Below are 288,358 nucleotides of genomic sequence, written 5' to 3'. Positions count from 1 at the left end.
CGCACTGTCCACTTTGGTTCTCCATCACGCATCCAGCCCCCTTGGGGTTGGACTCTATGGTACAGAAATGGCCGAGGCTACGTCTGTACGCATTTCCCCCTGTTGCTCTGCTCCCAGGAGTTCTGGAGAGAGTCCGCCAATACGGAGTAAGTCTATTATTAGTAGCTCCACGCTGGCCGAGTCGAATTTGGTTTGCGGACCTAGTTCATCTCCTCGACAGCCCTCCTTTCGAGATACCTGTCAGGAGAGACCTTCTGTCTCAAGCAGGGGGCACAATATTTAACCCCCGACCAGAGATTTGGAACCTATGGGTTTGGCCTCTGAGGGGGCCCAACTTTTAGAGAGTGGTCTCTCGACTGAGGTCGTTGAGACCATTCTTAGCTCCAGAGCTCCAGCCACGAGAAAATTATATATACTTAAGTGGAAAGTTTTCAAATCTTGGTGTCACCAACAGCAGCGAGATCCAGTTAACTGTTCAGTCAACACAGTACTTGAGTTTCTCCAGTCTCGTTTCACGTCAGGTTTATGTCCTTCTACCTTAAAGGTTTATGTGGCGGCCATTGCGGCTTTCCACGCCCCTGTGGGTTTTACATCTTTGGGTCGAGACCCCCTGATTATTCGTTTCCTTCGTGGCACCTTGAGGCTGAGTCCTGCAGTTCGAACTAGGGTGCCGGCATGGTATCTGGAGATAATTTTGGAAGGCTTGTCTGGGGCTCCCCTCGAGCCCCTAGAGTTAGTTTCAGAAAAATTTCTGACGTTCAAGACTATCTTTCTGTTAGCCATTTCGTCCCTAAAAAGAGTCAGAGACCTTCAGGCTCTTTCTGTTTCTCCCACCTGTTTGGAATTTGCACCGGGTATGGTTAAGGCGTCCTTATACCCTAAGCAGGGTTACGTCCCTAAGGTCCCAACCAATATTCCAAGGCCTATTGTACTGCAGGCATTCTGTCCTCCTCCGTTTACATCTTCGGACCAGGAAAAACTGAATCTCTTGTCCAGTGCGAGCATTGGACACTTATGTCCACAGGGGTGCCCCGTGAAGGAGATCTGATCAGTTGTTTGTCTGTTTTGGTTCACCTAAGAAAGGTCTTCCTGCTTCTAAACAGACAATCAGTGAGTGGATAGTCGAGGCTATTTCTCTTGCATATGAGTCCTCTGGTCAGCCATGCCCTTTGGTGGTCAGAGCTCACTCTACCCGAAGTATGGCGGCCTCTAAAGCCCTCTTATCAGGAGTTTCCCTTCAGGAGGTTTGTGATGCGGCGGGTTGTTCCTCGCCGCTAACATTTGTGAGGTTTTATAGCCTGGACCTGGAAGCTGCCCCAGGATCCCAGTTGCTTTTTACTTAATTTGCCGACAGTTTTATCATCTGGCATTTTGTAAATATGGCGTTTTGGGTATTATCGTTCTCAAAGCGTCATCGACGCATCGCGAGTTCCCTCGAAAGGGAACGTCTCAGGTTACGACTGTAACCCTAGAGAAGGGAACGAGACGATGCGTCTCCCTGCCATACTTTCTGCATCCCTGCGATCGACTTTGCTTCGGCTCTATAAGCTAACGCGAGCATTGCACCGGATGTGCTTTTATATCTTCCAGGTCATGACGTCACCCGCCCTTGACGCTTCATTCATTCCATTGGACTAGTTGACAGTAGTGCTTCAGACTCAGTCACGCAAAGGCGTTCCCAAAGCATCATCGACGCATCGTCTCGTTCCCTTCTCAGGGAACTAGGGTTACAGTCGTAACCTGAGACGTTTTGTCATTGTCATGTTTCTGTGTCTTGTCATGTGATTCCCTGTTTGTCGTGTGATCCTGCCATGTGTCTTGTCATTGGTTAATTGTCTGATCATTGTTCACAGTTGTCCCTTGTCTTATTAGTCAGTGTATTTAAGCCCGCATGTTGCCCTGTGTCTTTGTCTTTGTCTTTGTCCTGTCTATGTTCTTGTTCTTGTTTTGGGTTTCCAGTTTCATGCCTTTGTTTAATGTTTGATCACGCTTTGTTAATAAATTGCATTTGGGTTCTCACTTCAACTTGCCTCCAGTGGATATAATCGTTACAGGTTAACTGTTGAAAAACAATATCTGGGCTGGATTTCCTTTGTCTCTCATTGTCTGCAATGAAGACTCTAAAGGTATAACTTAACTAAAGGTATACCATTTCTAGGCGTGTTCCCCGAACTATACCTTAAGAGGTTTCCTAAGATATACCTTCTTAAGTATGACGTTACCAGCTGCTGTCCGTGGCGGTGGTGCTGAATTGGTTGATATCGATGGCTTGAGAATAAATTATTCTTGCTCACTCATGCAGGGGCTGCTTCATTGCGGTATGTGAGAAAGCTGTGTTCTTTATAAAAGAATCACTTCAGAAATAGTTGAAATTGCATTTATTAGGATTCATGGGATATTATTAAAAAAAGAATCCACACTAAAATAGCCTAGCCTACATATTTCAAATGTTTACGTGCTTTCTTCACTTTCACCTTTTTGTTCGCTGAGGCGAAGCTGTGATAAAATATTGTTCTTGTAAATACTTTCCCGCATTTCAGTAATAAAGGTGTACATTGTACATACGGTGCTCTGCAGTGATCAAAAAGGATTTAAACAGTGAATTTTAAAGTGATCTCTTCTTGTAAACTTGGATTCGTACAGCAATTAAATTACCACACAACCTTGGTGTTTGTCAAAAAATGTGGGTGGTGGGAGAAAAACACTGACATTCTGGATTAACTAACTGACTAACCCTTGTAAAATACAATACGACCCCATGAGAAACAATTACCGTCCGAATAGTGCTTAACTGGCAGTATGCTTTCACTGGCATTTGAAAGGACTCCGCGGACAGCGCCGTCTTTGATTTAGCACAACTATTCGCTCTATTGCTGCCATAAAGTTTGAGCAAACTCCCCACCTCAACCATTCCCTTTAAATAAACTCCTAAGCCTTTACTTCCTAATGGTTTGCGAGCTGATGTACCTTTGGATAATATAATTAAAAAGCTAACAACAATCAGTGTAATGACAATTTTATTCTTTGCATGAAAACATTTGAATTAGCCTAATTGAACACTGGGTGTATTACAACTTTAGAATTATTTGCGTACAGACTAAGATGTAAAGAAGCTTTTTGCAGTGGTGGCCACTATAGCGGAGTGAACTGTCAACCGTGATAAGGTATAGCTAAGAGTGGCTCAAACCAACTTTCCAAATGTAAGACTTACAGAAGGTATACTTAACTAAGAATGTTTCAGGAAACACGTATTTACGATAAGGTACAGCTTAAATTATGACTTGAAATACTATGAAAACAACAACAACAACAAAAAATAATAATAATAACATTTATATATATATATATATATATATATATATATATATATATATATATATATATACTGGTGTATATATATATATATATATATATATATATATATATATATATATATATATATACTGTATATATATATATACTGTATATATATATATATATATATACTGTATATATATATACATAAAAGATGTAATATATATTTTTCCTATTGAAATTTGGCTTTGACTTGGCCAAATTTGGTGTTGTTACCATAAGGTATGGTTGCTAGATGATTTTGTTTTGGAACCTTCAGAAAACTTTAACTCGATTGTTCTCAATATTGACTTTGTTTACTCTATCGACTTCAAACAATTGTAGCTCAGTAATTTTTGGTCAGATTCCAACAAATCATTTTTTAAGTTTTTCAATAGAGAATGAAATGAAAATAACAATAACTCTTTTATTTATTCACACTTATTTATTGCACCATTTATTTTAAATTTAACAAATTTAAAATTAAACAAATTTAAATTTAACATAATATAACAAATTTTACATTTTGTATTAAACAAATGTAATTAATTAGTTGAAATAAACTATAATGTTTATCATGGTTACAAAGAATAACAAAATAATTGAAAGATTTAAATTTCATTATTTATCATCCCAAATGCAGCAGTTAACAGTTCAGACAAGCTTGATGTGATGGTATGGCCCATGTTGAGGAGCAGGGAAGAAAAAAAAACTCCCATTACTGCACATGTCAGCGTCATAAACAACAGATCGGGCCATGTGGACGCAGGCACAGCAGTAATGGAGGCTGTGCATCACTGTTCAGCACAAGGTCTGCAACCTCTACACTCACCTGAACCACACAGAGAAAGAGAGAGAGAGAGAATGGATGTGCTGGTGAGGAGATGTTGATAACTAACTGTGTAGTGTAGATGACTATTTATAGCAAGAATGAAGATGATGGTTATCACAATTTTGAAAACAGATTGTGCACCACTCAGACATATTTGCCTTCTCTTGTACATTATTTAATATTTAAGTTGCTGGTGTTTCAAGAACAGGTAAATGACTGAAGATCAGCAAACTAAAGTGGGGTCCAAGAGTCAGTAACACTTTATTTTACAGTGTCCCTGTTTCACACTTTACATGCAGTTGTTATAGTAATCAGTCAATTATGCATAGTTACATGCAACTAACCCTAAACCAAACCTTAACCCTTACCCTAATTGTATAGTAAGTAAATGTAGTTAATTATATTACTTAGTTGAAAGACACCTTAAAATAAAGTGCAACGGCCTGAGAACACTTAAAATTTGGGATTCAAAAACTGGAAATATTAGAAAGTTTAATAATTTTGAAAAATAAAATAAAAACGCAATGAGGTAAAATTAAGAATTATTTAAGATGCTGCACTACTGATCATGAAGAAAACATCAATGATTAGATGAAATATTTACAAAATAATTATAATTTTGTAAATGTAATATAATTCATATTAAAACATTTTTATGAATTAGAATCCTGATCACATTTTTTAATTATTCAAATTGTCAATGATTATTTAACTAGTGGTCTTTGTATTTTGCTAGTACACTTGCCCTTTACTGAAATATTTCTACAAAAGAACTAATTGAACCAGATCTATTGCTAAAACATATGGTTGTGGAGGGTATGTTTCAGAAATAATGACACTATCATGGTAAGCATCACTGCGATCATCACCCATCAGCAGTCTTATTCGGGAATGGAGCACCTAAAGTCAGGTTGGCTACGTGCCCATCCAGCGTTAGAGAATATGAGGAGACAGCCGGCCTATTTTTGGGGCTTATTCCATAAAGTGATCTTACCATGGCTCCCTCATGGCCAGTAATGTGATAGTGCCCCAGGCAGTGTTTTCAATTTCTTCAAAACACAAGCAGCACTCTGCCACTGACTTTGTGGTGAGGACAACTTAGTGGGGGATGAGTGCAGTTTTTTTGCCCTCTTATTTGAGATAGTTGCTCAGTTTATGTCTATGATTTATTTTTTTTATTTACAAAAATATCTGTTATAATAGCTGTTAGGAGGATAATCTTAATTTTGATGAATTGTTCAGACAAAATCCAGCAGCATAATTCAAATGAAATTAAAAGTATGGATTCCATTCTTCCAGGATTTTTAAGCCCTAAGATGAATGAAAATAAGTAATATAAGAAAACATGGGTGGGTAATCTGTATTTACATGCACAGTGATGTTATTGTTAAATAAAACTAAAAATCGTTTTTGTTAACTGAAATAGTGCTAAAATAAAATATAAATATTAAATGGGAAAGCTAAACCGAAAAATAAAAATATTTTTACCCAAACACCCTTTTGTCTGAAGGTGGAGTGAAATAAAGCTTTTCTGGAATACAACAATTTGAAACAAAGCATGGAATAAAAAACATTAAAAGATAGTTGGAATCTCGCAATTGTGACTTTTTTTCTCGCAATCGCGAGTTTGTATCTTGCAAATCTGACTTTTTTTCTCACAATTACTAGTTTATATCTCGCAAATCTGGCTTTAAAACTCGCAATTACAATTTTACATCATGCAATTCTGAGTTTATAACTCGTAATTGCGACATTGTAACATGCAGTTCTGAGAAAAAAAGTCAGAATTGTGAGATTAATTACCATTTTTATTTTTTATTACATGGCGGAAACAAGCTTCCATAGACACATGCCTCTTTTCCGCAAACCCCTTAATTTAAAGTGCGGGATCTCTAGAAGTTTTAGGAGTTGCCCTTTTCACTCAACTTAATTCAACTGAGAAGGTGAGTTTGCCACAAACAATCTGAGGAGCATTTTTAACAGCAAGCGAATGCTAAGGGTTCCAATGGCTGTAAAGTTTATTTACTGCTCTCTAATCTCAATAAAAGCTGTCATTGCTGCAATGGATGACCTTCTCTTTACAGTCTCTCGCAGTCTGTAGTGACCAAGTGTCTGACCAAGTCACCACAGACAGACAACTGAAAAGACGTGAGATCATTTTTACTAGAACAAGCAAGAAGGTCTGTCTTCCAATATAAACATCCAGCACTACCTCATTCGGCGTGCCACAGCAAACCACGTTATCTCGTATTCTGACGTAAGATAGGCATGGAAGGTTGTTACCGGAGAAGGAAAAGTGGGAGAGCAGCGTAGAGATTACGGTGATGACTGGAGCCTTGTCAGAATCACAGCAAATCAGATGACACTTCAATAGGGGAGCCAGGGTGTATGGCAAAATTCGAAAATTGAGTTGACAACACCAGCGATAAAGGCGTTATGGTCGGTGGAAATTGGTCTTTAAATGGTTTGCGGCCCAGTTGTTGAGCAATGCAATTCAGAAGTGCCCGATCTGAGCAGCAGAATCATGACCAAGTGGGAATAGGGGTGAATATACATGTTGAGAGATATAGGAGCTATGAGCTGTCCTTCATCTCTTTTCAGAGGTGGGGAGAGTAAGGTCGGAAAGCCAAAGCCCAATTTTGCCCACTGCAACACACAGACAAAAAGAAAAAGAATGAAAACAACGGGGACTCTGGGGATTGGTGGTGGCTGAGAGAAAAATGTTAAAGGGATAGTTCACAGAAAAATAAAAAATTGTGTCATCATTTTCCCACCGGCATATTGTTCAAAAACCTTCTTTTGTGGAACATGTTATATTTTTATGTAGGTTTGTAACAGGAAGTAAGATTGGAATCACTGAGTAATCTTTTCTTTTAGGAGACAGTAACTATTTTCGTTGTGCGCTTTGACCTTTTTGAGCTTTTACATTCACAAACAGCTATATTACACACTGCATGAAAGAAAATATTTGAAAAACTATAATAAGGTCATCCATTGATAGAGAGAAGCTCACATACTAAGTCAAAAGGGGAAAGTGCTCATAGGCAAAGTATGAGCTTTCAGTAATTTTACTCTCCTTCACTGTATTTTGTTATGAGAAACAATATGAATTTATCAAAGTAAAATGCCAGCGCTATTGCCTGCACATTCTGATACAGTGTTTTCTCTAAATGTTTTGAGCGGGAGAGATTATGGAGGGAAGCAGGGATGATGCTAGGCTTTTAAGAAGGCCAAAAACCTTGTATTTAAATGAAAACAGCTGTGCTCGGGATAGCATTAAGGCCGGCTTCGTCCTGTCAAGATTTCACATTTCTCTGCTATTTTTTTTTCCAGCTTTTTTTCTGTCTCTCCAGGTTGAGAGAAGTTTAAGTTGAAAATGGTTTTGGGAATCGTCTGCAAATCTCCCTTGAGCGGATTAAACTGTGGGACTGGAAGAACTTAGCCAGATAATTTCCAACCACGGCTAAATTGCTTAGATATGAGAGCGTCAGAGGAATAAATATTATTTTAAACCCTTAAAACACACTGCTTTTTTCATCTCTCCGATTCCTTTCTTCTCCTGTCTTCTTTATGTGCCAGCTCCACGTGTTTGAAATTACTCAATTTAGCATAATGTTCATAATTGATCATTTAGTGGAAAATGCAAACATGTCGGTTGCTGACGGGTTCCATATTTTGTGTGAGAATTGTTGTTTCTCGTGGAGTCGGGGGACAGCTGGTTGACGTTTCACACTCATCAGTAGTTGTGATCATGAAATGGGATGTTGGCCTTTTCTCACCAGTGATTTGCCTTAGTGTTTTCAAACCTGTCTAGCAGCCCAGCGTTTCACAGCCGGACCGTCTGGTTCAGTGCTGAGCTGGATGAGAGGGATTCCCCTGGGACGAAAGGGTCATTTCGGAGGGCACACATGAAGTTAATGGAAGGTATGGTACACATGAAATCCTTTGCAATGTCATTCTCAGGAACAGCACAAAGACTGCAGATGTTTTGGTGCTTTTGTTGAATATTTGTCTTAAAGGGGTCCTATTATGATTTTTCACTTTTTCTATCAAGCATCTTCCACAGTTTGTTGGATTTACGTTGTAATTTGGGTATTTACAGTTAAGAATCTTTTAATAATGGTTCAATTTCAAATTGTGTAAACATGTGTATATTAAGAGGAATGTAATCTGTTGTGGTAACATGTGTAATGTAATGCTGTCTATGCTATTGTTATGTATTCTATTCTATGTATATTTGAAAATGGATTTATCAGAAGATGTTTACGCTCATTTAAGTGTCTTGTAAGTTAATGTATATTATCTATTATTGCTTTTCGCAGTTTTACACCGCTTCCATTAAATACACTTGAAGTTAGCTCTGTCTTGGGTACTTTTTGGAGGAGTGTTAAGCTTGCTGCATAGTTATGTACCTGTACACAGTGAGGGCAGTAAATCTATAGTATCTAGATTATGGATGTGCCTAAAGCCGAATTCTTGAAAAAGGCAAGGAAAATGAAAACGCATTTCTATGGAGCCCCTAAATTGACATGCTTAGACTTGCTCCCGCTGTCAGTTACATTACAGTACATCAGACTTCACTTTTTACGTGTTGAGAGTAAGGAGAGATGACTGACTGGACGATGTCAGAGGATTTTGTTCAAAACAGATCCTGAGCATCACTGACAAATACCTTATCTTGTAAAATGTGTGCGGTCACGGTCGCTCCCTATACACGCAGTACACTTGATTGCAATGTAAATAGCGAGCTCGATTCAAAATCGATTTCATAACGCCATATATTGATAGTTCCCTGATGCCGGCAAATTTTATACAAAATAATTACCCAACAAGAGACTGCATAAGCATTGAAATATAATTTTTCCTTCTATCACATTTTTTTTTTCTCTGTCGTTATGTCTCTTTAGGGGCTCCGTAGATTTGGTCATTTCTTTTAATGTGTATTTACCCAATTGTTTTGGATTGATGTTGAATATCTGATATTTAAATTCACGAAATTAAAGATTCGTCTATCTGGTAAAATATTTTTTCGTTATACAAAAATAAGAGTTTGGAGCAAAATTTGTAATAATTATGTATGGAAAATAGCATATTCACAAACAGAAATGGACAAATAATAAACCTAACATTATATTATTAAAAATTGAGCTTACATTATATTGAAGCCCTAAAAGATGCAAGAAATAAAAAAGCGAAACGGATGTATAGAGTTTTTGAATCCCTTTCTTTTGGGAATTTTCTGTAATGTTTCCCCTGTATAGTTTTTTAATTTTTTATTTTTTATTTATTCTTTCTATTGTTTCTTTGATGCTTATATGAATGTAATAGATAATAATACACTGTGATCTTATTTATGTGTATGTTGTATATTGTTCTTGTTCTTATGCAATAAAAAGAAAAGAAAAATAAAGAAAAAGATTGGGTCATTTCCTTTTCGAACGTAGTATTCGGTTTGTTTCATGACTGTCGTATTCATTCTAACTGCAATAATCGCCTTGCTGTACTACAATTCCTCTAATCGCCTCAGCCAAGCATCCTAGCATATTGTGTTCTGCAGATCTCACACAAAGCCTGACTCCTTTTCAACACTTTTTCAGGCTTTTGACAGCTTTGTCTGCAATAACAGGTGTCTCCTTATTCTACCACATGCATCCGTGATTCCTCACTACCAAAGGCACAAAAAAGCTAAAAAAAAATATTCCACAGCTCAAATCAGGCAGATGTTGGCTGATTTTTGGTTTTCAGGGCCTCCCTTTTCTATTCCAGCCCTCTCCCGCCTGCTTTCCACCCTCCCACCCCCCTCCGGAGCGCAGTATCGACGAGGAGCTGCGACAGGAGAATCAGAGAGGGCCATCTGATCTAACTGACAGGTCCCTGGCAGATGTTTGCAGCTTTGTTGACATTTTCCATTTAGCCCACTGAGCATCTACACCGAATCCTCATCTTACAAACCTAAAGCGTAGTAACTCAGAGGAATACGCGGACCTCGCTTTCATTCATTTAGACGGGTTATTTATTTACAGATCTTTGTAACAGCCATTTAAACTCTTTTTGTTCTAAAAATCACATTTCCACTTACATCATTTAATTTCTGACATGACTTACCTTGCATTTGTGTTGAAAAATCATGGCGGTGAATGCCAAGTCAGTACTTAATTAAATCAGACAGATGATTTCATGCATCAAGATTAAACTTAGGCTGGGAATTGCTCCAAGCTCTTTTAATACAGAATTTCCTTTCTTTCCCTTCCACAGAGATTGCAAATTGCAAGTGGACAGGTATCTCTGACCACCTTAATCCCGCCGAGCCGTCCCCCCGTGTCACCTGGGCTCCATCGCCAAATTGGTTTGAACTCCTCCGATTTTACAGCACACGTCCAGATGTCAGTAAGGCTGTGAGATCTGTCGAGGAGCTGTCAGGGTGAGTTTAGGCCCCTGCCCTCGCTCTGGACATGGCCCTTACAGGTCTCGGATCAGGGCGGAGTAAGAGGGGACTTGTGCTCCCCGCTTTCCTCGGCCTGTCAGCCATGTTTAGCACCTCTGCGTGTGACAGAGGTAAGATGGAGAGAACCACTTTCAACTCTTCCCACTAGATCAGTCAGGGAATGGGCGAGGGTCAAATGAAAGCATTTAGAATTGCATGAATGTCCATTCATTTGTTTCTTTTTTTGGAAGGCCCAAATACACTACCATTCAAAAGATTGGGGACGGTAAGATTTTTTAAAGGTTTTTGAAAGAAATCTCTTGTTCTCACAAAGTCTGCATTTATTTTATCAAATATACAGTAAAAATCGTAACATTGTGGAATATTACTATTTAAAGGACCTGTTTTTATTTATTACATTTTAAAATGTACTTTATTCTTGTGACTGCAAAAAGCTGAATTTGCAGTATCATTACTCCAGTCTTCAGTGTCACGTGATCCTTCAGAAATCATTCTAATATGCTGATGTGCTGCTCAGGAAACATTTCTTATTATTATCCATCTTGAAAACAGTTGTGCTGCTTAATATTTGTGTGGAAAATGTGATCCATTTTTTTCAGGATTCTTTGTAACATTGTTTGTACTCTCATGTTTGGTCAATATAATGCGTCTTTGCGCCCCTAAAAGTTTAAATTATTTTTTTTTTTTAAAGAAAAGAAATGACTGATCCCAAACTTCTAAAAGGTAGTGTGGGAAAAAAAAAGATTTTCTGCAACAATAATTAATACAACCTAAAATGGCCTCAAAAAAGGACTATTACATGCTAAAAACAAACATTTTATCATTTATACTGATTTATAATAAAATAGTTCTTTTATAGTATGATTTAGCTCCAAAAAGGACAAAAAGCACTATAGAAGCAGGACAATCTTTTACTTCGGAAGCTGTGTGATAGTGATCCAGTATATGAAGAAAACAATAAATTTTAGGCATTTATTCACTAATAATAGCCCTGTCTCCTAGAGCTCTGACATGCCATTCACACGTGTTTAAATAAAATAAATAATATTGTTTAAAATTGTAAATAAAAATAACACACTGTGCACATCAATCCAGGTTTAACATTACTGACACCAAAACATCTGTTTTCACTTGTCATGTGACCTATCATGCACCACAGAATCTTGGACAACTCCTTTTGTACATATAATACAGGGTTGAATTGGCTCTATGGTGTGGTAAATTATGACAAAAGTTCCATTTTGTGGAATACAATCCCTTTTCTAGGCTTCAGCTGCTATCACTATTTTTGACATATCTTTTTTTTTTTTTTAGTTTATTTTCCACAAAATCGTCAAGTGTTCGGCCAGGTCAAGGAGCTCCTGTTAACACTTTTCAAACAGCATGTCCCAAGCCCTAATCTATTCTCCTGATGTAATTTATATTTTAAAACCTGCCCTTACTTTTTATTTCACTAAGCCAACACATTTTTTATCTTTCGCACTGCAGTTTGACAGCCACTGACAAGTGAAGTGAAAACCCTCTCATGCAACCTACCCTCATGAAGCCTGGGAAGGTGAAAATAATACGGTTTGTATTTTAAAAAGGCACTGATACGTGAGCACGACTCAAAATTACTACCTTAGACTGACATGCAGAAGTTATGATGATAAAAAAGTGACTCAAAAAAAGGACAAAAGACGATTTGGCAGCGGCAATTGATATAGACACTGATATTCTGAAAGCTTGGTGCGAACAGTAATTGACAAGATTATCAGAAATTCAATGGACAAAAATAAGAGTGCAACAAAACAAAATGGCATTTCATGTGAAATGGTGTTGGTGAAGGTTGACTGAACTTTTGGTTTCAGGTGACCCATTCACATAGCTTTCCTTTTCCCCCCTCTCTCTTTCTCACAGTTCTTTTTTCTTCTCCATTACTCGGACGCTGAATGATGGTGATTTGGTTGAGGCCCAGTGAGTGTCTGAGGAAAATTGGTTGGTTGATAAAAACGATGCTATCAAAGAGGGCTACTTTCTCATTTACATTTAGATGAGTATTGATTATTTATTTACTCAGTGGAGTGGGATTCTTTTCCAATCTTATCTCTCTCTCGTCTTGTGCTTGTCACCTGGTTGGTTGGGTGGGGGTGGGGGGGGGGGGGGGAGCATGCGAGAGATAGAGTTCTTGACACCACTCGAGGATAACAGCATTTTACTTCACAGATAAAAGTTAGAAGGGTGCTCTCCCTTTGTCTCCCTTTTCTCTCCTCTTGTTTCTCTTTCTCCACACCAATTTTGACAGAAGAAGAAAGTTTGCTGAATTAAAACTGATAGCCCTGGTTGAAAGGGTACAGGTGACAAGCTCTCAATTTTCTGTGGTAAAGAGTGGAATTCGACATGCAGTAATGGTTGGAGGATTTCAGAAAGCAGTGCAGTATATTGATGTAACAAATTTTTTTGTTTGTTTGTTTGGTTAGTATCATTTTATGTATCTGACATTGTCAAACAATTGAGTGTGAATTTTTTTTTATCGAGTCTCATTTCTTCCTTCAGGCAGATGCTTAAAAGTGACAATGGATAATTCATGGCATGACTGAATAAACAATCATGCCTAAAATTCTAATACTGTAATACCAGGGCAAGAAGTCACAGTAATTTTTGCCCAAGCAAATATTTCTTGGGGTTAGTTTATTTTTTAAAGTAACATACGGCTACAAAAAAGCTAGTGGACATTCAGACGTTGTTGCCCAGAAAATAAAAATGCAGTTCAACAGCACATGCTGATGTAACAAAATGCCTTGATAATGGAAACAACACAGAGAAAAAAGGTGTAAAAATTGTACCTTTATGGGCACAACAGCACAACAGTCACTGGGGCAGTACCCTTAAAGGGGACCTATTATGCGAAATTCACTTTTGCATGGTGTTTGGACATAAATGTGTGATGGCAGTGTGTGTACACAACCACCCTGCAGTGATAAATATCCACCCACTCTTTTTTTTTAAATCCCCATTAATCATAAGCAGTGTCTCCCAACGACCTGTTTTCAGAATGCGGCTTTAGTGACGTCACTAAAGCCACAGGCCCCTCCCATGAGTGTTGACAGACACTGCCGTTTTAACTGCCGCCCTGATCGAGTTCACAGCGAGTTGAGAGTTGTACACATCCGCCATTGCAGCACTGACGAGAATGTCTCCCAAGCGTTGTAGGTGTTGTGTAGCTGGATGTATTAATCCACAAAGCTCTATTTATTTACTGGAGTGATAGGCCTAATGTTACTGATCATGGCAGTAATGAAAGTGAGAGCGCACACTTTATTACAGTTCATAGGAGTTGTACAGATATACAGTTTACCAGTTTATTAAGCACCCCCTGAAAAGGTGTGTATAATATTTGTTTAGCTACTGTTAGTTGTAACGAGTGTTTTTTGTAATCCGCTGTGTATGTTGATAATAATGAAAGGGAGAGGGAGAGAGTTTATGGATAATACTTTAATGCGGACTTCTTATACAGTGTTTATTCAGCTCTTACAGTGATTTTCTAGAGTGAAATTGACGCTTCATCTTTTGTGTGATGTACAATAAACTTCATTGAACTCATCAGTATATTTTTACAACATTCGGACGCGGTCCGCTACAACAGGCTTGTACTAATAGTGGATAAAAGAAAGATGGAAAAGCAAGTTATAACCGTAATTAAACTAGACTATACCTGTTCAATCTCCATAAAGCATATATTATCTGGCTCTGTTGGCATTATTGTCCGACTCCGGGTCGAACTGAACACGGCTACTGAGAGTTTATGTTTTGATATTATCATTCCGTGAGATGAGATTGTCCTGACCCACATCCTGCGAGCTCGTGAGGCTCCGCCCTCTGGGCCGGCAGCAGCTGCTCATTTACATTGGGATACACACTAAAACGGTGCGTTTTTCTGAGCCTCAAAAAGTGACAATTTAAACATGCAGTAAAAAATTATCTGTTGGGTATTTTGAGCTAAAACTTCACATACACACTCTGGGGACATCAGAGACTTATTTTACATCTTGTGAAAAGGGCCATAATAGGTCCCCTTTAAAAGGACATTCCTTACTTCTAAAAGGTGCATATTAGTGCCTTTGAGTACAAATACATACCTTAAGGTACTACTATGAACCTTTTTGTGGTAAAAAAAAAAAGGTACAAATATGTCCCAGTGACAAGCTGTTGTCTCTATTTTTACACCTTTTTTAATCTGTGTGAATGTAACATGCCATTAAACAGCCCATTAAAGTCTTGATGGCCAAATTTAAACAGCAAAAAAACTCTTAGAAAATTATAAAATGTAAAATAAAAAGTGAATATATAAGATGTAGGTTATAAAAAAAACATAAATAAATTACATACATAAACTACAATATTTATTTCTCCAATATTTTTGTTTTTATATGTGTGTGAATACACACGTATGAATGTTGTTCATGATGTTTCTATTTTTTTTTTATCACTGTTTTCACAAAATTATTGAGCAACACAACTGTTTTCAAAATGTATTATAAGAAATGTTTCATGAGCACCAAATCAGCATATTAGAATGATTTCTGAAGGGTCATGTGACACCGAAGACCTGAGTAATGGCTGTTAAAAAAAAAAAAGCTTTGCCATCAAAGGAATAAATAATATTTGAAAATATATTACAATGGAAAACAGTTATTTTAAATTGCAATATTATTTCACAATATTCCTGTTTTTACTGTTTTATATATATATATATATATATATATATATATATATATATATATATGTGTGTGTGTGTGTGTGTGTGTGTGTGTGTATATATATGTATATATGTGTGTGTATATATATATATATATATATATATATATATATATATATATATATATATATATATATATATATATATATACATAGCCTTGGTGAGCATAAGAGACTTCTTTCAAAAGCAATACAAAAATCTAATCAACTCCAAAGTCTTCTGAAAGGTAGTTTATATATAAATGTTAGTATTTTAGTGTGGCACACAATTTGCCTAAAAACCTCATAGTCCCTGTGATCTTGACCACTCGCCCCTGTCTCTCTTATACTCGTAAGACACATGGGCTATTGCTGCCTGTACTGTATACCTGTATCCCTCCTCAATGTATGGATGGTACATCTGTGCAGTGGAGACAGCAGCAGGATGGGGGTCCGTAGCTCTCTGCGGTGGTAAGGGACCCCTGACAGACCCTGCCTCTTCCTCTCAGCGCTGTGATGGAGAGTGAGCCGTCTCCTGAGGTGGCCTCTGTCAGCTCCGCTTTGTTTCAAGAGGAAGATAGGTAGCACAACCACTGCAGTCTGCATCAGCCACCCAAATCTCTGCCCTCACCCTGTGGGCGACGCTAGGCCTAGGACATCCCAGCTAACACATGGAGGGCAGACCTAGAATGAGTCACAGGAAAGATGCTCATTAACATACTGGTCTTACAGTAAATGTTAAGTGTTCGTATTATCTAAAACACATTAATTCATCTAACACAGAGATGAATTTCCTCTAAATAAAGTTAATCTTCCATCTGAATCAACATCTGTTAGTTTATAAGGATGAAGTGGCCCAAAAATAAGTGAGTTTGGTTTCAGGTGATTGATTGGCTGGCCGTGACCTCACAAAATGGTGACGGCTAATCTCATGGATATTAATTGTGTTATGCACAGATAATTTAGCATCATCTTTTAGAGTTTGAAAGTGAGCAGATAACATGGCGACACTTTTAGTTAGATACTTTAATAACAAATGCAATTTGATAACAACCACAACAAACATAGCATTAAAAATAAACTCCTTCATTCCTCATTACTGCAACAAGTTATTTTATAAAGCTACTTCAAAAATGACACCTAAAATGTTTCTTGAGCAGCAAATCAGCATATTAGAATGATTTCTGAAGGATTATCTGACACTCAGGACTGGAGTAATGATGCTAAAAAATTCTGCTTTGTCATTACAGGAATAAATTACATTTTAATACACATTTAAATAGAAAACAGTTCTTTTTGAGTGTAATAATACGTCACAATATTACTGTTTGTGACTGAATTTTTGATCAAATAAATGGAACCTTGGTGAGCATAAGAGCCTTATTTCAAAAACATTTATTCTTACTGAACCCAAAAATATTGCATATTTAAAATCATTTTGAATCAATGGAATAATAAAATTTTTGCCACTCCAAAACAGTTGGAACTTCACAATAAGAAGGACCAAATCTAATAGAGTAAAATCTTAAAATTGGCCATTGATGGCAACAAGTGAGGTGTGCATAATGTTGTTTGACTTCTTAAACTAGCAAATTGGAATTCTCTTTCTTTCTTTCTTTCTTTCTTTCTTTCTTTCTTAACTCAGTTACAAATGACCCCTTTAAACAGATTACAATAATTCAAACTCAGAGCTAGACAAAGTGTTGTCCAATACTTACCACATCACCACTAAAACAAACATCTGTCTGACTTACCAGACCTAAATGTCACTAAATGGATGTAAAGATGCATTTGGCAAAGCGCTCAGGGTGATTAACTCTGTGGGCCTAAAATGGGCACTGACTACCAGAGACTTCCATCGCTGCTCAAGAATTGGGCATCCATTTTTCTTTGTTAGTCAGTCAGTCATTAGCCTAGTTACACATCTGGATCCCAACAGCACTTTAAGAATATGGACTGCTCTGACGATGAGAAAAAAAAAGAAAGAAGCTAATTAGCCAAACTGGAGAGGAACATCTTGTTTTCCTAGCCCCCCTAATGGATTAGACCAAGGTCTTTTGAAATGCAAACTTATCAAGGAGACACAGTTAGAGGAGCTGTCCCCTTTGGAGTTTCAAGTCCCTGTCTACCGTCTGTCCTCTGAGTTAATGAGTAAACATTAGGATTGGCTTTACTCTATCACTTGCTACGCAGCTAAACCCGAGGAAAGGGTAACTGCGATAAGATTCTGTGTTCGATTTAACTCACTCAGTCTAAAAGCCTAAATGAATTTTGTTTCACCTTATAACTGTCCGTCTTTTCCGCTATATTTGAAAAGAGGTGCTTTCAACACGCTTTGTTGAAAATGCCCTCGAGGACCAAGGCCCTTTCTCTGTTAGTGCCAAAGATGGCAGAGGCTTTCCTGACATTTCAGGAACCATTTCTAAAAGGGTAAACATTGCCCTGAGTTTTTTCCCTTTCGTTGGATGACAACTTTATTATATATTTCAAACATCTCTCCATCAATGTTATCAAAATGAAATTCTAATTAATACCTGAAGCATGATATCACTTGGTATTTTTATTCCTCCCTTTCAGGTCTCAACTTCGAAATGAGAAGCTTTCAGAACTGGTTGGGATTGAAAAATATATTAAATTCATTTCCAAATGCACTTGCAATCCTTTCTGTCCTAGTCTGAAGCAAAAACAAAAACGGCATGAAAGGGAAACTAATCTGATCTTCTTCCCTGTTATTGTATAAGTTTCATTTCATTTTAATGCATCGCTTCCCTACTATATATATATATATATATATATATATATATATATATATATATATATATATATATATATACAGTATGGCATCTCTTAAATAGAGGTCACCTGTCTAACAGGAGAAAAAAAGAGTTATCTGCTAGTGTTGGGCTGTGTGGAAAGGACCGTGAATCTAATTGGACTTCAGTTAGGGCTTTCTAAATCCAGCTCTTTGGCATGACCTTGGAATAATGGCAGCACTAGATGAATAGAGAGGCAGAGGGGTTCATAAACAGCTGAATCTGGTCTTTTGTTTGGGCTGATCTGTAGAGGAAAGACAGACAGGATTGGGATTGTTCACCAGACGGGAGAGCTGGGTTCACTATGCCCTTTGTCATGAAAAGTGTGGCATGACCTCAGGAGTTGTGTGCACACAAACACACATACACACGTTGGTGCACCTATCATTATGAGGACATTCAATAGGCGTAATGATTTTTATACTGTACATACTGTATATTCTATCCCCTAACCCTAGCCCTAAACCTACTCATCACAGAGGACTTTCTGCATTTTTTACATTTTAATAAAACATTGTTTAGTATGTTTTAAGCCAATTTTAATTACGAGGACTCAGGAATAGTCCTCATAAACCATGTTTACATTGTAATACCAGTGTAGCCTAATACCCATGTCATTATACACATTTGTGTCCTCATACATTATATAAATAAACACACTCACACAATGTAGTATTTTTCTAAACTCACAATGTATTTTTAACTTCAGATTTGTTGTTGTCCTACACTGCTGTAGAATAGATAAGATATTATTAGTACAATCAATATTTTAAATATCCTTCATAAGGTTTTTGGTATAAATAAAAGGTATTGTGTACATATAAATGAATGTAAGTATAAATAAATAAGTGTTATTTGTTTCCTGTTCTGCTGTAACAAATAAAAAAATATTTTAAAACATTGAATATGCAATATTATTTTTTTAAACGTTTATAGTTGTTTATCCTCAGAAAATAAACTAAAATTTAACTAAATAAATACATTTAATTAAAAAAGAAGAAGAATTTAAAAATTCCAAGTAAATAAATCAAAAACAAATGGTGTCTTTTTTTTCAAAGTACATTTGCGAGAACATTTAGCCTATGTGGGCCCTTCCCTGTGCCATCCCCTGGTGCAGTTGTTTTGTGGAACGGTGAGCCTAGCGGGGTGTAAACAAACACAGACTCCCTCAATGTCCTGACAAGGTAGGACCCCGGCCTGCTCTTGACCCCACATTAAATCCTCATTATGCCTAATGCAATCTGAGCCCAGCTCCTGTGCCACAAAAGAAAGATCAATTAACGTGATTAGTGGCACAAACACAGAGACTTATTGGCTCATCAAATCTACATTTGCTTTGTGGCATTGTATTGTTTTATTTTTGCATTAACTTAATTTTTAACTGGGATAAAAGAGTTGTCTTTATGTTGTCAGTCAGGTGTGTTCATTGTTTTATACTTCCAGCTCCATTTTTTTTTTGTGTGTGTTTATGTGTGTGTTTTTGTTTGTGTGTTTGTGTGCGTGTGTGTGCGTGTGTGAATGTTATCAATACATTAAAAGCACACCACATTTGTACATGACACGCAGGGCTAATACATCACTGCACATCTAAAAGTGTGTCCGTGGAAATATAAAGCTCCTGTTGCGGTGGCTGGCTGATTCATGGTGTTGAGTCCTCATTAAGTGTTGGTTGTGTTTTCTACCAGGTTTGATTCGGTTTTTAATTAATTTTCCGAGATGGCTCTCGGAGCTTCGTTGTCATATTAAAGTCCTGTGAGCTCTAGACCTGTCAGAGGGGAAGAAACGGTTATGGCTCATCCAGAGATTAATATCTCATCACTGGTGATGTATTACCCTGATAAACTGCGGCACAAGGTTCACTAATCAACATTTTAAAAATATTATGCATTTCTGCAGTTTGCTCCTGTATGATAGATGAACATTTGAGTGGACAGTGAACAGTCAACAAGCTGCAGTACCTGCACTACATCTCCAGGATTCAATTAATGCCAGTTGTTGTTTTTTTCTTCTAAAAAATACATAAATAAAAATCCAGCAAATATGGGGTAATATCTCATTTATCATTCTGAGGGATCAAAATATTTTGTCATCTGTGTAAAAAAAAAAAAGTCTGCAAATGTTGGTCTTACATTTTAACAGCGTGAGGTATTGGTTGTTCCCTTTCGAGAGGTCTCTCCTATTGCGTAAGTAGCTTACGCTATGGGAAAACTCCTTTTCTCGAGAATATTGAAGTCTTTATGTAAAACGCATTGCAGCTGCACAGCAGACAGCAATGAGCGAAGGAGCTCGGTCATTGGCTGTGCTGCGGCAACTTGCTCGAACCAATGACGGGGCGACTCTGAATGCGCGACCAATGAGCGCGCCTCGTGCCCGCGCGCGTCAGAGCCCGCCAAGATGGGCATGGCCAAAAGCTATTTATTAGGCGCCCCGTCATGAGAGTTCTTTATTGATTTAATCTCCTTCAGCGAACACCTTCTTCGCTGAATCCTCCGGATTATTGAAAGCCTTCGCCGCCGTGGAAAAGCATACCAGCGGGATTGCTACGAGGACGTCGGCATCTTCAGCCGCCTTCAAACGCTATCCTACTGAGCCATCCGGCGCGCTACACGCTACACGCAAGTATTTACATCTGTTCGCCCCGCGACATTTGTAAATGAGCAAATTTCTGAGGCGTTGTTTCAAATGCCTTCCTGCGCGTCGTGCAGAGACCTTCTTCCGGACGGGGATCAAATGCCTTCCTGCACGTCGTGCAGAGACCTTCTTCCGGACGGGGATCGTCACATCATCTGCGCTCGCTGCCTGGGCCGGGACCACGCAGAAGCTGCTTTGACCAAGGGCGGATGCCGGGAATGTGACGACCTGGGTCTCTCCGCACTGCGGGCTCGCTTCGCCGCTTTCGCCGCGAGCGAGCCCATCGCCGACACCCCTCTGTTTGAGCCGCGTGTTAAGAAAAAGCGCCGCTCACAGAGGCTTCCTGAACCTGAGCTCAGTGACGTCACGCCGAGCCAGTCTCCGCGTGCTTCACCGCCGCTCTTGTCTTCCCCACCGCCGGTTCAGTTCACTCAGCCGGACCCACACCCCTCTAGCAGAGCGGTGGGCCTTGTGACTTTCGGCGCGTCCGAGGACGACGGGGGAGTAGATGACTCTTTGTCCATCGACGCTGCATCTGACGACTGGCCGGGCTCCACTTTCGACCCCGCCCCGTCGACGCTAACTAACACGAGTGGGGGCTCCTCTATGGATACAGAGATTGTCCGCATCCTCTCGAAGGCCTTGGAGGACCTCGGGCTCGATTGGTCTTCTCCCGAAGAACCAACACGAAGCCGACTGGACGAGTGGTTTCTGCAGGGGCGCCAGCAGGCCCCTCGACAAAGGCCTTCTCCTTTCTTCCCGGAAGTTCACGACGAACTCACCAAGTCATGGAAAGCCCCCCACTCTGCGCGTCTGAAGCCTTCTTTTTCTTCGTCGCTCTCCTCTGTGGACGGCGCGAAGGAAAGAGGCTACGAGGGAACGCCGCCCCTCGAGGAGGCCGTGGCCAATCATCTCTGCACGCCCTCCACCACCGGATGGAAAGCCAAGGCTTCCCACCCCTCGAAGCCCTGCCGCACTACTTCGGCTCTCGCTGGTCGCGCCTACGCCGCCGCCGGCCAAGCTGCGTCAGCGCTTCACTCAATGGCGGTACTTCAAGTGTTCCAAGCCAAGCTTCTCCGCTCCCTGGACGAGTCTGGCCCCGAACCCGGAGCCTTCAAGGACCTACGCAGCGTGACTGACATAGCCCTGCGAGCCACGAAGGCCACCGCCCAGTCTATTGGCCGCGCCATGGCTAATTTGACTGTTCTCAAGCGCCATTTGTGGCTGACTCTGACGGAGATGAAAGACGCGGATAAGGCCCCGTTTCTCGACGCGCCTATCTCCACCACCGGGCTGTTTGGACCGGCAGTTAAAGGTTTCACCGAACGCTTCACTGAGGCCCAGAACGCTTCACAAGCTATGCGCCATTTCCTGCCTAAACGCTCCAGCTCATCGCAGAGCAGACAGAGGCCGCCACAGCCGCAGCGGGCTAGAGCAGCCCCCACCGCCTCTCAGCCCGCGCCTCAGACTGACGCTCGACGCCGCTCACGCTCCCACAACCGCAAGCCGCCTCCTGAGCGACGGGGTCCTCGGGCCAAGATTGTGCTAAGCCCTGAGCCTCGAAAGCCTTCCTAGCCATAGGAATGAGAAGAGAGAGTGCGTGTCTCGCAAAAGCCGGACCACTCTCTCTGCAAAATCTCAAACATTACCCAGTCCCCGTACAGACGGCTGGAAATGTCTATACAGCAGTCAATGGACCAGTCACAGAGCTCGCTCACCTGCAAACAAACGCCGTTTTTACAGCGACACACAGAAAACACAAAAAGAGTCTTTTTCTGCCTGTGTCACTAAGGGTCCACATGTCCACAAAGTGTGCATTCCCAGATGCTGTCAAAACAGTGCCAAATTCATTCCCAGCTCAGGCTGCACGACCCATGAATGTAGATCACGTGCCTACGGTCATGTACGCACCACTACACACAAGCACTGTTCACACAGTTATGAATTCATCCCCAGTAAAAGCGGGAAACATTATAAAAGTGACGCGTGTGCCTACCACTGTCTATGCACCCCCACTTATAAACACTGTCCCTACAGTGTCAAACACAACCCCAGCTCAGGCTGCGAGTCTTACAGACATAGCGCGCTGTTGTAATCACACACGCGCCCATTCACTCAGCTGCTCAGCGCGCGCCCGCGCCTCTGAGAGCTACGAGCTCAGGCGATTCGCTGGCCGGGTCCCTACGTCACAGCGGCCCGCCCCTAGCCTGTATTCAGCCCATATCTGTACACGCAGCGGCATGGGAAAACATTCCAGAAATGCCGAAATGGGTGTTGAATATAATAAAGCACGGATACTCGCTCCAGTTCGCTCGCAGACCACCACGTTTCACGACTGTGGTCGAAACGAAAGTGAGAAAGGAGTTTTTGCATGTTCTACGCACCGAGGTGCGCAAATTAATAGAAAAGGGCGCTGTGGAAACTGTTTCCCCCTCTATGAGCGGGGCAGGTTTTTACAGCCGCTATTTTCTCGTCCCGAAAAAGGATGGCGGTCTCCGCCCCACCCTAGATCTCAGACACCTGAACAAAGCACTAATGATTCGCTCGTTCAGAATGTTAACAACCAAACATATCCTCGCGCAAGTAGGCCCAGGAGATTGGTTTCTCTCAGTGGATCTGAAAGATGCTTACTTTCACATTCCAATAGCGCCTCATCACAGGCCTTTTCTGAGATTCGCTTTCGAGGGACAGTCTTACCAGTACACAGTACTTCCGTTCGGCCTGTCCCTGGCGACCCGTACATTCACGAAATGTATGGATGCAGCACTTTCCCCCTTGAGACGAAGGGGAGTGCGAATACTGAATTATCTCGACGATTGGCTGGTCCTAGCACAATCAGAGAGTCAGTTAATAACACACAGATCTTGGATTATCTCCCAGCCAGAAGATTTCTTTCCTGGGAATAGTTCTAGACGCGATGCAAATGACAGCTCGTCTCTCATCAGAGCGCGCGCTCACCATCCGGCGCCTTGCAACATCATTCAGGGCGGGCGCATCATTCAGAGCGGTTTCAGAGGATACTGGGTCTCATGGCCTCAGCATCGGCCGTACTCCAGCTAGGATTGTTGCATATGCTTCCTCTCCAACGCTGGCTCAAGAGCCGCGTGCCTGCTCACGCGTGGCGTTCGGGCCACCTTTTAATCAGAGCGAACCACGGCTGTATAAAAGCCCTGACGCACTGGAAAGCCGCCGACTGGTACCAGTCAGGCGTGAGTCTGGGTGTGAACACAAGGAGAAAGATGATCACAACAGATGCCTCCAAAATAGGTTGGGGGCCCTTTACGAGGGCAGGCCTGTCTCCGGCTTTTGGTCAAACCCGGAGAAGCGCCTACACATAAACTGTCTGGAGATGAAAGCGGTCGCTTTGGCTCTCAGAGCCCTGCTTCCACATCTAAAAAACGAACACGTCCTGGTCCGAACGGACAACATGACGGTAGTGTCGTACATAAATCGCCAGGGTGGACTCAGGTCGAGCTCCATGCATTCAATGGCCAGGAGACTCATCTTATGGTCCCAGGACAACTTGCGGTCGCTGAGAGCAGCGCATGTGCCAGGCGCGCTGAACCAAGGGTCAGACATGCTATCCAGAGACAAGATTCTCCCATGCGAATGGGCTCTCAACCCGCTGACGATTCAGTGGTTATGGAAAATCTTTGGCGAGGCGGAGGTCGACCTCTTCGCCTCCAAGGAGAATGCACACTGCTCTCTTTTCTTCACGAAAAGCACGGACGCGCTCGCCCAGAGCTGGCCGAGCCGCCCCTTATATGCTTTTCCCCCGATCGCGATGCTGCCACAGGTCATCAGTCGGGTCAGAGAGGAGAAAAACGCAGTGCTCCTGATAGCCCCACTCTGGAAGAACCAAACATGGTTTCCAGAATTGATGCAAATGCAATCTGCACCACGGCCGATTCCACTGAGGCCAGACCTTCTCAGTCAGGCCAGCGGGATGATATTTCATCCCCGCCCCGATCTGTGGGCCCTTCATGCATGGCCCCTCAACGGGTTCCCAGGAACCTCACGAGTGGAGCGCTAAAAACCATCGCTGAGGCGCGGGCGCCCTCCACGAGACGCTTATATGCCCAGAAATGGAAAGTGTTCAGTGACTGGTGTAACGCCGAGGGCCTGAACCCTGAAACATGCGGGATTACGAACGTACTCGCTTTTCTACAAGGGCTTCTGGAGGCGGGCTGCTCCCCCTCCACGCTCAAAGTATATGTGGCGGCCATCACAGCATCACACGACCCTGTGATGGAACGTCCATTGGGAAGAAACAACCTAATTATTCGTTTCCTAAGGGGCGCTAGGAGGATGAACCCTTCACGCCCCCCCTCAGTGCCGATCTGGGACCTAACTACTGTCCTTGACGCCCTTAAAGGGCCCCCGTTCGAACCACTCCGAACCGTGCACCTTAAGCAGCTCTCGCTCAAAACTGCGCTCTTGCTGGCACTCGCCTCGCTCAAGAGAGTGGGCGATCTGCACGCGCTTTCGGCAAGTGCTGCCTGCTTGGAATTCGGACCTAACGACTGCAGGGTCGTCCTTAGGCCAAAACATGGGTATATTCCTAAAGTGCTCACCACTCCCTTCAGAGCACAGGTTATCTCCCTAACTGCGCTATCGTCTCTAGCAGACGAACACGACGCTAACCTACTCTGCCCTGTTAGGGCTCTCAGAGTGTATTTGGAGCGTTCTGCCCTATTCAGACAGACAGAACAACTGTTTGTATGCTTTGGCGGCCGTACGAAGGGTTCCGCCATTTCAAAGCAGAGAATCTCTCACTGGATAGTTGAGGCTATAGCTCTGGCTTATGGAGCCAAGGGACTTCAATGCCCCTGGGGAGTCAAAGCACACTCCACCAGGAGTGTGGCTTCTTCCTGGGCGTGGTCGAGCGGGATACCGATCGAGGATATTTGTGCGGCGGCAGGCTGGGCCTCACCGTCCACATTTATCAGGTTTTACAACCTACAGGTCCCGACATTGCATTCCAATGTACTATCAGCATGATGCTAGTAGAACTATGAGTTCGTATCTAGATTATGTATGTGCTTGTGTCACACTGAGCGCCTTCTAGCCGCTCTTTACTTTTTTCCCACATATAAAGCTCGCCTCTGCCGGCTAGTTGGATGATAACTTTGCTTTTTAGCTCAGGCACCTGCCTCTGGCTATCATAAGGCGAAGTTCAGCACGCACTGCGTTTTGCATGGTGTTCCCATTGCGTAAGCTACTTACGCAATAGGAGAGACCTCTCAAAAGGGAACGACTCGGTTACTAACGTTACCTCGGTTCCCTGAGAGGAGGGAATGAGTATTGCGTAAGCTGCCGTGCTTGTGCTTGGTTAGTTCGCTTCAGTCGTTTTAACCTAAAGAACTCTCATGACGGGGCGCCCAATATATAGCTCTTGGCCACGCCCATCTTGGCGGGCTCTGACGCGCGCGGGCGCGAGGCGCGCTCATTGGTCGCGCATTCAGAGTCGCCCCGTCATTGGTTCGAGCTAGTTGCCGCAGCACAGCCAATGACCGAGCTCCTTCGCTCATTGCTGTCTGCTGTGCAGCTGCAATGCGTTTTACATAAAGACTTCAATATTCTCGAGAAAAGGAGTTTTCCCATAGCGTAAGCTACTTACGCAATACTCGTTCCCTCCTCTCAGGGAACCGAGGTTACGTTAGTAACCGAGTCGTTTTTCCCTGATGGGCAAGTAGTTAAGTATAAAAGATATATTAACATTCAGGTTAACATTCATTCTTCAAGCATAAAACCTCACTAAAAGGTACAAAAAAGGGATCAAAAAATATTAAATGTTCCCCTAAAATTGCTTCTCAAGTATCTAATTTTAGATATATTTAGATTTACTAGTAAACAAGACAAAAATTGTGATTTTTAAGTCTCATTTGTTCTCTTGGGGCTGTATCACAACAACCGTCCTGTCGCAAAGAATATGGCCAAGCTCTCGACAGGATCCCGTGGCACTGGCGGTCTGGCCAGCAGGATAAGTGTTAGCATGTATATGCATGCGATATTAGCTCCCAGTGAAGTTTAACTTGGTGTATCTGGAAGCTGTCAGATGAGAAAGCTCTAAAAGGTTGGGGCAGATCAGAGAAGATAAATGCTGAGTGGGGATGACAGCTGTTTTCGAGAAGGGGGAACACCAGTGTCTCTCAAAACTGTGGCCAAGGATCATCCTTAACAGCACAGAAGATGCCGGGCCCAGCATGTGTCCTCCAGAAGGACTTGTCCTCCTCTTTGAAGACAGATTAAGAGCGGTAAACTCTCTTGATGGATACCCGCGTTCAAGTCTAGCATATAACTATATTTAACTATATGTTGCAGTTAAACCAAATATTCAATGTTTTGAGACACTTTCAAATTACGGTGGTGCAAGATAACAGTAGCAGCAATGTTTCCACAATGAGACAGTTCTGGCATGAAAAATAAACCTTTCTGATGCTTAACATACAGCTGCAAACTTCTGTAGATCTGTACATCTCACTTTCTCAAGCAACAGCTATAGTTCTAAAATGTCAGAAATATTACAGCCTTATTTGTTTAATGAAACTTGTTAACCGCAGAGCAGAAAACAAATAGAAGGGATTATCGGTTCACTCATTGGAAACATGTCATTTTGTGTTAGCACGTGAAGAACTCAAGGACTAGAGCGTGTGCCTTTCTCCTCTCAAAAGGGAAGATTGCTAATGGCCTTTGAAGGCAGAGATCGAAAGCAGACAGAAAGAATAGGCCATTGATGACTGACGGAATATAGTACAGCAATACAGGATGATATGCCATGCATTCTCCTTATACTGGATGCCACATGAAGGCAGCAATATGCAAATGTGTTTGTCTTTTGTTTCTGCAGCCCCTTGCAAAAACAAGAATCTGGTCATTGTCTTCTGTTAATCACAATAACACAAAGGAAAATACACAAATCTTTGTCTGAGCAAATATCATTAGTAAGTCACCTTGGATAAAAGTATTTGCTAAATTAATAAACATACATATTCCCTGTCTATGAAATAATAATAAAAGTGCTTTGGATGATTTTGACAGGATTATGACAGATTAGGCTCGTGTTTGAATATTGACCCGGTTTACTTTCTAAATGCATGTTTCTGTGGCCTGTTGCACAAACTGTTTAGACTTTTTAAACTTTTTAAAGTCAGTTACATAAGGTAGATTGGATTCATTTAAATTGGAGAGTAAGACATTACCTGTCACTGCTATTTGGTCAAACTAGCTCTAGTCTTAACATAAAGGCTAAGTTCATGCAACTGGCCCATGGTCTTACTGTGAACAATTCATCTGTGCACATTTTCTTTCAATATCCTGTTTCAATCAGAAATACATTATAGAAGTAAAATAGGTTGACTTTGGGTTAACTTTGGAGCCCTAACTATATGACTTTTGGATCCAAACATCTATTTCTTAACATGTGCACTTATTTTTGGATCCAAAACACTGGATCCCTAACTAACCGAATTGGGCTACAAAACATTTTTTTTTTTTTTAAATAATCAATTAATACATCATCAATCCTTCTTCCAAAAAAGTGTTTGTCTAATCCTGATTCACTATGGTATGTCTATATTAAGTGTTTTTATTTTAGACCTGACAGGATGGGTTTCACAGGAAATTTAATACGTCACTCGTCCATGCGTTTTGTCATATCCACAAATAAAGGAAAGTTGCTCCGGCTACTTTAAGGCATGTGTGAGTGGTATAGTTTTGTTGTCACAATGAGTAAGAAAGTGGAGCACGACAAATCTCGAACCTCCAGGGAATTGCCTGGTGAGCTTCTGCATGCAAAAAATAGAACGAGACAGAGCTCGTAATAAAACGGGAATCAAGATTGGCTTGGCTTTTCAGAGATGGCAAGAACTGAGGAATTTGAGATGTAAAAGTAACACGAAGATGGCGTTTTTTTATTACTGAACAGGGGCTGTATTCACAAAGAATTTTATTTTACCACTAGGAGTACTCCTAAATCACACTAAAATATTTTAGCTAGGAGTTTTCTCTTAAAAGTTATTCACAACGCCTTTCAGACCTACTCTTAGTAAGGAAAAATGACAACTCCTAAACTTAGAGTGATTCTTCGTTGCTATGGATGACGTCAATTCTCATGCACGAGTTTCCTCGCAATGATCACGGTGATTGGTTGTTAGATGACAGGGCCATCATGCGGAACATAACACAGACGCAACAAATCATGGAATTACGACATCTAAATATGTCTGTGTCCTACTCAAAATAATAATAGTAATGTCATCGAAATGCATAGGGCCTATATAATGACATGTTTGTGCAGGCCCCAGTGAAGTGTAATTCTAAAAAGGCAGAGAGAGAGAGAGAGAAAAGTGGTGAATTAAATTAAATTAAATCAAGGTAGCCTAATACCCTAATGAAACCGGCACTTGCCTAATAATGAAAAACGACACTTGCATTAACACTTGCTTGGTTAATTGACATCCTATTAGTTTGGAAGCTTGTTTCCGCCACTGAATAAAAAAATAAAAATCAATTGCGACTTTTTATCTCACAATTGCGAGATATGAAGTCAGCAATTGCAAGATATAGGAAGTCGCAATTGTGAGATATAAAAAGTCACAATTACCTTTTTTATTTTTCATCCTGTGGCGGAAACAAGCAAGGAAATGTTGCTCCTATTGAAGTAATGCAAAAGTTGAATGACGGTGGATTATGAACTCGCCAAAACGGAAAAGAAAGCCCAACTGGACGCAGGATCAACTGCTGCTGGCCCAGTTGGTGCTGAAGAAAAAAAAAACATAATAAAAGGGAAATTCGACACTGGGATATCAAGCAAAACTAAGCGTGAGACATGGGAGAGGATTTGTTTGCAGATCAATGCAGCATTCCCGCTTGTGTCGCGGACCCCGGACTACTGCGAGAGGCGGTGGTATGCGCTACAATCCTTTGTGAATAGGTCTTAGTGAGTTAGGAGTCCTCTCGACTTCTTTTAAGCTGTCACAGACTTAGGTGCTACTTTTAGGGCTAAAATGCTTTGTGAATTACTCTTAGTGAAAAAAATGAGGAGTCCTAAAGTTAGGAGTGACACGCCCATTATTTTTAGGGGTTGCTCTTAAATTCGCCAGTTAGGAGCTACTTTTAGCCTTAAAATTCTTTGTGAATACGGCCCCAGTTGAGTAAGGAATTTTAAGTGAAAGTGAAAGTGAAAGTCAAGTCAAGTCAAGTCAAATATATTTATATAGCGCTTTTCACAAAACAGATTGTATCAAAGCTGCTTCACAGTATCAATCAAAACAACTTAACAATGTTTGTTTATTACTGGAAAAAAAAGACATCCAAGTTTGGTAGAGCTAATCAATGGTATGATTGGTTAATTAATTTGAAAGTGACACGTGATGGCCAAGTATGGTAACCCATACTTGGAATTTGACCTCTGCATTTAACCCATCCAAGTAAGTGCACACACATTAGGAGCAGAGTAGTGAGCAGTGAACACACACACACTGCAAACGTGGATACACACACCCGGAGCAGCGGGCAGCCTTGAGTGGCGCCCGGGGAGCGATTGGGGGTTAGGTGCCTTGCTCAAGGACACCTCAGTCATATTCCTGCTGGTACTGGAATCGAATCAGCAACCTTTGGGTCACCAGTCCAACTCTGTTACCATTAGGCCATGACTGCCCCCAGAACAGATTTATTTATTTATTGAACAGATAAATTCCCATATGTAGCTCTCTAACAGAGTTCATTGTAAAGCATTATCTATTGTTAAGGGTCATTTCATTATGTTTGTTGTGGCTGTGCTGGAATTTATTTTCAAGGAAGTACTGTCTATTAATGGGTAAAGCCGCAGTAACATTTTCAGCTAGTCAGCTTGAGATCCTTTCCATCTAAACTGGTTACATCTCTTGAGCCTAGTAGTGAATGTTTTATGAGCATTTGCAGTAGGATAAGCATATTCATCCGTACAGTCACGCAGAGCCAAAGCACAACCAAAACAATGTTCTTCTGCAAAATGCATGGTTTTATTTTTTAACCGCTAGTTGCATAGTGTACTTTTACGTTAACAAAAATATTTATTTTACTTTAACTGACCCTGCCATGTCTGTGCAAACTAAGTTTGCCGATGCCATACACTCAGTCCCTGCCTAAACCGAACCTCGTGGCCAACAAAATATTCTACCTCCCAGTGCCTAGGCCTTGACTGACAGCTGTCATGTCTTCGCCACACTCGAAATATTTGTCAGAAGCCATCTCCATGATGGACTTTTTCTGAGGGACTTTCCCTGTGATGAGGCACACACACACACTCACACACACACACACACACTGAAGGGAAGATCAATGCAGCCATGCGAAACCCCTGAGGAACAACTATGAATGTGAATGTGATATGATTTATTAATTACTGCAGAGGAAATGAGATGCTTAGTTTTTAATTTATTTAATGTGTCTATGCTATGAATTTTAGGATAAAACTTTGGCTGATTTTTTTTTGGGGGGGGGCGGGAGGTTGTCACATCTGTTGACCTATTAAACTGTTTATTGGGGCAAAATGGGACCCAATTTAATATTATTTTTCATATTTTATATTATAAATGTTATATTTTTAATTCTATTACTTTTTCCAATCAACAATTATTATTGTTTTATTTATTTGTTTGTTTAAGAGCTCTGGATCTCCTAGAATTACATCCTCAACACAACTCATTCTTCATGCACAGGTTTTGATGCCAAGATTAGCCACTAGTGTCCTCTGTTGCATGCTGGGAGTGGGGTAAGAGTGTCAGTGTTTCCCGCCTCTACTCCCTTTACAGCCCAATCTGCTGTCTGCGGCCTCTCCACCTCATCAATGCACCTGGTGTTATATTTGACGTAGCACTGATTCATGGCGCTCTGCCCACAATCAACCAGCATAAATTATTCTTATTTACTCTCACAGTGATTAAGATGCTGTCACATAATGTCACTCAAGCATATTTTTATAGATCAAATGAAAATTGGCATCAAGGAAAAGCAGGTCAAGTTCATCAATTAAATGAGGTTCTGTTTTTTTATTTATACATTTACTCACTTCTCTTCTCTCCCTCCTGCTCTCTTTTTTCTCTCCCCCTCCCCCCTCCTTCCCTAAATGGACTTGTACACATAAAGTGCTCTGTGGGTGATTGATTTTAGTATTAATCTTACATAAAGCATAACACACTTTTGCAGGAGTAATCACAATAGCTAATATTGACTCAGCACAATTGCTCAAACCAAATTTATCTTCAGATATTCAGACTCTGGAATAGACAGTAGCAAAGATGCTGTAGAAAAAATATAATGTTCATGCTGTTCATATTTTACGCTTAAAGGGTTGGTTCACCCCAAAAAATGAAATTCTGTCATCATTTACTCACCCTCTTGCTGATCTGAACTCGTATCACTTTTTTTTGTGATAAATTTTTCTCTTTGAATAAGAACTGGGCCTGACAAGCTGTAAAATAACACAAAATATATTTTTTTAAATGTATCTAAGGAATATATATAGCCTAACGATAAAATAAGCAGTCATAATGAGCCGTGTGTTATGTTTGGTAATGGGTCGTGACTCGTGGGGGTCGGTAAGATTTTATAATGATTTTTATAACAAATGCTGCATTAAATGCCGCAATGACAGTAAAATTGTGAAATATTATTTCAATTTAAAAGAACTGTTTTGTATTTTAATATATTTTAAAATGTAATTTATTCCTGTGATGCATAAACACAGTTACACACTGGAGGGATACATTCAAAACACTGCTACCAAACGCTTTACAATAGGTTTTTCAGATCAATAATTTGGAACTTTTGTCAAATCACAGCAGTGACTGATAACTATTTCAGGGACGACCCTGTCAAAAGAAATACAAAACAGTACTGTAATAAATACCTCTTACGTAAGTGGATAAAGCAATAATACTTTACATGCTGTTTTGGACAAAAACCTGACCTTTGAAATGTCACACTGACAAAACATGTAAGTCCATGCACAGTAAAATATACTTACATTTTCAAAAGCTTTCCAAACTGAGCAATTGTACAGGTTACTCAGAAACAGCATCAGCATCAATGTTTTCATCATCTCGTTTCAGGTCTGGGTCAGGCCATACGGTAATGTCTAATACAGTATACAGCATAAATAGAGGGGTGCAGATACAGTGAAATTCAACAATAAGCTTTAAGAAAAGTTTATTTTCATTACACTTCTGTGAAGAGATATTGCAGTAGATGAAAAGCATTAGTGAACTAGCACAATATGAACTTGGTATGCAATACAATACAATATACTGTCAATTACAGTACAGTAAAAAATTCAGCATCCTCTGCCAAATTGCATTACGGTATACTAATGACCAATTTGCCGTACTAGAGCAGTTTTTTTGTCTTGTTGTTTCTTGTGTTTCTCTCCCTCCACTAGGCCGTTTTCTCTTAGTTTTTCAAAAATACGAAATGTAAGAAGTACTTGGCTACAAATCAGTTAGACAATTATGAGTTTGAGTGTGTACAACATGTGCCAAAGTATTTACTGTACATAGAATAGTGAAAGTTCTCTCATCGAATGTTCTGCTACTGTGTACTGTAATTATAATGTATGTGTGAGTATAGAAACATTGTAGATGGGCCTGTAGACCAACTTCCCTCATGGTCCTTCCTGCACAAGAACATGGTCAACTAGTGCTTTGTATTTCATCAGGAACAAATGTCCTTTGACCCCGTCCCCTTCATATTTCTTTTCTTTTCCTCTCTTCTTCCTCTTTGTGTCCCACCACTAGGACTCATTCTCCAAAGCACACAATCACCTGTGGGCCTATATTAACCTGAGATTCTGATTGGTGTGTCATCAGTTTTGATACTTAATGTTTACACATGGATGAATGTGTGTTATTAGAGTTTACAGTGTGACACTTGAGGTAATTATATTGTCTACTTGCATCTTCTCGGTTAAACCTGTGCAAAATGAGGTCATTTTTGAGTTTTGCAGAAAATATTGAGAAAATTGGAACGTGTGTGAAAACAGCTAAAATGTGTTAAATGTTTTGAGAAACGTGTCTTTGTTTCTAAAAATGAACGAATGGTTTGGGAAATTAGGCCAACTGAACCAGTTATAGTGTGTTAGCAATCGAGAAAAACTGTAATGCATCCTTGCAAAATAAAAAAATGTATTATGCATACACGTACATAGAAACTCAGTATAAAATAATAATAGTATAATAGAATAATAGTACATACACGTTATATAAAAATATAAACACATTTCAATTTTTTAAAGGAAACCCCTATCAAAGATATTTCAGGAGGTCAAGGCTGTTTGTAGAAGGATTGTTATTTGTTATAAAGCCCCCCTGACAGGGCCAGAAATGAAAGCGTTAAAAATCTATGATCCTCAGAGCATGCGTCTGCAAGAAAAAGAATGAGGTTCACCTATGTTTTAAAGATAAAAAAATGCAATGGAAGAGAATGAGGGAAAGAGGAGAAGTTGAATATATATTTCACATGATAAGAGAAAAGATGAAGCAGAAGGAAAAAAAGATTCTATTACCGTGGCGACAGTTACAAACCTGCCCTTGTGTGGAGTAGCCTCTGCTGAAAAGATTGATGCAATGAGTTCTGACCTTGGCTTGGAGCTGAAACTGGTGATGTATGTATGAGCATCTCCTTGCTAAATGGACCCAGATTTGTTGCGCTAATATACATGGAAGCCCAGTACCAAACTCACTACAGCGATAAATCAGCAGCCATTTTAGGTGTCATCTCTGGTTTATATTCCTCTTCTGTTTCTATTGCTCGTCTAATCCATGTCACTAGCGTCTTTTGAAATGAAACGCCATTGTATTATTCTGTTGTCGCTGAATTAATCCCAAGCAAACTTGACAAAATCTTGACTGTCTTGTATTTATCTTTTAGTCAAATTATCATGATTTTTTGTACAAAAATGTAGTTTCAAACATTTTATTTTTAAATAATTTGGTCATAATAATTTGGTCACAATATTGACAAAGTAAATACACCCATTCAGAGTAATCCACCTTTTCTATCATTGAATTTATTTTATGGCATAATGCCATACCTAAAATACTGGCAAGTAAAAAAGCAAGCACACCATGCACTGTAAAAATAGTCAAATAGCTGGAATATTAAGCATCTATATTATAAATAATTAACCGTAAATAAATATGTTAAAATGCCATAGTACTATTATTGTTATTATTATTACCACCAGTAATTTATTTCATTATTTTATTTTCATCTACAAGTAAAAATTTGCAATTCCAGCCTTATTAAACAATGTTGCAAACTGTTCCTTTTCACCACCTGGTGACCCAAGCGTCACATGTGTGACTGGGTTGTATTTAATGTTGTGGATTTGCGGCAGCAGTACACATGGTACCGTATGTTAACTTCACCGACGGTAGGCAAAATATAGTGTAATATTTCAGTATTTCATGAACCCTTATTTACCCTGACCAAAATTGAGGGCAAAAGTTTTAAACCTTTTGAATGTTGTTACACCACAATGAAACAGTGGCATAGACGTGAGAGCCAGAGGTAAACAAGGTTAGTCCTACACATTGATATATATGCTTGCTATTCTAATTCACCCAATTGAGTTGCAGGAGACTTATGGTGGTGGATATGGAAGAAAGCGTGTGCTCTCTGCTTCTCTTTCTTCTACTCCCCCTTCTAGTCCTGTTCTGTGCTTTTGAAAGGGCCAGCCACTTTTCCTCACAACCTTTCTTTTTTAAATTCCTCCTCCGCTAGAGATGGGCGCAGCGGCACGGGGCTCTGTTTGATGACCTTTCAGTCTGTTTACATGTTTCTGTAGAGAAGGTAACCTTTTGCTCCCGGTGTTTTTCTGTAATGGAATGGTAGACTGGTGAAAAGATGAAAATGGAAAATGTATTGCCATGCTTGAATTAGAATTTCAAAACATGTGGAAAGCAGTATGAAATATATATATTCCTCGCTATAATAAAGTGTCTTGAAATGAGCTAGAGCGAAATATTGATTGGTTGCTGTTACAAATCAAAAAGTGTGTCAAGTAAAAAGGCTGACTTTAACTTTAAATAAGGTATAGATGGTTAAAAATGTTAATATTTCACTGAATGTCAAATTACCCTTGCTACATTTCTAAACGATGTTCATACCATAGTCATGACACTTGAATCTGTGTTATAAGTTAATTTACTAAAACTCCAAGATTGTATTAAATATATCCATAAAATATTTTCTAATTATTCCGATTGTCCTGTCCATAATGATAGCTGAGTTCAGAGTGCGTCATTACACTCATTCAGAACAGAGCTCTTGATATTTGCAGTGATCCCGACCTGCTCTGGCATTTGTAATTGAATGACACTTCACAGCCATTTTAAACTGTAGCTAATCATGAGTGATCCTAATAAAGGCCATAACTGGCCCATAGATGTGCTCTTTCTTTCTCTTTCTCGCTCTTATTTTTTCACATTTTTTTCTCATAAAAAAGAATCATTAGTATTATGTCTTTTAAAGTCAATCTGTATTTAAGCCATTACTAATTTAAGATCAGCGGTACTTTAATACTGTACACTCACAGTACAGCTGGATGCATTGTAGCTAATATCTGCCAGTCATTTAACTTTAGAAGGACTTTCAGCTATAGTTTATGTTTAAAAATAGTAATTTTTACACTTTTTCATACATTTTTTTATAAATGTATAGCTTTTGTAATGGCAAATTTGTCTTTAATTCAAATACATTTTAAAAAGCATAGTCTGTCCATCTGATAATACGCAAAAAACAAGACAGACACACACACACACACACACGCACACACACACAAACACACAGACACAGCGCGTGTCCGTGTTTTCATATTTTTTGGAGACATTCCATAGACATAATGATTTTTTTATACTGTACAAACTGTATATTCTATCCCCTTACACTGAGCCCATAATGTAAGGTTTACCAGGCCACAAACACACACACAATTTTTAGATTTTTTTTCAACTTTTCGAAATAAAAGTTATATTTCCCACTTATAGTCGTTGGCTGTGCGGTAAGATTTTAAAATGTTTTATGCTCAACAAGACCGCATTTATTCGTAAAAAAAAAAAAAACCTGTAATGACACCATTCTTATATGTGGATTGAAACATTCCTTATCATTAGCAATGTTGAAAAAATTTAATATTTTTTGTGGAAAGAGTCATAAATAAGTCATACTGTATGTACAAGAAGCAACTGAAGACATAGTGCCCTTCAAGGCGGCAAAGACAGCATTTGGAATTCATCCTATATTAAGAAAACATAATGATGATTCTTATCACTGTAATACTCATTCAATTCAGCTAGTTTTAATCAAATGTTTGCTTCACATATATCTTCTCTGACATGCGTGGCCCAAAATGTAACCGTCAAACCCGTCACCTGAAAAAGATCAATCATTATGCTATTCAAGTCCGTAATGATGCATTTGGCTATTGTGAGTGTCCCTGTTATCTATGACATAGAGGTCAGGGAGGGGCGTCCCGTCTCTAACAGCTCTCTACTGCAGCTGCCACATGTCGTATGAAATTGTGCATATCACCAAAATCATCCTCTCTCTCTCTCTCTCTCTCTCTCTCTCAGCCACTACTTGTATCCAGGCAGAGAGTCAGATTCATTTAATCGGCTCAAACAGTGTCCCATTCACTCTGTATTACCAATTCTGTCGCCAGATCTCTTATCAGTGCGATGTATGTATGGATGGAAGCGGCATCCTCACAGGCTACAAATGAATGAATTATTGGACGTGGGGTTTTGGGAAGCAATAGATACAGAAATTCGAGCCCTGTAATATGTCTGCTTTCTTAGCCTTATCATTTCAGACAAAAAACGTTGCTTATCTGCCAACCCCGCTCACAACCGATTGTATGTAAAGCTGTTTCCTCACAGTGTCAAGAGCTTATTATTGCCTGATCTTTGTCTGGAGAGAGTAAATAAAATGTGTATATATTTTAAAGAATGTTAAAATGTATACACACACACACTACCGTTCAAAAGTTTGGGGTCAGATTTAACTATTATTTTTTCAGAGAAAAGGGGTGTAAAAATGTTACCTTCAGGGGTACAACAGGTTGTCACTGGGGCAGTACCCTTAAAATGACATCTTTGTACCTTTTTTTTTTTACCACAAAAAGGTTCATAGTAGTACCTTGAGCTTAAGGCATGTATTTGTACTCTAAGGTACTAATATGCACCTTTCACGAGTAAAAAATGTACAAAGATGTCCTGTGAGGTAAACATTTTTACACGAAAACACTGTTATTCATCAAGGATGCATACATTTATCAAAAGTGACAGTAAAGACTTATTATGTTACAAAAGATTTATATTTCAAATAAATGCTGTTATTTTAAATTTTATTCTCATCAAAGAATTCTGAAAAAGGGTAGCACGGTTTCCAAAAAAATATTACACAGCCCAACCGGTTTCAATTGTAATAATAAGAAATGTTTCTTGAGCATCAAATCAGCATATTAGAATGATTTCTAAAGGATCGTGTGACACTGAAGACTGGAGTAATGGTGCTGAAAATTCAGCTTTCTATTATAGTGAATAAGTGAAATTTGTTTGCATATGTAGCACAAGAGCAGCACCTACTGAGCCGCTGAAGCCAGCATTGGAGAACAGGGGGATTTTGACGTGACGTCAGCAGGTAGAGATGTCCTGCTGGCCATTGTCATGCTCCTCAACATAGAGAGAGAGAGAGAGAGAGAGAGAGAGAGAGAGGGAGAGAGGGAGAGAGAGAGAGAGAGAGAGAGAGAGAGAGAGAGAGAGAGAGAGAGAGAGAGAGAGAGAGAGAGAGAGAGAGAGAGAGAGAGGTAACACAGGTGCATTACACATGCTACCTTGAACTGGAGACAATAAGGACTGAATCAACACTTTGTTATTTCACGTTGTCTCTCTCCCAAAGCATCTGCGATGGTGTGACATTTCTGTTATAGGACGTTTAATATAGAGCTTGTCCCTAAACAAAACCCCCAGGCCCTCGGGTCTGGCCAGTCTGAGCCAGGCCTATTTTAATCACCTGGAATTAAAGAACTGCACTTTACAACAGCTTTCTGACAGCACTCATTACAAGAGGATCACTCTGCAAAATCCCTCAAGTGAAATGATGAGAAGAGAGGCGATAAAAAATTAATTTGTCTAACTGTAGGACCATTTAAAGTTGCAGGACCCAAAAGATGTATTTTTATCTTACACATTTATTAGCCTGAAATCTCGATGGTGTCAAATTTTTTGTATTATGTGTCATTTGCTAATGGATTCTTTGAATGATAGAAAATCAAGGGATACATATTCACGTTTACACTACTGTTCAAAAGTTTGGGGTCATTGAGATTTTATTTAAATAAATTAACACTTTTAATCAGCAAGGACACATTAAAATGAATCAAAAGTGACATTTAAATTATAAAAAAAAAATATATTTCAAATAAATACTATTCTTTTGAACTTTCTATTTATCAAAAATTCCTGAAAAAAATGGTTACCACAAAAACTATTCAATGTTGATTTTTTTGAGTGCCAAATCAGCATATAAGAATGATTTCTGAAAGATCATGTGACACAAAATTTTTGCTTTGGCATCAACAATTTCACAATATTACTATTGTACTATATGTTTGATCAAATAAATGTAGACTTGCTGAGCATAAGAGACTTAAGGAAAAATCTTACTGATCCAAAATTTTGAACAATAGTGTGCATTAAAAATGCAACGCTTACGAAAGAAGTAAAAGACAATTTTGTGTTGGTCTGCCATTGTTTGAATTTACAGTAAGTATTGCCCCAAATTCACACCATTGGTTCAGCATGTGTTGGGATGCTCAAATAAACAAAGCAATATTTTATGTTATATATACATACAGTATATATATATATATATATATATATATATATATATATATATATATATATATATATATATAGTTTATTAAGTTTGCATAAAAGTATTTTAACACTGGAACACCAAAAGGAAGAATGACTACATTGCATTACTCTGAAATCCTGAGTTTCAGAATGTTTAGTTCTCACAAAAAAAAAAAAACAGGTAACGTCCTATTTTCTGTCAACCTCTCCCTCTTCTTTTTTTGTCTTTCATAATGCTATGCATTGCTCCCCTGCACCCCAGATATCCTCCAAGATCTCATTCCTTTGTTGCAGTGGGGCTGAACACTATGTTAACCTAGTAATTGGCATCGGGCCTTCCCCATTATACGGCCCTCTATCGAGCCGTTCTACATGACTAGGTAAAGAAGATGGCATGAAGATTAATGAGGGCAGGCGAATACAGGAGGGGCTACTTCCCTCTCTCTCTCTCTCTCTCTCTCTCTCTCTCTCTCTCTCTCTCTCTCTCTCTCTTTCTCTCTTCAGCACTTTTTACAACGTGGAGATATCGGAAGTCAGGCACAAGCTGCCCGATTTCCCTCCGTCCACCCCCTCCCCTCTTTTCTTCCCTCCTCCCTCCATCGCCTGCTTTAACCTGTGAACTCTGGACCCCGTCCTCTTCTGTTCCTGGCTGCCAGCGCGTCCCCAGCTTTGATTGATGTCAGTCCAGCAGTCACTCTTTTCTTCCTTTTGATTTGAAGGGAAGGAGAAGGGGACCAGGCTGGAAAGGGAGTGGAGGGGGGGTTCGGGGGTCGCTCACTACAAAATAGATTTTCCACCGCAATTGGTGGCGGCTGCCAGCGCAGCGGAGTGGCAGGGGAGCCCTTTATGCCGTTTCATTTAAAAAAGCCAAAAGGTAGCTGACGTGTTCATTCAGTGTGTGTGCCACTCTTGCTTTTGATGGGGTCTGCCCCGCTGCTAGCAGCGGCGTATCGTTCGCCTGCCTTTTATTTCATGTCTGGAGTCCGTGCAAAGAAACCATCAAGTGATCTGGGGGGGGGGGGGGGGGGGGGAACTGATTAGACATCTACCATTGTTTTTTTCTGTGTTCCCAATGGACGCGTTATTATTCTGAAATGTAAAGATGGCTTCCATATTCACAACAGGCTATGATGAGCACCGGTGTTATTGACAGACTGCGTAAATCACTTTAAGCGCTTCTTGCTCCAGTTTAGTAGACTTTCGCATCACAGGCGTGAGAGGTGGAAAGTGCGAGGTGTTCTGGCAATCAGATAAATTAGCTGCAGCTATCATAAGATTGCAATAACACTGAGCACTGCCATAAAACTGAGTGCTGTCTGTGTGTATGTGTATGTGTGTATGTGTGTGTGTGTGTGGATGCAGGTGTTTGACAGACAGCAGTTGAACATCATGATTTATTTCGGCACCCCTGTCCTATTGATCCATGCGAGGGGTCCCAGAGTTCATATCTCTAGAGGGTCGCCCCGCATCTCTTAGTGGCTTATGCTACCCCAACATAGACGCATCAGAAAGGGTGATGGAGTTTATGGATTAATATAGCTGAACCTTGATGATAACCATGGAGGGTGATGCACCCTGAAACATTGGCTCAGTCACGAGTGATGTTTAATGAAATGAAATAGAAAACATAACAAAACTGACCTGTTTTCTTCTTCTAATGATCTGTATAGTACATCATCTCAGCGTATGTTCCAACCGCCTTCACAGGGTTTTCAGTCATCTTAAGTGAAATTTCAAATCGCTGGGAACCAAAATGTACAGTCCGAAGGGCACTGCAAATGGCAGAGGGAGCAAATGTACATTAATATATCACTTCACAGAATGAGGAATTTAGGGGTTTCAAGTATACAATCTTTATTAATTTAATTATGTTTTAATACTTACCAAGGCTGCATCTTTTTGTTAAAATTATTACAATTTATAAAAAAAAAATTTTTTTATATATATTATGAAATGTAATGTATTCATGGGATGCAAAGCTGAATTTTCAGCATCATTACTCCAGTCTTCAGTGTCACACGATCCTTCAGAAATCATTCTAATATGATGATTTGCAAGAGACATTTCTTATTATTAATGTTGAAAACAGTTGTGCTTCTTTATATTTTTGTGGAAACTATGAAAGATTGTTTTCAGGATCCTTTGATTAATAGAAAGTTCAAAAGAACAGCATTTATTTGTAACAAAGTTTTTACTATCACTTCAATCAATTTAATACATCCTTGCTGGATAAAATAATTTATTTATTTGAAAAAGAAAAGCAAATCAGTAACAGTTTACTTAAAGCTTTTATGTATAATGCATTATAAAGGTATTGTTAATTATGTACGTTATAATGCATTATATCTTTTCAGAAATAATTCTAACCAAAGTTAAAATGCATTATAATATTTGCAGATTCCTCGTTACATCTGAAATTGTCTGTTAAAAAAGGTGTGTTCAATGAATAGATGAGCATTATAATGTATTACAACTGTGGTTACAATTATTCATGACACCATAAAGGCATAATTAATGACTTTATAATGCATTCTATATAAAGGCATTACCTAAAGTGTTAGTAAAAAATCTTACTGATCCTAAGCTTTTAAGCGCTATTTTACATACAAAAACATCAATGTATGATATGCAATTACATATATGGAATTATTATAATTAATATTATTTTTATTTACATGGCTATATTATGTCACATACTTGAAACTCCTAATCAACTGAAGTGCTGTCAGGTCTTGTCAAATTTTGTCAAGTGAAGTGAACATCTTTCCTGCACAGTAGGGTGCAGTGAACACTGCATAGGCTCCCTGTGAATCAGAACACAGCTTTAGTTTTCTTACTTTAATCAACAATACAAATGACATCTCTTAATTGTCTTGCCACATAAAAAAAATAAAAATACACAAATGTAGCTAAACTGACGTGCGTGTAGATAATCAATGAGAACAAGCAGCAATCTACAACACAACATCTTTTTGATTACCATCATGGAATAAAAACAATTATGCTTCATTCTTCCACTGGCATCTCATTCAAGTTTTTTTGTGTGTGTGTGTGTGTAATTGAATACAAGGACCCAATTTCACTGGGTTTTAATCATAAATGAAAAACTCTGACACATAAGGGCAACCTATCATATGCCCACATATTGCCTCATCCCTTTTAACAAATATGTTTCATAGCCCTATTAAAAGGGGTCTTCATCCGTCCTGTCAAAAGGCAGTCCAGCCGGGTTTTTTAGTTTAATTACACTACTCAATTAAAAAAAAAAAAAAGCAAAGAGAGAGAGAGAGAGAGAGACCCTCTTCGGTGGGTGCATTCTGATTCGCCTCTCCTTGGGTTTGAGTAGAGATGACATTTACAAGGCTCGCCTTTCAGGCAGACAATGGCGTGATTGATGAGGTGCAGACGCTATGAAGGAGGCCGATTGCCATGTGGAAGCAGTGCTTAGTGCACTTTGATTTATTTATCATCTGTTTCTAAAACAAGGCTGCCTGCCTCTGCCTGCCCCCTAAAACGCTAGGTGGGCACTAGAGAGGTGTAAGGCAGCCTTGATGCTGGAATGTGTGTGTGTGTGTGTGTGTGTGTGTGTGTGTGTGTGTGTGTGTGTGTGTGTGTGTGTGTGTGTGTGTGTGTGTGTGTGTGTGTGTGTGTGTGTGTGTGTGTGTGAGAGAGAGAGAGAGAGAGAGAGAGAGAGAGAGAGAGAGAGAGAGAGAGAGAGAGAGAGAGAGAGAGAGAGAGAGAGAGAGAGAGAGAGAGAGAGAGAGAAATGTGGTGATTCACAGTATGAGGTGGGCAGAGTTTGGTTTAGGTATACTTATGGGGGGTTTTTTCCACTGTGTCATTCAGTGATGGATTAACATCAACCAAGGTGTCCGGCTCAATGGAACGATAACTTAATGAACAGAGTACACTTTTATTTACTGCTGTAGACATAAAACACATTTTGGGAAGTTTGCATGCACCATCTAATATATTTTAAACTGCATTTTTCTACATGCTCTTTTTCTTCTTATTATTGTTGTTGTTATATTTAATATCATGATTATTTTTAATGCAGCTTTTATGACATAATATTAATTGAGGGACTATATGGATTTTTTTATACTTTTAAAAATTCAATTTTCAAACATGTTTAAAATGAAATGGCAAAATGAGCAAACAGCGATCAGAACCTAAAATATACAGATTCCTTTACACAATCATTCACAATTTAAACCAAAATTCTGGAAATTGATTTTTTTAAAAATCATGTCAAAAAGTCCATGACCATTATGCATCAACTAACATTATTAACACTTTCTTATTTTTAATATAAAAGCATAGAGCATGTTAAAGCAGAATAAGGGAAATAGTACAGAAAAATTCAATTTTAATGAAGGCCTATTATTGCTGAGACTTCCATCCCTCCTTTAAACTGCTCTCGAGATAAAATGCTTTCTAATGTCTGAAGATGAATAATGGTAATCCAGTCAAAACCACAGGTCTTTGTCAGGACAATCATTGTGCTTTCTCAGGGCAGACAGAGACTCGTAAAAACAGGGTATTTTGAAAATGAATGGAAGCGTGTTAGCAGGAGTGCATCGTAGGAAAATAATGCGCAGTTTCCTTGATGGACAGCGCGTTTCAACCAGGGTTTATGTACACACTACAGCCAATGAGGCTGAAAAAAGCAGCAGGAGGATGTGATGGATCTGTTATTGTCTTTCAGACCCCCCATCTATCTGTAGTGGTCAGGGATGTGCTCTTAAACCACTGCAATGTTTTAACTTATTACCTAGTGTGCACTGTGGATAGAAGTCAGAAAACGCCCATTGTCTTGATTACATATAGATAGTCACTTTAAACCATGACCGAAGAATCTATCTATCTATCTATCTATCTATCTATCTATCTATCTATCTATCTATCTATCTATCTATCTATCTATCTATCTATCTATCTATCTGGCTGTCTGGCTGTCTGTCTATCTGTCTGTCTGCCCGTCCGTCTGTCCATCCATGTCTATTTAATCCACCACAAAAAATATATATACTGTGTTAAATTATATGTGATAATTTCATGCGTTTTCACATGATTTTGCAACATTTTAAGCACAATTGAATGCTCAATTCATGATCAATTTACCCCAAAATGGTTGATCAGAACACTTTTGCAATGCACAGCCCTGCTAAATAATACCATTTTAAGAGTGTCATTTCTCTCTCATAATTTTGAGCGTGTGTACTAGTTACTTATTCTGTAACTAAACATTTAAATGGTATTTTAAACATTTTAGCTGGGAAAGAGTGTTTGCTCCATCCCAAGTAGCATTTCCACAACAATGCTGTGTTTTTCTTTGAGCGTTGTAAACGCTCATAACAATTTTCATTATATCCTGCAATACTCCAGCTCTTTCATGTCACACTATTTTCAATTAAACTGTACTTGTAGCAATCTACCCAGCATCTTTTTTAGGACAGTGACCACATTTTTTTGTGTGTGTGAAGGTGTTCAGAGGCAACGAGGAGATTTAAATAATTCATAATCTGTCTCGAGAAATTAGCTTGCCTTTTCAAATTTCCAAGGATGACATGCTACAGTTCATTACTTGTTTACAGCGACTACAGTATTTGCCTCATCTCAATTAAAAATGACTTACTGATGTTCCTTATAAACCACACAGCCATGAAGTCCTGATCATTAAATAGAAACTAATTCTCACTGTACAGTGAACAACCTGAGAGACTAGCATGACAGCTAATTAAAATGTGTAAGACTTTAATAAACAGCAAAACAAATAATGCATTGTCTGCATTAGAAAGAAAAAAAAACTTTTAATTGCACAGAGGAATATCAGTCGACAGAATCAAACCATACGTCAACTGTCAAGTCTCAACAATGGCAAATCTGCAGGAATAATTCGATCTTGATGGGTAAAGTGTGCATACAGTGCTTTACAAACACCATCTACACAAAGCAGTGGACCAGGATTCGGACTAATTTAAACCTGAAAAGCACCAGGAAAATAAAATGATCAGAGTTACATCTTTTAATGAAACGGGGGGGGGATAAATTTTTTCATTCACTTGCAACAAGACACTGGAGCCACGTCTCCGTAGCTTAGACGTTAAGAACAATGGGTGGTCGACTTTCATCAAAAAGACAAGCCTGGTAATGAATCCATACTCCCTTTAATGAGGATACACATAAAAAGGCTTGTCAGAGTTAATGAAAAACTACTCTCTACACGCTCCTGTATGACAGCAATGGAAGATAGCGGCCTTTGAATGGTCATCATCATCCATTTCAACAAGCCTATTTTTACCACTGCTCAGGACACTTGATCTTTTGTTGCTCATCATTGCATTAGTTAAATGGAATCGTTCACGCGGGGAACACACACGGGTTTCGGTCTTATCTGTCCGCTTTTCAGAAAGGCAGAATAGAAAAGCGACTTGATTGGAACATATTGAGAAGGGAAGGTGCATTGAGACCCAGTGGAGCATGAGTGCCCCTTGCAGATACCTGCAAATGTCTAATCACAGCGCTCTGATGAACCTTGCCTCTGACAGGCCTCTTGCCTGCCCTCCGACGTGTAACACGCCGCACTTCATGGGGGAATTATGCTGTGGAGGTCTAACTCCATGAGCAATGGAGCTTGTCTGAGACAGTGTGACTGTAATGGAGTAGGACAATTGATGCGGATTTTCCCGGCTAAAAGTGTCCGTCAGTCCGAAATTCTGATGGTGGGATAGAGTGGCAACCCATGCATGCTCGCTTCCTGGTCAGTGAGCTGCAAGGGAGCTGGAGAACGAATGTTTGATTAACCCAGTAGGAAGGTGATGGCCACGGTAGAGAGGGAGACACGCTGCGATTTGTTGGCTAAGCGTTGTCTGCGTGGTTGCTCCTCCCCAGGTGATGTCTGAAGGGAGAGGGGATGAAGAAGGGGTGAGGTGCGAGACAAATGCCTAACGACTCCCATGGGGGCCCCCGTTTCTGGCCCCTTATCTCATCGGCGGTTTGTGCGGGTTGCCATTGAAATGGACATCTGAAAATAAAACCATGAGCCTCTTTGTATTAGATCAACAGATATTAGTTGGATTTACTGGACTTGACGAATGCGTTTTCAATCTTCAAAAGGATGTTTTACAGAAATCTGTACCTGAGAGTAGTCATCATACTTCGCTTTATACAGCAAGTAGCTAGTTACTATATATAGTGTATGTTTACACGTCAATGATGTACTAAAAACGGAAAAGTTTTTCCTTTTTCATGAACAGACGACAACTTTGTCAAAACAATCCCCATTCACACTGATCTGTGAAAATGACTAAAATCGCTGTATTATGCATGCCAAGCCAGTAGTTGGCAATGTAACTTTGTAAATAAACACTACACACCTATAGACTGAACGCGTAATACACATGTGCATGACGTCAACGTTTTCACAATTTTTGTAGTTTACACCAGTGTTAATTTCGTTAACGAAAACTACTCGTTGACGACCTTTTTTCCCTGACTAAGACAAGACGATGAGAGACGACACCCATGTCATTAAACGATAACTGTGACTATATCAACAATGCAATATCGTTGACGAAAAAAGACAAAACTGATGGGTTAAAAAAACTTGACCAAAACCAGTTGTTTTTGTCGAATAAAGGAGATGACAACACATTACAATCGGACTGTGTTTGCGAGCGTTCATGCTTACGGTTGCCAGATTTCAATTATTTAAACCCCCAGTCAGAGCTTTTCTGGTAAAGTAACACGTTTTCTATCCGTTCTTTTCTATCTGGAAACCATGTGGATGATCTGAAAAAAGAGAGTTCAGCGATCTTCATTTGAGATTTTCTACTTAAATTAAAGTGTCATTCAGTCGGTCTTTTTTCTGTCACGAGCCACTTGATAAAGACAGTGACTTACCGCCACCTACTAGTGATTTTAATTTAAAATTTAATTTAAAAGTATCACTTCGTTTTTACCATCATTGCATATGTATTGAACATTGTTTTATTTAAAGCATTATTTATTTTATAAAGGTATTTTTAAAGGTAAGAAATGAACTGGGAAAATCGATTAAAGGGGGCAAATATTGTAGCCTGGTTCTACCAGACTCTCGTACATTTCATTTGTACAGAGAGTCTGGCACCGCTCCATTGACAAGCGTTAACTTCCTTGTAGGCGGGTATTCTATTGAAGTCTAAAACTATTGGATCTGCCCAGAGTCACTCTATCTGCCATAACCAATCGCTGACGTTTGGTCATGACATATGTCTTTTCCCGAACCCCGTGGGAGGATGGCCATAAACACAAAACTAAGCAAAGATTGTTCTTGCTCCGGCTTTAACTTCTTGATATTCGGCAGCGTTGCCACAACGGACCGAATGGCTTCGCTCGCATCTTTCTTATTTTGAACTACAACTCAAAATAACGCACGAGTCGACATCAACGTCATCGTTCTCAGCCACTCCCTCTGTTCGCTGATTGGCCCTGTAAAAAATTGATCGGAGAAAACCAAAGTCTACAGCGCAATCCCAGACGTAGTACTGAAGGAAAATGAAATTGAGCGGAAGTGCGTAGGAGGGCGGAGCCAGGCTACAAATATTGTCCCTTAATGGAAAAGTTGTGACTGCAGTCTAAGTGGAAGAGTACCAGGGGGTACTCTAAAAAACTGGAACTAAGGAAAAGGGATATGTAGAATTGCACTAGTGCTACTGCTAAAGAGTGCAATGTCAATACAGCCTGTTACCTTGATTCAAATTTCTCATAAGCTTAATTGAACTGTCCTAGAGAGAAAAATTGTAATGAAATTTTTTGTCTACAGACAACAGTACATATAAAATAGCTACCAAAATGAATGTCGGGATTTGCAGTTTGACTAAAAGTAATGACAAAGTTGATAAAAAATGCAATGACTTTTCGTCAACTAAAACTAGACTAAAACTATGAAAGACAAAATGACTAAAATGTGACTAAGACCAATAAGCATTTTCGTCTGAAGATGAAGACTAAGACTAAATCAAAAATGGCTGCCAAAATTAACACTGGTTTACACAGAGACTATAATGATATAATTTTCAAAACCTTGCACTTTGAAACCCAATTTCAAAAGCTTGCATTTTCAGGCCACCAAAATGCATACAATTTTTCCGTTTTTAGTTGAAAACGGTGTCGTGTAAGTCCAAAAGCACTGAAAAAACAAATCAGTTAGTTGAAACCAATAGGTGGCGGCAAATTACTTTGAGTTACAAAAACACTGATTCTTTCAGGAATGAACCACCTGACTATTTTTGAGTGAGTCATTGAATCATTCATTCAACTGATTTATTTAGGAATGAAATAAGTGATTGGCTGCATCAAAAAATTCATGCTCTCTGAGTAGGTACTCCTTTAGTTAATTATGTTCTATGTAATATGAATGTAATTCGAACGTACTACATTCAAGTTTTTCATTGTCATGTAACCTACCAACATCAGTTGCACAGTTGTACTGCTATTTTCAAATGAAAGACCTGTCAAACTATCGTTGCGGCAAAACAGAGTAGGCACCATTCACGCAGATTGTGTTTGTATAGTAATGAATAAAAAATAAAAAATAAAAAAAGGTGAACAAAAACCAATAATACTGGAGTTTGTGAACAGCATATGAAAAGAGTTCAGAAAGGCAAAAAGAAATAACAGATGGTGCCACGTATCATTTAGTCTATGAAAAGATATGGTGCCCGCAAATATCGTTAATAAAGCCAGCTAGGAAAATCTAAGAGGAACCAATGGCGAATTAGTTTTCCGGGTTCTGATGCCATACCTGGACCAAGCTACTAGATCCGTGCATTCGGTCTTAAAGTGAACGCAGCCTAATAAGCCTTCTGCCGCGTGTGTCATTAATGTTTTCATTAATCAAACAACAAAAGACAAAAGACAAAAGACAAAATCACTTCCTGCTCTTGACTGAATAACTTATACGAAATAACTGTAAATACATATTTAATTCATTAAGTGAAGTGTGTAGTGTTTTATTTTTACATTTGTTTATTAAAATTCTTGAATGCTACTTACATGCTACTGTATTTGTCCTATTATTTGTAATCTGCGTATTTTATTTTATTTTTAATAACAAAGATAAAATAATAAAATAAAATAAAGTGAAATAAGATTTTGCCCCACCTCTACTTTGGCCTAAATGGTCTGTCATTCTTTTTTATATGTCTATTTGTGATATTTGTACCATATTGCCCACCCCTACTAAAAAAGATTCAAAGATCCAAGTCAGAAATAATCAGATCTTCCCATTACTAGTAACTGACAATATTGTGTCTAAAATGTAAGTAATTCAATACTAACAACTTGTTTATTGATCTTGTTTACACAAAATCAATAGCACAACACTGAATTGTAAAATATCGATGATATACAAAACTGTTGTCAGTTGCAAGGCGTCGTAACGATCTCAAACTTATCAGCTTTGCTCATGAATATGAACTGCCGAACATGACCTTCACTCCAAATGGATTTCCTAAAAGGCCACTAGCCATAGCTGAATTACTGCTTACTGTTTTATTCAGTCCAATATAATGATAATGATGTTGTAATGGTTATTACTCCACTGGTCTGCTATATAATGTGCATATAATCAAACAACATGCAATCCAACAGGTTGTGTTAACATAGCAGTGATCTATATAATGTTTGATTTTCTGCAGGATGAGGTACGCTTTGCATCGGAGAAATTATAGAATGTAAAAGCACAGGTTTTCTTGTCTTTTTCCCCCCTTTTCTGTACAGACAGCTGTTTCTTCATCCTCCCTTCTCATCAAAACAGGAACATCTGGCAAAGCCACCTCCGCACAACAGTTAAACGTAAGGTTACCTTGGAGGCTGACAGCAGCTGAGCACAGACAAAAAAAAAGAGAGAGAGAGAGAGAGAGAACAAAACAAAACAGATTTTTCTTTGTGTTAGAAAGTAATTTTTGTGTTTACTTAACATACAGCATAGCTTCATTTAAATTCTCTTGCATTTCAGCAAACGATATCTGATATATAATACAAGTCTGTTAATTGCAGACACCTGAAAATACATCGGCCAGGAACCTTAATACTCATTACAGAGCGAGTTCACTAACAAGCCACCAAGGTTACTCATGCTAACAAGGGATATCAGTATATTTAGGGCATGATACAGTTCGCTGTTTATGTCTTAAGTAGGTATCTGTAATGTTAATAGCCTGTAAACAAACTAATAAGGTGACTGTGGCATGCATCCGATTGAACAGAACGTTTATGAGATTATTCTGCAGCCCCACAATAACTGTTACTTGTTTTTCTTATTTCACATAGACACTTTAAAATTCTTACACAGAGTTGATGATGTGTTATAAAGCGAGAGGATTATATTAAAACAAGCCGAATGATTTATTCTGTAGCAGGCAGAGAGAGGCCCGACCACTAAAGAGTTAATGAGAGTCCTCTCACAGCCCTTATGACAGAAAAAGATGTTTACTTGAAATGACGTCAAATGGGCAAATTCATGTAGCATTTGCAATGAACAATTACTTAAATAATTGGTCCCCGCACCAAAAGATTGATTGCATAAAAGCTGTTTTCGTTTGAAAATCCATTAGCGGGCACCATTTTTCCAGCACACTGTGACATCCTATGATTTTATTAATTTTTATCCCTAAAGATGCATGATTCTCTCGCTCTGGTCCTTTGCCCTTTGCAAAGAGCACAGTAAGAGAGGGAAAGAAAGGGAGGGAGAGATGAAGAAAGAAAAAAGAGTACCACTTAGATGCCGTCATTGATTACGCCAACTATCAGGACCCTTGAATATATAAAGGTCTCCATTTGGGGGTTGAGAAATCTCCATATGCTAGATTCCACTTGCTTACAGGCCCTGCTGCTTGATTTACATTCGTATTTATTAATCTATTAACTGTTGAAGAAGCCGAGATTGTGATTGGATCTGAAAGCAAAGGTGTTTCAAGTGGCCCTTGTGGTTGAGGAAGAAAACCACAGACTGACAGAGACAGAGAGAAAGAGAGATGGAGGGAAAGCATGTTGCGATGCCACCTCGTACCTCTCCTCCTCATCATTCTTCGCTCTCTTCTCGTTCTTACTCATTGCAGACGCCGTGCATACATTAACATACTAATTAAACTTCAATTAGTAGTTGCGCTGACTGTTCTTTTTTTATCAGTGAGATGTAAAATATGGATTGGACATTAGCGACACCAGAGGCTAATTTATCAAATGCTTTTCAAAGGGATTTTTTTAATTATTCAACAATTTCTGTACAGGGAATTTATGTTAACGATTGGTGTATCATAATGATGTTTAATTAACATGATGATGAAATGCCAAGGTTTTGGAACTTTGACCAGTCATTCTTCAAAGTGCGTGAGTTTAAAGACAGTTTGAAGCTGAACCTGATCACGTGCACGCATATAAATGCATAAAGGCACTTAATGTGATTTAGCAAAGTAGGACATACCTGAATTAGTATCCTTGTTGGTCTTTGAACAGTATTCTTACTAACCACTAGGCTAATGGTCTGTTTACATATGAGATATCCCTGTTTGTCATATTTGACCTCTGACCATAAAGGTTTTCCTATGTCTGAAGCTCTAAAGATGGCAATATGTAATATATGTTATGCCATCTTTAGAGCTCCTATATATATAGCAAGGCTAAAGTTGGTTTTACAGTTGACAGTTGTCAATAAAATGTTCTCTGCACCCTTGCAAAAAAATATAGTGTTCTGGCAAACCCCTGTGTCAAACTGTCACCAATTACCTGAAAGTTAGCAACAGATAAATCATTTTTGCAAAGGAACCAGGAAGATAAAGTGGAAGATAAACGATTCTTTGCAATGATAGCATTTGTTTTGCAGGATCATTTAGCATGTTTTACACACCTGTCTCTGCAAGCATTTGCTAAAAAAAAAAAGTTGTATCATGTAAACTTTGCTTCATCAATGCCTTTTATTTGCTTAATTTGCAAAGTTCATGGGGCATGTGGGTTTCGAATTACAATATAAGCATTATCAATAAGTGAATTTCATGGGGCATTTGTAGTGGCATCTGTTCAACATCTAATTTTAGTTTTTATAATAAATAAAGCTCCAGGATTGTTGAAAATTTTGTGATTACATGACTATAATAATAATAATGAGTATTATTATTACTATTAAAGTCAAATTATTAAGCAAAATAAGAAATTTGTAATATTGTAATATTTCACTGATAAATAAAAATTGAGTATTTCATAAAAAAAATATTATTTTATTTTACAGTGCAACTATAATATTACAATACTAATATTTATGGCAGTCTTAATAATTTATTCATTTTCAAACGTCAAACAATCAAGCTTTTATTTTAGCCATGAAAACTGCCCTTGAATCTTCTCTTTTGTTACCAGCTGCAGGTTTACACGTGTTCCTTATTACAAGATTGGGAAGATGGTTGATGCAGTCATGGTTTACACGTGTTCCTTATTACAAGATTGGGAAGATGGGGGCAGTCATGGCCTAATGGTAACAGAGTTGGACTGGTGACCCAAAGGTTGCTGGTTCGATTCCAGTACCGGCAGGAATATGACTGAGGTGTCCTTGAGCAAGGCACCTAACCCCCAATCGCTCCCCGGGCGCCACTCAAGGCTGCCCGCTGCTCCGGGTGTGTGTATCCACGTTTGCAGTGTGTGTGTGTGTTCACTACTCACTACTCTGCTCCTAATGTGTGTGCACTTACTTGGATGGGTTAAATGCAGAGGTCAAATTCCAAGTATGGGTTACCATACTTGGCCATCACGTGTCACTTTCACTTTCACTTTCACTTTCATGTTGCATTCCTAAATGCACGTCATTTAAGCGACCCAAACTCACGGCACTTGCACAGATGAGTTTGTGTGGAGAGACATTAATACTGGATCATGCCCTGCTTGTCAAGTCAAGTCGAGTCAAGTTACCTTTATTTATATAGCGCTTTTTACAATACAGATTGTTTCAAAGCAGCTTTATAGAGATAACAGGAAAATAATGTTATAATAATATTGTTAAATATAAAATGAAATTTCCCCAACTAAGCAAGCCAAAAGCCAATGACGACAAAGGCGGAGAAAGGCGAAAAGGCGACAGTGGCAAGGAACCAAAACTCCATCAGGTGACAGAATGGAGAAAAAAACCTTGGGAGAACCCAGGCTCAGTCAGGGGGCCAGTTCTCCTCTGGCCAACGAACGAACAGTGTATGATTATGATTCAGGCAGCATTACAGGTCAGATTGGATCGGAACATTATATTATGCAGTTCATCTGTTTGAAGACCGGAGTCCTCACGCGCGCATGGAGACGAGTTTGTTGAGGATCAGTGCTGATGGCTGTCGTGTCGATGAGGCCTTCACAGGGGAGAGTCTACTTGACACAATCTCTGCTGACACTTCAGGAATGCGTTGTGGTCGTGTCCAGGCACAAGTCCACCATCTGATCTGGATACGGCCCGGGTCCGGCTGATTACAGTTCGATTACCTCGAAATAAACAGAAAGACTAAAATTAGCGTAGATGCCATTCTTTTTATGATGTAGCCTAGCGAGTACATCAGGTGTTATAGGAAGTGTTCCCGGTTCCGACTGACCTAATTTATGCAGCCTAATAATCATTTAACTGATTTGAATAATAGGAATGTATAGTGTTCTATGTGTATGTCAGGTTGAAGAGATGTGTTTTTAATCTAGATTGTGTATAAAAGAACATAGTTCACTCTGAAACACACAACGCATATTTACTTAATTAAATCAGACATTGCGATTTGATAAACGCACTAAGCCGTATTGCGATTTCGGTTTCATTTTGATTAATCGTGCAAACACCTCAAATTTCTGACCCTGATTTGGCCTTTGATTATGTAGCAAGTCACTACATAATCTTAAGTATTTTTTTTTTTTATTAGAACATTGTCCCAAGACCAACATATGCCATTTGGGTATATTATACTGTATTAACAATTAGCATTAGTATTAGCATTAACAAGATAAACTGCTTACCATTAGAACAGAAAATCATCAACAAACATAGCAAACACCCATAGATTCTTATGCCAAGTGAGATATCTGCACAACTGAATTGAAACAACTTGGTGTTAACTGAAGCCAGGTGCACTGCACATAAATTCATTTTGTTATTCTTAAAGGGATAGTTCACCCAAAACATTACAATTCTGCCATCATTTACTTACCCTCAAGTTGTTCCAAACGTGTATACATTTCTTTCTTTTGCTGGACACAAAAGAAGATATTTTGAAGAATGTCGGTAACCAAACAGTTGACAACTAAGTAAATTAATTATTCTTACCCATATTCTTCAAATATCTTTTTTGTGTTCAGCAGAAGAAATAAATTCATACTTGTTTGAAACAACTTGAGGGTGAGTAAATGATGACATCATTTTCATTTTTGGGTGAACTATCCCTTTAAGGGACAGATTTACTAATGGCTAGCACCACTGCAAACCCTCTTTTACCGTTAAAAAAACTGATTTTCTAACGGCTGACTTTATTGCTTGTGCATTTGTTGGAGTTTCCCTTTCAGACGCAAAATGTATGGGAGGGGAGTATTTAAATGAATCACGCAAGGTGATTTACTATGGTTTGCTCTAGTCAATTTACTGGTGTTTGCTTCATTATTTAACACCCCCCAAAAAAACATGTCTTAAACCAGATGCTAATTTGCACTGCTTTTGGTAGATTGCGATGGTCATTATGGAAATGATTCGGCTGCGTCTGTGTTCTTTAATTTTAGTGTTGTCAGTAGATCACGTGCAGAAATTTCCACTCCCATCTGCGCTTTTTTGGAATTGCACTCTCTCGCGCTAATTTCCCCTTTTCAGTAAATCTGGCCATAAGAGTTTGACTGTAAGACTCACATCAGTTAGTAAGCGGTGTCTCACAGTGAAGAGCTTCTACGGTTTGACTTTCACAGGAAACTTTTGAGTTTCTCAGTGCCACATTATCATTTGTCTTCACCTCGTGAAGATGTCACTTCAGCAGCATGAGTGAGAACATGTGTACTCGTACGCACTCATTCATAAACTATCCTGAGGATTGCGATTGCATGTCCCTCACTCCGATTAACTCAACCCTTTTTTTAGACAGTTATTAAAACCAAAGCTGCCTGCTAGACGTCGCCTATTCCCTCAGAACGCAGCTGACTCTTGCGAGTGCTCTCGCCATCTTGCGGCCCCCTTCTGTTGTGCTGAAGAGACGGGGGCCACAGCCATCTGTTCCCTATCCTCCTCCTTGTTTTCCTTCTCTTCAGCCCCCACACCAAAGCTCCTCTCACTCTCACTCTCCTCCATCCATCCAACCCTCCTTCCCTTTCTAGCTCAAATTGTCTTTGCCTTCTCCTTCTAGGTCATGCAATATTCAAGCTCTCATATCTCAACCATCATGACTAAATGCCTCTTCTCTTTCGGTCCAGTGTCTGAATGTCTGCTTCCGCCGACCAGAACAAATTGTAACATTGGTAATTGTAGAAGGGCTTTTATTTTGTTCTGTGTTAAATTGTCCATTTAATCTATATTCTGCACAACTATCATCCGGTACCCAGCACTAAAACTCATATGGGCACTGAGGTATGTCAGATGCACTGTTAATTATGTATTTAAACAAGTACTGCTTCAGTTCAGTACACACTATGCAGATTCGATGTAGCCTACTGTTTAAAAGTTGATGTTTTTAAGAAATTAATACTTTTATTCAGCAAGGACGCATTAACTAGATTAACAGTTAATACATTGTGTATATAATGTTACAACAGATTTTTATTTTAAATAAATGATGTTCTTTGAAAACTTTACATTCTTCAAAAAATCCTGTATCATGGTAAAAGCCAAAAGGATCATGTGACATTGAAGACTGGAGTAATTGCGGCTGTTCAATTATAAAATATATTCAAATAGAAAACAGTTATTTTAAATTGTAATAATATTTCACAATTTTATTTAATTTTTCTGTATTTTTGATCAAATAAATGTACCCTTGGTAAGCATAAGAGACTTTTATGCTTAAAATACTTAAAAATCTTACCGACCCCAAACTTTTGAATCAATAATTTGATGTTTAACATCACTCCTGAATTTTTCAAATGTGAATTCAATTCTAAATAACCAAAGTCAGTGTGAACAGTTTGGGATTTAGCACTCTGAAAAGAAGAGACAATCATATTCACTGTATAGCTGCAGTGTGCCACACTGATACACTCATACTCTCTCTTTTTGTGAAAAGCAGAGAGCAGCGGTGCAGCGTGAGCGCTGGTCTAGACTAGACATGTGAGTGAGCCCCTGTGCCTGTAGCCCCCCACAGCCGGGCTCCTCTCTCTGCCCGGGGGTCTGGGGAAGAATGACTGTGAAAGTAGGCCAGAGAACATAGTATCACTACCACTGTCTGTGAATGAGGTGAAATCTGTGCTTTGTCTTACTACAGATCCTGACACTCACTGGCTGCATCAATGGGTTCTTTTTATTTAAATGCGGGTGGATTTCAGCAGTGGTGTGTAACACAGTCACTCATATATATATATATATATATATTTTTTTTTTTTTTTTTTTTTATTGTAGTCTTTTAAATAAGGCATCTGAAATAATTAATAATAAACTAAGTGCAATGTAGTGTTGTCAAAAATGTAAATTTTTCCAATACATATTGACACTGAAATATCTGAAACGCTTCCAATACTCATTTTCTGCAGAATAGATGCATGATACTGTACCAGCTGCGTTTTCTCGCTCTCTGAACTCTTTCGACAGCGAGTTGACACACAAACCCGCCTCCCCTCACTCGTTTAATTTGCTTCGGATGAATATCGTTGGTGTTACGGCGCTTGAATTTCGGCGTGGGATTGCGCATATTGCACATAATTTTACCCATTCCCCAGATTTTGTGCTCACACCTTTCAGTACTAAATTGAGTTTTTACCCCATGCTTCTTAAGCTTAAACAGTCAAATACACACAACATAATCTCAAAATGCTGGTCTCAGCGAGTGTGAAGTTTGAAGTGTTTTAAGTGAACCTAAATAGTTGGGAAAGAAAGCGCATGTGTAACAGTATAATAGGTACGTGCGTCAGGTCTTAAAGTGACAGCAGCATAATATACCAGCTCCCACATTATTAAATAATGTAAAAATATCTATATGGCAGTTTTTTCCCCATGGTATCAATGTTAAAATTGTGGCCAGTGAAAATGTAGATTGGCTAGTGAGCAAAAAATATAATGTCAAGGCCTATTGCATAGTTTTTTTAATGCTTTGGCCATGTAAAGATTTATTTCACCATGCCGATAAAGCTATTTTAATCTTGAAATCTGAAGAGAGAGAGAGAGAGAGAGAGAGAGAGAGAGAGAGAGAGAGAGAGAGAGAGAGAGAGAGAGAGAGAGAGAGAGAGAGAGAGAGAGAGAGAGAGAGAGAGAGAGAGGAGGGGGGGTGGGTAATAATTCCCAGGCAATATTAAAAAAATGTATATATATGTTTTGGCTTTAATACAATTACGAATACAAGCTATTTAATCTTACAAAGAACATGTTCTTTATAATATCAAGCTTCTTACAAAATATGATATTATAGTTTAATAAAAATGATACAGCTTGCTTTATATCTTAACAGGGTCCCTTTCAAGGGAAACATCTTTATTCATAGTTTATTTTGCCATTATATGTTTAAAACCCCCCTAAGCTTTACAATCATTAATTTTTAGTCAGAGTACATATTTATTTCTCAATGCAAATTGCTATTCAAACAACATGCGTATTGTGTTTGAATTGGATAGGTCACTGAACACTGATTAATTGCACCTCTGTGCTGGGTTGATTTTACGAATAACCAGGTGGATTAGGGAGGTCAGAAATGCCCTGGTAAACATTAAAATTTTATCTTGCTACACATATCTGACATTAGAAAAGACAGTGAGAATGCATACACTGGAGGCCAAAGTCTCGCACGTGCACGTGAATATAAATTACTCATGTAGCTTTGCACAAACCAAATCCGAAAAGTACGCTGGGACGCTATTAATAATGAAGACGACAGGGCTCCATTTATTAAAATAGTGAAAAGTCATGTTTTCTCTGATGTGGCCTATTTAGGAAGGAGCAGCACTGGGAATAACGTAGCCCGCCAAACGCCAACTGTTCAGTCCCGGGCCCTGAGAGAGAACCGGTGAGGACAAGACGCTAAAAAAAGCCTCAGCACAATCCAGCACTCCAGAGGGATCTTAAATATTGGGTGATGGGGAACAGTTTGAGCACAAGTTCCTTGTACAGTATGTATCAGTTTATCTGGAATACTCGCTGAGCTTCTCTCTTTCTCTTTTAGTCTCTCTCTGTCATGCTTGGATCTTACATTTTATTATCCATGAAAATATTCAGTATATTTTTATGCCTTAAGCTATAAAGCGTAATGAAAGGGGAACACCCCACGGTGCATAAAATACGTGTACGTTTTTCTTTTTTCTTTTTTGCAGCCATACAGTAGACAGCTCTCTCACAAAAGGCCAAAGGCTTTGGATTTTATCTTTTGATTCCCACATTAACCTTCCATTAAAAATTATCTATGTTATCGTCACCTCAAATTTGAGCTCGTAAATTGCCGTTTTATGAGCCATCTTAAAAGGGAGAATTATCCTGATGTTATAGTTTAAGCAACATATGTTCCAATTTACTGACATCTACCAGATTTGACGCGACACCAGCCATCCATACACATCAGTGTCATTTGGTGGCACTAAATTGCCCCGCAATAAGTCGCCCCGTGGAATTTTTTGGTGATCAGGCAGCACATGGAGCTAGAAATTAATAGCCCGCAGCCTTTACAGGGGAGACAGGGCCAAATCAACTCCTCTCCAAAAAACTGCTCTCATTCTCACAGACTGGCCCGTATGGTGCACAGTTTCCTCGTGGCACTCTTTCTACAACAGTTAAGCGATTAAATGCTGAGATATTTTTATCTGTTTTGGATAGCCACATTGAACATTTTATTATTTGGGCTATCAAGCGTTTAATCAAATTAATTATATCATATGCAGGTTAATATAGAATTAATTGCAATTAATTGCATTGAGTCTGTAAAATATAACATTGAGGCAAATGGAAGCATTACAAAAAGTGGCTTTATAAGGCAATATACAATTTGTTTTATTTCTGCGTCATTAAAAATAAGACCTACAGCCCACAGGACTCCACAGGATTTTTGTCATTGAGTTTGTCAATTTGTCTGAGACTCACTTAGGGAACGTTCACACAGGAAGCATTTTTGCATTTCGTCTGTGGTATTTGTTAATTGTTGGGGAATTGTACCAGTGCACTAGACAATTATTATTAGTTGTCGAATTGTGTCTCACTGGTTTTTTTTTTTTTAGTTTCTCACCACATTTTTAAGATGCAGAGATTTAGCAAAATTTTAAAAACTGTTCTGTTTTGTTCTCTTGTTAAGTGTGATCTGGTTTAAATAGAGTTCATTTTTATTGTATTGTGTTTTTGTATATATTTAAAAATAATAATAATAATAATTACACTAAATGAGGAAATTAAATTAACAGTAATTGTCTTCTTTTGGTACATTTCTTAATATTTTTTCCATTCTAAAAACCAAGCACGCTACATTTTTATTTGCTGATTCATTGGTAAAACTTAAAATAGCAAAGTGTTTTAATAGACTTCAGGGGCTCATTGTTTTGGATGAGACAAGACCCATAAAGCAGCCATTTTGTACCCTTTCTTTAATGCGCATAAAATCAGTCTACTATAGTGATATTATAATGCATTGAATTAAAAATCTATTCCGGTTGGGTGACCTCACACTAAAAAGGTGACCGGGTCAAAGGTTAGGGTCATTCTTATCCATTTCTCTGCTCTTATGCACAGCCCGGGATGGGTTCATGAGTATAGGAAAGAAATAGGCGCCAAGCGGAAATGAACCCTCACTGGACAGCTGAGGCAATAACCTGAATAGATGTCGTCTCCCAGTGCAATTAAACCCTCCCTGATTACACCTCTCTGGCTATCGATTGGAAACTTTCACTTAATAACCACTAGCATGGTCTCTTATAGTAACCCAAGGTCCAGCCTTCAAGAGCGGGACTGCTCGAGATTTATGTCCAATGGCTTTAGTGACTCCTAAGGGAGTCTGTGTCATTTCTTTATTCCAATGTGTAGAGTGGGACTAACTCAGCTTTTTACACCATGTTATTAAGAGTCAGAGATCTGTAGACAACAGGATATTGTTTTGAGTACAAAGATATATTGTATTGGAGTTTATGGTGTGGTGTTAATATTAATAAGGATGGTACATTACTGTGTATCCCTTTTAATAATGCAACTCCACACCCCAAACAGCAATATTGTTGACATGCATAACTGATAATGACATATAAATGGCCAATAAAAACATTATTTATAAAGAATTTAAAAAAAAAGTATTAAATATCTTAAATTATCACTGTATACTTTTACTTATTCAGTAATGCAGTAAATGAAACTTAAAATGTGAGCATACACAATGTCTCTAGTGGCCACAGACCACAAGGGTTAAGAAAAGAGAAAAATGCATCGCATAATCAAAAATTCATGCCATTCATACCCGTGAGGCAATTTTATTCAAAACAGTCACTTTTCAATGTGTGTAAAAGCTTCTTGAGTCAGGTCCAAACAGCAAGACTGGCTTCAAAAGCAACATTACCTCCACGTAAGAAAATTCACCCTTCACAGCCCGCATCTTCCCATCATACACCTGTTTGGCTGAGTGTGCCAGCTCGGATCCCTGGACCGCTCGCCGCTCACTCATGTGAGGAGAGCACAGGTTGTCCACGCTACTGCCCTCGGGCACTGCAATGTGTTCACAGCCCCGGCTGGGGAAAAGCAGCGAGGGATGAGAGGGCTAGGAAGAAAGGATTAGAGAAACAATGCTATATGGCCTTCATGTCTTTCTGGATGAGGACATTAAAGAGGTGAATCTAACATTGAGTCTTTCACAATATTCCCTGCATGTATGGGTCAAGGTCTTTTAAAATGGCATCTGTAAAGCACTATCCAGGTGCAATTAGATTTCTAAATGATGTCTGAATTACAATTGACGGAGGATGTGATTTCATGTACTGATTTGGTCATGTGCTCTGGATGCGTATATTTGCAATTAAACGGAAGTGTGGCAACAAACATGTCTCCTGCACTGTACTGTGCAGCCAAGTGTTACTGATTATCGAAAAAATAACTTAGATATGAATCAGTTGTTGACTGGATTTTGAGATATGGGTGTTGCACTCATATGTGGAAGCAGTTGAACACATGGTTTAAGTCGACTAAAGGCTGGAATACACAACACAAATTTTGCTCATATTGTTGCCCCAATTTTCTAGTTCGAAAGTCCGAGCCAGTCTAGAGATTTGAGTTAACAGATTTCACAGATAATCAAACCCAATCTCACGACAATTCGTACGAATTTTACGAAGAGGCTAATTCGTACAAATTCATACGACCTCACTCGATTTTTGCTATATTGCACAATTACACAATTCGTATGAATGACCTACCCCTGAACCCGTCCCTAAACCTACCCATCACGTGGGTTTAGACAAATTGAACGAATTCGTACGAGTGAGGTCGTACAAATGCATACGAATTAGCCACTTTTTAATCACTTGTACGAATTCGTACGAATTGGTTGTGAGATAGCGTCGGAAAATCAGTGTATGACGCGCACTGACACACTGACTCATTTTTTTAGTTTCAGAATATGATTCCATTCAGTTGAAAGATATCAAATGTTTGATCTCTCAGCAACAATTTACAAAGTTGTTAAGCGTATGTATGATGCCTAGTGTTTTAAAAGCTATAAAAAATTTGAAGGGATTGTTAACCCAGAAATTAAGATCCTGTCATCATTTACTCACACTGAAGTTGTTCCAAACCTGTATAGTTTCTTTCTTATGTTGAACACAAAAGACGATATTTTGAAGAATGCTAGTAACCAGACAGTTGACGGCTGCCATTGAATTGCATAGTAGGAAAAAAAAATACTATGGAAGTAAATAGCCACCGTCAGCTGTCTGATTTTCGTGACTAATTTTTTTGCTTTGCTTCAGCTATGATAAAGAGACACATCCGCTGTTGCATTGTGTATTTTGGGGGCAGTGAAATTAAGGGTGGGGTGTGTTTGTTTGGGTTGATTTCAAATATCAACAGCGATTCAACAGAAATTGCTTACTGCACCTTTAAGAGCGTAGGGAGACTGACACTATTACATCAATTGCAGTATTTCATGGGAGTGGGTGGGGATAAAGGTTTGTTTTGTCACAATTTGCTTGTTTCGCTTCACTGATTGGTGGAGACTCCTTTGCAGAATCATGATTTTTCACCAGGATTTCCACTGTTAAACATGATTATTTAATAAGCTGAAATAATGCAGGCAGATGGTTTCAACAAACTCTTTAATGGTTTATTGCTCAAAGTTATCGCTCAAAATCAATTCCCTGAACAGGATTTTTACTTCTTGAACCTGACTGTTGCACTTTGGGCTGAATTCAGGTTTAGGGCCTGGAGAATCATGAGATTCTTTCTCTTCATGGTGGAGTACATTACATATTGTGTAAACTGCTCTGGCGTGGTCCTACCTGATACCACGCTCTGTGCTTTATATAATAGTTAATCTTCATAAAACATCAATGACTTCCTGTATTCCACACACCCCAATGATTTCACCATTAAGATCTGCTTTTATGACAAATACAGTGAGGCTGATAATAGCTCGTATATATGGCACTGACAGACAGGAGTGAGTTTGAATGTTTTACATTTACATTTACATTTATTCATTTAGCTGACGCTTTTATCCAAAGCGACTTACAATTGCTATATTTCAGAGGTCGCACGCCTCTGGAGCAACTAGGGGTTAAGTGTCTTGCTCAGGGACACATAGGTGTCTCACAGTGGATTCGAACCTCTCACACCAAAGGCATGTGTCTTATCCACTGCGCCATCACCACCCCGAGTTTTAAACTTCTAAACCATAGACTCAATTAACATAATAAAATATGTAGACTCATAGAGAAAATGTATATGTTGAATTAAACCAGACTTGTTGAAGATGCTCATCCTTTTCTTTTTTTTAACCATCCGAGGTGCTTTTTTTTAGGGGGGGGGGGGGGGGGGGGCATGCCGGTCTAGCAGTGACTGCTGCATTTATCACAAGGATCTACAGTGAGTGGAAGACAATAGCTAATGAGAGCTTGCTCCCTGTTGGGCTGGAGCTCCAGACAATGCAACAACATCTGTGCTGGCGTGCTGAAGTGCCTCTTCCCCAGAGTCGCAGGACGAGTGGAGGGGAGGCAGCAGCTTCACCTGTCCTGTGCTTCCAGACTACCCCAACCCCCACCATTATCCATCCTTTTCCTTCTTACCTTCATTCCTTCCCTCCGTCATCCTACAGATCCAGGAGCCAAGCTTCTTAAGGGGACTCCCAGGTCAAATCCATAAAGCATCTCCCACCAAGGTCACTGCTCAAGCTCGAAACCCGAATCCCAGAAAAGAAACATTTAAAACGTCAAGAGTTTTGAGTTAGCACTGCAAGGAGAGAAGGATGGCCTACCCCAAGAGAGAGAAGGAGAAAGAGGGGGAGACAATGTGCGAAAAAATAAGAGAAGAAAACCAGGTGTGGACTTCAGTTTTAAGTGATGTTTAATGAATGGGCCCCCAGGGTGGTTTAACACATGAGTGAGGCTCTACATTTCCCCTTTTCCCCTATGGAAATGCACTGGCCATATATGATTCAGGGACTGAAGAGTGCTGGCTGTAAATATGTCAAGTTCTTTCGCGGTTTGAGGATAACTCAGGAATCGCACTCAGACTGCAGCCTTGGTATGTGGATTCGAAAGAATCCAAAACACAAACTGTTTCAAAGCCCAAACTTTTACCTCAGTGGAAAAATGAACATGAGAGGTTTATTTAGGATGCCTCAAGTTTTCTCTCTTCCCCCCCCCCCCCCCCCCAAAAAAGAAGAAATATAAACCCTGACATGGGGATCAGGACTCTTGAATCATTTTATATCATGACTACTGTTAGAAAATTTAGGGTCGCTAAATTTTGTAAAAATGTTTTTGAAAGTTTCGAAATATATACGATTTATCAAAAATCGAGCGAGGTCGTATGAATTTGTACGAATTAGCCAGCCTGTAAAATTCGTACGAATTGACGTGAGATCAGGTTGCATTTTCTGTGAAATCTGTTAACTCAAATCTCCGGACTGGCTCGGACTTTCGAACTTGTAAATTGGGGCAACAATATGAACAAAATTTGTTAAATTTGACTTAAACCATGTGTTCATCTGCTTCCACATTTGAGTGCAACACCCACATCAAAAAATCCAACCAACAATTTTTTTGATAAAAAATACAGCAAAAAAAGTAATTTTATTGTGAAATGTTGTTACTATTTAAAATAACTTTGTTTTAACATATTATATTATGTAATTTATTCCTGTGATGCAAAGCTACATTTTCATCAGCCATTACTTGAGTCACATGATCCTTCAGAAATCATTCTAATGCTAATTTAGTGCTCAAGAAACATTTATTTTTGATCAGTTTTGATAACATTTGTGCTGCTTTATATTTTTGTGAAAATGTGATTTTTTTCAGAATACTTTGATGAACAGAAAAAATACGATAATCTCCAAATATTATTGTCTATACATTCATACTCAAAGAAAACTCTGAAAACCCAATTACTGTTAATATGAAGTCATTTTCTGTATTGATTTTTTCACAAATGTTTTACCTGTATTTTTAATTTTGCATTGCATTGTGCTGTAGGGTTAAAGGAAATGCCCTGAAACTTAACAGAAATTGTAAGCTTACATGTCATTTTCTCCCAATTTTTTGACAGATTTGTTTTCTTCTAACGTACATTAATGCCTATAAACATTCACAAACTTTACCTGCGCCACATCTCCCACCTTCAACTCCAAGAGGCGCAGGCAGGCTGTGACCCCTGTAAAGGACGGAGAGGAAGTGGTTGGTAATTAAAATGCAATCTCCACCACTTCAACCCCCCAGAGCGGGGCACGCAGCAACAGCGGTGTCGCCCAGGAGCCCGAGGGCGTGAGGTGCCACCTGCCCAGCCGTGCCACCTGCGTCCATGTCCTCCCTTCATTAAAGTGTGTATTTATACCACTTCTCCTGGCCCTCTCTCTCTCTCTCTTCTTCGCAATCCCACCCCCCACGCGGGACTCTCGTCCGCTAAAGTGAGGCTTTATTAGAATTAATGTGCTGCCGCAGAGACGCATGGGCAGGCCTGGAGCCGGGGTGCCAGAGGAGAGGGTCCCCAGCCCTTGTACTGTCACTTTGAATAAAGGCGGTTGGGCAAGCTGAGCGTGGATGGGCACATGACAGCCATGTTTTCCACTGGGCAGAGGGGAAAGCAAAGTATTTTTTCTGTACAATCTGCTCGCATGCACATGACAAGCTGTCGCGTGCATGGAATAGATGAGCGGATCGAGGACAGAATCAAGCAATTTTTCCAATTTTATTGGTCAGTAACAAGACGATAAGTTGATATCTGGCTTCCAGAGTATCTCTATAAGCACTAATATTAGCTTGACATGCTCATTATGACTGTTGCTCGGTCTGCTTTCTATATGTGGCGAAGTGTTGCAACTAGTTGCATTAAGTCCAACTCCAAAATTCAGCATTCGTCAGTACTGTACAGTATGTACTTGGGACTAATTGGAGATAGATGTGATACATAATGCAATAACTGAAAAAGTTTTCACATTGTAGTCCTGAAATGTATCCGTGGGGAAGTCGAGTGCGCCAGAGCAATGGAGAAGCTACGTATGAGCTTGTTGTGTACACAAAACTGATGTATGGATCGAGGACAGGATTGCGCAAGTTTTAAATTTGATTGGTCAGTGACAAGCCAATATTGATGATATCTGGCTTCCTGGGAATCTCTTTAAGCACATTATTAACTTGACATGCTCATTATGACTGTTACTTGGTCTGCTTTCTATGCACTCAAGTGTTGCAACTAGATGCATTAAAGGGATAGTTCACCCCAAAATGAAAATTATGTCATCGATTTCTCACTCCTGTTCCAAACCCATTAGACTTAAAGGAATAGTTTACCCAAAAATGAAAATTCTGTCAGTAATTACTCACCCTCATGTTGTTCCAACCTCGTAAGACTTCCGTTCATCTTTGGAATACAAATTAATATATTTTTGATTAAATCTGAGAGCTGGATTAGTCCTCCATAGGCTTCTAAGGGATTGAAACTTGCCGGCCCCGAAAAGTTATTAAAGACATCGTTAAAATAGTCCAAGTTGCTACAGTGGCTCAATCTTAGGTTTATTAGGCGACGAGAATACTTTTTGTGCGCAAAAAAAAAGACTTTATTTCAACTATTGATTTCCTTCTCTGTGGTCCTCAAGTGAGTTCACGTAGTGTAATAGAGTAGCGCTTCTGTGTTGTACGTCACACGCATCACACACATGTCCAGCGTCGGCCAATAGTGAGCCTACGTGTTACGTACAACACAGAAGCACAAGGCTGTTACATTACGTGAACTCACTCGAGGCCCACAGAGAAGGAAATGATCCAGCTCTCAGATTTAATAAAACATATTTTAATTTGTGTTCCGAAGATGAATTAAAGTTTGTAATTACTGACAGAATTTTAATTTTGGGGGGAACTATCCCTTTAATTAAGGCTTTTATTCACATATAAACATTGATCAGCGAATGTACATACTTGCTTAACATGCGACTTGCTTGGAAACCTTATTGGTTCTCACGCGTCAAGCAAGTGTGCTTGAGCTTCTATTTACCAAATTTGAGTGCTCTATATGTGTTTGCGGATAAAAGTTTATAGGTGAATATAAGCCTAAATTAAATATTTTCATCATAAAGTGATTTTCTCTCTTCAGAAGACATTCATATGGATTTATTTTACAATGTCTGGGTTTGAAATGACATGAAGTTAGTAGTTGATGACAGAATAAAAAAAATGTGCCCTTTCAGTGCGACTCAAATTCAGTATTCAGTATGTACAGTATGTACTTGGGCCTAATTGGAGATGGCTGTGATACATAATGTAATTATTGAAGAAGTTTCCACATTATAGTCCTGAAACGCATCCGTGTGGTCAATAAGTTGAGCGCCGGGGCAATGGAGAAGCTGTGAGCTTGTGATGCTTAAAAGGGCATTTCAGTCAAGTCATTATCATTCCACCAAACCAATTAGACACAAATAACCTCCATACAACTCTATTCTGAGAAAGGGCAATCTGCGGCATGCCGTATTCCTGCACCGTAGCCTAATCCACATTTCATGTGCACACTCACTACTTCACAACCGAGAAACTATTGACTTCATTAGTGTTAAAAATGGCTAGTGTTTTATAGGCAGATGTAGATTTTAGCATTATTAGCCCTCTGTAATATTCTCCTAAAGGGCACGTGAAGCAACCAATTAAACCAGAAACTATGAGAGAGCACAGACAGCGGAACTCTGAAAGATAATATTTACCCCTCACACCCTCTGCAACCAGAAAGCAACTGTATTTTATTTTCTGAGGAATGAATAGCTCGTGTTGGGCTTATCAAATTGAAAAATCAAAGAGGGTATATGGATTGCACACTCACAAATAACACAATGCCCACTTCGCTGGGATTGCCTCAGATTGAATTGTGAGATTACGCAGTAAGTACCTGAGCGAGGACGCACATAATCTTTCCATTACCACACAGATGTCTCGCTAACATAGTCATTGCGTTTGATATATCTTTATTTCTTCACACATTGGGTACGTACGTAACTGTACGTACACATGTATTTGTGCACAAACCCTGTGTGGGAGCATTTTAACAAAGTAATCATGTTTCGTCAATACATTTAAACTTGAGTATTTATTCAACAGGCACTTTTATGCCCCAGAGATTGATTCTTATTATAATCATGGGCCAGTTGCATAAATACAGCCATCATGCTAATATTGAAGTACTAATTTGTGTTTTTAAAACAAGTCAGATGAACTAGCAGTAAGCAAAGGGATAATCAGTCTTAATTTTCATTCTCAAACCGTTCTTCATTATCAAATTATCAAAAGTTTTTATGCAACTAACTTAAATTTATGACCAGTCCTAGAGGGGGGGGGAAATCTAAATGAATAACTTGTAATACTTCTTAAAAAGTTGGAAAAGAGCGTTGGAAAGGCACTATAAAAATTAAACATATTACTATTATTTTATTGTATTATTATGTCGTCAACTTTTATGTTATATATAAAGATCACTTAATTATTTTTACCAGGCCTTACTCTTTTTTTTCCCACTTTTAAACTCTTTTATGTATCTTAAACTATTAAAATCCATCATAAAAATATGAAATATTTTTATATTAAACAATATATTAAAAATTAACCATTTCAATATTTATTGTGTGAAAATGAATCTAGTATTTTTTTAAACTATGGCTGTCCCACAATCCTTTGGAAAAACACTTGACTTGATGTGTGTTTAGACCTGTTTGTTAGAGCACATTTTATGCACACATCATTAGTAAAGTACACTTCTTATTAGTAAACTAGTAAAAAATTGCAAAATAGTAATAGTAATTGTTTAAAAATCAAAAAAAAATAATCGAAATCATCTTATTAAGCATTATGGTATATATATATATATATATATATATATATATATATATATATACACACACACACACACACGCATTGTAATATGCATTGTAAAGAGGAAATGTTTAATAAACACGGGCCGCCATGTCAGTGGTTGGTGTGAGCTAAATGAAAAACGCAGCACCAGCATGATGTATAGAGGGATCCAGACGCCCACTTTCCTCCCCTGCTCTGCGGTCTCAGTGCTGTTACAGTGCTGTCACTTCTCATTGGCTGTGCCGGCTTCCATTGGGTGCCACCACCTCAACAGGGGCATCACTGCTGATAGAAAACACAGCGTGTGATTTGTGAACTCTCACCGTCTTTGTAATTTCATCAGGGTAATGGGATTATATTTCAAATCACCGCTCCTTTCTTCATTACACCTCTAAGCTCCTCTGACAGACCAAAAAACTTAAATAAAATGTGCGCGTCAGCCCCGCTTGACTTCGCCCGCCGCTCGCACTTGATTAGACAAACAGCGCGGAACACGAAGGGGGGAATAATGTGCTCATTTATTCATTTTCCCGACGAGTCACAATAGATTTTTAACGACCGATGTCTGACCTCCCTTAGGTCCCCCGTGCTTAGGAGGGTTAATAAAGCCCAACAGTCTGGAGCTGAGAGGAATAGAGCGAGAGAGCGCAGAAGAACAGGAAAAGACCAAGCTCCCGCAACAATATAAAGACAGCCACGTCGCAGGGCCCAAAACAAACTGCCACTCCTTCCTCCATCTTGAGCACCACCCACCCTAGAGAGATGGAGTGAAGAAAGAGAGACAGAGGGATGGAGAGTTAGGCTGCTTTTCCACTTAGATTCCAATTCTACTGGTCTCTGAGGGACAATTAAAGGCAGTGTGGTAGAAGTGGATTATTTTCTGTGAGCTCTCTGGCGTGCATGTTAAAAGTTTTTCCCCTGGTATCACTGACACGGAGACTCTGTAGCGACAGGGTGGACGGGAGAGATAGAGCACGAAGGGGGTGGAGAAGGACAAACTTACATCTTAAAAACTAACAACTTCAGACGGTTACCAGCGAATGGTAATGAATGTTTCGTAATACAAAAACTTGTTTGGCTTTTAGAGTTCTGGAGGGAGAAGGAACTGGTGTGATGAGGATGGCATTGTGACAGAGGATAAATAAGTGTAGTGCGTATTTGAGAGCAATTTTGCTTTTAAACAACACACTAAAAAAATGCTTTTTCAAAGCTTTAAAAAAAGATTACTGGATCATATTATACAAGAAAATACAATTTAAGTTTTTCTGAATTCGGATGATGAAAATATACTTCTCGAACTAATTTTACCACATCTTTCTATGGCACAAGTAGTCGTTGTATGCTATGTTGTTCCGAATTCAGCAAGAGATTTGTTTAGGATTAACCAATTAACTAAAATGAATCAGATTTGCCATTTCAACATATGAGAAAGAGATTTGTTTACGATGAATCGATTCACTGGTATGAATCAGACTTTCCAACACTACATATGGTAGAGAGATTTGGTTAGGATGAACTGACTCACTATAATAAATCAAACTTTGCAAGATGACTGTGACTGTGAGAAAGAAAGATAGAATCATTTAAGTGAGTATGTTTAATTACTCCCTCAGTTAACCTGGAGATGTCTGTCCCTCCGTTGAAAATCAACGCAACTAAACCTTTGACACTTCATAAACTTCATAAAGACATTTTAAACAAAATCCACAGAAATTGGTTTAAAACAAGTCTTCTGAAGAGACACTATCAATTTATTTGATGAACTGATTTAATTTAGCTTTTATTCACATATAAACATTGATCAATGCTTATATACGTAGTGCACAGCACATATGGTGAATGGCAGCTCAACCGTACTTGCTTGATGTATGAGAACAAACCTCACGTGTCGAGCAAGCATGTTTGAACCAATAAGGTTTGATCTTACATGTCAAGTATGTATATTTTTATTTTTCATTAAAAATATCTTAATTTGTATTCCAAAAATGAACGAAAATCTTGTGGGTATGAAACGGTGACTAAATGATGACAGAAATGTTCATTTTTTGGTGAACTATCCCTTTAAGTTAGTAGAGTCACTACTTTTAGTTTATTACTCGGACAGTACAATGTCAGACACAACTGGAAATTCTCCAACCAAAACGAATATCAAAAAACTTGCTTCAGATAAAATTCTACAATTTGGTTTCCACTTGGCACTGCTCACATACTTTATTGAATGGCACAAACACAGACCATCAGAATGATACAAACAGGGAAAAGTCCAGTGTGGTTGGACTGTATAAGCTGTTGGAACAACAATCGGCCAATCAGGTTTGAAAGCCAGAAGTAACTGATGTATAATTATAATTATATTATTGTTTGAGTTTCACTTACTGTAGGTCTACTTTCACTCTCACGCATACTTCCTTCATCTGATAGGGTGCCCTGCGATTATCAGGATCCCCTTGGGTGTTTAACAATCACATAATTTTTCCATGATAATGTTAAAGACTTTAAAAATGGCTTGTGATGTTGACACACTGAACTTTAAAGGCCACTCAAGAAGCAAAGACCATTACTAAACTGGCATGAAGTGACACCGGGTGTCTATATAAAAGACAGAACAGAAATTCTATCCTGGCACTCTTGGCATTTGAATATATTAATGGGTTAATGCAGATGGCAATGTCCTCATAAATGTCCTGGCAAATGCCTGAATCCTGATCTTATCATGTCACAGCCCTTCCATAATAGATCATAAAAATGAACATGCACAAAACGATTCACACCCATTTGCTAGTGCACACTCTACAGCTTTTACATTTCTCAGACACTTTTCCTTCTAAAGTGACTAGTAAAGTTACATTGCTAGCACCATGCACTACCAGATGACCTAATGTTGCTGCTATAACATGATAACCTTGAAGTGACCTTTAATTACACTGTAATAGTGTAAAAGTACAAAAGAAACTGTCCTTGCCGAAAATATATTATTATTGATATAAAATAACTTAAATGTACTTGCTCTGTAGTAACAGTAGACTTTCATGTTAACTAACACACTTAAGCATACTTTTACAAAAGTATGTTTTGTTTTAATAGTCTTTTGTAATGCTTTAAAGTAGTACACTTATTTTTATGGTGTTTTTGTCTGTGTCTGTGTCTATGTGTGTCTATGTGTGTGTGTGTGTGTGTGTGTGTGTGTGTGTGTGTGTGTGTGTGTGTGTGTGTGTGTGTGTGTGTGTGTGTGTGTGTGTGTGTGTGTGTGTGTGTGTGTGTGTGTGTGTGTGTGTGTGTGTGTGTGTGTGTGTGTGTGTGTGTGTGTGTGTGTGTGTGTGATAACTTCATCATTACGTGTTTAATTACCAGGATCCACATAATAGCCTCCAAATACTATGCGATTTTTATACATAAATATAGTGTAAATATAGTTTTAATATAGTATAACATAAAAAACATATATGGTTTAAAAATAAAATAAAAATATGTCCCCAACTAGGTTCCCTCCAGTGAATCTTGGCCATTTTAGCCATTGGTAATTGCAAATATAGTTAAATACAGGCTTACAGTTTCAATAGAAATGGCATTAAAGTATATTTTAGTTTACCATAAATGTTTGTCAGTACACACTTTAACCATATTTCAAAGACAATATAACTAATTATGAAATTACATATAAAGATGTACTTAAGCCCTACTTAAGTCAAAACTCACACACATGAAAAAAACTAACTGCATTTTATATAAATTTAAACTATATTAAATTATAAATGTACAGTAATTGCAAATAGCATGAAAATAAGTGTCCGAAAACATTACATGCAATTCGCACTTTAGAATATTCTTTGAACTATTTCCATATTCAGTTTTTTTTTTAAGTATGCTAAAGTCTTCTTTTTCACAAGGGTATGCAATCTTACTTTGCAATGTCAGTGGCTTATTTAACGGGCATCTGAGTGAAAAAAAAAATAGAATGATACCATAATCAAATCATCTTCTATGGAATAATCTCTAAATATACAGCATGATAAATGCTAAAATCATCGCCATTCAGCCATGTACATTTGAGTTGAAAATTCACTGTATTACAATGTCTTCTTTCAGATATAATTCATGACTTTAAAACAATGAGCGCTCGCCGGGCAGTCGAGCACGTTCAGAGTGGAAAATGAAAAATGTCCATTTGCTTTTCACCCCCCTCTCAACATCTATGCATCATTTTCATCTAATTGTTCCCTCTATTCTTGCAGCTCTTTGTCAGGGGCCACATGGGAGAGGGGAAAATTACAGACTACCTGATAATTAGCAAAGTTCACAGTAGAACTTGGATCTGTACAAAACTAGCGGCTCCACGCTAGAGCCGGCTTTCTCTTAGCAACTAATTAAGTCCGCCTCTGAGGGCTCCTACTGTGGTGGAGGTAGATGCTGCAACAGCAGAATCCAAAAAAAGAGGAGAGAGAGAGAGGGGAAGCAAGAGAAAGAGAGAAATAGTTCGACTTGCTTTCGTCTTTCTTTAAACAGTGGAATAAAACTGACTCTAATGCTCCTGGTGTTTTATTATTTGTTTCAGACGTAAATGGATTTCTTTCCCAAATGGAAGTATCAGTGGTGGTCACCATTACACACCACTCCAAACAGCGAGGCTTGTTCAGCTCATGACACACTTTAATTATTATAATGGCATTATCCATATCCGTCGATGTAACACGGAGAGAAGGAACAGCTGAGCGCAGTGGGCGTTAAGCGCAGGTTTTTAATCTCCTGCAGTTGAATTAAGCTTCTATCTAAAGAAGACTTTATTGGTGATGCTATCATCATCACTGCAACAGATTATTAAGCAGGATGCATCATCAAATGTCATCGCTCGTACACGTCGGGTGGCGAGATTATCTCCTCAGGGGCCTTATTGGATATAATTATGATTTTTGTGTTTGTTTGTTTTCATTTAGTTTGAAATTTTCTTGCCCTGCTGGGCAGAGCGATGTTTGTGCTTAAGTGTCGCATGCAACATGTCACTTTCCTCAGAGCATGCTTATACATACTTTGATGGCTAAGAAACTTCACACAAATTGAATCTAAAATGGTGTGAAAGTTTTACAGATTAAACACAATTATACATTGTATAACTGTATATTAATACTCTGTAATTTTATATATGTTTTTACTTGGACAGAGAGACAGATAGACAGATAGATTATGCAATATCCCAAAATGCGCATAAAAATATGTGGATGGAAACATAGCTACAGACTGACAGACAGACATATAGGGGCTGTTTACACTACACCGCTTTCGACCAAAAAACGTAAAACTTATTATGCGTTTTGGCCTATCATCAACACGACAACGGTGTTTTGGGTGCCTGAAAACGCAAACTTTTGAAAATGTGTTTCAAAGTGCACGTAAACAACAAAAACGTGAATCTCTGAAAAACGATGACATCATACACATGCGTATACTTGTTCAACCTATAGTGCTTCTTCACCATCTAATTGCCTTACAGCAGAATACAGCGTTTTTTGTCGTTTTCGCTGATCCGTGTGAATGGGGATCATTTCGCCAATGGTGTCGTCTGTATCCGGAAAACTCAAAGGAAAACTCTTTTTAACCATATCGTTTTCGTGTAAACGTACCCACAGATAGATAGATAGCCTAGATAGCCCAGACAGACAGAGACAGACAGATAGAAGAGATAAGATCTGTTGGCTTGATGGAATGTGCCCATGTCCCAATTTCACCTTTTACATGTTATGAGAAGATTTACAAACAATAAATCCCTTTGGTAAAATCCCCAAAAATCTTTCTTGAAAGTCGCTGCCATGAACCCAAGGGCCAAAGAGGACAGCTGAAGCCAACCAGGAGTGATGTTTGGGCATTTGTGGCCATCCTGACAAGACTCTAGCGACATGGAGAGACTGTTTGTGATGCAATCCAAGAGAGACACGTCTAGCGAGCAGCAGACGAGGCTAAGGCAGAGGCAGTCATTATTTCTGTGCAATTAGAGGAAACCTGAAGTCCTTGATAACGAGCGCAAAAAAATGCCACATAATTAGAAATACACCACAAACACCATTATTGTCAGGAGAACACGGCCGTATAATGAAGCAATTATAAATGAGCGGCTGAGCTCCTGTCATTAATTTCAGCTTTTAAGGATGCGAGAAGATGAGCAGAGGCTAAATGTTTCAGAGAGAGTTAGCGCTGAGAGGGTGCTTAAGGTAGTCAATGCCGTCAAAACCACTTGAGGTTCCCCTCAACGGCCAGATAAAGCCTTAAGTGCCCTGTGGAAAGACTCCTCTGAGCCGGAGTGTGAGGCGAAGAGCTTTGAGTGTTAACTCCTGAGCCATTATGGCCGTCACAAGCAGAATGTTTATACATGCTTGCGCACATGTTCAAAAGCACAAAACGAGGAACTGATTTTGATGTAGAATTTCAGTCTTCAGCTAATCAACAATCACCCAAACCAACATCATTAAAGAGCCTTCGAGAGAGCCAGGAAGAGATTTTAATGCTCTAATGTGATGGTCAAAGGTATGTTTGTTTGGTATGTGGACTGTACATTGCTAATCACATTAGCTTGTAAGCTAAAAGGCTAAGAGAAAGCTTCATTACAGCCACACTTGGAGGAAAGAGAAAAACTGCTCATCCACGAAAATAACTCAAACGTATTGATCTCGCTTTGAAATGCACACGCCGCTCTCCTTAAACCCCACCAATTAAAAAAGTGGGGGGGAATTTCATTAAAATGCCACACGCTTAGTCTTGATCCACCACCGCAAGCCAACCCGCGCAAACAAGTGAACATAGCACTTTATTAGTGAGAATTTTTCTTCTTTGATTGCCCTCCTGCATCAAGCCGATCGGCGATGAAATCCTAGACCGTTATATATATACACACGGTAAAGAATGCCATGCAGAATATGTGCTAAAGCATTGTGCAGTAAACATGAAAACGGCAGTCACTTCTTGTTCGCACACATGCACACACATACACTGCGCATTGAACTCCAAAGACGTTGGCGTCATCCAGCACACTTAGAAATACAATCTTATTAATAGAAAGGCTGGTGCTACAGGCACACTACATCATTATTGTCTTGAGAATGCAGTGCTAGAGAAGGAGGCAATTAGGCTGAGGAAGCTGCGAGGTTGCCATTATTTTAGCATTTAATGACCAGGCGCTACGGCAGGGGCTTGATGCAGAAATGAGGGTCTCAGCTCTGAAATTATGCATTATCTGGCAGATCTTAGTGCACCCCCCTAAGACTCCCTCTCCTTCACCATGAATAAATTTACATGGGAATGCTTATTTCTCTAATTTAGGCAGTAAAATTAGAATATACAATACAAATCTACCCGTGGAAGACAAGCATCTACTCACTGTTTTGGTTTTTAATGACCCTGTTTCATGTCTTCCTGCGCTTTTTTCTAGTTATTGGGCGGGGGCTGGAACAGACTTGTGGAAATGAGAATTGTGTCTTTCTTCCATCAGTTAAGCTACGATTTTTGCAAAATGGAGGAATATTTTGAGTCTATGTGGGAGTTCACACATAGGCCTATTTGGGTATACCTTTGACTAGAACAGCAAATGCTGAAGGAACGGTAGCATTGATAACGTTATGAACTCGTCTCTCCAAAAAGCCATAGCCTAAAATAAAGTGTCATGCTATTTAAGCATGGAATAAACACCCAATAAACACACAACTAGCATGAAAACGTATGTTTTCAAATTGTTTTCCTGAACAATTACCCCATTTGTCATTGGTCAGTCAAACAGATAGCCCCGCCCCAAACAAACATCATTGGTTGAGCCACTGTTGTCCTGCTGGGCTGGAAAGCTGAAACAATCAGACCAATGTTTTAAGAACACCACAGAGACACAATGATCAAATAACTACAAATAACTTATTTGGCTTTCTATGACTCTGCATATAATGCTGGGGAAGGAGCAAGTGTTTTAACATTCAAAAATTACACACTTCACCTTTGAAAAACAAACATTCTAAATGATAAATGGCGCAAATTATTTTGCTGAAATTCATTCTAACTCCCAACAGTGAACATTTCTGTGATTTATTGTTGATGAGCAATTGTAAAAATGACATCTTCCAGATGAAAATGCACACAGCAAATAGATGCCCTGGTTTGTTTTTATCATTTCGAACTGGGGTCCATGAGAGTTATAGGGGGTTCATAATGTGAAAAGACGAATATAATATAACAATATATAAATTATATATAATTTATAAGTGTGCAGTGTTATTGTTGTTAACAAAAACACAACTATCACAAATCATTAATTGAAATAAAGCTGAAATAAATTAAAATCAAAATGTTAGATGGAAAACTTAAACTTATTTTATTTGCCAAGGCAACAATTCTAAGTTTAAGCTGAAGAACTAAAATTGAGCCTAAAACTAAAAATGAAATAAAAATGAATTAAAATTAAACATAATAAAAAAAAACATAAAAATGACCAAAGCACATATCAAAATGAATAATACAAAAATATAAAACTAAAAGCTAACTAAACACATTAGTATATATATATATATATATATATATATATATATATATATATATATATATATATATATAAATATAGTTTTGGCCCTTGGTATTAAAAAGTTTGTAAACCCTTTTCCTAAATAATGCCTTCTGCTACATAAAACACAATTTTATGATGATACATTATTTGCCACCACCATATCACAAAAAACAATTTGTCGGACGTTCTTTACTATTATTTGTAACCCAGAGGCTTCGACATGGCCATAGAGCTCTTCTCCGGGACGAACACGGCAGAATCCTGCATAAGAAGTTTCAGCCATCCGGTGAAGTCAGGACTGAGGAGATGCGTCTCTCACTGCTAAGAGATGTTCATCATTCTTGATCTGAGTCTGTCAGGCCCCGGTGTTTTAGTGCCTCTTGCTATTAGGCAGAATTGACAGGCCAAGAAGGTAGCGAATAGCAGAAACGTGTGAAATTAGGAGGGCATCGTGTGTGTGTACGTGTGATGGGAGAGAGCAAGTGAAGTGTGGCCGTCATTTAATCTGTAATTTATCAGTTTAGGCTGCAGCTTGTTACAATGGAGCGAAATTGTTGCTGCTTTCAGGAGAGATGAGATGGCGTCTCGTCTCTTCTATTGCCCCCCCCCCCCCCTCTCCCCCTCCCCCTCCCCCCTCTCATTCGCTCTTTCTCTGCATGCACCTCTTAATGTAGTCTGACAGCGGGGGGCCGAATGGAGTGGGAGAGATATAGTGGAGAGGTATTTTTTATTGTTATTATTATTATTTCTGAAAACCCTCAATTAATATATAGTGTTGTCATCCCCTCCATGGGCGAACGGCCATAGCTGTTTGAAAGAGAGAGAGAGAGAGACGCCTGTGGAGGCTTCTGTGTCATATAGGGCTGAGGTCACACACTGAGGTCGGTTGCTTTGGGAACATACACGCACAAACATCTCTTCTATAACACTGAGCACATTCATTTCAGGGCAATCAATGCTTAATTGGCATTTTTCCCATTAGGCCTCTCTATTAATGTCTTTTTAAATCAGATTTGTATGAGTTGTGAGCTAGTTCATGTTAGATTTCCCATTTTAGAAGCCTAATCAAATTACCTCATTGGGCTTCTGTGGAATGGTATTTTTCTATATCCATGACAATATTCGATTTAAATGGCCTCCCTGCTAAACAGGTTGACAAGCATAGTGTATTAATCTTAGTGCAGTGTCTCCTGAAATGACATGTAATCTGCAATGCGCTTAGCCACGTTTACGCACATGGACGTTTGCGAATGAAGTGTCCATCATGACATGGAAAAGAATCCTCTGTGTGATCCCACCCAGGATTTTGGGTATAAAACGCTACAAATGAGTGGTAATATTGAAGAACCATTTTTGGGTCACCAACGAATCTTTCAGTGAAGAGTTTTCTTAAGGTGTGTTCACATTAGCAAATAAATAAATAAAAAATCAGTAGCGTAGAGTATGGGGTTGGGGGAGTATGGGGTATGGGGGACTATGGTGTATTAAAGGGTTTATTAAAGGGTTAGTTCAATAAATAAAAATGTAAAAAAAAAAATGGAAACAAACTTTTTTTGTGTGAGTAATTTTTATCAATTACTCACCCTCATGTCTTCCAAACCCTTAAGACTGTCATTAATCTTCGAAAATAATTTAAATATTTTTTATGAAATCTTACAGATTTCTGTCCCTCCATTAACAGTCCACGCAACTAACCATCTCTTTATGAACTTTTTGAAGTGTCACAGTGCTAAAGGAATCCATATGAATTGAGAGGTTTAGTAAAAATTCTCCAATGAGACTGAATTGCTTTATATGAACCGATTTAATTTAGGGTTTGTACAGTAAGTGACATGTGAAGGCCAAGTATGGTAACCCATACTCTGAATTTGTCCTCTCCATTTAACCCATCCAAGTAAGTGCACTCACATTAGGAGTAGTTAGTAGTGAACACACACACACCCGGAGCAGTGGGCAGCCATTTTTGCTGTGGCAGCCAGAGAGTAATTGGGGGCTAGGTGCAAATTGAAATTACGAATTGAAAATACGCCCAATGGAAACACGTCAATTTCTCGCATTTATCGCAAAAAAATTTTACGCTCGCATGAGGTAGTTTTTCTACGTCACCTGACGTAGATGACGCAGTATATTTGGACAGAATACGAGACAGAGTTCTTTATTAAATTTATAAAAGACAAAAGAATTACAGTAATACTGGATTCTTAACCTCAAAGAAATGCCACAATCAAGACCTCGAAGCAGATATGAGGGAGAAACACCCCAAAACACCAGCCGCTCCAAGTATAAGGGTCTTTCCTTACCATTAATGCTTGGATAACACACAGATAGACCAGGTTGAAATCAGAAAAATGTGCCTAAATAAATATCCTCAGGCGTTTTTGAGTTAAAGTTGGCAAATAGACTATTCTAAGGGTATTTTTTATCCTGAATCCATTTTTGCTGTTTGCCAAGCTATATCTTTTACGTGAAACTCAGTAGAGTGTAAAATCCAAGCTGACCGCCAAATTTTTCAGCACTGGCTCAAAGATAAACTTTTTATTGTGATATAGGATTTATTGATTAAATGAAACTAACTGAATAATCAGAACAAGTTAGTCATTCTGTCTTACAATATTTCTGGTAAACACTGACTTGTTATTTTGTGTATTTGAGTATGTCCATGTAAGAACATCAACATCATGCTGGTGGCAGCAAAAGGCATGGTTGTAAATATTAAGAATTGAGACAAATTAACAAATTACCAACACATATTACGGTAATGTGTCACACCAATAACATTAGCTTTGAACAGATAAAGGAAATAAACACAGAAAACTTGGCCTAAAATTACCTTATGAAGTTGGACATAACATTAGCTGAATAATAACTAAAACATGAACTGCATGGCATATAAAAGTGAATGTTATTTAAAGAACGGTACGACAAGATTCTACAATATGATCACAACAACACGAAGCAGTGCTCTTATTCAGTTCATTAATTGCTACATTCTGCATCAGTTGTCTTGGACTTGCATGCAGCAGAGCAATGCAGATGCGACTTTTTACATTTACACGGTGCACTCATACATCTTGAGGCGCAGCTGCAGCTGATCAATTCCAAACAGTAGTCTGGGACTGGAGGAAGTGACATCAATATAGGCAGCAGCGTAGAATCTTCCAGTCTCCACCCCATTGTCTCTGGCAGAGGAAGGACAGAATACCGCTTGTTTGTGTGGCGCCACAAAGCAGTTTGGTAATGTGCTCGACGGATGTGAAACGACAGTGCATCACTGGTTGGCGGTAGACTTTCTGGAGCTCGGGACTGTACAAACAGGAGCTCCCTTGTACGAAGTGTGCTCTCTGCCAAAGCTGTATCAACCTGTTTTAAGTTGTTGTAGCTTATGACGTGACCAGCCTTGTGAAACAGCTCAACCAGTTCTTTTGATCTGGTAGCTTGGTGCTTGCTAGAACAAGATGTTTGGGAGTCCAGTGTTTACCATAACTGACGTTGTACACTAGGTCTTGAGCAACACTAAGAACCCTACTTGAAGCTGCTCAAAATAAAAAAGACGACACTCAATCATCATGTTCCTCTTCTAAGAGACCCTGTCCACTAACATTAAGCGAAGGAACAAGAAGAGGTACTCTGGAATGCATGATATAATTTCCTCTTCGATTACTACAAAACCTTTGCATGCTGGTTGTGCATGTATGTCACTTCTCAGTTACTGCAACGTGGATCAATTCCATGAACCATTTAGGGACCGTGTATTTTGGTATCAGGGAAGGTTCTTTAGGTTCTGATAGCAGGGTTGTCAAAGGGACATGTCCAAATTCAACTGGAACAAGCTGTATTTCCCGCTCTAGGTTGATGAATTCATATGTATATTCCTTAGCTGTTGTTCAAGTTTCTCTCTGAAGGATGACCTTCTGCTTAGTTAAGATGGGTGGATGGTTACCTTGCCAATTTCTGCCAAAGCACAGCATCTGTTCCAAACCTCAGAAAGCTCATAGACGTTTGCGTCTTTTGCTGCACACATCAATTCATCCAAAAGTCATTCCATGGCTAAATCTGATGATAAGGAATTTTCTTTAATCTTTGTGGTTTTCCGGAGGAATTTCGTATAGCACGGAATGTGACACCTTCCTTCTGCTGCAATGAAGTCACTAACACTAGCAAGATGGACTGAAATGACCTGGTCATATTTTGAGGCTCCCAATATTCGATCATATATATGTTCATTGTTGAGACCATGGAAAGTCTAACCTTTGAGTTCACTTCTTGGCAGAACATGCAGGCATTCCAGTTCATGGTTGCAACAGAACTCCTTCTCAATGTTGGTGGATTGCTTGGACCAGCACCTTTATCCACATCTGCAGATTTTTCACTGGACTTTGGTTGCAGCATGGAAATGTGGCTTTTACTTGTAAAAGACACATAGCACAAGCGGTGCCAGGCCACGTGCAGTTCTGTGTTCTGGACAAGAAGCAGTCTGTCAATTGCTTCTCTGTGTTGAGGATCATGAAGCTTTCCTCTACTTTGTTCAGCTGTTTTTAGTGTCAAAGGGCCCTGTTCTGTCGCATTGTATAGCTTATCTTTCTTGGATTCTTGGCATATAATGCAAGTATCCAATGACATTGACCGGTCAGGCTTCAAACTACACACAGCTTCCAAAATGGTGATCTTATAGTCTGACCAACTTCATGGGTACAATTCAACTGGAAATATTTTGTGTCAGTTCATGTCGCTCTTTGGATAAAGCAATTCATTCTGATTAAATATTCGAAATGTGGAAATAACTGCAGAGAGTAATAGGAATAGAATAAAATAAAAAACCTTTTGGATTACTCCGAACTCAATTCACACACTTTGATCCAAAGACAATAGTATACATGTGACTCCAAACAAATGACTCTCACATTTTAGATATTCTGTTTGTCCATTTGAAATATAAGGAAAAAAAAACAGATATTTTCATGACTACAATGAGAAATCATGCTATTATCAGTCACATACAAGTATTTTAATTCCCACCTAAATAAAAGTTCTATACTCGTTAATTGATGCCGCGCATGATGTAAAGTTTTAAAATATGAAATTTACTGACATTTTAGAGGTCATCTTGGAGTTTGCGCTCTACTGAGTTTCACATAAGAGATACAGCCCGGCAAACAGCAAAAATGGATTAAGCAAAAAAAAAATACCCCTAGAAAAGTCTGCCAACTTTTACTCAAAAATGCCCGAGGCTGTCACATTATCTGAAAATCGACGTAGTCTAATACGTCTCCTTCGATTAATAATAATGGCCAGTGCAGTGGCTGGGATACACGTAAGCCTACCAACATCCGTCGCCTTGATTTTTGGAATGACTTATCGCGAGAGAAAAAAATTTAAGTTTTAGTCGCATAACATCGTTTAATGGAAACGGCGTCATTTCACAATCGTTTTTTGTTGACATTTACAAAAAAAACGCACGTTTTGCGCAAATCTGTAATGGAAACACGCCTAGTGGCTCTTTCAGAAGCTCAAACATGCTGTGTAAAACACAAGAATGAACCTCACTGGGTCCTGGGAAGCTGAAAAGTGCAGCATAACACACGAGAATGAACCTCATTGGTTCTTGCTGAAGCTCAAACATGCTGCGTAACACACAAGAATAAACTTCATTAGCTATTGCACGTCAAGCAAACATGATTGAGCTTCCGTTTACCACAACTGATGTTTGTGGTGATGAATGTTTATTTGTGAATGAAAGCCTTAATTCAATCTGGTCATCATATAAAGCGATCGTGTCTCTTCAGAAAATTTTAACTAAACCGTTCAATTCATATGGATTAGTTTTTCCTTCTCTTTATATACTTTTTGAAGTGTCAAAGTGGTAGTTGCGTGAGCTGTCAATAGAGGGACAGATATCTCTCAGACTTCATTAAAATATCTTCATTTGTGATTCGAAGATGAACAAAAGTCTAAAGGGTTTGGAACAGCATGAGGGTGGATACATGATGACAGAATTTTCAATTTTGGGTGAACTAACCTTTAAGCACAGCTCATGCAGTTGTCATTTTCAAACCAAGCTGCTTTCTGTTGTTAAAAGCGGCAAATTCACGTGACCAACTGCGTGGCGATTGACTTTTTCTCTCTCACGAGAAACTCCAAATCACAATCCTATTAGAATGAGTGGATTATACTCGCAAAATTTCGTTGAAAGGTAAATGTGACCGCACCTTTAGTGTGAAGAACATTATAAATCTAAAGAACCCTTTTCCACTATAAAGAACCTTTTGTAGAATGCTAAGGTTCCATGATTGTTAAAGGTTCTTCATGGAACCATAAATGCCAAATGAAGAGACATTTTTAAAAGTGTATATGTGTTGCCTGGTTTAGTAGCAGCTATAAGACGAAGTGTCAGAGTATTAATGGTCAGCGGGAAACTGGACAAAGTGTTGCGGTGCCGCTATCACACAGCACTTTTTCTACAAGAGCCTCTTTAATACAGAGCAAGTTCACCTTTGTTAGCCTGCTGGGCTGACAAGCAGGGCAGGGAAGCCAGGATCAGCCCTGTTTAATGCCTGTGCCCTGTAAAACAGCATTGCGCAGCAGAAAAGTCAGGGCTGTGTTAAATACCTGCAGGGCATACTCCAAGCAACCAGGGGAGAAGAAGAGAGAAATGGATGGAGGAAAAAAAACTAGGCCATCTAAAAAAAGGAGAGATGGGGAACAGGAACTCTCACCTGGCAGGATTTGATGACACACATTTGTTGCAGGACGTAATTCAAACTAAGTTTCAGAATAGCAGCTGTCTGAAACACATCAATAAACCATTACATTGCTCAAAGGTTTGTTACATAAATATAAATGTTAGGAATAAGGCCATGTTATTTTGTGATGTTAGCATAGCTTTAATAACACCCACAGAGATAAATAAATGGTAACTTTATCATCCTTAGTTTAAATGTATGTTATGTTGCAGTTATTTATAATCTCTTTTTGTGCTGCTCATAACAGATATGCTGGTAAAACAACTGAAAAGTCCCATTATCTTAAGAACAATATAAACGTACTCGGTTACTAACGTAACCTCGGTTCCCTGAGAGTAGGGAACGAGTATTGCGTAGCAAATACGCACTGGGGACGCAATGTAAAACGCCGCACATTAGCATCTGGCTGAATAACTGGAGCCTAGGGACCCCGAGGCTCAACAGAACAAGCCAATAAGCTTTCTCCCAGCATAGTACACTAACCAGACAGAGTCGGGCGTATAAATGAACTGGGCTCATAACAGTCCTAGAACTACTTGTGCTTATGGACAGTAACATACTAGACAGACAAAAACCAGACACCGTCGGGTCAATATCACAGAGAGGACCCTGGCCTGCAGGCACGGTACCTCTAGATTATAAAATCTGACAAACGTGGACAGCGAAGACCAGCCGGTCGCCGTACAAATGTCTTGAATTGGAAGACCATTGGACCAAGCCAAAGAAGAGGCCATACCTCTCGTGGAATGGGCTTTGGCGCCTATGGGACAATCCTGGCCAACAGAGGCATATGCCAGTGAGATGGCGTCCACTATCCATCTGAATAACCTCTGCTTCGTGACCGGAACCCCTTTGGTGCGGCCACCGAAGCAAACAATTTTTTTTTCTGACTGCCTAAACGGCGCAGAACGCTCTAAGTATATTTTTAAAGCCCTAAGCGGGGCGCTAATAAGGTAATAATCTGAGCTCTGAATGGAGTTGAGAGCACCTTAGGTACGTAACCATGACTTGGCTTGAGAATGACTCTAGAGTCATTTATCCCAAACTCCAGGCAGGAGGGGCTCACAGAGAGCGCCTGCAAATCCCCCACTCACTTGACTGATGCCAGAGCCAGCAGCGGAGCAGTCTTCAGCAAAAGAGGCTTGAGATCAACCGACTGTAGTGGTTCAAACGGGGGCCCTTCAGGGTGCCAAGAACCGTGGAAAGATCCCACGCCGGTACAGTAGGAGGCCTAGGAGGGTTTAACCTCCTGGCACCTTTTAGAAAACAAACGATAAGGTCGTTTCTCCCCAATGACTGGCCAGCCACAGGAGCACGGTGAGCTGTTATGGCTGCCACGTATACTTTGAGCGTGGATGGAGAACGACCCGCATCCAAAAGCTCCTGTAAGAAGGAGAGCACCACCACAACTACACACGAGTGAGGTTAAAAACCTCTGGTTGAACACCAGCCAGTGAATACTGACCACTTTAGAGCATAAAGGCATCTCGTAGACGGCGCTCTAGTCTCAGTGATGGTGTTCACGACCCTTTCCGTGCCAGCTCCGGATACCACGCTCGGGTTTTCCAGAGGGGGGCCACTAGGAGGACTGAGCATCCGCTTTCTCTGATCCGTCTGATGACCTGAGGGATCATAGAGACGGGGGAAATGAATACAGGGGGCGTTTGGGCCATGGGTGGGAGCGTCCCTGTCCTTCGAAAAGAACGTTGCGCAGTGAGCATTGTTCTCGGAGGTGAAGAGGTCGACCTCTGCCATGCCGAACACACTCCATATCCATATCGCCTGGGGGAGTGTTGTCTCGAGACACGAGTCCGCGCCCACATTTAGGACTCCTGGAACATGCGCAGCTCTCAGGGAGCGCAGGTTTGCATGCGCCCAAAGGAGGAGCTTTCTGACCATGGCATACAGGGCGCCCGATCTGAGGCCGCCCTGGCGATTTATGTAGGACACCACCGAAATGTTGTCCTTGCGGACCAAAACGTGGTGTCCCTTGAGGTGTGGCAGAAAAAGATTCAGGGCTAACCAAACTGCTCTCATCTCCAGGCAGTTGATATGTAAGCTCTTCATAGGCAGGCCTGCCCTTGTACAGCGCTCCACAACATTGGTTGGAAGCGTCTGTGAAAATCACTTTCCTCCTGGGGGCCACACCCATAATCACACCCGACTGGTACCAGTTCTGGGCTTTCCATGGGACCAGGGCTTACACACAGCGCTGGTTCAGCATTATGTGCATGCGGCCTGACCGCCATGCATGGGCTGGCAGGCGGCGCTTTAGCCAGTGCTTAAGGGGGTGCATATACAGTAACCCCAGCTGGAGTACTGACGATGCGACGGCCATGAGACCAAGAAGACTCTGAAACATCCTGAGGGGCACGCGCACCTACCCTGAAGGAGGCTACCAGCTGTCGTATAGAGAGAGCGCGCACCCTGGTGTGAGCTGTGCTCTCATTGTTACAGAGTCGATAACTGTTCCCATAAAGATTACATTCTGGTGGGGTGACAGTTGACAGTGCTCTTGGAATAATTGATCCTGAAAGCCAGACCTTCCAATTGGCTGAGTATCATGGATCTGTGCGCCAGTAATTCGGTCCTCGACTGAGACATAACGAGCCAGTCGTCGAGATAATTCAGCACGCACACTCCCCGTTGTCTCAGGGGAGAAGCGCTGCGTTCATGCACTTTGTGAATGTACGGGGTGCTAGGGACAGACCGAACGGCAGGACCGTGTATTGATAAGCCCACCCCTCGAAGGCAAATCTCAAGAATGGCCTGGGGCTGGGCATTATCTGGATTTGAAAGTAAGCATCTTTCAGGTCTACCGTAAAAAAACAATCCCCTGCGCGAACCTGCGCAAGGATTTGTTTGGTAGTTATCATTCTGAATGGCTGTCTCAAGAGGGCTTTGTTCAGATGCCTCAGATCAAATATGGGGCGGGTGCCGCCGTCTTTCTTTGGTACAAGAAAATGACGACTGTAAAAGCCTGACTGACTCAGCGCAGGGGAAACCGACTAAATCGCCCCTTTTGCTAGCAGATTTGCACTTCGGTGAGAAGCACGTGAGCCACGCTGCTTCTCACCGAGGTCTCGACGACCGCCTGAAAACGCGGGGGTCTGCGAGCGAATTGGAGTGAGTAGCTTCACTTTATGATGTTCATAACCCAGTGTGACACATCAGGGATTGCTTGCCAGGCCAGGGCCCTTGTGGCTAGAATGGAACATTTATTTGGGCTGGGTCACCTAGCATAGGGGGGACCTAACACCCTTGTGCTGTGATTTGTGCACATATTCTCTCTCAGAGGAGCGTGTCTTATGAAAAGCTTGGGCTGGTTTGTGAGCAATCATGTCCCACTCTATCAGAGCTGCTGTTAAAGCAGTGACTATCTGTCATGGTGCATGCTTTGGAGCGGGTGCGCTGACTGCAGTGATAGTGTGTGGTATCAGTGGCGCGTGCTTTATAACGGGCTTGGTAACTGATTTGAGAACATTCCCAGCCAGGGGGCTGTAGGGGAAACATTTATTTCTCACTCTGTTTGAGCTGCTGTAAGAACAGTGTTTGTCTGTAGCGGTGCACGCTTTACACCGGGCCCATAGACTGCAGCAGTAGTTCGCTCTGTTTGAGCTGCTTTGAGAGCAGCGTTTGTCTGCAATTGTGCGCACTTTACAACGGACCCATTGATTGCAGCTATAACATTAGTTTGCTCCGTTTGTTTGTGTTTATCGGTTCTCTGATAAAGGAGTGTTATTCTCTAGGGGGTGCATGCTTATAACGGGCCCTTGCTGCAGTCAAGCATCACAAACACCCGAGCTAAGAGGGTACTGTGAAGGATGAGCAAGCTCTCTTTGAAGGTGTTGAATGACACCGGAGAAAAATAATTTCTTTGGAGAGAGTGAGTCATGCGGGAGGTGAGGCCGGCGTGGGCTCACCCGTTCTGACGCTCATTGTTCGTCCGAATCATGCTGAGGATGCACAAGACGAAAGGCGTGTGCAAAGAGGGGCACGGGCAACCGGGCGCAGTAGCTCACTGACGTACAGGAAGCTAGCCGCGAGCGCTGAGAGAATGATGGCTTGTTCATGCATTGAACAGCCGTGGTGAGAGAGAGCAGTTTCAACGTGGTTTGATTCCGCATGAAAACGCACGTGTTGTCTCTGAGTCACGGGGAGGGCTCTGCGTGACGTGCAGAACAGAAGGGCGCGATAGCTCACTTGTGACGTAAAGAGAGATAGCCGCGTGCACATCAACCGCGTGCTTCTTCCGTCACGGCTCAATGAGGGAAGGAAGCGGGGGAACGTGCGAGAGAGAGCAATTTCAACACGCGCTTTACAGCGGGCCCTGGTACAAAAGGTCTCTTTATATAGAATGTGAGTCATGCGGGGCAGGGCCAGCGTAGGCTCACTTGCTTTGGACGCTCATTGACACTCTAACCCCGCTGTTGTGAAACGGGAGGGCGCGAGGGGCGGGATCGCTTTCTGTAAGGAAGCTGGCCGCGAGCACAGTGTGTAAAATTGTCATGCAATAAACTTCACCTGCTGTCAAAGCCAGGATCCGAACCCGGGTCTCTGGCGTGCACCCAAGCATGATGTGTCTGAGTCACGGAGAGTGCTCTGCGTGACTTACAGAACGGGATACCGCGGTAGCTCTCTTGTATGTAAAGAGAGCTAGCAGCGTGCACATCTAGCCGCGCACACATCTAGCCGCACGCTTCTTCCGTCGAGGCTCGAGGGAGTGCGCGGGGGGGAGTGCAAGAAGCGGTTTGCCGTCCGAAAGTAGAGCTAGCCGCGAGCGCGGGAAGTAATAAGCAGGCTGTACCTTTCTGGAACAACTGCCCTTGTGAAGTGCGGTCTGTGCGTGGTGAAAACCGAGTGTCCATCCGCCTCGTGCAGACAGCTACTCGTCTCCGCAGCATCGCGATGGGAAGGACCTCGCAGTGAGGACAGCCCGAGGCGGAGAGTGCAGCTTCCGTGTGGATAGGCCCCAGGTATCTAGCGCACTCCGCGTGTCGGTCGTCCTCGTGCAGATCAATACCACACGAGGTGCACGAAGATTTGAAACAACACCTTGATAGAAAATTGCTCTTTTAACAAATGCTGAGTGCGAGCACAAAGGATATAGTCGATGTCTTGCCGGATGCCTGACAGGAGAGCAGCGACAGGAGAGGAGCGCTTCCGGATGAGTTGAAGCGCTGTGTGATGTATAATGGCGTACTCCAGCTGTACTTTTTTGGCCATTTCGACGGCGATTGCTTCGAGGAATCAGGGACGTGTGCTGCTGAAGTTGAGTAATTCTGATATTTTGGCCGAAATGAGCGACATTTATAGGCTTCGGCCACGCCCATTTAGGCGCGCTCTGACATACTCGGCCATTGGATGTGCAGTTGCCGCAGCACAGCCAATGAGCGAGCTAGACGCTCTGCTGTGTTTGCTGTGCAAAGCTGCACTGGGTTTTAAATTATTGCTTCAATATTCGAGGAAAAGGAGTTTCCCCACTGCATATTTGCTACGCAATACAAAGTGAACGTTCTCGAAAGGGAACTATACTGTTCAAAAGTTTGGCGTCAGTAAGATTTTTTTTTATAGAAATTATTATTTATATTCAGCAAGAATGTATTAAATTGATAAAAAGTTGGAGGATTTTAACTTGAAAAACGAAGTGCACTGACGTCTTTCCACGGTTAATATTAATAAAAATGGATAATATTACTTCTTGTTCATTCATGTTTATTTTATGCTATAAATTAACTAGAAGGAAGAGATGATCAGTTCACGAGCTTTAACTGAGGCTCTACAGCGATCTGTCAGAAACATTAAAGAGCCACAAAATGATATTTATTGTTTAAATTTCTTTAAAAAATTACCAAATTTGAAAGTTGAGACTTTTTTTCATATTAAAAGTAACCTGGTCTGTCCTGTCTGTCAGCGCGTTGTCTGTCCTCTGCTCCGCGTTGTATTTTTCACTGTGTGAGAACATGGTGTGTGGCGTAAGAGCGGCATGGCTTGTCGGACATAGCAAAGGGGGCGGGTCTTTGCGAACGGTCAATTAATAATAATAATAAGTTTAATTTATATAGCGCCTTTTCCAAGCTCAAGGACGCTTCACAGTAACCGTACAAAAAAAAATTGACAGCAGACATTTATAAAATTGCAAAAGATGTAAATTTAAAATAAATGCTAATCAAAGAATCCTGAAAAAATGTATCACAGTTTTCCTAAAAAAATAAAGGAGCACGTTTTCAACATTTAGCATATTAAAATAATTTTTGAAGGTTCATGTGTCACTGAAGACTGAATTGATGATGCTGTAAATACAGCTTTGCATCATAGGAAAAAATTACATTTTACGATATACAGGTCCTTCTCAAAAAATTAGCATATTGTGATAAAGTTCATTATTTTCCATAATGTAATGATAAAAATTAAACTTTCATATATTTTAGATTCATTGCACACCAACTGAAATATTTCAAGTCTTTTATTGTTTTAATACTGATGATTTTGGCATACAGCTCATGAAAACCCAAAATTCCTATCTCAAAAAAAATTAGCATATCATGAAAAGGGTCTCTAAACAAGCTATTAACCTAATCATCTGAATCAACTAATTAACTCTAAACACCTGCAAAAGATTCCTGAGGCTTTTAAAAACTCCCAGCCTATTTCATTACTCAAAACCGCATATATGGGTAAGACTGCCGACCTGACTGCTGTCCAGAAGGCCATCATTGACACCCTCAAGCAAGAGGGTAAGACACAGAAAGAAATTTCTGAACAAATAGGCTGTTCCCAGAGTGCTGTATCAAGGCACCTCAGTGGGAAGTCTGTGGGAAGGAAAAAGTGTGGCAAAAAAACGCTGCACAACGAGAAGAGGTGACCGAACCCTGAGGAAGATTGTGGAGAAGGACCGATTCCAGACCTTGGGGGACCTGCGGAAGCAGTGGACTGAGTCTGGAGTAGAAACATCCAGAGCCACCGTGCACAGGCGTGTGCAGGAAATGGGCTACAGGTGCCGCATTCCCCAGGTCAAGCCACTTTTGAACCAGAAACAGCGGCAGAAGCGCCTGACCTGGGCTACAGAGAAGCAGCACTGGACTGTTGCTCAGTGGTCCAAAGTACTTTTTTCGGATAAAAGCAAATTTTGCATGTCATTCGGAAATCAAGGTGCCAGAGTCTGGAGGAAGACTGGGGAGAAGGAAATGCCAAAATGCCTGAAGTCCAGTGCTGCTTCTCTCTACTTGTAAAAAGTGATTAAAAAAACAGTTTCATGTTCAATAAGAAATATTTATGTCCAAATGGTCATCAGTGGCAACTCTGTCACTGATTTTACCATTAAAAGATTTTGTTGCTTTATTATATTCCATTAAAACCACCATGTTATCTTGTGTGCTGTAGCCGCCCTAAAACATACCTTTCATTTGTTCCGCTCCTTAACTAAAACAGATCACACCACGCACAGAGAATTAAACTAAAGCAATCATGGGATAAACAACAATAATAACAATTATTTGATAAGATAAATTTTTTTCATTATATTTTAGTACTTAAATGTTAAACAATGCTTTCACCATTAAACAATACACGTGCTTTGAGAATATGACTCAGCCGTGAAGGTCTGTTCTGAGATCAGTTCGCTTCAACCATGACAACAGCAGTTTTATTTCCTTAATCGTGGATTAAACTCTTCTTTGATGGAGACTTGACTTGACAATCTCTGCTCACTGCATGTCGGGAGCCGAGACAGCTCACTTTTCCATCGGGCATGTCGCCAGACAGCCTGCCCTGGGTCAGGTCCTCAAAGGAGGGCCGCTGTGGCCAGAGACACATTTGCTTGTAACTTCTGTCACCTGTTGCTTGAGGGACGAGGCAGCATGACTGAGACCAGTCACATCAGTGCAGAAGAAGACTCAGATACCGGTGTAGTGACAAAAACTGCACACCCGTCGATTTAGTTTCCTCAGGCACATCAGTGGCACAGCTCAGAGCTCATTTCTCATATTAACGCTGACAGAAATCAGCAAAGCAGGCGTCAAGCATACATACTTAGGCCAGATCGCTATCACTCCGAGGGAGCCATTGGCTACAGATGATGCATGTCTGATTGATCGTTCTGGTGGACTTTACAGACGTCTGAGATAAAATATATCAACATCTAGGCTATAGGCTAAGGTGAACACTCACATAAAGTGATCCTAAAGGGAAAGTTCACCAACCAAAAAAAGACAATTATGTTATCATTTACTCACCCTCATGTCGTTCCAAAATTGTATGACTACATCCTTCCGTGAAGAACAAAATTAGATATTGCAAAGAAGTTGTTTCCCATACTGAAAGTCAACAGGGTCCAAAACAACTCTTTGACTTTCCATTTACAGACAAAAAACACTGATATATTTCTCAAAATATGTTTTTTTGTTTTTTTTGTATTCCAAAGAAGAAAGTCCTACATGTTTGGAATGACATTCATAAATATTAGGCTACATAAATATTTATTGGCACCAAAACTGACCCAATTAACTTTCAAAATGCACAGTCCCGGTGTCGTAGTGAAATATTTATGAGTATGTTTATAAAGTAAATAGTTTACCTTTATATAAAATTTACACAGCAAAAAAAAAAAGTTCTTCCTATGTATATCTTGTTTTCTAACAAAAACATCTAAACATTCGTAAATCAAGATACATCTAAGCAAAATTACTTGAGATATTAAGTCTTGTTTTCTGAAACAATGATCAAAATTAAGCGAATTTATGCCTAAAACAACAACAAAATCTGCCAGTTATTTTTCTTGTTTTAAGTGTAAAGTTAGTTAATTTTGATGCATTTTATATTTAAGAATGTTTAGATATTTGTGCTGGAAAACTAGAGACAAAAATACAGGAAGAAAGCAGTGTAATAACTTGTTCTTATACTCTGAAACGACTTTCCTTTCCCACTGACATCACTTAAGCCATGCAGGCTATTGGATAATAGTAAAAAACGCTATTTAGGCCTTATTTCAACAAATTTGTATTCAGGTCTGGATTATTAACGATGGATAAAACTCTGGTTCTCAACCTTAGCAAACTTCCAGAGATGCACCAATAAATATTCAAATGCGTCACATTTAGTTATATTAAAAAAAAAATCGTAGCACTTTATTTTACAGTCCTGTTCCACATGTACATACTATGTCCTTCTCATAGCAATTGCAATAACTGATTGTACTAACCCTGAACCTACCCCTAAACCTATGTTACCTTATATTACCAGTACTTTTACGTGTACTGTAAAATAAACTTGCTAAAAAAAACAAGACTAAAAATAAATATGTACAACATTAAACTTAGATTGTATATTTTAGTTTATTTATTTTCATTACAACAGAGGTTCATATCACCTTATGCGGTCCTTAAAATATTATCTTGAGAACCACTGGGATAAAATCATGTCTGAGCCTAAATTTTTTTCCTGAGATCCTATTTCACTCTTAAATAGCTTACATCACATTATGTACAAATAAATTGTGAACAGTAAGTTAACTTTAAATAGAATACTCTCTGCTACAACAACAAAAAAACAGGACATAAACACAATTCATACTGTAGGCTACTAGCTTACAAGTCAGTCCTTATGAGCTGAAACACCTAATATTCTTACAATATCTTTAAAATGCCACATATTTTATGTTGATGTTATTAATCTTCCATAAGCCATATCGTATAATAAGCTTATCTACTGCAGAAAGAGCTGCATAAAGGACTCACATTCTCAGGTTTTTTTAATGCACAGTACAGTCCTGGTGTGCCGGTCATGCTTTTCACTAACTCAATTTAGGCAGCCAGCTTAACTCATTTCCAGTTGAACAACATGTTTGGAACTGAAGACCCTGTTTTGGTTTTTTTTAGGTTTGGATGCAGAACGTCTCCCGTGTCCATGCTGCAATCCCAGTGTGTGCAGGTGAAGCTAGGTTTCATTATTTACATCTCTGCGGATCCTCCTGAGCTCTAATCTTCACGTCTCGCAGGCTCCTCGGGGCTATTTCATTTAGATTTAATATGTGCGTTTGACGTTTTGTTCATTTAGCTTCCCCCTTTAATTTAATTGACATGCTGCTGCCTTGTTTTGTTTGTTCTCGCCTGTGTAGGGATTTTTCCCCCTCATCTTCTAATGCCTCTATGCTGCGGTTGTGTGAGAACTTTTATTGTGTGTGGACAGACAGTGAAAATGAATTTATGCATGCATGCTTATGGGGAGGTAAAAGTCAGTGACTTTTTCATTACACTACAATTGCTTGTTGCACCTGTGGGAACGCCTTACTTGTGCAATACATGTACAAACAGCGGTAGCCTATCAGCAGAAATGGATTGTGTAATCTGATTGACTGAATCATAACAGGATGAGATTATGAGAATGCCATGCTGGCATTTATCGATGTGCATTGGTTAATGTTGGTTAGTTAATAGGCTGATGATGGTAAACTCATTTCCAAAAAGCACTAAGACGAAACAAGAGCAAAGAAAGAGTTTTGAATTTCAGTTTAACATTTAAGGAGAATACTTAACGTTAGTGTTAATTGTTATACTTACCTATTTGAGCAACAGGATTTTTGTATATCTTCATTTAGCTCTTGTGAAGCGATTCAGGGGCCTAGAGCATATAACGTTATTTCCCAAAAGTACAATTCACCTACACAGTTCCTTCCTTAGGTGTTTATATCTGAACATGTACAATCTTGCTGACGTTCTATGTGTAAATATTTTTAACATTACTTTGTCTAAATTAAAGGTTTCACAAAATGGTGCGTGTTTTAGCTACAGTATCTGAATGTGTTCTTTGTTTCGGCCAGAGCCGGCGATATCCGAAGCGCTGGTCTCAAATGGCGCGGCTGCCATCTGGCGGTCACTGCGAGAATAACACCCAGTCAAACCCATTAATGCCTGCATATTTACTGACAAATTCTTTCAATCGCAATTCACTTTTATAATTTAGAGCAACCCAGCGCAGCTTCATATTGGTGTGCTACACTGGTTAATTAAACTTTCATATTATGAGGTAGAAATATAATAAATCTAAAACAAAAGTTAAAATGTATGATAATTCTCCATTTCTATTCGCATTAAAGCTGTTAATCAAGTATAAAAAAAAGTACACATAATATAATATATTTTTTTCCCGGATCTATTAAATGATTAAAAAACAAAGGCATAAACGTCTTGAATACATTTCTTAAGCAGGCTAGGCAAAAATGTAGACCTTCATGAATGTCTACAAAGGAAATTACATAATAGCCTACTTCACAATACGATCTCATTTGTTAACAATAGTTAATTCATTAACTAAACTAAAAACGAGCAATATATTTTACAGCGTTTATTAATCTTTGTTAATGTTAGTTAATAAATATGTTCATGTTTGTCAGTTCATACAGCATTAATGTTAACAGATAGCTACAACGTTTGAATGAACAACTTTTCAACTTTTGAATCTTAAAAATTTAGTAAATGTAGAGATTAACATTTAGATTAATAAGTGCTGTAGAACATTCTTAGGTCATGTTATATGAACTAAGTGTGTTTTATATATATATATATATATATATATATATATATATATATATATATACACACACACACCAAGGTTTCATTTGTTATTTGTATAACGTTAGTTATGAACTAAGAATAATAGTTCTTATAGTACATAGACATATGTATGTATATATACATGTATGTATGCATGCATGTATATCACATCATATATCAGACATACTTATTTATCATTTGCACCATATATAATTATGTGATATAACGGGTATAATATATACATAAGGTAGCCTATATTAACATCGGCTGCATGAGCCACAATCCATTTCTGCTGTTCTGCATGTGAATCACAACCCATGTGAATAAACCAAGACTAACATTTAAAAAAGAAAAAAAAACTGAACAGTGTGTGTGTGTGTGTGTGTGTGTGTGTGTGTGTGTGTGTGTGTGTGTGTGTGTGTGTGTGTGTGTGTGTGTGTGTGTGTGTGTGTGTGTGTGTGTGTGTGTGTGTGTGTGTGTGTGTGTGTGTGTGTGTGTGTGTGTGTGTGTGTAGTCATGTGAGAGCCTCACTGGACTGATGATCTGTGATTTCAGTGCCATCTGGGCTTGGCCCTCAGGCTGTTTAGATCTTCATGCAACAATCTGACATCAATATGTAACACAGTTGCATCAGACAAAACCCATTCCCAAATCCAGCATGCACAATCAAATCAGCAAACCCCCAAGAACCTTTGTTTACAAACGGATAAATGACAATAACACGGCCACAGGATTGCCAAATGTGTTTAGATTGGGGGGGGGGGGGGGGATGACCTCGTGTTGTTTAATCAAAGTTTATTCATATCACTAGCCTGTTTCACCAATAAGGCCTCCATCTCACACAGCGGGCTGCCGATATCCACCCGATCTCACCTAAACAAAAGCCATCTCTTCTCCCGACCAAGCGAGTCATTACGGGTTATTAATACAACTAATTACCCTTTTTCTGGCCAAATTTGAATTTAAATGAACAATCGGAGATATCATCAAGAGAAGCAAAGGCACCCCGCTGCGTTCTTTTCCTCTGATGGAAAGATTACAATTAGAGCACTGGAGTGGTAAGGGCAGGAGAGAGAGAGCAATTGCGAAAGCCTATTACGCTGAAAAAAATCTCCAATTACAAATCCGCTATACAGTTGTCAGTGGTAATTAAATGTGTGGCGAGTGCGGGGGCTTTGGTATTCGTGGCGGCCTTTGTTTCGTCACACTCTATCCCGGTGACGTGCTCGATGTGAAGGTGACGGACATCAGTGTGTAGGGATCTGTCAAGGAGAGAATGACACTTTAAAAGCAGAAAAGCAGTCCTTGATGGTTGAACTTTTCATAGACAAAGTTTTATTTGTGATTATCGATTGTGAAGAAAGTCTTTCTGCCGCCGGACCTTGCTGCTGCTTCAGGAGGCTTAGGTCAGCACAATTAAAGTCACCATTGAAATTGACAAATCCTTTTTTTTTGTGGAAAATTGCAGTATTTATTATTAATGATTTGTCCTGTGTACGTCATTTAAAAAAAATAAAGTGCCCTCGTGATCTTTAATCAAAATAAAAGTGCATTCACGCCATGTCGTAATAAGCGTAATTACGAGATTCCGACCTATAAAAAGCGTTCACGTCTTTATAAAACAATTACAACTTGTAATAGCAGTCCGACTTGTACTGAGCGCTGTAGATTCATTTTGGAGTTGTTAATGTTGCTATAGAAAAGCATTATTTCAAGTAGGTCACGCGTTATCTTTTAATTGCGCTAATTATGATACCATACCTTCTTGCAATGACATGTTTTTTTATTCTCTGATGGTGTTTAATGGCACAACCGGTCACTCGCATGAGATCACAGCAATAGCAAACCACTTCCAATGGACAAAATCAAATCCCACCCTACATATTTAATATTTCGAGAGGCTGTTTCACTCGGATATACGTCACAACAGGGAAGTAAATAATATTGCAATTTTAGTTTCATGCTGACTTTAAAATTAAAAAAGCCAGAAGATACAGTAGTCATGCATCTCTATCAAGACATTTTGATGCAAAAACAGGCGTTGCATTTTCACGGAAAAAGTCTTTAATCGTATTTTTTTTTTTTTTTTTAAGTATTATGTACAGGTTCATATTAAATCACATAACACACAGAATGCCTTCCCAACAGGAGCCCAAGTGAGTAAGCTCACAAATGCAAGCCATTACCCCAAATTCTCTTAGCATGCTCTTCAAAATAGTGAACCAACATGATACGGTAGGGATTATAAAGCTCTTAAATACAGATCGAGTACAAAGCCTTGCTCTCAGTCAACATACTGTGCAGATATTAAGCCAGTTCAGTTAAGTACAGTACACCAAAACCCTGTTTAAGTCGCTTCTGCTAAAAAGTGTGTTCAAAGGAACAGTAGTGCATTTCAACTGTTCAATTAAAAACTGCCCTATTGGAAACCTCAAAGACTATTAGTCCTGTGGGTTAGAATATTTGCACAATGAGGCCGTCGCTTTTTAGTTCTTCCGATTAAATGTAGAACACCAAAAACACCAACCTTTTAATCTCAAGAAAAAGAAACAAATAAATCAAGATTAAGTTCTCTTCAAATGTTTGCCACAGGTTACACAAACCCCAAGGTGCATATTGTTGTTAGGGCAGACTTAATACACAAAAAGGTCTTGGTAAAAGTACATGCCATGAAAATATAAAGTCTTTGATTCCTTTGGCAACTAATTTCACCAAGATCCATCAAATGCAACATTGCTGCTGTGGTTAAAAAATAAAAAATCCAAACACTGCAAACAAAAAGAGCACCAAATAGTGTGCTAGCCTGAACCATTTAAGATATTGAGATCAATAAATGCCGATTCCACATTACAGAAAATATTGAAAAGGCAAAAATGTATATCACATTATAATTTAAAAAGGAACAAGTAAAAACAAAGATAGTCTGCTATAGCATTTATATAGAATTTAAATGATCTATTATATAGAATACAAATGTTAAACAGAATATCAGTGTTGTTCCAAAGTGCACTGCAAATTAAGTCTTGTAGCTGATGCTCTTCGTATTACAGTTTGTGCAAGAGAGATACACGACGATATCGCGTTCATGCGCCATTCAAATCAGAAGGAAAACAAGTATATACAGGGCTCTAAAGGCAACAAAAGCTAGAGGAAAAGAATGCATTACAACAATTTTATTTATCCCTTTATGTACACAGTTGGAGGTAGAACTAATTGTTCTAAGTGCATCTACTATATTTAGGACCAAAATCAACACCCAGAGTATGTTTTCAGATATTCACACATCTTTAGGAGCAACAATAACAGACAGATTTGAAAGGGGGGAACTCAAGACAACCACACAAAATGTTAGGGGTACAGTTATTTTGCCCTAGTTCTACGCAAGTGCAAATGTTATTGGGAAGTTCTGATGTAATAAAGATAAATTTAGCAATAACATGAGTATGATATTCTACATTCCTGTTAAAATAATATATTGTGCCGATATCAACAGCAAAAACTGTTATGAAGAACGTGTGCTTGCTGTTTATGGGATTATGACACGAGGTAGCCTGAATCGCAAAGATATATTCTACTCAGCAACATCAATATACTAGTCCTCAAGCTTTGATGATGCCACAGTGTTAAAATGTTCTTTGTTCCATCTAAACTCAATACACTGGCAGAAAAAAAAGTGTAAAAATGTTACATTTAGGTGTAAAACAGCTTGTCACTGGGGCAGTTCCCATAAGAGGGCCAGTTTGTACCTTATATACCCCTAGAAGGTGCATATTAGTAACTTAGAGTAGTCATATGTACCCTTAACCTTTTAGGGGTAAATAAGGTACACAGGTGTCCCTTTGAGGATACTGCCCCAATAGCAAGCTCTTTTTACCCTAAAGGTACATTTTCTGCTATTTTCTTTTCTAAAAGTGTACCTCAAAGTATAGAAAAATAGTCCTCCTAACTCAAAGTTTTACTTGGGAACTGCATTATAAAAATAACAATGATTTTAACCCTAGAAAAGTAAGAACTTTGAAAGCAATACATGGACTTTAAACACAAGTAAAGGTCAATATCAAACTGAATAAAAATATTTTCTGGGGACAACAGCAGTAACTATTGTCTAAGTCCATTTGGTAAGACCTAACAGTCAGTTTTCCAACTATTCAACACAAATAACAATCCACATACTGAACGTCCAATTGTGGGGTGTTTCTATATGGCATGTTGTACTTTTTACTCTAGGTTGGTTATTAATAGCATACTGACGTTTAGCCAGGCTTGACTTTGACAGATCAGACTTCCTCACAGGAAGATGCAAGAAACGAAAAGAAAGAAGTGTTAATGCAAATATCTGCAAGGCACTAATTTACAACTCTATCCGCTAATGTGAAGACACCCTATTTTAGCTGCTCTCAGTGAGTCTTAATTTGTCTTAAACTTGTTTCCTCAACCGAACCGTGTGCATCTGTCCAACAGCTAATTCATGGAACAAGTCAGTAAATATAATAAAACATTAAATACAGGTGTGAAGTAATAAATACATTTTATTTTATATAAATATGTGGGCCCTTTTGTCCAAATTGTCTGGGAAACGTAGTCAAGAATGAATGTACAATAATGACAACACCTGCTTACATTCATAGAACAAGCTGCCCTAGTAAAATAATGGCATGATTAATTTGATAAACTGTAACATTGATACACTGGCAGCATCTATAGTGATGCGTTATGATATGACTCGGCGTGTGACTGTTAGCTATGAATGGGGTGAGATTGCACGGTTTATACGAGAAGGACAGAATCATGGATTCCCCTCTGAAGCGTCCCGATACATAATCGCTGCAGGTAGTTCCTGGTCCCTTTTTCATTTGATAGGTATGTTTTAACAGCTAATTACTTACTAAATCTGTTTAATATAAAATTTGATTCTAAGCCCCAACACCTCCCCAATACTACAGAAAAAAGACGTGGGTTATAAGTGAGATCAGTAGAGCGCGGCAACGTCGCCACCGGCCGCATTATTTGTTTTCATTCGTTTAATTCCCCACCGTAGTAAAACCTGTCATGATCATGTCTAATTTATGATCGCTTTTAAACTTGTTTTTGTCTCTATGTACAGCTATACAGACTGAGGCGATGCCTCGCTGTGATGAAGGGGAGAGTAGTCGTCCGCGCTGTCCTCTGTCTCGCTCTCTCTCTCTCTCTTTCTCCTTCCTACAGTCTGCCCATACAGGTGGCTGTTCTGCTTCACTTGCGATCGTCGATGGTTTTAATGAATTCCACGGCGGCAGTGAACTGCATCCACCAATAGCACTCCTCCCCGCTCAGCCTGCTGGCGTAGAAATTATTGATGTACTGAATGGTGGACAGAAGGCAGGGTGGGTTTGCCTGGAGGGAGGGAGAGAACGAGCGAGAGGGGGGAATTAACGTACGAGATAACATCTGACCACCCACATTGTGCATCCTTACACATTCAAGCACACTTACAAGTTTAGAAAATCTGGTGTGGGCGTGTGCATTGCAAACACAAACAGGTATGGGGTGGGGAGAAGAAGAAAAAACACGCAATAAGCAAACTTAAGACACCAGCAAGCAAACAAAATAACTCTAGCATAAGGATCAGTACATTAAGTTTGCTTCTGAGGACTTGAGACTTTTTAACCTTGAAGCTGACTAGTGTTCAAAAATTTAGGGGCAGAGTTTTCATTTTTTTTTATTAACGTTTACTCAGCAAGGGTGCATTCAATTGATAAAAAATGGCAGCAAAGACATTTACAGCGTTACAAAAAGATATTTTAATAATAAATGCTGTTCTTTTGAACTTACTATTCACCAAAAAAAATTGAGAAATGCAAGCACACTTAAAGCACAACTGTTTTCAACATTGATAATGATAAGGAATGTTTCTTGAGCAGAAAATATTAACAATGATTTCTGAAGGATCATGTGACACCAAAGACTGGAGAAATGATGCTGAAAATACAGCTTTGCCTTCACAGAAATAAAATGGAATTTTAAAATGTATTTAAATAGAAAACAGTTATTTGAAACTGTAATACTTCATGATATTACTGTTTTTAAAGGGATTTTTGATCAAATAAATGCATCTTTATTGAGCGTAAAAGACTTTAAAAAAACAAAACAAAAACTAACCAACTTTTGAATGGTCTATCTAAAATGAACCTCAAAATGAACCTCAAAGAATAAAAAAATGTAATGTAAAATGTTATTTGTAGCAGGGATGCAATATATATCAATACCATATCGATTAATGGTTAATATTGAGATTATTTTTATTATATAATGTTTCGGTATCATTCGATAATGGATATTTATTTGTGCATGCTCATTTCCCTGATTTTTACTTTTGCTATAATTTAATGCTCTTAAAATTGTCATTTTTAAAACCATAAATAATAATAATAATAGTGTACATTAAAATCTTTTGATGCTTAATTCACTTGAAGCATTTGAAACGACTGATTTATTTAAAATGTATATAGAATCAAAATAATAATTATATAATTTGCACAATCAGCTAATTTTATACAACATATATAACTAAAGGGAATTTCAGTATTTTATAACAGTCAGAGACTATGTGAGTCTGGTCTCTAGGAGGCAAAAACAAGGGAATATTGGCTATCTTTTTAAAGGACGAAGGAATGAACCCTGCTGTTATGAATTTAAAACTGAATTGCTTGTATTTGAAAGGATGTGCCATTTTCCATTACATCTAGAAAAAGGTGTTTAATGAAATCATATGTTCTGGATGTACTGTAATTGGGAGTACAGAACAGGCTAAAATTATTTAATGAACTTCTGAATAGATACTTTTATAAAGCAAAGGATATTTTATTACTTGGAAGACAACAAAGCTTTTGGGACTTAGTGCCAACTATCAGAAATGTTACAAAATACACAGCACACATTGCAATTAGCAGCATTATATAACTCTATGGTTTTGTCTCTTAACTCACCTTAATCAGGACAAAGACGAGCACGGGGACAAAGTCGTCCGCCCCGGGTACAGCGTCCTCATTGGCCAGGCTGAGCAGGTTCATAATGGTGGAGCACATGCGCAGGATACACTGCACCTTATCTCGTGGGGTCTTATAGGCATTGATGGTCCTGATCTCAGCCTGTGCTGAGGGCCACGGTGCCTCCTTCAGATACACCTGCACAGATTCACACACATCAGATTGCAGTCTTCTGTCTTCATTTCTAACTATATTCTGAGACACAGAGCAAACGGTTACCTCTGGGATCTGCAGGGCTTTGTGATTGGCCGTCACCACTTTTGACAGACGCTGAATGTGCTCGTGGAAAAGCCTTGAATAAAGGAGACATCCCATTAAAAGACATTTAAAATGCTAAAATGGTGTCCTAAACTGAGCATACGTTTTCTTGTGCAAAGTAAATATGTTTCAACTGACAGTGATTTTGTTAGTGATAGTTTAATATGCAGGCATGAATATGATTTTGGACCAATGATATTTCATTGTGCAAGGCTATCCAGAGAAAATTTCAACTATGTGATTGACAAAATGTCAAACATGAGGATTAGTATAGAGGAGATTGTTGGATGTGTCACATTTAATTCAGACACAATGTATGAATCAACATGGAAAGGAATAAGGAAAATTTTGATCGCATAGTAAATATTTGAGTTTCCTCACTCGTCTCTGTGGATGTCCCCATCTTGATTGGGGTAGAATGCCAGTTTGAAGATGCGGTTCATGACGCTGCGTTCGATGGCCATCTGGGCGTCCTGGAGCTGCTCCTCACTGGCATACTGCCAGATGGCATCATGGGCCATGGCTCCATACAGGTAACGCAGGAAATCCTCCACGGCTGCTGTCTTATCGTCAGATGCTGTGCAGCCCTGAAATGCTGTGGAACAACAGAGAGAGTCAGACTCAAACACAGAGGTCTCATCTATCATTTCATACAACCACTCAAATTTATAATGTTAGGTTTTTTTTTTATAATGTTAGTTTTTTTTTATTATTTTATTAAAAATAAAATTATATTTCTCAAAGAATCCTGAAAAAAAAAATGTAGTATGGTTTACCCAAAAATATTGAGCAGCACAACTGTTTTCAACATTGATAATAATAATAATAAATATATCTTGAGCAGCAAATCGGCATATTAGAATTATTTCTGAAGGATCATGTGACATTGAAGACTAGAGTAATGATGCTGAGAATTCAGCTTTCCCATCACAAGAATAAATTACATTTTAAAATAGATTTAAATAGATTTCACAATGTTACAATTTAAAAATCTCAGACATCATTAATCCGCTAAACAGCAGAGTAGTACTCTAGATAGTAGTGTAATATGAGTCACTATACTCTGAAAAGGCCAAACCATGTGTTTTTTAGAGCTACTAATTTTATAAATTAATATATACATGTATTTTTGTAAACACAGAAAATGGCTCCAAAGGAGAGGTAATTAAAGTTAGAGACCTCAGCTCTAATGAGTCAAACATCCACCTTTGCTCTGAGAATGACTTAAAATAAAGCACTAGATTTTTCAGCATTTGGCAATCAACACAAAAAGTGAGTTTTCATATAGACCTTTGATGAAGTCAAGCATCTTAGACTCCATGTGTTCTAGAAGCAGTCGGACGCAGACAGTGGTAAAGTAGCGGTTGGCCACTTCTTTATCTCTCAACACTCTCTGCAGGAGTCGCTCCAGATGAGCCTGAGACGTCTGCAGGCCCTGCCGGCACCGCGTCAGATAGGCGATGTACGGAGCACGCTTCCTACAGCACAAAACCATCACAGCGCTCATTATGGAGTCATGCCCAAAAATATGTCAGCACAATCTTTTATTAAATTGTGATTCATAGCTGTGTTTGAGGGAAGTCAGTAAAAGAAAGAAACAATGAGACAGAAAGTTAGGGAGACATTAAGAGATAGAGAGAGAGAATAATGTGTGTACCTGTAGTCCTCTGCCATGGCAGTGAGCAGTTTTCTGCAGGTGCGAGGGTCGAGGTGGCTGACGCAGCGCGTAGTCTCCTGGATCTGAGCCATCTGGTTCTTATCCTGCAGGTTAATGGCCTCCGCCAGCTGCACCTTCAGAAAGCACACAATCTCGTTGTCTGAGGAGAGAGAGGAGACAGGGGCCAGACATAAATGCACAGCGTTTTGAACCTCAGAAGCTGCGGAACAGCTACTTTCACCCCATGAGCAAAGAGCTAAAAAAAAAACTTAATTTCAAAAGGTTTGTTTTAAATAGGACTGAATACTACCATAATGATGATAATAATAATAATTAGTAGTAGTAGTACATAATAATAATAATATTTTTTATAGCAATTATATTGAATTATTATGTATAAATAATAGAAGATAATATGGGTTATAGGTACCTTCGGGATCTGCATGGTCCGGGAGGCCGTTACGTGTTGTTGCAGGTGGAATGATGGGAAATACAACCGAATCTGCAGAGCACAACGCCATGCGAAGCTTTTTCTTAATATCACTGCAGAGATGAAACAGACATGGCAGGTTATCAGTCTGATTGTGTAATATGTTCATTGCCATTTTGGTTTACAACTGAGATTTAGACTTTCAGAATGTACTGATTTTACTGAGAGTTTGTCTGAGTGACCTAAAGGAGAACGTCTTGTCCTGAGGTGGTGCTGTCTGACTGGCAGAGTCTGGAAGGTCATCTGCAGAGATGTTCTGCAGTACTTCATCTTTAGGAGAGTCATGCTCACTGTCTCCTTCTCTACAAGACTCTGTAACACACGGAGCAAAACAGTGAGAAAACAGCAGACAACTAATTGTATCAGTGATACATTTTGTCCAACAGATGCGAGTAGAAAGCATAATAAATAGTGCTATGTCTTTAACTACTTTAATTTGAGGATAATATAAATAGTTTCCCCAGTGGTAACACTTAATTTACAGTTTCATTGTTACATATGTAACATGTGCTTACTCCGGTAATAACAGTAAAGTATGCTTAATTACATGCAATTAACCCTAAACCTAACCCTATAGTAAGTACATGTTGTCAAATAATATTACTCAGTAATTACATGTAGGACACCTTAAAATAAAGTAACCGAAATAGTTTCAGGAGGAAAAAAGCTGCAATTATTTCCTTTCAAACACTACAATAAAAGTTAGTAACAAAAGGTAGCTAAATACATGAAGCTATTAGGGACAGCAGGGTGACAGCAATAAACTAAAATATAACTAAAAAAAAACAAGATCTCATTTTCCCATTTCATATAAAATAATTTGCTACAAAAACATGACAGATTTACTACTCAGTGATGCATTCTTGTTGTAGTTGTATTTAAGTTTATTGACATGTCAGCTTTATGGGCAATTTTGTGGCAGGTTTAAATTACTTGGACAATGCTACAAATGAGAGGACAACATATGAGTGTGTTTGCTGGAAAATGTAGTTTGATATTGGACAGGATACGGTCTCTTTAAAACAACTGAACTGCAATCACACGGCTAAAAATTTTAAGTTAGAAGCTTCACTAGTTTTACTCCTCAAGTTATTTACTCAACAAGAGAGTGTATACCCTTGTGTGTGTTGGTGTATAAAGCATGAATTTTGTTATTTGGCAAACCTTGTCCAATATAGTTTCCAGAACCTGCTCCATCACTGTGGGTGGGTCGTTTCTCCATGTACCTGATGTACTTGTCCATTATTGCCTCTGCTGACTGGGTCTTAGAGTTCTGTCTGAGCATTGAATGCTCATCTGAGATGCACAAAAAGGTATACACGTGATCAATGTGGACAATGGTTGCAGAGAGTGTATGATGAAGTTAAATGTGTGCAGACCTTGTGGGACCCTCTCTGCTCCTTGCTCGTCTTTTTCTGGCTTGTCCCGCTTTCGGAGCCCCGCGATCGGCACTGCAGAGATGAGCAGAAGCCGTTAATCTCACAAAATGCCAGAACACTGAAGTTGTGTTCCTATGAGAAAGCTAACCTCAAGACACGGACTCTCTCCAGTCCATTGTGGCAAATAGATAAACATGCTTAGAATGCTTTTGCTCCATACATAAGCCACAACCAAAATTTTAGTAATGGGGAACTAAAACAGGAAGCATGTCACTACTAAAGTGCAAACACACAGATGTGGAGCTCTGTGCTGCAGAATGTCATCTGTATGCTCATGTGAATTTAGGCTGTGTGCAAAATAGAGAAAAAAAAGAGAGGTTGCAATAGCAAAAATTCAGTAGTTACCAATATTGGTAAAATCATGAATCTATATACCAAGAGCAAAAAACAATATGCTATTAAACAATCTTTTTCGGTTAAAAAGTTTAGTCAAAACTAAAATAAAAAAAATAGTATTAAAGTATTCCAAAGTTCTGGTAGTTTTGGTGCCTACAGTAAATTACGCATATTTTTCAAGTGCATGTTTCAGCAAATGTCCTTATATAGAGGTCAACCACTGCAAAATAAACCATGTTAAACCAAAATGGCTGCATGAATGAAAAGATGAAGCTCGATTGTGTTATGTCACAAAGTTGCAAGGAGGAGTCTACGGGATCTAGTACAAGTTTGGGCCGCTGGTGTACAGCACTAGATTGAGTGGGAGAGAGCTTGAAGAGTGGGTTACCTGGGAGTTCACCCTCTGCAGTCCAATAGAGCACTGTGTGAGGAACACAGACAGCAACAGACAGGGTTGGGGGTCACAAACACAAACTCTTCACCCAAGCCATGCTAAATGTTAACTGCTAACGAGCGTCAGAAAGTTAGATCGATTCGAGCTGCATTTGGGAGATTGACTGTTCAAAATTTTGGGTCAGTATTTTGTTTTAGTAAACATGCAGTAAATTGATCAAAAGTGAGAGTAAAGAAATTCATAAAGTTTTGTTTTATTTTTGATTTATTTGCAATTAATCAAATAATTGTTATATATATATATATATATATATATATATATATATATATATATATATAATCCATTAAGCAAAATTTTAAGCAGCACAACCATTTTCAGCATTGATAATAAAACTATGTGACACTTAAGACGGGAGTAATAAATGCTAAAAAAAAATTACCATCACAAGAATAAATTACATTTTAAAATATATGAACACAGAAAACAGATTTTTTAAATTGTAATGATATTTCACAATATTACTGTTTTCACTGTACTTTTGATCAAATAAATGCAGCCTTAAAAAAAAAAAAGAAAAAAAAAAACGTTTGAATGCTAGTGTATAGGCAATTCAACAAAAAAAAAACAATTAGGTGTTTAACTATCAAATATATGTAAGAAAGGAACAGCCAATAATCACAAAGAGAAATGATTATCCAATTATAAATACTGATCACATACTGAACTGCAATAACTTGGATAAAGTGTTTTCCATGTTTAAAGAAGTCTTGTAGTTGTAGGGATGCACATTACAGAGGTGACAATGTCAGTATCAGCAACTACTTGCGTTTTCAAAATTATTGCCATAAATCCAATTAGGGCAATAATAAAAGTAGATATTATCATCACTTTTTCCCCACTCAAACAGAATCCTTTTTTTCTATGCCAGCAATTTCTATATCAATTACATTTTCTAGCCATTGATCCACAGGATAAAAGCAGACATGTACTTGTATAAAAAAAAAACCCGAAGGGAATGAGAGTTGGGCTCCTCACCTTTAGGAATGGCTGGAACAAAGCGCTTCTTCCACCAGGGTCTGTTCCTATCAGACTTCTCATCATCACTGTCCTTTCTGTCCTCAGACTGTATGCATTCAAAAACAGTTATTTAAAGTAGTTGTTCACTCAAACATTTCTTGATCTCAGGTAACTTAAAGTTAAAACTTAAACTCTGAAGAAAAACTTAAACTCTGAAGAAAAATAAAATCGACTGACAAAGTAAAGATTATTTTGAGTAGATTATGGTATATTTTTTGTCCAGAAATTAAAATTGTTACATAGAGGAAGATGGTGGAAGAAAATATTTATCCTAAATCCTCGAGGCCCACAGAGAAGGAAACGAATAGTTGAAATAAAGTCGTTATTTATTTATTTTTTGCGAACAAAAAGTATTCTCGTCGTTTGATAAACTTAAGATTGAGTCACTGTAGTCACTTGGACTATTTTAACGATGTCTTTAATAAATTTTAGGGGCCGGCAAGCTTCAATCCCTGAAGAAGCCTATGGAGGAGTGATCCAGCTCTCAGATTTAATCAAAAATATCATAATTCGTGTTCCGAAGATGAACGAAGGTCTTACGGGGCTGGAACAACATGAGGGTGAGTAATAACTGACAGAATTTTCATTTTTGGGTGAACTATCCCTTTAAGTTTGACTAAGTTTGGGGTCAGATTTATTAAAAAGATATTAATACTAAGAAATGATTCAGCAAGGATGCATTAATTCATAAATTGCATAAATTAATTTTGTTCACCTCTCCTTTGAGGGAATCCTTGCTGGGAGAAGAGGTGGGGCCTGTGGAGTAAGCCCCAGCCGCGTCTCTCTCCTCCATCATGGTCCTGCGGTTCAGTCCGGGATCGCTGTTGGGTCTGCGGCCAGCAGACACCACATCTGTGCTACGGCTTCTCACCAGCCTTTCAGGGTAAGAGTGCCTCTGCTTGGGATGCTCCAGGTCACCCTGTGCCAGGTGGGGGGCAAAGAGCGGTGGGCGAGGCTCCTGGTGGCTCATTATGCTGGCCTCTGGAATGGGCGGGTCAGGGGGAGGATGAGGGGGCCGGGGATAGTGCACCTTGGGCCGCACGATGGTGCCGGTGGTCGAACCTGCAAAGACATTTGATCCAAAATCAGAGGGTTCTTGCTTTTGGATTTAAATAATGTCAATGGCTAAGTTCGATACCAGTGAGAAAAACTTTTTGCGCTGTGGTATTTGTGACTTAACTGCCAGTTCTTGACAAACAAAACTAGATGCCAGGGTTGTGACATGACTTCTGTTCAACTGGCAATCATAAAAAAGGTTAAATGCATACCATCAGCATGAGTGTGTGTGTCTGTGTGTGTGTGTGTGTGTGTGTGTGTGTGTGTGTGTGTGTGTTAGAAAGCTTGAAAAAGCTGTCAGAGTCAGACAGACCTCAGGTGAAAGTAGGCCACCTGTTCCAAGGGTACAGCATCTCTGCTGTGTGCCTTCCAATGCCAGCCCTGTGCCACTAGCTCAGTGGGGACGGGCTGCTGAGCCAAAACGCCTGCAGTGAGGTCTAGCAACCTGTCATCCCCTCACCTTGCCCCACACATACAGATTCTCACAATGTCTCTTCAACACATTTATGCAACTTTCCATTGTGGATATGTGGGCTTGGTAGAATCAAATCAAATTTTGCCCTTAAACACCAATATAATATAACCCCTTATTCTACCAGAAAGGGCCGTAATAGGATAGAAATCTGGCAAGCGCTTCCTCTATTTCACAGTACACATGCTGTTTAGTGGGCTCTTGTCATTAGGCACATTAATGGCACTCCTTTCTAGATCTTACATGTGTAAGTACTGCATTCAACAGCAGTGCATGCTGGGAAGTGACATTACCTTCTCCAGAGGAGAGGGGATCGAACATGGCCAGCAGTGAATCTGCATGAGAGGGTGCACAGGATAGACTGTGAGCTCCTAGAGAGGTGGAAGAATGGAGGAGTGGATAGAGGAAGAAGTAAATGAGTGACAAAGGATAGTCCCACACCAGACATCCCAAGAAACAAATTCAACAGCTGTGCAGGATGAGATTTAATAGTGAAGAAAAACATATTTTATGTCTGAAGATAAAAAAGTTTGATATACTTGATATCTCGCAAAACATACAAATATGAATTCAAACTTAAAGATGCACCAAGTTATTATGTATATATGTTTCTCTGGCTCTTATTTTCTTTAAACATCTGATATGTCTGTATTATGCTCTTTGCTATCTTTTTTCCAGGGCATTTATGTACCTTTACCACAGATAAACTGTTGTGCAACATAAGTTGACATTCACTTCGAAAATACGGATGCACTGATCATAAAATTCTGTACAAAGCACAGTGTGTATGTGCCCAATCAGTAACTTGAGTGTGTGTTTGTACCATGAGCAGAGTCTTCTCCATCTGGACTGGTCACGGAGTCTTTGCCTCCAAAATCTGAGCTGCACTCTGAGCGTAGGTCTTCAATCTTATTGGGGATGTCCTCTGATGTGGCACTGATGCCTGCACAAACAATATGTAACAAATCAGCAAAACCTCAAACTATAAATCACAGAGACAAACATATTACCTTCAGAGCTGTGAAGTAGTTTGATCTGTCAAAGAGGAAACTTTGGTATGACATTCCTCTTATACAAAGAACAAAATAATGATGAAAAAAATATACATTTTCTGCTGCCTTAGCAAAACAAGCCTAGAGTTTGACTGTATATACATCTCTCAGATATACAAAATAGTTCAGATAGTAAGCAAAAGTCTAGCGTATAGGTGATGGAGTGGTGGCCAAGTTGAACAGCCAATATCATTTCAAGCTCCTCATGGAAGCAGGGAAACCACGCCAATGCTCCCTTGAGCACACAAAGAGGGCAGGAGAATCCCCAGGGAGGTCAGAGTAGGTGAACGAGAGATGGAAACGGCAAGAATGAACGAAAGAGGAAAGGAAAGGCAATCCATCTGCAAAGGTCCTCAGGGAAAACTCCCCACAAGGAGTCGGTCGGGAGTTTGCCGTTGTGTTACCTGGCTCTTCGTCTTCATCACAATGTCACGGCAGAAGAGCCACTGTATAAAGAACTCTGCGAGCCAGAGAATACAATTTAAATGTGACATGTAAGCGGGATGTTCAAACCTTTGGATTGTTGAATGCTGCAAGCTCATGATTACTCAAATCTGTGATTCCAGACTGAATGTGAACGTTCATTTGAACAAATTTAGACAATTGAGGCTCTGATATGACCTCATTTTGAACAAAATCAGGCTAAAACAAAGTTTGTTTTGGTTGTTCGAAACAGCTTGCCAAAGAGAAATTTCCAGAAAAAGTTTGCTACAGCTTGTAAACACCTTCAAAGTACCATTTGTCTGTGGCATTTATGTAATATGTACCGGTAGGTGCGGCACTGAAGCTTCACCTTCTTTGACCTTGAAAATATTCTCTGATTAAGTTCTTCTGTTCAGACCGTCAAAGTGAGACACAAGTAAAAACAAACACACTGAAAAGTTGCTTTATAGTAGAAATTTAAGTAGTAATTCTAAGTGCATTTTCATGCTTAATATTGTTAAGCTGCTTGCTTTAAAGCAATCTTTTGTAAAAAGTGCTAAATAAATAAATAAATAAATAAACACAATGTGACTACTGGAGAGCCGAATTAAAGATCCGCATGCAAACAGATTCACGTCGCTATGATCAGATGCTTTCTTAACTGCTGTTTATTTTGTTATTGAGAGGAAAGCATGCAGCACATATTAACATATCCATCTAAACGTAACTCTCAGCAGCTTGGACAGCTTCGGGATGTTCGCTAAAAGTATGACGCTGCAAAGGTATTTCAAACTTCTTTTCACCCCTAAGTGAAGAACGAATAAGAACTTCACCGTAGGGCTGGGGTAAACGATTATTAATTAAACGATTAGTCGACTAATCTAATGACTAATTGAACGATTATTTTTTGAAACATGGAAATTGAAGAAGTGCACATTCAATGCACAACAATTTTGATCTGTTTCTTACAGAGTATCTAAATTTTAAAATGTTTGGTACTCAAATGAGCCCTATCACACTTGGATGTGGTGCTCATTTTAATGTTTTCAGTGCTCATGAAAAACAACCGGACTGATTAGGGGTTTGGGGGTTTACATGTGCTTCATAAGGCACACGCGCACATTTGCACACACACACGCAAGGTCTCTCGCTCTCTCCCTCTCTGCCGCGCACTACAAGGTTTGGAGCTCGCGAGCTCTAGATTCCAAGATATTTTAACTAATTTGCGGCCATCAGGCAGCCGCTATCAATATGCGGGAGACTCCTGGAACTTCCGGGAGACAGGATGTCAACTCCATTTGGCACAGAATGCAAATATCGACACCTTTACGTTTGGGACTAAATTTGAAGTAGGGCTGGGCGATATAGCCAAAAAAAAAAATCACAATAATTTTTTTTATATCAGTCGATATCGATAATTATCGCGATAAATGTCAAATCTTTATTTCTTTCAAGTTTAAAGGGAGATTTTTGCTCCTAAGTGAAAGTTGTTGAAACCAGAGTGTTGTGTTTTTAAACTACTCTTTATTGTCAGAACATATCATGACAAACACTTGCCAAACAGGTGAACATTTCACAAATCTCAGGTAGAACATTCAAACATTTGTCATTTTTCCTTAACAAAATAAATATCTGAATAGAAAAATATATTTCTTAGTTTCTGCATGTGCTAATGGAGGATATTGTTTCAAGTCTTGAAACAGGTTTGTGTTGCCTGACTTTGATGGCACGTATCTTCAGCACAGTTTGCAGTGCAGGCTGCAATATTAACATTACATGTTTTGTCTCGAAACGCATATTTGACAGTGAATTGCCAGTAAATCTGCACCCCAACTCAAGCTGATACTACTATATTAAATTTATGTTCATTAACAAAAACAGTAACATCTGTTAAAAAAAGTAATGACCGCATTTTTATTTGGCAAAATGTAATATTCTGACTATTTGAGTTTTATTAAAATGAACCACTGGTCATCCAGTATCATGCATTTATATCATGATAACCACAGATAAAACCAGGCATAGCCTAAAGCACAACTATCATGGCAAAATGTTGGTTTCTATGGCATTTGTATGAAAAACTGTAGCCTAAATACATTATTAAATACTGTAATTATATTCCATTAGTCATTTAATACATTGTCTACATTGATAATATAATACAATTCAATATGTATATCCCACATTTCATGGTGCAGTTAGTAAATCCGTGGTAAATGGATTCAGTATCAATTCAGATTCTGACTGTATCGTTGCGCACAGTGTTTCTCCTGTTTGTCTTAGTCAGCGCTGTTTCATCTGCCTTTAAACTGGTTTAAACTGGACATTTGTGTTCTTCGCTGAATTGAAGCGCTTCACTATGACCGATCAGAGTAAACGCGTCTGCTCTAGTGAGCTCGCGCGGCGCTGCGGTTTGGACTTTGAACCGAGCGGATAAATGGTCCGTGTGGCGCGCGGTTCAAACGAGTTTCGTTCCCCTTTTCGCGCATAAACATTATCGAACATTTATCGACCTCTTGATATCGTTTTATCGAGAAAAAATATTTTGCGATAATTATCGTTATCGTTTTATCGCCCGGCCCTAATTTGAAGTATTCCCATACTTCTTTTTCTTTTGTTAGGGCTTTTTGCATGGCTTTGTTGGGAATTCTGTGAAGAGGTTGCCGTTTCGTCCTCCATTCTGCAATGTTTCCGTCTCCCACGTGTGTGTGGCGAGCTGTACCGCTGGGAACGGTGCAATAAATAACTGAATAAATAAATAAAAGAAACGTCGACAAAAAAATATGACGCCGACGTAATTTTGACGTCGAAGCGTCGACGTCATCGACGCGCCGCTACAGGCCTACTTCACCGTGAGTATATCGGGGCCTTTAAGCTTCTGTGTATGTGTACCTGAAACGACGCTGAGTCCCGGGGTGCTGGGTCGGGAGCTGACCTCCCTGACCTCGGTGTCATCTGAAGTACTTCCCACACCGGAGCAGCTCTCCAGCTCCTGCAAGCGTTCCTCCTGCTTCAGGTCTGCAGCTTCTGCAACAAAGATTCATTAACTGTAGAAAACGGTGTATCCACACACACAAAGACACTCAGGGCATCCCCGTGGAGGGCTCTCATTTACGTGCTCATTTGTAATAATGCAGGTCTCAATTGGTCTTCGGAGTCTACTTTTCCACTGCCTCGAACTGAAACAAACCCCAGAAAAGCAAAAAAACAATCACTCATTCTCTCTTTCCTATGTTTGTGATGCAAAACGGGCAGGGAGACAAGACCACACGCAGACTGCCGCATGCCTGATACTGGCACAGTGTTGTTTTACTTTCCTATTCACAACAGTTGCATGATTTATTTCTTAGTCACAACTGTATGATTCATAGCATAATTAGACTTGTTTATAGGATCATTATTAGTGATGTCACAACAACCAAATTTCAGTAGTGGATACTAATACCATTAAAATGTAAAAATGATCAATACCACAACAAAAACTAATATGCTACTGAACAAATTTGTTCAGTTAAAAAGCTAAATATTAATTCAAATATAAAAAAAAAAAAATTAACATAGCCTGTAGAATGCATTTAAAGTTTTAAACTAGTGATTTTTAACATAATGGGAGATCAGCAAGTCTATCAGGCTGCACTGACACTAAAATGCCCAATGCACAGTTGCAATGCTTTGACACAAAACATCACCTTTAAGTATTTAGCATTAAGGTATTCAAATTTTAGATGTTTGAATCCCACAATAATATTTAAAATATCAGTAAGCTTAATTAATATATATATATATATATATATATAAAAAATTATAATTTATTGGGTACTTTCAATTGGGAGGTGGCTGTCCCGAACGCTAACGCCTAAATTTCAATTTGAACTTCCAATTTTTTCACATTTTTCCCATTGTTTTTAAAATATATATATATATATTTTTTTTTTTTAAGAAAAGTGAAATAAAAAAATATATATTTTCTTTGTAAATAATGAAACTGTGTCACACATGTTCATGTCACTACCGAAAAAAATTATGTTTTAGTCCATTGGCTGAGAATGATTTTGACCACACCCCTACATTTTTGATTAGTAAATATTCATGTGTCCCTCTCGCTCATATATTCTCTCTTTCATAGTAGATAGGTACCATCGTTTTGAGGTAAATGTGTCCAGAAGTCTGAAAATCTGTGTTTAAGTAACGTCACTACCAAACACCTTTTTTCTGCAATTAAGCAAACTTTTTTGGATGTTAATCCATAAAACTTAGTTTTTATGTGTGTACAACGGTTCAGAACTGTGCTAGGTAACAATGTACTGAGAGAGATCACCAGTACATGGGCAGCCTTATTCACTAAACTATTCTTTTATGCATTCAGCTCTCACCTGAGTCACTTGGCAGAACCTCCACACTCCACGCCTCACTCGTTGTCTCAGAGATGGTAGAACCGTATGGGTCCAGAAGCACCGGCAAACACAGCAAGCTGCCCAGAGCATTCTCCGCCGCCGCCCCTGAGAGGAGAAAACATCCACAGGGGCTAGGTTGAAAATACAGATTTTTTTATTTTAATCGATTCGCATTTTGATAAACCGATATTGATTCTTAAAATCACAATATTTTCGTCTATGCTGTTTCCAGTTGATGCATGAACAAACCTTCACAAAAAAAAATATTTGAAGCGTGCCTAACATCCAATAAATCACAATAAGCTTTGTGCTTTGTTACTTTTGATATGAAAAAAGCCTCCACTTTCAAATTCTGTCCATTTTATTATGAAATTCAAACAATAAATACTGTTTTGCCACTCTTTATTGTTGCGTGACAGATTGCTATAGCACCTCAGTTCAAGCGAAGCGTCAGTACGGAGCACATGTACCCTCATCATCTCTTCTGCTTTACTACAACCCCAAATCAGAAAAAGTTGGGACATTTTGTAAAATACATTAAAATCAAGAATCTGTGATTTATTAATTCTATTTAAACTTTTTTTAACTGAAAAAAGTACAAAGAAAAGTTTTCCAATGTTTTCACTGACCAACATAATTGTATTTTGTAAATATGAACAACAATTTGATTTTAATGGATGCAACACACCCCCAAAAAAGTTGGGACAGAGACACGTTTACCACTGTCTCACATCACCTTTCCTTTTAATTACACTTTTTAATCATTTGGGAGTTGAGGATACTAATTGTTGGAGTTTTGCTAGTGGAATATTTGCCCAATCTTGTCTGATACAAGACAGCCGCTCAACAGTCTGTGGTCATCACTGTCTGATTCTCCTTTTCATGATGGGTCATACATTTTCCATAAGAGACATATCTGGACTGCAGTAAACAGGTTCATACCTTCACAATAATGCAAGTTACCCATACCGTTTGCAATGATGCACCTCAATACCAGCACAGATGTTTGCTTTTGCACCTGTCACTGGTGAAAGTCGGGTTGGTGCCTTTCATCTTTAGGACTGGGAACTCTGTGTCCATTTTCTCCCAAAAACAAGCTGAAACATGGACTCACCTGACCACAGCACACATTCCCACTGTCTTCTAGACCATCTGAGATGAGCTCAGGCCCAGAGAACTCTCCGGCATCTCCACATAGAACTGATGTAAAGCTTTCTCCTTGCGTAACAGAGATTCAAGTGGCATTTCTTGATGCAGAGTCAGACTGTGTTCAGTGAAAACGGTTTTCCAAATTACTCCTGAGCACATGTGTCTGTATTTAACGGATTAGCATGATGGTATTTTGTGCAATGCATCATGCATTTGTGCAAGGGCTCAAAGCTCATGCACATTCAACAGAGGTCTACTGCCTTACCCAACACAGACTGAGATTTCTCTTTGCAATCTTGCATTGAGAAATGTGATTTTTTTAATTTTTTGACAATTCTCTCATGAAATTTGGCACAAAGTGATGAGCGATGACCCATCTTTGCTTAAAAAGACTGAGAAGCACTTTTACACCCAAACACGATAACCTCAACTATTACCAATTCACCTGCTCATTGTGGACTTTCAAAAGAGTTGGATAATCTAATTTTGATAATCTTTTCACTTTTATTTTGTCTCTGTCCCAACTTTTTTGGGGTGTGTTACAGCCATCAAAATCAAAATGTTGTTCATATTTGCAAAATACAATTATGTTGGTCAGTGAAAACATTGGAAAACTTTTCTTTGTACTTTTGACAGTTAAAAAAAGTTTAAATAGAATTAACAAAATCACAGATTCTTGATTTTAATGTATTTTACAAAATGTCCCAACTTTTTCTGATTCGGGGTTGTACTAGTTATAGCACAAAATAAACGTATGAACATCAGAAGGTATTCTGAATGATACAATACAACTTGCAGAAAAGAAATATGTTGTATTATCACTTAACCAGTTTCTCAAGACTTCAATAAAACAGCTTTTAAACAATATTAACATTAGAGAGGAGCATTTTGCTAAACATGCACTAAATGACATATTCATTATATTTTTCTCTTAAACTGTTCTTCAATATTTAATGCATGTCTGAATAAATCTGTCATGAAAACAAGTTATGACAGCCAACGTTTTATGTTTAGGCTAGATTTCAAAAAACTAATTTGAGTAGAAACATTATAGTTATTATAGTACTAACTGACAGTGTTCCCTGCATAGTTTACAACATTAGTAAAAATTGACATGTACTGTACCTGACTTATATCCAAATGAATCGTTATCAAACCGAAACTAAATTGAATTACACACATGTGAACTGGAATTGAATCGAATTGTGACAGCCCTACACACACGCATTAGAAACACATGGGTATGAGGCATCTCTGATCTAAAGCAGCAAGTAGGCAGACTACGACAGGGATGGCAAAAGGTTAATTGCAGCCTCCCTCGCACACAGACGCAGACACACACATGCGGCATCATCAGGGTTGTGACTTTGAGGTGTGGATCGAGCAGAGCATCACTCATAACCTCATTATTCTCTCAACCAGCATCCCACACAGCGCCTCCTCTCTCCGAAACAATCCCAACAGGAGCTAACGCCTAACAAGGCAGAAGAATGGAGATGGAGAGCAGGGGGGGGGGTAGGGGGTTAGGGGTTTGGGGGTAACAGCTAGCATGGCGGGGGGGTGTTTGCACTCGTGCAGGGGCGTTTGATGGTCGGGCGGAAGCAGAGATCATGAGCGCTCCATATGAAGCTCTCTGCAGGTCACGTCTCCCCACATACGCACACATACATGCGCACACAAGGGCAGGTTTGGTGGGCCTGCAGGAGAGCTTTCCCCCGCTGGCCCTGTTTACAGTGAGTGAGGCAGGGGCTCTGGGCTGCCCGTCTTTCAGGTGCATGATTAAATGAGTGGCACCCGCAGTAGTGAAACAATTAGAATTTCTGCCTCATTATCATGGTAATCTTATCAGTGGGATAATGAGGTATTAATGGATATTTAATGTGTATCTCATAACCCAATCCCTCGGAGAAAACACATAAGGAAATCGCTGTAAATTCACTTAATGATGGAAAAGTCCCCCAACGCCATATTCCGAGGAATGAAAAATGGAGGATGCAAATGAGAAGGAACCAAGGTCAATAAGACTGCAGGGACTGTGTGAATGTCAGAGAGAGGGAGGCGAGAAAGAGAGAGAACATGGAAGACAAGGGAACAGAGTGAAAAGAAGGGGTGGAGGGAGTGAGTTGACTGAAAGACAGAAGGAGAAAGAGATGAAGAGAGAGATGGAATGTGATCTAATTAAATGAGAAGCAGTTTGCGGTTGTTCTGTACATCACTCTGTACATAAAATTTTTGAGTCAAAACCCTTAACCCTAACCCTATAGTTGTATCCCAATCCAGGAAAGCATGAACTAAATAAGACTAAATTAATTTAGTCAACACTGAGAGGTGGACAAATACATTACCCTCATTTTGAATGTTGGATTTAAATGTTGTAGAATTGTGCATTTATACATTTATATTTTATATTTATATATGCATATACATATATATATATATAAACGCAGTGTATATTAATAGCTAAATGGGACATGCACATGATCCGTTACAAGGACTACAATAGTAAAACCTCAAATATTACAAATATTTAAAACCTCAAATAATTACAGTAATGGCACTACTAAAGGGGACTAACAGACACTTTAAAGTTCACTCTATAGCTCCTTAATTGAGAAGTGCAAATATACAGCTAACCACAAGGTGGCAGTAATGGTTTTGCTGGCTAATATGCTAAAAATAACCTTATCTCACTGTTAAATGTGTAATTTTCACTTGAATCCTAAACAAAATGTATTATTTATGGTTATATGAACTTAATATGATCTATATGAACCAGTGCACTATAAAGTGCATAGCCTTATGATTGTAGCCATGACTGTGAGATCTCCTGAAATAAACTCATACCTGCTATCTCCTGCAGTCGGTCCTCATCCATGTTGGGATCGAAGTCACTGCCCAGGACGTCAGTACTCCAAGTCTCACTGACCGTCTCAGAAATGTCTCGATCATCTGTCAGGCCCATCATGTCCCGAATCTCAAACTTGCGCAGTTTATCGTCCAAATTATCCTGTGTAGTGGCTACATAACGGACAACCCAGAGTAATAATCAAGCTTTGCGACTTTATCCAAAAACCTCTTGTGAATGCTATTTAGTTTGTTGCTGGAGATTTTCTTGGGTGAAATACTTTAAAACACAAATTCACCTTGTTCATGTTCCAGTAGTTGTAAGGCCTCTGCACCATTACTACCAGATGGCCCGGGTCCTCCTTCTGACACAGACTCCACCTCCAAGTCCAAAGAAGAAACTGAATTGGATCGGTTAGACGGGCCTACAGACAGACCACAATTATTCATAGTCACTTACATACTACTAGTAATTCAGATACTTAGAACTTTTGTTGCAATAAGTGGATACAACTAACCAACAAAAAAAAACTGTAGTAAATTAACAGAGGGTCTATAAACTATAAACTAATGTTTATAAAATGCATATAAAATAAAATAAGACTGCTATATTTCTTTTTCACAAATATCTCTTACAAAGACCAAAGGAAAGAAAAGAAAATGCCAGGTTGATATGGAACAGTTTATGTACAAGAGAACCATCTGCTGGTGGTCTGGTGAAAACACACCCTCAGAAATGCCCTCCAGGTTGTCACTGCAAAGCGAGAAGCGCAGCGTTTTGTCAGGCTTGCCGTGCAGTTTGTTGTCGTCGACAGGGGCATCTCCTTGTCCACCATCTCCAAGATTCAGAGTCAGAACCTGCAGACATAGACACAGCAGTCACATACCAATCTCACCATATATATAATCACCCGTGCTTGTTTACTACTATACCATTTGACCATCACAGCATATGGCATAATGACTATAGCTTCAGACCTCGTTTTCTGACATCATCCCAGGTACAGTCTGTTGTGATGATCCGAATGAGATGACCAGCACTTCCTCAGGCGTGACCTCCTGCAGAGACTCCTGGGAGCTAGCTTCAATCTCACCCTCCTGGGCCATGTTGGATCGGCTTCGGCTGCGAGAGCCTGTTGGGTGAGGAAGAAGGGGAATGGTGACAAACTGTTAGGGTTAGAGGAATGCAAGGCGGCTAAAACTGTTAGCAGAAGCCTAGAAAAACACGATGAAAGCCTGCATGAGCATTAGCACTCACAAATGCTCAAAAACATCTTTAAATGCAACAAGAGCACATGCGAGTGAACAAACTGTTCTGATAACTGAGCCAATATAGTGATGTTCCATACTGCTTAGACAACTTTTTATGGATTATGAAACCTTTTTTGAGAGACTTTTTGCACAGAATCGGTCATAAAATTTGAATTGAAACTGGATAAAGCAAAGCAAACAAATCAAATGAAGAAAACAGCTGGAATACAATGGAAAAAGTTGCAGGTAGGCTACATCTTGCAAAATTTATGACACTCGTAAACAGTTTTGCTTGTCTGAGCAACTACAACTACATTTATATTGCTAGGGGCAAGTATTGCAGTCTAGATGTGTTACAGCGGAAATGAATTGTATAGCAGGGACAAACGCGGCAGACACAGGCTCTGTTTACACCTGGTTTAAAACATAAAAAACATACGGAAGTATGATCAACCAAAACACATCTTAATACCAGGTGTAAACAGGGCCATAGTGAGCACTGTCAAAGCATGGGTGAAGCGGTAAGAAGCTATGAGTGGACGGAGGTAATTGTACATGTCGTTCACGGCAGAGCGACAGTGTTACCCACCAAACGGGGTTACTAAGGGTATATGAGCGGACAGGGCAGTGGCAGAGGGCTCCCAACACGTTATGGCTGCCAACTGTTGTCCTGATAATCATTGGCAGCAAGACAAGAAAAAAAGGTGGAAGAGACAGAAGGGGGAAATCAGAGAGTTGGTCGATAAGATAAACTGTGTAAAAGATCAGTAAATGAGTGTAAGAACAAACACCAGTAAATTAACATAAGACCATCAACTAATGTCCATGTCTTGTGGGTTGTACAGAAGAGATATTAGCTCTGTTCCAGCATGCTTATGACTCTTAAGCCTCCCATGCTCGTGACTGATTTGAATACATTTCGATCAGGTTAAAATTAGGGCTGCAACAACTAATCGATAAAATCGATTATAATCGATTATGAAAATCGTTGTCAACGAATGTCATTATCGATTAGTTGGTCTGCTTACGTCACGGGGAGCGCTTACTGGTACGCACACACACGCAAGGTCTCTCTCCCTCAGGCGCTCTGCCGAGCGCGCGCGCTACACGGTTTGGAGCAGTCTCTTCTGTCTCGCATGCGCGCTCTTGCTTGCGCGCTCTAGATTTCGGGAGTTTGAACTAATTCGCGGGCATCAGGGAGCCGCAATCAATATGCGGGAGACTCCCGGGACTTCCGGGATGTCTGTATTTTGTCTCGAGCATCAGGTTGTGCAATCAGTTCGCTCCCAACGTAAGTGATGGATTAAAATAGCACTACCGCAGAAATAGGTTAAATTAAAACGGTGTTTACAAAGTGAAGCATTAAATACAAAGGCAGTTAATAACAGCAGCAGTAAAATATTGTTTTTTAGTCACTGTACTCAGTGGTTTTCAGCGAATGCTTGTGCACTAATGCATAATTTCTCCTGTCCTTTACTCAAGCCTGTTAGCTTGCTGGGTAACGTTACCTCCATTCCGTTCTCTTTTTATAGCATTTGTCTACTAAGTTTTGATTGTTTTTCAAACGCGATCTACTGCGGCTCTACATTCACACAATTGTTTTCAGTCTTTCTATATTTATTTAATCAATTTATCCTTATATTATATTATTTTCTATATTATATATATAATATATATTATATTATTTATCCTTATATTCCTTATATATAATTAATTTTAAATAAAAATTAAATGAATTATATATTTTAGATGTTTTTAGTTTGTTTTTAGTTCAGATATTCACATCTGAACAACATGTCTGTGTAAATTTGTTTTAACAAAAATTTTGTTAAAACATAATATGTTGGATATCATTTTTTTAACAATAATCATGTTTGTCAACTTGCCATCAGCAATTATCATTAAAAACAATGCAAATATTGATATTAGTAAAACTCAATGTGTGGCTTTTGCACTTTTTAAAGTACACTTTTACACATAAATACCCTGATTTACGGTTTTATTTAGTTATAATAAAAAAAAAAATCTAATTTAATTTCTATCCGATTAATCGATTAATCGAAAAAATAATCGTCCGATTAATCGATTATCAAAATAATCGTCAGTTGCAGCCCTAGTTAAAATACTGCTAAGGTAAGAGTGCTATGCTCCATGCAGAAACAATTTTTGTTTTCATATTGAATGAAATACATTTAAATTATTTTAAATCCAACTTTTCTCAGACCTCAAGAGTTTATTTTGAGATTGCTTTCTCTGTGAAGAATGCATGGGATTATGAAAAAAATATGATTATTATAAAATAACAACAAATAAATATTAATATTATTATTTGTTACAGAACCCGAAGTGTGTATCATTATACAAACTGTATTAATAATAATACTTTTATTATACGATTTAATTTATTAACAAAACAAAAAAACAAGCCTGTATCTTCCTATAAATTGTCATATGAACAAGCAGTTTAAGTTTCACATCTTTAAATACACAAAACTAGCTTTCAATATGAACATCACTGAAAGTAATCATATTTACAGTATGGTTCAATTACCGAGTCAAATGTTGATTCAGTAAGCTTTCTGACTGATTCAGTAGGTTCATTAAGTGAAATAAGTCAATTCTTTCTAAACAAATCATTAAAAGAACTATAATTCAGATTATAGTGGACTGCATTTTCTGTAATCAGAGGGTTAGTCTCCAAAACATTAGCAGAAACCAACATGCAGTAAAGTTAACGTAGAAGGAATACCAATGGGGAGTCTGTTCTTCTTGTTGGCGGGTGTGGTAGCTGGAGAGAGCTGGGGCGTGTTAGAGGGCGTGAGCTCCAGGCTGTTGCTCTTTGTCGTGCGAGACTGAGGTACATTGGCTAATAGGGTTTCCAAAGCCAGGTGGTCTTCTTCTCTGAGCTGATCGCCTGCAGTGACACTACGCACAAAGTCCACCTGAACACAGAAATGAGGTTTAAGACACTTTTTTGCTTTGGTACAAAAATACTAGCAAACAATCACTCTAAATTGGTATCTGATCCTTTCTTTATGTCAATATCCTGTGAAATAAGGCTCACAAAGATGTACAGTGAGCTTTCTTTATGTCTTCAAGTAATTTTTTAATTCACTCTTAATCAGTGCTGGTAATTAATGCAGGTGGGCCTCATTATTCAGCTATCATCATTAGTGAATTTCAAACAGTGAGTCTAATGCAATAACAACATAGGAGTCGGGCTAATTGGCTCTGTAAATGACAGTGTGATGATGAACATCTTGCTGCTCATGCTGAGAAGAAAACCAGGGAAATGGAGGTTTTGTGGCTCTTTGCAGGGTTGGGCAGGAAGAGTTAAAGCATTATGACTGTAAAGGTATGCAGCATGACTGTTACTGCTGTATTGACGTGGCGGGTTTGGGCCTGTCTACTTCACCTTCTTTAAAACCAACAAAACAATTCATATTTCATTGATCTGAGTCTCATGTAAGAGTAGAGTAAAGTACTGTGATATGTTTTGATTAGGTCTGTCAAATTAATTAAAAAAAGTTATTATGCATTTTAAATGAATTGCATGACACTGTGATTAATTAAATTAACTTCACATTATTGCACATCAATATTACGTAAAAGCTCTGAAAAGAAGAAAATGTATCTGCTACAATAATCTAATATCTTTGAACTGACACTATAAAAAAGTGGCTTTAGAGGTAAATAAATTATTTGATTTATTTCCATATCATTATCATAAGCTAGTCACAGGCCTACTATCCACACCAATCCTTAGTGTTCATGTTTTTGAGCGCTTATTTACATGCAGGTCAGGGGACATGGTTCATTTTAGTATCACATTACACTTTTTATAATTGTATCAAATTAAAATCCCGTCATAATTTACTGAAGGCGGACTAGTTTGTGAATATGACAATGTTTAGGATTACATTACCGATGTCTGCTAACCTAAAAAGATTCATCTGAACAGAGCTGTTCAGAAAATATTCAAACCTTTTTTTTAAGCCAAGAATTTTTGCCAAGAAAAGGATGTGAAACTGCATAGATCATAGTGCAACTTGTTACAAAACTGCAGACCATATTTTAGAGGAATATAATTTCATTGCAACCATGTGAACAGCCCCTTTAGCTCATTTGTACTTTTGATGATAAAGTCATAAAAGTCCGGTGACGTTAACTTCCTTCAACACGTCTCTTTCTTCATTACATACCAGAGCTAAAAGCTGATTATGAGTCATGAAAACCACTGTCCGTGAGAGGCCCTCTAGTAAATTCATTGACGACATCGGTGGGGTCTCGACAGCTCTTCCACCAATGACGACATCCAAAAAGGCAGCAACACACGTCTGAAAAGACCAAAAAGCAAACTTCAATGAGTCAATCACAAAAAAAGACTTGGAACATGTTAATGAACCATTTAATGTTTTCTAATTATGTTTGGAATAGTCTATTAGCATGGCACTACTCTTACTCTTTGTGTAACATGCAACGTATACTGTGTGCATTACGTTAATCTTCTGTATGGAATACCCAGATGATATTTGCTAAACTGTGATTTAACTTTAAAATAATGGAATAGGTTCAATGGCATATTCATTTTGGTGGTCAAATCATATTGAGAATAATGAAAGTTCCCTGATGTTTGTTTTTTAACTACTGAAATTTATTGTGACCCTATTATAGTGTAAACTGGCCAACATGCAATACGCAAAATAGATGTAGTTTCAGAATCAGAGCAAGGAAGCGTTTTAATTTGGGGATTCTTACCTTATCAAACTTTAATAAACTGCTTTTACGTCGAGGATCTCCATCATCTGCATCAGACATGGCCAATTGTTGCAATAACTGCCCCACCTAAATCATCAAATTAGATTTTATTTTTCCAAATACATTCATAACACAGACAGACATACATAAAACTAAATATCTGTGTTAGAACAAGCATTTTATTCTAGAAAAAAAACGTAATCCAGTTTTTTTTTGCACTCTTGCTCAATCTACAGCCTCACGGCAAAAAAAATAATAATAATAATTTTATCCTATTCAGTAAGATTTATTATGTTTTTGAAAAGTCTCTAATGCTCACCACAGCTGCATTTATTTAATCAAAAGTACAGTAATAACAGTAACATTGTAAAATATGATTATAATTTAAAATAACTGTTTTCTATTTTAATATATTTAAAACGTAATTTATTCCTGTGATGACAAAGCTGAATTTTCAGCATTATTACTCTAGTCTCCAGTGTCTAATATGCTGATGTGGTGCTCAAGAAACATTTCTAATTATTGTTGGAAACAGTTACACTCATTATAGAGATTACAGTTGTTTTATAATATCATGATGAAAGCAGTGTAAATCACAAATGATTCTTATAATGTGGTAATTTTAATTAACTGGTCAAAAAAGACTCCCAACCTCTCAGATCACTGGTGCGAAAAGAGAATTAGCATCTGCCTCACTGAACTGCAAGTAATAACTTTCAAGTTCAGAAAATCTGAACCATAGCTTGAATTTAACTGAAAACTGTTTCTCTGTTCTGGAAGTAACACTATACCATATAATAAAATATTGTATGGGAGATTTTAAATTTAAAATGACACAAAATTGCTTCCTGGCTAATCATGCAACAATTACAGGTCTAGTTCAAGTTATCCATTCACAAAAAAATACTTTTGTTCACAATGGTATCTAAATAAATAAATAAAACTTAGTTTTAATAAATATGTTAGTGTGCTTTTATATATCTAAATACCACTCAAAAATAGTTGTGAACGTGGAAATTCTTATCTGTAATACTGTTATACTGTCAGCATTTTAACTAACTAATGGCAGTCAAAGTAATTAAATTAAAGTTGTTTTGTAATATACTGATAATGATCCAACGCTATTATCCTCTACCTGCATGAGGTTGAAACGAGCCACCTCATTGATGGGTGCATCTGAGATGATGCCGTACTGTTCAGGGTTCACAATGGCTGGACAGATGAAGCAGGTGAGCAGCAAGTCGGTGCACATCGTCCTCACCTCCCCGACCTCTAACCTCTCCACCCGTGCCAGTGTCTTATACATCTGAGACACAATCCAACGCAGACTCTGTGGGAAGCAGTAGGTGTTCTGCTTCAGGTAGCCGATAAAGGTATTGACCAGGGTCACGAGCTTGGCCTCATTGGCCTCCACCTCTGCCTGAACTTTGCTACGATACTCATCTGTGCCTTTCTCCCCAAACAGGCGCTCCTGCTGGGTCGGGGTAAAGCGCTCTATCAGTTTAGCTGGATCTGTCTCTAGATGGTCCTCGTCCTCCACCAGCAATTGCATGATGGGCTCATGAAGGGTTGCAGTGAGGAAAAGCTTAGCAGAATACAGGCCCTCGGAGAAGAGTTTGAAGAGGATGCTGAAGGCACACGTGCCTCGCCGTAATAGGCGGCGAGGGTTGTCACTTTCCTTTAGTTCAAATTCCACCAAATAACGCAGCACCTGTTCAGAGTAGGACACCACAAAGAGAGTTACCTGGTATAAGTATCAAGCAAACAAACAAACAACATATACACACATATATACATATACACACATATACATAATATATATATATATATATATATATATATATACACATACATACTATAATAAAAATTAATGGCTAATGACTAGTACAAAGAAACAAATTGTATTAACTTGAACTAAAAAAAGTTGAAGTGCTTTGGTACACCTGCAGATTTATATCACTACACACATCCAATGTACCTGCAGCAGGTAGCTTTCATCCTCTTGCATGATGCAGTTGCCATAGAGTGAGGTGAAGACTGTGTGTATGACCCCCTGCGTGTGCTCATGATTGAGTCTCTCTCCTGCCACCAGACAGGATGCCACCAATCGTGGGTTCTCCCTCAACCGGCCCAAGAACTCCCCGTAGATGCTCTCCTGAAAGCCCAGTGTCTTATAACCATCCACAAACTGTGTGTCCTCCAGAAACTTGGCATGTTGACAGCATTCCGCAGGAGAAGCCTCCACGCTGGAAAGGAGAGAGACACATTCAGACAAGTGGATCGCAGAAAACCATGTAATTAAATCTGTTCACCCTGGAGATGCATTGGAATGAATGTGCAAACGCATTTCAGATAAAGAAATATCTAGATACTATCTGCTGGTTGGTTACAACAACCATTAAAAATATCCCCACTGAAAAGGGGCCACCCTGAACTACCTTGAATGTTGGACTTACTAGCATCCAAGAATACAGATTTAATAATTTGATGGTGTGCTGCAATGTACTATAGATGATGGTCGGGCTGGAAGGTATGACCAAAAAACTGTACCACTTTTTTTTCTTCTTTTTTTTCACAGAACCAAACAAGGAAATCCCTAATGATTTAAAACAAGACAAAATAAGCCAGGCCTCAACGTTCAGGATTATTTCTACTTGCCCGACCGGGTCAAATTTTTACTTGCCGGGTCCAAATGTTCACTGGCCCCACCACAAAAAAGAAAATTAAAATAGTTATTGTTTTCATTCTGTTTTAACCATGCAACCTTAATAAATAAGTTTATAACACCAAATGTCACATGCCAGTGAAATTTCACAATTCCAATTTTGATACCACAGCAAAAACTGCTAGACTAACAAATATAAATTTCTAATATTATTAAAGAAAAGTAAACAGCCAGTAATAAAATAAGAACAAATAATCAAATTATGAGCAATATCACAAATAAATGCAATAGAACAAACCTACAAATGAAATCAAATGTAAAATAATACTACAGTCTTCAGCTCTTCTCTTTATAAATTATAGATTAATCCTTAAAGTAACAAAAGTTATTCAGACAAGAGCAATGAGTGATCTTTTTTCTTTGTTGTTTGACAGCAGCGGCTATATTAGGCTGCTGCCCATTTAAGATCTAATGATCAAGACTAGCGTTACAAGCACGGATTTGCCGATATATCGGTATCAATATAGTTGACAGTAGATTGGTGGAACTATCGTTATCGTCAAAAATACACACCGATAGTTTTTCCGGGTTGCATCCGTTGCTGAAGCGGCTGAGTTTTTGCGCTGTCATTACACAGTATCAGAGCGCTGAGAAGAGACTACTAGCAATATACAGAGCGAGAGCGGCATCTAGAGGACAAATAACAAACTATCACTGGCTGAGTCGTTAACGTTAACACGTGAGGATGCGCGCTGCACAGAGATCACACATTATACGGAGAGCGTTGACACTTCAGATGCACATTTAAAACACAGACAGCAAAACGGTATGAATACAGAACACTGAAGTACATATTGCCATATCATTATAAAGTAATTAATTTGTTGACTAGATACTGCATTAGCAGAGAAAGAACAGAAGTATGTTTGGCGTCGAGTCTGAGAGGAATAACATTAGTATTAGTAAAACAACACACTTTTTACCTCCTCAAAAACAGCTTTGTTCACAGTGACCTGTTTCGGTGCATGTCTTTTTAAATGATAATGAGCAACTGCTCACCCCACCCCTCTATTCCATGGGGGGTGTCGAATGGCTGAGGGCAGAAATATGCTAATACGGGACAGTCCATCAGTGGTCGTGGGCAGAGCATGAGCATTATTACATCATAGTGCTCAGAAAATCCAAACGGCCTGATTAGTGAGTATTTATACTGAGGATTAAAAAAAAAGGAGTGAATTGATTTTTTTCATTGTATGGTGGTTGTGTAGACACATTTATATGCAAACACCATATAAAAGTGTGGGTAAAATAATGTGACAAAAACACAAGCAAACCTGAACCAAATGTTTTATGTCGCAATTGTTACCATTTGCATTGGTTTATATCCATCTGCTCACTTTATGCATTCATTAGCCGGCGAAGTTTCATATTGGGGTTCTTCGGACCAAATGGTCCCGAAGAATTTAAATAAAAAAATGTGTAAAATCATAGCTTCATCGGAATGGTCCGAAATTTGGTGACTTTGTTGGTACTTGGTATATGAACACCCCAAAAAATTTGAATTTGAATAGGATTTGAATAGTCTAAGTGGTTGTAAAAAAAATGGTCACACTCAGGGCCTTCGGGTCCAAATGGTCCCGCCATAGGAAATGAATGGGAAATTGGCAAAAATGTGACAATACAGAGTTTTTTTGTGCGTACAATCTACAAATCAGCCACGATCCAGAAAAAAAGCACACAACAGTGAAGGGGTGAATCTATAAAACATCAAGAGTGCAAAAAAAAAACATCCACACACACACACACAAACACACTTTTATACATAAACAAACGAATAAATTCAGATTACATATGGGTTTTGCATTTTTAAAATGCTCAGTTTGTCCACCAGATGGCATCCATCTAATTTCAAAAATTGCTTTTTTGAGGTCTAGGCTTGACTCTAAAATGAAATACAGCTTTAAAAAAAATAAAAATATATATTTTTTTATTTTTTTATTTTCTATTATATTCAATGGGGGGAAAATGGGGGGAAAATGGGTCATATTTATTGCATAAATATTAATTATAAATCTTAAATTATCTCAAAACACCAAAAAAGAAAAGAAAAAATATTATAAAAAAACAAGTAAAAAAAAAAAATATGATTTTCTTTTAATAAATATGAATCAAACCCTTCCGGACCATTTGGTCCCGAAGACCCTGAGTGTGACCCTGAAATGAAGGACCCCAGAGGGTTAAAGCTTAATGTTCTATGAACTAACATGAATGATCAAGTTACAATTGTATTGCTCAAATATTAATACATGCAGTAAAAAAACGTATGTTGCATAATGCATATAGTTCATGAAAGCAGCGTTTTCACACCTGAAAGTCCGCACCAAGGTCCGAACCAAAGTTCATGCTTTGATACATTTTATACATTCTGTAAGTTTTGGTTTGGTTTCACATTGCAATTATGCGAGCACACTAAAGAACTTTACATGACAAACTTGCGTCCTGTCGTCATCATCTATGTGGGCTGCATCTTGACATTGATTGGTTTGTAAACGGACATGCGTCTGACGTTAGCGTGTTGTCAATTCGGCGGGTAACTTTGACAAGAATGAATGAACAGACGCATATCGTTGCCACTATACTGTTATTATTACGACATTACTACCTGCAGCACTAAATATACTCGAGGCTAGTTCAAATTCGCCAAATTCGTCCTCGTTGTGCGAACATTTTATAGTCGCCAGCAGGAAAGGAGGAGAAGACTGCAAACAATCCTGCGAGATCCACCGGAACTTCCTGTAAATGGTCTGAAAGTTCGAAACATACAGAAAATGCTTTCACACTAGAAACAAACCAAACCTTTGTTCAGTTTGATTCGGACTGAGACTACCTCTTTTCGTCTGACCAAATTTCGTCTGTTTGGTCCGGACCGTGGTCCGGGGGAGGTTTCACACCTGTAATTTATGATTCGGATCAAACTGAAAAGTCAGAAAATACAGACCAAACAAGGTAGGTGTGAAAGGGCCCTACATCCTTGTAAACAAATGGGACTTGCAAAGTGAAATGAATGAAATTTACAAAGGCTATATTTATAGGTATAGCTAAAGAAACACACATTTGACCTGTCATATTTTAATGTTTAAAGGGGTCATGACATGAGAAACCAAATTTGCCTTGGTCTTTTGGTATATAAGAGGTCTTTGTACCATTAAAATTTCCTGCAAGTTTCATAGCTTAAGACGTCGTCCCCTTTATAAACGAACAATTTATTTAATCAAGCTCTAAATACAGCTAGTTGTTCATCCATGGTGCGAAGTGACGTACCAGTCGTTTGCATATGACCGCCTCCAGCGCAAGACAACTACGCCTCATTTCGCATCATCGCATTGTTGTTGTACAGGTGTTCAGTCGACGTGCAGCGAGTGGGTCTGTTTACAAGAAGATTGCAATGCCACGCAGATGTGCTGTTCCTGGCTGTGGACAAACAACATGTTTGAATACGCTGCCCAAAGATCCAGACGTCAGGGAAAAAATGGATGCATTTTATTATTTGCGGACGTCCCAGTCACGACAGTGTAATTTAACCGTGTGTTATCTGGATTTCAAGGATGACTGTTTTGAGAACAAATCACAGTATGATGCTGGCTTTGCCAGAAAACGTTTGCTTAAAGATCAGGCTGTGCTGACTGCTCTGGGCCCAACAACGACGCCGCAAAGTGTAAGTAATGTAGAATCTTAAAACTACTTTTTAAAACGTTAATTGCAGTTTCATTCATTGTGAATAATCACAGAGTTTTACTTAGTTTTCTTGCATACAGTCCGTCATGTTCAGGTCCCGTATTAAAAGATGTAGGCTGTCAAACTGACTGACCCACTCAGACATCTGTGGGCACACAGATGTCGTTTCAAACCAAGAGACCCAAGTACCATAGCAAAGGTATTATTTATACGATCATAACTTGTGTCGTCATAATTCTATTCATAAGAATCTTAAAAGCTTTATTGCCTAAAAAAGGAAGTATTTATAGTCCATATTTTTGTAGTACTGCAATTACAATTGATATAATAAAACTTTACATTGTATTTTCTAACTTTATAGAAACACAAACAGAGCAGTCATCAAATCTTTCAAGTATTGATGTCACCATACCCTGGACTACTTCACAGCCTTTTACTTCAAAACCTTTAAAGTCCCTGTAAGGTCAAAATTAAGTATGTGTTCTGAGTTTGTCATATCACAGAAAAATTTGTTATTAGCCACCCAGCCAAATTTGAATGATAAAGCAAGCCGGCAAGTACATAAAATAAGCTATCAAAATCTTGAAAAAATGAGCAGAAGTCTCTGCTCTCAAACACTGGGGGCGTGTCCACTGGCTGCACTGAAACCACGCCCACTCGTGGTAAAGCTGCCATTGCCACACCCAACCGTCAACGCTACAGCCGGAATGGATGCTCCTGCAGCTTATTAGGTTAATTAACGTTATAACATAAGCACACAAACTTAAACTCATTGGTGGGCACGCACTGCCGATGATGGCGGGGCACTGGCACTGATGATGTCGCCGGTGAGTGGCAGTGCACCAGTTGTCGGCGCGACGGGAGGATGAAGGCCTAGGCGGGAGATAGTCGGTTCGGCCCCATTCACCAGTAACAGCGGATTATCAGAGAATCCCAGTTGTCTCCGACGAAAGTTTATAAAACTATTCCGTGTAAAATAATCACTACAGAGGCGGGTTTTGGCGGTGATCCTCAGCTCTCCATCAAGGCAGCTCTTCACAAAATGAATCCACCTCTTCTAGATGTGATCGTTTTAAGGAAATTTAAATAAGGACACCGATCTGTTTTGTACATGATCGCATCCAGGTAGTACGCATTTCCATGACGAAGACATAACTAGCAAACTGTACGCTGTATTAACTATAATAGTACTGACAGTAACTCGCGATTGAGCCGCGGCAAACTGATGCGAATGTGCTCTATTTATATAGTTAGTGGAGCGGCCAGCCTCAGTGGCTCTAGTGCGTCATCAAATAGGGGCGTGTCCAGGAGCTCAGGGGCTCCAGTGCGTCATCGAGCCTCGTTTTAGACCCGCCCAAAAAATCCGGAAAATAGCAATGGTGAAAAACTGTTTAACGGTCTAACTCCACAATTCAGTACTTCACAGTTCACAGTCTTGTAATATGTTTTAGCAATACATTTCGAACATTTATAATTTTTTTTTTAATTGCCTTTACAGGGACTTTAAAAGATGCATCTTCAAATTTGGCCTGTGCATGCATTTTGTCCGTGGTACACCCTCGCCTCGCACACAACATTCGGCTTCACCTTCTACTATTGTAAACAGTTCCACAGAATACGCACATGTTCTGACTAGGGCGCGTTGATAATTTATGCATAAGCACTGAAATTAGCCAATCATAAAAGTGGGTGTTTTAACACTGAACTCTTAAAGGGGAAACACCCCCAAAACAGACTGTTTGAATCAGAGGATGAGAAACAGGGTGGGAAAAGGTCATAAATCACTAAATTGTAAAAGTTTTTTGTCCAAAAAACTATAGTAATACTATAATTGCACCTAAGGGAACATCATAAAACAAACAATAAAATCATGTCATGACCCCTTTAAATTATTTTCTGTAGAGTTCGTTCTGAACTTCTCATAATATATTCACATTTATTTCATTTAACACATATCAGTTCAGCACCGTTTTAGTTGGAGTGTTATGTTTGTTTCTAATCCTAGTCTCCATTTTAAAAAATATAGGTTGAATAATCGGTTATCGCCATGTACGGTCAAACTCATGCGTATGCACGTACAAAACTCCTCTCACAGCGCATGAGTATGATCAGACTGAACTCAGAATAGAGTGCCCTTTCACAAATCCTTATTGTTGAGCCCTGTAAGCATTCAAATAATAATAAGCAAGACAACTAAAAATAAATACATTTCTTATTTTAATTCACCTGCTCAGCACCTTTTTTTTGAAGAGTGAGTCATCATGTACTCACCCTCATGATTTTCCAAACCATTTTGCTTTTTCCATGTAACACAAAAGTAGAACTACTAGAGAATGCACAGGCCTCTCTCTTCCATATAATAAAAGTGAATGGAAAACCAAGCTCTTTTATGGGGGAAAAAAGTGTCCGGAACATTCTTCATTTATTTTTTTCTGTTCCGCAAAGAAAGACCCTAATGTTGTTCCAATCCAAACCCATATGAGTTTGAGTAAAAGATGACAAAACTTTTTCTAACTAAGTCTAAAATGATGAAAGACATGAAAGAAAGCATTAGTCAATTAGATGTCAGAACTTGCCATGCCAGAACACTCATTTGGCTCTTTCCCCAGCCACCTACCACTGAGATAATCTGCAATGTGATCTTAGTGATTCTTCCAGTTCAGTTACTCAGGTAATGAGTCATGAAAGAAAATCACAAGGAGAGTCTACTGGTTTTACTGGTCTGGAGTGCACAGTGCAGTCACCTGGTTAGGATGAGGCGGTCGAGGTTGATCCTTTGTTGTTTGGCAATCCAGGCTGCGCGGTAGAGCCTCTCTGCTGTCTTTAGCACTTCATTGTTGAGGCGCTGGATGAGCTGCTTCTCTGATGCTACGTACAGCCGTTCCTGCTTCAGGTGGTGGGCCAGAGTGTGAATGTCTGGCTTCACCATCGTTCAGATCAGCCACGGCGCTGCAGACAGCAAAACAAGTAAAGTAGTAGTATTACAAGAATTGTGTCAACAGAATATAATGTAAACACTAATGTAAATTCAATACAAGAGATGGTCAAACTATGAGTAATAGGGATGGCCCGATACCGATACTGGCATCGGGGATCGGGTCGATACTGTCCTCATATACTCGTACTCATAAAAATTCGCCGATACCACGCCCCGATACCACGTACATTTTGCGAAACGAAACTGGTGAACTGAGGCATAGGGACGTGCACTCCCAACGCAAAAGAGTGCGGCGTGGCACTAGATCTGATGGCGCGGGCGGTAATGCACTCACTCTGTGTGTGCGGGTTCCGGGAGAATAAAACAATTCGCGGGACTCCCGCAAACTAGAAATATCTATGAATACAACATATTAAAACTAATAGATTTTCATTCATCTGTTGCAGAAAAGCAAGAAGAACAACTAAAACAAAATAGAAACGATTTACAGGCCAGAGTTTCTATTCATAACATGTTTGCAGCGTTGAGCGATGTAGCCAATCACAGACATGTGTGTTGATTTCTTGAACGCAATGGCTAATCAGAAGCATTTAAGATAGACTCCCCTCACTGCTCAAAACTTTTTTGTTCAGTGCTGAATTCTGTATGCTGGCAAATCCTCTAATTATAACAAACAAAGTGTGGATATTATGAAAGATTCATTGTGCAGTCAGCTTCATTGATAATAACAGATGTGTGAGATCGCGATGAACTGTCAGCTTTTTAGGAATTAGACTATTAAGGGAGCGCACTTTGGGCGCATTCAGTCATGTCAGACCATGCACGCAGTAACTGCTTGCTTTTATGTTAAATTAACAGTGGTTTGTGTGTTAATACATTTATTATTTTACTCATTATTATTTATTTTTAGACTTGTTAAAACAAGCAGAGAAGAAAATAAAAACAGTCTTCTAACCTGTGTTCTAAAATAGTCTTCTGTCTTCTTTTCTGGGAGCCTATAGTTACTTTTGCGGTAGAAATATCGGTATCGGTACTCGATATCGGCAAGTACACAAATGTAAATACTCGTACTCGTATCGGTTTGAAAAAAAATGGTATCGGGCCATCCCTAATGAGTAACAAATCTGAACAGTATAAACCATGCTACAGCAGACATATTTATAATGTATTACTCTTTTGAGTCTCTTGTTAACTCAAGCATTACGTAATGTGAAGCTGTTTTTGATCTGATGACAGATTGTAATAAATGTAATAATCACACCTTGTAGTTTGCATACATCAAGTCTTAAATAAAGAAAATAAAATGAGAAGAAGAACTTTTCATTTATGAACATTACTTCACTAACCAATGGAAAAAATAAGTTGCGCATCCATGTATTTTTGGGACACAATTTTCTTCTAAATTAATATCACACAGTTAAATACTTTTTTGGTTTTACCACCCACCACGATGGGAAACTGACAAACTTGAGGAACTGTTTTCAAAAGGGGTTCAGAGACAATACTGATCAAAACACAATAGACTTCAGTTAGAGCAGATGCCATAACTAATTAGACATGAATTTAAAAAAGAGGCTGTGAGTGACAGAAGAACAGTCAGTCTAGAACAGTTATTCTAGTCAACTGAATGAGATTTGTCTGTTGTTCAAGACAAAATACATCAAGTTGACTAGAATAAATCTACTAGACATTTTGCATTGACCTGAACAAAAGTTTCCACAGACAGATCTCTCAATATGTCGCTGTCTATTAAGTTCAAATATAATGTGACGTCTAATTTTCAGTTAACTGTTTAACGGTTTGGAGGTTTTTTGTAAACTAAAAATTTGGTCACACTTTAGTTTAGGGTCCAATTCTCACCATTACCTAGTTTCTTATTAGCATGCATATTACTAGGACATTGGCTGTTTATTAGTACTTATAAATCACATATTAATGCCATATTCTGCATGACCATATTATGTACATCCCTTAATCCTACCCAATACCTAAACTTAACAACTACCTCAATATACTGCCCAGCCCTATGTCAAACCATCACAGTAGATCAGAATGGAATAAGAGGTATAATTACTTCTGGGTAGTAAGCAGAAGTATTTATCCTGCAGCAGGTTTGGTTCCTTTGGAGTGTAGTGTCACTACAACATCTAACCCTAACTTGTCCCAACAAGGATTCAGTAATTCACCCCCATTATAACAGCTGGACCGCACATCTCAATATTACACATACCTTATAGGACAAAAGCACGTGAGGCCTATTATGAAAGTAAAATCACTAGAGATTAAGTCAATAAACAGAGCTGCTGAATAGCGCAAATCCAACTGTGTAAGACAAACAATCAGGCTTAAACAGGAAGACTGCTCTATTTCCTCTGCGACAGGAGAGAATAGAGCAATTTTCGTACAGGGAACTTATGAGACTATAAACACGGGCATACAGCATAAGAAAATTGCACAAATTTTATAAGGTCCAAAGGGCATGCTGAAGTAAAGCATTTTTTAAATTACTTCACCTTTTTAACCCAGAGTCAGCAAACAGCAATGGCAACTACGCACTTAGCTTCAATGCGTTTCATTTAACCCCATGAAACTGCCGTAAAAAGAAGCAAGGCATGAAATGCATCATTTCTGCTTATTGGTTTTGTGTGCAAAACTGATGGCATGCACAAAATCTGCCATAAACTTTGACCAAAATCATCCTATTTGTACACTAATGCAGCTAAGAGTATTAAGGACTTTACAACAGTTAAATCCATTAATAATCCATTGTTAAATCATGCATTAACTTAATAAAATGCTGTCTTTTAGACAGTATCCTTCACCAGTTATCCCAGCCTGAACACAAACTATTCAGAAAAAACAACAAAGACATGCCTTTTGCATGCAATTTGCCTTTGGTCACCAATGTATTTTAGGGCCCAGTTTAAACTACATTTCTAATGTTACTGAAATACAAAATCCAATATAAGAGAAAGATAATGTACAGTCAGTTACCCTGCAAATAAGCTCAAAATAATAAAGTGAAGGACCAATCAGAGTGAAGTGTTCCAGAACCATAAAAAAATAAATATGTAAATCAATCGGTGTTGTTAACTAAAACTATAAAAAATTGTTTCTGATAATTGAAAACAAGATGATAAAATATAAATATTAAATCTAAAATAGATTTTCAGAACTAGATAAACAGAAATTTAGCATTGGCAACTAACTGAAGAAATACAAATAAGTACTAAAATTACTAATACTTTTAATTCAATTTCAGTAAAGCTGAACAAAAAAAAATGACTAAAGCACATAAAATTACTCAAATTTAAATGGTAAGACTTTACAATAAGGTCTCATTTGTTAACATTATAGTTAATGCATTAAATAAAATTAACAAAGTTTAATAAATGCTGTAAAAATATTTTGCGCGTTGATCAAGTTAGTAAATAAAAACACAGTGCATTAACTAATCTTAAAAATATAGTAGTAGATTTTGAGATTACAAGCCAGACCTGAAGGCAATTTCTTTTATGCATAGCCAATATCAAAATCAATATGTAAAATCACATTAGTCGCCTTCGCTTTCTCACATAGTGGAGGAATGTAGACAAACAGAAAACACATGCAAACATTCAAAAGAGAGAAAATGCAGAAAATTTCATGGACCGTTCCTGAGGAACAAAGAGGTTTTTGTAAAGCACAGTTACACAGGAGAACGTGGGATAAAGAGCAGCCCAAAGATGCACTCGATTGAGCCGGGCCCCTGCGCATCCGTATAGCAGCCCACAAATACACAGAGCGGAATATCAGTACATCCGCGGGGGCCTCTTGTACCACTCACTCCTGAATCAGCTCAACCTCTTGTCATCCTGCCAAATAAAGCACATCACTGCGCTCACTGTGTTTTGTGGTTGAATGCAGAGAGGTATGTGAAGATTTGGCCTTGGGGGCAAAGGAAAAGAACACCCATTCACTTACATTCTACTTCTATTCCGAGAAAGTTTAAGGTAGCTATAATGGCTTTTGTGCTTTACTGTAAGTGCCAATAGGCTTATAAATAGAAAAGGAATGTGTTATGTTACACTGAGTAAGCATTAAATAAGCTTACCAAAGAAAAACTATGAAACTAAGCAAACAACTAGGTCTACTTTTCTAAAGATCTAAACTTAGCTTAGTTGGCCATATGGTATCAGATGGTAATAGCAAGATACTTATGTACATTCGAAAGTTTGGGGTCAGTAGGTTTTTTTTTGTTTGTTTTTTTGAAGAAATGAATAAAGACCTTACACATAGGCCAGTTTATAATGTTAACTTTTAATAATTATATTTCAAATGAATGCTGCTCTTTTGTAAAAGTATTTTGCAATATTACTCTTTTGTTGTATTTTTCCATTTTAAAAAAATCAGCACAAGAAATTCTTTCAAAAACATTCTTACCTGCAAACTTTTCTAAGAAAATATATATTTTTAAATGTTTTATAACAAAAATATTTTATAATTTAGGCTAACCTCCAGTACTACAGAAACAGTGAGAGAAATGGACATTTTTCCACAAAAAATAAATAAATCACATGATTACTTTGACAAACAACATCACATATTGCTGCTGCTTAGATAGCAAGATGCATCATTAAAATAAATAGTATCTCTATTTTGAACTGTTTTGAAGACAGTAATGGCATATCTTATTTATATTTCTTTATTAAAGGGATAGTTTACCATAAATAAAATTAAGTATTAAATAACTCAGCCTGGTGTTGTTCTAATGCCGTACACACTTCTCACTTTTATGGACCTCAGAGAAGAAGGTACGGATTGTATTTTGTGTCACATTTTTGTATCTTGACTTCTCACAATTTGTGTGCTTTTTCTGGGCGAAACTGAGTGAATTGTTGAGCTAATTGAGTCTCAAGAACACGCATGTCGCAGAACCGTGCTGAAAACCATCAGCCAAGGTCAGGATTTTTGTTAAATAATACATTGTTACATATCGTATAGCTTCCCTCACAACACTTGGAATATATGGCATGTGTCGCATGAGACTATTCTGTGATAGTTTCGCATCTTAAAAAAAAAAAAAAAAAAAGCTTGATTCTGGGCACTATTCAGCGGGACATTTAATTTACATGATGAGTAATTTATGACTTAATTTTCATTTTATGGTGAACTATCCCTTTAAGATTGACTTTTAAGAAAGATCATTTATTTTAAACCAGTAAAAAACAATTTATTATCTGAATAATTGTGCTAACAGAAAAAAAAACCTAAAGGTTTCCAAATCATCAAAATGGTCCCATTTTTCTCACACTAAACATATTAGACAAAATATCTGCAGCCATGCAGTGAGGGAAAGTATAAACTGAACCATAATAGGACCACAGAGAAATAAAAAGAGGCAACTAACATGTTGCTTTTCTTGCACTGTCAAATTTCTGGTACAGGAAGTTGAAGCAGCCAAGAATATTTTCTAAACGCAGATGCCCTATTTTGATGATCAAAAATATCAACAAAGCATCAATGGATCTATGAAAAATGGAAACGTTTCCCATCTTACACAAAGGGACACAGGCTGAGATGAATAAGTTAGTATGCAGCAGTATTTCTAATATCCCAGGGATGTTTGTCTGGTGGTAAGCATTAAGATAAGACACTGCAATTCTCTGACTCAACGTCAGCAGCAATAAATTCACAAGCAACTCAAAACCCAAAGATTAGTCTACTTACACTTTTTTCAGGTTTTGGACTGCAGCCGATGCTGTTTTTAGCAACACAGAGAAAGGCACACTTTCTAAAAGCATTGGGAACAGGAGGAAGGTCCTTTTTTCAGTTCCTCTGTTCTCAAGAGCAGCATTTGGATTAGATCTGACAGCATTTGATCAGGTAGAGCAGACTCAATCACTGAGGAGGAATGGAGAGAGAGATGGATGTGTGCTTAGTGTATTCTTATGCAAGAGAACAAAATGTCAAAACGTATTCAAGAAAATAGCCCAGGGGACTAAAGTAGGGATGTACAGATAACTTTTTTAAAGGGCAAGTACAAATACCAATAAATTATTTTGGGGTACTTGCTGATATTTCAGTACAACAGTCATATCAATAACAGTCCAATGCTGTTACAGTTCACTATATTTTCTTGTGATTAAATGACTGATCTCGCTTTCATTTGAATGACGAGCATGTACGGATTGAGCAAGCCGACAACACTCGACTGTGCGTGTGCGCGCACACACACACAGTACACTTGACAGTACACAGACACGCCAAATATGCCCCGCGTAGAAGTAGATAACAAACATCATTCCAGGAAATCTCTATCGGGCATCATCGCTGTAACTGAATAAACAGAAGATTGAAACGCTTTGATTGATTAAACATGACTTAAACACACGAGTGACTTAATCTGTGTAAGAAGCCACATCATCTCACATAAGGATGCTCAACTGTCGTTATGAGGGGAGTTTGGAGTAACAGCATGTTATTAGCTTGTCTTTTGTTGGACAAGAGGTTCATAAATGCTTATGTTTGGAAAGATGTTTGACACGTGTTGCTTTTTCAAATACACGTTATAAGTGACTCAAATTCACAGTGCTTTCAGATGGAGCAGCGTTTAGAGCCGTACATTAGGGGTTGCACGGTACATGAAAAAACATCCGAACCGTTCGGTTCGCTTGTCTCGGTTTGGTGCGTGTGTGCGTCGCACGGTTCGACGCATGCGCAATGTAACCTCGTGCCCGTGACCTCAGACAGTGTGATTACTTTTCGCGCGAAATAAGAGATGTGTGGACAATGGACATACATATTAGGCTTGTTCGACTTGAAACGGCGCTGCACAGACCGATCGATGAATAACATCAAAGTACCGCGAGAGCAACGGCTCCGTATGCTTTTCAATCACTCTCGCGGTACTTTGATGTCATAAACCGATCGGTCTGTGCAGCACCGGTTCAAGTCAAACAAGCCTATGTCAAAGTGGAGTATGGAGTGCTGCAGGTCTCGTCACGTATAGAAATGGCAAGTGGGAGAGATAAGGAAGGCTAACCGGAGTTGGAGGATGCGCCAGCGTCGTATAGCTAAGTCCGGTGTGTGGGAACATTTTGGATTTCATGTTACCTATGATACTTAAATATATACAGTGACACTAAGTTTAGATACGAACTCCAGTCATATGTTTCCAAATACTGCACTTTAATTTCAAGTGAAAAAAATGTATCCTCACTCTCAGGGAATAGAAGCATTGTTGATACTGTTTTTGTGTTGAGGTTGAACTTATGTTTCACTTTATGGTTATGGCCTTTGCTATTGTTATAGCCTCATTATAGGCAATTATGTGTAACATATTTTGACTTATTTAAAAGATAGTGCTTTAAGAGTTTCTCTCTTTTTCTTTTAAAAGATAAACATTTTGTAAGAGCTACACTGAAGTTAAAGGTTGTATTAGCGATTTCAGGCCCAAACAAAAAATGATCACATTCATCTAATCTTTCCTAACGATCCGCTAGCTGCCCGCCCCATAAGCAGGCTGTCAAAAAAACGCGTCTCTGTAGGCAGCCTAGGCTCTAAAATCTGCACACAAAAACAAATGGGTACAACCACCATTCAAAATCAAAATAAACAGTGTTCTAACCAATCAACGACAGGGGCGGGTGTTGTTTGTTTTTGCGCTCGTGCACGGCGCCTGCACGCGAAGTCCGATCTGAAGAATAAGGCAGCGTCTATCAACCCTATGCTATCAACGGACCAGATACATTTAACATGGAAGAGGCAATCCCCAAGAAGAGAAGGAGGATTAGGGCGAGGGAATACCCTTGTTTTTCGTCAAAGAAACGAATAATAATTGGGAAGGCTTTTGAACGGTGGAGAGAACTCAAAGAATTGAAAATTTTTAAATCGGACGCTGAGGATGCACTGTTTCTTCTTGACAGGTGAGTAGCTTCTAGTGCTGACTTTTTTGTATGTGAACTGTGTGTAAAAAATATAATTCTTTAAAAAATATGAGTGAAGCTCGACTAAACTTGGATAGCTCTAGTGAATATCAGATTGTAGGGATTTAACGTTAGTGTGTGAGATTGGCATGCTAGTGAGCGAGTTGATTCTGACGAATTGGAATTCGTTGAGGGAGGGGCGAGCTAACTTTGTTTGTTTGGGATCTCGCTTCAAACACAAACAGAAGGGACTTCACCCACAATCGCTGATACAACCTTTAACAGTTTGATAAATGCAAGTTAATTTTAATCTTTGTGTGCTAAAAATGCACATAAGTCCCTGTAGAGATAGCAATACACATTCTCCTTTTTTGTCAAATAAACAAAAGCATTTCATCAATGTCTTCTCTCTTGCTGTATCAAAATGTCACCTAGCTTTCCTCAGAGATGATCTCAATAATGTGCTTAAAGTCAAGTCAAATTCAAGTCAAGTTTGTGCATGATTACATGATATACATTTTTTTAATACTGTATCCTAAATTGTGGATAATTAAGCTACAGTATAGCCTATATCATATGGTGAAGTACATTTCTGGAGTATTAAATATTAAAAGAAAAATTAACAACAAGAACCGTACAGAACCGAAAACCGTGACCCTAAAACCATGATGCGAACCGAACCGTGGGTTTTGTGAACCATGCCACCCCTACCGTACATCAACGACAAGCTGCGCATAAAAAAAAACATCGCGATAAGCCGCAATTAATCGTGCAGCCCTAAATTATTTAATATAAAGTGGGAAACTTGATACTCTGAGAAAATTCAAAAATATTTTGTAACATTTATACTTTTTTTTTTACTATCACTTTTTATTATTAATGCGTCCTTGCTGATTAAAAGAATTTCTCCTTTATTACTAACTTCAAACTTTTGAAGTCAGTAATAGCTTTTTTGGTAGTATATATAGGCCAGGGTTTCCGTTGTCCGGTAATTACCGGACATTGGCCGGGAAAAAAATGAAATGTCCGACAAAATTAAATCTCTCCGGTCAAATTGTCAGATTAAAATTGCCTGATAATCCCGCCCCCCTAACACAATCTGAATTTGAGAATAAGCCCTAAATTTATGAAGCAAAAATACACCGACCTTTTGCTATGTTATAAAGGAACAGGCTCTACCGTTTGAAAGTTATTAAACAACATCGCATGCTGCATTTCAAATAAAGCGCACGCCTAAAACGGCTGTAATACAGACCTAAACAACGAACGATTGAGTTAGACGTTTCAAATATGGCCAGGCCCAGACGCGACGGACGATGGTGAATCAGGAACGCCTGAAGCCTCGGATGTCCAGACTCAGACAGCTCCACCACCATCGGACGTTCATGTTTTTTTCCGTCTTTTTGAAAGTTAGGCTAGTGGTGGCTCGTCAATAGAGGGCGCTGGGCCGCCGCCGTCCCTGGCGAATCAGAATTTGATACACGTTATTTTATCCAATCTGATTGGTTCTCGTCACCTGTCATTCAACTTTACACTCTTGGGCCACTACTGCGGCGACTTGCACTAAAACTTGCAGGCGACTTCGACAAAACCTTGCAAGGCTGATCACTTTCGTAGAGATAATGGCAGCAGTTAAACCAAATTTAACCCGTCATTGATTTACAAAAAAACCCTTTCACAAGGCATTTGCTGGAAAAAAAAAAAGGATAAAGGATCTCGGACCGGACCGACCCGATTTACAAAACCGGCAGCAGCCAGTGACAGAGAACGAGCTTCACCCGGAGCTTCACCCACGCTTGTCATAAGAAACGTGTCGGCACTGAAGTTTTGTGGACAATAACGGGGGTAAGAGACCTCAAACAGCTATCTGAATTTATTTTCGCCCCGCCCCCCCAAAAATAATTATCACCAGCCGCCACTGCAAACATATTCTATATTATATTCTATACGACCTGATTAAGTCATTTTTTAAGTTACATAGCCTGCTTCCAGTTTTCCTTAACTTGACTGTGGGGTATGGACCAATCAGACACATACTAATTATTCATTATATACAAAGGTTTATGAAACTCCTCACACAGCCCAAATGAACAAACACAAGGGCAGAAACAGTGTCATGTTACAGGGCATGATAAGGAGATTTTACGACCTCCGAGGAATGTGGCCACATACTCAAGAGAGAGACTATGAAACAGAAACCTCTTTAAAACAGACTTTGCTGCATTAATCATAGACTAACTGATCTATAAATGAACATTTATAAAACTGTGAAAGAAACAGTGTAAATGGTTTACTGTCTCGTGTACTATTAGGTATATATTATGGTATGTATCCTGGTATACAACCAACTAACGATCAATGTAACCTCACCTGTATCATGCCTCCTACCTAATTAATGCTCATTTAATGACTCACACTTTGATGTACATCACCTTCTTCTAGAATGCAGTGTGGATGTGTTATAGCTATCTGAACATTAATGAAGGTATAATCATGCTAGGGACAAAGATCCGTAAATCAACTAAGAGCCACTTTCCCTCTCAGACATGTCACCTTTCTGATTGGTCGAGTTCAACCCTTAGGGGAGGATCTTTTCCAGGCCTTATTAGAGACAGTCCACATGTGACCTCCCTCTCTTAGTTCTTTCATCCAGCCGCAACACTGTTCTGGTGATACTGGGGAGCCCCCTCCCCCTCCACGGGGGCCCCAGGGCCCAGCAGGCCTCGATTCCAACCAGATATGGGCTCAGGCAGGAGAGAGATGACTCTCTCACAAAGAACCAAGGACAATCTCAGGAGTTTTGGAACAAAGACTCCAACCAAGAACGACTCCAATCACCCATCCTTCCGACTTCCTCACTTCTCCTGGGTGCTCGGCGTGGCCTCAACAGAGTCCCAGGCCTTGCCCAAACCAGCCATGCGTTCCTGGAGAAAGAGAACACTCAACCAACTTCCACTTGACACTGCCGGAACCATCAACGACTTCATTTTCAACAACTTCAAGAATTGTTCCCATTACAAATGCAAGTATTCAATTCAATGAAATGTGAAAATGAAATTCTGATGGTTCTTCTCATAGACCCTCTTCCGGTTTCCAATTTCATCCTATCACTAACCTATTTATGTATTCATTTGTGTATGTTGTTTAGTTTATTTATATTCATATAAATAGCTATATTTAGTTAATAAAACTTTTACATAATATGTATTTGGTTCTGTTTTGTTTGCAATACAAGTCACTTTACGATCACGGTTTTTGCTACTGGCTCAAAGTACTGTACAGGTGAAGAAATAATTATTCTTCGGTGGCCATGGAAGATACCCTTTTCTTAGAATAAATTAATAATCAAAAGAGTTTGTTGGAAGAACGGATTAATTGATTGTAATATTAATTCAGCCACATAAAGTTAATCCAATTAACTGACCCAAATATTTATAATTAATAATAACAAGATATTATTGATTATTAATATTTCCAAAAAGCTGAGTTCCTTACATGACTAATTAAGAGGCGATATATTGACCGGCATATCATCAAAATGTCCGTAAAACGAAACCTCTGCCAGTCACTTTGACCGGCACCATTTTTTTCTAGCGGTAACTCTGATATAGGCTATAATTATAAAACCATAATTAACTCTTCGGGGTCGCCGATCACGCCGGCGTGATCAAGTTACAAGACCAGTTTAAGACGTCGAAGCATAAAAACAGTCACGTTGAGCGCTGCCGTCCACTTCTGTTGAAAGTGCTGGCTTGAAATTATCTTTTACTTTTTATTTTGTGTTGATACATAGATATAAACACTAGATGTCGCCTTGGCTACGGCAGTTCATTGGAACGAATGCGTCAATAGAGCCGCCATCTTGAAACAGGGGAACCCCTCATCAGCGTCAATGTTGGAAAAGGTCTAACGGAAATAAAATCACCATAAATCGTCATGAATGCGATTTTCTAGTTGTTTTGGTTCGTTCCAACGGTCAGACATGTATTTATTATCCACCTGTTTCCGGGGGGCGCTACTGTAATAAATAAAGTGGGTGCAACTTCCAGTCAGGCGGCGGAAGTAGCATACCAATGGTATTTTGTGTGCCATTTAACGAAGAGGCTAGGTTTTTTCTTGTTTTTTCAGATCATTTTTTTACTATTTAAAGTTAGTCGCAAACCTTTATGAGAGATGTCATTACAGAGCTCATGGACAACATGTGCTAATTCAGTGGCAAATTTTTATTATAGCCTACAATTATCCCATTATATAAACATCTCCATGTTTTCGGTGCTGATGCAGACGTGTTCATGTAACATGTAAGGGTGGCGCTGCCAATAAAACACCTAAAAGCTGTCACAAAGAACCGGCAAAAGTAATGATTATGAATATGTAAAATATAACAATGATACATTTTAATTAGGCTATTTATTAATAATCAAGTGTTTTCTGTGTTGATGCTGACTCGCGATCTTCACAGTAGTGAACGCAGCGGAGAAAAATGCACATTTCATACAGATTAGCCTACATAGTTTTCTTTCGTTTTGAATTGTTCCGTTTAAGACATTTCAAGCGTTCTGTAGATAATATATATATATATTTCTCAGGTCTGTAAGGCAAGAAGACTATGCTGAGTTTCGGTTCATTTATGAGACGAGCTGCAGTTCAGGCGCCGGTGTTGGGCCGAATTTCGACTCCCTGCCAAATTATTACCCCCTCGTTGAAATCAGTATCTGATTGCCTAATCCTAACCCCACCCCTAATCCTAACCCCTCCCCCACAACTAATCCTAAACCTACCATACTAGGGGGGTAATAATTTGGCGGGGGGCAGAATTCGGCACCACACCGGCGCCTCCGTGTGGTGATATTATTGTCTGCTATATTTACATATTATTTATTAAATACAGGTAATTTGTGGATGAAATATTGATTAAAATGAAGATACAATTAATACAAAACAAAATTAACTTTAAAGAAAGGCTTAGTGCTTTCGTTTGGGGTCTGTAAAAGTTTTAAAGCAGTCTTTTAGTAGGCTAACGCTTTCAGGGAACTCTCACGTCCGTAACATTGTTTTTTCCTCATAAATGCGAACACGAAAAATTAAATAAAATGAATATTTTATTTTCTGTGGAGAGCAAACCCTTCTTCATCCAGTGGGTAGTATTACTTTAGGTTGCGCAGTGTAATTCACACATTTCACAGAATTACTAAAAAAAAACAATTTGCCACCTTAACTTTACGTTTTTTTTGTGTCACATCCGTAAAGCATGTGTATTTCCCTCATATTAAATATAAAATGCATGTGTTATATTTTTCTAATGTCTGGACTCCTTTATTAATGGATTATGATATATAAACAGAAGTTTTAATATATTAAATGCATTTTTTGTGGTATTGTATTGTACAATGTTAACTTCAAATAATAGGCTACTAATAGTAATTTAAAGATATGCTATAGCCTATTGGATCTGGACGGGAAGGATAACTCTGGGAGTTGAAATTCTCCCTTCACACACCGCTACACAGGTTCGTGGATCGATTTCGGTTTTATATCGCGTATGTTACAGCATTTTTAACATGATTCTTTTTTTTAATTATTATTTAGGAACAAACGAGGGTCTCGGTTTAAGAAACGCCGGCTCGCAGCTGCAGGTTCCAGAGCGCCGCAGCGCATCTTCAAGTTTCGCCTAACCTCCAGTTTAACTGCCACAAGTTGATCTTCTAGTAATAAAGAATTCATCGTGGAAAAACACGCTGTATTTTTATTGCATTTTTAATTTATAAAAAGTTAAATAATAATACATTTTAATATAAATATTAGTTTAGCCTATAACGTTAAGGTGATGATACACAGGGAAACTTTGAGCAATGTTGCTCGGCAATCTTGCCGAGCGATTGTTGCTTGGGCACTTTCCCATTATCTGGATAATTTAGATCGGTTGTGGGCCCTGTGTCTCATCTGGTTGCCCGTTGACATCCACATTGCTCAAAAAGTTGCCCTGTGTATCATCACCTTCAGTCGATCGTTAATTCTCCCGACGATCGACTAAGAAAATGTAATCGAATGCCCATCCCTAGTAGCCCAAGTTACTGCTATTTCACCCTTTTTTAATTTCGTTGAGGTTATGTTCCCACATCGTTAGCAAGTTTGGATCGCTAACGTTACATCTTGAATGACTGTCAACTGTTGAATGAATGAACGAGTGTCCCGTCAGGCAGGGTCCGAAATTAACTTTTTGGCTCCCCTGCCACGGGGACTGGTAGATGAAAAAATTCACCAGCCAAGCATATTTTTTACCGGCCAAAATAATAAACAGCCTTTTATGTGTCACATATACATTCATTTCAATGCATTTAATTGAGATAAGTATTATGTTGAATGAATAAAGAGTACATAGAAGTCAAATCAGAGCAACAAATAGTAAGACATGGAAGATGTGAGCATGGAACTACTGCTCATAACAGTACATTTGAAGGTTTTGTAAAACTATCAGATACTTTACCGAAAGTAAACATTTTTATCGATTAATACTATCAGTTAAACAGATTAAAAGTTAAAAAAAATATATATATATATATATATATATATATATATATATATATATATATATATATATATATATATCTGTATTCCCGGGACATCTGTGCCATCGGAGACCCAGACTCACCCCACATCATGTAGACATGTTACTTTTTTTAAGTAAAAACTAGACAAGCTGTGGATTGAGGTAGGCCTGCTATTTTTATTTGACGAAAAAACGGATGAAAAAAAAGGCGTTTTTTCAAAGCTTCAAACTGATTCAGTTGAATTCACTTCACGGATTCACTGATTCACTGACGCTAGACTTTGGATGTCTGGAACATTCACCCGCCAGTGTGGCGGATAGCCTTTTGAGATTTACTCGCCAAACGGAAAATCTACCCGCATTTGGCGCTTGGCGGGTGTTTCGGACCCTGCCGTCAGGTCTCGCTTGTTTACTTCGAACCGGCAGACGCGCCCACTTTTGACGCAAGGCCTCATGGGACGTATGAAACTTGTGGATAGAGTCCAGAGAAATTTTTTAAAAATTTCAACAAATAAACAATCTTGTGAAATGTAATCCCTTGCTGTCTGGTTTTTAGATTTCGTTCATGTAAACATCCATACGCAGCACAAAAGTCCGGCATCATCCATGAATTCAACGTTACCTAGCTACTTCCTATGACAAGACCCCTGTTCCAAGATGGCGGCGGTTTTGACGCACGTTTAGAGCCCCAAGGCGACATCTAGTGTTTATATCTATGGTGCTGATAGACCAAGTAAAAACGGAAATATGATCATTTAAACTTTATATAAAAAAATATTGACGCGTTCGTAAAAGAACGCTAGATGGGATGCGACAGGCGTTGCATTTATTCTAATAAATTCATCGTTTTTTGTCATAAAACAAAACGGAGAAAAATGTGTGAATCTGCTGACTCTGTACTTCAGGCTGCACATTTTAGGGAATGGAGGAGGAGCCAGCTGAGCAAAGAAGCGAAATTGAAAGGCAGAGGATTTACGGAGTAGACAAAGAGAGACATACGTTATATATAGAGAGAGAGATATTATTGCTAGTTTTTGGAAGAGTTTGAGTAGATTTTGAGAGTAGTTTAGGAGTACTGTAGATAGTTTAGGTAGTTTAGGAGTAGATTTAGATAAACTGTTTTGAGGAGTGGCACAGATAAAAAATAAAATAAAAAAACACCTGATATTAGTTGTAAATAGTTGTATGTATAGTTTGATTTTGTGTTCATTTTACCTTTTGTATGGTATATTTGCACTATTGAGGAACCCCTCTTACTCAAGGAATGAAAGCCCTGTAATGTAGCTATCTGTGTAATTGTACATTAAGTGTTTTGTAGAGTTTCAAAGCAAAAAAGAAAAGAAAAAAACGCCTATTGCCACACCTGCTTTTTGCTGTACAGTTTGATTTTATCTCAATTTTACAGTTTTTATGTTGTATTTGCACTATTTGGGAACTCTCATACTCTGGGAACGCAAGGCCTTAAATATAGCTCTCTGTATAATTGTGTGCACAACATTTTTTAAAAAGTGTCTAAGCTAAAAAGAAAGAAAAAAGCCTATGGCTACACCCGCTTTTTTATGTAAATCATATTTTTTTTGTATGTAGCTTGATTATATCTGAATTGTACCTGTATATGTTGACATTTACAACTTGTGTTTACATTTTAAACCTTTTAAAATGCTTCATTGAGCATGTTTGTGTTTTTTGTAGTAGAAAAGCTATAGTTTTTCTATTCGGATTTTGTGTTTTGTGTGATTTTGGGTCCAGTATGTTGATACAGTACATCAAAGTGAAAAACTAATTGTCTGGTCATATAGGTGATGTTGTGCTGAAAAAAATTATACCAAATATTGCTATGGTAAACATTTGTTTATGTCGCAAAATAAAAAAAATATAAAAAGTACTCAAAAACGGCCAAAATAGCCCAAGACTCCGAAGGGTTAAATGATTACTTTTGAGTACCCGAGCACCGGAAACGTGTACACAGTTGTAAATCAATGACAAAAAAAAAAAAACTCTGTTAGGGAACATTTACATCAGTAATTTTGTTGACATGATTAACACTGTATTCAAAGTGTAACTCTCAGGTTAGGTTGGTGCCTTAACGAGGATCCCCTTTTCATTTCTTCTTCCTCTTTGCATCTGGTTGAAACAGTGCTCTCAGTGCCCTTAAAGCACAGCATTAAGGAGCTCTGTGGGATATGAATCACAGGCTGGATGCTACATTACGCACTTTCACATGTTTACTACAATGCACCAGACCAAACCACTCATGAGAGAAATTACCCACATTTTCAGCAAACAATGCGGTCTGACTCTGCAATGGACAGTATTTTGGATGTAGTGACTGAGCAGATGAGAAATCCAGAGTGGAAGTAAACAATTTTCAATTTCATGGCAATTATGAGCACAAAGAGACATCTAAGAAATGGAGGCAGCTAACGTGACTAGCAGGGGATGTGATGTGGAGTGGGATACTCTTTCAGTGGCCAAGCATCCCAACCACATTTCCATTTACAACTACATAAATGTGCATGCAAAGGGATAACGCTTGGTCAGTGGAGCTCTACTGAAAGCCTTTTTAAGGTGTTCAGATCTGCATTTTTCCGCTTCTACTGGTTTCTAACTGACCACTGAAAATCACATAACCAAGCACAAAGTCTTTCTGAGAAATCTATTTCATTGCACCAGCCTGGTGTCCATGAGTGTGGGAGTACTGTGCGGAAATGTTTCCAACCCAGGATGCTTTCTGCTCTCTTTAGATAATGTGAAACAATATCTCTGTGGTTCACAGAAACAGTGTACCAAGCAAGTTTGAGTACCTCGGCAAGAATCCGGAGATAAAATAAAAACCACATCCACAGTTTAGCAGTCATCTTTGAGATTTCACAAAAAAAAAAAAGTCACCAAACATCAAGGATCTAAGAAACACCTGGGCATGCCATTACATGGAAACAAAATTACACCTCAGAAAATTGACTGTTGATGCATAGCGAGCCAAAAATAGCATGCCTGCCAATAACCAAGTGACCAATCAAAACAAACAGAAGTTCACACACAGATGACATAAGCCTCCTGAGAATTACAAATTCAAGTGGCTCTCAGAAACAGTCATTAAACGTCTTACGTTGTAGATAGAGAAGTTGTTGACAGATCTGAAAAATGTGGTCATGTATGGAAAGAGGAGGCCAACAAATGATTCCTCAAAAATAAAGAAATACAGCAAATATTTAACTCCCCTAAGTCTGTGTTTAAAAGTTTTTCTGAAGTGGGCATTCATTAAGTCCATTTCACAATTTTTTCTTTATTTTAGCATACAACTGTCATATAAAATCCATTAAAAGTATTTAAATTACCATCAAGAAAATGTATTTTGGAATAGATAAAACCTAATACAATAAAGTTGCACCAATTACATGACTATAACTGTTATTGCCTGTTAAATAATTGTTAAAACTGCTTTTGTTTTTTTGTTTTATCTGATAAGCTATCAGTAATTTATTGGTTATCGGCCATATATAATTATTCCATATCTGTATCTGCAAGAATTCTCAATAGATGCATCGTTATTTAAAGTCATCATAGAGCTGCAAGATTAATCGTTAAACGATCACGATCTCGATTCAAACACCCACACAATCTAATTCCTAGATGACAACGATTCGGGATTGATCAGAGCAAACATTCAAATCAGCTTCACAAACAGTCTTTTCAACCACACACATTATCTTTATTTCTGATTTATAATAATTCAAATTACACAGAAGTCAGGAAATTTGGATTCTCAATCGTCCCAAATGTCTATGATGTCTATGGTAGAGATCAAAATAGAGTAAATTACCTTTTAAAAGTAACTTTGACTTTAACTTTGATTAAACAAGTATGGGCTTCATCAGAAATCGCACTCTCTCTTGTTACTTAGCCTACTTAGAATAAGTAATTACTTCACAACCACTAAAAAAGTATAAAACTGAAACTCAGTACATACTTGCCTCACAGAGAATTATATCTATAGAAAGCTTGAAATATCTAGGCTACTTTTAAATAAACAAATTCAAATGGAAAATAAATACTCTCGGATTGTGTAATATGTATGAAAGAAGAAGCTGAATCACAAGCACATGATGTTCATGAATTGTCCGTTTTCTCAGTTTTGCCAAATACTAACAGCAAGATGCCAAAAAAATATGCTAAGGGTCCCTCTGAAATTACTATGTGTCAGTGCACTCTCTTTCATACACACACACACACACAATCTGGAGCTTCACACTTCCTAACCCTGCTGGAAACACATCCTGCTTGACCTCAGCATCACCTCAACAGTTTGTACATTGCCTCAGTCATATGACAGAAAACTGCAGCCTGTTAAAAACGCAAAACCTCCCATTTAAGCTGAAATCAGGACATAGAACTTCAACATGAGGACATTTGGCAGAGGTAGGAGTAAATTGGCATCACAAAACATCCTTATTGAGCTTTCAAAAAAATAGTGAAAGAAGGTGTTGAGATATAAGCCCCACTAAAATAGATAATGCATCAAATAAACTCCAGTCTGCTACTCAAAGAGCACCGCTAACCTAATGTCACAGCTTTGGCATGTGTTGAGGAGATGCAATGGGAGGAGCTTCATACCCTAAATATGAGGCTACATAAGGACAGCCAAACAGTTGGGGGATAAACCAGATCAGAAAAGCAGTCCATAATGTGCCAGCCACACACAGCTGACTGATTAGAAAACAAGAGCAATCTAGGATTTGGCAGTTGTCTAAAAGATACAAGACCGGCAGCACGTGTTTAAGCAAGCAAGCCGTATGGATCACAGTTTCCCTCCCCTGAAATTACCCAAAAACCCATTCAAATCTTTTTGGGACGATTTCCATATGCAGTTAAAGTTGCAACGAAATGGACGTAGCAACAGATTTTTTTATTTCTGTACTGTGACTTACATGATCCAAGGGATAAGGATTATCGAAAATGCAGCAAATGTTGAATGGATTTTCACATGGGTATTGCACTCAAAAATGAATGTGATCTTGCAGTCAATTGAGGAGGGACTAAATGATTGGTGAAGTCCTGCGTAGATCACTGGAGAGACATCTGTAATTTTCACTAGAAGATCAAGTTATGGCAATTACAAATAACAAAATTAAACATGCATGGATGAATTGTTCACAATAAGATCTATAACATGCATTTAAAAAAGATGGTGAAATTCATGCCGGCTTTAGGAAATATACAAACTGGGCAATATCTGTATAAACCAAACTTAATATCAACTTCTTGCTTAATGAACTGTTGTATAAAGCGACATCAAACTCGCAATAGTGCTGCTGGTCTGAATAACAGTTGAATCACATCAGTTTCCACTCCTGCTCCAGCCATTTAGTTTTTATCCATTTCCTTTTAATTTATCATTGTTTTTAAATGAATGATTGTTTTTCTTGCATTTTATCATTTTTATGTAAAGCACGCCAAATTCCCATTGTGTAAAAATGTGCTAACTAAACCTGTCCCAGGTGAGTGTGGCTGATATTTTGATCACAATGGGAAATGTCTATAACGTCAGTCACATAAGAGCCATCTGTAAACACAGATATATAGCAGCGCGAGACCTAATAACGTGAGTGACAACAGAACAAAACATCGGCTGCAAATGCATGTGCAATTCACATTGAAAGGAAATGTTTCAAACCACTTAGGGCCTTACACTGTCAAATAAAACACTGTGGCTGGCATTAACACACCAGCATGACTGTCAATGAGAAGTGCATGACAACAACAAAAGCTGCAAGAGTCGGTGTGTCAGCGACCAAAAGCAAAAGAATCAACGTGTTTTATAGCGCAACAATAAATGAAATACCTCGCTTAGAAGCGCTTTGTTATCTACAGTCAGGTAACAATATGTCAGGAAATCGAAATATATTCCTGAAAGCTTAGTTTGGAAAAAAAAACGGGGTTAAAAAACAAAAAGTGACAACATGACCGAGACAAGCAGGCCAACAAGCAGCTAATGCTCAGTTCGCTAAAGTGTCACATTAACCAGCTCGAAGCAATGTACAACAGACTTACCGACTAATTTGACGGCTGGGTATGACGTTTTAAATTCAGTCGCGATTGATACGGGTCGGTTTTACAGTCGAGTTCTCGTTACAGTCCTCCAAAGGTCCTAGCTGCGAATGAAAGAGATAAAAAAAGTCCTCCGTCGTGAGATTTTCTCCTCCCTTTAGCAACAGCCACAGCGCACAGCTGTCATCAAACGGGGACGCGCGCCCTGCGCATGCGCAAATCCAACCTGCACAGACCTGCAGCGTATGAACTTTTTTTTTCTTGTTTTTTGTTTTGTATTGACAGTGGGTTTTCCATTACTGTTTTCTTTTAACATTATTTAAAAAGTATTTATACATTTAACTACTTTAGAGAGTTAAGGATTGACTGACAACTCGAGATTCAATGACAACATTAAATTGACAAATGTATTTTGGATAATAAATTGTTTGATCAGTAGGTGTCGCTACCAGCACGTGATTATAGAACAATCGAAGATGTGCACTCTTTTATGGTGTGTTATGAAAAAAATTTTTATATTTTATTTTTTAATCTTTCAAATATGACTGCCTTTTTGTTGATGTTGCAATAATACCAATAATTGCTCTTAAATTGCAGAGTGGTGCCGTCTGTGCCTGTATGTAGGCTATAATAATAAGAACTGTTATTGGACCAATTTGAAACTTTGTAATTGAAATGCATCATTTGGGGGGGGGGGGGTGATGAAATGCAATGAACACATAAGTTTAAATGGAACTGCAAATATATGTAAATACAAATAAAATACAGATGAATAGCATTCATTTCTTTATTACTGACAATATGACAAAATACATCCAATCATAGATAATGTTAATATCATATATATAATGACATGTGCAAAGTGAATGTACACAAATTAATAAAATCTAAATTATTATAAGCTTATGTGCTTGATACAACTTTGAAAATCATAAACAACCTAATAACATTTTACCAATCACAATTTGAATCTTTTGTATTTTTTTTTCAATGTACAAAACATATGCCTTACTGTTCATTTGATTAATACAGTTTGACAGAACTAAAATACATAGATTGGGATCCTGGAAGAGATATATTTGTTTTGTTAGTTCAGTAATAACAAAAATCATTCTGTGCATTCAATTTAAAAAAGATGTATGATCAATACGTTTTTGATAACATATGTTTTTACTTTGCTTTAACTCATCAAAATAAGTAAAGCAATTTATACAAGATTCAACTCATGTTTTAAGTCAGTTTAATGTAATTTAAGTTGAATGACTTAAACAAGTTGATTGTACTTAAAAAATGTAATGCAGCAACTTTTTTACAGTGATGAAATGTGATACATTATAGCACACAGGTGATACAATAAAAAGATTGAGAGAGTTTAATTTAATCTGTACCTCATCCAATTTGTCATAATGTCTTAGTAATCAGCATTATTCATACTATTCACCTCCTCGGTGCATCTATTTTTTCTTTGAGATTCATTAAGTAGGATTTTTCTTGGTTGTCTTCAATAATTCCATGGACAAACAACATGGAATAGCACAGAGGAGAACACTTGTGCTCCTCAGCTCTCTCCGCAGCTGTTCATATTGAATGATCTTACCTTGTGATCTCTATCATTGATTCTGAAAGTATGAAGCTGGTGTCTCCCCTGTTGCCATTTTAATGACCTTTTCCAACTTAGTGGTCGCAGGCCTCTCTAGCATAATGGCTTACCAATGCGAGTCCTGCTTCGCAAAGCCTTCTTGCCTTTCTGTGCAGGAGGTAGAGCAGGAGGCAACGGCCCAGGAGGATGACTTACCGCCTCGTCTCTTCTCAGCAACGTTGGTGCGTTGTTGTTGGAGGCGGTCTCAGAACCCCAGCCCCCCAGTGGCTCTGAATTGGAGCGAGGCCCCAGGGAAAGAGGTAGGCAAGTTTTAGGTGTGATAGTGGTCATTGTGCGGTTGAGCACTCGTCTCCTAGATGTTCCCAGGGGAGGCATGCTGGGAGGTCTCTGTTTCTTGGTCTCCATGGGATCGACTGTGTGGTTTCTGGGAAGTGCAGTGGGAGTTGTGCGAGTCAGCGCTTGTGTTCTCAGTAAGTTAGTTAAGCGGGTCTCCAGGCCGCAGAGCGCCTGCTCTGTGTAGCTTTGCATGTCGCGGCGCAGCTGAGCGAGCTCCTCTCTCAGATCCTTCTTTAATGTCTCGACGTTCAACAATATCTCCTCCAACAAGACTACACATAATTCTTCACCTCTCTCCTTCTTATTCTCCCCAGTCATTTGCTCTTCTACAGTCTCTTTCTGGACCGCCTGATCCGCTGCGTTCTCCTCAGATGAGCTGATCTCAACTGTGTGTGTAGCTTCATCATGTTCCTTCTTGCTCTTCTCCAGTTCCTTGATTTGGTTTACAACATCCATTATGCCAATGCGCTGACCATCCAAACCGGCCTGTGTCCTGATCTGACTCCTCACCAAAGAGAAGACTGAATGTATTCTAGCCTGCTTTTCTTTGTCTGTAACCGCCTCTGCTACTTCATTCTTCTCCTCAATTTCTTCATGAACAACAGGATCATGCTCCTCAGCTTCAACCTGCATGTTTGTTTCCTCCTTCTCTCTGTCATCTCGGCTTCTCCTCTTTTGCAACCACTTCTGCACAATGGCTGGGTTTTCTGCTGTCTGCTCATTCATGATGCTCGGCTTTCTTTGATCTTTTCTTCACATTGATTTAAGAGAGACCAACGGCACTGTATTTCCCCTGAGAACTGTAGCTGTCCAATCAGCGTCGGCTACAGACTGTCAATGTTCTCTCGAGAAACATACCTCATGTGCATCAACATCGTTCCCCTAAACGCTCACATATGCTTATTTGCTTTTCAGCTACTGCCAGTCTACAGCTCCTACACTTGCTCTCAGCAGGTTTGTACTTCTGAGAACACCTAAGAGTTTCACACTTACATCAGATGGATTAATAGTAACAGTAGCATTGTGATCACAAATCACTTTTTTTTTTTTCCTGGGCCACACAAATGTTACTTTATTTCCAGACAGAAAACTGATGTAAATACATTATGAGAGCTCATCATAAGATGCTGAATTTATAATAATAATAATAATAATAATAATAATAATAATATATATATATATATATATATATATATATATATATATATATATATATATATATATATATATAGCAAATCATTTTAATGTTTTAATTATTTGCGTTTACACTTTTATTCAAAGCCACTTATAAAAGTGTGAACGCAATAAATTTAAGTTACATCACACCTGATATGACTGTCTTCAGCATCAACACTGTTCTCAGTGGCAGCTTAAACACTGTTAATGAAGTCCCCAATGGGTTATAAGCATTTTGCTGTTTAAAAGGGCGAAGCTGGGGCTGTTACACTAAACTTTATCATGATGCATTTTGTTAGAAGGGGGGTGACAGAGAGGAGTTAAAATATTTGGTGTCAGTATGACAATGCAGTTCTTTAAAATCATTTAGGCCAACATTAATTGTTTCCCTACTGAACTTTAACTAACACGAATAGCTACAAATGAATTGGTTGAAACAATTTATAATAACTTATTTAATTATTTATTTTTTACTGTCTGATGAAATAGGCTACGAATGCACTTTTTAAATAAAAAAAAATTGGGAATTAATAGTAAGTTTAACCTAACTTTAAAAATTCTACCTCAGAGAGAAAAACATGTATCAATCTTCATGACTCCTGACTAAATCGTTTCACATAGCCATACTCGTACTGAAAATAACAAGCGCAACTCAATAGCCAATAGGGTTGAAGGACCGTGTTCCTCCTCTTTTGCATGGAGAAAAACATCTAAAGTTAAAAAAAAAAATCACTCAAAAACCACAGCATGTCTTTTAAAACGGACAGAAATCCAAAGATCGATTATTCTGTTGTACACTTGACTGGTGTTGTATAGTTAGATGTTTAGCCTACATTTGACTTGCTTCATAGACAGTAGGCTATAGTTTTAAAACCATAATAATTATATATGAAACTAGTCTTATTATAAAGTGTGTTATATTATATATTATAATAGTATATCAATCTGTCTAGTAAAATAGTAGCTTATTTCGACAGCAGAGCATCATGCAGTGCCGCTCTCGTCCTCTATGGGCGGAGTCTCACACACAGTACAAATTCACATCTGCAGCATCTGCACTCACCACCTCACCTCATTTCTGCCACTGACCCAAGAAGAAGGTGTCTCTGAGAACCACTAAAAGATGGTAAAACACTTGATTTTTAAGACATTTTAAGATTTTGATGCATTTGATTTGCTATCTGACCAAACAATTCAAACAAGCCTAAATTTCGTATTTCTTTTTCTACAGACAACCTACACTGACAAAGGTGAAAAGGTATGATAGCATTATATATGCATGCATGCATGTGTAAGAACATATACTTTAAGAAATGTGTCCCCTTTCTCCTAATGTACTGATATTTTACTGTCAACTGCATGCTGAACTTTGTTCTGATTTTACTTGTAGGCTACATCATTATACTCTTCAGACTCTGTAGATTAATTCTGCTTATAGAATAGAAGATTAGTACATCACAGTCGTTTCTGCTTTTATATGTCAACAGCACGAGCAGGGCAGGTTTATCTGCTTCGACCACATCACTTTCTGGGTTGGAAATGCCAAACAGGTAATTCTTTAACACAACAAGTTTGTAGATTTAGTTTGTTTCTGAATATTAGAGGAGGTGTCCAGTAGGGAGATGCTATTGGCTCTCTTCAGGGGTGGAGGCAATAAGCTTGCAGAGGCAGACACCACTCACTCACTAATTTCTTCCATATTGAGACTTTTTGGGCACTCCTGTGATTTCCCCAGTAGATGGAGCCATTATCATACTACACATGTTGAAAAAACAAAAACAAAAGATGTAAAGTTTCACTTTGAGGATTCAGTGAACAGTTTAGCCTAGCTATATGAATGTTCAATATATATATATATATATATATATATATATATATATAGATGAACAGTTTATTTTAAATTCAGATAGCTGATATCCTTTTATTATATTCTTTTACCTTTATTTGCTGTGACGAATTTGTTCAGATCTCTCCATGTTGTCATTTTCTCTGTTTTCCTCTCTGTGATGCACCTCAGGCGGCATCTTATTACTGTAATAAACTGGGGTTTGAGCCCTTGGCGTACCGTGGGCTGGAGACAGGCAGTCGTGATATTGTTTCTCATGCGGTGAAACAGGGGAAGGTGAGAGTCAGCTTGTGTCCATCCTCTTCATTCCTTATGCATTGTGAAGCCTGGCCAGTTTGATCTGCTTTGGTCAGAATTTTAAAAAGCCACATAGAAGTGTTCGCTGATCAATGTTTTCTATTTCCTGTAGATTGTTTATGTCTTCACCTCAGCCTTGAATCCTGGTAATAAAGGTAAGACTGATAAATGAGTATTGCCACTTTTGGTATTTGATTATCTTTAAAACCACATTCTGTATTGTAAAATCTGTCCTTTTCCTTGAACAGAGATTGGAGATCACCTGGTGAAACATGGAGATGGTGTTAAAGATGTAGCTTTCACTGTAGAGAACTGTGACTTCCTGGTAGAGGTAAATGGTTTTCTCTCATGTTCTATCTGTTAAAAGACACCTTAGCATAATTTGCAATTATCAACTATTGGTTTATTCATTTTTTTCTTGCAGAAAGCGAGAGAACGAGGTGCCATTATCGTTAAAGAGCCTCATGTTCTGGAGGATAAGTTTGGCACTGTGAAGCTGGCAGTACTTCAGACAGTATGTATAATCTCATGTGTTTATAAAAGTTTAAAATATAAATTAATACTTTTATTGAGCAAGGATGCATTAAATTGGCCAAAAGTTACAGTAAAGACATTTATAATTTTACAAATTTGATTTATATTTCAAATGAATGCTATTTCTTTGAACTTTCTATTCATCAAATAAATCCTGAAAAAAAAGTTTCACGATTTCCAAAAAACTATTAAGCAGCACACCATTGATGATAATAATAAAATATGTTTATTGAGCACCAAATCAGCATATTAGAATGATTTCTGAAGGATCATGCAAGACTAGAAGTAATGAGGCTGAAAATTCAGCTTTGCCATCACAGAAATTGATTACATTTCCAGTATTCTTGTTTTACTGTATATTTGATCAAATAAATTCAGCCTTGTTGAGCATAAGAGACTTCTTTCAAAAACATTTTTTTAAATCCCACCGACTGTAGTGTGTGTGCATATACATATATATTTAAATCTTTAAACCTTTTGTCCCACTTCCGCTCTGATTCCTCTTATTGTTTTAGTATGGTGACACCACTCATACTCTTATAGAGCGGACAGGATATAATGGGCTCTTCCTCCCAGGATTCCATGCTCCTCTGTTCTGTGACCCTTTCTTGGCAAAACTGTGAGTGTGTTTATGTGTCCTTGTCTTCTTATATAAGAGGTCCATATCTCCGATCATGCCTGGATGGATTGTTATATCATTGTCCTTTCCTTTGTCTCTTAATCTGATTCTTTCATAGGCCAAGCGGGAAGCTGGACTTCATTGACCATGTGGTTGGAAATCAGTCAGACAATGAGATGGTGCCAATAGTAGAGTGGTATAAAACTTTTCTAAACACATTGTTGAACTTATTTCAGCTGCGTAATTGTGAACAGGCAGGACAGCATCAGACCTCTGTGCCAGGGTTGTCAAGACTGAAAAGCACAAAAGAAGTCACGAGAGATACTCGCTTAGAACATCACAAGTCTTTGGGGGGAAACTCCCTATCCGTCCCATCCAGTCAGAATACAACGAGAGCCCTTCCCCAGTGAGCAGCAGTGTGTCTCCATGGTGAGGATGGAGTAAAGACAGAAAGGAAAGATCAGAAGAGACTCAGAGAGAACAGACAGAGACAGCAGATGGGGTGGTTGCATTTCAGTCTGTTGTAGTGGACGACTGAATATTATGCAAGAAAACTCCTTAGTAAGTATGACTCAGCAAAATTACTTTTCAAAAGATCTGAGACACCATCTGGAGACAGTTAGACACAGCGGGGAGGGGGGAAAGAGGGTGTTGTGTTGAGGCAAGGGAATAGAAGAATTATCTAAACCAGACGCCATCCCATCATGTCCAGCTCTTGTTAAAACACTACACACAAAAAACAACAATATATTTTTTCTTGATTTCCAGTGCAAATATGAAGATAGATTTACTTGAGAAGCAAAATTACTTAAGATACTAAAAATGGTTTATAGCTTAAAACAAAATAAAACAGTCTGTCCATGGGGAAAGAAAAAGACTAAATTCAAAATGGAAAACTGTATTTTTTTGTTGTTGCTTTTTTTAACCATAAACTCTTTTTTAAAAAATTGAATATATTTTTAAGAAAACAAGACTTTATATTCCAAGTCATTTTCCATCTCAATTAAATGTATTTTGATTTAAGATTTTTTTGTTGTTGTTCATATTTGTAATGGAAAAGCAAGACAAAAATACTAAGTAAGAAAATCTGTGAAGATGCAGTAGATTCGTTATAAAACAAAATATTTGACAAATAAAAATAGCTAATTTTGTTTTTTTAAATGAAAATGCATTTGTTTCTAAAGGAAGAAAATGCATCCCACAAATAGGCCTATCTGAAAGAGAAAGGAAAATACAGGCTGAGGTTTATAAAAAAAAGAATTATGACTTCTCCATATTTCTAATCATTTGGCAGATCATAAATTGTGGCTTGCATTTATGTTCTTTTTTTTGCCCATGCTTTTCACATCAGGATCACTATGTTAAACTGACCTGTGTGCATTTGTATGAAGGTATCAGAGGAACCTGCTGTTCCACAGATTCTGGTCTGTAGATGACAAGCAGTTACAGACTGAATACAGTGCGCTGCGCTCCATAGTGGTGGCCAACTATGAAGAAACTGTGAAAATGCCGATCAATGAACCAGCCATGGGAAAGCGCAAGTCCCAGATCCAGGCACGTATTACAGACATGACATCTACTGTACTTTCATCTATCCATCCATGCATCCATTCATTTGACTATCTTTTCTCCTTTTAGGAGTATGTGGAGTACTATGGTGGCCCAGGGATTCAACACATTGCCATGAACACCTCTGACATCATTACAGCAGTGAGTAAAAAAATGTTTTACAACATTGATACAGAGATAAAATACTTTTTTTAATTTGTAGAGTGGAAAGGGTTGGAATTGTTCTTTGTGAAAGCTGAAAAAGTTTACTTTTGGTATATTGCATTGACAAGGATATGTTTTCAGATCCGTAACTTAAAGGAACGTGGTATGGAGTTCATGTCAGTGCCTGACACTTACTACCAGCAGCTCAAGGAGAATCTGAAGCTCTCCAAAGTCAAAATTGTTGAGGACATGAGCATACTGGAGGTACAATACAATAATCAAAGTGTTTATCTGCTTACTATCAGAAAAGTGAGACAATGCAGAGTTTAAATTTTAAATATGTCCTTTTGGTTGAAGGAAATGCAGTAAAGAGTTATTGGCCACCTGGTAGTAAATTAAGATTTCATTAACAGGTCTGAAGCAGAATGTGAAAATAATGTGGCATTGTTTATACAGGAACTTAAAATCTTGGTGGATTATGATGACAATGGCTACTTGCTCCAGATCTTCACTAAACCAGTACAGGACAGACCCACCGTATTTCTAGAGGTCATTCAGAGACACAACCATCAAGTAAGACAGCTATTTTACATCTCAGAATATAGCAAATATTTCAGAAATCATTTCAGAACATACATTCATATTTCAATTTGCAATGAATTGATCAAATCTATTGTTCGGAAATTTCTCCTAAATGTGTAGATATATGGTACTGCATTAATAACAGAAAAATCATCTACTTTTTCAGGGTTTTGGTGCTGGAAATTTCAAATCTTTGTTTGAAGCTATTGAAGCTGACCAGAATGCCAGAGGAAACCTCACCATCCTTACACCCAATGGCACATCCGAGAAACTCTGAATAGGCTATTCATAAATGCATGGCAGCCTACACATATATTGAAATATGCACAGCACACTTGCTGACGATTTGCTTTGTCATATTTTTGATGGTTTTCAAGTATGGCCTATTATATTATGTACCCAGAGGTGTCCAGGTTCAGAAAGAAAAAGTCCTCCTCAGTATTTTGTTCCAGTCACCTGGATTTGCTAATTAGCACAGTTTTTCAGCCTGGAGATAGGCTAGAACTAATTAGCGAAATCAGCTGGCTGAGTTCATGGGTGGAATAAACATACGGCAGGCAGGACTTCTACTTTCTTACATGGACTTTACACCTCTCTATCATGTAGGCCTACGCACGTGTTTCTTTACAAACAGTCTTTTGACCCTGTGGACTTTTAGAAAAAAAACGGAATCATGAACATTACCACCACAGTATCACCATTTTTTGGAATTAAATGTCCTTCGTCTTGCCATTGCCAAGGCTATATTTCATTGTTAGCATTTTATATCACTTCACTGATGCATAATTTGACAAAATTACAACTTGATTGGAAATGAAGCGAAATAAAAAAAAATCCCTTTTCATGAAATTGGCCTAACTTACCTTGATTTTTCTTTGTTTCACGTCTTTATTTTTTTCTGACACTGCCTCCTTGGGAAAGGCAAGCACATTAGCCAAAAAACTTTTTGGCTAACGTTACCAACATATTGTGATGGAAATAACGCCGCTGCAAGGACGCATATATATATATATATACATATATATATATTTTAAATCATGTAACATAAATAAAATTTATTCGATAATAATTTCTTGTTTTCCTTTCCATTTTGATTCAAACCGTCTGCTTTGGCCCCACGTGTTTCCAACGGGGAATTAGCTCAGATGGTAGAGCGCTCGCTTAGCATGCGAGAGGTAGCGGGATCGATGCCCGCATTCTCCAAAGACATTTTTCCTTGCGTCAAAAATAGTCAAAGGATAAAAAATACAATGTTAAAGGCTTTAGAAGGCTAAGCAGTGTTCAACGGATAGCTGACTAACTGAGGCACCCATTTTAAGCACAAAACAAAAACTAAAAGTAATGAAATTAATTCAAAAACATAATTTTTGTCTTTACAATTAGTCTATAAAGTTTGATCGGCAGAAATTTTATTTTTAGAAAAATACACGTTTTTATTTTTATTTATATTTCACAATAAAACTCATGAAAGCATATTTAACTTGAATCCAATTCAAACCTTCCAACAATAAACATGATGAAAACTCAATTTAACCAGTGATGGCCTGTTGCTCTGCACATTTTCCAAATCTACACATGCAGAATATAAAATCTGAGTTTCTGGAGATGACATTAACTGCTAGTGTATTTTCATGTTAAACTTTCATTTGCTCCTGTGAAAAATGTCTGCGACAGTCAGGAATATGTTATGTCCTTGTGAATATTTAAAAATCCGTATTCCTAAAAGACTGCCCTAGTGAAAAATAAATATACTAAAATGTATTTGAAATACATTTATTTTATGCTAAGTATACTACAAATACATTTACATACTTATGTACTTAATATAAATACCCTGCAATTGTACTTTTAGTATACTATATTTGTATACTTAAGTCTGTTAAATTGGAAAAACTAACTTTGTACTTAATGCACTTTAGTTATCCAGAAATAGTGCTGAGTTCCAACTAAAGATATCCTTAAGTATATTTGATTCTGTATTTGATACTTTATGCACACTTTAAATATCTTGCATTTAAAGACTGATATTATACAGAGATCTCTTTTATATCACTATATCACTAATACATCACAATTATCACTAATAGTGATGTTAAAACACATTTTAAGCTTAATATTAAGTAATGTGCATTGTGCAAAAAAGAAGCACTCCAAATAAAGTTGAATTATAATATTCATATCAGTAAGTCTCAAGCGATATGTCGGTGAATATTTCAATGGATTTGTAGTATACTTAGTATGAAATAAATGTATTTTAAATACAGAGGTTTGTTCTATATGAATAAGTTCATGTACAGTCTGAAACTTGTTTACTGCTAATACTTTGAAATTGTGCGGATAGTCCTTGTCTAGTTGAGGGTTCCTCTACAGTTCTCTGCAGCACACAGGCAGGGGATCTTCTCATCCTCAATAGGGAATTTGTAATCGTAAGTGATCTCTTCATTTACACCAATAGGTTGCCGAGAGTAGATGACTATCTTCTTCTGAGCTTCTACAGCGATGACTTTGGCATAGCAGTTCGGCTATGGAAGGAAAAACACATAAATTAAACCAGTAAGCACAAAATGTTAAAAATGGAAATTAATGAAATTCATAGCAATCACTAAACAACAAAAGGAAACAATTACTAGGCATATTGACAATTTATTATGAATTAATGACTTAAAAATGTTTCTGGTCGTACATTGCAACTGTGATTGATGAATCTTGCCAGATTACCGCACTTGGTTGCATCAATTATTGTGTCCTGGTCTACCCGGAAAAGATAGCTGCTTCCAATACCCTCGTTTTCATAGCGCCTTTCACGCATGTCCGCTATCACCTACAGACAGGATTTGGGACATGATAATAATATACAAATACATTTGTGATCATCAATTTACAGCATGAAAAAGGCCGTCACTGATGTTTATACTCAGAAATGTCTGCTGAAATCTTATTTTGTGTATTGTGTATCTCACCTGCCGAATGGTCTGGCCTACATATTCAATTATCAATTCATCTGCAGCAATAGGTTCCTCTGCAAACAGCCCCCAGTCATGAATACGACTCTTGCCAAAACGCAGCTTCTTCTTACGGAACTGTAAAGAGGGAAATATATTTGTGCTCCATGTTGACCATACTGAAAAATACAAAACTGGTCTGTTGGACTGGACTCTTAAGTCACATTCACACCAAGAACGATAACCATAAAAACGTACAAGTCTCAATTCTACTTAAAAACTATAAGTTTATTAACATTCATTTTCACACCAATGCACAATATCGTTCTGCACAGCAAAAAAAGTCTTTCTCTGTATTTTTGCCTTGTTTTCCAGTACAAATATAAACATTTACATGAGAAGCAAAATTACATGAAAGTATCGTTCCTCTGTGTCATTTTTGGTATAGTTGTGGTGTGGACTACCGTATCCACATTGAATTAGAACGATTATTAAAACTTTATAATTATTGTATATGGTATCTTGTTTCCGCCACAGAATAAAAAGTGAGATAAAAGGTAATTGTGAATTGCGATCTCGCAATTCTGACTTTTTCTCAGAATTGTGTGATATAAACTTGCAATTGTGAGTTACAAAGTCAGGATTGCGTAATATAAAGTCAGAATTGCGAGTTATAAAGTCAGAATTGTGAAATATAAACCTACAATTCTGAGAAAAAAAAGTAATTTCTGTTCCTCTGAATTGGACTTTATAACTTACAATTGCTAGTCTATATTTCACAAAATGTTAGAAAAGAAGTCGGAATTGCGAGTTATAAAGTCAGAATTGTGAGATATAGACATGTTTTACAAGTTTATATCACAATTCTGACTTTATAATTTGCAGTTGTGAGTTTATATCATGCAATTCTGACATCATAACTCACAATTGCGAGTTCATATCTCTAACGAGTTCATATCTCTGCGAGTTCATATCTCTAACGAGTTCATATCTCTGCGAGTTCATATCTCTAACCAGAAAAAAAGGAGGTTTTTGTGTTTCTGGTTGCTCTAGCATCTAATATGCTGTGTTATGCTGTTGTTGGGACAGCCGGCCTCACCTTGAGCTGGTTGAATTTGAGGAGGTCACTGTCACAGCTGAATGAGGACAACAAGCGACGCTGTTCAGCTCTGAGTTCTGAACCTGATCTGGATGAAGTTGGAATCTGAGCTGGCACACTCTTTCCCTGCATAGATCAGAACATAATTCTCAAATTACTCTCAATTACTTTTAAACGTAAAACTTGGTATTGGATTTTAAACTGCACCCACTTGTGGATGCATGAAGGTTTTGACTAACTTTGTCAAATTACACAACACACCTGGTTATGTCTCTACATGCTGGCCATGGTAGAATAAAACAGCTTTCTCTAGGTCATTGATATTATTATTATTGAGTCTTCATTTAATACCTCAAAGTAAAACTCTGTTATATCCCTATAACCCAATATAAACCAAAGTTATATATCCCTCAAAGTAAAACCTTTTTGTAGTGAAAAAAAGTAATTAGTGCACCTTAAATCACGACATGCAAAAGCACACATAGAAACACATGAAGCAGAGAAATAATTGACAGGGATGAAGTCTTTAAACATGTTTACAACTGAATAGCAACCGTCATAAATGTTAGCAGTCAAATAAATGTTTTTCTTTCCAGTGGTATTATTGTATCTTTTATTTGCTATTATAGTATTTATAAATATTTTGATTTTATATTAGTTTATTCAGTCATTTACTGTTAGTTTTTGTGTTTTATATAGCTTTAATTTATCATTTTCCTCTTAATATTTCATATTTTATTATGTTTATTATATTTCAAAAACTTAAATGAGTTTTAATGATTTTAGTTTTAGTTAACAATAACAACACTGTTTCTTTCTCACCTGATTATCTACAACAAACTCATCACAGAGATATCGCAGCTTTTCCCTCTTGCTGATGAAGTAATATCCCTCACTACGTGCACAACCTGTCATGTGATTCCTGATCCCATCCAGCCAACTTCTTGGCCTTTCGTCAGGACTGCTGGTTGGTGCAGCAGAGTCAAGGAACAAACATCAGAGCAATGTGCATTTGGGAAAAAAAATTTGACACAATGTTGCATGGCACAATCCACTGGATACAAATTACATTATCAAGTTTTTTTGAGTATGACATGTTTACATGTGTATTATGTGTTTAAGGATATGAGGATGTGGGATCCAGCGTGTTCTCCTCAACCAATCACATTCTTTATCCTGCACCACAAGCCTCTCATAGGTGGCCTTTAGGTGCCTGATCTCTTCCTCATTCACTCCTTTAGTCCACACAGCATGGACGACCAACTTTTCTCTTCTCTCAGAGCGTGGAGAGAAGATGAGGTGACGTCTGGATGATGATTCTCTCCATTTTCTCCATAAACATGACGACTCCTGAACCCTTTGATTCTCATTTAGTTTACAATTGTCTTCTTGCAAACGCTTCTGTCTGTGAGATTCTGGTAGTGTTTGTTCTGTCCTGATATCTGAGACACAATCCAAATGCCCCAAAACCTGATTTGAAGAAGATTTTGTTGTCACATTGTTCACTTGTAAGGACGAATGAGTATTTATATTTGGGCATTGTCTTCTCCTTTGTAATTCAATCATTCGTTTCCTCATTTTAAGCCGTGCTCGTCGCCTTTTCAAGCGCGCCGAGTCCAAACACTCAGCTTGACGTGAGGGGATATGGCGGTTATGTTGTTCATGCCCATTATCTATACTAAAATTGTTAGTTTGTGCATCTTGTGCAAAACCAGAGTTGTGATGATGGAGTCCACTAGCCCACAGCTCTCTGTGCTGAACGTTTCTCTCTCCGTGGTTTAGAACAGGTGGAGATGGAGACATGTCTCTCCCAGGAGTCCTCGGGATCATGCTGTCAGCACATGGAGACAGAATGGAGTTAGAGGGGCTTCCCATTCTTTGTAAAGCCTCTTGCAGTAATCCCGCTGGTGTTATTCCCTCAGAGTGATAAATGTGGGCAGGACCATTGAAGCAGCCTGGTGTTTTTGGAGTTTCCTCATACGCTGGGTATAAGAAAGAAAGAGGAGGACAGTGGAAAAGGGGCGAGGAGGGAAGTTCCTGGATGCCTGTGGGAGAGGGAGGATGTGGTAATGGCGTAGGAGGTCCTGGAGGTAGAATATGACCCTCAGCCTCCTCCATTTCCAGACATCCACCAGGTGTGTGTGGCAGCTCCAACTCCTCAACTGCAGGAGGAGAAAATCTACGCCCAAGCTCCATTTCAGGGTCACTGTCAGACAAAGATCCAGTAGGTGTGATGGGTCTTAGGTTCTCAGAATCCTCCAGTGTTTCTGTAATAACTCTCTGGTCCTCTGAATCTGTAGAATATTGTGTCTCCAAATCATCTGAAAGCAGAAAGATCCATGAATTTTGGAATTAACAACTTGTTATTTATTTTTTTGATTATTTATTTGTTTAGTCTGATATTCCAAATATACAAATCGTCGCTGTTGGGCGGAAACCTCGTATTTTGTTCCCCCCTCCCCCACCCCCCATACATCATTACTATTGGTCATATTTTACATCTGTCCATGGGTTATGCAAATATTTAACCAATGAAAAGTATTAAAAAGAGTTTGTGACTAATCCTCTAACTCCATTAGATCCTCAAACTGTCAGTCAACCTTCATAACTCCACCCAGCCTCTATCGAGAATGAAGTGCTGCACATATTTTGGACCGTCTCTGATCGTTTGCAATGCAAGGGTAAATAATGAACTGGTTCTTTGAATAAGTAAAGTATTTTTACTCAATAAACACTTTATATTCTGTATATATAGGCTAATGTTTTATGCATTTGAGAAGAGGAGAAGAGTGTCTTAGTCTAGCATTTGTCTTCGAGACATTGCCAATACTATCTTAAATAGCCTTAAAAAAGCACTTTGTCTTTAATGACATTTTGTCCATATGCCAGAAAAAATTGAGTGCCCACATAGCTAACATTAAACTTTATCAACTGTAAAACGTAATGTGATGCACTTACTTTCTCAGACACAGACGTTCTAATGACGGACAAAACACGCACATCCGAAATTTGCTGTTCAAAACCCTCTTAACTTCATTTGAGCTTGATTTTGGTAAAATGTTAATATTATGACACATGCAAGTGTCGGACCATACATAAAGCCACAATATTAACTTTGACAATACATTTTCAACAAAATATTTTTAATTATTAAAAAAATACAGCTTTATCATTTCCTGAAAAATTACTTTCAGTTTTGTATTTACTTTTTATGCGAACCACACTTTTAGGGCTTGTTTTATTTTATTTGCGTGTTCACACTTGAGTTTACAAGAACTAACAAACCTTTTTCAGTAACATAAAGTAATTTAAATCCCTCTACTTGAGTTTGCATAGGGCACATCTCCACTGTTTTTGACCAATTAATATATAATTAGCTAATAGTACCAATAGTATAAAATAATAATATTAATAATTATTATACTAATTATAATTGTGATTATTATTAAATAATAATACATTAAATAAGATAAGAAATATATTGTAATATTGTGCCTGTTGTACTATAAAATAAGAAATCGAGTATTTAATAAAAAATATATATTTTACTTTAACTGTAAAATTGCAAAATGTTTGTCTAAATTAAATTTTCAAATATTAAACCAGTGCTTTTATTTTGCTCGCTTTCAAAAAAAACATTAAATTTGTGTTTAGATATTTTCTGTAAAGTTGCTGTTGAAGAATGTGTATTGTAAATAATTGAAATTGAAAATGTGTTAGAAATGTGTGACGGATCAGTGAAGGCGATTTTTGATCAGTGAACATTACCTGACAGTCCTCTGTATGTAGGAGACGGTGGGCTTGGCAGCTCTGACTCCTGCTCTGAGAAGAATATCACTGGGTCTGGGAGCTTAAATTTGTTTGTTAAACAGTGTTTAACTGGGTCCTGTAAGGTGTATCTGAGAGGCTCAGATAGTTTCAGACCTTGCATGTAAACTCTTACGCTCAGTTCCTCTTCTCGATCTTCTGCTCTCCTTGGATTCAAATCTGCAAGAGCAGAAGCACAAATTGACATGAATTACAAATTGCATCAACACTGATGATATAGACATTTCTTAAATGTTCTGCTACACCAACTGAGGTCAGAAAACTATCTCTGACATACAGTAACTACAAGAAATTAAGAATTCTCAGAAACATCTACGTATGTAATGTACACTTCTATGTAATGTAAACTTCAAATAATAAACCACTAGTCTAAGAGTGGATATTTTTTATTCCTAAATGTCCAGTTCAAACTATAATTAAGTTATGACCTATAATCTCTAAAAAATAACAATATACAGATAATAAAAAGTATGTCTTTGTTATGCATGATGGTTTTGTTTTCATTTTGGAAACATGGAGGTTGATTTCTGATTTATGTGAAAACAGAAAGTCAATGAACTAACCAAACAAGTCATGGTCCACATCACTTTCAACTGAATCTGGAGCAGAAGGGGTCACAGGGGGCCCGAGATCTTCTTCCCAGTGTGTGAAAGACGAGTAAAATGGAGTGTGAATCATCTCTTGGTTTTCCTTATTATCCTCATCTGAAGAAATCCATATCTCTTCTTCTATTCTCCTGTCCTCATGTGGAGTTTCAGGAAAAGATCTTTCACCATCCAACTGATCTTCCTCCCCAGAAGAAAGACTGTCTGAGGAGTCGTCACTTCTGTCATCTGAGGAGTCAAAGACAGATCTAGAGGAAGCTGAGGAGTCAGAGACAGTTCTGGGAGAGACTAAGGAGTCGTATCCTTGGCTCTTAGAAGCAGACGAGTTTGAACTTGTATGGTTGATGGTATCTGGAGGATAAAAAGAGGACTATAAAAAAGTTGTCATACAAGATATAGAAAATATAATTATTTTAAAAATTTTAAATATATATATATATATAATATTTAACAATTTTAAAATAATTATTTTATATATATATATATATATATATATATAAATTGTTAAATATTATATATATATATATATATAAAATATTTAAATATTTTAAAATAATTATATTTTCTAATAAATAAATATATATATACACTACCGTAAGAAAGTTTGGGGTCAGTAAAAATGTATAATGTTTTTGAAAGTACTTTCAAAGTACTTTTTTTTACGTACTGCCTCAAACTTTTCAGCGGTAGTGTTTTATATTTGTATGTAAATGAAATATTATATTATATACATTATTATATCTAATATATAATTATTAACAGATATCAATGAAAACCTGAATCTGAGTAATCTTCATCGTCTATTACACAGGCATCACTCTTCTTATCATTATGTACTTCATCAGCTTTCATCTCATCACCCTCCTGAAAAACACAATAGACAACAATCAGTTATCAACTCTCCTAAATACAGTGTTATCTCCCAAGCAAACATCACAATTTCTGCTCAAAAATCAACATTTATTTTTATACGTGCATCTGTATTTCAAATAAGTGAAAGAGTACCTGAGCAGACACATCAACTTCCTTAGATTCTGGATCCTCCACCTTCTCAGAATTCTCTTCATCGTCTTCCTCCTCACTTTCTAACACCAGCGGCCTGGAATGCCTGCGTTTCACCATGGTCTCTTCACTGGCATTTTTGGTCATGTCCTCTCCAACATTATCTAGGGCTGTTTGCTGCTCTGGCTCTTTAGGAAATAAATGTTGATCATGTTTTTTTCAGTGTACAAGATCTGCTTAAACATTATACTGTGAGATATAATAAAAAGTCACAATTGAAAGATATGTCACATTGAAATAAAGTCAGTGAATTAATATCCATAGATCCATTTTCCACACTCAAAAATCAAGTGTTTTTCTAACTCCATGTGAAAAAGCCAATGCCAAACTGACCTTCTTCCTCAGTTTGTTCAAGACCAGGAGAAGGACAGATCCTTTTAACATCAGTGGGGGCCTGATCAAATGGATCCTTCCTTTTTAACTGAGCATAATGGGGAAAAAACAGAAAACAATGATTCTCAACCAGGCAGCCTCAGCAAACTTTCGAGGGGGCCTCAAGATGACTTACAATTATACAATATAATACAGAGCAATCCCTAAAGACAACTGAAAATCAAATTTTAAATACTTCTTATTTTAATTCACCCCTCCAACAACCCCAACACCTATCTATTTATTTTTATTTATTTTTCTTCGAAGAAGCATGGCTCCCAGGATCTTGAAAAACCTGGATAAACAAGGTAGCCTTATTTTTAAACTTATGATTTCTAGATTTGGAAAGGTTAGGTAAATTAATAAAATTGTGTAACTCCATGGTAATTGTTATAATGTATATTCATTCTTGTAGCCAAGTTGTAAAATATTTTATTGGGTAGAAACTGAGTAAAAAATTATTTTACAAATTCCGCATATCACTGGAAAATTCATGGGGCTGTTGAATGTTTTTGTAGACAATGGGGGGCATTGGTGTGAAACATTTTGAGAACCACCTCTTCATAATTCATTTCATTTATAATCCTCTTATAAATTTCCATTTCATTATAGGTGTTGTTTTTTATCCAAAAATAATAGTGCAAAGTGTTTAGCATGCCCAGCTCTACAGAAAACATACTAAATTAGTTCTTCTATATTCTCTCTCTCTATATATATATATATATGAAGTACCATATTTGTACCTTAAATGATGGTAGTTTAATGGCACCATGCAGACTCCTTTTTTTTCCTGTGCCCAATACAGAGCCTTCTCCCCCAACAGTCATTCTCAGGCATTGCTCCATCGCTTTAAGCTTGATGTCTTTATTTCCTCCTGATTTAACAGATGGGGCAGATACCTGGGGGCGCACAACATGATATATTTGAAAATAATGTTGAAATGGTAATGGAATTATAGATCGACTCTACACAGTTCATCACTGCAGTTGAAGTAAGAAACAAATCCCACCTTAGCTGCCTGTTCTTTGTCATCCCACCACTGATCAAACGCTTTGAAGGCCACAATCTCAATCATCCTCCGATGTATGTCTTTCTTTATGATAGCCCGCAGCTCTGCAGCAACAACAGCTAGAACTCCATCCATTGTGGCCTTTTGGCGCAAATCTTTCATAGGGACGTACCCCGGTGGGGGCACTGAATGGTCAAACCTGGGCATAGGGGGAGGAGGCCAAGGTGGTCTGAACCTTAACATAGTAGATGAACACCCAGCGGAAGGGTAAGATGGGCGATGAGTCATGAAATTGAAATGTGGAGAGAGGAAGGGGGGTGAGAATGAGGTTTGCCCTTGTGTTATTCTAGTAGGGATAGGAAGAGGTTTTGCACTACTCTGCCAGTTAGGTGATCTACAGAGTTTTGTCATATTAGGAGGTACAAGGGAGGGGTAGTGAGCAGATGGTGGTATAAGGATTGGATGTGGGGGCATTTGAGGAATTGGAGGGGGTAAAGAGCTCCTGTTAGTGCAGATCACTGGTATACTAGATGGCTGATCTGAAGTATCTTCATCTTCTTTTGGGGTGACCTAGGGAAGAGATTCATAATGATGTAAATGCTTAGGGTTGTCTGCCATTCAGAAATGAATTGAGAATTCCTTTTATATTTTAAATCAATTCCAGAATTTGAACTTAGGCAGAAAACAAAAGTAGATGGCAGTCTAGTTCTATCAATCACTTACAGTAGTGCTAGAGGATATCTTGGACAAAGGCTTCTTGAGTGATTGAAGTTCATGTTCATCTTTTGCCACATCACAGAGGGGATTGAAACTAGCATCCTCAAGGCTTTCTTTTGGATAAGAGTATGTTTTGAGATGAGAGCCAGTATTATTTGCACTAGATGATGTTTGGTCACAATTTAGGACAACATCTATGGAGCAAGAAGGAGAGTGGCTGGGATCATGCTCTTCAGTAGCAGTCTCTGAGTCTGAACTCTCTTGGTTCAAAAGGGGCAGAACTGGACTTCCAGCACTAAGAAGCATCTGGATGCGAGAGTCTAGGCTTTCAGGCTTTGATTCTGGAGCAGGAGATTCAGGAGAAGGACACTGCACTATGGAGTTTGAAAGATTTTCGGTGGTTTCAGAGGAAGGACACAGTTTTGGGGTATATGAGCGAGAAGATTGGGCTTGTGGTGGACAATAAGTTTGGTTCACCTCTTGAGTTTTGCAACATACTTGGGAAGCAATTCCATTGAAAATATTTTCTGAAGCATTTGCATTTATCTGCATATCAGAATGAATGTGAACATCCACTCCAATAGTCTTTTGCTGCAATTTTTCTTCAGCAACAGATCTGAAATTAACACTGAGGCCCTTGACTGAGCTAGTAAAGTTTTGGACTGTGAGCTTATCTGAATATGATGGTGTGGTTGGACTTTCCTGAAATTTATTAAAACGCACTTGATTGGCCATAGGTCCAGAGCGGTGGTGACCTCCTCTGTATACAGGTCTATGTATATAGTGGTGTTGTGGCCTACGGTTATATGCGTTTTGGTACTTGCTCTCAAGAGGTCTGACCCGGTGTCCTCCACGAACATGGTAACTAAGGTGAGAGTTGCGTCCTGGAGTTCTTTGCCTATTTGAGAAGCTACTGTTTTGCGAGGGAGCTCCACATAGCATCCAAAAGTTTTGCACAGCTCCTTGAATAATGCTAGGTTTATTTGAGACTGGTTGAGTCAAATGACCAGGCTGTTGGATTGAAATGTTTGGGATGGATTGCTGAATAAAAGGGACATTGAAGGCACTGGTTGTCAGCGCAGACTCATTTGGGGTCCTTTCACACTGAGATGGTGTGCCTGGTCTACTGTGGGTCATAGAAGGCGTGCAAGGCGTATCTTGGTATTGAGGGGTCTGCCAGAAGCTATTAGGTGTGTCCTGATGCATGCTGGAGTACGCAGTATCCATGGATAAAGGTGTAGAACAATCCAATGACGGAGAGCCATTACATATTGAGGATGATGATGATAGTGTGTACGACAGCTTCTTCAGTGGTTCACACTCCTGAAAGAATGAAAGAGATTTACAAGTGAACTAAAACAATTTAGACAAGTTTTAAGCTATTTTATGAAAACCTGAATTTGGATTGTCAAATGCACTTTCTGTATATTTTTTGAGAATCTCTTCTCTAGCCATTGTATGTCTCTTCTGAAACAGCAAAGTTTTATACCATAAATGTTAAAGGTTAAAACCAATATAATATAATATAATATAATATAATAACAAAAAGCCATCCCTCCACACAGCTATAGTAAATGTACTTAAGCCAGAGGGATTCAATTAAAGTTCCAAGAGGTCAGGTCTATTTATTTCCTTTCCAGCGGAAGTACGGTCAATACTTTTTTGGAATTGTTATATATATATATATATATATATATATATATATTACCAGTGGCCCTTTATTTTACAGTACATGCACTTGTGTATACAGTGTACTTACCTAAGAAAGTACTGGTTAAATAAAAAAATGTAAAATAAAGTGCTACCATATTTCCATCTGGGCAGCAGTAGTAGCCTACTTTGTAAAAGAAAAATATCTAAAAACAAAATAGTCATCAAAGATGAGGGTATTTGTAATGTTTAGGCAAGGACAAAAAGAGGTGAAAATCCAGTTGCAGCAGTATTTATTGAAAACGAAAACAAAGATAATCCAAATACAGGATCAAAACCAGGAACAGGAGCAGGAACATGAAATATAATTAAAAGAGAAGAAACTCAACAGCTTTACACAACATGCAAAAAAAACAAATGACAAACCAAGACTGAAACACAGGGGTATTTACACAGGAAGAAACAAGTTGATGAGTTGATGAGGTAACGAGACACACCTGGGTAGACTAATCAACAGGGAAAACTATAAGGAACTACAACATGGCACTCAAGACAGGAAGTAAAACAAAAATCCCAAAACCTGCACAGATCACATATGACAATATTGGGTCCCAAGAGCCAAAGCAGTGGCGTCTGAGAATTAAACAATATATATATTTATTTCATTAGTTGAGCCCAATTGGATTTGAATATTAAAAGGCAAGATTAGGTGTTGTATTAGGCTATTATTATTTTACATTTAGATACCTATGTATGGCACTAGTAATTCCAAAGTTTTAGTTGTCTTTTCTTGCCATTTACAAATAATTTTCCCAATTATAACATAGTTTATTATAAAATGCTCTTAGTATGCTAATTAATAGGCCTAATGCTAAATGTGGATAAAAAAAACATCGTCACAAACCTGGTTTAAACGGTCGGAGCCATATACTGTATGACAGATAAAAATAACTATATTTACTGCATTCTCGTTTTCTGAAGCGTTTTAGCGAAAGTATCCAAAAAAATTGTTGATAAAATAACAGAGAGAGAGAAGCAATGCGCATGGAACGGAAAGGGCTTGAATGAAACACGTTTGGCTTTAGATAAAAATATTAGATGAGCGCTTGTGGTGTGAACTGCTCCATTGTTTTGATGCGCTGCCCACTTTAATCTTTGGAAATGGTAAAACAGTGCTAGATATTTGTCTCACGGTCCGGTTGGAACCAAGCCGGGGTTCGGAACTTGACCGAGGTCCGCTATTTGAGGATTCCTGATTTCAGCTAATTATTTTACATCCCTTAAAGATCATTTTTTTTATAATAATAAATTAATAAATTATTAATAAATAATTAAATAATATTATTACTAAATAATACGTTTTTTCCTGAAATAACCTGTTTCAGCAAATGTGAAAAGAGATTAAATAATCACACATTTTTAAGGGTGCTGAAAGATGAGATAGCCTATCACAGATTAATAGGGGCCTGAGAAAGGGGGTGAGAAAGAAACGAAATGCCTATGGTCTTCTACTCACAGTGAAAGAGTCAGTGATGAAAGATGGTGACTGAGGTCCCCAGGCCTCTTCTCCAACAGGGAGAGTAAAAGGTGTATATAAACCACTAACAAGCATCTGGAAGTATCGGTTCCTCTGCACACCTAAAAACCAGTCAGTCAATAAAGATCATGAATTATATAAAATATGCAAATACAGTTAATGTGTCAGCATAGATATGTTAATGAAAACCTTTATTTGGAACTGATAAGCTAGTAAGAAAATAATAGAGAAGTAAGAGATGGAAAAATGTATTTACCTTTAGGGTCAAACTCCACATGAATGTTGTTTCCCATCACAGAAGTGTTGTGGAGGTTTTTTACTGCATTATTTGCTGCCTTTACATATTCAAAAATGACCTTTGCTATTCCTAAATGCTTCTTATTTTTCGGATTATATAAAACTTTCAAATCTTGAACCTCTCCAAAGTGTTTACACATTTCAGACAGGAATCCATCTCTAATGTTGTCATTAAGCCTTGCAAATGTCAACTCCTTCGGCGCTCCAACATAATGCTCATCAACCTAAAAAAGAGATTTATTGATATAATATGGCATTATTTTGTAAATCCTAGGCAATGTAAAACAAACATCAGATACACTCCGGATCTTTGTTTATTTACATGAATTGTATTGTATTTTTATATTTAAGTGTTTTTCCTCAGGTCAAATTCATCCCAAACATAATATGAATATACATTATCACAATTCTACTTTGTGATGTATAGTTCAATAAAAATATCTGCCTATAGGGATTTTTATTATTAGGTCAATAAAACTAGATAGAATTAAATAGATTAAATATATTAAAATAGGTTAAATAGGAAAACAACAGGTTAGTTTATCAATTAAAAATAAAACAGTAGCCTAATACATAGAACATTTTAAACGTGTTTTTCTCTTGGGCTCCAAACATAAAGAATGTCAGTATCAATAGAAAATAAGGGTTAAATATTTAGGCCTATCATTTTTAAAAGCGTTGCTTTTACTGTAGGCAAAACATTACACAATGCATTAATTTTGTATCTAATACTAACCTTGAATTTGGGGACCAGGAGATCTGTTTCTTTGAATTTTGTCCAAAAACGAGTAATTCTGGGATCTCGAACAACATCCACAGGGAAACATCCAGGATGCTGACAGACAACAATTTAGTAAGCTTCCATTGTACAATGAAAAAAATACAACTAGACTGTGTAAATATGATTTAAAAAAATAAAATAAAAATTACATAGGTCACTAAGTTTGATAACTAAGCAATATGTTAACGTTAGGCTATTGTTGTTCGCCTTGAAATGATACCCACCGGTGCGCTGAAGTGCTGTCCATCATATCGGTACAGTTTCTGACTTCCGCTGCTCAAATCCGGATCAATAATCAGTTTGTAACAACTCCAGTTTGGAGTTGCATCTTCTAGATGATCAAAACTACCGGTTTTTATTAATGTATCTAAATTGGAGAATCACAGCACACGATGAAAAGGACTGTTTCTACACAACGGAAGCTCTGAGTCATGAATATAAGTAGGCCTACTACATTAACACATATTTTGATACACCTTTATTTCTTACCGTTATCTTTCCGTTGACCCTCCTTTTCGACGCTTTCGAACATGATTCGCAGTCATTGTACAATGTTAGTAAATTTCTCTTTATAGGACGTTGATTAAAAACGATAGTTCCTGTAAATATCAGAAGGCTGTTGTCAGGAGTACACTGTAGGTCTTACGTGTCTCCCAAGAGAAGCAGCACATCACTGCTGCACAACAGGTGGGAGGAACCTGCCGCCACACCCGCATTGTCATCAGGACAGATACAAAAAAAAAAAAAATCACTGTGGATCTGCAGAATCCTGCTATATGAACAACACAAAATGTAACCAACACACACAAATTCTAACGAAATATCTGCTAGGTAAAATATTAGATAAAAATATTGCAATAATTATTAAGCATATAATTACCATTATTATAATATAACCATTCGTTATTTTGAAATACAGATTGTTTTTTTGTCTGTTTTTTGAAATACACATTGAGAGTTTATTGGCATGTTTGTTGGACACACTAGACTGTTCATATAATCCATATAATAATAATAGTATTAATAAACCTTTATATTTTTACAAAGTGAAAGAACAACTTCTACTACCTCAGGAGGATGATCATGTGTGAAATTGATTTTGCTACTGTGATTTGCTAACTGGGTAACGGTGTTAAATTACCTAATGTTAGCTACTACATTTCATCTACCAGTAAGGATTAAATCTCCTGGGATGGGGAAATGCAGGTACTTTACAGCACAGTCACAAAATGGCTAATACACTCTCCAAAAATATGTTGTTGGAGGATGTAATGAATGGCCATGAAAATACTTTGACTGGCTGATTAAAAAAACAACATTGCATGACCATTTCCTTTTGCCATAAAGCAGTTTGTGTTTCTCGCTTGTTCTCGCTTCTCACGAGACTTCCTAACTTACCGGGACGTTAGTCCCCATGTTGCAAGGTTGGTTTTCCATCTGGGAACGTTGATTTCTAAACAGTTTTATTAAGTTGAAATAGTTCCCTTTAAGGATGACAGCATACTCACACCAGGCGAACAATAAATTGGTTAAATATAAGAATAAATCAATCTTTTACGACAATTGGGTTAAAAATGATATTCTAATGGTCTCACAATTGATAAATGACAAGGGTTTCTTATACTGAATTTTTAAACATACGTATTTGGGATTCCAATATCTCCACGAGAATATAGTATTGTTTTTGATGCAATACCATAGGCTTTTAGAGACTCATCAGAGGCAGTAGTGAATCTCATAAGCAATCAATGGATAAAAAACAGGTGTTGTTAAATGGTGTTGATATAAAAGATGTATAATAATTAGATGTATAATAATGTAATAATAAATTCTTCAGATGCTTGACTGTATGACCCCAAATATCAATTGGAGACTGACTTGGACCTATACTAATAAATACTGTATTAATATCAAAGTGTACGAAATATACTTTAAAATTATACATAAAATTTACCCAACAAATTAGTTCCTAAAAAGATATAAAAATGATTCACGATTTTATGTAAAATTTGATCTTACTTGGTAAGTTTTACATACATTATTGTAAATGGTCTGAAAGGATACCTAACATCTACCATTTTAAAGCTGACATGAAGATTTATTTTGAAACACTGAAAGGACTCTCAAACCGCAAAGCAACCAAAACGATGGACATCCTCAAATTAAATTAAATTCCTCTTCTTTATTTTAATTATACACGTATACCTCCTTTCCATTATGTTGTTTTTTTTCTTTCTTTTTTTCTAATGTGTGATTCGAATGTTCTTTAATTTCATTGATATGAATGTTATCTTTAATGCTCTTCATATCTTATGATGATTTGTAATCATTTAGAACAGTATATGTGAAACCTTTGTATCTACTGTATTATGTCATATAATTTAAAAAACAAAAAAAAATGTATTAGGCCACAGGTAAGCTACGAAACCCCGGTTTCACAGACAAGGTTTAAGCCTTGTCGCAGATTGTAATTTTATAAGTTACTTACAACTGATCATGCCCAAACGCAGAGTCAGTTGCATTCAGTTTGTGTTCACAGTCGGTGTTTAAAATCTGCTCCAGTCTGAAACAGTCTGTAAGTGTGTTCAGTTCAGTCTTAGAATGTTTCAGCGAGTAGCCTAGTTAAGTAAGTTAGTCATTAAAAAAATTCTTTAAGACTGTTAAACTTTTTTTGAGTCAGTTACGTAAAAACGTAGATTGGTCTAATAACTCTCTGACACTACTAAAACGTAGGGATGGCTGATGCGAAACTGACGTTCCGAAGCTCAGATGTTTCGAAACACTGAACCAAAGCGTGATTCAAAACAACCATGTCAGTGCTTCACAAGTGTTTCAATAGACCCCTTTTCAGTTGGTAAACATGATGACGTTTTTAAGTGGGCGGAGCTTAGGTGGAGGCAGAACGATCACTCTGGCCGCTTCACTAACGCTAGTTTGCAAGTTTTGTTGGCTTGTTTTTTAACAATCAGGGGAGAAAATCCTTAAAATTAAATTGAATATCCTTATTATGTAGCGGAATCTGTGCTGGTTTGTATTGGCCGCCTCCAGTTTTCACTTTGTTCTGCCTCCAGCTAACGCTGTGACGTAATTATGTGACATGAGCGCAAAAGGGGTCTATAGGTGGCATGGTCTACCGAATCAGCGTTTGATTGACAGGGTCGGGAACAGACCACACAATCGCACATCTGTATAAAAGTGAAGTCAACGCATCTTGACCTCTTGACCAGAAGTCCCGAAAAATTCGGCATAGTCCCGAAATCTAAGCTGTTGTCCCGAATCCAGCCCTAATTGTCCCGAAAATTATACTAAAGCAAAATCTTGAGTAGTTATTGTCTGATAAAATATTAAAAACTGTCCGTGGAGGTTGAGTCGTCCTGCAGCCAGCCCCTGCCGACTGCTCATTGGCTGCAGCATATTTTTTGTTTCTTTTTTTGAAGTTCTACAAAGATACCATAAGCGTGAATTTAGATATGACTAAGGTGTCATGGGTGTGTCATGCCGATGCCAACACCCCCCAATTTCCATTTCCGTTTGGAACCCCCAAATAAAGTGAGATGTATGTATTGTGATTGGCAGCTACCCTACTGAAACAATACATTATCCATGATGTGCCATTTGAGGAGCACTCATCCTGCCATTTTGCAGGGCGCAAAATTGCATTTTGCCTGCCTGAACCTAGGCCTGCTACTGACACTGCTGGGCCATCTAAGGTATGCATTGTTTGAAATATAATTATAATTGAAATATAATAACAAACTGTTGGGACACTGTTTAGAAAGTCTATAGGCCTGTGTCAACCTAAGCCCTACAACCTAACGTCCCAATCACAACTGCCAATCATGTTAAAAACAGCTTCACTGTGAATATAATATAATATGTTGTCAATATAATATAACATTTTGTGAATATACATTTTATAGGTCTACATATGAGTACCCAACCTACAGCCAAGACATCATTTTGGTTTTCCTAATTGCTGTATAGTTCTACATTCCATTTTATCTTTCTCTGCACACTGAGCATAAACGTTCATATCATAACTTTGTTTAGGAAAGTTTCCAAATAATGAACCAGTAGGCTACTTTTACAGTAGGCTACTATTTTTTCAATGTATTTGTCTGAAAGTATGTTTTATCTTCTCTTTTAAAAGGCAGACAGAGGGAATTGGATGAGGCTCTTCTAAACATGGTGGTGAAGAATCTGCAGCCCTTCACCATCGTGGAGGATGAGGGTTTCAGGGCCTTTAAGCTTGATCCAAGCAGTCCTCCCATCCCAGAAGGTGCTTAAACAATGGTCAGCGAAAGGTACAACAAAACCAAGGAGAAGACAATGGAGGACCTACAGAAGGCTGAATTTGTTAGGCTTACGGCTGACATGTGGTCCTCCATTAATATGGACGGATATCTTGGTGTAACTTGCCATTACATAACACCAGAGGAAAAATGGCAACTGTTGTACTGGGTGTAAGGAGGTTTTACCAAACCCACACGGCCCAGCATCTCATGGAGGCTGAAACCTTGCTAATGGCTGAGTGGGGAATAACCTCCAAAGTTCAGTACATGGTGACTGACAATTCATCCAACATGATCCTAAGCGCCCAGCTACTCCACCTTCGCCATGTCCCTTGTTTTGCCTATAATTTAAATTTGATTGTGAAAAATGCCCTATATATCAAACCCCAGTCATCAATGAAATACGCCAGAAAGCCAGGAAGATAATGGGGTTGTTCAGATCCAGCTGCAAAGCAAAGGGCAAGCTTGTGGAGATGCAGGGCTTGATGGCCAGACCAACTCTGAAACTGATACAGGAGGTTAAGACGAGATGGAACAGCACATTCGACATGCTACAACGCTTGTATGAGCAACGTGAGCCAGGGGGTGCTGCACTTTCCAATTTAAACAGTGATACTGCTCCCCTGACAAATCTTGAGTATGACATTATTCAACAATCATTGTCACTACTGCAACCATTCAAACTAGCTACAACAGAGATGTCAGAGGAACAGAGAGTGTCTGCTTCAAAGCTTATACCCCCGTATGTTGCAGCACAAGCTTGCACTGAAAAAAGGACATGCAACGCACTCAGGAATCAACTGTACAATTAGGCAGGCCACAATGACCATACTACCCATGTAATTGGCCATAACTGTCATTATTGTGACGCCATTATTGTCATTATTGTTGCCATTATTATAATTAATATGGTTTTCTCCTGTTTTGGCTCATAGGCTCACATCTGCAAGAAGGTCTGCTCTCCAGATGTGGAGGGTATTAGACTTTTAGAGCCTTGGCACTGGCTACACAGCTGGACCCAAGGTTCAAAAATGTGGCATTTGGAAATCCTGCCAAAGCCCAGGACGCTGAAAAGCACATCACACTGGAGTGTGCTTCGCTGATGCGTTCAAACACAACTCCTGGTGAGCAGTTTCAGTCTATGTTATGTTATGTAATCTGATTCATGTAATTTATACTTCATATATGCCGTCAGTTTAGGATTTGTTACTAATTGCTGTTTTCATCAGGCCCATCATCATCATCATCATCATCATCATCATCATCATCATCATCATCATCATCAACATCAACACCAATAGAAACACAGGACAGTTTATGGGAACTTTTTGATAATCACTGTTTTCATTTTCATTCAGAGCCACAAATGTCAACATCAGGCCCATCATCAACACAGTTTATGGGAACTTTTTGATAATTGTATCCGTGAAACCCAGATGATACACAACGCTACAGCTGATGCCACAGTGGAAGTGAAAAAATACCTCAATGATGAATTTTTGCCCAGAACTCATGATTCCCTAACTTACTGGAAAGAGAGAGCAGTAATCTTTCCTCATTTGTATGTCCTTGCTAAAATATATATATATATATATATATATATATATATATATATATATATATTTGCATGCCAGCAACAAGCGTCCCTTGTGAGAGGATTTTTTCAAAGGCTGGAGAAATTATCTGTAAAAAAAGAAGTAGGCTAATTCCTTTGACTGCAGAGAAATTAATATTTTTTAATAAAAATCGAATAAAAAAGTGAGACATTGTGGCTTGATTTCTTTTATTAATATTCATTTTCATCCATCATGACCAAAATAACATTATGCACAGTGAGGAGCCTACAGGTTACAAGCTTCACATATTAGAAAAATACAATAATAAAAAAACAACATTTTTTTCAATAATGGCTCGTTGTCAAGGTTGTTCCAGATCAACACCTACAAGTGACCACTAGGTGTCACCGTTGAGACGGATGTCGGATTGTTTCGAAGCCTCGACACAATATGGAACATTTGCTTCAAATGTTTCATTGTTTCACGAAGCCTCTATCTGCCCACCACTACTACAACTGCGTCTAATACTCCTGACAACACGCAGAAGGTGGCGCGAGTTTCGAACCCGCTTTATCCGGAAGCGACACTCAGACCAAACCGATTACGTATCCACACAAACCGAGGACTCGTTTGTCATTAATCACGTGATTTTCACGTTAAACAACACAAGCCTCGAATCGCGGCTTCATCTGGCGGGGCCATTTTTTCTGAGCAACACAAGGTCCGACGCCTCGGTTCAACTGTCACATCATCACTAACTTGGGATCGTGTTAAGAAGGGACAAGCGCGTGGACGCGCATACTTTTTTTTTTTTTTTACAGAGATGATCCATAACACCTGGATTCGTTCATAAAGAATGCTCAAGGTTGCGTATCTGCTGTTATGCTTGACAGTTGTCAATGCAGGTAAGTTCAATGGATGCTTTCCTATCCACCTTATTTTGCAACGCGGGTAAGGTATTTTCTATTAATGTGTGTGAGAATAGTAAAACTACTTGTGCTACAAACAAGTTTCTTTATAATTACAACAATATTATAAGAAATAGAGATTCGCACAAGGGCACAACTTAACGTTAGTTGTAACACCCTTGTATGAAATAACGTTACTAACATGCTAGCATGACGATCCAGTGTACAGGGGTACAGGTTCTAATTTAAACTACTTTAAGCTAAATTCAACTTCAAACAACTTTAAAATTCAAACTAATTTAAACTTTAAACTACTTTAAACTTCTTAACTTTCTGGTCAAAACTTTCACTAGCCAACTTAAAGTTTGTCTCAACGAACTTTTTGTAGTTGTTATTTATAATTGCTCAGACTTGCTAAAGAAACGATTTTTTCCACCGTCTCTTCCTCTTCCACCTGCACTGTCTCCTCCTCCTCCTAAAGGCTAAAGACAGATGCGATGATTAATCCATCCATGGCCAGGATATAATTATAAAATATGACATGATTTTAAAAGTGACCTATAACATCGACTATGCAATACACTTTAATGTATTTAGTTCTAATAAAATGATTAAGCCTATTTGGAGAGAGAAATGTTTATAATGTGACAAATATGTCAGTCATCAGGTGATTAACGAAAATATGACTAGGCTGTAAAACTGTTGGAAAGGCTGTAAAACGAAACTTTCGGAAGATGTTGTAGCAAAATCACGTGAACAATTCCAGGATATGCTTTTTTTTTATTGGTTGTTGCGTTAAATCTTACCCAGATACAATAGTGCTATTTTCTGATTGGCTAAGAACTCCAGGGGAGACGCGCTTGATTCCTGCCGGTTTCGAACATCTATGGGTTCCATAGTGAGAGCGGCGCGGCCAGAGAAATTTTGGGCGCTGCGGCATATTAAATATATTATAAAGAGTTTTTCAGGGTGAGAAATACAATGTATGGCGGGAGTGCGTGACTTAAGACCGAAATGAGTGACACTTGAGAGCCCTGTGTAAAAATGAGGGTATTTGGTATTTATTTTCAAATAGTTTGATGTATCTTTGTCCATCCCAGTTTATGTGTACTTAAAGGGTCTTTGTGGATGCAATCAGTAGGCTACAGAAACAGATAAGTCAATTAATGTATTTATTAAGCGCTTATATATAAACTTGATTCACAAACATTTTAAAAAGGCATGTATAAAGATGTAGGCCTACAGAATATCAAAGCAAATTGTTGATTGAAAACAAAATAAATATAATTTGATGCATGCAATGTGGCCTGGGTTTATCATCTGCTAACATGAACCACAAATTCAACATCATTCATCAACTATCCTCCTAGTCATCAAGGAATATACAATACACAACCTCTTGCTTTGTACAACTTTTAACCAACGTAACGTTAGTATGCAGTGGAGGACAGTAACGAAGTAAAGTTTTTCCTCCTGATTGCAGCAACCCACGTGAACAGGTGTCGACCTGCTTCCCTTGTTGTTTTTTCCTAGAAGGAAAGCTGAAAAAACGTATTCCGTTATTCAGTTTCCTCCCTGAACGATCGTGTGACCTGCTATGGCAGTTCTTGATCGAGCAAAAAAGTAATGGTCAAATATATACTATTGTGTAGGGCTGGGCGATATGGCTTAAAAAAAATCTCCGATTTTTTCACACCAAACCCGATTTTCGATTTGAATCGATTTTTTTTATTTCTATTTTAAAAAAAACTACAACCGACAAAGAAATTGCTCAAAACAAATATACTCTTTATTTTGTTCTGATTTTCCCTCATGCAGTTTAATCTAAATGTCCCCTTGGGGCATAAGTGTAACAGGAAAAAAGGCTCAAAACATGCCTGTAAACGAGATGGCAGGCCCAGCCATTGTAAACAGTGAAAATGTAGCTACCTTATCAGTTTTCTAATAACTTCAAACTTACAGTGACACAATGCACCTTCAAAATAACTTAAAATATAAATAAAAAATAAAATTTGATAAAACAATTTTGGTCAAATAAATGTAACAAAAATGACAAAATGAGATTTATTACAAAAATACATACTTTTAACAATGGTATTCATTAAGTGCAAACAAAACTTTCAACAGTTGTTCTGAATCCCTGAACTTGTAAACAAAATGAAACATCTGCATCCATTAATTTAATTTCAACATTCTTCTTTTATGCATTTTTAGCCAGGAAGACAAGCCTGTCTACTACCTCTGGCTTGAGGCATGCCCGGTTACATGTAACAATTCCCCCTCCCACACTGAAAAGCCTCTCTGATGGGGCACTTGTAGCAGGGACAGACAAGTATTTTTTGGCCAGATTACTGAGCCTTGGGAAGTTTGGTTCGTGACGTTTCCACCACTGAAGTGGATCAGTGTCTGGGTCAACCTCATGGGTCAGTAGGTAGGTTGCCAGCTCTGTCTCTACTTTCACTTCCTCTGGTTGTTGAGAAGATGGCTCTGGCACATTCTTCTTGAAGAAAGCAGCTAAAGTCATTTTCTTCTTGGGTGGAGGATGTGCTTCTCTTTGGCACACCTGCACAGCTGGACCAGGCTGCTGAGGCGTACTTTTTTCAGCAGGCAGCAGAGACATCAGCTCAGTGACAGCTCTTTTCTTGATTTGTTCCACCTTCTCAGGGTCAATGTATGTTGTACGGAACCTGGGGTCCATCAGTGAGGACATGTCCAAGTGTTCATTCTTCACAGGGTCGCAGTATTTGTCATCAAGATACTGCATTATGTTTCTTTTTATTGTTTTAGTGAGTTCGGTGTCTTCCTCTGGCTGTAGGAGATTGTTTTTGAACAAATGCAGTACCGGTTTAATGTAGGAGACACTGACATAAGCCTCCACGGACAGGGCGTCTGTAAATTCTTGGAGTGGCTTGATGGCTTTATTTACGGACTCTAAAACCTCAATATCTTGCCAAGTGGGGACAAGATTACGGCATTTCTTGTCGGACCCCAGGACACGGACTATGGCCTTCTCCTGTTCGAGAAATCTCTCCATCATTTTTTGATGTGAACCCCATCTGGTTGGGGACTCCAGCTGATGACTGGGTAGACCAAGCTCAGCCTGTACTTCAGCCATCTCTCTTCTTTTTTTCCAACTATGGGAAAAAGAAGAAACCACCTTTTTACAAACCCCAATGGCAGGATCGATTCGTGGGTCCTTCACACCATCCTCTGTACAATAAATAAATAAAGAAAAAACAAAGAAAACTATTTTTAGTGTCACTATTGGTCAGTGTCAAAACAAGTCTTTTTCACATTTCCACATGTTATTAATGCACACTAAGGGCGCGCACACACACACACACACACACACACACACCATACACAACACACACACACACACACACACACACACACACACAATTATGATTAATCATGCATGTTCATTTTGTGAAATATGTTTTGATTTCATTAAATTGCATTAATTACAACATGCAAAAATTGCGCTGGCCTGTTCATGTGTAAAACAAAATCAACATCACTTGAATGCATAGCCATTAGACTCTTACCTATAGCGTTGTGCAGCTTATGTCCAAAGCACTGGAGGTTGGGCCACTCATTGTCTCTCAGAGCTTTTATTATGTTGGTGCCGCTGTCTGTTGTCATACAGATGAGTCGTTCTTCATCAAGGTTCCATGAAGTCAAAGCATCTTTTAGCCCCTGCGCAATTATTTCACCTGTATGGTCATCGGGGAAGTACGCTGTTTGGAGGCAGACGCTTCGCAGAGTCCAGTCGTCAATATAATGCACAGTCAAACTCATATAGGGCTGCATCGTTCGACTGGACCACAGGTCCGTTGTGGCGGAGTAAAACGAAACACCCTCCAGCTCTCTAGCGATCTTTTCACGAGTACTGTTGTACAGGCAAGGCAAGGCAACTTCGGCAAAATATTTGCGGCTTGGTAGCACATACCTGGGGTCGACAACCTTCAGCATGTTAATAAACCCCGGCTTTTCCACAGTGTATATCGGCACCATATCTCTTGCTATATATTTCGCCACTGAATCCGTGATTGTTTTCCACCAGGGTCCTTTCTTGACATAGGGGATACAGTTCGAAAATCTTTCTAAGACCGTAGTTTGTTTTTTTGCGGGTGTGTCTGTGTTTGAACTGCGGTCTTGTTCGTTTCGTTGAGAAGCACACACCTCCCACTCGGCTGCATGCCTCTGTTTAAGATGCTGGAATAAATTTGTTGTGCTGCTACCTGCTACTTTGGAATGTGGCGTTATTTGTTGTGCGTCTGACACCAAAAAAGCGAACCAATTCCAAACAACCGATGAAACTGAGCCTTTCTTTGGAACGAGCTCATCCTTGTTGTCTGTGTGACAGGAGAGCGGGGGGGGCGCGCTGAGCCCACTCTGAACTACGGAAGCCTAATAAGGGATGCGTCGGTGGTGGAAGTTCAAGAGAAAACCGATTTTCATTAAAAACAAATCGCCCGATTTTTTTTTAAACGTCAAATTCGAGTTAATCGATAAAATCGATTTATCGCCCAGCCCTACTATTGTTTTGAAGGTGCAGTGTGTGATTTTTAGCGACATCTAGCGGTTCGGCTGCGAGTTGCACTGAGGGCTCAGCCCACTGTTCACCCCTCCCTTTCGAAGAAGCTACGGTGCCTGAAACTGGACAAACATATCGTCGTCTGAGACAGCAGAGAATAGCCAGAGTAAGCCAAGAGTGTGTAACATTGTCACTGTTTCTGTACCACAGTCCATTATAAACCACATCATGGATAAAGTTTACAAAGCCATAGTCAGGTGAAGATCAATGGTCTTTATATATAATATAATAATAGTAATCAGCTGATTGTCTCACAAACGTAACCAGCATATTTCCCCCCACATAGCAAACCCATAATACAGCGAGGGAGAAGAACCACATGAAACTATGCAACAATATATTGTTTCTAACAGGAAAGTAAAAGTTTAGCTGGCTCAATATGAGCTGTTACTGTGGCTGAGCTGGTTAAAGCGTAAAGCCTTGTTTAAACTCGACGCGTCCGCATGAGCCCAAAGGTGCGGGCAGCAAAAATGGCATGATTGTACAGCGCGCGCGCCTCCGCATCCCCTAGACACCACTTACTACACACAATAGGCTTTTTTTCTCTGATTTTGAAAACTCTTCGCGATCGACTTAAAATGCTTCCAAGATCGACGGGTTAGTGATTCCTGTAACGTTATTGTTTTACGGTCAATATCAAGAGTACTAATCAGCTGTCTCACGAACGTACAGCACATTTATCCCCACATAGCAAAGCCATAACACAGCGAGGGAGAAGAACTAAGTTACATGAAACAATCCAACTACATATTTTACCAAACTGACAAGGGAAACGTCACTACTCACGGCTAGCTTCTAGCTTTCTGCTGCTTCTCTTTCAAGGTTGTGACGAAACGCGCTCTGTAGCGCTGTTTGTTTGCTGTCGGCTACGGTAGAAACATTACGTCACAATATGTCGACCTTCATAGAAGGGGATTCCCGCGGTTAAGTAGATATAAATGTCTCATTCTAAGGTAATAAAAACATTACGTTTTATTAAGTAAGTTCTTTATACACCACTGAAAACATAGTTATGGATGTCATATTGCATTTCTGTTAATAGATACTCAAATTTTTTACACATTGCACCTTTAACATTTTATTGACTGAAAATGCATTAGAACCATAGGTTAGAAGTTAGAACATATTCATCTCGAAGACGAGAATCTGCTACTGGTCAGAACTCTATTTCCTTCTCATACATTCCCGTTGCGTCACAGTGCATTTCCCTGTTTAAAGCCCAGCGTCCATTGACTTAATTTCAACGGTTGCTTTGAACAGTTTTTTTCAGTGCTTCGAAACTAGACGGTCATTGGATACATGCTGCGATTATGTCCCACCAACGGAGGCTCAGTGTCTCTGGGGTGAATGGAGGAGTGGGCGGGCCTGGACTCTGGGCTTCTGCGTGGTGATTGGAGTGTCTCCTTTTGATTGACAGCGATTTTGTACTATAAAAAGTCGCTGTGGCTGAAGCTATTCAAGCTCACTCCCATCTCGGATTTTGCAAGTGTAGTCGAAAGACAAACTGCTGCAACCTATTTCTTGGTATTTGCTTGGCGAAATTGCTAGCAGAGTTTCATCATACATTTCACACAATTATACACTACATTCCTTGTTTCAGTTTAACCTTATTCCCACATTTCCTCCATTGAGTTTAATATTTTATTTTTTTATTATAATATTTTATTTTATTTTTTAAGTATAAATAAATGAAAAAAATGTATGATGTAGGCCAGCGGGGTTACCAGGATGTCATGTTTGGGGGGGCAACATAAACAATTAAAAAAAACGCCGCAAAATTAAGCTATAGTCTACAACACACAATCTGTTTTAGTTTAGTGCATATCTTTTTCTAAGCCAGGAACCAAGAGATAGGCACAGGGCCCCTATTAGACTATAGGGCTATCACATAAATTAATTTAACCAGGTCAACATTAATAATATGATGATATTATTATTATTATTATTATTATTGACAGATTCATATATATATCAGATCACGGTGATTGCCTGATGATGAGTGACAGGTGTTTGCTTGTGAGAAGACGTGCTACACGAGTAGGCTACCGATAAGGACGAGAGAGTTTTTTAAATGAATCTGAGGTCACGTTTATATAGACAAGAGGTAAATTAATTTTTTTCTTCCTCTAAGCTGTTCCAGACGTAGGTGCTACTTTTAGGGCTAAAATGCTTTGTGATTTACTCCTAGTAAAGCACATTAGGAGTCTAAAGTTATGAGTGACACGGCCATTATTTTTAGGAGTTTCTCTTAAATTTGCCAGTTAGGAGCTACTTGTAGCCTCTTATAAGATTCTTTGTGCCCCAGGTAGAGATTTTTGATATGCTCATTTGAACAGTATGAGAACAGTATTTGAATGTTATTCTCTGGTTGTAAGTGGCTTTGGATAAAAGTGTCTGCTAAATGAATAAATGTAAATGTGAACATGTAGGCCTAGATTAAAGGAAGCATATTAGGCCACAGGGGCTCAGGAGACCTAGAGAGTTGAAATAAAAGCTATTTTTGTGAAACTATAAGAATTGAAATTATATGATTAGCAGAGGCAACATAACTTTTTTAAATATAGTTTTTAATTTTATTATTATTATTATTATTATTATTATTATTATTATTATTATTATTATTATTATTATTATTATTTTACCCTTTTTGTGAACTATTTTAGTACTTATTCATGGATTTCATCAGGTCCCTGATACATCCAGTGTATCCTATCTACAGGACCAGTCTGGGGCTAGTCTTGGCAAATTCAGAAACAAATTGATTCATGTCCAGACCTTTTGTGATTTATTTATTTTTATTTATATATTTTGTGTGCCAAAATGACCAAATCTCTCTTCCTTGAATGCAGCATTGATCTTCGGAGAGGGGTGAGAATGCGGCTCAAGGTAGAAAAAGAACTTCCACATGCAGCTGAGGACACACCAATGATGAGTGCTGTGACATACAGCTTATACAAAATGGGGAAGGCCTCTTTATACTGCTGAATGCACTTGCATACTTCAGTGAGGTTAGCATCAGTGGACAGTTTATTGAGCAACATTGCTTTTGCCACAGCAATTTCATTTTGCAAGGTCATACTATTTTGTTCTTTGCCTGCAAGCACTTGAAGTGGCTTCAGAAGACAAGGGTCAAGGAAAGACGCTGACTTTGGTAGGAGAAATGATGTTGCCCTCATTAAATCAACATTTCTTTGAGAGAATCTTTTCTCCATCTCCACAGTAGCCCTATCAAGGATTGTTGAACATAGCCCTTTTAAAAGTCTGATTAGGAGCAGTTTGGTCATCAGAGTCACCACCATGCCCTATTGTAGACAAGATAACACTACTGACAAGTTGTGAATTAACCATCCGTCTCCTTTTAGGTGGTAGGCCTACTTCCACACTGAGGGAAATGCTCCTCCCAGAATGAATCACATCGCATCTTCTTCAGTGTGACCAGGGAAGCTGTCACCATTTCCCCTGCAGTGCACAAATCCACTGTTTGTGACTGCAGAATTGAATTGGCTGGCTTGAGCGCACCAAGCACATGCAGAAGAAATTTGCCAGTGTCAAAGAAGTTCTGTCTGTTACGCTGGGTCAAAAGACCACATGCCTCTGTGTTAATGTCAATGGAGCACCTCTGCTATCTCAGATAGAAGCCTCCTGATGACTTTCTCATTGTGAACAATAGACTTGGTGACATCATAATGACTGGTCCAACGAATTTCTAGTAGTCTTCTCAGTGTGGGTGTACTGTATCTATTTGCAACATAATGTCTGTGACAAAACGTGTTCAGTGAACTGGACCAGTCAAAGAACTTCTTTACCACAGGTTCTGCGTGCATTGCATGTACCACTGCCAAATGGAGTTGGTGGTTGTAGCAGTGCACATATGGGATATCTTTACCCACTTTGTTTTGCAGCAAAGCCTGCACACCGCCCCTCACTCCTGACGTGACAGAAGGACCATCATAACACTGAGACACCTAATTGTCACCATTGTAACCCAGGTCAGACAGATTAGACAGAATTTGGTCACACATATATTCCGCATCAAGCTGATTCAATTCAATGAGGCCGATTAGGTGTTCCTCTGGGATCGAGTTGCGGACAAATTCTTTACACCGATCCCTGGTACCATCACTTTTAATACAAAGGCAGCCGCCTCATATTTGGTCTGGATGTCTTTTAGTACCATTTTGGCAAGAGTTTGAATTATCTCGTTCTGAATCAAATTGGACTTGTATTTCGTGTTTTCGGGAATGCTTTTTGCATCTCTGCGAATTTAGGGTCTTTTTGGAGGGTGTAATCAAATAGCCAAATTACAAGACCTTCCTCATCCCCACCCCCGTGATGGTGCCCACGTAGAGCAAGTTCATTAACGGCCAGGAACTGTATAACTTCCCCAATACTTTTTACATAATATCTGTTTTTTTCGATGTGAGTTTGACCAAGCTGCTGAACAATGGTATTATCGGTCTCTGTCCGGCACTGGTATTCCTGCCACGCAGACATGGCTCTGACATACGCAGTGCTGGACGCATGTTTCTGAAAACCACTGTTTTTTATCAGTGCTTTTTTCCAATTGGTGTAGCCTACTTTTGTGAATGCGTCATCTCTTTACGAATTGGAGACACTAAATTTACGGCAGGGAAAGCAAAAGCTGGCATTATGTAAGGTAGAATATTCAAGGCATGGTCGAGACTGATACCAGCCCGCATTGAAACACCTGAGAGCCTGTCCAAATGGGTGCTTAGGATAGCTACTTAGCTTGGGCTGGGATGGGCTATACAAATCTAAGTCGGGGGAACAGACACACTAGAGCTGGAGGAGGATTGTCTGTTTTGGGGAGGGCAGAATGTTGCTGCCTCTGACATGCAGAGATGCAGAGCTGGAGAATGGTGCAGGTGGATTTTGTGGAGGACATGCGTTTGGAGGATTTCGGCAAGTCAACCAATCAAGCAACAATTTATAATTATTTATAATTATTTGGTGGAAATTAGAGCTCCGCCATGTTGTCTGTTCTAGGTAGGTGACTCTCAAGACACACCTCGGGTTCCGTAGTGTTGTGAAATGTCATACTCACGACACGTAGCAGCTACAGCAGTGGTGTTGAGAGAACGCGCTTGAGCAACAGTTCAGAAAGAGAAATCAATCTAACAGTTTCTACATAAATATTTGTCACTTTCTAAATAGTAAAAGTATAGCGCATCTACTAATAATTGTATATGAATAAATCATTTTTTACCAATGCTTATAATGTTAAAAATGATGCCTCGCGATACAAATGCCAACTTGTATCCGATGCACACTTATTTAAATCGATGCATCGCATCGTTAAGTCGCCTTTCCACTGCACACGACTAAGGACAGCCGTTGGAACGGAAGTCATTAATTTCCAATGGAGAGTCGTACGGGAGCCGTATGTGGAAAATTCGGATCCGATTTGAGCTTTGGATCCGTTGAAATATCTGAATTTCTGCGGCTAGGCCATATGCAACCGGTCAACCGGATGTGATGTATTATACTCAAAACTATGAGCGCGAGGCTAGAATTACCAATATTTTAACTCTTTAATGTTATTCTGTAAACACTATTTCTGTAAAATGTCGGTTATTAATAATTATGGAAGAAAATTAAATCAATATTAATATTGATCAGCTCTATAAAACCTACTATGTTTTTATTTTAGATGTATTGAGGGCCATTTGTTTTGTGGATATATTCATGCATGCATTACATTAATTCAAATCATTCATTTTACCATTGTGAAGAGCCGAGGGTAACGGTAGCTTCACGACCAATTTCAAAGTTCCGTGCGACTGACACTAGGGGGCGAAATGCGACAATCGTATTTATTGAAATTTATTGAAAAGATTTCTGGTACAGGATAATCCAATCCTATATTCCAGACTCTAAAAACACAAACGGATATATATATATATACATATAAATTCACAATTTTATAAGAAAAAACACATTCATTTCATAATTGAAGTTTTCCTAACAAGCCGTATGCGAATGTCGTGTCCAGTGGAAAGGCGGCTTTAGCTTTTATGATGATGCACCGATGCGCGGTGAATCTTACCATCCCTACTATATACGCACTTTGTGACGTGTAATACGCACAAACTCCACACCCCCAATCCCCCACCAATGGAGCATGTTGTCACTTTTCACTTCCATTCTTTTGGGGTATATCAAGAAAGCAGTATACACTGTATTAATAATTTTAAAAAAACTACATAATTGTACTAGATATATATAGGAAAAAATAAATACTCTGAACCCTTAGTAGATTTACACAAACTGAGAAAGTCAAAAAGCATTAGTATGTGCCCCGCTCTCCCCTATACCAGTTTGCAATATCAAACAGCAAAACAAGCTGTTGTTCAGTTAAAAATAACTGAAAGCGGATAATACATATTTACAAATGATCTTAAAAATAAGGTAAATACTATACTTGTTGTTTAATAAAATAAATAAAAATGGATGTGGATGGTAACAAATGGATGTGGATGGTAACAAATGTTTTTTAGTGTTTGTGTATATATATATATAAACCTATAAACTCTGTTTAAATAGCTTAGGTCAGCATGAATGTGGTTGACTATTCCCTTACCTAATTGTGATGTTTACATAAGTTGTTTACAGTAGGATGGCAAATGTATCATTTATCATTCCATTGTAATTTATTATTTATAGTTAAATAAAATGACCAGATGTTTTTTAAAATGTCTTCTTTTGAAACTCTCACAAGTTTGGAGGGTGAGTAGCCTAAATGTAAACCGAGTTTATATTTGGGTGACCTATCCCTTTAACGTTGCAATTTTCCTGTGAATGTTGGATAGTTTTTCAGATTTTGAACATCTTTTTTTGTGTGTGACATACAGCAAAGGAGAAATATTGAGTTAGGAAGTTTAGGAAAATCGTATAGGTTATAATAATCTGTCTGTCTGGTGAACAATTGTTAATTTGTGTGAAATATTCATATTTTTGATTGAATTGTAAAATTTCACAATGGCTGCATGCTGCTTTCTTTTTAAATATTGTTAGTGTTGAAGTCTTGTCATAAACTCTACTATGGACTTGGCCTGGACTCTGACTCAAACTCGCTGGTCTCTAGTACAACATTGCCTGTTAATAATTAATAGTTTATAATATTGTTTATATATTCTTTCACCCGTTATCAGCATGGTTAAAAATGCTGCAACCACCATGCAAATCTCTCTTGATTCATCCTGCCTATTTTTGCTTCTCTGTTTCACTGTTCCACATCAAGTACGGTTCAGTACAAGGTTCTTAACAGAGTAACCTTACTTCTCGAATATTTTAACATTAACATTTTTCATTACTTTAATTAAAATCTTTAAATACTGTGTACTGATGTAATATTTATCACATGTATAACATTGTGGCAAATAAAAATTCTGAATAAGAGACAAATAGGCCTACACTAATTCTCTTTGAGGTTTATTTTCTTGTGAGAAAAAGTCAGCAGTCATACAGTCACAGAGTGACAGTGAGGGGAGGGCATCCTTTCTCTTTTATAGTCTCAGAATGTCTTTTGGCCAATGATTGTATTTTCTTCCTCTTCTATTGTCACATGATGGTCACACACATCTTAAAGATACAATTTCTTCTTCAGTTATACCAGAGGAACATAAGTCTGGAATGTATGTAGTCATATGTTATGGTCTAACTATGGTCTAAAGTTTATTAAATTAATTGAATTGAATTATGGTATACTTTGACTAATCTGTACTAATAATTCTCTTCCTTGTGTATCCACAGGTTCTCACTCACTGATGGCTTTGGCAACATATATAGTTGGACAGACACCATTTCCTGAGTTTAGTGTTGTGCTGATGTTGGATGATCTGCAAATAATATATTATGACTCAACCATATGGAAAGCTGTCTATCGCACTAACAGTGATTCAAAATACTATGATGAGGAGCAAAGTGATGTCGGTGTTGTGTTTCAAGACATGTATAATTCCATGAAAACTCGGGATTTTTATGCTAATGAACACTTCAATCACACAGACGGTGAGAACTATACATTATAAGCATTAACAAATCATTTAATAACAGATGTAGCTTCTAAGGGTTTTATTTATTTTATTAATTAATTTGGTGTAAGACTTTAAGATGGTAATCATAAAGTCCAGAATAGTACTTTTCAGTTCACTACATTTTATATTGTGCCAGTGTCAGAGTGCGGACTAATAAAAATACATTTTTCTTTTATTTGAAGGTGTACATGTGTATCAGAGACTTGCTGGATGTGAACTGCTGAATAATGATAAACCAGGTCCAATTCATTCCTGGGATGCTTTTGATGGACAATGTATGGAGGAGTTAATCTATGACTTGGAAAAAAAAGATATCTATTTGAAAAAGCCATGGATAATATCATGGGACCACATAAAAAAGCTTAATCTACAGTTTATGTATGAAAATGCTTATCATCCTATTTGCATTAAAACTTTGGAGAGGTACCTGCATTTGGAAAAGAATAGTGTGATGAGAAAAGGTGAGAGAATCAACCTGATTAACTTCAGTATAATCAAGATAGAAGAAAATAGATAATCAACAAATATGACCCAGACAGAAAATGCGTGCCTCTGAATGCATAATGATATATGAGAACCATAAATAAATAACTGATGCAACAATTTAACAACAGTAACACTTCTTATTACTCTCTGTAGTAAAACCCAGAGTGAGACTCATGAGGAAGAAACTCCCAGACTCTCAAGGGCTTCAGATCAGCTGTCTGGCCACTGGTTTTTACCCCCGTCACATTAACCTGACCCTGTTCAGAGACGATCAGCCTGTGGATGATGATCAGATCACAGGAGGAGAGATTCTGCCCAACGCAGACAGAACTTACCAGATGAGGAAGAGTTTAGTGATCAGCGATGAAGAACTACGTGAAGGACATAATTACAACTGTACAATGAAGCACCTCAATCTGGACAACAAACTGGACATTATATTTGGTAAATAAAAAAGCCCAAACCAGCAAGCAAACAAACTAAATGCCCTTTTTGATATCAACAACTACACAGATTTAATAAAAATAAAAACTATTACAGTACATATCTTAAGCTTTCGTATTTATTTTCCTGTTTTTAATTTTTTTTTTATTCATCTCAATTTCAGATACAGATAAATATGACCCAGGAGGATCCTTCAGTCTGTCTGTAGTTATCAGTGTGTTGGTATTAATATGTGTGGTTGTTTTCATCATAACTGCACTCATCATATGGAGGAAGAGATGTGCTGCCGGTAAATGTTCTACAGTCCAGTTCATTACGTTTGATGCTCAATTAGAAAATGAAACCAAACATCATGTTCCTTTAGAAGAGGCTCTTTCAATGTTTACCGTATACATTTTTGTGATTGTGACTTTTTATTCTGGTTTATTTCATATTATTCAGGACGAGGCTCTGAGACGTCACTGAATAGATACTCCCCTACTCCATGTGAGTATACTATCTTAAATGAAGTCAGCAATATGTTCATTTTAAGTTTTATTTTGGAAAATGAAATGGAACCAAAGGTATGTTTTATTGATTTCAGCCTCCACGCATGATGAAAATTGAGTCTATGTAATGCATTAAATTAAAAATCAAGACAACACATGGGAAAATTAGCATTTTGGGGAGGTTCCAAGATGGCTCCTTGATTGCACGTGTTTTGATCATCTCTGCATTCCCAAATACTTAAATTGACTTTGTAAGATAGCCAACTCTAATAACACAGTGATTCGTCTGAGACAGTAATGGGTGGATCTTAAAAAAGGAAAAGTGCTGTAAAGAAGGCTGGAAAGTCCAACCAAAGCGTAAATGCTAACACTGCTAGCAAAGCAGCAGCACGCAGGTGGCCAAAAATTTTATGAAGATCCCTTCCAGTGATCTGATTACAGAAAACTTGCATGATTATCTCAAACAAGACACTGATCCGGATGAATTTATGCTGGTGGATGAAGAATTTCCATCTCTCCCTGAAATTCTATGTAAGTCTCCAGCCCCAAGCAACATAGCACTGTAGACAGACATACAACGGTCATCCTCACACAGATCTCAGAACTTTCTCGGCTGGTGCAGAACAGATCAGATGTACTGGAGAAGCTGGTGGAAAGAAACTTGAGCATATTTAATGAAATGAAAGAGAAAGTCGTGAAACAAATCACCAAACTAAAGGAAACAATTGAGTTTATTTTCACCGACATCAATGCCTTGAAAGACAGTTACTCATGCAGAATATCAACTGAAACAAGCTGTCAAGTGTGCTAAGGAGCAAGAGAGCCGTCTAACCTTGTTGGAAAGCTATTCGCACAGGTGGAATCTGAGAATTCATGAGCTTCAAGAGAAAGGAGGACTTTTTTCTTACTTGATGCATGTAGAAAATCTCACACATCATAAGTATCCAATGATTCAATCAATCCTAGTCTAGGATTGATTATTGGTTTACATCCAGATATTTAGAAAATATTATCACTGATATAATACTTTCTCTATTTTCAGACCACAAGGCTATATAAGTATTCCCTTTAAAACTTAAATAGAAAATCAGCATACTGGAAAATGAATAATTCAATACTACAACATAATGAGATAATCCTCAGCATAGAAAAACTAATCTCATCTTGTTGGAATAAAGCAAAAAATGATAAATTAAATTAATTTTTTTTATTTTTATTTAAGTATTGTAGTGAACTGGCAAAAATTAGGAAAATTGGTGATGATAAAATTTTTGGTAAAATTTCCATCTTCTAAAAAAGTAGAGGAAATTTCTGAAATGGACAAAACAACTTACTGAGCAGAACCTTAAATTAGAGTAAATTTACAAAAGAATGGCTGAAGGAGCCTTTATAAGACCTCAAACAAAATGGCTTGAAGATAGCGAGAAGAGCTCTGTATTTTTTTGACTTGAGAGGCATATAAGCCAAAAATAATTAAATTGAGCAATTTAATATTAAATGTGATATTGCCGAGGACCCCAAAATCATTGCAAATTTTTGTTGAGTTTAATAGTTATCTTTACACCTCTAATTTTTGAAATAAAAAAATTAGATTTTTTTAAAAGTTTATTAGATTACATATGTGAAAAATAAAATCACCTCTACTACTGAGTTTTTCGAGTCCTTTTCCAACATAAACTAGCTTAGCATAGAGGATTTTAATATGCAAAGCCCCTCTCAGATTAGAAGAAATTATTGATGCAACAAAGTATACTCCTCTTAGTGTCATAGCAATATCCAAAACTTGGTTTATGATGATAGAGGAATCAACTTTGAAATAAATTACTATGATCTCAACTAAATTAATAGACAAAAAAAGACAGGTGGTGGTGTAGCACTGTACATCCACAAAAAAACTACAATTTTCAATAGTAAACAGTTTGTCAATAGCACTTGATAATGTAATGGAATGTGTAACTATCGAACTAAAAAATGAAAAACAAAAGAATATTGTCATAAGCTGTGTCTATAGGTCACCTGGATCAAGTGTAGACTTATTCAATGAATGGATGGTGAAATTGTTTTCTGAAGTTATAAATAAGCGGGAAAAAAATTCCAAAGACCTGCAGAATGCATGTAAGAAAAAAAAAATAACCTTTATAAATTGTTTGTCAAGTCGAAAACCAAAGAAGCTGAGGACAGATATATGTAAGATGTACCAAAAATTGACAGCTAAAATGAGAATGGCGAAAAAACAATATCATGAAAAACTATTACTTGCTAATAAATCTAACATAAAAAAGAACCTGGGCAGTATTAAATAGTATCATTAAGCAAGGATCTAATATAACGGATTATCCGGAATATTTTATTGATTCTAACGGAAAAAACAAAGACATGAATAAACTAGTAAATGATTTCAATAATTTATTTGTAAATGTTGGCCCTGAGTTAGCAGCCAAAATTCCTAACCAAGAACTGGAGCTGAACTCTGAAAGAAACAATTGTACTATTTTCCTTTCTTCTGTCAGTGAGTGTGAATTAATGAATATTGTGCAAAAATCAAAAAACAAGTTATCTACAGACTGTCACTCAATTGATATGGTATTAATAAAAAAGATCATTAAAAGTATCATAAAGCCTCTAACACATAGCCTATCTGTAACCTGTCGCTTAATAACACCTGTGTACCAAGAAAAATTAAAAGGTCATACCATTGTTTAAAAATGAGAATAGGAATCACTTCACTAATTACAGACCAATTTCACTCCTTCCCCAGTTTTCAAAAATCCTTGAAAATGTTTTTGATAATCGGTTAGAAAAATTTCATACATAAGTACAAGCTAATTAATGAATGACAATAAGGGTTCAGACCCAATAAATCCACTTCAATGGCCATAATTGATGCTACAGAAGAAATATCAAAGGCTTTAACAAATAATAATAATGCAATAGGAATTTTTATTGATCTCAAAAAAGCTTTTGACACCATCAACCATGATATATTACTTAAGAAATTAAAACGATATGGAATACGGGGGGTGGCTGGGAAATGGGTGAAAAGTTATTTGAGCGACAGAGTACAGTATGTCCAAATGGGTGAGCTTTCTTCTGGATGTCTTCACATTGCTTGTGGTGTCCCCCAGGGATCAGTATTGGGCCCCAAATTATTTAATTTGTATATTAATGATATTTTTCTCAATTGGTTAAATGTGTATTGTATGCTGATGATACAAACATTTTCTATAGTAATGATAGTTTGGAGGTACTGATTAGCGTTATAAACAATGAACTAAGTAAATTTAAAAAATGGATGGAAAGTAATAAATTATCCTTAAATCTAGATAAATCTAAAGTGATGTTTTTTGGAAAGTATCAAGCTGACTCACAGAACCGGCTTGAGATAGGAGTACACATTAGAATTGTTCAGGATATAAAAATTTTAGGTGTAACGATAGACCATAAGTTAAGTTGGAATGCCCACATCGGACATATTACTACTAAAGTCTCCAAAAGCCTTGCTATAATTAGCAGAGTTAATCATTTCCTTGATTATAATGCACTTCATACATTGTATTGTTCTTTAATACAGCCATATCTAACCTACTGTGTAGAGGTATGGGCCAATAATTACAAAAATGTAATACAGTCACTTTTTTGCTACAGAAAAGAGCTGTAAGAATTATACACAAGGCCGCCTATTTTGAGCCTATTCTCTTTCTCAAATCAAAGTTATTAAAAATGCAGGATCTTGTAAAATTATATAACAGTTCATGTTCAAAGCGTATCATTATTTATTACCTGTGAACACGTTTTCTCATAAAGAACAGTCGTACAGTTTAAGAGGATTTGGAAACTTTGTGGTCCCATTGGTGGGTTCCATCAGGAGGAGTTTTTCTATGTCTGTTTGTGGGGTTACGTTGTGGAATAATCTGGGGCCGGAATTAAAGCAATGTCAAGGCATTCACAATTTCAAACGTCTTTATAAACAAAAGGTCTGGTCCCATTACAATGGTAATGAGGTTTGATTGTATTCATGTTGTGTGGAGTGTTGCATTAGTTGTTATTTACCTTTGTTGTATTCCATCTGCCATTGTTAGTTGCTGTGTGTTATTGTTATGTACTCTTGTGGTATTCCGTCTAACATTTTTGGTATTTGATAATCATTGCTATCTGAGGTTATATTTGTATATTATGAATATGTATAGTATGTATGTGTGGTTTTGCACTTGTGCAACTATAATACTGTTTCTCAAAGAGGTAGTACTATTATTGCTATTATTTATTTTTATACATATATATTTTTTTCTTCTCTTTGAGATTATTGAAGAAGGAAGCAGCTATTTTGTTTGTATAAATTCTTTGACAGACTAGGGTGAGGTTCAATAAGTTTTACTTCTCGCCACTCCATTTCAAGCATAAGTGTATAAGTTATTATTATTATTATTATTATTATTATTATTGTATCTTTTCTGTTGTTACACTATTTGCTTGAAATAAATAAATAAATAAATAATAACTTATTTGAAAAATAAGTCTCCAGGTATAACTGCTGAATTTTATAACATGTAGGAAGACCGTAGTTCCTTTTTTTTTCAACGTTTTTATTAAGAGCCTTGATAGAGCTTTGCTTCCTCCAACCCTGATGTGTCAAGGACTTATCACTCTAATTTCAAAACCAAATAAAGATCCCATTTTAATTCATAGTTGGCTGCCAACTACGTTGCTAAACAATGTTTATAAAATTATTTTTGGTTTTATAAAAAACGACTGAAATGTGTGTAAGACTGGAAAAACTGGAAGGACTTTAAGAGAGGGCCACTCTTCTGAGAAATCAAAGGAAATTAACATTTGAACTCCCCCTCATGCACTATTGAGACGAGGGTCTCACCTCCCTCATCCTAATCTACATTTCTCTCCCCCATTCTTGATCCTGGCAGAGATCTCCCAAACTCACACAAGAATCTAAATGGTTTAATGTGAATGATTATCATCGAGTCTTATACATGTTTGGTATTATTTGAAATGTCTCAGTGCGACTGGTACAAATGTCTCATTCCCAAAGAAGTAAACCAAAAGGTAATAAAGTTCTTAGGAAGTTTAGAAATATATTCCACTGTGGAGGGTGTGTCTTTGTTAACACCTTCTGACCATTTGACTGAATGCTAATTTTTCACTGCTAGCAAATGGTGACTTACAGGTAAATTTCCACTGTGGATGATGTTTAGATTTGAAATGAGGTCTGGGTATATAATGAAACGCAGGGAGAGCTCGGGGCTCTTTTCTGTATCCAGATCAGCCCGTGAGGTCAAGAGCCGAGTCTCTCTGCCTCACGTAGGCTATTTCTTGTCGGGTATTTTCCTCTTTATTCTAGACCATTTGATGTTTTGCATTGATTACCTTTGAATTGATTATGGAATTGTAATGATACATTTACCTGACATATTAAATTGTGATATTTGATTATTCTAATTGACTTTGACATTATTTTCATTCAAGAGTTTAAAAGAGTAAAACATTCGCTCACATTTAATGATGCACAGGTATCATTAAAGCCTTTTTTCATTTATGGAGTCAGATGAAATAACGAGTTAATACATATAAGAAAATGTATTGTATTTAATCAAAAATCCCTTAGAGAAAAGACGGAACCCGCGTGAGACCTTCACCGCTAATTCGAATACCACCATTGGATCGAGTTAGAAGGCCTTACATGTGTTTTAAACAATCTGATTTGTTTAAAAAATGAAAAAAGGCGCATCTTCAATAATATATGTTTGGTTTTGGATATTTTACATAGATCTCTAATGATTGTTTTATCTTCTTTTTGGACTATTATAAAGCTTTCGAGTCCTTAGGAAAGCCCTTTAAAAGGAGTCCAAAGTCAGTTAGCCGATGACACTTGTTTCTGAAGGATGTCTCTCGAGTAGCTATTGCATTGGGAACTCTTAAGCCCTTTTCCAAAACCTCAGGTATTTATCTTAATATAAATTAATGCGAGCTGCGTCCAGTTGGCAACTGTTTTGAGTCCTCAATTTGTAACATTTATGTAAGAAAGCGCCTTTTTGGGTGATGCTTTTTGCCCCTAGTTTTTGGTGAAAGAGTACTCAAATACCCTATTTACTAAATTTTTGGTGAAACATTTTTACACTTAAAAATATAATTAAATTTTAACGCAATGAAATCGATTACATTATACCATATATTCTGAGCAAAGTAAAAAAATAAGTAGATCTGAGTAACTGTATTTGGTACATTAACAAATAAAAGTTAAACCCCAATATTTATGAGTAATAGGCTACTAATTGTTTTATTTATGAGTAATATTAACTTTTAATTTCCTGTAAATCTTTGTAAAATACTCCACACAAACACAGGTAACGTTAAACATGTCATCAACCTTTATTGTCCATGAGTACAGCCATAGACATAATAAATATGCCTAGATGCCCTATTGGCCACTGGATTGTACGTCAACGGCGCCGCCATATTGCAGAGGGCAACTTTCCCATACCTCTCATAATGGGAATTGAGAAAAATGCCTGCTTCGTGTGATGCTTGGGGCTGTACAAATCGCCGCACAATTGAAAACAGGTCTCTGGGAATTATCTTTCACAAGCAAGACTGGACATTTGTTTCTGGTTGTATTTGGTAATTATATAATAAGTAATAGTATAATTAGTAATAGTAGCGTTAGTTGGCCATGCACTGGAGTCAGTCAGAGTAAAATAGTTTGCGATGTCACTAGTTAACTTAGCTGTGAAAGTTAAAACATCAGTTGACATGGTTTATATTATAGTTTTAGCTTATATTATATTTTATATTATAAAGTAAATTTCCTGAAATCTAAATATTCATCTATATTTTCTTAAAACCGACTTTTATGACAAGTACTCGTTTCGGGTTGGTACAGTTACTATTTAATTTACAATTTTTATTACATTGTATTTGCTGTTATTATTATTATTATTATTATTATTATTATTATTATTATTATTATTATTATTATTATTATTATTAGTGTGCTGTGTTTTAATGGAGTAAACTTAGTAAATTTCTTAAGAATGTGTTAAATATATTAAATATTTGAATTAAGTAATTGTAATTTGTGGTTCTTGAAACAGATCAGTTTAATTCTCAATTTAAAAAAAATATTTTGATTGGAAATTTCATTAAAAATAAATAATTGGTTAGTCAAATACTAAATTCTTTTAATGAAAAAAATAATATAACTACATTTTTTAGACAAAATTAACTCTTTGATTTGTAGTCAGTTATTTTGGTAGGCCTATGTTAAACAAGTAAAGGATATTCTGAGATTTTATTAAGTTAATTATTACTGTGATATTTATCAAACCACTGAATTATTATTATTATTATTATTATTATAAAAATATTTTTAGAGTGATCATTTGTTGCTGAGAGATCTGTCACTCAAGGAAAGAGTTCTTCTCACTAAACCAGAAGGTTCAGCTCAGTTCAGTGACTGTTCAGTCACTCTATGTTGATAAACACATGTAAATTAATTGACAGAATACGTGAATTTGAATGAAAAAACAAAGTTCACTACTAAGAAATCAGTAATATTAAATTCATATGATAGAGGTGGTCTAAATTTGATAGACTTTAGCTCTCTGAACAATGCTTTTAAAATAAACTGGCTTAGACAATTTGGTGTTTGGAATATAATGCCTCTGTATATTTTCTCTCATTTAGGTGGCAAATCATTTCTTTTATTGTGCAATTATAAAATTGGAAAACTTCAAATTAAACTCTCTAAATTCTATCAACAAGCACTTGCTGCTTGGAGTCATAAAATTAAGTATTAATGCTTATTCAACAATATATAGATATGCTCTCGGTTGTTTTCTTTCTTTCTTTTTTTTGTTGTTGTAATTTCTATTGTATTGTGAAACATGTATGTTCTTCTTATGTAAATGGAAGTTAATCTTGTACATGCTTTTTGTTGATAATAAAGCATTAAAAAATTAGCATTTTCTTGGATGTAATTTGTTATTATATATTACTTTCAAATTGAAACCTTTTCCATCAATAGACTGACGCATAGGGCATGTAAATTTGTGCCAGAAACCAAGGGAAGATCATTTTATCAGTTTGACTGAAAATCCAGCTCATGCATTAAAAAAATGCTACCTGAAGAAGCGTTATGTAATCTAATGTGTGACATGCCAAAGTTCAGATTTATCTTTTGAAGGACTGAATTCAGAATAGCAGAATTATATGCTTAAGGAATTGCAGAAATAGTAATAGTAAAACATTTCACGCTTTAACAAATTTCGATAAGAGAATGCAGAGTCCCAGCATGTTTTAAAGCAATATTCCAGTGCCAGAAAAGCCAAATGTATATATATATACAGTATATTTTACTAGTGGGTGCAGGACACTATAGTTCATTTATGTATATCCATGTGAGGATAGAAAAATAAAGTAAACTGTGACACATTATACCCAAAAATTCTAACATTTTAAAGTAAAATTTATTCAGACACTTTGACCTGACCATGTTTTGCTTACGTGTTTTTTTATTTAATTGCTAATGCATCTTTTATACACCACAGACTGAACAAAAATAAGCATTTCATTGGTAATTGGTTGACCTATTGGTTGCATTATCTTTTTGTGTACTTAAATTTAACAGCTGACAGCTATTCAACCTAATTCATTTGTGAGACAGAACAGAAGGATGGCCAAAACCAGTGAAATATCACCTGATTTCATAACTCTTGTCACTGTTCTTGTCATATTTTATTACCATTTTCTAAACTAGTGAATAAACTGATAATGTGAGAGATGTTGAAGGTGTCTGAATACATTTTGGTTTGTATATTGCTGGACAGACACAGTTTCATGAGTTCACTGTTGTGCTGATGTTAGATGATGTATTATGACTCAATATTATGATATGACCGCATGCACTCAACATAATTCAAATGATGGCAATGATGCTGGTGATATATTCAGTGATATTAATGACATCATGAAAGATCTTTATTTTAAAGACCACCAAAATCGCACAGGTAAGTTCAAACCTAAAATTTGGTACCGGCAATCAACTTTCTTTGTACATTTTTTGATCTGCCTCTTTTTGTTTAATGCCTAATTCTCTTTCCTTCTTTTTCTCTCTTTTTGCGGAATCTTGTGGTGCACATTGCTCTGCCCTGGTCAAGTTGTGAGCAAAACACTCAAATTGTCTAAAATCGCTGCTAAACAGCGCAATGAATGCAAGTGAATTCAATACCTGTCTGTAGTTATAAAGTGTACTAGTAGACCTAACACGTGTCACATTTGGACATAAATTAAACATTTAAACAGGCTTCTATAATGCATTAAACTTAAAAATATATAGGCCTATATAAAAATTGACCCAGTTATTAAACTTACCAGCAAAGTCAATTTTATTTACTTTTATCAAAAGTCTCTGTGCCTACAATGTGTTTTCAGATCAAGGCATACATTGTTGTTCGGTGCATTTTTTTTTTTATCCAATTTTGCAAATGAGATAAAACTGGATCTTTGGATTGGCAGGCATCTGAACCGATCCAATGACAGCTGCAGTCTGCAAAAGTGAAAGTAAAAAGTAACAAAAGAAAGAGCAGATAAAACAGGCAATAACATGTCGTATTTAAGAGAAAGAAAATTCCCTGCTGAGAATGCGCCATGAACTTTGAGGGGCTGCTTTCTAGCCTAACAATGGATGATATAGATCGAAAAACATTGTAGAAGTACACAACACCTGTTTTGAATAAATTGAGAGAATTCTCATGCTTCTGTATTTGTCATTCTTGACAGTCGTCAATGCAGGTAAATTGATTTACAGGTGTTCTGTTTTTATTTAATTTAAAAAGGTCAATTTGACCATGATATTAAACACTGTTGAAACAACGGAGGGCAGAAAAAGTTTCCATACACTGCCATCAGAAATGAGTGACGTTGAGTGTACACTGTAAAAATGTACTCAATTCATTTTATATATATATATAAAATGATATATTGTACAATATATCATTTTAACAACAAAATAAACAACAAAATACAATATATATATTGTATATATATATATACAATTTTGCACGGTCTTAGTTTTACTTCCAAAAGTTGAAATAACTTTTTTATTTCTTTTTCTCAGAAAATGCTGAACCCTGATTGCCGCTGAGTGAGCAAACGGGACTTGGTGAGCTCACGTCGGCCCAGATCCTGCATGCCTCACTCTCCCCACAGCGCGAGGATTCCCCTGTGCTTTGCACTAGCAAAGATCAGTGTCCCTCTTCCAGTGCAAGTGGCTTGGTCTCATTTGGAGGGTCTGAGGAAGATGACAGCAATGAACCTATGTCCCTGGCTGCTTTAGATTTAGAGGAGTGTGGAGGCCAAGCTAATCTGAGTCCTCTCCAAGGCAGTGGGGTTCGAGCCCTTTTTTCCCTAGAGTTGCATGATGAGCTGACAAAGTCGTAGCCCCTAAACAATCTCTCTCAAGACATCTCAGTCCTGAGCCAGTCATTACCGCTGCCCTCACGTGTGGCCCATCCACCTCAGTTCTACCTCCAGATCATGGAGCCAGGTGATTCTTTGTCTGCCCCTCTTCCTCCTCCATTGGGGGGTTCGAGGTGAGGGTTTGCCTTGTGATGCTGTCTGCAGGCCTGCAGAGGGTATGTCCAATCCACCTCTTTAGAGGATGTCATCTTCCACTGGTTGCTGTTTCATTAGTTGCCACAGTTCTTCGTTGCTGAAGAACTTTCTTGTCTGGCCAGCCTCTTCGGAGGCAGGTGTTGATGAAAACCTGGATTCTCTTCATGTTAGTGGTGTTGGTTCTCCAGGTCTCAGCTTCATACAGCAAGACAGGCTTTACAATGATGTTGAAGACTCTGGTCTTGGTGTTGATGCTGATCGCCAGACGTTCTTCAGTTGGAGAAAAGCTGCTCTCGCCTTCTCACATTCTTCATCTGTCCCCCTTGCCTGTCAATTATTTTGCCTTGCTCTTCTCTCTATTGGTGTTAAAGGTTGTATCAGTGATTTCAGGCCCAAAAATAAATGTCTAATCTTTCCTAACGATCCGCTAGCTGCCCGCCACATAAGCATGCCGTCCAAAAACCGCGTCTCTGTAGGCAGCCCACAGAGACGCGGTTTTTGGACGGCATGCTTATGGGGCGGGCAGCTAGCGGATCGTTAGGAAAGATTAGACATTTATTTTTGGGCCAGAAATCACTGATACAACCTTTAAGGCCCAGGCTTGCTGAGATATCTGCAACGATGCTGGTCTTTTCCTGCATCTATTGTTGGGTGTGTGAGAGAACTAAGACAAGTAATTTCCCTCGGCGGCCATCTTTGAAACACCTCTCATGCAGCTATTTCAGTCATGCAAGTATATCACCTATCTCTTTCAATTTAAAAAAAACTCTTTAAAATCACCTATCTCTTTTACCTTTGCACAATGTGTAAGTAACATACATTTCTCAGAATATTATTTTTTTGTCATACTTCTGGTGTTTTGCTTATTTTTTGTCACATATTTTATTTTATTTTATTCCTTACCATTCTGTTTACTTAATTGTTGTTCCTAATCTGTAAAGTCTGTCAATGTAATGATTGTATTGCCTCCACAAATAAAATAATGTAAAGGTATGATCAGCTATGCCAGGTCAGTGTGTCTTATCGAGTTCTCCCTGCCTGTTTCTGGACGCATTTTGTGATTAAATTGAATTGATTAAATTGGCACACATTTATTATTTATTTTGATTAAATTGAACAGGAAATCGACCACCTGTTTGAATAAAATAGAGTGGAATAAGACTAACCAATATCATTTTGTGTATTCAAACACTGAACAGTTCTATCATTCTCTGTAAATGGCTATTTAAATGTCTGTTTCATTTTTATATCTCGTCTTTATAAGAACTTTATATGTTTTGCTTAAAGAATTTAATTAATAAATTTGTAAAAATGCAGCCTTACGTTTAAGAAGCAACATATGAACTTTTATTTTGTTTTTTGTGTAACGACGTCATAAAGACTGCGCCGCTCTTATCTGTCTCAACCTTTTTTACAGTCTATGGTCTCAGCAAAGGTTTGTGTTTCTGTACGATTATGTGTTTAAGGTGTTATAATCGATTTATTTTAAGTAACATGAAATGAATCAATTACTTATTATGTTTAGTGATGGCTCGTGTACTTTGTGAAATTATTATTATTATTTGAATTACTGTGGGCTGTACCATTAGCACGAGAGTGTGAGTTGGGGAAATGATAGCCACGCCACGTGCTAAATTTACTGCATAGATTTTTAGAAATAGTTAAACACAATGACGGCAACATTCTTGACACGAAGTGCCATATTTTTTCTTGTTAATAATTGCAATTATTAAATTTATACCCCAAAATGAAAATACTGGCATACTCACCCCCATGTCGCTCCAAATATATATAGGCCTAAACATAAAAATACATAAAATATATTTTACATTAGTATTAGTATGGTTTGAAAATTGTTCCGTTGACCCTGTTGGTATGGCTCATAAATGGTTCATAAATTATGAGTGTTATTTGCCTGTAAGTAAAGTATATTCATATTTGAGTAACATTGGGTTTTGATATAGGCTAACGTTACATTAATTTCTATTAATTGTTTTTCTCATACTTAACATGGCAAAATGTCCAAAACACAGGAAAAACTCCTGCTGAAACAACTGAGATCACATATAAAGATGGCGTTTGTTAAAGAGGAGACTGAAGACATGAGAATTTCAGAACCATTCAGAGTGAAACGTGAAGATGTTGAGAAACAAACAGGTTGGTTCTCAAATGTGAACTGTTATTTGTTTATTATTAAATTGTTGACATCTAAACAAATGAATGATAATTTTGAAAAATGTTAGACATGCTGTGAATAATCTAGTCATATCAGTGCCACAATTATAGCTGATTATAAAATATAAAAAAGCAGAATAAAACCCACTGTCATAATCACCACAGACTGAAATGCGGGGTTAAATCCAGATGTATGAGCTATACATCAATTTAAAAGATGTCATGTTCTTATGATACCAAAATTCAAGTACTCTGCAATACTAGTAAAATTTCACAGTTCTCAGTACCAGTTTCGGTATATAGCAGAAAAAAAACTATTAAATTGTTTAATTATTATATTTAAGACTACTATTTAAAGGGGCATTCGGCAACTCAGGAATTTTGTCGCTGATTTTCACTTTTGTTGTCGCATGTTTTCTCAACGAGCTCCCCCTACAGCTGTCGTATGTATTTATATATAGTCGTATATAGTCGTATATATTTCACAACAATGTCGTAAAAAAAACTCACTTGCGCCAACCTCCTCCCCCTTTCTAACGCTGCTCAATTGCATTTGTTATTATCGGAGCCGGCCAACTTTATCGTGTGGAGCTATGTCTACCGAGGTGGGTAAAACATCACACACATTGAGGGCGCCGTGTACGTTTATGTTGAATTGCCGTAAAGCTCGTTCTCGCTTCTCACAAGACTTCCTATTTCCAACTTACTGGGACATTAATCCCCATGTTGCAAGGTTGGTTTTCCGCCTGGGAACGCTGGGGGGAGCGGGGAAAGTCACCATTCTCACCAGAACAGGTTATTAAACCATCCAAATGATTTATAAACGGTTTTATTAAGGTGAAATAGTTGCCGAATGCCCCTTTAATTTTAAAAACACTTGAGACGACTACAGCTTAGTGGTTTAACATTTAAAAAAGATTTTCATTATTTTAATATAGCAATAGCTATCATGCACACAATTTTTATTAACTTATTTTTTATTCATTTTGTAATTGCTGGCCTCCATGGAAGTTCAGTGAATGAGCCTCTTTGTGTGCTGTGGCTCATAGGCTGAGAAGACAACCATGGAACACATTTTTAATTTCTCCCTTATCTGACACATGCATTTCTGGTTTTAAAGTTTCTATTACCTATACTGATAAGTTAAGTCAGGGATGTTTGATAAGGGAATCAAACAAAATGTGTGTTGTTGGAGGTACTCGAGGGCCAAGGTTGAGACTTGCTGTTCTAAATTATGATAAAATACCTCTTTCAGGTTTTTAGACTTGCTAATTTTATAGTTTTATGTACCAGAACGTAATAAAAATAATCTGGTCGTTTTATCAGGTCTTAAAATTAGGTAAACAAAACCTCAGATGAACAACAACAAATTACATATTACAACAAGTCATTATTTATTTTAAGTCCCCCTGTGGTGAAAATCCAGCTTTTAATGTTGTTTATATGTTTATGTGGTGTTTTTAATATGCTTTAAGACAAACCATGTACAAATGCATTAGTCTACACCATATCACTGGTGTTTCTTACCAATCACATCAACGTATGGATCTCTGAGCTGGTGTGATTGTGTGGAGATGTGGCTAATTTGCATATTCACAGAACAGCGTACACTAATGAGGCAAGGGAGTAGAATTAAATTCAAGCTATTTTAAAGGGATAGTTCACCCAAAAATGTAAATTACCCCATGATTTACTCACCCTCAAGCCATCCTAAGTGTACATGACATTCTTCTTTCAGGCGAATACAATCGGAGTTATATTAAAAAATGTCCTGGCTCTTCCAAGCTTTATAATGGCCATTTATGTTTTGGTCCATCCATGATAAAAATGCTCCACACGGCTCTGGGGGGTTAATAAAGGTCTTCTGAAGTAAAATGATGCATTGGTGTAAGAAAAATATCCATATTCAAAACTTTATCGACTAAAATAACTAGCTTTCGGCTGTATGCACCGATTTACGGCGAAAGAGTAAACCTTGACGCACAATGTAATGACGAACGCGGAAGCGCAGATGATAGAGCAAAACAAAACACCAGTTACGAATTGGAAGTCTAAAACGACAATTTTTAAAGAGAAATGTCGGAGGAGCTTGAGTTTGTTGCCCTGTTTGTTTGGACTGTGAGAGGCGTCAAAGCTTACGCTACTCCTACATCAGGGGTGCCCAACCCTGCTCCTGCCGATCGACTGTCCTGCACAGTTCATCTCCAACCCTAATCAAACACACCCGAAGCAACCAATCAAGGTCTTCAGGATCTGAAGCAACCAATTAAGGTCTTCAGGATCACTTGAAAATTAAAGGCAGGTGTGTTTAATTAGGGTTGGAGATAAACTGTGCAGGACAGTCGATCGGCAGGAGCAGGGTTGGGCACCCCTGTCCTACATCCTACGTCATTATTCTTTTGGCTTTAGTCGACTTGCGTACGGCCGTCTGCTGGAAGTTAGTTATTTTAGTCGATAAGTTTTAAATATGGATATTTTTCTAACATGAACGCATCACAGAAGGCCTTTATTAACCCCCCAGAGCCGCGTGGAGCACTTTTATAATGGATAGGTGCACTACTTTGATGGACTTCAAAACATAAATGGCTTTTCACTGCCATTATAAAGCTTGGAAGAGCAAGGTCTTTTTTCAATATAACTCCCAATTGTATTTGTCTAAAGAAGAACGGCATATACACCTAGGATGGCTTGAGGGTGAGTAATGCAGAGTGCACACTGCACGATTTTAAGTTGTCGGGTCACTGTTCTTTTCACACTGCACGGATATCTGGGGTAACATTCAGTTGCTGCTCTGTGCACATCACTATACGATGGATCGACAAGAGGTTTCACACTGCATGACTTTACAAAAGAAAGAATCACTGAACTTCAACTTCTGTCTGGTCTGCAAACACACAAGGAAACAACGCAAGATCGCGTGTGCGTGAGACTAAAATTGTTATTATAAATGATAGCCTGCAAGAAGCTTGCGATCCAAATTATCTGTGCACTGATTTGCAGCGAAAAGGAGAAAAAGAAAAACTGATTATGCAGGAGGAAATTGTTGGGGAGACGAGGAGAGCAAGGATTGTGTTTCTGCAAAGAGAGTTAATAATTTTGCAATGTGCTGCTGGTCAAGCAAATGTTTGTGCTTTGTTTCTGTTATAATTGATATAATTGTAAATATATCTATTCAAATACTGATATTGTGGTCTATAACTCCTCCCCAAACATCCCTCTGTCCTGTATCTTGCTCTCTCATTGGCTGTAGGTCATCTTCAATGTAGTTTTCAGTCAGAAGACTCCCACAGCAGGATTTTGAATCGCAGACAGATACAGATATTTGGCATGCTATCTGGCGACTCATTGGCAATTCTCTCAGATCGCATCTTTGATTATTCATACTCACCAAACCTGTCGGCGAGCGAAAATCTGGCTTAAATTTGTTCAGTGTGAACTCTGCATAAATCATGGTGTAATTATCATTTTTGGGTGAACTATTTGGTAAAAAAAAAATATTTTAAGGGATAAAATTAACTTTAACAAAAATAAAGCAAAAATGGAAAAACCATGGGTGACAATCTTAGTACGTCATATGATTCAACTGCTTGTAGACTAGAGCCACTTTTAGCAGCAATAAGTTTAAGTAATCATTTTCAGTATGACAGTATCAGTCTCTCACATTGTTCTTGAGGAAATTTGGCCCACTTCTCTTTATAACGTTGCTTCAGTTCAGTGGGGTTTGTGGGCATTGTTAAACATGTTAAATGAGGCCTGTAGAGTCTGGGATAGCTCTCTTAGGTGTTTTGCCATTTCTCTGAGCATTGCACGGTCTGCCCTTTGGTTGAATTTGCTGGGACGTACACTCCTGGGAAGATTGGTAACTCTTGAATGTTTTCTACTTGTGAATAATCTTCCTTACTGTAGAATGATGGACTTCAAATAATTTGGAAATGGCATTTTAACCCTTCCCAAATTGATGGCAGCAACAATTTCTTCTCTAATTCTCTATTGCTGATGTCTTTCCTTCTTGAAATTGTGTAAACACACACACCTGAATGGTCCAGACCAGTAAACAGACACCAAAACTTCTGCTTTTATAGAGGTGATCACACTTGCTGATGATCAGTTAATCAAAGGCATTTGATTAGCAGCGCCTGACTGCCACTAACCCTTATAATTCCTATGGAAGCAGTAAGGGTGTACTTAGTTTGTCAACCATGGCTTTTCCATTTTGGCCTAGTTCATGTTAAATAAATAATGACACAGTATTTTTGTTCATCTGAGTTATCTTTAGGTATTTACCTTATTTTAAGATCTGCCAAGGACCAAATTTTTTTTTTTATTGTCCTGATACATAATTAACAGAATTAATTTGGGTGTCCTTTCTTTTTCACATGACTGTAGCTGTTTGATGTATTTTGCTTTGTGCCATTAAACTGGGGTTAACTCTTTTTTTCACCTTTCAGACCTGATGCCGCTTAAAGAGGAGAGTCCAGAACTGAATGAAATGGTGGACAAAGTACAGTATGAGAAACATGATTTCATAACTGAAGATGAACTTTGCTCACAGACTGACAAGTCTTCCTCACAAAAAAGAGCTGAGAAGACGGGATCTAAAAGATCTTTTGCCTGCAAACAGTGTGGAAACCTTTTCTCTACAGCAGGAAACCTTAAAATCCATATGAGAAGTCATACTGGAGAGAAGCCTTACACATGTGATCAGTGTGGAAAGAGTTACACGCGAAGCAATACCTTAAAGGATCACATGATGGTTCACACTGGAGAAAGACCTTTCGAATGTGATCAGTGTGGAAAGAGTTACACGCGAAGCAAGACCTTAATGGTTCACATGAGGATTCACACTGGAGAAAGGCCTTACACGTGTGATCAGTGTGGAAAGTGTTTCATACGAAAAGACAACCTTAATTTACACATGAAAATTCACTCAAGAGAGAACCATTTTATATGCCATCAGTGTGGAAAGAGTTTCAAGGACATGGAACACCTTAACAGGCATGTGATAATTCACTCCGAAGAGAAGCCCTTCAAATGTCACCAATGTGGAAAGAGGTTCAAAATAAGTAAAAACATTAAGGCACACATGAGAAGTCACAGTGAAGAAAAGCCTTTCAAGTGCCAACAGTGTGGAAAGGGGTTCATGATAAATAAGGACCTCAAAAGACACATGAGAAGTCACACTGAGGAGAGACCTTTCAAGTGCCATCAATGTGGAAAGGGTTTAAAACATGAAGAATCCCTCGCTTACCACATGAAAATTCACACTGGAGAGAAGCCTTTCAGCTGCCATCATTGTGGAAAGAATTTCATACATAAAGGACAGCTTAATGTTCACATGAGAGTTCACACAAGAGGCAAACATTTAAAATGCAGGCAATGTGGGGAGCGTTTTACAGACAATAATCTTCTTAAAATGCATAGACGTGCTCACTTCAAGGAGAAGCCTTTCCCCTGTCCTCAGTGTGGAAGGAGATACAATCTTAAAGGACGCCTTAAGAATCACATGAGATCTCACAAGGGGGAGAAGCCTGTCACCTTGTTTCACCATGTGGAAAGTGGTTCATGCATAACGGATACCTTAATTGTCACATGAGAATTTATAAAAAGAGAACGATTTAAAAAATCAACTGTAGAAAGAATTTGACAGACAAAAAACAACAACAACTTGAAAGGCACATCAATAATCACAGAGGAGAGAAGTTTTTTTTATTTTTCAAAAATAAATTCTTTTGTGTTTAACAGAAGAAAGAAAGAAAACTCATACAGGTTCGGAACAACATGAGGGTGAGTAAATGATGACAGAATTAAAATTTTGGGAAATTAAAATTCTCTCATCCATTACTCACTCTCATGTCGTTCCAAATCCACAAGATGTTCGTTCAAATTTAAGAAATAAATGAAAATATTTTGAATGAAATCTGAGACCGTCAGAGTTTTGAATGAAAATACTTTCAAGGAAGGGACAGAAATCTCTCAAATGTCATTAAAAATATCTTAATTTCTGGAAAAAAAGACTATATGTATTCACTAATCACTGAATTTTCTTTCTTTTTTCACTATGAATTTTCTTTAACATTTTTTTTATTATTATTGTTATTTCTATGCATTTCTTTAAAGTACCAGGGTGATGTAAAACATTTGAATAATGATTTTGGTCAAGCTCGGGTAAATAAATTGAACCACTTATAAAAAATAAAAAAAGGAAGATCACTATGTTAGGGACAAATGAACATCAGTTTTAAATACTGAAGATTCTAATTTAGAGGCATTGTGTATATTATTGTAGACAACTTTTGCCACTTTGTCCATTTCAAAGCATACCAGTTAATACATTATCAGAATAAATATATTTATATGTGTGTATTAAATGTACTCACTTTCTGACAAATGCATAATTTTAAATAAATAATAATTAATTAAATAATTTTCTCTCATTCAATTTCTAAATCGTGACTTCAGAAATGATTAATGAATTATATTATTGTGTCGGAAAACTGAACTATAAAGCTTTACATGAACTGATAGTTTGTCTCTTAAATGTCTTTTTTATGATATCTGTCTGTGACTAAAGTGTATTTATATGTAACTAATTAGGTTGGATTTTTATTCATTTGTTTTTTTTAATTGCTTTACTCATATTAAACATGGGAACATTTCAAAACATACAGGAACAAGAAACTCCTGGTGAAACAACTGAGATTCACGTGACATACTGTTTTCAAGATGGCATTTATTAAAGAGGAGACTGGAGACATGAGAATTTCAGAACCAATCAGAGTGAAATATGAACATACTGGAACAAACAGGTTGGTCCTCAGATAGCAAACAGTCATTGAAACTATGTTAAATCAATGATCCGTTGTCAACATTAAGTCATTGAATCAACTTCGAACTCTGATGTTGATTCTACATCATTTTGCACTCTGTTTTAATATTGAAACAATGTTGAAATTTCAACTGAACTAAGGATCAACGTGATTTCAATGGAATTTCAATCGTTTTTAAATGTTAATTTTAAATGTAATGCCATAAATTAAATAACCTGCTTTATCTACAGCCAGGATGTTAAAAAGTAATGGGACATTTGAAATCTTGTATAGAACACACCACACAAATTCATTTTATTAGCCTTTTTATTTAATAAATTGTAGGCTAGCTCTACTCTTTATTTACACTTCAGTGTCCTCTGACGCCTGAATATTTTGTTGTCCAGTCCCTCCTGCCCGGTCTGGCACATGTGAATTGGGTGAAGGCGGCTGTCCCCATCTGCTGAGTAAGAGCACCTAAAACAGAAAAAAAAATCACAATGCAAAAAAATTAGCATTTAGGTCAAACAGGAGATTATATTTATTTGTACATTCGTGCAGCGAGATGAAGTATGTAACGTGGGGCTATATGAAACGAATCCCCCCTTGACGACAGGCCTGGTTGTCAGGCGCTATAACCTAGGCTATGCTATAACAGTGCGCGCAAATATCGTGATATCGCATAAGCACTAATACATCCATATTTTGGATTTGTATTACGACGAGATGGTCTAATCGGCATTCCCAGGTACAACTCGAGATAGTTCTGCATTGAATAAAGTAAAGTAAGTCATGTTTTCTGTGTAATTCTGGCACGCCGCGGTCACTTCTTTGGGTAGCGCTATGGGGAGCACTGCTAGCGTTGGTTACGCCGGTGTTCTCCGTTAATTTTCCATTGAAATTTCAATAACAACCATAATGATGATTCAGATGGAAAAACAATGTTTATTCAATGTTGGCTTGCTGTCTGGCTAATTGGTTTTCAAATGTGAACTCAGTAACTTTGTTATGAAGACAATTTATGCAGGAAGCATAAATCATCTCTGTGCTTGCACTGGGTCAATCCCGCTTTTCGTCAAGGTAAAGCCAGTTTTAAGCTTCTGCGTCGAATCGACGGCGTATACCCACGCAGACCCCTCTGCGTCGCCGCGAACCCCACTCCGACCCCTCAGCCGTAGCTCGACGTGCACCTCCAAAAAATTTTAACTACGCGTCGAGGTGACGTTCACATCATCCAAACGAACCGAACTCTGACGTTATTCGAACCCGGGTGCGCACCAAAAGTGCTAGTGAAAGGTCCCTTAATCAAAGAACAAAGGGAACAGAGAAAATTACTCACTGCTCTTGACTAAAGAAGTTTTGTAGCTTTAATAAGGATTATTCTATATTTAATTTATAATTTATGCAGTGCAGACTGTTTGATAACTTTGTTCAATTTCTGTGTCCTACCTGTTAGACAGTAAGGGCACAGGTAAATATGACATTTATTTTATACTATTGTACTATTGAAACAATAACAAGTTTGCAGTAATGAAAATATGTCACTATTCAATTTTGTACAAAAAAAATGTTGAAAACACTGCATTTAGTTGTTGAGAAATACACATTTCAGCATTATCACTAATGTGTGCATTTTACTTGAGAACCAAGCAAGTTGACTCAAACCAATTGTTTATTATATCGCAGTCGCAATATTGACCTCAATAATCGCAATGTGACTTTTCCCCCAAATCGTGCAGCCCTACATGGTCTCTCTAGGTCAGCTCCAGCACCAACACAGATTTGAATGTTCAGGCTACTTGTCGAAGGTTTAATAGACAGGCGAATCAATGTCATTTAAGGAATAAGGTCGCGTCAATGTTTCATTCAAGATCGCAATCTTTTAATGATTAACTGTGCAGCTCTAACTTATCTATCTAAATATTTTTTTTTAAACCCTGACATTTCATATATAAATATATTTGAATTTACATGAATACATTCTTCTTCTTTTTAAACATATGAACGTATCAATAAAATTGTAAATTCATTTTAGATAAATATATATAAAATTAACCATAAAAATCCGTCTCACAAGACCGAAGCAAGACACACACACAACTTGACGCAAGTGACGCAACCCATAGCAACGCGATATAGCAACAACACCTCAGACTGACAGAAACGTAAAAATAAACGTGAATTTAGGCCACTTTAGTTTTGTACACATTGTCATGTTAATTATAAGCAATTTTTTTTATTGACCACAATATTATCATTGATATATGTTTGAGAAGGGCACTTTTGATTAATTTTGAAATAGGGCAGGGGCTCGAGCACCCAAAGCCACCCCCCCCCCCCCCCCCCCAACTGCACGTGCCTTTGCTACATTTGTTTTATCATTTAACCGTGAAAATACATTTGATTTCACAAAGAGCAAGAAACAAGCAACAGCATCATGGATCGTTTTTTAAAAAGAAAAGCCCCACAAGAACCGGACAGTTTTTACTGTGAAATGGAGCCTCAGCCTACTACTTCCTCCACCAGCTCTGAGTCGGCACCAAAGGTCGCAAAGGTAACGTTAGAAAAGGCTAAAAAGAGAACATACAACGACAGTTACCTAAAATTTGGCTTCATCAGTACTGGGGATGCAACATGCCCTCTCCCTTTGTGTCTAATATGTGGGATGAAACTGTCAAACCAAGGGATGGTTCCGAGCAAACTTAAAAGACACCTGACCACCAATCATCCATCACTTGCTGACAAGGATCCTGAATATTTTGTTAGAATGAAAAGTCAATAAAGCCGTCAGGAACAAATGATGATTAAATCCGCTAAAGTCTCGGAGAGGGCACTGGAAGATAGCTACCTTGTAGCTGAAATAGTAGCTAAAACAAAGACGCCTCACACTATTGCAGAAACTGTAATTATGCCAGCATGTACAGCAATAGTGAACAAAATGCTAGGGCCTCAAGCTGCAAAAGAAATTTCAAAGGTCCCGCTGTCGGATTGTACAATAGGGAGGCGAATCAATGACATGTCTGTAGACATTGAAGATGTCGTTTTGGGGAAAATCAAGACAAGTGGACATTTTTCTTTACAACTTGATGAGTCAACGGACGTGAGTGGGCACGCTCAGCTCTTGGCAAATGTTCGGTTTGTGGATGGGGACCGTATTAGAGAGAATTTTTTATTTTGCAAACCGCTGCCAAACAAAACATCAGGAGAAGAAATTTATCGTGTGACAACTGAGTATCTTGAAAAGGGAGGATTGAGTTGGAAGAACTGTATTAGTATCTGTACTGATGGTGCAGCTGCAACGACGGGCTGTGCCAAAGGTTTCATTAGCAGGGCAAAGCAGCAAAACCCTAACATCCGAACAACCCACTGCTTCCTTCACAGGCACTTGCTGCAAAGACGCTCCCAAAAGAACTTTCGGACGTGCTTGACAGAGCATTCGACATTGTTAATTTCATAAAGGCGCGCCCGTTAAAGAGCCGTCTGTTTTCGATTCTGTGCGAGGAAATGTGGGCAGAGCATCAGAGCTTGTTGCTACACACGGCAGTCCGCTGGCTGTCACGGGGGAAGGTTTTGGGTAGATTGTGCGAGTTAAGAGAAGAACTCAGAGTCTTCTTGACAGAAGAAAAATCTGCATATGCAGAGCTGCTCGCAGATGAGCAATGATGCCTAAAACTCGCGTATTTGGATGACATCTTTAAACACCTCAATGAGCTGAACATTAAAATGCAAGGCAAAGAAGAAAACCTCCTCTCCTCGTCTGACAAACTGCGTGGCTTCAGATCTAAGCTCACACTCTGGCGTTCCTTTGTGGGACAGGGCAGGCTGGATATGTTTCCCCTGTGCAATGTGCATGTAAACAGCAGTACACTTTCTGATCTCATAACCCAGCATCTGAAATCTCTCGATGAGCGATTTAATCATTATTTTCCATCGGAGTCTTATGCACAGTTTGACTGGGTCCGTGATCCTTGGAGTTCAAGCGCGCTGGAGAGCGCAAAGGACTGGCCACTGCCAACACAGGAGCAACTGATGGAGATCAGGGAAGACCGCACATTGAAAATGAGATTTGGTGACATGGAATTGGACAGGTTTTGGATTTCAGTGAAAAAAGAGTATCCAGTGGCTTCAAGTAGCGCAGTTGCTATTTTGCTACCCTTCTCCACAACTTATCTGTGCGAACTGAGCTTTACAAGCCTGACGTACATCAAGAACAAGTACAGGGAGCGACTGAGGACTGTGGACCAGGAGCTCCGTGTCTGCCTCTCATCCATCCCGGCCAGGATAGGGCGGCTGTGTGCGTCTCACCAGGCTAACTGTAAGAGTATGTCTACTTACAGTAGACCTGTCTTTAACGGTTTATACGTTTTTGCAAAAAAAAAAAAAAAACTATTTCCCTATGGAGAAAATGAAATACTTTGAAAATAGTTTCAGTTATGACTTTGTTATTTTTTCATTTTTTTTAGTCTTTAGTTTTGTATCAAATACAATGTGATTTTCAGTTTCATTTTATGCACCGGTGTCAGACATTCCCAATGAGATAATTAGTAATTTTTTTACTACTTTTTTTTAGTATTTTTTAGTATTTTACGTTAAAACATGTGCATTATGAACAAAGAACCGTAATTATTTCCAACTTCCAATCATGTGTTTTTGTTAATCCTGTCGACACTTAGTTGTGAATGGGGTCTCCCACACTGCTGATCCATGCACATCCTTTCTCCCCTTGGCTTTTAGATTTTCGGGTAGAAAAAAAATTACACTCCCCCGTCCAAACTTTTAGGATATCGGGTATCAGATTTGCACAATCCATACGCACAACGCTTCGGCATGTTTCCCTCGCTCGAAAGCTTGCCAGACCTCCCGCGCCTAGTTACGGTTGCTAAGACACGATTGGCCAGTGGCGGTTTTCGGGCGTGGCTTAGCGAAGGGTCAATTGTTTAATTGTTTTTTATTTTAAAAAAGACAGGAATACTGGATGGAATATAAAATGTTTTATTTTATTTTTTCTCATATGTTTTTCTTTCCTTTTCTTTTCCCTTATCCCTTGTTATATTCTTACAGTTAAACCTATGTACGCCCAACACTCCAGACCAGTATGGGGCGGAAATGCGTATTTTAAGTTGGTTTGTTGAACCGCCATACAACTCAAGAAGAAGAAGAAGAAGAAGAAGAAGACGACGCTGCACATCTAAACGTTCAACAAATTTAGAGTTTTTGAACTCTTAAAGTATTTGAGGTGAAATAATCGATACAAATTTACGTATAGTTTATAAAAGTAATGTGAAATTAATGGATTATTATGTAAGGTGCCGTGTGACTCCTTACAGTTCAGTTTTCAGTTAACGGTAAAGTTAATGGATAATTCGCGTTTTCTATCATTTAGTTTCTAAATCGTCACTTTAGAAATGATTATTATATTACACACTTTTATTTATATATTTAATTATATATATTTCTGTCTGAAAACTGAACTATGAAGCGTTACATGAACTGTATCTCTTAAATTTCCCTTAAGATATTTGTCTGTGACTAAAGTGCATTTATACGATAAAAAAATAGGTTTGGGATTTTTATTTATTTATATTAATTGTTTCCTCGTATTAAAATTAAAATGTCCTAACATTTAGGAACAAGAAACTCTTGGTGAAACAACTGAGATCTACGTGACATTGTTTTCAAGATGGCATTTATTAAAGAGGAGACTGAAGAGATGACAATTTCAGAACCATTCAGAGTGAAACATGAAGAAACTGAGGAACAAACAGGTTGGTTTTTTCTTTTATCTTAATGCAGAAGATCGTATTTTTTCCAAATTAAAATTTTTGTATTTAAACAAATAAATGTTTATTTTGTAAAGTGACATGAACCAAAATGAACATATAAAGATTAAATTAAGAATATGGAAAATCCAGTCATATGAGTGCCACAATTAAAGCTGATTAGTTAAAAAAAAAAATTACAATTGTCTTAATGTCATCATCACCAAAGACACTGGATTATGGGGTTAAATCCATGCTTTTAGGAGATAAATGTCATTTTACAAGATGTAGAGCACTTAAATTTAGGTAATCTGTGTCAATAATAGAGTTAAAGTATATAGCAAATCTATTAGAACTATTAAACTGTAATTATTTTATCCACTTTAAAATAAAATAAAAATACATGAGTTACTTATGAACGCTAATATAATCATAAGTAAATAATACATTACTGGGATATTTAACCTTAAAATTAAAAAAGAAATCATAAATTACTCAACCTGGGGTTGTTCTGATGCCATATGTAATTTTTTATTTTATGGAACATTAGAGGAGAATTAAAAAAATAAAAGCTCATCCATATAATGGCAGTGAACAACAAAGGGGTGAGTAATTTATTACTTAATTTTCATTGCAGGGTTGACTATCCCTGTAATCCATCTGTAGATAATCTTAGCGTGAGAGTGAATCAGGAAAGATCTAATGCCTGGCTCACACTACATGAGTTTTAATATCCTAACCGATTTTGAAATCTGGTTGCAGCACACATTTAAAGGGGTCATATAATGGTATATGTACTTTTACAAGTTGATTGTACTGAAATGTGTGTTGGCAGTGCCTGTACACAATAGGGATGGGACGGTATGAAAATTTCATATCACGATTATAGTGACCGAAATTATCGTGATTATCAATATTATCACGGTTTTGTTAAAACAAGATGAAAGTGTTAAAAAAGAACTGATGCTCACACTGAAAACATTTCAACAAGTTTAATATTTGAGAATCAACAAACAACAAATAAAACAAGCAGCTCTATCACTTTTTAAAGCAAGATTCTATTCTGGGGCATTTTGATTTTCTTCCTTATGATGACCGTCGTCTATAGCAACATATTATAACAGCGCACATCCATGTATCACAACGGACGCGCGTTCTCATTTCATTCAAATACAACTTGTCATCTTGCGTCTCCGTTTTTGATTGTATTGAAAATGAAATTTTCTCCTCACAATTATTGATTTATTGTTTACAGAATTTGATAATATTGTTGTGATCATATTGTCTGGACGAGCTTTGTACGCTAAATGGATTTAACAGCTAAGAATAGAGACATTAATCTCTATTCAAAATGTCCCCGTAATTATGTGGTAAAAAAAAAAATCGGTGTTATAAGTGTACAATGAATATACATTATTATCTCTTAAATGTCACTCTTAATAGTCTTGTTTGAACTTATTCGTTCGTCTTTGGCTCAAAGCCACTTGCTGCAAACTTTTCTTCGCGGAAGCTTCAAGTTTATTTCAAGTGAGTGAGATAAAATATGTCAACTCAAAACAACATTTGTAGTTTTAGTATTGAGATCAAAGTTAACTTGCCTTGCGTTCGCTACAACAGTGGATGATGGTCACACAGGACGACTCAGCAGATTTGAAGTGTTTACCCCTATCACTGCGACTTTTTTTGTGCATGTTCTGCAGACAGAGTAACCATCCTCGATTAAGTTTCCCTCAGGATTTTTGTAAATGCCAAAATATGACCACACCTCAGATTTGGTCCTCTTAAAAGGCTGAAAAATCTCCCGAACACGGTCACTGCCTTCCGCCATTCCTTCTCGAATAAAAAAAAAACCCAACATTGTGCGCCTGCGTCAGACTGTTGCTGGCTGGACAGGATTTATAGTGAGTTATTAAAATCGCGATAACCAAACACGGTTTTAATGATAATTGAATTTTAAACGATATTACTAACCGTCAGTACATTTTATCGTGGTTTATAGTAAAACCGGTAATCGTCCCATCCCTAGTACACAACCATCATATAATGATAAAAATCCATCCAGTGTTTTTGTTTTAATCTCCTTTCAACTCAGCGTTTCAACACAGACCCGCCCTGAGGGAGCTGTCATCATAGTCCGCCATTGTTGATACACTGGAGCAGAATGGCGTCTAAGCGATTGTGGTGTTCTGTTCTTGGGTGTAATAAGGAACACAGCAGTCATTTTAATGTTCCTAAATCCGAACCGCTGAAGACGCAGTGGCTGAGTTTTATATTTGAAGGGAATATTCCCAACGATCAATGTAAATGCTTTTATGTTTGCGCTAATCATTTCTCACCAGACTGCTTTATAAACAAGTGTCAGTGTAAATCTGGTTTTGCTAAGAAGCTGGTACCAACTATTCGTGTTCCTGCTGCACCCCCAGAAGTGTAACGTTTTATTAACCTTTAAATATTAATTTTTGCAAATCGCTTGCACGCTTCACGATGAATGCGGCTAATGTTTAGTCTTGTTTACACACATGACTGACAAGCCTACATTTACCAAAAAACGTTTTTCAACATCAATCTGTCAACGAACTAACCTATACATCAGTAAACGCATAGCGTCTGTATCTCACTACTCTACCCTGCCAGTACATACAAAAATAGATCAGAGTGACATTACGTTACAACCATTCTGAAACGGCCTGTTCGAGCCTTAATTGTTGAACTTCTTTGGGGCCGTCATCTTGTTCCTAGTCCGACTCCGGTTCAAATTGGTATGGTTGAACAGATGTTTCCTCAGAGACTCCCGCTGCCATTCTTGTTCCAAAATATACCCTCAACTGTTGTCAAGGCAACACTCCACGTGTGTTGTCAAAAAGCCCCACAAAACAGAGGGGCGGAGTCAGCAAGCTCATTATCATTTAAAGGCATATGCACTGAAACGGCGTGCTGAAAACAGACCTGTTTTTGACCAGGTAAAATGAAAGTTTTCTTACTCGTACTAATGAGAATTTTTAATAAAAGCATATTACAAAGTTTTCATTTTGACCCTTAAAGATTCATATTAACTTGTACAAAAATGGCATTATATGACCCCTTTAAAGGGTCATTCCACCGGTGGAGAAATGAATATGTATTGAAAGTGGGTCATATATGTAGTAGAATAGTATCATACATTTCTAATTTGGGACCTTCTTGGCCGATAAAAGGCAGAAAATGACTTTTTAGTGCTTGTGGATTGTAGACAACAATCCCCATAGTGCATTGCAATGCTCAGCTCCGCAGACCACTCCCACTACAGTAGCTAGCTTAACTGCAAGATATTTGTGCAATGAACCTCCCACGTTAGCGTGTTAACAAAATGAAAATAAACTTACTTTACAGAAAGACGACCATTTGACCCTGTAGGCTTTGGCTGACGTTGCCAGTTGACGTTAGGTATTCTAAAGAAGGTCTCCAGGACGCCGGTATCCATATGGGGTGCGAAACTCGGGTGAGCAACAACACACACGTCCGTGTCATCCTCCGATTCCGTAGCACCGCTGGAATTCTCGGCAGCAGACAGACTCTTGTTCTGTGTCCATTGGCACACAGTGAGAGCACAGGCACCACCAATCTGCCCCAGCTCGAGCCATTGCGGGCTCCTCGTCCTCGTCTCGTCGGCTGTGGTGACAGCAGCTTCAGCCGCCTCCGGTTCCTCCATAGCCCTCAGCTGTTCGTCGCTATACTGTGGTATAAAGGTAGCCACGAACATCCGTTTCTACCATCACTTCGTCAAAATCCAGATCCTCCATAATGCATCCGTCTGCGTATTCAGTACCTTCGTCCATATTTTCAAAAAGTTTCTGCCGGTGAAATCAAACGCACCGGCAATGATCTGTGATAGGTCTGTTAGCGCATTAGGTCCAACCCCCTATGGGCGGGTTTGAAAGGGTGGGAACTAGTGCTTGTAGTCTTCACAGAAATCCCCCCCTTTTACACTTCCTCCTACAATTACGTAAAATGACGATTTTTGCGTCATTGTAGGAGGAAGTGAAAAGGGTAAATAATGGATTTCTCTCGTCTCAGGGGAAAATGAAAGAGTGTTGCACGACCATTCAATAGTATGACTGGATTTCTGACAATGGAAATCTTAATGCAAATGGGTGGAGTGACCCTTTAAGGAGAATCTTTGCAGATTTTCTTCCCTCAAATCTTAAACATGCTCACACTACAAGATTTGAAAATCGCAGCGCTTCAATCACACACTACAAAATGTTATTAAGATTATCGTGCCAGAGGAAGCGCCTTGATATGATTCCATCATGGTCATATGATCTCACGCTGAAAAAAAAAAAAAAAAAATATATATATATTTTTCGGAAGCAGAAAAGTGGATGTAAACTAAATATCTGTCCTTCATAAATCATATTCGTGAAAAGGTTGCCGTGCCAAGGAAAGCGAAATCTTCAAAAAACAATTATCCTTTTAAAGGGATAGTTCACCCAAAAATGAAAATTCTGTCAGTATTTACTCTCCCTCATGTTCTTCCAACCCCGTAAGACCTTCGTTCATCTTCGGAACACGAATGAATATATTTTTGATGAAATTGAAAGCTGGATCACTCCTCCATACTAGTCCCTAGTAGGCTTGGGCGGTATCCAAATTTTGATACCGTCAAACCTCCTCCCTATTTTACCGGGGTATACGGTATTACCGTGACTAATTAAAAATTATGACATAAGGCTCAGACAGCGTCACCAAACTGTTGGCTTGTGCCTACACCGTTCAGAAACTGAATACCAGATCGGGCAAAAACAAAACAAAACAAAAATCAAGCCCAACCCGTGCACGTTGTGTCTGATCCCGGCTGACGGCATTAAATGTAATTATGAGCCGGAGCCCTATTTAGACTCGACTATTTTTAATATGTGGGCCGTTGAAATATGGTGGAGCCAAATAATGTTTTAACCCAGGTGCTGAGGGGGTGGTAGATATAAATACTATTTATAAGTGAGCAAAAATGGGACACTTAATAATATTTAATTATTTTAATTATGACAATTAAATTATTCATTTTATTAATTAATTTAAATTAAATTAACAAGCAACAAGCAAGAAGTGCATTTGTAAATCCGGTGACGCGTCCATTGATTTTTATAAATACAACTTTTCTGTCAGTGTCTGCTGCAAAGATTAAGTTGACGATCGCCATCACCTAGTGAACGCGCATATATAGAGAGAAATGCAAATCATGGATTACATAATCAGAAGGTATAGGCTAGCCTTTTTCTTTTCGTTTTGAATTGTTTCGTTTAAAGAAATTGACGATTGATATCTCCGTAGTGAAGGCGCCTATAGAGAGAAATCATTGATTAATCAGAGAGTATGCTGCCTTTATTTCTTTTCCTTTTGAATTGTTTCGTTTAATGAATTTGATGATCGCCATTTCCGTATGAACGCGCATAGAGAGAAATGCACATCATGGATTAAATAATCAGCGAGTGGCCTATTTCTTTTCGTTTTGAATTGTTTCGTTTAATGAAATTTCAAGCTTTATTTAGATATAGGCTTATCTGTCATGTCTGTGAGGCATACACTGAGTTTCGGTTAATTTATGATGAGATTTCAATGCAAGTGACCGCGGCGCGCCAGCGCACGATCATGTCATGATTATGTTGTCTGCTATATTTGATTCTTATTAATTAAATCCAGGGAATTGAATGATAAAAAAATTATTAAAATTAAGATACAATTTATACAAAACGAAATTCACTTTAAAGAAAGGCCTTTTACAAAATGAAACTTAATTAAGTGGTCAATGACTGACTCCCGATGCATCCCATCTTACTCGTGCTGTTCAGTTTTCATTATCAACGTAAAAAAAAATAACATTATAATATTTTAACAAATATAAACTAATGCGCTTATTTAATGAACTCGGGGCAAAATGCATCCTGGCAGCAGTGAGTGGGTGGTTGTTTCGGAGATGCGACATTAGGTTAGAGGTGTTTCCATATCTCGCGGTCACCTTTTTTATTGCAACATTTACAAATTGCCTCGTCAGTATTTACCGCCTCTCCCTTCTCTCTCTCTCTTTCTCCTCCACACTGTCACTTGATCACAACTACATAAGCATTTTTAGGCATTGAATAAATTATATTTATATATTATATATAAGTGCCGGTAATGACGGTTTTGGTGTTGCTGTTTTAAGACCCCGCGGTATACGATATTACCGTAATACCGCCCAACCCTAGTCCCTAGGCTTCTTCAGGGATTGAAACTTGCCAGCCCTGAAAAGTCATTAAAGACATCGTTAAAATAGTCCAAGTGACTACAGTGGCTCAATCTTAAGTTTATCAAATGACCAGAATACTTTTTGTGTGCAAAAACAAACAAAAATAACTACTTTATTTCAACTATTCATTTCCTTCTCTCTGGGCCTCGAGTCAGTTCACTAGTGTAATAGTGTACACTTCTGTTGTTGTAAGTCACACGCATCATCCACATGACCAGCGTCGGCCAATAGTGAGCCTACGTGTGACATAGCTCTACTCAATCATACTAAGTTAACTGACTAGAGGCCAACAGAGAAGGAAATGAATAGTTGAAATAAAGTCGTTATTTTTGTTTGTTTATGCACACAAAAAGTATTCTCGTCGCTTGATAAACTTAAGATTGAGCCACTGTAGTCACTTGGACTATTTTAAAGATGTCTTCAATGACTTTTCGGGGCTGGCAAGTTTCAATCCCTGAAGAAGCCTATGAAGGAGTGATCCATCTCTCAGATTTCATCAAAAATATCTTAATTCGTGTTCCGAAGATGAACGAAGGTCTTACGGGGTTGGAACAACATGAGGGAGAGTAATTACTGACAGAATTTTCATTTTTGGGTGAACTATCCTTTTAACATAGGTTATTTCTAATGAATGGCGTCAGCTCTGGTCAATACAATGAATCAATCCCATTGATCTCTATGAAGTGACGCATCAACTTCAGCGTTGCCCATGTGCCGGATTGCTGCTCAGCTGAGCCTTATAAAGTGGAGCTCAAAGATAAAATCAAATATTAAAATAATTAACAGATTGTTTCATTACATAGGCCTATATCTTAGAATGAATCTGAATTTTTTTACATTTCCGTTGTATGAACAGTTTAACAACTCACTCAAAGGCAGGCCCTTGCCGCCACCTAGTGTCGTAATAATGTAAGTGGACTGAGTGACAGCCTGTCTATAACGTGCAGAGGCGAGACGAGCAATGATGATACTGGTGAAATATCAGCAGAAAGCCTCTCCTTAGGTGCGATTCCAGGATCAGAACTAACTGTTATATAACAATGATCTAACAAGCATATTGTCAAGTTTGTGTTCTGTTATTATATTATATGGACCCTTATTTTGACATTGTATCTTCTGTTTACTCCACTTTTATTAGTTTCGGTTTCATTACTGAACATGTGCTAGTTTTTGTGCCTACAAAACAACAGCGTAACACTTATTCATTTAGCAATAAATAAATAAATAAAGATAATACCGCATATCACGCTGTTGAGTCACTCAAAATTACCTCAATGGAAATTCCTTCACCACGACAGCCCTACTTGTTTCTTATTGGCTATTGTGACAGTATTGACGTAATCACAGTCTTGCTCATCCCGATAAATATCAAACATGTTTGATATGATTGGGGCGAGCCCGATTTGTGTGAGAGCAGATTGGGAGGTGCAAGATTCGATCTGTGAACGCCTCACATTACAAGATAATATGCGTCGAACATCGGAACCAATCGAGGTCTTCGACAAAATATTTTCTCAGATTCTCGGGAGGGGGAAATCGGGCATAAACCGGCCTAAAACTCCTTTAGTGTGAGCCAGGCATAAATCTACACATTATCCTTTTTGATATATATTTATGTATTTTATAATGTTTTTAACATAATATACAAAATAGGGGATGATAACAACAATGAAAACAAAACAAACAAAAATGAAACCAATTAAAGAACAAAATGTGGGCTAACACAAGCAAAGCATAGACTTACAGCGAGAACTTTACATAAAGGTACAATTATGAAGAATATCTAGAAAGGGCAGCAGACAATGTAAGTTGTGCTCTAAAGACATTATTTTTTTATTTTATTTTTATTTATTTTGAAATCTTGTATATTTCAGTTATAAAAATAAGTAGCTACACTAACTTAATATTTTCAATGTTATTGTAAATGTTTGTGTGACATTCAGAAGTCATACATGTTAGTTAAAATGATTGTTAAAATGAAAAATTGTCATCACTTATGAACACCAGAGATTATGTTAGGCAGAATGATAGTCTCATTCTCCGTTCACTTGCATTGCCTCAAACTGTCAGTCTAATATACTGCCAAACATCTCCTTTTGTGGTCCATGTAAGAAAGAATACAGGTTTGGAACAACATGACTATAAACGATGACATAATTAGTGAACGATCACTTCAAACCATTAGCATTCAGTTATTTTTCAGTTTAAATATTAAGATCAAGTGAAAATATTAAGATCAAGTGAAACTTTTACAAAATGAAACTTAATTAAGTGGTCAATGACTGACTCCCGATGCATCCCATCTTACTCGTGCTGTTCAGTTTTCATTATCAACGTAAAAAAAAATAACATTATAATATTTTAACAAATATAAACTAATGCGCTTATTTAATGAACTCGGGGCAAAATGCATCCTGGCAGCAGTGAGTGGGTGGTTGTTTCGGAGATGCGACATTAGGTTAGAGGTGTTACCATATCTCGCGGTCACCTTTTTTATTGCAACATTTACAAATTGCCTCGTCAGTATTTACCGCCTCTCTCTTTCTCCTCCACACTGTCACTTGATCACAACTACATTAGCATTTTTAGGCATTGAATAAATTATATTTATATATTATATATAAGTGCCGGTAATGACGGTTTTGGTGTTGCTGTTTTAAGACCCCGCGGTATACGATATTACCGTAATACCGCCCAACCCTAGTCCCTAGGCTTCTTCAGGGATTGAAACTTGCCAGCCCTGAAAAGTCATTAAAGACATCGTTAAAATAGTCCAAGTGACTACAGTGGCTCAATCTTAAGTTTATCAAATGACCAGAATACTTTTTGTGTGCAAAAACAAACAAAAATAACGACTTTATTTCAACTATTCATTTCCTTCTCTCTGGGCCTCGAGTCAGTTCACTAGTGTAATAGTGTACACTTCTGTTGTTGTAAGTCACACGCATCATCCACATGACCAGCGTCGGCCAATAGTGAGCCTACGTGTGACGTAGCTCTACTCAATCATACTAAGTTAACTGACTAGAGGCCAACAGAGAAGGAAATGAATAGTTGAAATAAAGTCTTTATAATCACTGAAGCTGTCAATCAATTTAGTTCAATGCAAACTCACTAACTGAGCACTAGAATTTCCTATTTACAACATGTTCATTACTTTGTCATTTAAAACAAAAGTATTTGAGCGGTGTTGAGCGGATACTGATTACTTAAACTCTTCTGACTGGCCATTGCGTTCACATGCTCAACACTTCAAACACAATTGGCAGATCGCAACCTTAAATGCTTGTCAGAGTTCATGTCTGTCCTGGACTGTTTTAATTTTGTGCAACTTATTGATTTTCCAACTCATGTGCATGGCTTTACACTGGATTTGTATATTATCGATATATTATTGGGATTGGCAGATGGTTGATCCTCTGTCATACTCTACTGCAATCAGTGACTCCCCCTTTCTGCCTGTTTAAGTCATTTTAGTGCAGATGACATTTTTATGTCTATGAAAGTATTTCTACTATTTTTAATGAATTTCCTCCCTAAAGTCTAGATATGTTCCATCCTCTCGCACTGCTCCTTGGTTCAACACTGAGCTTTTGGCAATGAAAACTAAGGGACCGTCTAGAACAGCTTTAAGAAAACTGGCCTTTCTGTTCCCTCCTTGGCATATAATGAATACATTCAGCAGTATAGGGTAGCTTTAAATGCTGCTTAATCATCTTATTTTTCTACATTCATTTATAAGTCCAAAAACACGCCTAGAACATTATTTATAATGATTATAAAAATTAACTCAGCCACCCGTACAGTCTCTTGAGGATTCTGATCAAACGTGTAATGCTCTCCTGAACTTTTTTCAGAGTAAAACGCTTCACACATATCAACATGTAACAAAGTATGTTGTTATGGGAAGAAGGAGGAGGGAACCGGCTTTATTATAATTTGAATAATAAACAAATACAAAAGGAAACTAAGTAATGGTGGCAGCCCCTCACGGACACCCCTGCACAAACATAAACAAAAAGTAAACGTAAAATTCCAGGCCTGCTCCTCTCTTTTGTCCTTCACTGTCGTTGGTCCTCTTTTTATGCTTCAGAAGGTCCTCCCTGAGAGATACTAGCCGGATGCATCACGCAGGTGGCGCTCATCATCAATCACGTCACTAGCCTCGAGCCGTTCGCTCGCCTCCCTAGGCCCCGCCCTGCTTTCCACATAACAACTTTCCTGTTTCCACTACTGCACTCTTTATGCCTTACTCATAGCCTGAATAGTTTTGACTATTGGAGCCAGTGGTTGAAGAGATAATCAGGCTGTCTAATCCCTTTACTAGTCTTCTTGATCCTGCACCTACCTCTTTACTGAAAAATTGCTTGACTGCTTTGTCACAACCCATCACAGGGCTCCAGACTAACTTTTTGCCTCTGTTGCACTGGTGCGCCTAACTTTTTTATTTAGGTGCACCAGCACAAAATTTAGGTGCACCCAAATTTTTCCTCGGCTTGCGTCACCTTTAGCGCCACAATTTCACGGTTAGCTCCATATACATTCATATATATTATGCAAATTATTTTAAACAAGAATAAGGTGTAGGTAAATACTTATTTATTTGAAGCACAATTATACTGTATATAAAAATAAAAATCTTAAAAAAAAATGTTTAAAGTGATTCACTGAGCTGTCAAACTAAAACATTTTAAGCAAAATAGAACATTTCAAAATAGAAAGTGCTACTGTTTAAAAGTGCTTTCCTGAACCGTTGATCATAAATGACATGTATGTGGAAACAAGCGATGGCAACTGTCGTCTTTTCTTTTAATGTTTCGGCTATTACCCCATTAAATTGGGCACAACGTCATTGCTGTATGGCAGGTTCACCTCTAATCCATTTTTCTTAATCAGAATAATTTCCGATCTAAGTTTAGTGAATGGCAGCTCTTCTTTTGCGATGTTTTGGCGACGTTGAATTTTCTCATATATCTATATCTCTTTATGGCTCTGTGTAGGCCTACAGGAATATCTGGACCACAGCCAATCAGAGGCAAACACCCACCCCATCCCTGTCTCTGATTGGTTTAGGCCACGATATGATCAAACCATGAGTTTGAGTTCCGTCAAAGGAGAACAAGCGCTTTGTTCGTGGAGAGGCAGCGGATGCGAGGACGTTAGGTGCACCAGTGCGACCTAGGAAAAATTTTAGTCGCACCCTTACAAATTTTGGTTACACTCTTGAGCCATCACTTATTTCATTAATACGTCAATGTCTTCTGGAACTGTACCATCTAAGCTTAAGATTGCTGCTGTCAGCCCTGTTCTTAAAAAGCATGGTCTCGATCCTTAATCTCTAAGTAGCTACAGGCCTATTTCAAACCTCTCTTTTCTCTAAGATTTTAGGAAAAAGTTGTTGCCTCCCAGTTACAGGCCTATTTAACAGCACATAACATGTATGAGGCTTTCCGGTCTGTCTTTCGTCCGTTACACAGTATCAAAAACAGCTCTAGTTAAGGTTCTTAATGATCTCCTCCTAGCTTCTGATCCTGGCACTCTTAGCGCTCTCCTTCTGTTAGACCTTAGCTCTGCTTTTGACACTTTTAGTCATGAGATACTCCTGTCACGGCTTTCCGCAATTGGAAAGTCTTGTACAGCCTTTGACTGGTTTTCCTCCTATTTGACAGGGAGGCAACAATTTTCTGTTTACCAGGGCCCATATTTATCAAGCCTCTGAAAATTACTCACAAGAACACTGCTAAGAATTGACTTAAGAGTAAAAAAATTATTGGCTCAAAGCTGCGCTTAAAAGTTGGTTATCAAGCATCTCAGTCGTAAATTTAAGTGAAGTTTAGGACTAAATCTTAAAGGGGAACTTGGCAACTCTAGCCATTTCTTTGCTGATTTTCACTTTTGTTGTCGCACGTTTTTTCAACGAGCTCCAGAGGTGGAAAGTCCAGGTTCAGAAAGTAAAAGTCCTCAGTAGTTTGTTCCAATCACCTGGATTTGCTAATTAGCAGTTTTTCAGCCAGTAGGTAGAACTAATTAGTGAGATCAGCTGGCTGAGTTCATGGGTGGAATAAACTTATGGCAGGACTTTTACTTTCTGACCCCTGGACTTTTCACCTTTGACGAGCTCCCCCTACAGCTGTGGGGCGTATATTTCAAAACACTGTCGTAAAATAACTCAATTGCGGCACCCTCCCCCACTTTCTACCGCTGCTCATGTGTATTTGTTGTTATCGGAGCCGGACAACTTTATCGTGTGGAACTATGTCTACCGAGGTGGGTAATACATCATACACAGTATCATATGGCGTGTGTGTTAATGTCGAATTGCCGTAAAGCAGTTTGTGTTTCTCGCTCGTTTTCGCTTCTCACGAGACTTCCTTTTTCCAATTAACAAGTACGTTAGTCCCCATGTTGCAAGGTTGGTTTTCCGCCTGGGAACGCTGAGGGGAGCGGGGAAAGTCACCATTCTCACCAGAACAGGTTATTTAACCATCCAAAGGATTTCTAAACGGTATTATTGAGTTGAAATAGTTGCCAAGTTCCCCTTTAAGTGTCATTCTTAAGTGTCAGATGATTCACGATACTTTGCTGTGCCACAAATGGGATTTTGGATAATGACATTAGCATGGACCAATCACTGAATAGATTTCCTTATTTAAGAATATTCTCAGATAAATTTACATTTGAATGGTTAAATCCATAAGAGAAATTGACATTCAACACACATTTGACAATTGACAATGAATAATTTTCAAGAGAACACATTATGATATACACATAGAAAATGAAAGATAAACACGTTTTCCACCATGTCATAATTACACGTTCTAAACCGGTGTGCTGTTAACTAACCTGCTTATATATAGCCTAGGTTTTATAATCAGCCACCATAGATTCCAAAAGAAAACTGAACTGGTGGGAGTAAGAAGACTGCTTGCTGAATCAGTCGAACAGCGGAAACATTTTATAAAAGGCAAGTTCAGCCTAACATTAACCAGCGCTGACAAAGATGATGCCTGCTCTGTCCAAACGATACAGTTTGATTTACTGTCGTTGTCAAACATTTCAAAAACATTCTTTCTCTCCTCCAAGATTAACACACATCTGTCTCCTCAGTGCCATCACAAGCCCCCACTGGAGAGACCTCTCGAGCTGTCTTAAATAACTGGGAGAGTAAGAGTGATTCTTAGCTTTAAGAAATTTGATAACTTGCTTTTATACTTAAGTTTGAAAGTAGGAGTACATTTCATGAACTTGCAGCACTTAAGACTAAAATGGCACTTTGAGAAACTTGATAAATACGAGCCCTGAAACACAAATCATCCTCCAAATCTTCAGTGTGTATCAGTTCTGGTGTTCCTCAAGGTTCTGTCTTGGGCCCTCTTGTTTTCACTATATATATGTTACCAATTGGACAAATAATCAAACTCTATGGGTTTAACTTCCACTGTTTTGCTGATGACACAGATTTACTTTTAGCATTCCACCTACCTCAGTGTTCCTAAATTAACAACTTGTATCAAGGAGCTCAAGTTTTGGCTGGAGGCAAACCACCTTAAATTTAACTCTGGTAAAATGGAGATAGTACTGATTGGCATTAAATGTGTTGTGTCTAAACTATCTGGCCAACTGATAGATTTGGGTGGTGACTTGAAAACACCCTCTACAACAGTTCGAAATCTTGGTGTTCTTCTTGATTCCACTCTTTAATTTAATGATCACATTGGTAAAGTGGTAAAGACAGCTTTTTTCCACCTACGTAATATCTCATATTCAATTCTCTCTTAGTCAGCAGGAAGCCTTTGTCACATCTCAAATAGATTACTGTATAACTCACTTTTTTATGGCCTTTCAACTAAAAATATTTAACGATTTTTTATTTTTTTTATTTTAAAATTTTAGAAACTCTGCATCCCGCTTGATCACTCTTATAAGAAAGAATGAGCACATTACTTCAATCCTCTATCACCTTCATTTAGCTTCTTGTTTCCTTGCGTATGAACTTTAAAAGCTTTTCATAACCTTGGTCCTACATATACATCAGCCTTATGCTCCTGTTCATTCCTTACAATCTTCTAGTGCGGAATTGTTAGTCACCCCTAAGTTTAGTCTGGTAACTATGAGTGTAAGTTCTTATAATGTTGTAGCTCACAGGTTGTGGAATGCTCTTCAAGACATCCGTCAAGCATCCTCCCTTCTTTCCTTCAAAAACCTATTTTTCTCTGAAAATTACTCTTTAGGTCTCAATCTGTAAATTGCACCTTGTTATGGATATGTTATTTGTTAGTATTCCTCTATTTTTTTGTATTACTCAGTCCTGTTTGAATTCCTCTTTGTTTGTATCTCTAAACTGACTTTGTAAGTGTCATCTGTTTCTGTATACTACTCTTCAGCCCTTGGTTTGTGTATTGTGCTTTGTTATTGATTTTTCTTTGGCTCTGTTCCTTAAACCTATCTTTGTAAAGCAACCTTAGGTGTTGAAAAGGCACTATATAGATACAAATATTATTATTAACCTTTAGCACGTTGAATACAAATATTTGTTTGATGTCTATTGCTTTATCAAATTGGGGTTAACTTGTATTTTTCTTTTTTCACCATTCAGACCTGATGCCGCTTAAAGAGGAGAGTCAAGAACTAAATGAAATGGAGGAGAAACAAAAGTATGAAAAATCTGATTTCATAACTGAAGAAAAACTTCGCTCGCAGCCTGAAAAGTCTTTCTCACAAAATAGAGGTAAGGCGGCAGGATCTAAAAGATCTTTCACCTGTCAACAGTGTGGAAACTCGTTCACTACACCACAAGTCCTTAAAAAACACATGAGGATTCACACTGGAGGGATGCTTTTCACATGTGATCAATGTGGAAGGAGTTTCACACAAAACAGAAGTTTAAGGCTTCACATGAGGATTCACACCGGAGAAAGACCTTTCGCATGTGATAAGTGTGAAAAGCGTTTCATAAGTAAAGAAGGCCTTAATTACCACATAAGAAATCACTCAAGAGAGAACCATTTTATATGCCATCAGTGTGGAAAAAGTTTCACGTCAGTGAAACGCCTAAACAATCACTTGATTATTCACTCCAGACAGAAGCCCTTCAAATGTGACCAATGTGAAAATGTGTTCAAATTTAAAATGGACCTAAAGGGACACATGATATGTCACACTGTGGAAAAGTGTTTTAAGTGCCATCAATGTGGAAAGTGGTATAAACATGAAGGATCCCTTCATTACCACATGAGAACAATTCACAAAAGAGAGAACGATTTGAAATGTATTCAATGTGGAAAGATTTTTACAAAATATAGACTCCTTAAAATGCATAAAAAAACTCACTCTGAAGAGCAGCATTTCCCCTGTCCTGAATGTGAAATAAGTTTCACATCTAAAGGAAACCTTAAGTCTCACATGAGGATTCACACTGGAGTGAGACCTTACACCTGGGAAGATTTTCATACATAAAGGACACCTTAAATGTCACATGAAAATTCACAAAAGAGGGACATGAAAATTCACAAAAGAGGGAATGATTTAAAGCCCGGGACATTTGCGGGTTGGTCACCTCTGGATGCGAGATAAATCATTAATATGTTGATTTTAATAAAGACACTGAACTTGGCAAAACGCAAAGAACATGTGTCACTCTTTTTATATTTGTTTTCAATAACAATCCCCCGGTTTCAGAGACAAGGCTTAAGTTAGTCCCAAACTAAAAATGCACATTTTAGCTGTTTTAACTGAAAACAACTTGTACTGATATATCTTAAAATATCTCAGTGCCATTTTCTAGGGTACATTTATAAAAGCTACTTGAATGTCCTAATTGAACTAAGGCCTAATCCTGGCATAGTCTAAGCTCTGTCTGTGAAACTTAAAGCTACAATATGTAATTTTTTTGCCACTAGGGGTCGCTAACCTCTTACAATGTGCAAATGCGTAGGTTGATTACACATAAGCGGAATTATGGAACTTGTCGTCATGCTGATGGATCTAATAATGTTTACGGATGAGTGAATACATTGATGTTTTTAACATGACTGTGGTATGAAGCAGGGCGCAATTGCTAATGAGAGACAGATATCAGCGCCACACGTGAGTCCCGCTGATATAAAGGAATAAGGATATTTAATTATACCGAACTACCCGCAATTGCAGAATTACTACTCTCACAGGTCAGTTTAATAGACAAATTAAACTTGTGAGGTAACGCAGCGCTGTTTCACTTGGTCTACACTATCACACTAAACTGTATTTGAGTGTTGAAAGTAATAATGTTATTCTATGTGGTAGTTTGTTGGCTGTATGAGACTAGCAGTAAGCTAGATCAACATTAGAATAACATACTGATCATATTCTAACATTTCATCATGTTGAGCTATATAACATTGATTAGTTTAATGTACATTAGCTCACCTGTCTAATGAAGTACATGCAAGAGCGGCGTCTCTGTCAAGTCGAAGTTAGTCGCGGACGTGGAGTTCTCGGCATCTCGAAAAAGCCACACTGATATTGATCCTCGTTTTAGTTCTCCTTTTGTTCCAAAGTCTGCTTGCCATGGTCCATAATGTTTGAACGAAACAACAACAGCGTGAGCGTGCCATTAGACGTAATGCAGTGGTCCACGTCTGTCGCCATGGTTACTATGGCAGTACGAGCGCTAGAGATGCGCGGATGGGCTATTATTTCATCCGCAACCGCATCACAAAACTCATCATCCGCCCGCCATCCATTCGCACCAACGTTTTTGACCAATTTTCCCGCCCGCCATCCGCTGATACAAGGCGCTGCTGATGACAGCCGCGAGACTAGAAACCGCCCGCCACCCGCCTGAATTTCATTAAAATATTTTTTTTCATCACGTCATCCGCCTTATCCGCGGAGTCCGCGGCTATAACCGCCAACCGCGCATCTCTAACGAGCGAGCACAAACCAGGGATAACATGGATATTATGTCATTGACAGGTGACAATGATCAGGGACTAGTCATTATTTAAAAAGGCAATTTCCCTGAAATTAAAAATCTTTGGGAACTTTTAAGTTCACTGTTAATATTTGGGATATTGTAAGTACACAACTGCAGGAAATATATCACACTGTGCAAGTGACTTTGAGAAATTTTATCACAAAAATTAAACAGCTTTTATTTAACAGCTTCAACCTATATATATATATATATATATATATATATATATATATATATGTATATATAGGTATATACTAGGGATGCAGCGATACCATTTTCTCTGAATCGATCCGATCTGATACCAAACATTCTGAGTATCGACCGATACGATACGATCGGGTACCAGCGCAGTTTTTTTTTAAATCAAGTAGAATTTCTGTAACTCTGTGTTGAACTGATAATCACTCTTTTGTGTGTTAAACACATTCTACTTAATTCAGACAACTTCATTATAAAGAAAAACAACAAATCTCAAAAATATATGATCATAATCTATTTAAAAAATTCTATTATAAACTAGATTAGTGGATAATTCAGCAATAATATTTTGTCTAGATAAATCACGAGTGCACAATAATTGTATAAAATCTGATAGCACAGAATAAGAAAGGCTATTAATGATTAATTGCGCAAAAGTATTATGATATGATTATGAAAGACAGTTATAATACAGAAATGACAGAAATATATACAGAATATACAGAAATACACATAGACGGGGAAAAGATATGGGCACAGCGACCCCCTTGATTTCAACGGATAAACGTGAAGCCCATTAGAAGCACTCACTTCCTGATGGCTGAGCGTACTGCGCAACCTGACGTGATGTGAGCAACCTGTCCGACAGTTGTAAATCTTCTAGTAGCTGTGCCAAATACCGAATTGTTTCCAATTCTTCAAAAACGTTGTTGAAATATTTTGTCCCGTTGCTTTTATGGACTCTCTATCGATGGGCTTCTCCCTTGACTTTATGCCTCCATGTCCCCCCGATTGCCTCATAGACCGTAAAAAATTGCCTGAGAGCTTCTCCTCCTGTCTGTACGGTAATTTCTCTACGGTGCGACAGAGAGTCGCGTGGTTATGATGCAATCGTTAGCCTATTTTTACAAAAACGGCTTCTACGGGGCCATAACGTAAGATACAAAGTAATGGAGCTTTTTATACATTGTCGTGTTTCTTTAGAAAAAAAAAATTGACAAATGAAGTCTTTGGACGCCTCAGATGTAAAGTTATTCGCTGTCAAAGTGACGCCAAAATGAATGGGAATCAATGGAATACTAACAGCAGGTGATGGTCTGCTACAATGGCGTCCCCCAGGGAGGCTTTAGTTTCCGGCTGATGGATTAAGCCTTGTTTATACTTGACGCGTCCGTAAGAGCGCGAAGGTGCGTGCGGCAAAAATGACGTCATTGCGGGGTGGGCGGTCATGCGTGGTGGGTGCGCAAGACCCCATTTCGCCTTGCGGTGTGCACGGCACTTTTTGTAACATCGCGTGCGGCGCCGGTTTCGAAGATGAACAACTTCGAGCCGAATCTGGCCGAACTGGTACGTCTGTACCAAGATGTTTATGATCCTTCTATACACAGAGACATTTCCATTGATGGGCCACCATAAAAGCCTCTCATTTTGTGAATAAGAACACATTTGCATTAAGCACCCAGTTTCCACTTGTTTAAAGTAACTGCTTACATTTACAAAATAAGCCTACAATAGCAGAAGGTAAGCCCTGCTGATGAAATTAAGGTTTAACCCTCTGGGGTCTAAGGGGTTTTTGGGGTCCTTGATGTTCTGACATGCCCTGACATTTGTGCTTTTTTCAGTTGCTTCTAAACATATTAATGGCAAAGGTGTAAATTCACTCTATATAGCACAAACAGGGCTACCGTAATATGTGAGCAACATGTATGTATATGTTTGTATTTTTAAGAGAATAATGTTTATGCGTGGTTATTGAAAAAACTAAAACTTAAAGTGTCTGAAATAAGGCCACAAAACACATACAAAATATGTGTCCACAAGACTTTTGACTAATGGGTGTTGTTGCGTAGAATTTTTGCTTCAAAATGATCTGAAAATCGTCCTGCCTAATCATTTACACAAAACAATACATTGATTTAAATTTTATAAGACACCTTTTGTTTGGTTAGGCAATATGCGTGGAGGCGTGCTCACACCTGAGAAGACAAAGGCCGGATAATGTGCCACATACATAATGCGCTGCATATTAATTAGCCTTTCACACAGGTGTGTCACAGGGTCCCAAAGAATGCAAGAATAAAAGAAATTATCTATATATACATATTTTACAATTAGAAATTGTAACTAATTACAAATAGGTTACAATTACAACAACAATTACAATTTTAACAATATTTCAAATGTGTATTCTTTCTTTGTAAAAAGTATAAATTTGATCATGCGTATTAAAAAAGGTAAGGATTCATTAGTTTGAATATTGGAACAAACACTATAATAACATCGTAGTTGATAATTCAATATACCTACTTTATTTTTGACAAAACATCATACAATAGTATATTTAACATATGAGCAGAAATTGGTGAACAAAAGCTTAACTATTTAATGTGACAGTAGTCTTTTTTTTACAGTCAAAACTTTATAATCTATCCAAAAGTAATCACAAAATCTTGTCTAAACATTCATATTTAGTCTATAACATATTGTGTATGATATATTAGCATATACATGTTAATTTGCAGTATGTTGCTTATACAGACATTTTATTTCAACATATTTCAGGCTATTTTTACTCATCTTAGTAGGCTATAGCAATATAGAGTGGATGTGTTCATGTAAACATAACGTTTACTAATGTAGGTGCTAGAGTGAATGAACGGCACAGACACGCGCTGTATAACTGTAGTAAACAAAGCTTGCCGTTCATTCATCATTTAGCCTACACACAGACACGCAATTCATATTTAAACAGTCTTTTTGCGGTTTACAGACATTATTCAATATCGTGATTAGAACAAAGCACTTAAGAATAAAATGACTTACTACATCAGCTGGATCCGTTGCTCCTCGAAATGAAACTACCAGCACTTCTGGTACTTTTTCCAGGGTTATTAGATAGTAGTATTCTTCACAGCGTAGGGATACGCTGTGTACACAGCGGTAGTAAGATATTTACTAAAAACGATGTGTTTTATAATCCAGCTGGTGGGCGTTGGCATGTTTGCATGGCTTGCCTTAGTTCATTTGCGTTTGAATAACGCGCGTTTTCCGTGGGCGTGGCATATTAACGCATAATAAGGTATAATGAGCTGGAAAGAAAAAGACTGACATCTCTCTCCTTTCATACAGATTACATAAACTTAGAATATTTGTTTTTTTATATAAATTAATTCATTTAAAAGAAGAGAGTTCAAGCTTCATTACGTAAAAACACTCGTGCCTGTATGACAAGTATTCGCGGCATTACCGTTAATTTTCGGACGCGTTTCAGAATGGACTTCACCGACAGAGAGAAGGCTGAACGCGCATAATGTTTGTTTTTCTATATTTGTCGAAAAGCACAACACTTTGTTTTTATTGTGAGTATCCACAAAAAAAATAGACACTTAACAGGATCTAATGATGTACAACACTTAATATGTAAGATCAAAATCAACAGAGTATTTTGAGTTTCTTTTGCACTGATAAGAAAAAAAGCGAGACTATCGCGCGGTCGACCTCAGAGGGTTAAACACTCTTCAATAAGGCTTCAGTTGTTAAACTAGTTTATATGCAGTGAAAGTACAATAAACCTACTGCATTTATTACTCTTTTAACATGAATCAGCAATTAATAAACTACTAATAAACGGCAAACTACTTCTTCACTGCTGATTTCTGGTGGTTTCGAGGAGAATTACTCAGAGTCGCCCCCTGTCGTTTCACAGAATAGCACAACGGCGAGCGCCTCAAGTATAAACGCCTCGTCCGTTTGGAGAGGTGCGTGCGCAGTCAGCGGAGACTCGGACCCAGTCCCAATTCGCCTACTTATACTACGACCTAAAAGTATGTACTCTTTTTGTGAAGAAAAAGTACATACTTTTGAGTGTGTAGCAAAAGAGTAGGCAAGATTTGGGACATACTATCACGTCACCTTTAACGGACAGCTCTATCGCGTGTTCCTGTCACCGTAAACTGCCCTTTCAATCATCTTGTCACAGTTAAAATCCTCCATTCAATCTAATTTTATTGCCTACCGTTTCGGAGAGCAGGTTCATCTGCCAGTCGTGGGTCTTTCCTGCGGAGACTCTCCTCATGTGTTTGCAATTTGAATATAATGATGCATTTAAAAGGTAATGGCTAAAACTTATCTTTACAAAAGTTCACAATGCTTCTGTAGATGCAATTTAATGAAGACAATGTTGAATAAATACCTTTTCGTCAGGTTAGATACTAATAATTAAAGGGATACTCCACTTTTTTTGGAAATAGGCTCATTTTACAACTCCCCCAGAGTTAAACTGTTGAGTTTTACCGTTTTTGAATCCATTCAGCCGATCTCCGGTTCTGGCGGCACCACGTTTAGCATAGCTTAGCATACATCATTGAAGTGGACAAGACCATTAGCATTTCTCAAAAAAAAAACGACCAAAGTGTTTCGATATTTTTCCTATTTAAAACTTGACTCTTCTGTAGTTACATCGTGCACTAAGACCGACAGAAAATGTAAAGTTGCGATTTTCTAGGCTGATATGGCTAGGAACTATACTCTCATTCCTGCGTAATAATCAAGAAACTTTACTGCCGTACCATGAGTGCAGCAGGCGTAATGATATGACGCAGCGCCTGAAAATAGGCTACTTTCCGTCAACATTACCAACGTGACAACCTGCTTGCACAGGGACCGGCGGAAGTTACCGAGCTGGGGACTATTTTCAGGCGCTGCGTCATATCATTGCGCCTGCTGCACTCATGGTACGGCAGAGACAGCCTCTATTGCCCTGATATGAAGCATATGAAGTTCATGGATTGCCTCCATGGCCGTGACAGGGAACATAGATTATTCTTAAGCGGACACTGCCACCTCAGGAGGAGCTGTAGCAGACGCCGCCACCTCCGGGGAAGTGTGTGCGGTACACATACCCAGAATAGCAGTGGACATTTAAGGTGCTGTATGTAACTTTTTTACTCTACTAAAGCATAAAAATACCATAATATGTTTATATATTTAGGTATTTAGGAAACAAGCTAAGTCAGGGTACCCGCGGGTCTTAAAAGCATTGAAAAAGTCTTAAATTTGATAATCTCAAATTAAGGCCTTAAAAGCCTTGAATTTGGTGTACAAAGTCTTGGATTCCGTTACAAAAGTCTTAAATATTATTTTGCCTTTCCTAGGATTAGGATACCGTAACAAATTTAACTGTTACTAATGTAGGTTAATTCAAAATTCATGCAGCATTGAGTGCACCTCCACGTCATAGCAGAAAAAGCGATAGCGTGCGCACTCGTTACTATGGTTACTAGGCAAGTGAGGTACTAAACAAGATAGTAACCTAGCCTAGTTTGTCGTCTGAAATGGGAAAGTGTCGGTTTTATCCGCTGTGGCCACAAATGACAGAATTCAATAATTTAAACCCCAAATCAGAGGTTTTCTGTTAAAATAACATTTTCTACCCGGTCTTTTCAATAGTATCTGCCAACCATGCGCGCACTCTCTCTACACTGCTGAAGAAGCGCGGATGATCTGAAAACACAGACAAGCTGGAGTTTAGCGATCTTCATTTGAGATTTTCTACTTAAATATAAGTGTCATTCAGTCGGTCTGTGTTCTGTCACGAGCCGCTTGCGCTGTTTGTACGACTAAATCTGCGATCAAAATGCAGGCTGATATCCAGCAGTGTTTTTAATATTGATCGTATTATACGAGCAAGAAAGCAATGTTTCCCGAATATCCACACGATTTCAAATGTGACAGATTTTATACAACAGTAAAAAAGAAAAGAAAAAAGGGTAACATTAAGTGATGTACTACGTTTAAAACAGCATTGTCAGGCTTATTGCTCTATTTTGCAACGAAATGTGTGGCTTTGAACGAATCGTGAGATTCATGAATGAATGACTCAGACTCACTCATAAAGATAATGAGTTACCGCCACCTACTGGCAATTTTAATGTTTTTTAACGTTGCATATTTAATGAACATTGTTTTATTTAAAGCATTATTTCTTTTTTTAAAGGTATTATAAAGGTAAAAAATGAAATGGAAAAATGGATTAAAGGGGGCAAATATAGTCCCTGTGAGTGCAGTCTAAGTGGAAGAGAGGGGGTTCCAGGGGGTACGGCACTCTAAACAACTGGAGAAACATGGGACTTAGGAAAAGGGATATATATATGTAGAACTCCACAAGTGCTACTGCTAAAGAGTGCAATGTCAATAATTTTTCATAAGCTTAATTGAATAGGACTAGAGAGAATAATTATGACATTTTCTGTCTAAAGATTACATATAAAATAACTACCAGAAGTAAAGTAACTGTCAACTAAAACTATAAAAAACAGAATGACTCAAATGGGATTAAGACCAATAAGCATTTTCGTCTGAAGATGAAGACTAAGACTAAATCAAAAATGGCTGCCAAAATTAACACTGGCCTATACGTGCGCGCTACAACGCTGTTGTGTATGTATTAAATATGACTGATAATTTAAGTGAAATTTTTTATTTAATTCAAGTAGCCTACTTGTACATAATTATTTTCTAGGGTTTCAAATGTATACAGATTTGACATTTTCCCCTCATACTTATGTCGGAATGGGTACAAAGTTGGCATTGAATTTCATTTGAAATGGTATTAAAAAGGTCTTAAAAAGCCTTGAATTTAAGTTGGAGGATCCTGGGGGTACCCTGTAAGTTCACATACTCGTTTCTCTGAAAACACTTCTACAGCCAGTTATTTTACTTATTATTTTACATGTTCCGTGTTGTCAGTCAGGTTTTGTTTTGGTCTGTATGATCTTGCCCACCGCCTGTTCACCCAATAGTATTTCGATATCCAGGGATGCCAGTTGACAGGAAACAGTGTATCGCAGCCTAGGAAACGAGCAAACACTCTGGTCAGAGATTGCAGATTCCAGTCACAACCTAAAAAACATAGTAATAAAAACAACTATATAGCACATAGTAATGCCTTATTCTGCATGACCATATTCTACATCACTTAATTCTACTCAATATCTGAATTTAACAACCAGGGGCGTCATGCAAGCCAAAATTCTGGGGGGGCACAATCTGAGACGTTGCAATTGTTTTCTGACGGGTGATATGGATCATGTTAGGAGGGGTCAGGGGTTTTCTCCCCCTGAACATTTTTAAATTCTGGCTGCTAAACATACCATTTCAATGCAGTTTGGGAGGGACAGAAATACCTTAACGGAGCTAGCAGCAACCCTCCTCTATCTGAGGACTAAGTTAAAGTATCTATTTTGTAAGTTTATGTAGAAGATAGGTTGATGAAAGAACTGTAAGCTCAAATTCAAAAGCTTTTGAAGTCTACTTCATTAAAGCATGTTTACACACACACTTACTGTACAATTAGTCCTACTACACATGATTTTAAAAACAGTACAATTGCAGTTTTTATGTTATGATTTTAAATTGGTATGTGACCTAAGAACGATCTTACATTAAAGGTACATAAAGGTGCTGAGGTCTGACTTTGTGGTGCTCTGAAATTACGTTACTATGGCTTATTGACTTTGTATGGCAGGCAGTAACGTTAGCCAACTAGTTTACGGTTAGACTAGGCTAGCTATCGTTAACGTTACACTGACACAACTTAAGTTAATGCTCTGAATTCGCAGCTAATATCAAATCAATAACTTTTTGATCAAGTTAAAATTTCCAGGTCAACTACAAATTATCCCACTACCTTTTAATATCATCCTATAACTAATTCAATGCCGATTTGTTGCTTTGCCCACTTACCACTTCAAGACCATCTGTAAAACATTGCCAGCTCAACGTGCGAGATGAGTGAGTTGCTTGAACATACACAACAAAGATTCTAGAGCGCTACGCGTGTAGCGCTCTAGATTTGATATACACAGACACCATATTAGGAAAAAGGGGCGGGCTGATGCTGACCGATTTATTACACTACCAGAATACATTTGAGTCGTTATAGGCTCTGGTAATTATGGAGCATAATAGGAATAAAGTTGTGACAAAAAAATTATCAGGGAGGAAAAATCTGAGGGGGCACGTGCCCCCTCACTTTGAATGGGCATGACGCCACTGTTAACAACTACCTTACTAACTATTAATAAGCAGTAATAAAGAGGAGACTGAAGACGTTAGAATTTCAGAACCAGTGTTAACATGAAGATATTGAAGTACAAACAGGTTGGTTTTCAAATGGGAACGCATAACTCATTTTGTTCTCATTAAAATGGTTACATTTTAACAAATAAATTATAATTTTGAAAAGTTATGACATGAAATTGAAATTGACTTGAAAAAATCTGAACATATGAAGAATTTGTTCACGAGAGCACCACGACGCATGCGCGAGGACTGAATATGACGCTCACGATCATTTGATGGGAAAATGTGAAAGGTATAAGCCATTCATTTTGCGCCATTGGTAAGTCACTTACATTTTCTTGTTGGTTTCTCACGATTCGGTCATCCAGAAAATGCACACTTTAGAACCATTTTAAACTACATCGAGACCCACCAGCTTCATCTTCATAGTTCTCGCGCATGCGTCGTGGCACTCTGAACTCACATCAGAGGCCCACACGGAAGAAAATTAATAGTTGAATAAAGTCGATATTTTTGTTTTTGCACAAAAAGTATTCTCGTCGCTTGATAAACTTAAGGTTGAGCCACTGTAGTCACTTGGAATATTTTAACGATGTCTTTACTAACTTTCCTGGGCCGGGTGAACTTTACTAACTTTCATTTTTGGGTGAACTAACCCTACTAACTTTCATTTTTGGGTGAACTAACCCTTATCAATTTACAAGCCAAAGAGCACTTAGTGTTTTCAGTGTGCCCCCTCTTGTGCTTTATGTTGGGGCCTCATAAATGTGCGGTACGCCACTGATCGTTTACTATATTTATTTGCTTGGTCAGTGTCGTTTTTTTTTTGTTTTTTTTTTGCTGTAAGACCTTTTGAAATAACTCAAAGCATTTGGCAAATCTGGACAATCAGGGAAAAGATATTTGAAAAAAAAACTGTCATAAACTGGTCATGCTATAAAACAATAGTTTAAAATAAATATGATAACGGGGAACTTCAAACATGTAAAAGGTAAGAAAACTTATTTTTTAATTGTTCACTTTACTTAGTATTCAGTATTTAGATTTTTCTTTTTTTCCTCTTTTTTTTTTAAAATTCATGTTCTATAAAGTTCAGACCAATTTGATGTCAGCATGAAAATAATTGATGAGTTTATGTAACAGTTAGTGCCCTAAATTGCCATCAGGTATGGTTTCTGCACCAAAACGTCAATATTTTGTTTTTAAACAGAATCTCGCGTTCCAGATGTTTTGCTCACCATTTCATTATAGTTTTTATTTTTTCAACACAATCAGCTGACAACATTTTGTTTTTAAATACGTAATTCAAGAATTCCCTGTACATTTTTGCTCTGAATGGCATATTTTGTTATTTGTATGCTGTCTTGTATGTACATTATTCACGTTCTGTGATTTTAGACAGTATATGTGGAGGGACTTTTATTTTGGTCTGGTGTTATGACATCATAAGACTGCACCGCTCTCCTCTGGCACAACAAAGGTTTGAGTTTTTGAACGCTTAAATATTTGAGGTGTTTAAATTGATACAAATCGTTCAGTCTACTCAGTTTTTACAAATAATCTGAAATAAACAGATTATTGTGCGAGATGTCGTGTGATGCTCTACAGTTCAGTTTTCAGTTATTGGCCTTTTTTCCGTCACTTCAGAAATTATAATCGAATCATGTAACCCCCATTTTTTTTTATATTTAGTTTAGAAAACCGAATTAAAGCATTAAATGAACTGGTAGTTTGTCTCGTAAATCGCTCTTTTAAGATTGCTATATGCAAATGCATTCATACGAATTAGGTTTGGATTATATATATATATATATATATATATATATATATATATATATATATATATATAAAAAAAAATTATATTGTTTTTTTTCCCCTAATTTTAAACATGGAAAATGTCCAAACATACAGGAACAAGAAACAATTGGTGAAACAACGGAGATCCATTTGACAGTTTTCCAAGATGGCATTTATTAAAGAGGAGACTGAAGAGATGAGAATTTCAGAAGCATTTAGAGTGAAACATGAAGCTACTGAGGAGCAAGAAGGTTGGTTTTCAAATTTAAACTAAGAACCCATTTTTTCTTAATTAATTTGTAATTTTCAAAAGTCATGTAAATTGACAAACTGAACATATGAATAATTATTAAAGATAATGAAGAATCAGTGCCACATTTAAAGCTGATTAGCTAAAAAAAAAATTGTCTTAATGTCATCATCACATAATCTGTACAGGGCGATCATTTTGCTCTCATATGCCCCTAAAAATCTATACGTGCGAACCGAAAAAATTATTTACGAGCACAATGTGCGAGTAAAATCAACCATAATCCCCAACCCGGCCCGCTGCGGTGCACCTCCCCCCGAGTAGCGGGCAGGACGCGACGCAAAGCTGGTGTCAATCATATGAAAGTTTTCTGGCAGGAAAAAAGCTAGTCACCGGAGCACCGGCAGAGATCCCGGTGTGCGTGTCGCTCAGTGGCCGCTTGAGCAGCTCATCACAAAAACAAAGAAAGATGTCAGCAGCTGGAGCGGTGAGACAGAATACAGCAGGGAGAAGATAAGGAGGTTTTGAGTTTTGCTAGCTGGCTATTTAGCTATATCAGGTGCCTTTTGTTAAACGTTCAACTTTTCATAAAATCGACGTGCTCGACAGTTTCACTTTTCGTCAACTGACCAATCACAGCCTGGATGTGGCGGGACATAAAAATTACATAATTGTTATTATAATGAAACCCGCATTATTATATTTAATTTCTCTCTGTATGTTTACAGCATTATGCGAGATATATTTTTTTCTTGAGAAATATTAACATGCAGGCTATCTACTGTAGCCTACCTAATATGTATCCAAATGAGTCAAGATTGAAATCAAATCCAAGAATTGAATTGAAATCGTGAAAATTGTGTTAAGCAATAATGCAAACAGTAGCCTTTAATAGTGCAGTAACAGCTGTCATGCAATTGCTACACATAGTTGATCTCACCCAGTCTGCAAAAACATTTACAGTGAGCTCACAGTCACACACATGACATGGTCTGTCTCTGTATTGTTCTGCCTGTGTAGTTGAAGTAATACCGTCTAATATGTATTGAATGTAAACTGCGGCTGAACCCTAGTATGCTGCTGTTCTTGAATTTATACAAGTTATAGCTTAGCTTCAACACTAGTCTGTTTTTTTTTTCCTCCGGTCTCGACTTGGTCTGTCTTGGTCTGGACTTGGTCTGTCTTGGTCTTGACTTGGTCTGTCTTGGTCTTGACTTGGTCTTGGTCTCTACTTGGTCTGTCTTGGTCTTGACTTGGTCTGTCTTGGTCTTGACTTGGTCTTGGTCTCTACTTGGTCTGTCTTGGTCTTGACTTGGTCTGTCTTGGTCTTGACTTGGTCTGTCTTAGTCTTGTCTTGGTCTTGGTCTCTACTTGGTCTGTCTTGGTCTTGACTTGGTCTGTCTTGGTCTTGTCTTGGTCTTGGTCTCTACTTGGTCTGTCTTGGTCTTGACTTGGTCTGTCTTCGTCTTGTCTTGGTCTTGGTCTCTACTTGGTCTGTCTTGGTCTTGACTTGGTCTGTCTTCGTCTTGTCTTGGTCTTGGTCTCGACTTGGTCTGTCTTGGTCTTGGTCTCGACTTTGACTGTCTTGTTCTTGTCTTGGTCTCGATACCCTCTGGTCTTGGTAGTGTCTTTCTTGGTCTCGGTTTAGGCGGTCTTGACTACAAGTCTAATGAATAGTTCTGATTATTGATGAGATAGTAGCATTAACAAATTAGAGACCAATGTCGGCCAATTTTCTTGCACAAAGATTTAATGAATGAAATCAACGCGCAAATATGAAACTGCTGTTTTGTCCGACTGAAATAAATATTACACCTGTGGTGAGCTATATAGCATATTATTACATAAAATTACAATGCCTATAGTCAAATTTAATCATGAATATATTGTTATTAACAGTAACATATGTTAATATATGAATATATTAACATACTAACAGTATACTATTAGAGTAAATTTTTTACTTTTTTATCTAATGTTATTATAATAATATAAATACTAATTCACTCATTTAAACTAGTTTCGCCTCCATGTTGTGGAAAGAGCCTCTGCAGTATAAAGATGCAGATTTCCACTGCACATGTGTGCCAATATGTTCCTACTAGCCTCCTCCTGAGAGCAACACGTTCCCCTTGTTCTGTTTTATTAAAGTGATTGTAAAGTGTGATTTATACTTCTGCATCAAATCGACGGCATAGCCTAAGCGTTAATACTGTTCAGTAGTCTTGTTTACATTAGGTGTGGCGTGGGTTGTTTGAGTGCTGCTGGTGTATCAGGAATCCGTTCCTGGTTCAAAAACTACATAAGCACCAATCACAGTAAAGTTTTTTGTGATGATGAGTGATCAGTTTTAAAAGCTGTTTTCAATGTGTCAAATTTTCAAAACATCTGTTTCGGTATTTTTAAATACTTCGACAAACTTTTAAGGTCAATGCTGAGTGTGCAGATTAGAGTGCGGATCGGGACGAATTTTTTTGTCCGAGCCCGGCCCGCGTCCGACAGAGCAGTAACCCAACCCAACCCGAGCCCGACAGGCATAAAGATATTTATGTCCGAGCCCGACCTGAGACCGACAGTTAAAATCCCATTTTTTTTCTCATACTAATGACACATGTGCGTTTGTTTGTGTGGAAAGCCTGCTTTTATTAAGCAACTGTAGGAAGACATTCGGAAATGTCAGCAGGATGAGTGCATCAGCGCGCACGGAGAAACAAGCGCACTTAACGCAGGCGCGCATGCACGTGTTTCGTTGTCACGGCTACATAAACAAATTTCCGCACACAGGAAGACAGATGTTATGGTAATATTTTACATGTATTTTAATCACAAAAACGAACGTTTGCATCACGTGAAAGCATCAGGCACGTTGGCTACCAACATAATAAGCGGTTTTAAATTTAAAATGTTCAATGCCATATCGCGCTGATGTGACCGAGCCCGACCCGAACCCGAACATAATTTCTAAATATCTGTCCGAACCCGGCCCGGCCCGTCGGGTACTGACGGGTCCCGTCGGGCTCGGGTCGGGTATCCATCCTCTAGTGCAGATACAAGAGTCATCACTTTCATAGTCCTCCAATGGTTTCACACCATAGTCGAACACAAAGAGAAGGAGCACACATGTAGTATATATGTATATAATAAATAGTTTGTTAAACTCTGTGTTACTTGAAAATTTTTCACTGCGCTCCAAAAAAAATGTGTGTGCTCCTAAATTTTTTCATTTAGGAGCACATGTGCTCCTTGGGAAGAACCTTAGCGTAGAACCCTGTATGTCATAATCACCAAATCAATCATTATGATAGGCACTGTGGAATATGCGGTTAAATGCATGCTTTTTAAAAAGATAAATGCAAATTTACAAGATGTAGAGCACTTAGTGTTGTCAATACCACAATACCAAAGTTTAGGTAGTCTGTGCCAATACCAGTTTTAGTATAGCAAAAATTATTTTATTTATCCATTTAAAAATAAAATAAAAATACTTGAGTTACTTATTAATGCTTATATAGTCATAAGTAAATAATTAATTAAAGATATAGTTCCCCCTAAAATGAAAATTTAACCATAAATTACTATAAAGGTTGGATTTTTCCTCATTTTTTAAATTAAGGCAGTAAGATCAATTTCCAAAAGATAAAGGTTTTTTTATTCCTCTTTTTAGTCAACTTTAGCATGGGTGTGTTCACTTATGCTAAGCACTGTGTGTGTGTGTGTGTGTGTGTGTGTGTGTGTGTGTGTGTGTGTGTGTGTGTGTGTGTGTGTGTGTGTGTGTGTGTGTGTGTGTGTGTGTGTGTGTGTGTGTGTGTGTGTGTGTGTGTGTGTGTGTGTGTGTGTATATATGAAACCTTGGATATTTCAGTAATAAAAATAAGTGCACTACCTTAATATTTATAATGGTATTCGGTAAATGTTTGTGTGACTTTTAGAAGTCATACATGTTAGTTAAAATGAATGTTAAAATGAAAAAATGTCATTACTTATGTGGAACACCAGAGATTATGTTAGGCAGAATGATAGTCTCAGTCTCCATTTACTTTCATTGCCTCAAACTGTCAGTCTAATATACTGCCAAACATCTCCTTTTGTGGTCCATGTAAGAAAGAATACAGGTTTGGAACAACGTGACTATAAACGATGACATAATTAGTGAACGATCACTTTAAGAATACAGGTTTGGAACATCGACTATAACTTACACTTTTCTGACTGACCATTGCGTTCACATGATCAACAGACATGTCTGTGATTGATATCTTTGAAACACACATTGCAGATTGCAACCTTAGATGCTTTTCACGCAAATATTCAAATATTTGTACACAAATTTCCATCAGGTTGTTCAAGCGGATGACGGTAACCTATACTAACCAACAGTAAATAAAACAAGGCATGCATAGAAAAAGGAGACGACAATTAGTTACGATTGGGCATGTCATAAATTTACTAGCCGTTTAGCTTGTAATCGCCAAATTGAATTCTATGCACAGAAGAAGAAATGCAGTATTTTTGATGAAGGCATTACGACGATGTCAAGCCCCATACATATGGGAAAGACAATGTCAGCAGGATTTTTGGGAGGTCGTAGTGCACCAGCCATTTGTCAGATGCCACATTTGAAATGTTATGTAACATTATTGACACAATCAGCGGAAACAGCCGATTAGTTACGTGGCTTTAATGTTTGCTACGTCAGAATTTATTCAGCAAATGCATTTTCATCTCCCATTATTCGCATGAACTCTTTTTCTAAAAAAAAAAAAAAAGTAAAAGAAAAACAGCTAATGATAACAGATACGTTCATGGGGATCTGATGGATCAGAAGCCCTGTTTACATCTCTGATGTGTGGTAAATTAGATCACAAGTAGACGAGGGAGACACATTCCTGTTTACACCTTCAGCTTTGTCCACTTGTCATCAGATTAACCAAAATGTATCTTATTACCAGGTGTAAACAGGGCCAGAGTGTTACCCATGTCAGCATTTGTTGCCAGTGTTCGGCACTTGTTTTCACTGATTGAACACAAAACGTGTGTTGGTTGAAGGTATTCGAGGATCAGGGTTAGGAAACCCTGATCTAAGGCTACGTTCAGACTGTCAGTCCAAATCCGATTGTGGTGCATATCCGATCAGAATTAGCTTATGTGAACAGCAAAAAAATATATATAAAACATGAAATGCTACATCCATATGTGGTTTGAAATCTTATTCAAATCGCATTTCTGGAAATCCGTTTCAGCCTTGCCTGCTCTGACTGGATTTCGCGCTACACATTTCCATGTTTTAAAATTTAAATAAGACAACATCTCTATTGCAAACCCCTCAAAGTTGTGGTTGTTGTTGTTTTTGGCGTATGCCTACCAACGCAACGCCATTGCCATAGAAACCAATGCAGATATTCCGGAAAAAGAAAGAACTGCATGGACACACAAATCGGATCTGAACAGTTGCGATACACAGTGTGGACATCAATAATTTTAGATCAGATACCAATCGGATACACAAATAATCGGATTTGGACTGACAGTGTGAAAGTAGCCTAAATCAGGGGTTTTCAAATAGAGTGATTGTGAACCTCCCCTTACAGTGGGTTAGGACAGCCGAGCCCCCCCTTCCCCAAAATCCCGCCTGCCTGCCCTAAGCCACACACGCCTCTGCCAGAAATGCCATCTATTGTGTGTTCCAGGCAGGCAATGGTGAGTTTCAATAAAAACTAGGGCTGCACGTTTTCAAGTTTTTCATTAACCGTTAACCGAGGCCCTTAGCGGTTAATACTCGGTTAACCATAGTGTACGCACCGCAACCCCGAGATACAGACACACGAGAAAGGGGTTGTTCATTTTTAACACCTTTAATAACTGCACAAAACATCTTGAACTTTTAGGTGGCAAAATATTGTTTTAGGCTACCTAATTCTGTGAATTACACTGCACAAACCAAAAGTACTACTGCCAAATGAAGAAGGGTCAGTTCTCCCCAGAACATAAAATATTCATTTTATTTTATTTTTCGTGTTCGCATTTATATGGAACAAACAATGGGACGTGGCAGTTCTGGAAGCGGCACTAAAACTTTCACAGAGACTTCAAACAGAATGCACATAGCCTTTCTTTAAAGTGAATTTCATTTTGTATTAATTGTATCTTAATTTTAATCAATGTTTCTTCAACCAATTGTCTGCAACCAATATAGCAGACATTAGATAATACGGAGCCGCCGGCGCGTGAACTGGAGCTCATCTCATAAACGAATTCCGAAACTCAGCGTAGGCTATAAGGTAGCCTAGTTGTCTCACAGACCTGAGAAATAAATCTATATTGAAATGTCAACTTTTAAACACAACAATTCAAAACGAAAGAAAACAGACTGCTCTCTGCTTATGTAATCCGTATGAAAAGTGCATTTCTCTCTGGCGTGTTCACTGCGAAGATCGCGAATCAGCATTGTCAACTTCATCTTTCCAGCTGAGTGAGCCTGGAAATAATTAAAATGTCTCCTTGCTATATTTGACATATTCATAATCATTACTTTTCCCTGTTCTTTTTGACAGCTTTTAGGTTATTGGCAGCGCAACCCAGGCTACATTGCATGAACGCGTCAGCACCGAAAACATGGAGATGGAGATTTTTTTTAAATAATCGCACAACCTATTTGATATTCCAATTAAATAGGCTACTCAGTTAGGCTACTCATCCCAACCAACTATTAAAAAAATGTTTACTTGTAAGCGGTCTTTTTACATGTTAGTTTTTTTCTGTGAGCGGGAATTGAAAACCAGGAGTGGACTGTTAGCGAAGTATTTACAGAATGCTTAGAGTGGAGAGAGGAACGTGCTTTCGCTCCACTCCAGGCTTTGATCACATCCCCCTCAGCAAGGTGAATACACCTCGTCTTTCCTTAATTTAAGACCTATTCAAACTAAAATTAAGACATTACACTATTTGAGAAATGAAAGCCTATTTACGGCCTTAAAATTATGAAAAGTGAACTTCTTGTGGACAATTCAAATGTCTGGGAGCGCTCTGGCGGTGCAAAAATGTATTACAACTAAATTCAATGCACGCCATTGACGCCACTTAACCGAGCAAAATGTTTCACTCGGTTAGGCAATTTTTAACGGTTAATCGGTTAACCATGGACACCCCTAATAAAAACTGATAAAATGTATATATTTTTTAATTTTAATATTGTATTTGAAGACATTTTATTTCCACAACTTTTTTAAAAGTGCATTCATAAACTATTCTTTGCAACAGCAAATCATTTCCAACTTTATGCAGGCCAAATTGAGGCTACTTTTAAATTCACTTAACATCAGCTAAGCCTAACCACAAGTCAACAAAACATGCTTAACGTGTAATGCAACGAGTAGCAATGTTTCGCCGATGTTATGGGGTTTGCCTGCCTTCGCTATACGTGACACGATAAGATGCTTCTGTCGCCTTCATGTTAGTAGTGCCAAACAACTGTATTATTCTTTTTTGTGATTGCAAATCATCACGCTTCCTCTCAAAAAACTCAACTGGCTTTTTCACTAAATTTGTGTGCTTAGTTTCAATGTGACACCGAAGTTTGTTTGGTCTCATGCTATCATTTGCTAGCACCTCCTTGTAGAACACACACACACACACACACACACAAACACACCCACACTGCGGCAGAGGTGCAGCCTCGGACCCCGACTACTCGGGATCATATTTCCTACGTTTTTGATGGGTCCTGTCTCATCCCTTAATGCTGACTTTTGTTGACTTGGGACAAGGAAACGATACATTTTAAAGCTAATACAGGCTTTACACACAATTACCGATATCGGGGGCTAAAGTCCTGGTCTGAATTTTGTTATGGCATCTTTTTATGAATAAAGGCCATTATCACTGATATAAATATAGCTACTGATGTCTCCATGACAATGATTTTCCCAAAAATTTAAAAAAAATTTGGCTAAAATATAACAACTTTTAATTTAAGTTAACTTCAAACAATCCTCACTTAAACCCATAATAAATGTCATATTTACTTGTAGGCTACCTATCCTGTCTAACAGGTATGAAATATACAGAAATTCAATAAAGTTATAAAACAGTTTGCACTGCATAAATTATAAATGAAATATAGATTAATCCTTATTAAAGCTACAAGCCTTCTTTAGTCAAGAGCAGTGAGTAATTTTCTCTGTTCCCTTTGTTCTTTGGTTAACTTTACTGACAGAGAGAATGAGTGCCGCTGTCACTTTAAGATCATTCTCTCACTACTCTTTACTTCTATTTAAGATTTTATTTAACTCATTTAAAGTCCCCATGAATTCAAAATTGACCATACTTACTTTGTTTGCCTAAATTGATCGTTTTGTGGTGAACAATTCATCCATGCAAGTCAATCCACACAAAAAATTTTTTTGGCTTCGTAATCTTTAATCAAAATCTGAAATTTCCCCTCCCCTCTGCATTGGAGGACCTTCCTTGATGACGTAGGTTTGACGGTTTGGGTGTCTGCTTAACATCCGTAACCACGCCCCTCCAACTGACAGTACACAGGCTGCCTTTGTGTTTGAATGAAACACCTACTTTTCTAGATCCAATCAGGTGCTAGTTGGAAAAAAAGCCACGCACACTATTTTGCCTCATTCAGTATTCCGTTTCTCTCGGAAATACGTCACAACACTGGAGAAAAGTCGTTTGCAACTTCCGGTTCACGGGGACTTTAAGACTGTTCTTGTGAGGATACTCGACAAAACGGACATTTTGGCATAAAAGTGTGAATTATTGTTCGTTCAAGCGTGAAAGAGAACTCAATACTGGCGCACGTTTTTCTGTGTGTGTGTGTCTGTGTGACGGTAGAGATCCACTTTTGCGACACGACTGTTGCGTGGTGTCGCGACGCCTCCCCACATTTGTACTTTGATGGGCGTCCCTGAAGTTTACCGCTAGGGGTGTGGTTTTGAGCCAGCGGCCAGTCTAGAACAGAGGACCTGCGAGAGACTTCCCCCCCGTCTACATATGCTCTGCTTCTATTGGATAGTCGCGTCGCATTCAACGGAATTCATTTGCATAAAGATGGGCATCGGCCAGCTTTTTGACGCGCAGCATTTTTCCAAATGAAGTGCCGCCTTCTCGGGATGCTTTGCGGGCGCGTTAAAGTCGCATGACGTCACCCATAGGAATAAAGTGGAGCGCGGCGCAACAGAAGTGTCGCACGGACAAGTGGATCTGCACCGTGAGTGTCAGGAGGACATTCACTGACATCGCGTTCTCTTTTCGTCTTGTCGCGAATGAATGTTTTAAAAGCATTTGGGTGAATAAGAGCGTGATCATATACAAACATGTATCGCATGCGTTGCCGGAATACTTTAAGCCCTGCGATATTAAAAGAGCTGCATATGGAGTTATTTTTTCTTTGCGTATCGCGCCTCCCCTGTGGCTCGTTGGGAGGCGCGCCTCACCTATTGAAAACCGCTGGCCTAAATCATTCCTAGAGCAAACTGGCAGATCCAGTAGTAATGAAAAGATTTAAATTGAACTCTGTCATGGAGACTAGCATATAAACCTTAATTAAACAGTTTAATAACTATTAAAAAGGAATTTATACCTATATTATAATATATATATTATTGCTGCAACAGCCCGGGTTGGAAAATGGATGGATGATTTGATTCAGCTGTAGGTGCCATCTCCTGGCGAGACGCGGGAATTCATTCAGTGTGCGACTCACAGTGCATTATGGGTATTATCTAGCTGTTGAGCGTACATCGGTTGTACTTTTGTTATTGCTTTGCATTGTGGGATTGAATGAGTGCACTCAATATCGTCCACTATTGTTTCGGACACCACTACAAATGGCTGTCCCCCTAAATTGTGCCCTATTTAAGAGTATAGGGGGACGATCTCGGACACAGCCCAAGACTTGAAATGGGTGGCAGACAAAGGAGACATGTTATACAAATAGTCTCACTCAGCTCCCTAGCTCGTGAATCAGTATATCGTGTACTTAAATTCAGGCACTGGTAAGGTAAAGGACCCTGGCTACACATTGGGACATTGATAATGCTGTTTCCGGCAACATGACAACATCCTCATTGCACAACATCATACTGGTATTTATGAACAACAGCAGAACTAATATCTTTCTGACATTATTTTAAAAATCATTTATAGTACATTATGATTAATACTTGTCGTTACATATACGTGCAACATTTCAGGTGTAAATAAATGATGTTCATTAACTGTCTAGCAATGATTGTTTGTGCTAAAATGGGAACATGGCTGGAAACCCCTGATTTAAATTGTCATAAAATAACTGCTGCGGGTATCTATTCTTGCTAATTTTCCATTAATCGGATGACAGAATTAACCTTTAGCACATTGAATACAAATAGTTGTTTAATGTCTGTTGCTTTAAAAAATTGGGGTTAACTTGAATTTTTCTGTTTTCACCATTCAGACCTGATGCCGCTTAAAGAGGAGAGTCAAGAACTGAATGAAATGGAGGAGAAACAACTGTATGAGAAACATGATTTCATAACTGAAGATAAAATTTGCTCGCAGCCTGAAAAGTATTTCTCACAAAAAAGAGGTAAGGCGACAGGATCTAAAAGATCTTTCACCTGTCAACAGTGTGGAAGCTCGTTCACTGCAGCACAAACCTTTAAATACCACATGAGGATTCACACTGGAGAGAAGCCTTTCACTTGTGATCAATGTGGAATGAGTTTCATACGTAAAATCACCCTTGATTTCCACATGAGAATTCACTCAGGAGAGAACCGTTTTATATGCCATCAGTGTGGACAGAGTTTCACGTCTGTGAAACGCCTCAACATACACATGATAATTCACTCCAAAAAGAGGCCCTACGAATGTTACCTATGTGAAAAGGTGTTCAAGTTTAAAAAGGACCTAAAGGGACATTTGAGAAATCACACTGCAGAGAAGCCTTTCAAGTGCCTTCAATGTGGAAAGGGGTTCATGATAAATAAGGACCTCATAAGACACATGATAAGTCACCCTGAGGAGAGACCTTTCAACTCCCATCAATGTGGAAAGGGTTTAAACCAGAAAGAATCCCTTGCTTACCACATGAAGATTCACTCCGGAGAGAAGCCTTTCAGCTGCAATCAGTGTGGAAAGAATTTCATACATAAAGGACACCTTAATACTCACATGAGAGCTCATCAAAAAAAGAACGATTTGAAATGTACTCAATGTGGGATGATTTTTACAAATAAGAAACTCTTTAACATTCATAAAAATGCTCACCCTGAAGAGCAGCATTTCCCCTGTCCTGAGTGCGAAATGAGTTTCACATCTAAAGGAAACCTTAAGTCTCACATAAGGATTCACACTGGAGTGAGACCTTACACCTGGGAAGATTTTCATACATAAAGGACACATTAAGTGTGACGTGAAAATTCACAAAAGAGGGAAAGATTTAAGGCCTGGGACATTTGCGAGTCGGTCGCCTGTGGATGACAGATATTAATGCGTTTTATTTTAATAAAGACACTGAACTTGGTAAAACGCAACGAACGTGTGTCACTCTCTTACTTTTTCCAAATAATGCATATCTCTTCAAAAACAATACAACTTAAACTTATATCATACACATGTAGAATATACACAAGTTGAAATGTTTCTAATAAGTGTTTTTCAACATTATGATGGAAATGTTGACGTGTGTAAAGCTCAATTATCATCAGCCTCTAATTTGCAGACTCTCAAGCACCATTGGAGGCAAAACATATCAGAGACTAATTTCAAAAAGTAGAATTAAAGAACTAAAGGAAAGAAAACTACAGTGGAGCAGGATGTATCAAGTGCTGGTATGTGATCTGTAACAATGTGAAGCACTGAATGTATATGAAAATAAACTGATAATATCCAGCCTTTGCTTGTGCCGAATGCATTTCATTTCTTGTGTGTGTGTTCGGGTATAGTTGCAGTGTTGGAAACAGTGACAATTTCATTTGAAAGAGTAAAGCCATGTCATGCTTAATGCTGAGAATTTGAATATTTGTAATGTGACGATCAGGTGCGGAAATTTAATTCAGAGAAAATCATAGGCTTGGGTGCGTGGCAGGTGGATGATTTAATTTTAACAGTGAATTTGGGTGACTTTACAGCTGGCATGTGTCTCTCTGATCCACAGTTCGAGCTCTTCTGGTTTCCCTTTTTAACTCTTTCCTCGCCATTATCCTTAAGCAGGACAGAAGAAGACAACTCCCCATAAGGCTGTCGGATAGTCTGTGCACCTGTGCGGTGTGTTCAAAGTTAGTGTACATATTTGTGACAAAAACTAAAAATGTGGATCTGTTATTGTGGACAAATTAATCTTTAATTATGTATTTGTATTTAATGCATAATTCTGGACCCTTAAAATAAAGTGTTACCAAAAAGCTTACTAGTAAAATAAAAAATATTACTAGTAACATTTAATAAATGTCTACTAGTATCTATCGAATAACTACTAGTAGCTAATAAATAAGTACTATCTAATTAATAAGTGGGCTACTAGGTACGAGTATCTACTAAATAAATACCACTATCTAATAAATAAATACTATGTGATAAATAAATACTAGTGTATATTTAATATGTACGAGTGTCAAATAAATACTAGTTTATAAAAAATGTGCTTTAGTCACAATTGGAATACATTGTAGTCAAAACTGAATAATTGATATTTTAATGACGGATCCCTATGGAAGTCAATGGCAGAAATTTGAAATGTGTTTCTAGTTAGGCCTATTAGTCACTATTGAAATAAGTAGTATATAATGAATAAGTACTAGTCTCTATTTAATAGGTAGTATATAATGAAGTGTCTATTTAATAGGTACTTGTATAGGCCTAAGTAGTAGCCTATCTTTTAAAAAGGCACTACCTAAAGAAAAGAATATGGTTAAATAATGTTTAGTTGTCAGTACACGTCATGCTTTTCTCTGGGTTATACTAGTCGGTTGCTAAATTAGTTTAAACGATAATGAAATTAGTCGTAGTGCACATCCCTACTCCGTGCCCTTTAGGGGCTCCGTAAAAACTTCAGTCATGGCACAGGGAGGGAATCTTTTTTATTATTATTTCATTTCCACTTACCATTCAATATTATAATGAAAATAATACATGTTATATAACTTAAAGTTCAGACCACCTCTGTCTCACAGCATGAAAATAATTGTTGACTTTTAATAATAATTATTATTGAGTGCCCTCAGTTGTCTTCGGGGTATAAATTGTTTCTTCACCAAAACGTAAATATTTTGCCTTTAGACAGAATCTAAAATTTCAGATATGGTGCTCGCCCGATCTTTTAGGCAGTATGTGTAGACGGGACTTTTATTTTGGTCTGATGTTATGACATCATAAGGCTGGACCGTTCTCTTGCTCAACAAAGGTTCGAGTTTCCTATGCATTTGGTGCGTTTAATTTGATACAAAATCGTTAAATTCATTAATAATTTGTAAACGAATTATTATGTGTGGTGCCGTGTAACGCTTTGCAGTTCAACTTTCAGTTAATGTATAATTGCCGTTTTCTCTCTGTTGTCTTTCAATTTTCATTTTTTCTAAATCGTGTCTCATCAGTAATGATTATTTCATTATATTACACCCGTTTTATTGTTATATTTTTGTGTTTGACAACTGTAGCCTACTGTAAGACGTTACATGAACCCTGATAGTTTGGCTAGTAAATTGCTCGTTTATGATTATGCTATTTCTCTGTGAATAAGCGCATTCATACGTGAGTAACAGATAAGATTTGGGTTTATATTTTATATTCCTTTCCGTTAATTGTTTGCCTCATATTAAACATGACAAAATGTCCAAACATGCAGGAACAAGAAACAATTTTTCAAGATGGAATTTATTAAAGAGGAGACTGAAGACATAAGTATTTCAGAACAATTCAAAGTGAAAAATGAAGATGCTGAGGATCATACAGGTTGGTTCATAAGTCATTTATTTTTATTATTAAAATGTTGACCTCTAAATAAAATATTTAAAAAATCATATGAGACGCTTAATTAAACCGTTGGTCACCTCATGTGGACAGACAAAATTAGGACATTTAGCTAAATAATAGGCAATCTTTGTCATAATGGTAAATATATTTCTCAAATAAAAACATAATTTAATGGATTGCATGGAACAATTTAATGGATTGCAGGTTCATTTGTGTACTACTCGTGTTATCAATGTCTTTCAATCACTCACTCAATGATGTGAAGTCCTCAGAAGTGTGTGTTTACATTGTGTTTAGATATTAAAAGCTGTTGACCACTGGTCCTGACTTATAGCTCTCATTTGCTACTAATGTCCACTATCATTCCCACAGTTTGATCTAAAATTCAGATCCATTGAATTCTCTTTAATTGTTCTTTACATAGTAATAGTTCTATTTAGAACCATATCATCCTGCACTCTCAGAAAAAAAGGTTACAAAAGCTGTTACTGGGGTGGTACCTTTTCAAAAGTTACACTTTTATACCTTTTAGGTTCTAACATGTAGGCTACACTTTTGGTACTAATCCTTTTAAGGTACCAATATGCACCGTTTGGGTACAGAGGTGTATCTTATGAATAGGTGCTTCCACCGTGACAGCATTTGTACCTTTTTTCATTTTTTCTGTGAGTGTCAGGAAACCTTTTATGCTGAAATTAAGAGTTTGGGGGTTCTTCATTCCCACTTGTTTTTATTTTTTTATCTGTAACTTTCAAATACTTATTTCAAAACCATCACATTATTGATTTTCTGGAGCTCAACCATCCAACTACACAGATGGTCGACCCTCTCAACAGGTAATAACATTCTTAAAATGTCTATACATTTTAAATTTCAAAATTTAAATGGTTACCTAGAAAACATACTGTCATTTTTTTCTTAGTTTTTAAACGGTGAGACAATATTGGTTCAGTTGATGATACTTCTCTCCTCTTCTCCACTAAGCAAGTAAGTGACAGAGATATTGGATTTATGATCCATACTGTTCGAGGATTTTCAATTATTATTTGGGTTTATTCTTGCAAATGCTTTGTCCACAAAAAACATTAAATCTATCCCATGATATTTTATCTTTTTTTTTCTTCATTTTAACATTACTAACTGTAATAACATTCACAACAGCTACTTTTGACCTAATTGCTTTTACTTAAACAAATGGCATGTGACTAAACTCAGTTGTGTTTTCCTACCCAGACAGATGCTGTCACACCTCATCATCTGCAGAGAGAAGCTACCACTCACTCAGTTACACCAAAACACATAATGATGGACGTAGAGACATTACAGATGACTAAAGATATTTCACTGGAACTACATTATTTTGTGTTTAAATATATATATATATATTACAGTTATATATATTATATCTGTTCAGATGTCATACCATTTAATACTGCATTCAGCTAATAACATGGTTCGTACAAGGTGCTTGAAGTACTTGAATTTGACTTAGATATATAAATGAAATTAGTGTTTAATTTAATCACAAATACAATCTTTTAACATAAAATTACTGCTGCAGCCCATTTGATATAGATACTGAGCCATTTTGCATGGCCATGAGCGTGACATTGCTCGCATTTTTCCAATTCCAACACATACAGTTTTAATTTTTTATGTTACTCATATACATGAAAAAAATAATCACTTTCACTATCTTTGTCATAGTATCCTTTCAATGGGACAGCGCTGGTCAATGGATTGATCTCTTTGAAATGGAGTCAGATTCAGCTTCACCCCTGGAGCCGCTTTGCTTGTCCTTGTTATTATTTCTGTGTTTACAACCTACCAGAATGAATTTATTAACTCGCTCTTAAAGTCAGTCCCTTGCCACCACCTAATGGCGTAACTATGTAACCTCTACTGAAGTTGTTGATAAACCGCCATCAGACAGTTTCTCAATAAACACAAACGCTGTACAAACCCTGTAATCACTGTTAGAGCATTGTCATCTTTTCCCTTATACAATTTCCTTTGTCAATAAAAAAATAAAGTGCATAATTGAAACAACTTGTCAGTTTTATAAGTCCCCAATAAAGTATTATAAGATGAGGCAGATTTATATAATAATAATTAATAGTAATAAACTATTACTTAAAAAGTTATTTATAATATCATTATGGATTTATATAGCACTACAAAGCATGGTTCTTTATGAAACCTTGTAAAAAGGGTTCTGCTATATAATCTAACAATTTAATCAGTGATGTAAATGATCATGAAATAACTGTTGCAGGTAGACTTGCTTATTTGCCATTAATATAATACGACTTTAGTTAATTATAGGAAATATGAATAATTACCTAACTAGTTTTAATTAATTAAAAATATTTAGATCAGCTGTAAGAATGGTAACACTTGAGTTTGGGTCCAGTTCTCACACCATAGTTGCTTATTAGCATGCATATTAGGATATTGGATATTTATTAGTACAATGAACAAAAATAATACCTTATTCTGCATGACCATATTCTACATCCCTTACCCAACACCTAAACTTCAACTACCTTACTAACTATTAATAAGCTGTTATTAAGGAATCTATTGAGGCAAAAGGTGTAGTTAATAGTGAGGATTGGGCCCTAATCTAAAGTGTGACTGTAAGAGTTAACTGTAATGTAGCATAATTAATACCACAGCTATCCTTTTCGTCCAGCGAACACTCAGTGTTAATTGTTTATTAATTCTAAGAAATGTTCATTTCCAGGGTATAGGAAGTAACTTTCTTACTGTGCAGTACTACTCAGAGCATGTAGCCAAATTCTGCATGATTGGGGAATCCAGTGAATGGACGTGACCCACAAATAACAGTCAGAGGATCTTTCATAATCGGAAAGACAAGGCTAGCTGGCACAAACTGAATCCACCTGTGGTCTTGTGATTGATGATCTTTTAAACCATGATGGGGTCACACCTCAGGGGGTCAGTGAACCAATGGTAACTTAAACTTTCGGAGGGAACGTTTATGATCCTTTGTCTTCGAGCATTGTGTTTTGCATATGTAATTTGATTGGGTGTTGATAGAGAAAAATAAAAGTTTTTAATATTTATGTGCTGCATAGGCATCAACATATAATGTAAATGCTCATTCAGGAAATTAAATAGAAACTCGCAGATACCACACATAGTATGTTATAATCTTGATTAAGTAAGGCTGAAACATACTTTCAAAGAGTTTAGATTAATACATAGGTAAAACACTAAAAGAATATATATGATTACATAAGAAAAGTGAATTGTACTTACTGTATCTCAAGTGTATATATAGAGCACTGTATAGAAAAAGTGCCTGGTTCTGCATTTAGGGTGTTAAGTCCAAAGTATACTTTGTTTTTTTACGTGTGCGCGAGTGTCTGCGTACAATGTGCACGTGATGCACAATTTGTCACCAGAATATGAGCATTCTGTATCCACGCTGCCTGATTTTTGTATGTTATGATGTTAATTTGTGCCATTAAACTGGGTTAACTTGAATTATTCTTTTATTTCACCATAGACCTGGTGGTGATGAAAGTGGAGAGTCAAGAACTGAATGAAACGGAGGACGAAGATAATCACGAAGAAACACTTTGCTCACAGACTGAACGGGCGTCCTCACAAAAAAGAGCTCGGAAGGCAGGTTCTAAAAAGTGTTACATCTGTCCTCAGTGTGGCAGGAATTTCACTTATGAAAAAAGCCTTAAAAAACACGAGGCAAATCACACTGGACAATGCCCTTTCACATGCCAACAGTGTGGGAACATTTTCACTACAAACGGAAGCCTTAAAAACCACATGAGAGTTCACACAGGAGAGAAGCCTTACACGTGTGATCAGTGTGGAAAGAGTTACACACGAAGCAAGACCTTAAGGGATCACATGAGGATTCACACCGGAGAAAGACCTTACACATGTAATCAGTGTGGGAAAAGTTACATACGAAGCAAGACCTTGAGGGATCACATGAGGATTCACACTGGAGAAAGGCCTTACTCATGTAATCAGTGTGGAAAGAGTTTCATACATAAAGTGACCCTTAATTTACACATGAAAATTCACTCAAGAGAGAACCATTTTATATGCCATCAGTGTGGAAAGAGTTTCAAAGACATAGCACGCCTTAACAGGCATGTAATAATTCACTCCGGAGAGAAGCCCTTCAAATGTCACCAATGTGGAAAGGGGTTTCAAATAAGTAACAACCTTAAGGCACACATGAAATGTCACACTGAGGAGAAGCCTTTCAAGTGCCATCAATGTGGAAAGTGTTTAAAACATGAAACATCCCTTAACTACCACATGAGACTTCACACTGGAGAGAGGCCTTTCACCTGCCCTCAGTGTGGAAAGAGTTTCATTCTTGAAGGACAGCTTAGTCGTCACATGAGATATATTCACACTGATGAGAAGCCTTTCGTGTGCCATTACTGTGGAAGGATTTGTGAAAGCAAATCAAACCTTAAGATTCACATACAAATTCACACTGGAGAAAAGCCTTTCTCCTGCCCTCAGTGTGGAAAGAGTTTCATTCATAAAGGACTCCTTAATTATCACATGAAACTTCACACTGGAGAAAAGCCTTTCAGTTGCCATCTGTGTGGTATGAGTTTCAGATATAAAGGACTTCTTAATGGTCACATGAGAAGTGTGCACACCAATGAGAAGCCTTTTACCTGCCATCACTGTGGAAGGATTTGTGAAAGCAAATCAAAACTTCAGATTCACATGCGAATTCACACTGGTGAAAGGCCTTTCTCATGCCCTTGTGGAAAAAGTTTTGCACTTAAAGGAAACCTTACGGCTCACATGAGACTTCACACAGGAGACAGGCCTTACATGTGTGTTCAGTGTGAGAAAAGTTTTGCTTATCTGAGACAGCTTAAAAGTCATCTGCAAACTCATTTTGGAGAGAAATCGCAGTGTTCTGAATGTGGCAAGAGGTTTGCAAAGATGAGCAATTTCAAAAATCATCTGCGCATTCACTCTGGACTAAGGCCATTTAATTGTAATCAGTGTAACAAAACATTTATTTTGCCTTCACACTTAGACATACACCTGAAAAGTCATGCAGACAAAAGACCCTATTTGTGTTCTCGGTGTGGAAAGAGTTTTAAATGGCTCTGCAATTTAAGATCGCATCGAAGATTTCATATTTGTGTGAAACCTAATTCCAGAGCAAGCTACTTGAAACGAAAGAAACAAATGCGTACTGGAGAAAAACCTGACATCATAACAAGTGACTTTCATGGGGGTCATGTGATCGCACCTTAATTGTGTTGAACAAACTTGCTGTGTGGTTGTGCATACAAGTCATGGGACATGGTAGTGAAAAAAATTTGGGATAGGAATTATTTTTTTCCTTTTTCTGTTCTCTCACAACACCTATTGTGAGCTCGGACAAACACTTCCTGTTTAATGTCCCACTGGCAAAGTTTCAGACAGCTCCGTAAGTTAACAATGAGCGTTTCATACAGTTTGAACTTGGACTCAAATATAAAGAAATGCGGTGAGTGCTTAGTTCATGGATTTCAGTAAAGTTGGCAATATATTCACAGATTCGAACTTCCCAGATCAATAACTCATGAGCTAAACACAAATGACACCTATTTACAATCATAACGTAGACAACGAGCTACAACCCAATTTTCCTCAAAACAAGCTTTATAATATAAATTGGTATCTTTGATATATATATATATATATATATATATATATATATATATAAAAATAATCTCCCATTCCAAATTTTTTCCAACACCATGTCCCTTAAGGGACTCCGTAGACTTTTATAAAAAAAAACTTCTATATAATCAATGCTAAATTTAATTCATAAATGTGTTCAGCATTCTGCAACAAATATTTTTTTTTTCTAGAATTTCTTGACCATTTTAAGTCATAAAGTAAGATGTATGTATTACAATTTCTTGTATGGCTTCAGTTTAGTCTGCATCAGTTCAGCAAATAGTAAGTCTGATTGTGAACTCGTTCTATGTTCTTCAGGAGGCAGGAGGAAGTGTGGAGTAGTGTACTAAATTAGTGAATGTGTAAATCCTTTGGTTTAAAAGTGCTCATGTAAAGAGAGGCCAAGAGAGCCAATGGTTGGACCTTGACGTCCAGGAAACACTTCAGGAGTTTTGAAGTCGTCATCTGATTGGTTGAATTCTACGAGATTTCCTGGAGACGTGTGTCACGTTCTTTAATGGTCCACCTGGCAACAAAACCAAACCAACTCTGGAAGAGGAAAGCTTACTTGTTTACAATTGTGATAATGAGCTCTTACCAGGACCAACTAAACGCTGGATTTTCAAAAGTTTGTGAAGTTCTCAGTTCCATTGTTGAAGTTAACTTGCACAACTTTCTTGAATGAATAATTTTTTAGATGCTTGCTGGTCTGTTATGTAGAGACATCGACTTTACATTTTCACTTACCTAAACATGACAGAACAAAACGACTCCATCGCAGCTTTCATTGGCCATGGAACACCCAAAGGGACGTCTGACTGACATATAATGTGAGACTAACCTATCCTTAAACATAAATAGGTAAAGCTCCATCCATTACGTCCAAAGAGGGGGAGCTAGACCTCACTTGGCTCTGAGAGCATTACTTGCATGTGAATAGCTTGTAAACTATTCGGCTGTGTTTGTTTTATATTTGTTGCATCTCTATAGCTTTATTTTCCTCTCTTTTCCAATCCTAACATTCTGTATCAACATTTGAACGCAATAAATATGTCAATCAACATTACAGTGCCACCCTCAGGATGAGTTAAGCAAGGACAACAAGACATCTACCTAAAGTGAGTCTGTGTGTGTTCAGCGATTAGAATGTAAAGTGTACATCACATGATAATCACAATTATATATTAATTATATAATGTTAGCTAGCGCTATGAGCCAGTGACTGCCTCACCAAAATGTATGGTCAAGAGCCGCTACCTACTTATGAGTGTTTACGTCATCTCCTTAAACACAGTCAAATGTCTGGCTATTATATTGTGTGTGTGGTTTAATTGACAAAGCCACTAAACAGATTTGATTTTGATATGCTCTTCAGCCATTCTAAGCAAGGCTTGAAAATTGCTTTCTACCACAAAAATCCTTCGTCAATTCTGCACTTTTACTATTTTTGCATATAAACTAAATTGTACCTTTTTTTTTTTTTCAATGTGTTGCCTTTTCAAATTTTATAGCCTATCAATATAACAAAAACTGTATGTACATGAACTCATCTGGCAAATCAGAAAAAGATGTCAGGTTTAAAAAAAAACAAGGATTGGAATTTCAGTCAATTTTCAATGTATTGTCTATGGCACAGATTTTCATTGTTCTCACAACGAAACGAAACTTACCAGATGAGATGAGAGTTTGGTACTCTGTGCAGAAGAACTACTTGAAGGACATAAATACAACTGTACAATGAAGCACCTCAATCTGGACAGCAAACTGGGCATTATGTTTGGTAAAGAAAAATGAAAAACACAACAAAGATTCACTTATTTAGAAGGAATATAAGTACTATCATAAAAGTTTACAGATTAAAACGTTTTGTTTTTATTTCTCCCTACCATTTCAGATGTGGCTGAATGTGATCCTGGATCCTTCAGTCTGTCTGTAGTTATCAGTGTTGGTGTTATCATCATAACTGCACTCATCAAATAGAGGAAGCTGCTTGTAAATTATGTTCTGTAAACTCATTTCGGAAAAGAAACCAGACATCAGTTCCTTTAGAGACTCATTTAAAGAGTCACCATGCAGGTTCATGTTTCTGTTGTGTTCTTTATTTATCCCGGTTTAACTGTGCCATTGTTATTCAGGACGAGGCTCTGAGACGTTACAGAGTGATAACTCCCCTGTTCTCCTGTGAGTGTTTAATTAAGTAATATGAATTCACTGACATGTTCTGTTTAAGTTTAATATTGGACATGACAACCAACATATATATATATATATATATATATATATATATATATATATATATTCCCCTAGCTTCCATGCAAGATGTGAAATGAAAAGTAAGTCTAAATGGGCCTATATTAAATTCAAAATTAAACTTAAAAAGGGCATATGATTTTCACAATGGAATGGGAAATGCAAATGACTAACCAATGATATTTGATTAAAACGACAAAGGCATGTAATATAGTTACACAACAATAACAGAGTAGGCTATGCAACATACAACATAGTGTACAGTATGCAACATAAAATTAAACCTGTTTGGCTGTTGTTGTTGTTCTTTTGCTGATCCAAGGTGATCCGTTTTATAGTTCTGCTTCTTGTTTGTATAATAATGCATATTTAGTTCACTGTTGTTCTTTTGAACTGTTTTAACTTTTAACGGAATATATATATATATATATATATATATATATATATATACAGGTCCTTCTCAAAAAATTAGCATATTGTGATAAAGTTCATTATTTTCCATAATGTAATGATAAAAATTAAACTTTCATATATTTTAGAATCATTGCACACCAACTAAAATATTTCAGGTCATTTATTGTTTTATTACTGATGATTTGGCATACAGCTCATGAAAACCCAAAATTCCTATCTCAAAAAATTAGCATATCATGAAAAGGTTCTCTATACGAGCTGTTAACCTAATCATCTGAATCAAAAGATTCCTGAGGCTTTTAAAAATTCCCAGCCTGTTTCATTACTCAAAACCGCAATCATGGGTAAGACTGCCGACCTGACTGCTGTCCAGAAGGCCATCATTGACACCCTCAAGCAAGAGGGTAAGACACAGAAAGAAATTGCGGCGTGGCATGGAGGCAATCAGCCTGTGGCACTGCTGAGGTGTTATGCAGGCCCAGGATGCTTCGATAGCGGCCTTAAGCTCATCCAGAGTGTCGGTTCTTGCGTCTCTCAACTTTCTCTTCACAATATCCCACAGATTCTCTATGGGGTTCAGGTCAGGAGAGTTGGCAGGCCAATTGAGCACAGTAATACCATGGTCAGTAAACCATTTACCAGTGGTTTTGGCACTGTGAGCAGGTGCCAGGTTGTGCTGAAAAATGAAATCTTCATCTCCATAAAGCTTTTCAGCAGATGGAAGCATGAAGTGCTCCAAAATCTCCTGATAGCTAGCTGCATTGACCCTGCCCTTGATAAAACACAGTGGACCAACACCAGCAGCTGACATGGCACCCCAGACCATCACTGACAGTGGGTACTCAAGTGCTGCTTATCTGTAGCCCAGGTCAGGCGCTTCTGCCGCCGTTTCTGGTTCAAAAGTGGCTTGACGAGGAGAATGCGGCACCTGTAGCCCATTTCCTGCACACGCCTGTGCACGGTGGCTCTGGATGTTTCTACTCCAGACTCAGTCCACTGCTTCCGCAGGTCCCCCAAGGTCTGGAATCGGTCCTTCTCCACAATCTTCCTCAGGGTCCGGTCACCTCTTCTCGTTGTGCAGCGTTTTTTGCCACACTTTTTCCTTCCCACAGACTTCCCACTGAGGTGCCTTGATACAGCACTCTGGGAACAGCCTATTTGTTCAGAAATTTCTTTCTGTGTCTTACCCTCTTGCTTGAGGGTGTCAATGATGGCCTTCTGGACAGCAGTCAGGTCGGCAGTCTTATCCATGATTGCGGTTTTGAGTAATGAAACAGGCTGGGAGTTTTTAAAAGCCTCAGGGATCTTCTGCAGGTGTTTAGTGTTAATTAGTTGATTCAGATGATTAGGTTAATAGCTCGTTTAGAGAACCTTTTCATGATATGCTAATTTTTTGAGATTTTGGGTTTTCATGAGCTGTATGCCAAAATCATCAGTATTAAAACAATAAAAGACCTGAAATATTTCAGTTGATGTGCAATGAATCTAAAATATATGAAAGTTTAATTTTTATCATTACATTCTGGAAAATAATTAACTTTATCACAATATGCTAATTTTTTGAGAAGGACCTGTATATATATGCTATATGTTTGAATAAAACATTGCATTAGAGTCATCTACTTTGTGTCTGTTATGTTATGAAGGCTTTTTCTTTCAGTGTCATGGGAGATTGTGACCTACATGAACAGGACACCCGACACACCTTGTGCTATTGACACACAGATTAGGACTCAGCATTCTTAAAGTTTACACTTTCCTGTTCCGACAAAGCACTGCATGTAAAAGTTAATTATTAGAAAGTTACAAAGACCTTTGTCTGGTATAAGAAGTAGATGAAAATAGTCATAAAACAGATGTTCAGATGAAGGGAGCAGAACAATTATGTGGATACACTCAAGCTGTCATCACTTTGTCATAAATCCAAGGACTAAAAAGTGTATAGTAGTTTACTGTTACTAAGGCATTGCTCACACAGGTGTTCATTGATGATACTGGAAAAGCAGCAACATATTATACCATATGCTGAACATATTATTATAGATACTCTGTCTGTATTCATTCATTCATTACAATTTTCCAATCTATCTATAGCACTATAGCAACTACACATGCACTGTTTTTTTAACGATTGGAATTGAATGTAGTCTAAGCAATTAATTTAAAAAAACAAAACGATACTTCGGAAGCTGATAATATCGAACCAATTATGTCTAATTATGTAATAATCTACAAATATTTTGAGTATGTCTGCAGTGTTGGAGTAAAGCATTCTTTCTTGTTAGACAGTAAATAAAGAAAGTAAACAAGATAAGAGGATAATGCGAGCTCATATGGTTCTGCGCTCAGCTGCTGGGTCAAAATAAAAGTCCCAGTGTTGTCAACATAAAAATCCTGCTTTCAACAATTAACAAATATATTATGTAATATTTAGCATTAATGCAGTCATTGTAATGAGTTAGGATTAGGGTTAGACAAGCTCATCAAAATCTTCAGAGTTAATAAGATTACAGTTAGGTTGGTTTGGTCAGGGTTTGAGCTAAACTCTCCTCAGATTTGAGGAACCCTGTTGTATATGATTATATTTTAATGTTTACAATAATAAATGATACTGCCTTATAGAGACCTTACTTGTCCCTATACTTAAAGCCCACCCATACACCTACCCCTAACCTTATTGAACCTATGGATCAGTAAAGTTGTCTTTGAAGATCCAGGAAGGCTTGGTTTTTGAGTGTTCATTAAGATTTCAGTCGATGTGCCAACCTGTCCGATCAATGCAAGGGCACCACATTCAATTCCACATCCTTCTTTAGTTTGCTTACTAAACAAAACTCTAAACAAATGAAAACGAGCACTCTTTCTGACCCTGGTGTTTCTTTCTGTAGATGTGTGCAGGAATTTGAAGTCATACTGTATTACGGCACAATATGCTTGTCCTTGTTCTCACTCAGTGATAGCTTTGTTAACATATACAGTAGTTGGACAGACACCATTTCCTGAAATCAACCTTCAATATATTATAATATATTCAGTAAAATAAAGATTAAAAAGATCATAATTTACAAAAATGACCTAGTCAGCAGTGCTGACAAAAAAACGTGTGCCTCTGAATGCTATAAATGAATCATTACGATAAATGAATGATTGATGCCATAAACCCAACAGTTTCACAACAGTAATACTTCTCTTTCTTCTCTGTAGTCTTCTTAACCCAGAGTGAGACTCATGAGGAAGAAACTCCCAGACTCTCAAGGGCTTCAGATCAGCTGTCTGGCCACTGGTTTTTACCCCCGTCACATTAACCTGACCCTGTTCAGAGACGATCAGCCTGTGGATGATGATCAGATCACAGGAGGAGAGATTCTGCCCAACGGAGACAGAACTTACCAGATGAGGAAGAGTTTAGTGATCAGCGATGAAGAGCTACTTGAGGAACATAATTACAACTGCACAGCAAACTACCTCAAAACTGGGCATTACATTTGATAAAGAAAAACTATATGGATAAAAAGTACATCCAGGGCCTGTACCATGATGGTTGTTGAACAAACTCAGGGTTACAGGATTATTTTCAATTTGACAAAACCATGCAATTCAATCAGGCTTTGTTGGTACCATGACGCTGATCATCAGCTTTCTGTCAACTGAGGCTTTGATCCCGAGTTCCTGGAGCATGTGCACATGAAAGAGTGTGGCATCAGTAACGAACAGCCAATTTCATGCCTTGAAACATGAAGAAACTGTGAATCACTTCTCACAAGAGAATCAGCAAGATTATTTTCTCTCTTCTGCCGAAGATTAAGATATTGAAGAATATGCATTTACACAGCAAGAAGAAAATATCTTGCTATATCAGTGCAAGTTCTGAAGTTATTTTATATAGTTGATCATATACATATAAACAATTATATTTTATAATCAATTATAAAATTGGGCATGTGTAATGGATCAGGGGTATAATAATTATATAAATCATATAAAATAATTATAATTATAAAATAATAATTTTACTATGTAGTGACCTTTAATTTGGAACAAGAGAAACAGGGGGAGTGACTTTATTGTATCAGAGATGTGTCACTTTGCTCACAGCTGATTGGTCCGATTGAGATCTCTTACACAGAACATAACCTGTCCCGGAGCAGGTTAGCCATGGAGCGCAAGTTACTATGGTTATGTACACCGTTTAAAAGCTGAGCCACCTTCATGGCACCTAAAACCCAGGGTTGGCGCACGTCACCGTTGCCCCCTGAAGCTATAAGCAAGGTTGAGTCTGGTCAGTGCCTGGATGGAAGACCTCCTGGGGAAACTAGGTTGCGGTTGGAAGAGGTGTTAGTGAGGTCAGCAGGGGGTGCTCATCCTGTGGTCTGTGTGGATCCTAATGCCCCAGTAGTGACGGGGTCACTATAAAACGGGATTCATGATCGCTGCTAAAATGGAATTCAAAGTGCAAGTTTTTGAAAACAAGATTGTTATAGTTTCAGGCACATGCATATTATGCGTTCAGTCGGTACGTAGTGTTTCTTTACAAAATGACATCGACAACTACTGGCCTGGCATGAATAATGCAGCGTTTTTAGTTTTAGTATTTTTGCGGATCCGTGTGACTTGTCCATTTAAAGTACATATTGTCGTGTAAACGTACCCTCAGATATCTACCTAATCAAACACCTGATTCAACTCATCAGCTCGCTAGTAAAGACTCCAAGACCTAAGATGGGACTCCAGGACCTGGTCTAAATGACCTCCACTGGTCTAAATGATGCTTCCTAACACTGGAGAAAACACAGCTTCATCCTATCCAGAAGTCTTGTTTGTTGAACCACCTGACATACATTATTTACTCTCTGGAAGCCAGGTTAATGAATGAACTGCACTCCTGACACGGGTAAAGAAAGACCCTCAGTCACTGCTCAGATACCCAATACAGACATTTGGCGCTTTTCCATAACCAGTACCAGCTCGACTCGACTCGACTCGCCTTGGCTCGCCTCGACTCGGCTCGCTTTTCGTTCCGTTTTCCATTGCAGAAAGTATCGCCACAAATAGTACCCGGTCGTCATAGCGACGCCTTTCGTTCCTCGTTGCCCCATCAAGCTCTCGCTGGATCCCCTCTTCGGCAACCAAACAAAGGAATGTCTGCACCTCCTCGTTTGACCACGGCGTATTCTTCCGAGTTGCCATAATAATAGTAGTAAGTTTAGTAACTATCTCTGGCTAAACTATTTAAAAAAGGCGGGGTTATTCTGGATACTCCATCTGGCGCGTGCAATGATGACGCAGTGAATAGTGACGATTCTCTCTGACCAATCAGCAGTCGGCATTGTTTTCACGTCACATTTTAGTATCGCCTTAGCTCGCCTCAGCTCGCTTAGAACCTCGCAAGAGGTGGTACGAAAAAAAGTACCCGAAAGCAGGTACAGGTACAACTTTTACACAGTGGAAAACCAAACAAAGGCGAGTCGAGTCGAGTCGAGCCGAGCCAAGGCGAGCTGGTACTGTGTAGTGGAAAAGCGCCAATAGATTGTAACATTAATACCAGAAAAGTTGCGATAGATTTAAGAAAACTATGATTCACTATTTTTAAAAAAGGAGGGGATTGTAAATCCACCCCTTCAGTGTAAACGCCTCTTTGCAAAAAAACTATTTTATTTTAAAACAAGACACATGGTCTATTTATAAACATACGTATATACATATTTACAGGTAAAATGTTTAAAAAGTATTATGTGGTGTGTTTTGTGAGAGAGAAAAAAGTGTAGTCTTTTTACAGTTCATTTGGGCACTGCAGAGTCACACTCCACCATTTGCCACTTGAAGAGCACTTGTGAGATCTCCAAACGGGCATGAGCTTTGTTCCTCGTCGTCATTTTGGAGAGCGTCCTCCCCACCATCTTCCCAAAACACATATCTTCGTCGTCAAACCCTCTCTCTTCGTCATAGTTGCTTAAGCGGGCCACAACTGATTCTTGCACCTGTGTGAATTGGTCGCTCTTCTGATTCTGCTCCATGGTATTGTCAGACAGGTCTGAGGCCACGACCTCCAGCTTCAGTGTGTCCAGAGAGTCAGCACCATAACTAAACTCGTTCTGAAATAATAACAACATAGGTCAGAAATCCACCGTACCGTCAGCATAACATAAAACACAACACATGATTTGCTTACCAGTTTTTCAACGTTGGAGTTGGTATCTCTGTGTTTAATGAATTCCGAGAGCCAACCGAGCATAAACACAATCGGAGGTACTCTTTTACCCCCCGTATCACCGCTCTTTCCCTTCAGCATCTTTGCAGCTTTGACATATCTGTCGCGAAGATATTTCCACCTCTGCCGACAGAATGTTTCGTCCTTGCCAAGCGCCTGGGCAATCTCTCGCCACGAGTTACAAGCCATATGCGCATCTTTATAGTCTGTAAGGCTTGAGTTATACAAATGCGGGTACTTTCTGACCTCCTCGCACAATATCTCATCCAAGTATCTAACGTTAAACTCGTTCTGAAATAATAACACAAAAGGTCAGAAAGAAACGGTACGTTCTTCATAGCTTGAACACACATTTGCTTAACTTACCAGTTTATTACCGGTGGAGTGTTTGATGAATTTCGAGAGCCAGCCGAGCATAACCACAATCCGCGGCATTGTTTTTGTATCCCCCGCATCGCCGCTCTTTTCCGTTATCATCTTTGCAGCTTTGACATATCTATCGCGAAGATATTTCCACCTCTGTCGACAGAGTATTTCGTCCTTACCGAGCGCATGGGCAATCTCTCGCCATGAGTTACAAGCCATATGCGCATCTTTATAGTCTTTTAGGCTTGAGTTGTACAAATGCGGGTACTTTCTGACCTCCTCGCACAATATCTCGTCATCATAACTTTCCATTGTTGTAACTTGCACACGTTTCTGTCTCTTCTGTTTATTTATTTTTCTTCGACTACCCTAGGCATCAACGATACTGGGGCACTTGTTGCCACCTTGTGGACAAACTAAAACCTATTCACAAAAATCTGAGAAACTATAAATGTATGAGTAGTTGACCTCGTTGCTGGATAATGTCACTTTTTATGAGCACATTCTTTTAAATCGCACACAGGGGTTTATTACAAATAATATCTTTAACAAACTTGGTGGCCTGTTTTCTCTATTGAAGTGCAATTTCTTGCCTGACAAGTTTCCTTATCTAATTTTCATCACCAATGCCTTTTCTCTTGGAAATTGTGTTTCGTCAACATCTGCCACAATCTCCACAGGAACAACTCTGATATAGCTGTTAGCAATAAGTCACTTTTCTTTTATTTTGGCAATATTCTAATTTATGAACAATTTTTTAATCTCCATGGCTTCCCATGTCCATCATAGGAATTAAAATGCCTTCATAAAAGCTATCCTATAGCAGGTTTAGTCCAACTAATTAAAATCACCTAATGTTTATAAAATGTTCTTATATTGTTATTTCTACAAATGTGATCCACATTTTCATCCTCAAAGATGTTATTTTTTTTATTATGAAAACCCAACATTTTTGTCTCTTACATTTTTTATTTTTTTATTTGGTATGCAAAATTCTTTTTTCACAAGCAAAATTGTTTTAATTCTCCTGTGTCTTTAACTTTTCCTTATTGAATTTAACTCTATTTCAGACTTATAAACACCAAACAAGCACAACATTTTTAATACCTAATGACAATTTATTTATTTAACCTTAATATTGTGCTTTTTGTCTGTGTACGTAAATGTGTTTATGCTTTTTTTGCTCTTATTAGAGATACAACCATGTTTATTCCCTGATCATGTATGTATTTATGTTTTGCAATAAAAATAAAACATAAATAAAAATCGCACACAGGGTTTGGTAGAGAAACGTAGCCGACAGACAGTAAGAAAGATATACGGTACACATAACGATAAACTGTAGAACCACTAAAGATAACAAAGAAAGGCAAACTGGACTAACTACATTTTAAACTAAGAAAAATGTTGTATGATACAGGTAATACCTTTTTAAAAGGTTGATGTCATTGTGATATTCCAATATATTTATTTTAATCTGACGCGGATTGACAACAGCTGGCATATTTGGATTGTTTGTGTATATCTTTTAGAGATTTCTAACCTGCAAGCTGGGACAGAGTCTTGTGCATGAGTCTTGACAATCCTATGGAACACATTTTTCAGGCCCTTTCAAACCCACATGGGCACCACAAATGTTGGCTGGGTGATTTCGAATGCTTTCCCGGGTTTAGGAGCTTCTTTTATCGTTAAATGCATTGTGAATGACTCTAAGATAAAAAGCTTACCAGTCCTAAAATTAGGAGTGACATGCCCTTAATTTTTGAGAGTTGGCCCTAAGGTTTCGCATTAGGAGCAACTTTTAGCCTTAAGAATTGTTTGTGAAAATGGCCCCAGTTTTTTGTATTATTTAAAACATTTAAAAAAAAACTGGGGCAATATTTACATAAACACTTTTTGGTTTATTCAAACACTATAAGGGAACATTCCATTTTATCATTTTGCAAACATGGGAATTTTACTTTTTATGAAAAACAAGTAAAATTGTGCTAAACTAAACATTAGACAATTGTCCAATTAAAACGTAGTAGAAAAAAAAAACCTGAACATTTTATGAACAATATATACATGATGATTTTGAGAAAATTAAAGACTGGGGGGCGTATGTATAAAACATTTCAAAAATAGTCTTAAGAAGATATTATATTATATATCTAGTTAGTTTCTCCCTCTGTCTTCTGTGTATTTAAGCCCTGTGTTTAGTCCTGTCTAGTGGTAGTGATGGGCAGAGTGAGGATTTGTTGAACACTGAAACAGTTGAAGCAAATGTGCCGAATCTCAACCTTTTGGAACTAAAGCCCCCCGTAACTAGTGATGGCAGACTGACACTGAAGCTTTGATACATGCTTCAAGCCATTAAAGGGATAGTTCACCCAAAAATGAACATTTTGTCAGTATTTACTCTCCCTCATGTTGTTCCAACCCCGTAAGACCTTCGTTCATCTTCGGAACACGAATTAAGATATTTTTGATGAAATCTGAGAGCTGGATCACTCCTCCATACTAGTCCATATAGGCTTCTTCAGGGATTGAAACTTGCCAGCCCCGAAAAGTTATTAAAGACATCGTTAAAATAGTCCAAGTGAGTACAGTGACTCAATCTTAAGTTTATCAAGCGACGAGAATACTTTTTGTGCGCAAAAACAAACAAAAATAACAACTTTATTTCAACTATTCATTTCCTTCTCTTTGGGCCTCTACTCAGTTAAACTAGTATGATAGCGTAGAGCTACGTCACACGTAGGCTCACTTTTGGCCGACGCTGGTCATGTGTGTGATGCCTGTGACGTACAACAACAGAAGCGTACGCTTTTACACCAGTGGACTGACTTCGAGGCCCACAGAGAAGGAAATGAATAGTTGAAATAAAGTCCTTATTTTTGTTATTTTTTGCGCACAAAAAGTATTCTCATCGTTTGATAAACTAGAGATTGAGCCACTGTAGTCACTTGGACTATTTTAACAATGTCTTTAATAACTTTTCGAGGCCGGCAAGTTTCAATCCATGAAGAAGCCTATGGACTAGTATGGAGGAGTGATCCAGCTCTCAGATTTCATCAAAAATATCTTAATTCGTGTTCTGAAGATGAACGAAGGTCTAACGGGGTTGGAACAACATGAGGGTGAGTTAATACTGACCGAATTTTCATTTTTGGGTGAACTATCACTTTAACTACAATTCCATTTGAACCACTGCTCCGAAGGTTGCTTTGGTACGGAAATATCACGTGACACATGACGTCCGAAACAGCAACTGCTTGATTCTGTGAATGAATCACCTGATTGGTTTACAGCGCAACCGCCACACATGAACCGGTCAGGTGCTGCCACTGCAACTGCTACAGTGGAGGAACAGCGGTACATGACGGATCCACTGCTGGAAAGATCTGAAGACCCACTGGTGTGTACTGGATAAATCACAAAAATCAGCTTATTAAAGACATCGAAACCTTCCATAAGATCTTCAGAGGCACCAAACACAACCAGTTCAACTGCAATGCCGGTGTACACAACTGTTTTATTGAATGATCAAAGAGAGAGAAATTCTCATCTGTGGTTTGCTCTATAATTGCACTTTTTTTTGCAAAGTTTAATTCAAATGCATGTTTTATGTTGATTCATCTTCCACAACATTGAGTGTATGATATCTCAGTGAAGATACATTGACAAATACTTTATGGATGATCTCAATTGAATATTTATATCATGGATAAAAAGTACAGTGGCTCTATTCTAAATCTTTTTTAAGGTGCACCACCAATGACAGCTGAAGAAATAATAGAGTAAATGCAACTCCTATTGATTTTCATATAGTTCAATTCTAAATACATATTATTTATTTGTAATATTTGCAACAATGTTTTACCAGCAAGATGACGACAATGGTTATGGTTTTTGGTTTAATTTGAATTTACAAACATTACAATTAATAGAAATTAGATATATGACAGTGAGTTGATATGAAGACAGATATACACGAATGGGCGAGTTCATACTAAGAAGCATGAGGAAGTTTGGCATAATAAATTCCTGATCTCTGTAATGCATAAAGAAGTATGTATTCTTTCCACAAAAAAACAAAACAAAAAGGAGGAAGTAAAAACTAAATAATTATAAAGAAGCACAAAAGGCAATGGTACAGTTGGATCATATCTTATATAATGCAGGTTGATTGGGACACTTTTTTCTGTGAATTCACGATAAATATTATATAAAGTCAATAAATCTATTTGGAAATATAAATACAATAAGTCTATTTGGAAATATTATTTGGAGGAATACACAACTAAGCCAGCAGGACTAACTTCTGATACTAAATTGCCAAACCTTCTTCACACTGTGGTGATCAGTTGTTATGTCTAGTATTGTTCTGTAGATAAAAGCAGTATAAAATATACAGATGACTATATAGAGGTTGAACAATGAAGTCTATACCAGTTTAAACATTTTATTTTCAGTGTGTTTATTAACCCTTTGATGCGCAAGCTATGGATACCCCTTCTAATGCGCAACATGGGTCTAAAAAGACCTGTATTCATTTCCTATATTATTTCAGTCATGGCTGAATGTTTCTTTACTGAATCTTTAAAATATATGTATTTTAACATTTGTTATTCCAGGTATTGATTAAATATCTTGTTTTTGATTTCCACAAATCATTATGTTTATGTTTCCTTTCTTACTTTATAAACAAACACAGTTTTTGTGTTTCTACATCCATTTTACGTACACGGGTCTAAAATGACCGTATTCATTTCCTATGTTATTTCAATCATGGCTGAGTGTTTCTTTGCCGAATCTTTAAAATATATGTATTTTATCATTTGTTATTCCAGGTATTCATTAAATATCTTTGTTTTTGATTTCCACAAATCATTATGTTTATGTTTCCTTTCTTACTTTATAAACAAACACAGTTTTTGTATTTCTACATCAATTTTACATACACAGGTCTTAAATGACCGTATTCATTTCCTATGTTATTTCAGGTGGCTTTGACAGTTACAGATTTTAAAATCAAAAAGGCGG

At 37.9% G+C, this 288,358-nt stretch overlaps 9 protein-coding genes, 2 long non-coding RNA genes and 1 other non-coding gene across 25 annotated transcripts; 9 read left to right on the top strand and 3 right to left on the bottom strand.

Moving 5' to 3' along the window:
• Positions 1–98,210: 98,210 nt before the first annotated feature.
• gapvd1 (GTPase activating protein and VPS9 domains 1) lies at positions 98,211–156,288 on the bottom strand. Of its 13 annotated transcripts, none has more exons than XM_077222830.1 (29): positions 156,086–156,270; positions 135,384–135,588; positions 128,218–128,485; positions 127,375–127,950; positions 126,240–126,326; positions 125,684–125,818; positions 124,231–124,423; positions 122,071–122,151; positions 121,209–121,363; positions 120,959–121,088; positions 120,530–120,655; positions 120,231–120,404; positions 116,217–116,342; positions 114,736–114,870; positions 111,192–111,311; positions 110,662–110,739; positions 109,556–109,902; positions 108,799–108,886; positions 107,758–107,790; positions 106,974–107,045; positions 106,759–106,890; positions 105,777–105,906; positions 105,535–105,647; positions 105,105–105,264; positions 104,738–104,925; positions 103,829–104,042; positions 103,409–103,481; positions 103,130–103,327; positions 98,211–101,537 (listed from the first exon to the last, which is right to left on the bottom strand). In XM_077222830.1, exons 2-29 carry the CDS (start codon positions 135,566–135,568, stop codon positions 101,397–101,399), a joined length of 4,458 nt encoding a protein of 1,485 aa, XP_077078945.1. In that variant the 5' UTR covers positions 135,569–135,588; positions 156,086–156,270; the 3' UTR covers positions 98,211–101,396. The 13 variants fall into 13 exon arrangements, with proteins under 13 accessions (XP_077078945.1, XP_077078946.1, XP_077078950.1 ...); XM_077222831.1 differs by lacking the exon at positions 156,086–156,270 and adding an exon at positions 141,287–141,455; XM_077222835.1 differs by lacking the exon at positions 122,071–122,151 and having other exon boundaries at positions 156,086–156,284.
• Positions 156,289–160,190: 3,902 nt separating this feature from the next.
• On the top strand, positions 160,191–165,634 carry hpdb (4-hydroxyphenylpyruvate dioxygenase b). Its single transcript, XM_077222895.1, has 14 exons — positions 160,191–160,320; positions 160,426–160,452; positions 160,682–160,744; positions 161,212–161,316; positions 161,450–161,492; positions 161,586–161,668; positions 161,762–161,851; positions 162,387–162,490; positions 162,609–162,686; positions 163,882–164,044; positions 164,129–164,200; positions 164,345–164,467; positions 164,660–164,776; positions 164,952–165,634. The coding sequence occupies exons 1-14, from the start codon at positions 160,318–160,320 to the stop codon at positions 165,060–165,062; spliced, it is 1,182 nt and encodes a 393-aa protein (XP_077079010.1). The 5' UTR covers positions 160,191–160,317; the 3' UTR covers positions 165,063–165,634.
• Positions 165,635–165,915: 281 nt separating this feature from the next.
• trnaa-agc (transfer RNA alanine (anticodon AGC)) lies at positions 165,916–165,988 on the top strand. The gene has a single exon. It is a non-coding gene; the product is annotated as a tRNA-Ala (tRNA).
• A 189-nt stretch (positions 165,989–166,177) lies between these two features.
• On the bottom strand, positions 166,178–181,334 carry setd1bb (SET domain containing 1B, histone lysine methyltransferase b). 2 transcript variants are annotated; one of them, XM_077222893.1, is made up of 19 exons: positions 181,174–181,334; positions 180,909–181,051; positions 180,640–180,738; positions 179,863–180,127; positions 179,586–179,707; positions 176,426–177,742; positions 175,703–176,272; positions 175,437–175,592; positions 174,655–174,742; positions 174,265–174,449; positions 174,036–174,123; positions 173,218–173,610; positions 172,595–172,813; positions 169,954–171,147; positions 169,649–169,797; positions 168,827–168,952; positions 167,746–167,865; positions 167,469–167,606; positions 166,178–167,307 (listed from the first exon to the last, which is right to left on the bottom strand). In XM_077222893.1, exons 1-19 carry the CDS (start codon positions 181,214–181,216, stop codon positions 167,134–167,136), a joined length of 5,589 nt encoding a protein of 1,862 aa, XP_077079008.1. In that variant the 5' UTR covers positions 181,217–181,334; the 3' UTR covers positions 166,178–167,133. The 2 variants fall into 2 exon arrangements, with proteins under 2 accessions (XP_077079008.1, XP_077079007.1); XM_077222892.1 differs by lacking the exons at positions 166,178–167,307; positions 167,469–167,606; positions 167,746–167,865; positions 168,827–168,952; positions 169,649–169,797 and having other exon boundaries at positions 169,886–171,147; positions 173,218–173,517.
• Positions 181,335–186,938: 5,604 nt separating this feature from the next.
• LOC143732032 (DLA class I histocompatibility antigen, A9/A9 alpha chain-like) lies at positions 186,939–203,499 on the top strand. The gene is made up of 8 exons (XM_077222686.1): positions 186,939–187,437; positions 199,814–200,071; positions 200,280–200,558; positions 200,737–201,027; positions 201,191–201,316; positions 201,469–201,513; positions 201,611–202,266; positions 202,746–203,499. The coding sequence occupies exons 1-7, from the start codon at positions 187,389–187,391 to the stop codon at positions 201,631–201,633; spliced, it is 1,071 nt and encodes a 356-aa protein (XP_077078801.1). The 5' UTR covers positions 186,939–187,388; the 3' UTR covers positions 201,634–202,266; positions 202,746–203,499.
• LOC143732033 (uncharacterized) lies at positions 194,890–199,465 on the top strand. Its single transcript, XR_013201041.1, has 2 exons — positions 194,890–195,191; positions 195,403–199,465. It is a non-coding gene; the product is annotated as an uncharacterized LOC143732033 (long non-coding RNA).
• Positions 203,500–213,503: 10,004 nt separating the features above from the next.
• LOC143732101 (uncharacterized) lies at positions 213,504–220,734 on the top strand. The gene is made up of 3 exons (XM_077222794.1): positions 213,504–213,573; positions 214,172–214,295; positions 218,762–220,734. Exons 1-3 carry the CDS (start codon positions 213,559–213,561, stop codon positions 219,904–219,906), a joined length of 1,284 nt encoding a protein of 427 aa, XP_077078909.1. The 5' UTR covers positions 213,504–213,558; the 3' UTR covers positions 219,907–220,734.
• Positions 220,735–226,257: 5,523 nt separating this feature from the next.
• On the top strand, positions 226,258–242,773 carry LOC143732145 (uncharacterized). The gene is made up of 3 exons (XM_077222889.1): positions 226,258–226,355; positions 226,747–226,884; positions 241,743–242,773. Exons 2-3 carry the CDS (start codon positions 226,800–226,802, stop codon positions 242,600–242,602), a joined length of 945 nt encoding a protein of 314 aa, XP_077079004.1. The 5' UTR covers positions 226,258–226,355; positions 226,747–226,799; the 3' UTR covers positions 242,603–242,773.
• An 11,000-nt stretch (positions 242,774–253,773) lies between these two features.
• On the top strand, positions 253,774–265,955 carry LOC143732103 (uncharacterized). The gene is made up of 3 exons (XM_077222797.1): positions 253,774–253,863; positions 254,295–254,431; positions 264,875–265,955. Exons 2-3 carry the CDS (start codon positions 254,347–254,349, stop codon positions 265,813–265,815), a joined length of 1,026 nt encoding a protein of 341 aa, XP_077078912.1. The 5' UTR covers positions 253,774–253,863; positions 254,295–254,346; the 3' UTR covers positions 265,816–265,955.
• A 1,854-nt stretch (positions 265,956–267,809) lies between these two features.
• On the top strand, positions 267,810–273,722 carry LOC143732173 (uncharacterized). Its single transcript, XM_077222949.1, has 3 exons — positions 267,810–268,170; positions 268,265–268,371; positions 271,928–273,722. Exons 2-3 carry the CDS (start codon positions 268,287–268,289, stop codon positions 273,679–273,681), a joined length of 1,839 nt encoding a protein of 612 aa, XP_077079064.1. The 5' UTR covers positions 267,810–268,170; positions 268,265–268,286; the 3' UTR covers positions 273,682–273,722.
• LOC143732175 (uncharacterized) lies at positions 268,654–269,755 on the top strand. Its single transcript, XR_013201060.1, has 3 exons — positions 268,654–269,228; positions 269,315–269,379; positions 269,626–269,755. It is a non-coding gene; the product is annotated as an uncharacterized LOC143732175 (long non-coding RNA).
• An 8,668-nt stretch (positions 273,723–282,390) lies between the features above and the next one.
• On the bottom strand, positions 282,391–283,747 carry LOC143732124 (uncharacterized). The gene is made up of 3 exons (XM_077222826.1): positions 283,331–283,747; positions 282,926–283,255; positions 282,391–282,848 (listed from the first exon to the last, which is right to left on the bottom strand). Exons 1-3 carry the CDS (start codon positions 283,640–283,642, stop codon positions 282,534–282,536), a joined length of 957 nt encoding a protein of 318 aa, XP_077078941.1. The 5' UTR covers positions 283,643–283,747; the 3' UTR covers positions 282,391–282,533.
• Between the last annotated feature and the right edge of the window lie 4,611 nt (positions 283,748–288,358).

The sequence above is a fragment of the Siphateles boraxobius genome, unplaced genomic scaffold (assembly GCF_051911475.1).
Source record: "Siphateles boraxobius isolate OS27281-9 unplaced genomic scaffold, OSU_SipBor_1 9, whole genome shotgun sequence".
Classification (NCBI taxonomy): domain Eukaryota; kingdom Metazoa; phylum Chordata; class Actinopteri; order Cypriniformes; family Leuciscidae; genus Siphateles; species Siphateles boraxobius.
Note: the sequence above shows the minus strand (reverse complement) of the source record. Positions and strands in the feature narration are given on the sequence as shown.

Excerpts from the sequence above, each read along its gene's own strand:
- LOC143732103 (XM_077222797.1), top strand. The coding sequence starts at position 254,347 with ATGGCATTTATTAAAGAGGAGACTGAAGAGATGAGAATTTCAGAAGCA. Across the intron at positions 254,432-264,874 it reads AGCTACTGAGGAGCAAGAAG|ACCTGATGCCGCTTAAAGAG; the intron begins GTTGGTTTTCAA and ends TTCACCATTCAG.
- gapvd1 (XM_077222830.1), bottom strand. The coding sequence starts at position 135,568 with ATGGTGAAGCCAGACATTCACACTCTGGCCCACCACCTGAAGCAGGAA. Across the intron at positions 125,819-126,239 it reads GTTTATTAAAGTTTGATAAG|ACGTGTGTTGCTGCCTTTTT; the intron begins GTAAGAATCCCC and ends TGGTCTTTTCAG. Across the intron at positions 124,424-125,683 it reads ATAATCAGCTTTTAGCTCTG|GTGGACTTTGTGCGTAGTGT; the intron begins GTATGTAATGAA and ends TTCTGTGTTCAG.
- setd1bb (XM_077222893.1), bottom strand. The coding sequence starts at position 181,216 with ATGTTCGAAAGCGTCGAAAAGGAGGGTCAACGGAAAGATAACG. Across the intron at positions 171,148-172,594 it reads TACATACAGAGGACTGTCAG|ATGATTTGGAGACACAATAT; the intron begins GTAATGTTCACT and ends TTCTGCTTTCAG. Across the intron at positions 167,866-168,826 it reads TCAAATTCAACCAGCTCAAG|TTCCGTAAGAAGAAGCTGCG; the intron begins GTGAGGCCGGCT and ends CCCTCTTTACAG.
- LOC143732124 (XM_077222826.1), bottom strand. The coding sequence starts at position 283,642 with ATGGAAAGTTATGATGACGAGATATTGTGCGAGGAGGTCAGAAAGTAC. Across the intron at positions 283,256-283,330 it reads ACTCCACCGGTAATAAACTG|AACGAGTTTAACGTTAGATA; the intron begins GTAAGTTAAGCA and ends TTATTATTTCAG. Across the intron at positions 282,849-282,925 it reads ACTCCAACGTTGAAAAACTG|AACGAGTTTAGTTATGGTGC; the intron begins GTAAGCAAATCA and ends TTATTATTTCAG.
- LOC143732032 (XM_077222686.1), top strand. The coding sequence starts at position 187,389 with ATGCTCAAGGTTGCGTATCTGCTGTTATGCTTGACAGTTGTCAATGCA. Across the intron at positions 200,559-200,736 it reads GAATAGTGTGATGAGAAAAG|TAAAACCCAGAGTGAGACTC; the intron begins GTGAGAGAATCA and ends TACTCTCTGTAG. Across the intron at positions 201,317-201,468 it reads GAGGAAGAGATGTGCTGCCG|GACGAGGCTCTGAGACGTCA; the intron begins GTAAATGTTCTA and ends CATATTATTCAG.
- LOC143732145 (XM_077222889.1), top strand. The coding sequence starts at position 226,800 with ATGGCATTTATTAAAGAGGAGACTGAAGAGATGACAATTTCAGAACCA. Across the intron at positions 226,885-241,742 it reads AGAAACTGAGGAACAAACAG|ACCTGATGCCGCTTAAAGAG; the intron begins GTTGGTTTTTTC and ends TTCACCATTCAG.
- LOC143732101 (XM_077222794.1), top strand. Across the intron at positions 214,296-218,761 it reads AGATGTTGAGAAACAAACAG|ACCTGATGCCGCTTAAAGAG; the intron begins GTTGGTTCTCAA and ends TTCACCTTTCAG.
- hpdb (XM_077222895.1), top strand. Across the intron at positions 160,453-160,681 it reads ACACTGACAAAGGTGAAAAG|CACGAGCAGGGCAGGTTTAT; the intron begins GTATGATAGCAT and ends ATATGTCAACAG. Across the intron at positions 164,777-164,951 it reads TTCAGAGACACAACCATCAA|GGTTTTGGTGCTGGAAATTT; the intron begins GTAAGACAGCTA and ends CTACTTTTTCAG.
- LOC143732173 (XM_077222949.1), top strand. The coding sequence starts at position 268,287 with ATGGAATTTATTAAAGAGGAGACTGAAGACATAAGTATTTCAGAACAA. Across the intron at positions 268,372-271,927 it reads AGATGCTGAGGATCATACAG|ACCTGGTGGTGATGAAAGTG; the intron begins GTTGGTTCATAA and ends ATTTCACCATAG.